The sequence below is a fragment of the Lytechinus variegatus genome, chromosome 8 (assembly GCF_018143015.1).
Source record: "Lytechinus variegatus isolate NC3 chromosome 8, Lvar_3.0, whole genome shotgun sequence".
Lineage (NCBI taxonomy): Eukaryota > Metazoa > Echinodermata > Echinoidea > Temnopleuroida > Toxopneustidae > Lytechinus > Lytechinus variegatus.
In genome coordinates, this window is record NC_054747.1 from 3,632,945 (window position 1) to 3,921,302 (window position 288,358).

The window sequence follows — 288,358 nt, forward strand, 5'->3', positions numbered from 1 at the left end:
AATTTTTCCGCTCGCACTTTCGCGCTCGCATCAATTGATTTGATTTGATTTATTGTTTTCTTCTGCATGACTGCATCCATAACATTCGCATAATACATTTTTCACAACATAATAAACATAATATGTTAGCATTTTTGGCATGAATCATAAATAAAGAGTACTAAAAAAATAATTCCAGACAAAAATGATTAACTATATGATATTCACAATTTGCAGGAGGATTGTCATCATAAGCAGATTGCTTGAAAAAATTACAATCCCAAACTTATACTAATTGAATTAATACACTTATAAAGCAGAATTGGCATATATTTTCAAATACGAAACATGAATTCATGCAATATTATAGTATGAAGATGAAGATGATAAATCTGAGGGTGACGGTGATATGATGATGTTGATGATGATGATGATGATGAAGGCCATGGAGATGATGGTGGTCATGATGAAGATATTGGTAATGACTAAATCGAAGGAGGAATAAATTCACGATAAAAAGGATACGACACAGAAATTTTACTTCAAATATTCTGATAATAACATAGATTTAACGTTTGCCTTAAATGAGTGAAGAGACGAAGATTGTTTTACACTGCTGGTAGAGAGTTCCACAAATCTGGACCATGGTGTCTTATGGATCTCTGCGCAATAAGCAGTTTTGGGTTGATTAAATGGAAATTTGAAGAGTTACGGGTAGGGTATGAATGAATAGATGTATTCAGAGAATAAAAATTGTGGAATGAAGGTAGGTGGGAGCATGTTATTTACGTACTTAAACATAAGTAGTAAACTTTGAAGTGTATTTATGTCAAATACTGTTAGAGTCTTTAGTTTATGGAATAATGAATTTGTGTGTGATAAATATTGGGAATCAGTACAAATTCGAATTGTTTTTTCTGTAATTAAGCAAATTGTATTCAAGTTTTCCATTCTTTATGTAGAAATGTCAAAAATTTTCAGCTCGCGCTTCGCGCTCGCATTATTTAATTGATGAAATATGTAATGTCTTCATGGCTAAATGCAAGCAGTCCTTAAAAGGCACTTTTCGATCAGTTCAAAACGTATACAAACATTTTCTGCTCGCGCTTTGCGCTCGCATTAGTAATGTAGGAAGATCCCCTCTTTTTCATGATTTAGGAAACATGAATAGAGTGTCCCGTTCTAGGTCTAAATCTCCCGTTCTAGGTCTAAATCTAGAATTTTTCCGCTCGCACTTTGCGCTCGCATAAAATTGTTTAGTTATACTGTATAGCTATCCTGTTCATGATTACAAAAACTGATTAAATTTTTCCATTCTTTATGTAGAAATGTCAAAAAATTTCAGCTCGCGCTTCGCGTTCGCATTATTTGATTGATGAAATATGTCATGTCTTCATGGCTAAATGCAAGCAGTCCTTAAAAGACACTTTTCGATCAGTTAAAACGTATACAAACATTTTCTGTTCGCGCTTTGCGCTCGCATTATTAATGTGGGAAGATCCCCTCTTTTTCATGATTTAGGAAACATGAATAGAGTGTCCCATTCTAGGTCTAAATCTAGAATATTTCCGCTCGCACTTTGCGCTCGCATAAAATTGTTTAGTTATACTGTATAGCTATCCTGTTCATGATTACAAAAACTGATTAAAGTTTTCCATTCTTTATGTAGAAATGTCAAAATTTTTCAGCTCGCGCTTCGCGCTCGCATTATTTGATTGTTGAAATATATAACGTCTTCATGGCTAACTGTATGCAATCTTTAACAGGACTGATAGGCCTAGCTTTCCGATCAGTTCAAAACGTTTATCAAAAATTTCTACTCGCGCTTCGCGTTCGCAGTAATTATTGCAGGCACATCTTTTTTCAGAATGTTCAAATTTTAAGAAAAAATAAACACAATTTCAAAAAAATTGCTCGCGCTTCGCGCAGGCATTATAAAATAAGGATTATGATAGTATACATTTATGTTGATTTAAAGAATAAAGCTAAGAAGTGACTTATAGGACTACCCCCTTCAAAGAAACAAACGAAAAAAAAAACATCTTCGAGCGGCCGATCGGGGAAAATATGGCTGAAAAAAAATTCAGAAGGCTGGATCCGCCCCTGATTCATGTGCCTATGAAATAAGATAATTTAACATGCATTTAAGGCACTTATGATTGTCTGGGGGAGGGAGGGGCCGCCATTTCATGAAAATTACACAGGGGCGCCAAAATCAGGTCGAATTTGGGCCCCCCTCCCTACGAAATCCTGGATCCGCGCCTGTTTGTATGTTAATAGCAAACATATCAAATCTTACCCTAAAAGTAGGGGAAAATAAAGAAAAATCAGAGTCCACAGTTCTTTTTCTAATCAAAACTGGTACTTTTCTTGTGTGAATGATCCTTTGCTATGGCAACAGGCTATTTGCAACATTGATATTTATCTTTGAATTCAAGTATTACCAAGGCAAGATCAATCTGCATCATTATAATTAGTTCATGTAGAACACTCACTGTGTTATTTCCCCTAAATTAATTGAATAGGTCAAACCTTATGCATGTACATATAAGTTAATTTTCATTGTATTTTTCACCTATCCATAACATTGTCATCTCTGTTGTTGTTTTTTTTTAAATAGATGTTATCTGGTTGCCATGGCAATGGCTTAAGATGTTATGTTTATAAATTTAGTCACAACCATATCTCGATTAGTACCTTAAAATTATTGAAAATGGAATAATAATGATCATACATGCAGAAAGAAATAAAGGTTAACAATTAAACCCCGAAAGGTTGATGCAAAATCAGCACCCTATGGGTTCAAAAATTGAACCCTTGATTTGGGGTTAAAAAACTGAGCCCTGCGGTTGGGGATAATTTTTGCACCCTGCGGGTTTAAAACTGCACCCCTAAATTTTAAATTGAACCCAATAGGGGTGCAGTTTTGAACCCGCAGGGTGCAAAAATGAACCCCAACCGCAGGGTTCAATTTTTGAACCCATAGGGTGCTGATTTTGCATCAACCTTTCGGGGTTCAATTTTGAACCTTTATTTCTTAGTGTGTATTTTGCATTTTTATCAATATATTTACCTTTCTAGAGGGAAATAAGCTGTTGCCATGACAACGGGATCTTTGCAACATTTTTTTTTTATTTAATTCAAGCATTACCAAGGCAACATAATGTTTTATCTTCATAAAGAACTCCTGCAGAACACTTTCTTTATTTCTTGTTCAAATGAGGGAGTCAAAGCCTAAAGGGCAAGTCCATCCCAACAAAAACTAAGTCTTGATTTGAATAAAAAGAGAAAAAATCAATAAGCATAACACTGAAAATTTCATCAAATCGGATGTAAAATATATAAAAAAAGTTATGACATTTTAAAGTTTCGCTTCATTTCACAAAACAGTTATAATTATGCACATCTCGGTCGGTATGCAAATGAGGGAACTGATGACATCACTCACTCACTATTTCTTTTGTATTTTATTATATGAAATAAGAAATATTTTTATTTTCTCGTCATTAATGTCATGTGAAATGAAGTTTCATTCCTCACTGAACACGTGGAATTCCATTATTTTAATATTTTGTGCTTCAGGCAAGGATTTCCTAATCATCAAATTCGTAAAAATTGAAAGATTGCATAATTCAAACAATAAAAAACAAAAGAAATTAGTGAGTGAGTGACATCATCGACTCTCTCATTTGGATTTTAACTGGCTCGTTCATATAACTGTATTTTGTTAAAAATAAGCGAAACTTTTAAATGTCATAAATTTCTTATTTTACATCCGATTTTGATGAAATTTTCAGCATTGTGCTTGTTTGATTTTTCTTAATTGATTCAACTCAACATTTTCTAAGGTGGACTTGACCTTTAAGTATACAGATGAAGTCATTTCCAGTTGTATTTTCCACCTGTCTATTGTCTTGTCAACCATGTTGTTTTTGTGAATTAGATGTTATTTGGTTGCCATAGCAATGGCTTGAGAAGTAATTTATACATTTAGCAACCAAAATATCTTTGTTTAACTCTGCAAAACTAGGGGAAATTAAAGATAAATCATATTCTACAACGTTTTTTTAATCATTTTTTTTTCATTTTCTGGGGAAAACAAGCCAATGAAAAAACAAATATAAATTTTATATGTATTCAATTGGGAGCTTGAAAATTATCATTTTGGTCATCTATATCATGTTTATTTACCATTTAGCGTGAATGTATGTCATTTTTCAGAAATTAATCCGTTGCCATGGCAACGGCCGAAAATGGCATTTATAAATTTACCTCCCATCTTTAAAATAAATCTTACGGCATATACTAATACTTGTGAAAGTTTCATGCTTTAGTCATAATTTGCACAATTGTTGGCTTTTCCGCTCAGAAATTCGAAAAGAGGGAAAAAGGAAACAGAAATTGTGTGCTTATACGGAAAATATGACTAGTTTTTTTTTATATTTTCTTAGCATTATTAGCATCATAAAGTATTTTGTTTTTGCACTTTATTTTGACAAAAATGAGATTGCCAAATCACGGTAGATGCAGCAATGTTTAGGGGTGAATCAAACCTTGTTTCCGACAATGAAAAAAAAACATAGACCCCTTTAGTATTTAAATTAATATTCGCGCATAGAATAAAAGACAAAAGAAAAAAAATAGGTAGTGATGCCATCGCTTTTCCCAACTATAAAATCTTAAATGTCATAACATTTGTACATCCAATTTCAATAAAATTTTGGCTTTTTAAAAATTATGCTTGTTCGATTTTTAAAATCTTTTTATTCAAATCAGTCTTTTTTTTAAAAGATTTCTCATATAAATGATAAGTATGTTATTTTCAAAATAAGTAGAAATTAAGTTAAAGAAGACCCCCGCCCCTCCCCCGCCGCTTAGGGCTCCGATCAGACAGAGGCAAATAGAATATTGAAAAAAACAGAAAAAAGAAAGAAAAAGTTTCCTATGGATTCAAATAGGTGGATGTGAAAATCAGAACGCGTTCGAAAAAAAAGAGAAAAGCACAAAGGTACAATAAATGAGAGAGAAAGAGAAAAGACAACAGTTAACTTCATCAACATAACGAACCTCTAATCTCCGATGCAAATACTTTTAGCATTATTTTTCAGCAAAAATTCTTTGTATTAAAATCGTGGTGCAGTGCACCTGCAGCAGCTGGGCTCTGCGCTGAAAGCCAGCAAAGTGAAGAAACACTGCGCGCTAGTAGAAAATTTTACGTTCTAAGAGCGCATTTGATTGGCTAATTCGGCTCAGTAGGGGAGTGGCCGAAACTAAAAAAGCGAGTTAATTGGGCGCTAATAAATAGAGTTTTCAGAATACGAATTTGGAGGTACATTAGCGCTCCATTAAATTGGGAAACTTAAGTTGAAACTCACGAGACTTTTCAGAATACCACCCGCTGCATAAATTGGTGCAGCTGAATATGGGTCATGCAACCGTTTTAGTCTATAAGTTTGGTCTTTAGTCTTTCCTCTTTTAACTTCTTTAGGCCTAGCATGTTTTAAGCATATTTTCTAACCAATGTTTAGACTTTATTTCATTATGAATAATATATGTTACTCTTTGTGTCTCTTTACCTGTATAAATTGTGTATTTTTATGACGGAAATAAAACCAACAACGGGAAATCTGCATTAGAAATGTTGGTAATATGCCTCTCAAAGGGAGGGGGGCACGGGCCGGATGTCCCCCCTCCCTCCCACCCTGGATCCGCCAGTGCTATAGGATAGTATTTATTTTCCCTATAAAAATGCAAAACGGATGGATTGCCCATTTACAGTTTAGTCGACATGACTATACTGTTCTTCCATGGGGTCCATGTACAATAAAAAGTAAAAAGGAAACACAGTCGTATGAAAGAAGTATGACATAACAAAATAACAAAAGTGGCATGATTTATGTTGTTATATGAAAAGATCCCAAAATTTAATATTTTGGCAAAAATTTACACTAGATATTTTATAAAATGAAAGAATTGAATGAAAGATAGGCTGCTATCACGTTAATGACAAGGTTGATCACAAGGAGCATAAAATGAACAATATGAATATACAATGAATATGTAATGATTGTAAACTGTCATTATAACACAAGATTCTGGTTCAGTGCTGGGGGTGCTGCGTGTATTATTCTCCATTGGCAGCACGCCCTGGAATTTTGCTAGCTGTGGCAAATTCGAAAAATATGAAAGGAAAATTATAAACATTTTGCGTTGAAACCCTTTATTTTATTTGCTTGTCATTTTATGTGACCAAAATTAACGACTTTCATTTTGTATATAGGACCCCCCTTTTTTTCATTGCCAATTTACTTCAGCACCCCTCTCCCCTTCCTTGAGCCCCCCAAAAATCGTTCAAAGGGCCTTGATAGGATGGCATGATATGTTTTGACCTCGTATACATTCGTAATTCCGAAGCTTCGTCATTCTGAAGGTTATTCAGAAAGTTCGTATTTCCGAAGGTTCGTAATTCCGAAGGTTCGTTAGTCCCAAAATGAAATGGGGCTCGTAACTCCGAATGTTCGTTTATCCGAAAACGAAATGAGGTTCGTAATTCCGAAAACGAAATAATCAACGAACCTTATTTCGTTTTCAGACTAATTACGAACCTTCGGAGCAACGATCCTTATTTCTTTTTCGGACTAACGAACCTTCGGAACAACGAACCTTATTTCGTTTTCGGATTAAGGAACCTTCGGAACAACAAACCTTATTTCGTTTTCGGATTAACGAACCTTCGGAACATCGAACCTTATTTTATTTTCGGATTATCGAACCTTCGGAATAACGCCACAAATGTTCGGATTAACGAACATCAAGGTATAGGCAATTTACGTGTTTCGGAATTACGAACCTTCGGAATTACGAAGTGTAACCGTTTTAACATTATTTTAAATGTGAGAAAAGGTGCGAGCCGATTTTTTTTTTATAAATTGTTATGGAAAGGTTATGTTTTTAGAATTCATAAAGAAGTAAATTATAGGCCCAACTCACTAAAACTGCGAGTGCGCATGGCTAGCTGATACGATTGACAATCTCTCTCTCTCCCCTGTGTTCTTCCTCCGCTAAGGTCGGAGATCAACGGCGCCGTTGGAAGGGCCGCTATTCATTTAAGGCTCTTGCAATCGTGACCTGAAAAGGGATATTTTGTGAACTTTATGGAATACACGAATACTTCACAAATCAATTGAATAATGCGAGCGCGCAGCACTAGTTATTTTTTTTTTTTTTTTTTTTGGTGTGGATATTCAAACCTTAAAACGATCGGGATATTATCCAGATCACTTTTTTTTAAATCGATTTGTAAATCAAGCAAAATAATGAAAGATCGATGTTAGAGTTGAAATATGTTTTGTATCGATTGACTTCAAAATATCTTAAGCTCAATTTCAGTCTATTGCGCGTTCATCCTACAGGCAGTCCGAACGCGAAAAAACGAGCAAAAATTGTATATTTCAATTGACATTTTTTTATTTGTTTATTATTATCGTTTTTCAAGTCTAAAATTATTCCCCTCGTTTTATTTTATTCACGCGCCTTTCTCCTCTTCATGATCTCCCCCTCAAGGGCGCCGGAAGCGGGGGGGGGGGGCACTTGCAAAACAAGATTTTGCCCCCCCCCCCAACGTGCCCCCCTGAAAGTAGAAAAATGATAAATTATTTAAGGACAAAAGCAAACGAAGGCACTTTTCTGCCTGAAAATTGTCATGTCCATTGTCAAAAATGAAAAAAATTTGCCCTTGACGGGGCAAATACATTATCATAGTAAGCCTCGCGTCTTTCGACGAACAGTTCCTCTGTGAAACATACCTTTGATAAGCCCCTTTTCCATCTTATTACAGTGTGATAATGTTTAACCTTTTAATGAATACATTTCAGACTAAAAGCGAATGGCAAATTGATAGTGGTCCACCAATGATTAGGTTTATAACTCTATGATGCTAGCTGTGTCGTCTAACAAACGCGCGGTCGCCAAGAAACGCTCAGACCGGACCCGATATCACTAACGCGCGTGAACAGTTACTCGAGCAACATATGGAATCTATGTCATAGCTGTCAAGCCCAGAAACCATAACATCTCGAGAAACTTGTTTCAATTATATCATTTTCAACTAAATATAAATTGAGTTAATACAGCAGGGGCGGATCCAGCCTTCGCCAATAGGGGGGGGGGCCGGAATTTTTTCAGCCATATTTTCCCCGATCGGCCGCTCGAATATGATTTTTGCCGGGATTTTTTGATTCTTTGAAAGGGTATTCCTAATGGTCACTTTTATTAGCTTTATTCTTATGAAACATAAATATGTAATACCATAACCCTTATTATATAATGCGAGCGCGAAGCGCGAGCTAAATTTTCTGGAAACTCTTATGTACTTTTTCATAAAATTTTGAACATTCTCGGAAATGTTTGTTTTCCTGAAAAAAAAAAGATGTGTATGCAAGTTTATACGAACGTAAAGAGTGAGCAGAAATGAAGTGATGGAAAAGGTACTGTTAAATACTTGCTTGCAATTAGCCATGAAGACGTTACATATTTTAACATTCAAATATTGCGAGCGCGAGCTGAACATTTTTGACCTTTTTTTACCTGAATAATGGAAATTCTAAGCACTTTTTGTAATCTTGGAAGGACTCTATGTATATAAACTAAACATTATTGATGCGAGCGCGAAGCGCGAGCGGAAAAATTCTGGACACTCTAATCATGTTTTGTAAATCATGAAAAGATAAGTTATTATCAATTTTCATACATTAATCATCCGAGCGCAAAGCGCGAGCAGACACTTTTTGATATTGTGATCTGAAACTGGATAATGATTTAAATAGAGAACAATCTGCGTATCTGAATTTGCTGGAACTGACCCTGAGAAACACCAGTCTGGGTCAGAAGGGAGGAAACAGAAGGAGCAAAAAGAACTCCAAGACTGTTTAATTCTCAAGAAATTCGTATTTTTGAATGCTCTTAGAAACGCAACTTTTATACTCCATTTTTACACAAAGTCCTTACCGGGGGGGGGGTCCCACAGCCTCTCCCGCTCGATCGCTTCGGTATCTCACACTGTCAAAAATATTGTGCCCCCTTCGGAATTTTGCCCCCCCCAAAAAAAAAAAAAAAAAAAACTGAAAGTGTTCCGGCGCTCCTGCTCCTCCTCCCCTTCTCCCCCTTCTCCCCCTTCTTTTTTTTTGCACCGTCAATATAGGGGGCCCCGGCCGCTCATGACCTTCGACCTGGGTTACCCCCCCCCCCCCGGATCCGCCAATGAGGTCAAAATATCAAGCTCATGATGAGGGCCAAAATCCAATTGAAACCAGTTGGATTTCCAACTGGTTTCAATTGGTTTTATCACAACCAATTGAAACCAGTTGGGCAACTGGAAATCCTAACTGGAACCAGTTGGGTAACTGGAAATGACTTCCATCCGGAAATGATTTCTAACTGGAACCAGTTGGGTAACTGGAAATCCTAACTGGAACCAGTTGGGCAACTGGAAATGACTTCCATCCGGAAATGATTTCTAACTGGAACCAGTTGGGTAACTGGAAATCCTAACTGGAACCAGTTGGGTAACTGGACATCCTAGATGGAACAGGCTCTTAACTGGAAATGACTTCTAACTGGAAAGATGGGTAACTGGAATTGAATTCTAATTCAACCAGTTGGACCGGTAACTGGATCTATATAGTTGGGTAACTATAAAGTTTTCCAATTGGTTTCCACTTAAATTTTCCAGTTACCCAACTGGATCCAATTGAAAGTTAATTTGCATATTTCTGCCAGTGTGCACAGATTACTGTTTTATGAGATTCATCATAATTTACAATGTATCTATTTATTTTTTTTCAATATGAAGTACCACACTTTTTTCAGATAAGTGTTTAGAATACTTATAGCAGCTAGTGAAAGCCATGTTCATAAAAATTATAGATTATAATTAAAACAGATTCAAAGATAATTAGTACACCACTAACTGTTACCGAATTACATCAAATAAAAATATATTTGAAGATCTCCCCTACAATCTATGATATGGTATTAATAGACAAATAACACTGCTTCTGTGTTGGCATGAGCAATAGTTAGTGCAAATGCTAATTACTTTGTAACTAATTAAGTTCATTCCAAATGGAAGTTCTAATTGGATCCAGTTGGAAACCAATTGGTTTCAATTAACTGGTTCCAGTTGAAACCAGTTGCCTCCAATTGGTTTCAACTGGAACCAATTGAAACCAGTTGCCTTCAATTGGTTTCAATAGGGAAATTGGAACAACTGGAACGAACCAATTGCCAACTGGTTCCAGTTGCCTAATTGGTTTTAACTGGAACCAATTGGCAACTGGTTTTCAATTGGAACCAGTTGTTCCAATTTCCCTAACCAGTAAATGGCCTGCAGTTTCAATTGGTTTTGCTCTACTTGTTTTTAACTGGATTTTGGTCCTGGGAGAGATCGGTAGCTGGGGGGGGGGGGGTAAAAAATTTCTCGATCATTATATGGTATGAACAGGATTTTATTAGGGCGAAGCTCAATATGCGTGATAAAAGAGGGGGCACATATGCAGCATGGCGCTCACATCCAAAAAAAAATTGCTTGATATAAGTACCGAGCGAGCGCGAGCGAGAAAAAAGTCAACTTTTCGTGAATATCTAACTTTCAGCTTCGCAGTCTCATATTAAGTGGGTAGATCTAGAAAAAAATAATTTTTGGAAGTGGTTTTGTTCGTCAAGTTAAGATTTTTATTTCTAAACTATATAAAGGTTTACAAAGGCAAAAGGCATGGATTAAAGTGACGTAGGCGGCGCGCGGCGGCGCCGATTTCAGCACAGCTACGATCCTACGTTTAGCCAAATGCTGCTAGTGCCTGAATTGGAAGACTGGAACAACAAGGCATTTGGAGATTTCTAGATTTCCCGGATTCCCCCGGATCCCAGTCCAGTTTGATGTCGTCTGTCTAGATGAGGTATATTCTGATTTTTATAAAATAGAAATCATGTTTTATGGTTGTTTTAGCGAAATTGTAAACGCATTGAGCCATTTATTGTGCCCCACATGATTGTTTTGATGTTGGTACTGGTAGACCTCACTCATTCAGTTCTCAGTTACATCTCCATTTGTGGCAAAATAAGGGTGGCAAATTTGGCTTATTTTTCTCTTTTCCTATGGGACTAATGATTAATTTTCTTACACTGTTAGTTTCCAATACAGCTGTTCATCATATAACTTAGCTCTTATGTAAATTTTATTCTTTATATTATTTTTTCTGAATTAAAAATAGAGATTGAAAAATGAAAAATTTCTTGCCATATTACTTTCCACCAATAGAGGGCGTACACAAAAATATGCCCAAAATTCAAGTTTTTGAGCGCTCTGGTGAATACAAAAAATTTTCCCAAGTTACTACTGAAAAATAAATTGCAACTGTATGGAAATTTGTAATTTTGGTCACAGAAGTGATATTTTAATGATTTTTTATGCCAATACAGCATTGGCATTTGATTTAGCACTACATCCTGACTTATGGATCCTGCTGAGTATGGTCATAGAAGTAGAAGTTGGCATACCATAGTCCTACCCGTTAGTATTACTAACCTCGCATGTTGTGTGAGTGAGTCCTACCTGTAGATTCTCCACAGGCAGGATGGTAGCATTGCAATCCATTGACGTTGGATATCAAAGGACAAGCACCCCTTCATATCTTCGAGATATATCCCTCTTTTCCCTCCTTGGGGCTAACCCAAAATTGTCACCCCAAATGCAATCAATAATAGCATCTTCTTTGGCTCGCTTCATCAAAAGCACCAATGCCAACTTCTAGCACCTGTAGCAAATAGTACCTAGCAGCTCATCAACCTTGTGACAAACACTGAGAGAATACTGAGGAGATCGTTTGGGTGTGGAAACGACCCACAACGAATAACAACAACAACACCATGGTAGCATTGAACAAGTGGTAGACCTATACTCTAGCCTGGCCTATACAATGCCACACTCATTCAATGAACAAGGTTATGATATAACATTGTTCTCAGTTACATCTCCATGTGTGGCAAAATAAGGGTGGCAATTATGGCTTATTTTCTCTTTTTCTAAGGGACAAATGCTTGATTTTCTTACACTGTCAGTTTCCAATACAGCTATTCATCATATAACTTGGCTGTAGAGTGTAGTTATGTAAATTTCATTTTTAAATTATTTTTTCTTAATCAAAAATAGAGATTGAAAAGCAGAGCTACCAAGTCTCACGCATTATGCGTGAGACTCGAGCATTTTGGACTCTTGTTCATCCCCTCAAATCTCTGTCTCACGCAACTATCACAGCCTATCCCCATAGGCCTATACATTTTTCATGATAGGGCATGTTACGTACGTAACGTGATAAGGGTGTCAAAAACACAAAAATAGTGAAAAAAGGGTATCTATTTTGAGAGGAATGTGTTGAGGGTCAAATTTACTGGGTTGATAAAATCAAATTAAAATGTTTGATAACGGATGTCCTGTTTGCCTCAACATTATGTGTTTAGGGTCCGATTTGCACGAGGTGTGGAAGGTGGGGTCGTAGTAAACCCGTGACAAAACAATAAATATATTCCTGTACTTGTTTAATAGGGGTTCATTTCAGGAAATACTTGCCAAGAGTATCGTTTTGTTCCCAATACTTGTTTATGGTAGGGTTTCACACGCCAATATAGTTAAGGGGTGCATTTTCAGAATATGAAAAATATGTGTTTTGGGTGCTTTTCTAGACCCCTTGGTCGCGCATGGTATCCACTCGTAAATGGAAGTGGCCCCCCCCTGAGTATAATACATTGTCATACAATAAACATCGATTGATGCATATCATTATTATTATTATAGTTAGTAGTAGTAGTAGTAGTAGTATCATTATTACTACTACAATTATCATCATTTTCATCATTTATTATCCGTATACTACATGTAAACTACCAGTACTCTCCCCAAATTTAGCCATTTCATCAAATTTATCAGCTTTATTTCAATTTCATTAAAGTAATTTTTCCTTATATGTTTCTCAACTACCTCGAAAAAAAAAGGAATAGAAAAGGAAGGAAAAGATATGTATTCCAAAAAGATATATCGTTGTCTAGCCCAAATAATTACACGATTCAAATCATCGTTTATTTTTTTTAAATAAAACCAAATAAAACATGTATTACAAAGTACTCGATACTACCACAATTTTCTTTTACCAATCACGTAGACGATTCAAATCTAGAGAAATGCACAATATTCCCAACTTCTCTTCTACAGAATAAACAATCTGTTTTTAGAATTATTTTGAATTTCACCAGATCCTTTAAAGTATCATATTGAGAAGCCTGTACTGAAAGCAACGAACTGTCGAATTAACCATACACCAGGAAATAACTCTGAAATAATACTGCATATATTTATTATCAAATGAAACGCCATCAGCATCATCTACGAGAAAGAGAAATCAATTGGTCATTTTTTTCTTTTAACATGACTACTTTCAATAAGCTGAAAGCATATGCAGGACACAATGGCCCACTTACCTTTGTATTACAATTTTCTAGTTGTGATTTACATGTCTGCATTTGATAGTTTGACAAAGTGCATAATAATGCATTCATTCATATTCATTGAATATGTACAGAATATCTTACATTCTTCTCTACTCAAAATATGTCCATGATCATCTAATAAATTGTTAATGAAAAGAATGCCTTTATCCCGCCAGTCTTTTACAAATACCCTTTCAATTTACAATTTTAACAATAGGAATAGCATGCCAAAAGTGAGTACACTGAATATGACAGATAAAATAAGAATGTGTTTGGAAAAGCTCCTTCCCCAAGAAATGATTTGTGCATGATAATTTAGTAAAATATACATATTCTCTCTACCCAATGCCACTGACGTTATGGTTCGTAAAAATGCATACATTAAAACATGTTCACAAGTTCGACACTGTTCTTCTAATGATGATGATAACAATGGTTGTCATTATTATTATCATCATTATTATTATTAATATTATTATTATTTTTATTATTGTTATAATTATTATTGTCAATTTTGTCATTAATATTATCATCAACATTATCATCACCATCATCATTAGTTTGATGATGACGGTAATGTTGATGATGACGATGATAATGATGCTTATAATGTTACACATGTATGCTCATTTCTGAGTGAATTTCTGATAATCTGAATTATCGGTGGCAAGGATGATCTATGATCCATTCTGTACCGCGAGGTCCGCCCACGCCCAACTGAGACCAGCTCCCTTTCCTGTTCCATTGGGTCTTCAAAAATGGAGTAGATTCCCCGTCAAGTCCGAGCTGGAAATGGCTGTCGGTTTGTTCGATCCAAAACGAATCAAACTCTGAATGATCACGGTGAAGATCGATGTGACCAGAAAATTGTGTTGTAGATTCAGGAACAGAACCGCCATGTAGGCCCGCCAAATTATACACTGATATGGTAACACGTTTCAAAGGATTAACGCAGAACCCTGCAACAGAGACAAACCCGGAAAAATCTGTTGAAGGGACCCGTTGCATAAGGGTTACTATCATGCCAACTTTGTCATCCAATAATAACTACCATGGTAAAGGTGTTCAACAGCCAATCAGAATCAAGGATTCCAATCCATGCAAGTTCCCTCTGCATGGCAAAGATACCATAATGGTATGCTTTTATCGGGAGCCTCATCTTTTTTTTTTTATGAAATTCTCCAAATAGTCACGCAGCATGGCTACTCCGACAAATTATCAAAGTCTGGTTATTCATTTTTGATGTGATTGTGGACATCCAAAGAAACAAATTTCAACTTGGTGTCACTTTTATAATGGTCATCTTGACCTTGTTTGGGGTCAAATGAGGTCCATGGGAGTAATTTTTTTAATACTCTGATTGTGTTGAGTGACACGTCAACTTGTTTGTCGTCTTGTACCAAAAAAATATATACAGCACTATATACCCTTGACCTCCCATTAAAAAGTTATGCGCGGAAAGGTTCAAAGGTCAACAGATTGCTAGACTAAAACTAAAAGCGGTTAGAAAGTTCAATTTCCTGGCGGTTCTTTCCGTTCTTATTGTAATTTTTTATTTTGAAAAGCTCTATCTGAGAAACTGTTGACTAGTAGATAAAAAAGGGTCAAATGAGCTCACTTAGGAACAAAATACATACATGTAACAGATCGAGTTAGCATCAAATATATCCAGAGTGGTATGGTATTGCAGGCAAACCTCGAAACAACCATGACAAACCCTTACCAACATACTTTCTGTTTCATTAAAATGTTACATCTTCATGATCGGGCGTGGATCCAGGGGGGGGGGCTATAGGGGGCACTTGCCCCCATTTTGGAAAGCAAAATTTATAATTAGTAATGTAAAAATGCCATGAAAACAGAGGTGCTCCCTGTTTTGAACTTGTTTGCAATTTTTTTAGGGGATGAAATGTCCTTAATTTGCCCCCCCCCCCCCCTTTGGACAATCCTGGATCTGCCCCTGTTCATGATGTCATAAAGTGCAACTCTTTCCGAGTCTCCTGATTTAGAATTTAATTCAAATCAAGTTCAATTCCATTTTAATTTATGTGTCTTTATATAAATAAACTCCTCAATAAAGTTTAGAAATCTGTATTTGGCAATTAATTTCTCCCAACTCCCAATTCTACACAAAGCATATTTGATATTATTCAAAAGGTCATTTAATTTTCTTTAAAATGATACCATGCTTGTCATGATCATGCCATCACGAAAGGAGCAGGATTCAAAAGTTTTGGATGAGGTCTGAATTGAAAAGCTGCAAAACGAGCAGAAATTGTCATGAAGGGTCAATACAGAACATGATTCTTTTGTCTGTGTCAATAGAGATAAAAATTCATTCAAATCAAGCCCCTTCTTCTGTAGTGATGATTCTGTGAGATAACATGGTTTGAGTCGTGGTTTGAAATACCCATGCATGTTTGTTTGTTTTTTATGTGTTTGCTTGTGCAGAGGTGTGTTACATGTACATGTAGATTCCATGTAAATGTTAATGTTAAGGTGCATGAAAACAAAAGAAAACGCTAAGAAACTCAACTCTCTCATCACCACTGAAAAAGAACAGTGACTTTCAATATTGTGCCATTTTGCAACTTTTGAAATTTCACCTTGCCCTACATTTCAAGGAATGGCACCTCCATGTGAACCTTAATCATATCATGTAGGGTATCATTTGAAAGAAAATTAAATGATATATTTATTGATATTAATTAAACATTGATGTTTACTCAAAACTGTTGAGGAATTAGCAATCAAAATCAAATGAAACCGCTGAGAAACTCATCACCACGGAAAAAAGAACAGTGACTTTCAATATTGTGTCATTTTGCAACTTTTGAATTTTGACCTCGCCCCATATTTCAAGGCACTGCACCTCCATGTGATATCATGTAGGGTATCATTTTAAAGAGAATTAAATGATCTATTTGTATCAATTACACATTGATATTTACTATAAACGAGGAGGGATTATCGATCGAATTCAGATTTCCAAACTTTTTTTGAGTTTTATATTTATAGAAACATTTTCTCTGTGCATTTGCTTTTACAGAATTATATTGTATTGGGGGTAATACCATATTAAGATAATAATCACATAGTTGATCAGTGCTCACAAGATGAATAGAAATGCGTCAGGTAATCAGAAGTGACGGTCATCCTTGTCAGCTCTTCCCTTTTGATAAAAGGTATTAAAGCGTTATGAAGTGGATGCGTTTAGTCATTCATTATTGTGTATTTTGAGCAACATGCACTGACATGGACCGGAGTCATGGACTTACTACTTTATAATAGATCCGTGTTCATACAAAGTGCCGATGGGGAAAGATCTGACTGAATCAGTCCTTGTACATATTTCTCCGAGTCTTTCGATTTTTGTTCTGATATTTTTTCTAGAGAGGTTACCATATTCTGACCATCACACTTCATACTTTTCATAACTTACCTTCTAAGACATACATCTTGCTTGTGGACCAGATAACTAAAAGACACCTGAAACGGTAACTTCCTCGTATTTTGAACGACAATTTGGTTATACCAGAAAGATCGGCGGTCTTGTGTGATAACACAGAATATATGCGATCCTTCTCGATAACTATTCTGCAAGCTGACAGGAGATATGAATGGGAAAGGTGAGAGAGAGGTTGGAATGTGGAGGGAGAGAAATAAAATAAACCCCTCAAAAAAAGTTCTGGAACTCAAGTTTGAGTGCTAATAAATTTGTTAGTGTGCCATCATCATATATGTAAAAGTGATATCATTGGAAAGTATGATTATTCCTCTTTACGATCATGTGTCATTTGTAATGCTAGTGAGTAGTGTTATCATGAAATACACAGACATGATAAATATGCAGCAATGTAAAAAATGAAATGTTGCAAAATTTGTTGCCGTGTCATGTTTGAGTTCTGCAACTCAAACTGCAAGTTTGAGTGCTGATAAATTTCTTAATGTGCCATCATCATGTGTAAAAGTGATATCTTTAGAAAGCATGATTTTTCTTCTTTACAATTATGTGTCATTTGTAATACACAGACATGATAATAAACAGCAATGTTAGAAATGAAATGTTGCAAAATGCATCGTTTCCAATAGCGAATTTCCAATTGTTTTGAGGATGGACCGAGTGCATTCACTGTCACCTGCATGGTAGAAATTCTATAGAAATGGAGACTCTTGTTAGAAATCAATGCATTTTGCAACATTTCACTTCTGACTTTTCTCAATGTTCAGGGTGATTGCATATTCCATGATTACATAATCACAGCAAATGGCATGTCATTGTAAAGAGGAATAATTCAGCTTTCCAATGATACCAGTTTCACCTTTTATACTTCATTAACCAAAAAGATATCATCCCCAAAACTGAGTTGCAAAACTTTTTTAGGGGTTTATTATAACCTATTATCTTAAATACTTCTGGACGTTTTTCCCCTGGTACCTGCATGCCAGGTACTCTACATGGAAGAAAGAAAAACACAGGGAATTTTAATCACAATTATCACACCCGTTTTCTTTTGACAATTTACATTCACAGCTATCAGAAACATAGTTTTAACCAAACTAATAAAGCCCATGGTGCAAACATATCAGGGTCCCGTTTCATGAAGCTGTTCGTAAGTTACGAATGACATTACGCACGTCTGGTGACCCTTGTGCTAAATGATATCCCTATGTAACTGATATCGCACCTAAGAACAGGTTCCAGTCATGCGTAAAGTTGTGCGTAACCTTACGAACAGCTTTATGAAACACCACCCACGTTACCCAATGATATATTTTGCGATCGATGTAAAAAGATAATTAGTCGGCGGACAGAGCCCGGTCATGATGATGTTTGTAATTTGGATGGCGCAGTTGAAGAAGTGATACGCCACCTGGCACGCTAGACTGTATGGTTTATGCGCACAATGACCATACTCTGTGTAAAGTATTTACCATGACAAAATTGTTATCAGAGCACAATTTGTACTTCTCCGTAGTAAAAGAAAGTTTAGGCGATATTGGAAAAACTCGGAATGAGGATTTTTATGGAATACTTGTGAGAACACTAGTTGCAAGTGGGTGAAAGGTGCGGTAGACCGTTGCGACGTCTCAATGGTATTTATCCACAGAAATTATTGTCTGAGATATTTGAAAACTCACACTCTACAACTTATTGAATATTCAGACAAAATTCTCCACTTTAAGAAATACTTCATTGAGCTTCCATAACGTAAACGAATTGTTCTTAGTAGTTTTAGATGTGGTAATTATAAACTACCAATTGTCTCCGGTACATATTCGAATGATTCCACGGAATATATGAGTGTGTACTCTGCTTTTCTCACTGTACATTTTTCCTTAACCTCAGAAAATTGGTGTTTTTATATTAAAAAATTACATTAAATCTATCACTCACTTCCTCCATAATAATAATAATATGATTTTGGCTATAATATTTGAATAATGCAGGTGTTTATTTTCTCACATTGACAGTAATGTCCGACGTGATTCCCACGACACCTGCATTGATAAACACCGCCCTCTACGACACGCACCCCTCCGTTCAAGCAGGGGTCTGAATGGAGAAAGAAAAAACGATAATAGACAGAGAATAGGGTGATGTAATTCTAATGCAACTCTAAAGAAATGCTGGAAAGGACTGTGAACCTTGCCCGCACAGGAGTGATTATCATTCTCCAGTTTCTGCCTGAGAACCGTTATTAATGTCCAAATAATAATTTTAAAAAATATGTCTTCATGAAATGTAATTACTCGAATCATCAAGGATTTATGTACATTCATTGGACAAATAAATGGCAAAGAAGGTCATTCTCTTTGATTTGTTTGCTGCATATATATCCATGGATGTTCTAGGAGGATCCATGATATGATATGAATCAGCCCCCCCCCCCCAGTCTTTTTAGGGTTAAGGTTGGGTACGAAGGGGTAGTGGGGGTTCAAAAAGTCAGGAGTCCACTTATCTTCAATTTATTCTGTAGAACAATATATAATGGGATTAAGGCTGAAACCGTGGCCGGCAAAATGTAGTCACGAAACCGGCCTCGAAGCCTTCATACCTGGTGTGCAGGCTGCCATTATCGATGCAGACGATATGTAGGGCAAGGCAATAGATGTGTTTGATATTTGGGACTTAAAGAGCTCTTCTAATTTATACGTCAGCCTTGGATGCCATTCATCTCCTCTCTCATTCCCACATATTATCCGGGGAGAAGTCGACAGTCCTTGAATGCCTTTCAAAAAAATCGTAAGGATCGTAATTATCTATATAGGTGTTTATTACTTGTCTTTAATAGGTAGATTGCTAAAAGCGTAACTAAGGGGGCTCTGGTAAGTTGCCTTTGCTCCTTACATGGTACATAGGATGTGAAATCCACTAAATAGTGCAAATTTTCACCTTCAATAGGATACAATTATCACAGAGTGGAAAGTAAATCTAAATCGTACCCTTAAAGGGCAAGTTAACCCTAATGACAAGATAGACATGAATAGACAGGTAAAAAATGAAGTCCCTCCCTCACTATTTATTTTCGATTTTGTAAGAGGAAATTTTTTTATTTTCTCTCCACTATAATGTGAAACAAATCTTGATTACTCGCTAAATATCCAATATTGCAATATCCATTGATTAAAATTCTCCGCGTTTTCATATCTGTTAAAATCAAAATATGTGAATTCAAACCATGGCCCTGGGAAGCGGGGGTGCTGCATGATTTTTTTTTTCGATAGGCAGCACCCCCAGGAATTCTGGAAGGTTTGAAAAAAAAATTGATAAATATACCCCAAATGACATTGTTTTTTGTAGTGTAACCTTTTTTTTATTTTTTTCTATATTTAATTTTTTTTGGGGGGAGGGGGCAAATTTATCAGAACCCCAAAATTGCACCCATTTTGAAGTGAAAAAAAATTACATCAGCAACCGTAGTAAAAAAAATAAAACGGTTCCCAGGGCCCTGATTTAAACAACAAGATGAATTAAAAAAAAATATATTTGAATGAGATATCATGGCCTTTCTCATTTTCATTTCCAAGTATTGTGAACATGAGTTTCTTGTGAAAAAATAAGCGGAAGAAACTTACAAATGTCATAATTTTCTTAGTTTATATCCAGAGTCAATGATTTCGATTATTTCTTTTTCAAGCGTTGTGTTTATTTAATTTCTCTTTTTTGTTTAAATCAACTATGTTGGGGTTAACCTGCCTTTTATTATAGAATGCTCCAGTCCAAAAATAATATCTTCAATAGTATGTTTCAACTTGCAGTTTGATTAATTTCTGTAAAAGATAAACATCATTGCATGCCCTAATTGATATTTATTTAATGAAATAACAATTTTTTCTTGCATACATTAATGTAAAAATGCCTCCCTTGTATAGCAAAACAAGTTCCATCAATGATTTTCTTGCACTATAAATCAATACTCATCCAGCTTTTACATTTGTGGAGAAAAAATATTTAGAGAAGAATTGCGTTGGGATCTTAAGCTCGCTCATGTGACTGTATCACCTACAGAGCAAAAAGTTTTATGAATTTCACAACATTTTATCCTTTGTGAAGGCGATGAAATTTTTCACAGTTTTAGTGATTATGCTCCTTAAGCTACACAACTTTTAGCCTGAAGTACCTCTTTTAATGTTGCAACAGGGAGAAAAGACGCACTATATAGTGTTGCATTTGAAGGTAGAAATTTGCATTGTTTTCTACGAGTTTACAAACTATTTGATATGCCTTCATTTCATTTGAGAATACAGTAATAACAAGAAAAACGACCCAAAAAAAGAATTTGGTCTGCTTATAAATGCTGATACATATTGGTGAAATATCACTACATTATGGGCATTGTTAACTTGAATGTATTAGGTAAGATTTTGTCTTTTTAAAGTCATAATCAGCGTAATTTATTTGGTTTCTACCATATGAGACAGAGTGAAAACACATTAAAGGGATGGTCCGGGCTGAAAGTATTTATATCTTAATACATAGAGTAGCCCCCATCATACATGTAATAACATAAGAAAACCGAAAGTGGAGATGTGACATCAAACATCATCAGCCCACCTAATGAATATTCATGACGACTGTTTTCACAAAATATTGCTAAACTTTAAACTTCAATTACTTTATCATTTGTTATCCGATTTTGATATTTTCGGCATTTTGCTCAGTGAATTCCACTCGATGTATAATATGCCAATTTTTATATTTGAACAAATCATCTTTCACTAATTTGTGGCAAATATTCTAAAGATCCTTAACCAAAAAGAAAATATCACAAAACTCACTAATACGAAAATCCCGTCGTGTTTTCTGAATACCTCTTAAATTCGCCGCCCGATGTAGAAGGGGTCCTAAAGCTACGCACCGATTTATCATGCAAAAAAAATAATATTTCCTGTGCCTCAATTTTTAAAATTTGCTCAAATTATGATAGGATAATATGAAATTAAATCGAATGTAACTCCAAAATTCTAAACAATTGTGGGTTTTCTCTGCATTTAGAGATTTACTGCAGTCCATGTAGAAAAAATTGAAAAGGAATCGTTCGTCACACTGCAGTCACAGTTCCACACACAGAGTGCGCATTTGCCATTAAAAACTGCATGCGCGATGAGTGGTGCGTAGCTTTAGGACCCGCGTAGCTTTAGGACCCCCGACCATACATATAATCATATTTTTTTCATTATTTCATATTTGTGTGAATAATATGTCTCCCTTATAATGAAATAAGTTGCAGCAATGAAATGCGCCTCACTGTACATAAGTTGTCAATCCAATTTTTCTAGTTTTTGGAGGAAAAAATATGAATAAACCTAATTTCATATAAAAAAATACAAAAGAACAAGTTGAGATGTGACATCATCAGTCCACCTAATGAATATCCATGACGACTGTTTTCACAAAATATTGCTAAACTTTAAAATTCAATAACTTTGTTATTTGTTACCGATTTTGATGAAATTTTCGGCATTTTGCTCAGTGAATTCTACTCTATTTATTAAGTTATTCATACTTTCACCCCGGACCATCCCTTTAAGTGGCGAGCATTTTGAGAAATGAAGAAAGAATTTGATCAATTCCTTACCTAGTATGCAAGACAAAAGCCAAAAAAGTCCAGCTCCTACCATGATGAAAGCTGAATTAAATAAATTTCTTTTAACATTCACACCAAGGCGATTTCTGAATAAAGTCAAAATCTCAATGCTCTGGGCATGCTGGGGATTATGGGTAGAACTACAGTAATGGCATACTTGTGTATACTTCATTGTTCCTTATTTTTATTGTAACCTCAACTTCAAGCAAAGGTCAGAATAGTCAGAAAGAGGACTGCAATTATTTATTGATGGTAAAATGATGCGTAAAGCTATTCCTTTAACACAACTCCCATCTTTGGCACGCATGTCCTTAATGAAGTTTTTTGCTTCTTCAAGTAAATGAAATTATTTCAGGGAGTGTAATAGAGCAATAAACAAGAGGCTCGTAAATAATAAAACAACAGAAGATAACAGCATTCCTTTTTATAGCACACGGTTTGGCCTATTCAAGGGCAAATTGTTATTTAAGATGTCAATTTTTTACATTTTTAAGAGCGATCTAATTATGGTAAGGAAAGAATATAAATTTTTCTTTAGGCATGATAACTAAACATAAAATCTTACTGCCAATTTCAAACAAGGTTATTTTTGTATTTGTCCTACTCCAACAGTCCAACGAATGCAAAGGGTGTAAACACCTTTTTTGCAGGATTGCTAAAAAGTATTATAGAAGGAAGCTCACTTGATATGCGTACACTGGTGCAGTGCGTGTATAATATTTGATAGGTAGGTTAGGAGTCAGCAGCAAGGACCTGTCCTTGGAGGGATATTCTACTGTTACTAGGGATGCTGAGCATTAGGTTGTTTCAAACCGTCTCGATCATAAGAATCCCTGTTAAATTACGAGAACTTTTTAGGCTAAAAAATACCCATTAGTTATTCCTTCATTCACACAGCCCCGAAGCATATCCTTCGGGATAAGTTCCTGAAGTTATACGAGCATGCACAGTATGGTCTGATAAGCATTCAAAATCACTAGCCCAGCAGCCACCCATGGCCCCCGCGCCCCACGACATGCTTGGCTAAAAGTTCCTGTAAATTGCTTTCACATTGCCAAAATACCTGCTACCTTGGAAAAATCCCCGCGAAAGTTCTCATAATTTCGCCAAGTACCTAATATTTAGTGGATATTTTCTTTCGGGGAAATTACGCGTAGTTTGCTTTCACATTACCAAAATACCTGGAACTGACGAACTTCGAGGCGGTCTCACCACCTACTGTCACAGCACCCCAGTAAACATGGTAGAAATATATACCCGGTAATCCTTTGTGGCCAGGTCCATGGTTAGTAGTTGTATACTTTTAATTGGTTACAACTTTTTTTTTTACAATTCTGGGTAGTATTTTTGACCAATGTGTGTTTTGGGTGAAAACTACACAGGATTAGTTGAAAACTACCCAGGGTTGGATAAGTTTTTCACCAATTGTTGTGTGGACAGGATGTTCCCCAACATGTTAAGAGTGTAGTAGTACATGTAGTAGTAGTAGTAGTTGTAGTAGTAGTAGTAGTAGTAGTAGTAGTAGTAGTAGTAGAAGTAGTAGTAGTAGTAGTAGTAGCAGTAGTAGCAGTAGTAGTAGTATTGTTAGCAAGTAGACAAAGCTTGTTTAGGGGTCATATTCTTGTTTAGGGGAAATATGTGTAAATGAAACCCGCTAAAAACTTGTTATGGGGTTACTTTGCACACAGAAAAAAAATCGTTCAATTTTGTTGCAAGATGCCAGATGTGCTCCACATCATTGATGTGCTAGTTTCCACTATGTTGAATGTTTTCAATAGCAAAGCTTTGCTGTTGGGGATATTGGCACTGACTTATAAATGTATCAATATTTTTGCGTGTTGTTAAATTCTCGGCGGATCGGCAATTCGCGAAAATAAAACCCCCATGAAAATAACAGCTTATACAGTATAAGTTGCAGGAAGGGTTAAAAAAAATGTTAAATTTCTGGTGCCGGACAAAGTGTATTATTGCAACTGATCGTAATGCGACTTACCAGAGATTTTGTATCCACAAAAGAATCTCAAAGGTGCTTCCCAAATTCATATGTCTTATTTGATACTTCTAGATAGTACATTTATGCCATCTAGCAATGCTTTGCAAGTATTAAATTGGTAAAGCTGTTTAAAAGAACTATAAAAAAGTAATCAGCCACTCTTTTTTCCGCATACGTTGGTATTTCCGAAGCTTCGTTACTCCGAAGGTTCGTATTTACGAAGGTCCGAAATAAACGAAATGAGGTTCGCAATTCCGAAGGTTCATTAGCCGAAAACAAAGTGAGGTTCGTAATTCCGAAGGTTGGTTAATCCGAAAACGAAATGAGGTTCGTAATTCCGACGGTTCGTTGGTTGGAAAACGAACGATTAACAAACCTTATTTCGTTTTCGGACTAACGAACCTTTGGAACAACGTACCTTATTTTTTTTCTGATTAACGAACCTTATTTCGTTTTCGGACTAACGAACCTTCGGAACATCGAACTTTATTTCGTTTTCGGATTATCGAACCTTCGGAATAATGCCACAAATGTTCGGAATAACGAACATCGAGGTATAGGAAATTTACGTGTTTCGGAATTCAGAACCTTGGGAATAAAGAACCTTCGGTATTACGAAGTGTAACCCTTTTTTTCCATGTGCATTTTGTGTATAGATGCGACTGACCGATTTTTGGACATCCTGGTGTGCATAATATACTAGTACAGCATACAATCTCTCTGTATACATGTGCAGCCTTGTTTGTCAAGATAAATTGACAGAAAGTCTCACCCTTGTAAAACTGACAGCAACAAGAATTTGAAAAGACATGGAAAAGTGTAATGCAACTGACCATGGATTCAGGGTGGAATTACATAGAAATGTTGATTTAGTTCTTAGAATTCTGCCTAATGGAAATAAACAAATAATTAATATTGTCATTTTTTTTAGAATTGATGAAAAAAATTGGATAATTCATCATTCAAATTTAAGTGATTTTCGGTGTGACACTTGTTTTCTATTTCTCTCTATTGACTCAAAATTTTAAATCAACATATTTTCTGGGATGGACAAGTTTGACCTTTAAATTTGATAAGATTTGAATATCAATTGAAAAAATATATATTTTGATTCAGGGTGGAATGACATGGGAAAGTTGGTTTCATTCTTTAGTGTCTGATGCGGGAAATACAATTAATTAAATGTATAATTGTTGTGAATCGATCAATAAAAATTTGATAGTTGTGGCCCAGTGGATAAGTCTTCTGACTTTGAAACAGAGGGTCCTGGGTTCGAATCCCAGCCATGACATAATTTCCTTCAGCAAGAAATTTATCCACATTGTGCTGCACTCAACCCAGGTGAGGTGAATGGGTACCGGCAGGATTAATTCCTTGAATGCATGAGCGCTGAAAGGCAGCTCGAGCTAAAGCCGGGGTAATAATAATAATAGAATATTTCTAGATAGATGGCACTATAAATGCCTATTATTATTATACATTCAAATTTAAGTGATTATGACATGTTTATCTATTTTGCAAGAGTTAAAGAAAAAAATCAAGACAACTGATACAAATTTAAACTAGTAAATTGAAATTTTGATAAGATTTGCATACATGAACCCTGTAAATATGGATCATTTTCAATGCACACTATTAAAGAGAAATGCCAGTAGTTGCAGTAAACACTGATTTCATGAGAATGTCTGTAAAACCAGGCTTAATTGTCAGTATATCATCGAGGATCTAGATCTGGTACAGTTACATAAACTGAACTTTGTGAAATCTTGAAATCTACGCTGAAAAATGTTCACACTGAACATAACCAACACAAATAGGCACACGTGGGACAGTGTATTATTATTGCTGGAATAAAGACCCGACGAAAGTGACTGAATCCGCGCTTATTTTGCTGATTTCTCAGCAATTACACAATTTCTTCCAGAATCCTTTGGCACATATTTTTTATTCATACAAACAGACACTTGGGTGGTCATTACATTAGATTCTGTAAAAAGTCATTTTGAGATCGCTACCAAAACTGGAATTTATCTTTAATAATCAAACATTTACAGTGTGAAACATGTACTTCGTCCTATCGCATAGTTGTTACACGCTAGAATAAATTACCCTTATTTCAAATGCAAACATTTATAAAACGCTCCCCTTAATAGTTTTCCGCTTGATCAAACGTAATAAAACACCGTCTGTTTTTCCCTCAGCACAGCTGTTGATATTACAGGGTGTCATGATACAGGAATGATAAAGGCTGTCCAGATTCTGCTAACGAAGCTAGACCTCTTTATATCCATCTCTTTCAACACATTCTCAACATGATCAGAAATAATAGGATGAAAGGTAAGTGTATTTTGATGATTATTTCATAATTTTTTTAAATTCTGAATGATATGAAATCTGCAAAGCTGCACAGTTTCTTGATTATAAATGAAATTCCCTGGAAATGGAATGATTGATCATGTTTTAATGTCATGTTTTAAACCCTGCAACGGTAAATTGCCAATTCGTCTACTGCCATCCCGTCCACTCACCACATGGTCTACATTCATTTCGTCTAATGCCATTTCGTCCATCAACATTTCGTCTACCACCCATTTCGTCCAATCACCATTTCGTCTAATAGCCATTTAGTCTAATAGCCAGTTAGTCTATAGCCAATTCGTCTACAACCATTTCGTCTACCAACCATTTCGTCTAAATCCATTTGGTCTAATGCCAAATCGTCCATTAACCAGTTCGTCCACCGTTCAGTTGGTCCAATATCCACATCGTCTACTTATCAACTCGTCCAATTGCCATTTCGTCTAATAGTCATTTCGTCCATCAACCATTAGGTCCAATAATCAGTTCGTCTACCAACCAAATCGTCTACTAACCATTTCGTCCAATTCCCAAATCGTCCAATAGCCATTTAGTCTAATAGCCATTCGGTCCAATAGCCATTTCGTCTAATACAAATAATTTGCGTTATCCGAGGAGGGGAGCGAAATGACTTTAATACCTTGAAATTATTGATGATATTAGTTAAAAACCCTAAAAACTATGATGATAACTACTATCGCAAGGGTCGATTCAGTGGGTACAGCAATTCAGGCACCCCCACCCCCCTAAAACGCACACACACACATATAAAAGGGGGAACTAAGATGGGGAAAATGGAAAAGGGTCCTTTTAATTTAATTTGTCGCTCAATTTTTATTTAAAAAAAGAAAGGAGAATATTGTATTCCGATATCAAAATACGATAAACAGATGAAAGACAATATAGCCTTTTAAAGAAATATTATTGATCAATATACCCCCCACCCCCCCAAAAAAGAGCTCTTCCCGATCTGTCCTTTCTTCTTTCCCTGTACTATCCTCTCCCTTTTTGTTCGTTTCCCGTCGCTAGAAGCCCGCCTGCGCCTAAAATAAATGTAGGCCTAGTAGTATTGACAATAACGATGAGTATAATGTTTGTGATCATGCTGTAGCAATTAATGGATATAATAATAAGAATGATAATCATCATAATGATACTAATAAATAATAATAATAATAATAATAATAAAATTCACAATAATACTACTAATAATAATAATTATGATGATCATATTACTAATATTAACAAAAATGATAATAATAAGGATAAGCATAATAGAAATAATATACATAATTAAAATAATTACTACTACGTAGGCGCGGATCCAGGAGTTTACAGGAAGGGGGGGTATTGAAATCACTAGAGTAGATTTTTGGTCGCGAGTATATAGGCCTGCCGGGTATAATTATAACACATCCCTTTTGCGGATCTAGCTTTTGCTAATGGGGGCAGGGGGGGGGGCTGTTGCTCGAAAAATGTTCATTCATTTATATATTCCCCTGTCTGCGGATCGAAGAGGGTTTTTCCGTGTTTTTTTTTTTGCTTGCGCGAGCTGATCTTTTTTTTTTTATAAACATTTTATTTCATGTAGGCCCACTATTATTTTACACATAAAATCGTAAGTCTTGACACTGTTTGAAATCCTGAACATTTCTCTAGATTAATAACTAATGCGAGGATTGCAAGCGCGCAGCGCGAGCTGAGAATTTTCCATATACTGACATGAAACAGGGGCGTTTTAAGGACTGCGTTTAGGAATTCTTGAAGATACATATTTTACTTTTGTAAATGCAACATCACAGTGCGAGCTGAAATTTTCCTATATTCAGACCTCAAAACGGGACACTTTAATCACTTTTTGTAAATTTGTACATAATACACATCTAAATAAACAATGCGAGCGCGGGTCGAAATTTGTGATATTCTGACATGAAAAATGACGTTTTAAGGACTGTTTGTAAGCATTCATAAAGTGGATACATAGGCATTTCGAGGAGGGCAAAGCGTCCGCCCCTCCTTATTGACGGCCCCCAAAAAAGAGAAAAGGGTGGGGGAGAAAAAAAGAGAAAAAGGGAAGGAGGGAAAAGAAAACGGGGAATGAGACAAGAAAAAGCTGAAGGAAGGAATTAGACATTGACAATCCACGTCATATATCCAGTTAAGAAATGAATATACAAACATGTGCACGGCGAGTTAAAAAAAAATTGATATTTCAGGACACTTTGAACACTCCCTGTAATACAGGATACATAATTATCTTAAAATGAACAATTACTGCAATTATTGCCGAAAATGTTGGTTAATTGACATAAAGAAGTAACAGATTAAGGATTGTTTGAAGGAATTCAAGAAGAGATGGATGTATCATAAATAAAAATGTGAGCGCGCAGCAAGAGCTGAAGCTGTTTCCCTATTTTCAGATCTCAAAAATGGGAGATTTTAATCATTTTTCTTTTGTTATTATGTACAGGATACATATCTCAATAAATTATTAATGCGAGCGCGAAGCATGAGATGTTTCCCTTTCCTTTTTTCCTTTTCTTTCTCCATCTTCCCTCTTCCTTTTTTTTCCTTCTCTCTTTCTTCCCCATTTTTTTCTCTTCTTCTTTCCCTCTTTTTTTTCTCTCCCTTTTCTTTTCCTCTCTTTCCTTCCCCTTTTTGGCGCCCCCTTTCGCCATCGCCAGTATACCATTCCGTTTTTCCTCGCCCGTATCGTGTATGTATAACCTCGATAAGACACACATTGCTTCCCCCTTTGGGTGGAAAACACTTCCATAATGCAAAGTAATCAATGACGAACAACACTAGTCAACAGTGATAAAATAAATCAAGAAGTTGAAGAGAATTGGTAATTAATTAGGCCCACAATCGCGAATAGTGTCGACTCGGGTCGTAGAGGGCGCTAGTGCAGCATAGTAGACCAGTATGCGTATTAGACGAAATAGATATTAGACGAAATGGTGATTAGCCAAAATGGCAATTGGACATATTGGCTATTAGACCAAATGGCAATTAGACCAAATGATTGTTAGCCGAAATGAGTTTAGACCAAGTGATAGTAGACCAAATGCAGTTAGACCAAATGGAACATGGACGAAATGAAAGTAGACCAAGTGGTTATTAGACCATTTGCCTTTAGACCATTTGGCTATTAGACCAAATGGGAATAGACGTAATGATAGTGGACAAAGTGGCTATTGGACCAATTGGCAAAAAAATACCATGAGACCAAATGGCTATTAGACCAAATGATAATAGACGAAATGGCTATTAGACGAAATGGCTATTAGACGAAATGGTGATTGGACGAAATGGTAATTGGACCATGTGGATAGTGGACCAACTGATGGTAGACGAAATGATATTAGACCATGTGGGTAGTGGACAAAATGGCAGTGGACGAAATGGCAATAAACCCCTGCAACATCTCTTTGTTATCGCATCCACAGGGTTGCATAATTTTGAACTGAGTAATAATCGGGATTAGATCCATGATTTTTTTAGTGAATTCTTTCTTGTCGTTGTCAAACTGAAATTTTGCAGCTCGGAATTACATTTTAATCCTTCAAATAAACTCCAACGTTTTGTCAATGTTAGTTTGAAAATTTTGTTAAATATTTTGCTTAAATTTATGATGATATCTTCATTTTGAATTAATTAGTGAATTTATTTCAAACCAAGCATATGATTACACATGTACATGTTTAGGGACAGTGATTTTCAGTTTTATTGGTAAATAAAACTGAAATTATTTTGGTTCTTATAATTTCATGTAAAAAAAAACCATCATGGAATTCACCTTTGCAAAACGGAATTCAGGTCTTTGCTGTGTATATTTTCAGTGACAGAATGGAATTTCCATTTTTAGATCCAGTTGAAATGGAATTACGGATTTTCAGAAATGGAAAAGACACATTTTTGAAACGAAAAATCACTGTCTCTACATGTTTCACTATTTGCGCATATGTATCATAATTGTCTCAGTTTTACATGCAGCATATGTTACCATGGTGATAATGATCCATTTGTTGACGCATGGTTCTACAGTTTGCTATTTGTATTCCTTCTTGGAGTAGTAGAGCCAGTATGTGATGAGAATTGGGATTTATTATTTTGATCAATTTTTATCAATATGATTATTAATGTTGGTGCTATTATTATATTGATATTATTTTCATTTTTTTATTCATATTTCCATGACTTGTTATATATTGTATCTTGTTTCTCACAGTTATCATTTATAGTCACCATTATCATAAAATTTATCAGCAACATCATCATCAACAACCTCAACACCAGTTTAATTGTAGTTGTAGGCAGGGGCGGATCCAGGATTTTTCGAAAGGGGGGGCACATTTTCCTGAGGAAAAATTTGCCAAGCAAAAAAAAAATCAGATATTGTAATTAACAAGGCTTGGTTACCAATAAACAACATTTCATCCCCACAACATTGTACCTTTCAGAAATACCTGAAATTATGCATATTTATTTTTATGTTTGTTTTTTATTATATCATTCTGTTTAGCCATAACACTCTCACAATTTAATAATTTAACCCTGCATGACAGATCAATCATGCATGAAGATTTCAATTTGAATGTAAATCAGCATTTGCCCATACCTCACTTTTTTCAGTTGAGCAGACAAATGATTAATGTTGCCTTTAATAACCTAAAAGTATCTGCCAGGGATGATAGCGAGCAAATCTTTTTAACCTTGGATACCAGATTAGGCTGCTTGTCATGTGTGAAAGATTTGCATGTAGTTTGAATGTGGCATACTATTGTCAATATTAGGAGTTCACTCTGTCTTTATTTTACATGCATCTATCAGGTGAACAATTGCTGTCACTCACAACTAAAATATCTTTGGAGGAGAAATATCAGATTATTGCACATACAGTGAAAGAAATTTTCCAAGAGCTGAACACTGTCGACCGGTTGGGAAGGATTAATAGAAGTAAAGTGAATTGGTTTACACATGTTTATGTGCAGGGCAGTCGGAGCTTCGTGTCATCCTTTATTAGTCCAGCTTTCGATCATCAATGATCTTCATCAGGACGAGTGATGAATGTAGGTACATGGGTTTACATCTGCATTGCTCTTTGGGTGTGTTTATGCTTCCATTGCGAGGACAGAATCAGCGATTTCAAACGTCGATTCAAAACGCTGATCGTAAACGTGGTTCTGGGAGTGCTGTTTATGCTTAACTTTTCAGAGCAAATCATGATCTCCAGCTGGCTTCGCATCGTAAAGCGAGGTCAAATTGGGCGCGCCTTTTTTTCGAAAGTTTTTTTCTGATAGTTAATTGTTAATACGTGGAGATAAGCATGGAGCAATACGACTGTATTGCCCGCAGATTTTCATCTCACCGGAAGCATGTACCAAATGACGTCATTTAAACACGTTTACGATCGTGGTTCTGTTTATACTTCCCCAGAAAGCCTGATTCTGGTCAAACGACGTTTACAAACGCACCTTTTTGTGAGTTTACGATCGGCGTTTTGAAACAGCGTTTAAATGAAAGTAAGCATGGACGCAACGGTGTTTTTGACTAACCACGTTTGGAAACGCTTATTCTGGCCTGAAAAGTGTAAGCATAAACATCGCCTTAGTTCTCAAGGCTCTGTTCAAAACATTATGCCACATCCCCTCACATGATAATGGGGTAACTATGTTCATGTTAATTTGTGTATTATATTAGTATTAAATTTTATTCATCTTTCTTTTTCTTCATTTCATCAGGTGAATAGCAGGCATGCACAGTACATGAAAGCTTCAAGGCATCTCTATAAAGTGTGTCTTATCAACTTTATCTCTGCATAGATCTTTGAAGGCAACACTGAAGGAGAATACATCAGGCAGGGAAACCCAGTGACCTCTGACCTTTGAAAATGGGACTGGAAAAACTCAGAATCCAAACAGAGACACGCCTACCTGATTGATGATTTTGTGTGTACACTGCATGGAATGCTCTCCAGACATGGTAAAGTGTAAATCTGGTTTTCATTGCACACAGACCATTGATAGTATAACACCTATGGATGGGAAATATTAAAACTATTGACTGGATCTCATAGTTCTACCATAACAGGTGTGTAGAGGACACAAGCTGTTGGGTGTATGATTCGGGTTCATATTAATGCCATTGACTGGATCTCACAACCTTCATACATATATGGAGAACACAACCTGTTGGATGTTCGGTTCAGGTTTATATTAATAATTATTGACTGGATCTCGCAGTGATAACCTACCATTATAGAAACATATAAACATGTAGTAGCTGTCCAGAACACAACCTGGTGGGTGTTTACTTCAAGTTTATATTACAAACTATTGACTGGATCTCAAAACTCCAGCATGAAATTAGTGTAACTATACGAAAACATAACCTGTTGGTTCCAGCACGATTCATTCAACCAGGAGATTGCAGTCATCATTGGAGATAATCAAAAAGACATGGTGCTTGCATGCCATTAATAGGAACTTCATGTTTATACAATACATCATTGAGTTAATAAATGACTTGGGAGAAACCACCAACCTTCAGAGCAGGAAATAGCCATTATTATCTACCAGTAAATTCAACCTCTGCTCTGCAGTGCTTCATGTATGATGGACACTTGGTATGGATCCCTTGATTCATTTTGTCAATTGGATAACTTTAACATGTGAACAATGCACAGTGTGTAATTGATATGATCATGCCATGACCATGTAAATGAGACGGACGGAGCTGATCTTGTACCTGCATTTATTTGGGAGTTCAAGGAAGATGGGAACAGATTGTTTCTATTTTTTCTAAGAGCAACAAAATTGAAGAAGGATTTAAATCATTGTTAGTCTGTGCTTGCTCTTTCTCCTCCCTCTCTCTATCTTCTTGTCTCCCTCCAACTCGCCTTCCTCTTTCCGTCCCTCTATCCACTCGACCCTCTTTATTCTCCTCTCCCACCATCTACATCCTTGTCTCTCTACATTGTATTTCTTTTTTGTTCACTCTTTCTCCCTTTTTCTCTTGCTTTTCCTTTTTTGCTGCATATTCCAGTCCTATCTTCAGTCCCCTTCTGGATTCCCCCCCCCCCCTCTCTCTCTCTCTCTAACCCTTAGCATCTGTGAGTTTTACCAACATATGAATCACACCAATCAATACTCTGTTCTGAGAGGACCTTGTGGTATTGTTCTCATGAACTGTACATGTACATGAACGCATTGGAATCAAATCTCTGAATGAAATAGGGTATAGAATATAACCTTGAGGACTTCACCATCGCCAGTCATTCAGAGTGCAACGTAGGTTTACCAAGTATCTCATGAGAAAACTCAAACTGCTCACTCTTCTACAGTTCAGCTCATCCTGTTTATGTGTGAAGTACCAGCAAAAATTCTGAGCTTGAATTTGGTTTCAAAATCTGTAGGAAATTGGATTGCATTAATAGTGCTGGAATTGATCATTTACACATGCAAATTTCGCGTGAACAATGACGTGTGGAGAGATCTGGGAGAAAAGCATTGTCATAGATGGGAAGCACACGCTAGTGTAAAAGAGGATTTACCCAAGTGTATCAGGTGGATTTTAAGTACATGTATAAGTGCTCTTTGACATGTTTTGAAGAGAGGACTTCAGATTGAAAGCTTAGCATCAAGTTCTGATTCCTCTATATTCCAACAACATGTACATTCCAGTAAATCGTGTTTATTGAATATGCAGAGTTCCATTTTGTATCGGCCAAGTCAGTGATGGTCTTCCAAACTGGATTTCATATCCTATCATTTCTCACACATTCATCACTTCCAGCATTTTTGGAGAAAGCAACAGGTTATCAACGGTTTGTGTGATCTTTCCATCATACAGCTTTTAATGGTCAGAAATTGATTTACTATTCATATTTATAACTAGTGCCTTAGATGTGGAATGCAAACTATATCATATTTGCCACCATGAGTCCCCTTATTGTCTAATAACAGGTGTGCAGTTGGACCACTGCATTTGGGATTCCCCTTCTCTGAAGAAAGCGAGTCCCTGACGTAGGTTGGGACATTCTTCTTTGTTTACATCATCATTTTGGGATCTTGCCCAGTAAGAAAGTGACGATGGAGATGAACATGTTTGATTGATATATATTTTCTGCCATCTTTGATTAACATCTGTGGACCTATTCCGTGAACCCAACCGATGTGTACTGCCAGCGGATATAGTGACACTAGTCTTTCATATCGGACTGTTTTTTCAAGAACGGGAAACGCCATTCCATATCCAGTTCTTCAAGAAATAAAGTTATTCCTCTTGCCAACATTTGGATGCATATGTGTACAATCAATCTTCCATCAATCTATTGTGGATACAAGTGCCTATTTCAGGAAAGAAAAGTTATATGAACCATACAGAGAATATGTATTAGAATAACAGATTTGTGCAATACAATATTAATAGAAGTCATCATCTTCCATATCAAATAATTCAATTATGAATTCAGTGTGATAGTTTATTGTATATACCAAAACATCTCTATTTTTCAACATAAGTTGGCTACAATTTTTATCGTGATTTAATCATCCGCAGTTTGAAAATGCATGATTTTTAAAAAGGAATTCAGCACTGAAAGAATCGTAAATGTACATCTATGATGGGATTACGTTGAGCTTCAAAAACTCCCACAAAAAGTCAGCTGACACATGTTGCGCTATATATATGCATGACATTGAAACAAATATTTGAACAAAACAGACTCTGAATTCAAGAAAGATGGGAGACTATGATGAAGACTTGGCCAGCGGGGAGTCATTCCCCTCTCACGATGACATCAAAACGATCGTGGAGCAGAAAGCGAGGGAGCTCTTCATGGTGTGCGACGTGGAGGAGAAGGGATTCGTGAGTAAACGTGATATGCAGCGTCTCGTTGATGAGCTCCCTCTTATGCCGGACCAGCTAGAGGAGGTCTTTGACTCGCTGGATGACGATAAGAATGGATACTTGACACTGGAGGAGTTTACGGAAGGATTTGGTGAGTGGTAGGATGAAGATGATGATGGTGGTAATGACGATGATGATTAAGATGGTGGTGGTGATGAAGACAATGGTGAATGTGATGATGAAGGTAGAGATGATAATAGATGGTGTCATGGTGACAGGGTGCTACATAAGCACTTGCCCGGGGCAAGTAAAAGTTAGAGTCAGGCAAGTGTTTTGAAGTAATAATAATATGAGGCGCCGATCTATCTAGTTGCCTAGTCGGCGCACTATAAATACCCCAGCTGTACATGTAGCTTCAGCTGCTAAAGGCGCTTGGTGCATTCAAGGAATTGATCCTGCCGGGTACTTATTTACCTCACCTGGGTCGAGTGCAGTACAGTGTGGATAAATTTCTTGCTGAAGGAAAACACGCCATGGCTAGGATTCGAACCCACGACCCTCTGTTTGAAAGGTGAACCACTAGACCACGACGCGCCCAAGTAAAAACCACTTGCCAGAATTGTGCAAGCAAAATTCACACAGTATAAAGCAAAATTCTCACAGAATGACCAAAATTAGGTAGATCAGTTCATGTCAAAAGAGAGAAAAAGATCAACGGTTTTATATAAAATTTCAAGTTTCTTTTGAAGAGGTTAAACTTTTTTTTTCAAGGATTTTTTGGGGCAAGTGAAATAGATTTTTGGGCAAGTATATTCCAACTTTTTTAAAATGTACTTGCCCGAATGGTTATGTAGCACCCTGTGGTGATTGTGATAGTGATGATTAAGATACATGTACATGTATAGATGATAATAGGTGGTGAGGACGATGTTGATGATCGTGACAATGATGTTGAAGATGATGATCCTGATGGTACTAGCGATGATGATGAAGATAATAAAAGCGATGATATTGGTAAGTGAATACATGTACATACATGTTATATCAATGATCATTAAAGCTCTGGTATTTTGTTTGAATCATGATGAAGAAATTGTACTATGGTGATAATGATGAAATACATGAGTATGTTAATGAAATTGTTAGATAGGGGGGGCACTCAATAAAAAAAGTAGTGGGTATGTGCTGCGGGCGAGACAAAAACGGGGGCCTTGGAGCGGGCTTATTGTAAAAACGGAGGGTCTTTTGAACGGGCTTCGGAACGACAAATGTTTGTGAAATCGAGGGTCCTTGGAATGGGTCGCCTGCGTGTGATTGCGTATTCATACCTATTGAACAGGCATATGTACATGTACATGCAGCTAGCCTGGCGGCACGGGCGCCGGGTACGCTAGCGCAGATGCGATGGTCGGTTGGTTTGTTCTTTTCAATAAGACAAAAATGCTATGCCTTGGAACGGAAATTTGAGTGTAAAAATGGGGATCCCCTCCGTGGCACATACCCACTAAATTACTGACAATGATGAGAACCATATTGAATGATGAATAGCTCCCTATTAATGATTTCATCTTCGTCTTCTAGGTGGATTTCTTGGTCTAAACCCGGCCCCAGCTGATCATAATGAGAGGGATGATGGAGTGTTATATACTGAGGATCGTGATCATGATGAGCTTGAGAGAGATTTCAAACACGCGATGGAAAGTATTGGTGCTTCGGGGGTCATTGCTGAGTAAGTGTTAACCCGTTAAAAGGGGAATAAAGCCTTTGGAACAAGTGGGCTTGTGTGGAAACAGAAAAATCAAAGAATAAGATCAATGAAAGTTTGAGAAAAATCAGACATATAGTGAGAAAAATATGAGCATTTGAATATTGTGATCACTAATGCTATGGAAATCCTCCAATTGGCAATGCAACAAAGATGTGTGATGTCACATGTGAACAACTCTGATGGACTATAAAATACACCCAAAATGTCTCTTTTTACTCTTATGGTGATACAAACTATTTTCCATATTGTATTTGAAAATCTGTATGACATGCCCTCATATAGAAATAATACATGATCTACTGATAGATGTGATAAAGAGGGCAATTTAAGTGAAATATGAAAGTAATGGCAAAGTTGTTCACAAGTGACATCATATGTGTCGCATTGCCAATAGGAGGATCTACATTGCAATAATAATCTAAACTTCAAATGCTTGCAAATTTCTTATTATTTATTCAATTTTTCTCACACTTTCGTTGATCTGTTTCTTTTATTTTTCTGTTTTCGCAAAAGCTGTCTTATTCCAAAGGTTTCATTTTCCTTTAACTACTTGATAGTGACTCGCCACCAAGAATCAAAGAATTGGTCACCAGGGAAGGCTCTCTTCGTAATTAGCAAAAATAGCAATTTAGTGCTTGACTTAATTCAGTAAAACCGAGGACACATCATGTAAGAGAGCAGGGATGCAAACACCAAGCCCTAATCACCAAGATTCATGGTGTTTCAATTACCGATTCCTAGTAAACATAGAAATTACCATCTTATTGTGATGGGGGGGGGGATAGTCAGCTCCCATCCCCCTCCCTCCCTTAGAAAATCTCTGCAGTCTGTGTATCACTTTTTTTTCATAAAATCTAATTGCAGTCCATGAGCTGGACATTTTTATTAGTTACATATAATTGCTTTAAATGGTCTCAAATAATGTCACAGTAACAATGGGAGGCCAGTGCATTAGACTCTAGACTATATAAACAATGATTTATGATGGTTTGATGCACTGAATATTCATTGTTTGTCCCCCAACATATTATCTGCCTTTGGGAATGCTTTATTTTTATTTTCTTCCAGACATGAGGCGGTCAAGGATCTTTGGAAAAAACTTCATCAGGATGAGCCAAGTCTTCTGACAAACTTTGAGGACTTCATACAACATGTGTGCATGGATATGAGGACTGCACAACTCAATACAGGAGAGCTGGAGAATGCATTAAAAAGGTATTGATGGTGGTGATGATGATGATGAATAGGCTGATGTTGGTGAGGATTATGATGATGATGATGATGGTGATGATGATGATAGTGATGATGGTGACGGTGATGCTGATGGTGGTGCTGATGATGATGGTGATGATGATGGTGGTAATGAGGGTGATGATGATGATGATGATGATGATGATGATGGTGAGGGTGATGATGATGATGATGGTGAGGGTGATGATGATGGTGAGGGTGATGATGATGATGGTGAGGGTGATGATGATGGTGGTAATGAGGGTGATGATTAAGCTGATGGTGGTGGTGATGATGATAATGATGATGGTGAGGATGGTGATGATGATGATGATGATGATGATGGTGATGGTGATGGTGATGATGATGGTGATGGTGTGGATGATGATGATGGTGATTATGGTGATGAAGAAGATGATGATGATGGTTGTGGTGGTAATGGTAATGATGATGATGAGGATGATGAGGGTGATGACAATAATGATGATATGATGTTATTATTATTATGATCCATGATGACAAAGAAAATTGATACCCAACTAATTCCAAGAGAACGACAAGTTGTACACAAAAGACCATTTTAGGATACATCTAGACCATTGGACCATACAAGTAGTTTAGATGGCATTGGGTTTCCGTACTCCTTGTTCAGTATTGAATTAATCCTCTTTCATAGACTTTGAAAAAAGGAAACCCTCTCTGTGACCAAAATTGCTTTCAGAGTCAACAATAAGGGAAATAACCCTATAATGTTGAGGACACATTCAAGTAGTGAATTGGATGGGTTGCTTTAATGCTCTTTTTTTTGTTCCCTTGAAGGCTCGATTGTTCCACTGTACATTACGCCAAAGTGCTTATTTTGTATCACATACATGTAGTCTGAAGAGGGCAATTTTCATTTGCATGTCAAGTGTTCATTACTTCTTTGTTAGAGTTATGCTTGTTTCTCCAATGTACATGTAAGCATCCTCAGTGGTATTCTATGATATTAGATCAATTAAGTTTGAATGTTGGGGGTATAGTCTAGAACTTGGAGGCTTCATACTGTATATGCCCTACAAAAGATAATTGGTAAAATGGTAGTGATGTTTTACCTGATTGCTAATAAAGCATAAATGCTTGTAAGCAAGCAACCAGAGGACCGACGGCTTAAGGTCTCTCTGAGGGACCTAATTATTCATGCACCGACATAGGACAATCCTGCCTTGTTGCATACACTAGTCGAAGTATTTCAGTTCTTCTTTGGAAGGCCCCAGGTACATGTATACATGGCCACCACAAGTGCTCTGGAAGTCAAATTCACCTTGTTTCCCTTTTACTTTGACAGCCGAGACACCATACATCAGGAGGACATCAAGCATCTATATGAGGAGATGGAGAGACAGATTAGAATGGAAAAGGAAAAGATTATTTCAGAGGTAAATTATCACTTATTTTCTTAATATTATAAACCACGTTGAAATATCTACATGTAAAATAAGCGATTAATGTTTGACGTAATTCATCTTATCAATTTCATTGCCTTAGAAAGTATATAAAATCTGACCCTTGGTACATAGAATTTAGGGTAAACATAGACTCGTCATTGGAGGTATTTATCAAGGAAACTTGTCTCGACAATATGTTATAAAGAGATCCTCTTGTTATGTATGTTAAATGTGTTTATCTTCAATGGTGAACAGCTTTTTGTCAATAATTTCTTTGTCATATTCTTTTATATTTCCTCTATTTCTGTCTTTATCACTTTCATACTCCCCCTTTTTCTCCAATCTATCTATTGATATATCTACCATTCTATATTTCCGTCTGTGTATCTATTTATTGATCTCTTTGTTTTTTACATGTATGTCTCTATCCATCAATAAATCCCTCCATCTATCCATCTATCAATCTGTTTATCTATCTACACATGTCTGTATTATGTATATTAATTGATCCACCAATCCTATCTCTGTGTTCATCCATCTGTCCTTCCATCTATCCATCCATTCATCCATCCATCTCTTCATCCATCTTATAGGAAAAGGAGAAAGAGAGGAGAATTCGAGAGCAGCTAGAACATGATATGAAAAACAAAGATGATCAGCTCAACGCATTACTCAACAAACAAGCAGAGGTAAGCACAGTCCTCAATTACTATATCCATTCTAATATAATCTGAACTGGTGATTGGTTTAAAAGACAAGGCCAAAAATTCAATGATATGCTCAGCCACCATTAAATCTGCCAGATCAATTCTTGTTTGTTTTGACTAAATTAATTATTTTCTTGCATAATATTAATGGAATTAATGCATTTATCAATTTTATAAAGATAAAGTTAATTGCCCAGTATCTATTTTAAAAAGTCTTTTTGAAACATTAATTCGTTCACGTTTAGAATATTCATGTATAGCATGGGATCCCTACAGGATAAAATATAAAGATATGATTGAACGCATCCAAAAACGTTACGTCAGGATGATGTCCAAAGATTGGACTTCAAAGTATAACGAGTTATTAAAACGGTTTAAAATGAACTTATTAGAGAAAAGACGTAAATACCATCGGCTTGTTTTTTATTATAAAATTGTTCACAACTTGATTAATGTAGGAGAAGTGAATAGGTGCACACGAGCAAATAGAATAGGAAGAAATGATCACACTTATAAGATGAATGTTCCATTTGCTAGTAAAGATTATTACATGAAGTCCTTCTATCCTCGAACAATTAATGAATGGAATCATCTCCCACAAATAGTAGTTAGCAATCAATCACTTCATACATTTAAATCAGCTTTGTTAAAATATCTCCAATTAGACACCTGAATTATCATTATGCAAATTTAGTACTTTGAAGAATTATTTATTATCTCCCTGCTGTAGTTTTATTTTCATATGATATTCTGCCTATTTGTATTTCTTATCTAATGTTGTTGATTATGTATTGTTTTATATTCTGGGATGCCGACTTGTATGGGTTTTTCTAGACCTTGTTTGGCAATCCAAGACATGTAAATAATTCATTTTTATCTGTCTGAATAAATTCAAGATATTAGCCATCAATTGTAGGATTTGAACTTCTGTAAATATGATGGTGTAGCATAGAGCTTTATGCCATAGACCACCCAGCCACTAGCAATTGATAGCAGAACTGACTGTTCTAAAGGTTTTATATCTCCTTTCTATAGAAATTTTATACCTATACATTGCTCTATACTTTGATATCAAAGGTAAGATTCTTTCCAATTTGAGGAGCAGTGTTATAATTTAGCCAAACACTTGAAGTAATTCATTACTCGAAATGGATAAAGTCAGTTATTTCAGGCATATTCACTCTTATACATGTGTGATTTACTCATTGCAATATTGTATTTCTCTGTTGAATAAAGTTGGAGCAGAAACTTTATGAACTGAGTTTGACTGAGACAGAGATCAAAGAAGAAAATGAATCTCTTCAAGCAGTAAGTATTTATCAATCTATTCATGTATTTATATATTCAGCATATAATATACATATAAAGGATAAAATAAACCATTGATCAGCAATTTTATTTTTGGATGCCAATAATTTAATCAGTTTGGATTCCAGCCCTTAGGAATATATTTTAAACAAGACAAAAATAAATACAATTTAAGGTAATCTATAGACTCTTTTTTTTTTTTTTGCTTTGTAAGTGTCATGAATTCTGCTACATTTTTTCAATTGTATTCATCTTTTTAATTTTTTGTTATATTTTTGTTTTTCATATTCTCTCTGTTCTCTTATTGATGTAATACCTAACTTGTTCTATGACATACTGAAGATGATCTTCTGTATGTGTAAATATTTGAAAATTAAAATCTCACATCATGTTTCTAATGTATTATTTGTTACTTTGTTTTTGTTTGATTTTTCAAATCAGCTTTACTTCATGTACTAATCTTATTATGTTTTTCATATTTCTCCAGCAAAATGAGCATTTATCTCAGAAGCTTGATTCGTCGCAAACTGAGCTTGTTGAATCTAAGACCTACCTCAAAGAAATGACAGAGAAACACTTGAAAGACAAGAGAGAAAGGGTCAAGTAAGTAATCAAGCAGGTCATAGATAGTATTTACTTTTATTAAAGGTCAAGTCCACTCCAGCAAAATGTTGATTTGAATAAATAGAGAAAAATCAAACTAGCATAACGCTGAAAATTTCATCAAAATCGGATGTAAGATGAGAAAGTTATGGCATTTGAAAGTTTTGCTTATTTTTTTACAAAACAGTGATATGCTCAACTCAGTGACTTGCAAATGAATCAGTCGATGATGTCCATCACTCACTATTTCTTTTCCTTTTTTATTGTTTGAATTATACAATATTTTATTTTTCACAGATTTGACCGTAGGGACCGACTTGACTGAACCATATAGTATTAAACAATGGTAATTCCACATGTTCAGGGTGGAATTAATCACTGTTTTACTAAACAATGAGGAGAAAATTAGATTTTTATTTTTATTTTTGATAAAATAAAAGAGAAATAGTGAGTAGATGATGTCATCAGTCTCCTCATTTGCATACCAACCAGGATGTGCATATAACTGTTATTTGAAATTAAGCAAAACTTTCAAATGTCCTTACTTTCTAGTTAAACATCCGATTTTGATGAAATTTTCAGTGTTATGCTTGTTGGATTTTTCTTTTTTATTCAAATCAATTTTTTGTTGGAATGGACTTGCCCTTTAAACCAAGCTTTATAGTGTTCATAATAATATACTGCTGTGTGTTTCTGCCCTCTATGTTCATTGGTGTATACGGTGAAGGTACTGCGTTTACATACTGTATTGTACAACGCCTACTAAGCTTGTTGTACGTGAGCAAATGGGAGGCTGAATGTCAAACATTCGCACCGTTGCACAAAAGACGTACCATCCAAAATGTACTAGAAAACAGAAACTTACATAAACTATCAATATTACAAAATATATTAGATGATTTATTAGAATGGACAAACAGTAATCATATGACACTAAATCCTAGTAAGTGCATGGCAATGAACATAACATTTATGAAAAATGCACCCTTTTGTGAGTCTTTGCATATCGGGGAATCAGAACTGCCTTATGTTGATACTTTAAAGATTTTAGGAGTTTATATTCAACATAATTTAAAATGGGATTTCCATATAAATGAAATGTTAAAAAAGTGCAATAAAAAACTTTATATGTTTAGATTAGTGAAAAATATAAATTACCAATTTCTGACTTAATACAAATATACATCGGATACATCCGCCCTGTTTTAGAATATTGTGTACCTGTCTTTAATGGAAGTTTGACTTTAGACCATGTACAGAAACTAGAAAGAATTCAGAAAAGAGTTTGTAAAATCATCTTAGGTCAAAGTTATTCAACTTATAAAGATGCTTTAAAACGATGAAAACTGGATACACTTAAAGATAGACGTCAAAAATTATGCACTGATTTTGCAGTTTCTATAAGCAAAAATCAACATTGTAAAAAATGGTTTCCGGAAAGGAACGTTGTTGGCATGAATTTACGCAATAAACAAAAGTATATGCAATACAAATGCAGGACCTCCCGTTTTAAACAAAGTGCAATACCATATTTCATTAACCTCCTTAATAACTCATAAAGTGTATATTTTCATTGTAATTTCATTGTATACTGTATTTTTTTTAATGTACTATTTTATTATTATTACACTATTGTTTTATGCTATACATGTTCAATTGTAATACCTTTGTAAATACATACATTTCAGCTTTATTAGCTGCAGTATGTGTATGATTGTTTTACTGGAAATAAACCATGAAATGAAATGAAATGAATTGCATGGCTTTAGGGGGTGACCTCACAATACAAATTAATTCATCGCGCTCAGTAAAAATGAAGTTGCACGTGTATAAGCCTACTGGCTAAATGCGCAATGCTGCCCAAGGTCATGTGCGCTTGTGGGATTTTGCTTTCCGCTTTCAGTATTTTTGTTCCCTTTTCATAGATTACTACAGGGATAAACTCTTGTTTTTTTTCATATTTTCGCTAAATTCTGAGGCGTTGTACAACACAAATAGCGAATATTCTTATTTGTGCAATGGTGCAAGATTTCGCATTCGGTGAAAGGAAGAGACGCTCTATTCAACTTGGCTATCGCCTCATTGAATAGAGCATCTTTCTTTCACCTCATGCGAAATCTTGCACCATCTCACTCATGCCTATTCGCTATTTGTATACAGATACACAAGTCACATACTGTACAACATTAGATCGTAGCTTGGGATATCCTCGATCCATAGGCCTACAGCAAAATCAAGGGGTGCAGAATTGAAAGGAGACAGGGGGGCAGGCTAACCCCCTCTTCATCTGGAGCCATTGTTGTTGTCGCTTCTATGGGCCTATCAAAATCAGATAACAAATAATAAAGTTATTGAGGTTTAAAGTTTAGCAATATTTTGTGAAACAGTCGTCATGAATATTCATTAGATGGGCTGATGATGTCATATCCCCACTTTCCGTTTTCTTATGTTATTACATAAAATCATATTTTTTCATTATTTCATACTTGTGTGAATAGTTTGTCTCCCTTAATATAATTAATGGATGTCAATCCATTTTTTTTTAGTTCTTGGAGGAAAAAATTGGAATAAACCTAATTTCATATAACAAAATACAAAGGAACAAGACTAGTGATGACATCATCAGCCTACCTAATGAATATTCATGACGACTGTTTTCACAAAATATTGCTAAATTTTAGAATTCAATAACTTTTATCCGATTTTGTTGAGATTTTCGACATTTTGCTCAGTGAATTCTACTCTATTTTTGTATTAAGATATAAATACTTTCAGCCCAGACCATCTCTTTAACGGACTAACAGGGCAAAAGTCCATCAGTGTGTCTGCTATTAGCAGACTGCCGAACACTAGATTTTTCTTATTGAATGTATACATGAAAATTGTATGTCGGGAGTTTGCCATCAGTAAATAAGTAGGGATTCGACAAAGATATATGCCTTTTCATTTAATTACATATAATTAGAATATAAACCCTTCATGTATTCATAATGAGATACTAGTAAACAGCCCTTTAGCCAGACTTTTCAATTAGGGGTTCGATTCTTATACCTTTTCCCAAAATCAAAATCAATCTAATCACTGACTGGTTAAAACTGTCATAAAGAAATGAATGAGAATGAGAAATACTTAAAGGGGAAGTTCACCTTGGCAAAGAGTTTATAGTAAAAATAGCAAAAAAAATAATGAAATGTTTTGCTATTAAATAAACTTGGTGTGCAATGGCAAATAATATTGCACTACTTTGAATGAAATCACACTGTATGTCAATTAATGAAAAAAAAAATATTGTATCCTATAAAAAACAAATCATGCTTTAGTGTGAAATAGCAGAATAATATTGCACTATTCCAGGGTGATATCACGCTCATTGTATCGAACTCTTTAAAAAATCATACTCAATGTGCAATAGCAAACTAATACCTTACACTTTATTGAGAAAATCACACGAATATGCAAAAACAAATCAATATATTGTCCTTGTTCTCATCATTGGATTTAAAGGTCAAGTCCACCTCAGAAAAAAAAAAATCAGACAAGCACAATGCTGAAAATTTCATCAAAATCGGATGTAAAATAAGAAAGTTATGACATTTCAAAGTTTCGCTTATTTTTAACAAAATAGTTATATGAACGAGCCAGTTACATCCAAATGAGAGAGTCAATGATGTCACTCACTCACTGTTTCTCTTGTTTTCATTGTTTGAATTATACAATATTTCAATTTTTACGAATTTGATGATTAGGACCTCCTTGCCTGAAGTATAAAATGTTCAAATAATAAATTTCCACGTGTTCAGGGAGGAATGAAACTTCATTTCACATGACAATGATGAGAAAATCAATATATTTCATATTTCATATAATAAAATACAAAAGAAATAGTGAGTGAGTGCTGTCATCAGTTCCCTCATTTGCATACCGACCGAGATGTGCATATAACTGTTTTGTGAAATGAAGCGAAACTTTAAAATGTCATAACTTTCTTATTTTACATCCGAATTGATGAAATTTTCAGTGTTGAATTTTTCTCTTTTTATTCAAATCAAGTTTTTGTTGGGGGGGACTTGTCCTTTAAGTAATTCATGCTTTCATGCATATCATTGCAGATGAATAGTACAGGTACCATGTTAATGACATTGAACTTATGAATAATAGTGAATTTGATAGCATTAAACGTGAATAAGGGGTATAAATCATAAAGCTTAGCAATAGTAGGGAAACTGCGAGACTTTTCTATCTCATCAACCACTTCATTAAACTGTCTGATTTTTTCAGATCTTGATAAAAATAGTGCAAAATAGAAATCTACCAAATTTCATAGTAATCCATGAATCAGTTTTTGAGTAATAATCAAATGAATTTTGAATGAAATTCCACCAAATGCCCCCAATAGGCTCTGTCGTCTAATTTGTCACAACACACACATAGCTGAAACACATGACCACAGAGAGTGCAGATATTTTGCGTGCAGTTTTGCATTGGGCTTTCTGGATTAGTGGGGAAAGGGTATTTTGAAAGCAATTCTGACAATTGATCCTAAAGGAAAGGTGAAAAATTAGTATTTCCATTGGATTTGTCATTATCAATACTACAAAAAACCGCTAGTTTACAAAAATATGGTACTTTTATTCAAAAGATACGAGACTTTAAACTTCCTTTTTTAATGCCACATCAAAATTATGGTTGTAACCAAATGTAAACCAAACTTAGCTATTTGGGGCATTTTATTCTCTTTAATTTCATACCAAAATCATTAAATATGGGATCATATGTCAGAAATGCGTTGAACTTTGATTTAAAAATTCTCTCAAAACCATGACCATTTTGGGCTGTGTGAATATGGTGAAAAGGGCGAAATTTTTTGCTCTGTGTGCAGTCACCCTAGCAATAGACCAGTTCAGAGTTACCTCATGGGCAATATTGGCGATATATTGGATTATAAAGTTCCTTTTGTGATCATGACCTCATCAGTTTTTGCCTATCAGGAATTTGCTGAAGGTTTCCATGGTGAAGAATGAATCAGTGTAAACAATTTTATGGTACACCATGTATATATATATATATGTATTGTATCTCTGATGAAGACGTGTTAAAAATTTGGGGAAAACTTGGAAATAAATTTTGTTGCAACTGCAATGCATTACCGGTATCTCTTTTGTATAATCATATGGATATATTACCACAAAGAGCTTATTCTTCTAGAAAACTTCACCCCTGTAACCCACACATTATCATGTATTGCATAGGAATAGTGATATCATCCATGGGAAAGTTTCATGAGTCATCTTGTCAGTGATTTCCACTGCCTAATTTGTTCTCAGCCAATCAGATTCAAGGATTTCAGTAGCTTATAACAGTTGTCAATAAAAATCTCAGCCCATTTGTTTCATGAAATGCTGCTGTGGTGGAAATGTATTATTTATATTGATTATTGAGCTAGGTTCAGCCTGCATATGTGAGCAACTATTCAAGGACGCTGTCTCACCTATGGTGTAGTTAATGATGCAGATTAGAAATGAACTTTGCAGACATGTACATGTAGGTCAAGCACACGGCAGGGGTGTGGGAGTTCAGCTTATTTTTTTTGAGGGGCGGGGCGTTGATATTCAGCTTTGCAGCTTAATTTCAACTTATTTTAGCTTTGATTTGTACAAAAGTATGGGAGCTCTTTCAATTTCATCTTTTTCATCAGCACTCATTAGCTTTTTCAGCTGTTATTTTTGTGATCACTCAACTCCCCTGAGAGTGCGGACTGCGTGTTTCGTAATGCAAACAGTAAAGCTGTTTATGAGTTCAGAGTGACTTTAAGATCGACTGGTGATCTGGTGATAAATGGTATTCACCGTTAAAAGTTTATTGGTGATTATTTAGCGCATAAAAAGGTTAACCAGTCATTCTTAAAAGTTGCTCTTAACTTTAAATAAGAAATTTTTTGACATATCATCCTACCTTCAAAATTACATTGATCTATTTCATGATAAGGGGCATCAAGTATCTCTGACCATCTTGTGCGAGTTTCAGGTCACATGACCAAGGTCAATGTTCATCTAAGGTCATGATCTTTGACCTTGGGGTATCATCATTGAAATATAAACCATGGTTATGATTTTGAATTTTCAAGAAAGTTCTTATCACATAAAACTTACATAGTACATGTATAACCATTATCAAGTATTGGCAATTAGATGAATAGAGTTTAAGGTCACTAGACGAATGTCAAAGGTCATTGCAGGTCAATAAACTTGGTATTTTATTATCAAACGATTGGGTTTGTTTGTGTAAAATTATTCCATCTTTGTTTATTACAAAGTCAGCACTGCTGCTATATTGCACAACACAATCCAGGCAAGACCGACGGATGGGATGCAATTGTTTTATAATATTCTTTCTCTCTCTCCCTCTCTCTCTCCCTCTATCTATCTATCTGTCTGTCTATCTATCTGTCTGTCTGTCTGTCTGTCTGTCTGTCTGTCTGTCTCTCTCTCTCTCTATCTATCTATCTGTCTGTCTGTTTGTCTATCTATCTATCTGTGTCTTTCTTTGTTTTCATGTTATAACAGGAGTAATGTGAAGATTGCACAAGGAATCATGCAAGAAAGAGAAAGCTTGTTTGTACAATTGGAAAAATTAAAGTAAGTACATGTAGAAACTAATATTACTACCACAGGAGCAGAAACTGATATACAATGGATAGAAATTAGAACCCAACATATATGTGTGAAATTGGGATCTCCAGGAATGCTATGCTTGTTGATTTCTCAGCAGTTACACATTTTCTCCCAGAATTATCTCTTACATGTATATTGTTTTTTTAGTCATGCATTTGAACATTTTGATCATTTCATTATATTTTGTTCAAATTCATTTTAGATTTTAGATTAGATTAGTTACACAACTGGAATTAATGGTTAATTTTTTTATTGATTTCTGGCTTTATTTTTTTTTCTTCTCTCTACCATGCTAATGACTTTGAACTTGTGAATAATGATTAATTTGATAGCATTAAACGTGAATGAGGGGTATATAACATAAAGCTCTAATAGCAATAGATCAGGGCCCGTCTTACAAAGAGTTACGATTGATCCAATCAATTGTAACTATGGAAATCCATCAGTGTCATAATTTTTTCTACAGGAATTTTGTAAACAAAGGAGAACGCACCCAATTGTCAAGAAATTAATTAATTCATGGATATGCAATCATATCTAGACCTTTTTTTTTTGAACAAGCATGCGTTTTTTCTATGTTGAATTTGCTGGCTTTCCATAGTTGCAGTTGATCGGATTGATCGCAACTCTTTGTAAGACCGGACCCAGTTTGGAGTTACTCATGGGCAATATTGGCAATATATTGGATGTATAAAGTTCCCTTTGTGATAATATCCTCATCGGCCTTTATTTCTTTTTTCTTCTCTCTACCCAGGGCTATGAATCAACAGCTTCAGGATGACAGAGATATGAGGATGAGCAGATCAGTAAGTTCCTCATTTTGACTAGTATTATTTTGAATATCACCCTCTTTTAGGGAATACTTTTAATTTGATTGATATACAGCTTTAATTGAATAATTATTGTTTTGCATTCATGATGTAATGTACGTAATCTAGCCAGCTGACTGACAATGAAAATGCCCTTCCTATCTTCTTTTGTATTTTCCTTAATGTGTTTCTCTGTACATCCTGTGTCCAAATCTTCCTATATTCCTTCTTTCTTACCTTCTTCTGTACTTCCTTCCTCCCTCCTTCTTTCCTTCATATCATTCTTCATTCTCCTTTTCTTAATGTTTTATCCCCTTCTTTTTTTCATTTCTCTCACATTCCTGTCTTCCTTTCTTTCCTTCCTCCCTTCTTTCCCTCATTTCTTCTTCTCTTCATATTTTTTCTCCCCTTCCTTCCTCTCATCTTTCTATCCTTTGTTTCTTCCTTCTTTCATTCATTCTTTCTCATCCCTCCATTCATCTTTCAATTTTCATTCGTCCATTTGATCAGTTATCAGATCCTTCGGAAGACGAAAAGAAGAAAACCCTTGTCAAGCAAGGCTCCGTCATGTCAAATTATTTTGAAGAAGGCGTCATCGGGTAAGTGTCAGTAAATACTACCAGCAACATTACACTCATATGTCTGTCATTATCATAGATCACTGAGATAAATATTACTTGGGCCTGGTGAATAAAAGTTATTGTACAACGCCTTCTTATCTTGTTGTACGCGATCAAATGGGAGGCTGAATGTCACATATTCGTACTGTTGCACACAAGACGTACCATCCAAAATGTACCATTGCATGGCTTTAGGAGGTGACGTCACAATGCGATTTCATTGATTAAATCAGCTGACAATGTGCGTACAGCCCGCTGCGTAGGCTAAATGCGCAATGCTGTCCAAGGTCTTGTGCGCTTGTGGAATTTTGATTTTCTCTTTCAATATTTTTGCTCCCTTTTCATAGATTACTGGAGGGAAAAAGTCTTGTTTTTTCATATTTTCGCTAGATTCCGAGGCGTTGCACAATACATATAGCGAATATTCTTATTCGTGCAATGGTGCGAGATTTCGCATTCGGTGAAAGAAAGAAACACTCTATTCAACTCGGCTAACGCCTCGTTGAATAGAGCATCTTTCTTTCACCGCATGCAAAATCTTGCACCATCGCACTCATGCCTATTCGCTATTTGTATACTGTTACTTTGCCATCCAATGGTGCATTAACTACTATGGCTGGGATTTGAACCCACGACCCTCTGTTTCAAAGTCCGGAGACTAATCCACTGGGTCACAACGCTCCACATTACTATGGTAATGATGCTCAAAAGCTCAGAATAAAGAATTATTTTGAAGACCCCGGTAGATGGCAAAGTTTAGCAGTAAATTATATGCACCAGAATCTTGTTGTATTTCAGTTGTAGATATAGTAGAAAATTTAAAACAAAAAAATCTCCAAGTGTTGTAGACCCATGCAACATTCAAATTTAAAATTAGTCATGACTATAATAGTCTTTGGCAAATCCCGTTCAAAAAGCTTACAATTAATTAATATTGATTGCATCGGGTGGGTGTTTCATTAAGCTGCTCGTAACATACAAATGACTTTACGCATGACTGGTGATCCCTTCTTGCGCTTGGTGATATCCCTATGTAATTGAGTTATGACCTAAGAACATGTTCCAGTCATGCGTAAAGTCGTTCTTCACTTTATGAACAGATTTATGAAACACCCACCTGTTTATGACAATGTGCCAAAGGGCATATTAGCCTATATTCAAAATAAAGGTTCATCCTAGATCGTGGATAGTGATTTTACAGTTAAGTTGGGGAAACCTTGGTTCAAAATATGCAGAAAGACAGAGTTTGATAATAAATGGCGATTCCATGCTAGAAAAATCAGCCATTTTCGTAACATTTTTAAACCTAATGTCCAAAGAATTTCAGTTTGTTTTGTGGTTATAATAAAGTACTACTGGAAATGCATATGAAAAAAATGACAACCGACAAAAATGTTGTCCATGAGTGAATTAGAGGTGAAAATGTTGCGTGTCGTACGGGACATTTCTGAGTCCCGTACGACACACAACATTTTCACCTTTAATTCACCCATAATCCAACATTTTTTGTTGGTAGTCAGATGACTACCTAATATAACTTCATTATTGACAGAACATAATTTTCTATTGCTCAAGCGATCAGCTAGGAGACTAGAAATTGTTGTCAAGATGTCCCGTACGACACGTATGGAATCGCCCTAAATATGACCTAGTGATAATCATATGATATATGTTAAAGTGTGAATCCATTCAGTTCATTTCTCCATATATTTGTTTCCCTGCACAAACCCTGTATAATGTATCTATATTGTGTTGTGATCATTTCACATATGTTTGTGTGATTTTATCCCTACGCTGTAGGCATCCAATACTCAAACTATGATATTGGAAAAAATATGAATTCAATACTGAAAATCAGACCTGCTGAGTCATTTGAAATTCAAAGAGCAAATCTGAATTTTGAGCATTTCACACTCTTCTTTTGAAACACTTATTCCTTGAAAATGTATATTACATGCTCTGTCAAGGGAAATACTAACTCTGTCCTCTTTTGGGCGCAATCTTTGCCATCATGCGAAGTTTGAATAGTGTGAAATGACTGAAGAAACGAATAGACTTTGTTTTGTGCTTGGGTTTTCATGGGACTTGAAAGTCTAAAAATATCTGATTTCCTTGTAGTTTGTATGGATTGTTGTGGGATCAGATAACAAACTAAAAAAAATCCCTTCGATTTCTTCTTAGGCTTGGTTCTTTCTATTCCAATTTCATATATATTATAACAAAATTATGACCCTTTTTTGTCATTGGTAGAAATAGTGATTACAATGTCCTTCAACCATTTAGAGCAAAACTTTGTGGTATTATTGGCTTATTTATATATAATTGCAGTAATTTCTTTGTGCTTCATTAGTCTATTATATCCTTTTTTCTATTGTAGGTTATAATTGTTTTCTCTGAGCAGAAGTGTTGCATGTAATACCTGTCGTAGTGGGATTTTAATGGTTTAAACCCTGTCTCTTTATGTTTGTTTCTTTTGTCTGTCATCTACAAAATCTTTTTCTTATTCTTTCTCTTCCTGGTTCTTTGATTTTTCTTCATCTTTTTTAATCTGGCTTTCTGCTCATCTATCTATCATTCTATCCCTCTTTCCTCTCTTTATTCTTTGTTCCTTCCTTTTTTCCATTTTGTTTCTTCCTTCCCTCTTGCTTTATCTCTCTTGTTCATCTATCTTTCTTCACTCTATCTCTTTCTTGTTCTTACTCCCACTCTTTCTTTCTTTCATTTCTCTTGTGCACCCTCCTCATGTGCAATCACTGCACTTGCTGTATATCATCTCTCTCTCCCTCTCTCTCCTCCATTTCCTTTTCTCTTGCTCCCCTTCCTCTCCTTTCTTCTATCTCTCTATCTTAATTCTTACTATCCCAGGGATCCACCATCGGATCATAATTCCTCCCTTCCCTCCACCCATGCTCCTTCCTGCATCGGCCCATCAAACATTTCAGGTGACTATCATGTAGTACAGCAGTGGTTCTTAACCTTTGACCTCATCTCACTCTCACACGCGACCTGCCACCCCCAAACCAATTATAGGGACTTGTCGCATTTACAACAGGGAAACTCCACAACACATCAATTTCTTTCAAAATGCAATTGAAATCACAATCGAGAGCTGAGAGGTGTTTGTCGAAAGTTGGTGGACTGGGACAGCAGATCATTTGAAGATTTGCACCGGACGAGCAATTGCAAATATGTCGATGTCCAGAGTCAAGAGATTTCAATTCTGTTTTAGTCCACCAACTTTTGAGAGTTTCCCGTAGTAAATGCGAAAAGTCTGTACTATGTCACGGGGGAAGGTTCTCTGTAAATACCCAAAATAGTCACTTGGTCTTCAAAAAGTAAAAATAGAAGAATTAGCTTTATATCTGAAGGGGGTAACTCAGTAACTCTTCTCTGTGAGACTGTCCAATTTTGAAGGTGTTAAGTAAACCAGAGAACAAGATACAAGACTTACTTTGACACCATTTTCTCCTAAGTGCTTGGAAGTTCCACTGAGATTGCACATTTTCTCTACATATGATCAATAAAATGCATTTTTTACCATAGAAACATATATTTCTCCAGAATATAGCATCAGTGCACTCATGAACACACCTTTCATCTATTTACCGTATATCCATTTGTACACCCTCCCCCCTCCCCTCTCAACATACACAATATGTAGGTTAAGAACCACTTTAATAGAAGACGTAGTAGTACTCGTAGTCAAATAGTATTAGTAGTTGGTAAAGGGATTCTTGTCTTTTTATTTCCATTTGTATAGTTTAGTCCTGGGGAGCATTTCATGAAAGGATTTTATCCGACAAGTCCTGTTTTATCCGACAATTACCATAGTAACAGTACCTCTCAGCCAATCAGAATCAAGGAAAGTTGTCAGATCTGACAACTGGTCATACAAAGATGTTGATGAAACGCTCCCCAGGGTTGTATGTAATTTTAGCCCTGTAGCTTGATTTATTAGGCTTGTTTTTAAATTGAAAGTCGGCTAGTGCAATGAACTTGTATAGATACAGCTTTTATAGAGTTCTATGATAGTGCATAGTTTTGTAGATGATAAGTAGATTCTATGGTCATATGACAGATTTTGAAATGAATATTCATCTGAAGAAAAGATACGCACAAAATTTGATAGAGTAACTAGATTTGCAGTCCACCGCAGCAAACCGCAGCAAATAAGAATTCACCACTTAGCTGTGTTATTTGAATTTAAAGTACTTAAAGCTATGGGAATTTTATGGTTTACTAACAAACGAATGGTTGTTGTGGTTTTAGTTAGCAAAGTAACATCTATGGTCCTATTGAAAAAAAAAAAATAAAAAGCTCTCAGCATCTGCAGTATTCTTTCCTGATCTTTAGGAAGAAAAGAAAGAAATATGAAGAAACTATTTGTTATATGAAGTTGGGGAATATGTACATACCTATAGAAGGAAATATAGGGTGCATATATATTCTTGGGGGGGAGACAAGTACAGATGTTATATCATCACTTACTTCTTTTCCCATGTTCTTACCCAACGATAGGGGGGACGGAGAGCATGTAGGTAGTTCATCGTTAGACGGAGGTAGATCTAGTCGTAGGAGTAGCCGTCACAGCATACAGCGATCAAGTATTCACGGTAGGACATTCTCAAGAGACTTAGCCCACCACTTACAGCTCAGCCAGAGCTTCATGGACGATGGGGAGTGCGAAGTGGATGATGACTTCCTGCAGAGTAGTGGGTTACTGTCAACGAGTCTGACGTCGCACCCGGAGAGGGTTGTCTACGATGAGGTGGAGGAGGATGAACTCGTTGAAAGCAGTGACATCGTCAAGACAAGAGCTGTTGATAAGACATCGGCGAGTGACAAGAGAAAGGCTTTTAATAATAGACAAGTAGTTGGGGAAACTAAGACTGCACCGTAAGTACTGTATCAATCGTTTACTTTGTCTTCAATATTTTGTATTCAAATTGGTCGTAATAAAGGCTTCTTGTGTAATAGTTCCTTGAAGCCAAACATGTTATTGTACAGATGATAATGAAAATTACACTATCTGTGTATGAAACTCTGTAAGATTTCTAAGTGCTGGAGTCCCTCAAAGGTAACAAGTGTATGTGTAATACAATGTATTATGTTAAAGACAGAAAATAGTTGTGTGCATTATTTGTTTTATACTATAGTAATTGTGGGATTTGATCCCGGAACTTGTGGTTCAGAGTCAGACTTTTAGCTACAACACCCCTACAATAACATTCCTGTAATGTGTCATATGTTTTCTTTCAGTGTTGTAGAGAACGGCTCTACCCCTAGCATGAGTCCCGAGGGACAGAGGGCTGATCCTGTGGGGGCCCATACACCCATTGATCAGGCCTTAGCAGAGGCAAAGAAGGTAGGTCCCTGGATACTCCTGCAATTTAACCATCAATTCTCTACCAATCATCAAATTTTGGAAGAAGAAATTTATCTGATATAGATGTAGTGGTGGAGTGTGAGCCAGCATATATGTATGTTTGGGTCTATGGAAATGTGTGCTATACCCTTATTAGCCAGTTGGTTTAAGGGGAACTTAACTCAAAGGAGATGTATAGATAGAGAGACACACATAAAGAAAACAGAGATAGTATGACTATTATCAATTTATTTTTTATTGTAAGTTACAGCTTGTCGCAGCTAACCGAACCCCGGAGAGACTCTTTAAAGTGGTGTTTGTTGGAGATTCGGGAGTAGGAAAGACCAGCATCATTCATAGATTCTGTACAGATTCCTTTACTGACTCATTCAGTGCAACCATAGGTGAGTTTATGCTCTTCGAAAGCTTTTAAAGGTGTTCCTCAGGGTTCAAACTTAGGACCATTACTTCTTACTGTACATTTGAGATCTCTAAGTGGAAGGAAAGGCCAGTATCATTCATAGATTCTGCTCAGATTCCTTTTCAGACTCATTCAGCGCAACCATGGTGAGTTAATGCTCTTTGAAAGCTTTTAAAGGGTGTTCCTCAGGGTATAATTTTGGGACCATTCCTTCTTACTTTATATTGAGATCGCTAAGAAGTAGGAAAGATAAGCATCATTCATAGATTCTGTACAGACTCACTTAGTGCAACCATCGGTGAGTTTATGGCCTTTGAAAGCTTTTTAAGGGTGTTCCTCAGGGTTCAAATTTAAGAACAATACTTCTTACTTTACATTTGAGATCTCTACAGGATATGAAAGACCAGTACATGTATAATTCATAGATTCTGTACAGATTTATTTACAGACTCTGGCATTGCTATCATACGTGAGTTTATGCGCTTTTTGCAATGGTGTTTGCCTGGGTTCCATATTGGGGACTCTATTATGTACTTTATATTCAAGGTCACTAAGGAGTAGGAAAGACCAACATCATTAATAGATTCTGTACAAATTCCTACACAGACCCATTCAGTGCAACCATAAATGAGAAATGCTTTTTAAAAACAAATTTGATTATATTGGAAACATTCTGTGAAAATGACAAGTGTCAAACCTGCAAGCATAGAAAGATCATCAATTAGGAGTGGAAAAGTACTAATGTTTTTAACCCTAACTAGGCAGGGTTTTTTTGGCTGTTCTGTGGCCGGGGGGTTGAATCGACCCCCCCCTGAAATCTTGGCCGCCGATCGCGCGGGTGCCGCAAAAATGTGCGCGCTGCTAGTGTGCGATGTAATCTACAAGGCTGTATGGTAAAATTTTCCAAAATAATGAGATTTTATTTTATATGAATTAATTATGCTAATTTATGCATAAATCATACTTTTTGCTCTAATTCACTAAATAAAGATCCTAGAATGCTAATTTTTGGTAAAAACATTCTTTATAGCATTCTTAACAATCGCAATTGAAAAAACTTTGGTTTGGAAATCAATTTCTTATTTATTTTATCGTTCTATGAATTTCTTTGTTTTTCAACCTTTTTTTTTTCTTAGTTTTTTCACCAGATTTATTGCAAAACCTTTTTGAAGCATTATTATGCTAAAATCAATTGATTTCAGCTGTTTAATGCAAAAATAATCATATCTTTATGAATAAGATGAGAAAACTCAATTTGCATTGACTTTGTACACAAAATCATGTTTTGGAACAATTTTTGGTCTGACATGCACTTACAAAATGTTGCGTAATTTCAGAACCGCGTACTTGGGCGTCGCAAATTTTGTCTCAAAAGATATGGATACTTGAAAGTATAAACTCTGTGAGTGGCGCGGTCAAAAAAATTTATGCAGCGGAATGACCCCTCCCCCCCCCCCGGTCAGTTTAGGGTTAAAGGATCTGTGCCATTGTATGTTTTCAAAGTGATATTGGATTCCATGCAATTAATCAATTTGTCATCATCATCCATGTCATCTCCATTTTCATCATCAACAATTTTATCTGATCACCATCATAAAATATTATCATTGTCATGATTATGGTCACATCCATCATCACCATCTTTATCATCATTAGCACCACCATCATCATTATCATTATTGTCATCTTTGGCCCATGATAATAATCTCTCTGCCTCCCCCCCGTGCCATTACAGGTGTTGACTTCCAAGTAAAGTCTCTGACCATCTGTGGTAACATCGTAGCAATGCAGCTATGGGATACAGCCGGTCATCGTCATCATCATCACCATCATCGTTCTCATTAGCATTGTCATAATCCCCACCCTGAACAATAACATCATCATCATCACTATGATTATCATTGTCACCACCACCGTCATCATCATTATTGTTATAGTCGTCTTTTTCCCTTGATTTATATATATCTCTCTGCCTCACCCCTCAACTATGACAGGTGTTGACTTTCAGGTAAAGTCTCTGACAGTCTGTGGTAACATCGTAGCAATGCAGCTATGGGATACGGCCGGTCAGGAGAGATTCCGATCTATCACAAGGCATTACTTCAGGAAGGCTGACGGCATCGTTGTCATCTACGACGTCACATCAGAAACATCTTTCATCAACGTCAGAAACTGGATGACCAGTGTTGAGGTAAATTGAGACTTTTGATTGGAGATGATGTTTGAATAAGTAATGAGGGTTTTGAGAAAAAAAAATGGTTTATAGAGCTGCAATTATAATTTTTTTTAAAAATCCTTTTCTTTATTTCTCTTTATCCTACTTTCAAGCCTAAAATCCTATTTTTCTTAAAAATGTTGAAAAACATACCAAATCATCATTCTAACAAGTTTAAAAAAATCCTATTTTCTAGGGGGAAAATGTATTTAGTGTCACTTTGCCCTTAAAAATCCTGCTAATTAACAGCTCTGAGTTTAGATATTGAAAGAAACCAGAGTCGTATCTCAAAACCTCTCCAAAGTCAAGTCCTAAATGCAAATTTGTTGTTGTTTTTTACTAGTAAAGAGTCAAAAACATACTTGGTCATTTGTGAAATTTATGATTTTTATTCATGAGATCCAAGGAGTGTATACTGAGATCGGTATAAGAAAGGAATTAATCGTGATTTCTCTTCTTTCTGCAGGAGACGACAGATGATCATGTTGTCAAGATGTTGCTAGGCAACAAGAGTGACTGTAATGAGGATAGACAGATCAAAGAAGAAGTGGGTCATAAACTCTCGGAGGTAAGAGCAGATATTTCAGAGTACTTAATAATATTCCATTTTAAATTACGGAAATGCCAGTTGTGGTAACAAAATCTTAATCTAAATGACTACCAAGGGTTTATATTTATGAATTCAAAATATATGTCAAATGATTCTGATAGAAAATGTGTCACTGCTAAACAAGCCTGGTATTCCATCAAAATGTCAAGGGGGGTCCATCCAAGAATAATATACTGCCCCACATGTACTTATCTGTGTTTGTGATCTCCAGTGGGGTCCTATTCAGCTTTAATTTCATGATTTCACAAAGTTTATATAAACCAGGTCTAGATCTATATTATCACAACTGACCTAGATTTTACAGGCTTTCCCATGAAATCACTTCCTTTATGATATTTTTACAGATATTTGGGTAAATTTGTTTATGAATTCCCTCAACTTTAGCATATTTTCAAAACTTAATCTCTTTTTCCCCCTACATATCCTTCTCTCCCCAGTCATATAACTGTGATTTCTATGAGGTCAGTGCTAAATCGGGCTCCAACGTGGTCGAGGCTTTCACTGCTATGTCAAAGCTCCTCTTGCTCAAAGAAGATGAAGAGATTCAGAATTCCCTCAACCTCTCTGATACTGGAGAAAGTAGCAAGAGATGCTGTGATACATCTTAGATATCATCTTACTTTGAGATAATGTCTATGATGTTAATTTTAAGTCATGCTCCACAGTGGTTGGGCCAAATCAGTCCCTGCCATGAGCGATATGCTTCAGAATTCATTAATGGTCAAAGACAATGGTGGCAGATGTACATGCAAGTGAAGCTGTGAGACATCATAGATATCATTTTTCTTTGAGGTGATGTCTATGATGTTAGTACTAAATCAGACTCCAAGTGGTCAAAAGTTTTCAGAATCCCCTCAAACATTACAGATGATGAAGACAGTTGAAAGAGAAGCAGTGACACTTCTTAGATATCATCTTTCTTTGGGATGCTTTCTTTGAGAATACAGTAGCACTTAATTGGGGTCCTTCGTGGTGAAGGCTTCCAAAATTCACTCAAACGTCACAGAAAATGGAGACAGATACAAGCGATAATGTGAAACACCTTCAAGATTGTCCTTCTTTGAGAGGATGTCTGTTGTGTAAGGGTCAGAGCAGGCTCCAACTTGGTCGAAGCTTTACAATTCACGCAAACAGCACAGACAAGTAAGACATCTTTGAGATCATCCGTCTTTGAGGTGATGTCTGTGATGTGAGGGCCAAATCAGGCTTCATTGTGGTCCAAGATTCAGAATTTACTCAAACGCCACAGACAATAAAGACAGTTTCAAGCAACGCTGTGGGATTGCATGATCATCCTTCTATGATGTTAGCGCTATAACCAGGCTCCCTCATGTTCAAGGCTTTCAGAATTTACTCTGAAAACATCACATACTATTGAGACAGTAGCAAGGGATGCCGGTAAGACATCCTAGATCTTTCTTTAAAGGACAAGTCCTCCCCAGGAAAATGTTGATTTGAATCAATAGACAAAATCAAACAAGCAAAACGCTGCAAATTTCATCAAATCGCATGTAAAATAAGAAAGTTATAAGAAATTTAAAATATCCTAAGTTTCTTATTTTTCATCCAGTTTCAATGGAATTTTCAGTGTTTTGCTTGTTGTTTTTTTTCTCCAATTTTTTTCAAATCAATTATTTGCTGGGGTGGACTTGTCCTTTAAGATGTTGATCTTGGCTCCACATTGTGCTAGAAGCTTTAGAATTCAATTACATGCACAGACAATGGAGACGGTAGACAGAATAATGCTTTGAGCTGTCTTAGAATCTTATCGATTCAGAGAAGATTTTTTGAGATTATGTATTAGGAACATGCGTATGACTAGATGTTCACACTCCCCAATATAAAGCGTCATCATCCTTCTCCAAAGTGTAATGAGGGTTCTGTTTCATATTAGAATTGTTAAAATAGTGAACGCACAATTTCTATGACAAATTTATTATCAGCCAATGAGATTGATGGATTTCAGTAGCTTTTAACTGTTATTGCAAATTTATGAAATTGGCCCCAGATTTCTGTGATGATACCTTTGCGAAGCAAACATAGAATGATGGTTTATGAATGATGTATATACCAGTATATATATATATATATATATATATATATATGAGAAATAATAATGATGGTTTTGATATTCTTATTTAGAACTGTTCACACATATGAGTATTATATATTGTAGATTTGTGCTGATTTCAGTTGAGGGAGAAATGCCTCCTCATGATATAAAACATGTTGTGCCTCTTTCATTCTCAACTCTTTACTACTGGGTCGCAAAATTTACTGAATTATATTTCATGTGTAGGGAAATAGCAAACTGAGAGAAATTATATTTGCACGAAGAGCATCAAGACTTCCTTAATGTGAAGAATAGTGCATGTATTTTTTTATATTTTTCTTAATAATAGAATATCTGTGTAATTGTGGAAGGGCTAAGAATAATTCCACCCATTTGCGTTTAATAATTTATTTATTCAAGCAAAATAATGCTAAGCAATAACAAATAGGTAATTCAGGAGTGAATACTTTTCACTTTTAAAAAATTTTGACACTCTTAAGGAAAAACAAATCTGTCTAATTATTGGGAGTGGTGAAATTTTTTTCCACCCAATTGCATTCATCATTGGTTTAGAATTCACTCTGTCTTAATATTGGATACTGAAAACATACATTCTCAGGGAGGGGAATATTTTCTATTATAAACCTGATTTGACTTTCTAAAGGAGCAGAGCTATGTAATATTAGGAGGTAATATAATGTTACTGTCCATTTGCATCAGTAATTTGTGTTTAAGTTAGGGGAAGCGGAAATTAGAGATATAAAATCTGATAAAACTTGGATGTGGTTTTTGTCCTATTAGAGAGTTTGTTCAATAAGCTTTTTAAAGGTATACTTAATTTTCTCCTTTTTCATTGCCGGTATTTAGTTGAATTTTCTGTTCAGAGACTGAGTGTTACAAGCAGGGTGTGGACTTCACATGTATTTAGAAAATAAATTATATAAAAAAAATTTTCTTGAAGACATTGCATATTTATATTTGCATAAGGTTTGTAGATACTTTTCTTGTAGCATTCATATTCATAAGATGCATATACAAACATATGTAATTTAGGCAAAAAAAAATTGACTTGGTTGTCATGAGGGCAAAATTTTGGGGCAACTTTAGAAAAGATGGTCACCTCAAAGCATTCCATTTTGCAAATTTTAGGGGGTGATTTTGGATGAAATAAGGGCAAAATCTTGGGGCAACTTTAGAAAAGATGGTCGCCTCAAAGCATTCCATTTTGCAAATTTTAGGGGGAGATTTTGGTTGTCTTGATGGCAAAATCTTGGGCCTACTTTAGATAAGATGGTCGCCTCAAAGCATTCCATATTGCAAATTTTAGGGGGAGATTTTGGTTGTCTTGGTGGCAAAATCTTGGGCCTACTTTAGAAAAGATGGTCGCCTCAAAGCATTCCATTTTTCAAATTTTAGGAAGTGATTTTGGCTGTCTTGATGGCAAAATTTTGGGACAACTTTAGAAAAGAAGGATGCCTCAAAGCATTCCATTTTGCAAATTTCAGGGGGGTGATTTTGGCTGTCTTGATGGCAAAATTTTGAGACAACTTTAGAAAAGATGGTCGCCTCAAAGCATTCCATTTTGCAAATTTTTTTGGGGGGATGATTTTGGCTGTCATGGGAGAAAACTTGCCCATTTCCATCATGTATGTTATATGATTTAATGCAGTATAACAAGTAATGAATTGATAGATATCACAGTGTATGTTTGATTTGTTTACAAAATTTATGTTTGAAAAGAGCTCTTGCCAACCTCGCGACCTCGTAAGCTTGTCACAAGTCTTCTGACATATCAGTTGCCTTTGAATGATTTGTCTCAAAGAAGTGATTTCTTCCAAACCTTATTGCCGTAGATTTTTAAAAGTGCAATTTTTAAAATGTTTGTTCTTTCCATAGATTTATGAAGTTGTCATTCTGTAATGTAATTTTAATTGTTGAGGAGCATTCCTACTTAATAGCAGAGTGTTTATCACTTTAGCAGAGTAATGTAGAAATACATATTTTGTATAGTGTATTTTGTACATATCAATAATGAAGAAGATGTATTTTATATATGTAGAAGTACAAAATATATCATTAAGATTTAAGAATCTATACAGGATCAATTCAAATAAATTGAATGTTTTTAAACTAGCTCTTACTATTAGACTTTTCTAAGCTGTTAACAATTTATACAGTTACTGTTAAGTCATGTATATGTGCAGGTGCATGTTCTCAAGGGAGTGCTGTACATAGATTATGGTTTTGGATACATCTTATTAGAGGCTAAAGGGGGCATCGTGGTCTATTGGTTATGTCTCTCATCTTTCAATCTGAAGGACATGGGTTTGATTCCCAGCCAGGGCGTGTTTTCCTTCAGCAAGAAATTTACCCACATTGTGCTGCACTCAACCCAGGTGAAGTGAATTGGGTACCCGGTAGGAAGAAATTCCTTGAATGCAAGAGCACCTGTTGGCAGCAAGGCTATGGCCAGGGTAATGAAGCAGCGCTTTGTATCCTCATGCAAAAAAGGGCTTTAAAAGCCATTGTTATTAAACACATTTCATTCTCAAATTTTACCAATTGAAATTCTAATGAATTTAACTTCAATGATTCATCACTTTCTTGGGCCAGTTATTTCAACCAGCATATGATCAATCTTTCAGTGAATTGAACCCTAAAAATCTTCCTGCTTCCATGCAAGTACCTACAGATATTGTACATTGGGATTAGAATGCTACATAGTAAATAATGTAAACTTCTATTCATAATGATTTGTGCCTTGTCAGATAGTGCCTATAAACACTGTGCAGGTGCTTTATCTGAAAGTGATATTTACCTTCTTTGAGTGCTTTAAAAGGAGGTTTCAGTTTTTAATACATTTGATAAGAAGAGACCAAAGACTGGAGACATTCTGTTGAAATGTTAACAATTCATTCATTGCTTTTGGACTGTTTTTTAACCAGCATTTGCTCAATCTTTCACTGAATTGAACCCTAGAAATCATTTTGCTTCCATGCAAAGAACCTGCAGATATTGTATGTTAAAGGTGAATTTCACCCTGACAAAAGTTTATTGTAAAACTATAGCAGAAAAAAATAATTTGAAAATATTGCAGAAGGTTTGAGAAGTATACATCAAAGAACTAAAAAGTTATTAGAAATTAAATTACCGGTATTTGATTTTTGAATCAATGAAATGTCATTTTCTCTAAAAATTGAAATAGGTTTTTACTGTACCTTTTGTCTATCGATGGACAAATCACTTCACACCTAATCATGAATAGGAAAAAAAATAAGTCATCAGGAACCATTTGAAAAAATGAAATTCATGCATTTTATACTACATTTATACATATGGGGCAGCTGCTCGTTTATGTCGTCACAATTTGTCTAAAAGTTAATATTCTAATAATCTTTAATAGATTTTCCTCAAACCTTCAATATTTTTTGTTGTTTTTTCTGCTATTTTTACAACAAACTTTTCTTTAGGGTGAATTCCCCCTTTAAGAATCTGACTCGTAATGTTGTGCCTTCACAGATAGTGCCTAATACAGATCTGGTGCCTTACACGTATATCCAAGAGATAATATTGTCTTCTCATTCGTATTTTATGTTGAGATATATATTTATATCGTACTCTCTCAGTGAGCAACTTGGTGTTTTCTTTCCCTGTTGTAGCCTTTGAAAACATGCTAGAAAAAAGTAAATTTGTCCTGTTAGTTTTCTACATAGACTTTACGTGACACGGCTACAAAAGGGCTGCAAAACGATAGATTTTGTTCATTTTGCACAGCTTTGCTCACTGTGTCTTGTTTATCGATTCTTGCATTTCATAATCAATGCATGCAGGTTGCACACTTAATGATCCTGTACCAAAGCTAGCACTAGTCTTGTTGCATCCGCTTTCGAACACTGCTCTCAATCTCTTACATTTCGAGGTGGAATCAATGTAAATCTAGGTACTTGCGTTTTCCCTCTTGATGTATAATATTCTTACATTTAAGCTACTGAAAGTTACGTGGTCACACAAGTAAATGGCATGAGCTACTTCTAGAACTTTTGGTTACTGTCGATAGTAGGAATTAAATATCTCTTGAATTTTTCAATTCTCACTTGGAATGCATGCTCTCCAAGGAAAAGTTGTCAACCCATAAGTAATAGTAGGCCTCTTATGATCATGAACATTAGTGACATGTACAAATTGTGCTAGCATGCTAGCTTTTTTTTTTATGAGTTGTATATGTACATTTTCTCAAAGACATTTGTGATTAAAAATATTATTAGAAAATATCAGTACTGCATTACAATTATATGAAATCATTTGACACTTTTCCAAAGTTTACATGTAATAATAGTATCATCTTACAATCACTTTTCAGTATGAAATAATGAGTTCTACTTAAGTTATGTTCTACTCAAATTAATCTGTTTTGTAGTATTTGTTGGTGTTTTGAATGGAAAATGTATTTGAATTATTGTTTTGTGTGTAATGTCATTACTTCCATTTTTTATTCTTTAATGTGTTTCATTGAAATCAAAAAGTGACTTCATTTTTATCATTCATTCGTCTGTTCACCCTTCCAAGTAAACAATTGATTGAGTTGTTTTCTATGTACAGTCTTTCGTTTATGTAACATATCTGAGCCTTTGAGATTTATTTTGTTTTCATTTGTGTGTACGGATTCTTAATTTCATTATTTGTTGTACTGTATGTTTCTAGCTTTAAAATTTTACTAGCTGGAGGTCAATCTATTCCTTGTTTAACTCATACTATAGAGATATATTTCAGATTTGGTGTGGTTTGTGCAGTATTTTCAGAACTCAAACACACCCCTCCCCCCCACAAAAATGGAAGCATTTCCTGGAACCTTCATTTTTTTTAAATCAAAATCAAACTGTAATACAGCGAGCCTTAACGTAGGCCTGTTAATGAAAGACAAGGAATTTAAGACTTCTTTTTTTTTCACCAAATCACTTTGCAGATTTATCATAGGGTCTATGGTGGCCTTAAAGATGAAAATATGTGTTAAAATCTTATCACTAAAATTTATTATTCTGCTTCTCTCATTATATCCTCTCTATCAGAATGGTTAGATTTCACTTAATATATGTTTATTTAGAGATTATATTAAAATGTGCAATGATAGAGTATTATTTCACTGAATTAAGAAAATAAAATAAATATTTTATCATCGGTACTTGTTTTACTTATGTTATCAATGTGTTTTTATGGTAAAATGTATGGGTGGTGTTCACTCGGGTGTAGTATCATTGCTGGGGCATGAGAGAAGCCAATTTTTCTTCTCTTTTTACTTGCATGAAAAAAAAATAATAAAAAAAAAGGGGTTATAAAAAAGGAAGAAAGAGGGGAGAAGTGTATCAAAAAGATAGGTCTGGGCCAGGGGGGGAAACATACACCGGGGAGAGTGGGGCTAAGGGCGATTTTGCCTCCAAAATGCTCAAAAAGAGCCCTGGAAAATAAAAAGCAGACCTGATTTTTTTTTACCAGCAAAAAAGGTCCTTAAGAGGAGTATATGTACCCTTTCTGCCCCACCCCCTTCCCCTTGATCTGTGTGTTGGGGGGGGCAGGGAGTAAAGATTTCGCACACATCGTGTCTTTATCTAAATATGAGAATAACCTGACATATTTGAGGAATATGAATATCATTTCAACAGAACTTCTATTGTCTCCCCCTCTAAAGTTATTTCTTAAAATTTATCATTTTCATTGGTATCATGAACTAGCTAAAATAATGTAAAACCCGATGCCATTGACTGACATAAGACCGTGATAATATTTGCAAGATAGAAGGAGATTCAAAGAGAGATGGGAGATATATGTTTAAAGGACAAGTCCACCCCAAAAAATGATTTGAATAAAAATCTAACAAGCATAACATTGGAAATTTCATTTAAACCTTGGAAATTTCATCAAAATGGATGTAAAATAAGAAAGTTATATGACATTTCAAAAGTTTCGCTTAATTTAAAAAAAAAACAGTTATATGAGAGAGATGGGCGATACATTTTTAAAGGACAAGTCCACCCCAACGAAAAATTGATTGGAATAAATAACGAAAAAATCTATCAAGCATGCATAACATTAGAAGTTTCATTAAAATCGGATGTAAAATAAGAAAGTTTTGACATGTCATCCACTCACTATTTATTTTGTATTTCATTATATGAAATATTCAACTTTTCTCCTCAACTTTTCTCCTCAAGTGAAACAACGATTAATTCCTCCTTAAAAATTTGGAATTGATTTTGATATATGGTTCAGTCAAGTGAAATCTTAAAAAATGAAATAATGTATATTTCAAACAATAAAAAACAAAAGTTTAGTGAGGGACATCATCGACTGTCACTGGGAAGTGCATAATCACTGTCTTGTGAAAAATAAGCAAAACTTTAAAATGTCATAACTTTTTTACATCCGATTTTGATGAAACTTTCAGCGGTATATGCTATTTTTTTCTCTATTAGTCAAATCAACATTTTTTCTCGTGGAATTGACCTTTAACTTAAGTGACTGTAATGAAAACAGGGCAGCACTTCAAGGGTCTTGGGCGAGTGCCCTCCCCCCCCCCCCCCCATTAAAAAGTGAGGACTGGAGGAAGAAATAGAAGAAAGAAAAGGAGAGAGAGAGAGATCGGAGTTATCTATTATACAGAATAACTACCCCTTAAAAGAAATGATGTCATCTGCATGAAAGAGGGGGAAGAGCCTCAGTGAGGAGGGGGAAGAAGGAGAAAATGTGGACGAAGAGGCCAGAGAAAGAAGCAGAAGAGGAGGAGAGGATCAGGAGGAAGAAGAAATGGAGGAGAAGATAAAAGAGGAAGGCGAAGAGGAGGTATAAGAAGAAGAGGAGAGGAGGAAGAAGAAGAAAAGGAAGATCGAAGAGACAGAAAAGAAAGACTGATGATCCGGGAAAATCAACTTCACTAACAAAAAAATTGGGCTCGCCGCTTTGCAGTTGCATAATTTAATTGACATAGCTAGCCTATTATCATGTATGAGAATTTCAGGTCTGCATATATTTGCATTTATTATGTTATGAGTTGCGCATACTGTTTTCAAGTCAACACACCAAAAAAAGTTTTAGTTATACAGCATTATTCTGAAAGTTCAGATCCATTCCGACAAAAAATGGATTTGAATTTGAAAAAATCAAGCAAAGCATTTTCATATATACTGCTGAAAAGTTCATCGAAATCCGATGTATCTTTTTTTTTAAAGTAATATTTAGATTCAATTATTTTCAGGTAGTGCACAACATTTTGCAAACTCTATTTGAGGATGTCACTCAATCACTTTCTTTTTGCCTTTTTATTTTATAGATTATAGGCCTATTTCATTGTTTGCCGATTTGATAATAAGGAAGCATTATCACGAATCACTGTAATATAGATCGCAACAATGACAATAAAAAACTAAAGGTAGATCAGTCACATTGTTTCTCAGTTTAATGAAGAAGACATGAAGAAAATAAAAGTGAGTGACGTCATCCGTTCCATTATTTGCATAATTTACTCAGGATGGGCAAATTAATGCTTGGTGAAATGAAGTAAAATTTTATTTAATCTTTCATCAAATTTTGAGTATCAGCGGCTAACTTTAGTTTGATTTTTTTTAATCTTCATTTAAATCCCGGCCTCTCTTTGGCTGGTGAGCAAGCAATCCATGTATTTAATGAGCTGAATTAAGTTGGATTAGATTTGTACACAAAATTAATGTACATAATTTTCTTCGGGTAAAATGATGCATAGTCTTTTTTCGGGGGGGGGGGTGCTTGATCAAAAGAAAGAAAAAAATGCTCGCGCTTCATGCTCGTATTATTTGTCTAGTGACATGTGTAGGCCTAATACATTGTTCATGAATAAATTCATACAAACAGTTCATCTGGTAATGTACCCTTTTGCAGGTCAGAAAAGAGAGAGAAAAATACAGGTAATGATAGTAGATCCTCAAACTTTCATCTATTTCCCCCTCGGCCTAAACTTCGGGTTTTGGCTCTTCAAGCAGGGAGCTAATCGGTTGGGGAAATGTTGTTTTCTTCCTCCGGCCCTGTCATTTGGGCTGTTATTGGACAATGCTGCGCATTTCACTTTTTTAATGAGACACCAAAATTTGGGTAAGATTAATATGATAATGGGATCCGCCGCCGCGGTTGTTTGCACCCATGATTTTTATCCCAATTAATAATTGGCATGCAAGGGATCGTCGGGTGTAAATGAAACTGATACGATATCACTTCCGGATTGTATCCCATTCATTTTGTACGGTGAACTCAACCAGTGGCATTTAGTTCCACGTCGCGAGCCAACTCAAGCATAGCAGCGGCATTGATACCCGCGCGGCGCCGTAACTCCCCGGGACCGGTACGGTGGGAAGATCTCGCATCCGTACTGTTCGAAGCCATATATCCGACTGGATTAACGTTCTGATGGCTTCATTTCAGCGGCAGAGTTCCGCTATTTCAAACGCTTCATGTTCATCTGTCAGAGAAAATTCTGTGAATGTATCGATAGCAGCACTCAGGCATCTTATAATAAACAATATTGAATATTTTCAGAAGCTTCGAAGCGCTACAGGGGAGCGATTTTACACCCTGTTTTGTGTGCTTGAACAAGAAACTGATGCAATGCGACCGACCGTGGAAGCGCTTGAAAGAATAGCACACAATTTCGATTTTGACCCCAAGGTACCGGGAAATGGATACCGCAGTTTAGTGCAAGTTGTAGATGCCTGTGTTGATAAACTTCTAAAAGTTGTGGATAGTATATCACGAACTCGTGAAAGTCTCTTATTTCGAAGCAATTTCCACATCAAGGAGTTGGAGTCGTACGGGAAGGTGCTGGGTCAGCTGCGGGTGATCCTCGGGTACGCTCAGAAGCTGGTCGCCTACTCGGAGGCGGGCAATTTGTTCCCAAGCAATAATGAACAATTTCCAGAGAATGTTATGCTTGAGATTCAAGCCTTGGATCGAGAATGTTTTTATGGTAGATGTCTCGGATTTCAGGTAAGCAAGATGATATTTTGTCATATTTGTAGAATAATTGTAGGCACCTCCTTTTTTTGCTTAGTTAGATTATTTATAGAATGTCAAAATAAATAACATTAAAAATTTAAATAACTTGTCATAATATTAATCGTTGTGGAATTAAATAACAAGCTACTAGTACTAGCTAGACGAGAGTCTAGATACTCTAGACTTTATGAAAGAGGGGGGGGGGGGGTAGTCTTGAGGACGCAATGATGATGATTTTTTTAGATATGTCATACATATTTCTTCATCATTGGACATTGACGTCTTGACACTCTCCATAGTGCCTTCAGCGAAGGACCAAAACAAAGATGGATTCCCCCAAAAAATCCATCCTTTTAAACCGAAGTCAAGAGCATTCATTTAATTTTATTAATTCTTACACCTTCCTATGCCTAATGCGTAGGAAGGTTTTAAATATTACTATTTAAAAATGTAAAAAAATGAAGATTTCTTACCTAACTGATGCCGCGTAGACCCCTCGTTCCACATGTAAACAACGGAAATACAATAGCGTCGACCCTTGAACCGCTTATGTATGACGTACTTCCGGAAAGCAATGCCGTCTTAACGAACAATTTAGAGATAAAAAATCTTATTTAACAAATATTAAAATTTATTTTGTGATCATAAATAATTTATATATATTGATATGAATTATTTATGATCACGAATATAAATTTAAGAATAAAATATGCAGATTTATTCGTGAAAAACATTTGCATATTTAACACCCAATTTCACTTCATATTTTCTTCTTTTTTGCAGATGTCATCTTTGAAATAAATGTTTCCACAAAGAAAAATTTTCCATATGTATTTGTTTGTTTTTAGAATTTCTTAATCTTAAGTATTTCTTTGTTCATCTTTTGTTTTTCATTGTTTTTTTAATGGAAATTATTACAGACCATTTACATGTAACAACTAAATTAAACCCTAATAAAGCAGACCCATTTGAATACCGAGGATATTATTTGGGTGTGGAAACGACCCTCAACGAACAACAACAACATTTAGAATGAAATATAATCACCCTTTTATGAATTTAATCTCCCATAGACTTTGTACACAAAGGATAAAAATTAGCCATTTTTGACACATTGTGGCAAGGTATCTTGTAAAAATTCATGTGTCGTCAGGATGCTATACCTGTACAAGTTTACATGTATGTCACAAATTTTGTCTCAAAAGTTGCGCGAGACCAAAAAAAAGTCATGAAATTTTGTGGCTCTTTCTTTTTGCGTTTCGGAAATATCGCGCGAAGTGTCAAGGGGAGGGGGTCATCATGGCCCCCTAGTCCTTTTAAGGGTAAAGGGGGTGATACCAGATCTGAGACAGGTGTCTTATTAACTGATTTTTGTTATTCAACTCGCCATTTCAACTTTAATGATTGTTGGTCACAACGGGAACTCGGGAAGACCAGCCAAATGAATTTCTTGGGAATAAAATCAAGATCGATGTACACTTTATAAAACTACATGTATAAAGAAAAGTTAGATCCAGCTACAAATCGTAGGTAAATATTTAACAATCATTGAGCCTCTTATTCAGATACACGTAGGTCCACTCTTTTTTTTAAATTGGCATTACTGAGTTGTGTGCCTGTATGTTGTCAATGCTACTTTGGGGAAGTTTAAATGCAGAGCCACAGCAGAGGTTCGAGTTTTGAGCCCAGGTCCTGGGTCATGTCTGTCTTTTGTATGGTGATGTAATAATTTGATAAAGTGTGGTCCAAGCATGCATGAACTTCCTTGCAAGTGGGAATACCTGTTAATGTTAGCGTCTTGTTCCCAATACTTATTCAAGATGATGCTGGGGCTCTATAATACTTGTTAAAGGATACCTTTACAGTTCGTCAATAAGGTGCTTTTGAAACCCCCATGGACTGGCATAATGTCCACTGGTCAGTGGAAGTGCCCTCAGAGAAGAGAGAGGGAAGGGGGAGAGACTTCGGGAGAGGGCAGAAGAAAAAGGGGGAGTGAGAGACAGAGAGAAAGAAGAAGAGATAGGGGAAGAAAAGAGGAGAGAGAGAGATCACCATGCAATGGTACATGGTAGTAAAAGATAATGCCCAGCCACATGATGTATGGTGTACTGTAGATTGTACATCATTTTACAATGTGTACGCACATGTAGGCCTATATTATACATGTAGGTAAATTTTATTGGATTCAGGAAATTGTATTAAACTCTGGCAAAGATTTTGCATTGATACATTAATTCAATCTTCCTGCCAGCCTACTTAGCTTTATGACTTATTAGATTACAATCATTGCCATGGCAACATGTAAACCTATCCCGGGCTAATAGTCTGCAAGCACAGGTTACTTGACACGTAACAAATGGTTTTGTTTTCAATTGGTCTAAATGGCAATTTGTCCAATTAACAACTCGTCTACTATCATTTGGTCCACCATCAGTTCGTCCACTATCCATATAGCCATTTCGTCCACTCATTATCTAATAGCCAGTTGGTGCAATAGCCATTCAGTCCATATACCATTTGGTCTAAATTGACTCTGTGCTAATTGGGCAAAATGAATGAAAATAAAATGGGTATTAGACCAACTGGTTATGAGACGAAATGGTCTTTAATAGACAAACTGGTGGTTAGACGAAGCAATGATTCAGGACCAAACGGTTATTGGACCAAATGGTTGTTAGACAAGATATTGATGGACAGAATGGCATTAGACTAAAATGAAGGTACATACGTGTAGACCATGCGATGAGTAGACGAGTTGGCAGTAGACGAATTGGCAATTTACCTTACCAATTCCAAACTCTTTGTAAAGGCGATATTGGTTCTCCAAACTCTGAATTGGAAATTTACCTTATCCAATTTCATGTACATGTAGTACTCCAAACTCTTTGTATTAAAGGCAGCCTCGGTACAAAGTAAATTCAGTCTCACTACTAGTAAAGAATCTCCATGATGCACTCTGTAAATTTTGAAGACCAGAGGTCTGTGTATGCAGACTACATGTAGGCTAATATGACCTGCATTAAATAAAGTTTCTCAGGCCTTGTTTATGCTTCCACTTTTCAGGCCAGAATCAGCGTTTCCAAACATGATTAGTCCAAAACACGGTTGCGTCCATGCTTAGTTTCATTTAAACGCTGTTTCAAAACGCCGATCGTAAACTCACAAAAAATGTGCGTTTGTAAACGTTGTTTGACCAGAATCAAGCTTTCTTGGGAAGTATAAAAAGAACCACGATCGTAAACGTGTTTAAATGACGTCATTTGGTGCATGCTTCCGGTGAGATGAAAATCTGCGGGCAAATGCAGTCGCAGTGCTCCATGTTATCTCCACGAAATAACAACACTAAAAAAAAAAAACTTTCAAAAAAAGGCGCGCCCAATTTGAACTCGCTTTCATGCTCAATGAAAATTACGATGTGAAGCCAGCTGGAGATTGTGATTTCGCCTCTGAAAAGTTAAGCATAAACAGCACTCCAAGAACCACGTTAACGATCGGCGTTTTGAATCAACGTTTGCAAACGCTGATTCTGTCCTCGCAATGGAAGCATAAACACACCCTCAGTCTATCCCATCGATTTGCTTACACTCTTATCATGTAAATGAACATGAATTTTATGAAGGGGAAGGGGGTGGTGATGTTGAAAAATGATCTGAAGTTCTGAACAAATTATTCTTCATCACTATGATATGCCCATTGGCTATTTTCAAATATTGTGTAACATGTAAACATTTCTTGTACATATATCCAGATTTGCAAAGTTTTTGCCAACAAACTATGAGGGTTCAAGCCGCATGTTAGTCGTGAGATAACTACATGTACATGCACAGCAGGGCAAATTTGCACGCACACAAGTGAACATACATGTATGATCAGTTGATTTCCATAATTACAAATAGCTTTGTGACCCCCTCCCCTCCTGGTTACATACAGATTTTAATTGCATGGAATTGAAAATGGACGACAAAAGCCCAATTCACCTTGGTAATGGGGATTGAATAGTTCCATTGATTGCCTTTCTTTCTATAAGTAACACAGGAAATTAAAAGGTTTAGAAGAGCGTGTGTCTGTAGTAGGGTAGGAAGATAGGAGCTTGATCATAATATACTGTCTGAGTCATCAATATTCATCATAATGTAGTCATCTCTAATTGCTTTAGGTGCTTTCCTATTTAAGTTTATTTCACTATGTACAGTCATATTTTGTTGCTGTTTTTACTATTACTGTTATGGTACCGTTGAGGCCAAAAGTTTACATACACCCATGTGCCCATATTCTGATGTCTGGTTTAATAAGACCATGGTCGAAGTCTATGCTGAAATTATGGGAAGCCAAAAGTGTCAAAATTTCTATTATACGTTGTATGTTTCTTATGTTTACTGTGCTCTTTCCTGATTCATCGATGGTGAAGACAATCATCTATTTATACTTCCTAGACAATTATGAATGATTTGAGAGCCAAATGAGCTGAAATATAATATCTCTGTTGATAGTGATTTATGTAACAATTGGCTATCCATACTTAATCCGCAACTTGAAACCTGAGTTTAATAAAGTTAAAACTGACTTCAGAATATGGGCCATGGAATTCAGTGAAATTTGTTCGCTTGCCAAACATCGTAAAATTTACTATATCTTCAGAAATTTATATAAATACCACCATGACGAATTTGGTATCAAATGAAAAGAGCGTATTAAGCTCTTGCACATGATTGGGATGCTGTTACGAGCAAAGTATATTTCAGATATGGAAGTTTCTTTGAAGAAAAATAATAATACCCATGCCAAATGTATTCTATTGTTATAATATTTTCAACATCATTTCATAGAAAATTTAGAAATATGTAAATGTCAAATCTATGATTTATATTGCATTTTCTTTCATGATATTTCACCAATGAACAAAAAAGTGTAATCTGAAATTTTTGTGTTGAGAAGTACGTAACTAGCACAAATGTGGAATGTTTTTGTTAAGTTTTTATTTTTCATTCGTCTAAAATATGAAGATTCTTTGGGGAAAAATGACACCTAAATATTTTTCAGCTCCTGGTGACAAAGCAATGTGATGAAGGAGCATGGCATGCTCATTTGTTAACCGGGCATGGTAGCTCAGCGGTAGAGTGTCCGCATCATGAACGGGAGGTCGTGGGTTTGATCCTCGGCCGAGTCATACCAAAGACTTGTAAAAATGGGACCTTGCTAGGCGCTCAGCATTTAGATTGGAGAAGGGTAATAATAACATGTTATGTTATGCAGGGCCCGCTGGTATAGCAGTTTCCTAACTGAAGTGGCTACCCTGGATATTATTATTATTATTATATCAAATTTGTAGATCAGGATTTTCCAGATGAAATTGTAAGAAAAAAAATGTAAGAACATCATGTGGAATAGGAGTTTAATAATTAACGGCAGTGAGCATGTTGGCTTCATCATTGCTTCATGAATACTATTTTGCACACTTTATTCCAATTTGCCATTTTGTGTTGTTGTGTTGGACTACATGTACATGCAGAGAGCTTTTAAAGTGATTGGTTAACATTGGTTTGACTTTTAAAAAATCTGAGCTAGAAGGTCACACTTGTCACCTGTGTCTGTGATATGTTACAAAAATGAAGCCCAGCAAAAAATTGCGTTTGAAAATAATTATTTAATGCTTCAAAAATTGAAATATAAAGTGACCGGAAACACCATCTTAATTTCATCCCATACACTTATGTGTACTATTTAGGTGTCTATAAGACACCTATTTAGAAAATCGGGGTTTGCCTTGTAGCTTAGCTTTTCATTCTCAATAATGGTTGTTTTCAGGGTTTATTAGTTCTAATACATGCACTTGTACACATGTTTCATCTTGGTTTGAGAATTTTTTAAATCGGCTGCTCACAAAGTTAAGCAATACCTTTAATAGTGCTTGTATGCAAGAAAGAAAGTGAGAGTTCTATTTTTATGCTGTATATTTATATATAATAGGAAGTTTAACGATAATCTGTAGTTGTACTTAACATCTTAAGTTACATACATGTACATATCTAGATCTAAGATAAAATGTTAAGTGATTGCCAAGCTATGGTAGATACATGTATCTGAATATAAACGGTCCAAGACCAATTTTTGGCGAAATTGAGTTAAATATGGGAAATTGTTCCTTGTACAATGACTCATCTTGTGTATAAATGATTTATCTGAAATCATCTTGGAAATGCCTTTAATAAATAAAGGAGGAAATCTCGAGGAAGGCCCGATGCCCTAAGCAATAATTATACATTGTCCCACGTGCGCTTATCTGTGTTGGGGATTTTCGGTGTGAACATTTTTCAGCGTAGATTTCAAGATTTCACAAAGTCCAGTTAATGTAACTGTACCAGATCTAGATCCTCGATGATATACTGGCAATTATGCCTTGTTTTACAGACTTTCTCATGAAATCAGTGTTAACTGCAACTACTGGAATTTCTCTTTAAATGAAAGTCAGAATGACCCAAGTCCATATGATTCTAAAAACGACCCAATTCCACCAGACAAAAGGCCCCACCCACAAGTAACGTGAATATATTTAATGTTCATAAAAAAATGTGCACTTAAATTTGTTTTATGATGTTCTCTTGGTCATGTGGCCCAAAATACTGTAATTACCCACATTTAAAAATCAGTTTTCCAGTTTTATCAATTTTCTTGAAATAACCTCCTATGGACTTGGTCTTACATATTAATTTACTCTTTCTATTGCATGTACATGTATGTATTGGTCCGACAGCTCTCTATTTTAATATCAAAATATGCACAGATGGGGATTTTTAATAATTAACTTGAATGGCCACTCAAGGATGTATGTATAGCTCAAAGAAGAATAATCAGTAAAGGAGAAGCAACCAAGGATATCAAATTTTATTCATCAATAATAGAAAGTTTTGAAACTTCAATTTCAGTACCGTGATAGTATGATGCTGATAGAGAGGATGAAATTACCGAAAAAAATACAAGACTTTCTAATTTAATTTGCATGTTTATAGTCTGCACTGAATACCTAGGACGTATATGTAGCTACATATACCCTTTTTACACAGGCTAAAATTTCCTTAACCCCGTACTATAGGTGGGGCTAAATGGCAATTTAGCCCCACCTACATGTATAGTACGGGGTTAAGCGTAGCCCACTTCCTTTTTAGAGAGCATTTTTGCAAAGTGGGCTAACCCCACCTATAGTACGGGATTATTTGGCCCTGCAAAAAAAAGAGAAAATTGCGGTGCTAAGAGCAATAGTACGGGGTTAAGATCGCATGTGTAAAACGAAAGTGGGCTAAGCTTAACCCCGTACTATAGGTGGGGCTAAATGGCAATTTGGCCCCACCTATAGTACGGGGTTAAGGAAATTGTAGCGTGTATAAAAAGTGTAGGAGTGAAGTACTTGTACTACGAATGATCGACAAATCCACTAGTCCGGGGTTAGCGAGTTTCGTGTGTGAAAAGCAAGCATTCCTTATCCGGGGTTAGCAATAACAATTTGGCATGTGTGAAAAGGAAAAAAATAGTACGGGGTTAGCGATAGTCCGGGGTTAAGAAAATCCTGTGTAAAAAGGGCAATACAGTATACAGGGGTGTGAGAGTTCAGATTTTTTTTCGTTTTGATTTTCAGCTGAATTTCAGCTTATATTTGGCTTTCCTCTGTACAAAAAGTATGGGAGCTCTTTCTATTTCAGACTTTTTCAATACTCTTCAACCTTTTTTCAGATCTTTTTATTTGTGACCACTCACACCCCTGAGTATAACTGATTAATATTGTTTTGGAAGTTGCAGTTTTTTTTCCAAAGTTAAACAGATCCTAACACTGTATGTATTATTTTAATATTTTGAATTCATGTACATGTACACTGTATGTGTATGTTTGTAATAAACCTCTGGGAGTGGGGCAGAAGGCATGTTGTCACAGTTATTCAGATATATTTCTGCCCCTCGCAGTCCAGTGGCCAATCTCTATTTCTATAATTCATTCTTTGATATTTTATTTGTTTGTATTTTTAAATGCAATTTTCATTTTACCAAATAAATAATAATAAACTAAATGTACTCTCTACCTTCAAAAACTGAGTGAGAATGCATGAATTCTAAGATTGGATGAAAATGCTGAAATGCACAAAGATTTGAATTTTAAAGGAGAATGAAACCTTTGGAAGAAGATAGCTTGTGTGAAAACAGAAAAATCTAAGAAAAAGACAACGAAAGTTTGAGAAAAATCAGACAAATAATGAGAAAGTTATGAGCATTTGAATATTGCGATCACTAATATCACTAATGCTACAGAGATCCTCAAATTGGCAATGCGACAAAGATGTGTGATGTCACTTGTGAACAACTCTCCCCATTACTTTACAATATATTTTACTTAAATTGCCTCTTTTATCACATCTATCAGTAGATCATGTGTTCTTTCTATAGGAAGGCATGTAATACAGACTTTTAAAAAATACATAATGGATAAAGAGTTTGTATCACCATAAGAAAAAGCAAAAAGAGACATTTAGAGGGTATTTTATAGTCCATCAAAGGGAAAGTTGTTCACATGTGACATCACACATACTTGTCGCATTGCCAATGGGATAATCTCCATAGCATTAGTGATTGCAATATTCAGATACTCATATTAGTTTCTCATTATTTTTCTGATTTTTCTCAAACTTTCTTTGTTCTTATTCTTTGATTTTTCTGTTTCGGCACAAGCCTACTTGTTCCAAAGGTTTCATTCCCCTTTTAATAATACTACTTTAAACTTCTGTACTTCTTTCATGTACATGTACATGTACTTTGTAAACTTGAGTGAGAATGCATGCCTAGGAATGGATGAAAATTGGAAGAAATTGTGAAGGACCTTAATGGATGGTGTCTCCTCGTTTCCAATTTGTAATCAATAATTGGCGTGGAGGTCAGTGAAATTTCCTTGAAGCTACATGTACCATACACCGTGGGGATGCGTAAGGATCAGTTCATCTTCGGTTACGTTCAGACAACCTTTTTCATAAAGTTTCCTTGAAGCTTCATGTACCATACACCGTGGGGATGCGTAAAGATCAGTTCAGCAACGAAGAGGGACATTCATACAACCTTTTTCATGAAGTTTCCTTGAAGCTACCATACACCCCAGGGATGCTTAAAGATCAGTTCATCCTTGGTTACGTTCAGACAACCTTTTTAATAAAGTTAACTTGAAGCTACATGTACCATGCACCAGGAGATGCTATATATCAGTTCATCCTCGGTTACGTTCAGACAACCTTTTTATTATAAAGTTTCCTTGAAGCTACCATGCACCAGGAGATGCTATAGATCAGTTCATCCTCGGTTACGTGCAGACAACCTTTTTTTTATAAAGTTTCCTTGAAGCTACCATGCACCAGGGGATGCTTAAAGATCAGATCATCCTTGGTTACGTTCAGACAACCTTTTTTTGTATAAAGTTTCCTTGAAGCTACCATGCACCAGGGGATGCTAATAGATCAGTTCATCCTTGAATACGTTCAGACAACCTTTTTTTTTATAAAGTTTCCTTGAAGCTACCATGCACCAGGAGATGCTATAGATCAGTTCATCCTCGGTTACGTTCAGACAACCTTTTTATTATAAAGTTTCCTTGAAGCTACCATGCACCAGGGGATGCTTAAGATCAGTTAATCCTTGGTTACGTTCAGACAACCATACTGTCCACAGTCCACCTGCCTTGACTACGTTGTAAAAACACGGACGTCTTTCAAAATGCAAACATTGAATGATAGAAAATTGGAAAGGGTGGAGTACATACATGCAATACCAAATTATAGATGTGAATGCGAATATAAAGTATATCCAGGAGTTTGTGTTCAGAAGCTCTTCCTCGGGGAGGGGAAGAAGTGCTTGCATACAGGTACATGTGCAATGTATGGTTGCAACGGTACATGTACATGTACATTGATGTAAGCCAGAATCGAGTGACTGGCACATTCTGGAACAAAATGCTATGTAAATGTGGAGACATTGTTCTGAGGGACTTACTGGTACATGTATTAAGAGCAGAATGTTATTGATTTTATGAGTAAAAACTGTGTACAAATATTGTGATTTTAATAATCATTTTATAGTTCTAACCGCAATTGCAAAAAATCACCGAGGGCTTACTCTGCTAATTGTCGACTGTGTGATTCGAGCCAAAAGTAAGAAAATTGCTTCAACGCACCCATGGACTCAAAAGTAAGGAATACTTTTGCCTTCATATCGATCATGAGCGCTCGCGCTCGGGATGAATTCCTTGTGATTGACCTAGAAAAATACACCTGTAAAAAGTGTCATTTAGTCTATAAATGCAGACTCCATTTCTGGGAATTTTTATTCATTACAATGACTTTAATTTGAAGCTTTAAATGTTTTTTTTCCTTAAAAGTATTTGTTCTTTTTTTTTATATATAAAGATGAATAATAAGATTCAAAATATTCAAATTGTAAAACCAATGTTGTATTCGGTTTGCTCAGTGATTAATTCTCTATAATACCCTTGACTGTAGCCTGGCCACCTTCCCAGTCAGGTACAAGCATTTCAAGAAACAAATATTCCTGCTAGGTACCATGTACCAGGGGGTCTTTAATAAAGCTGTTTGTAAGTTTAGAGCAACCTCATTTGACTGGTGAACCTTTCTTACATGGTAAAACCATTGCCAATGAACATTCCGGTGTACATGTACATCTAATGCCACAAGAAAGGATCACCAGTCGTTCTTAAAGGGGAAGTTCACCCTGACAAAAAGTTTATTGTAAAAATAGCAGAAAAAATAATAAAAAATATTGCCGAAGGTTTGAGAAAAATTCATCAAATAATTAAAAAGTTATTAGAATTTCAATTATTTCATTTGTGACGTCATATGCGAGCAGCATTCCTACATAGCGAATGGTAAAAAATCAATGAAATGTAATTTTCTCAGAAAATTGAAAATGGTTTTCACTGTAACTTTTGTATATCAATAGACAAATCATTTCACACCCGATCATGAAAAGAAAACAAAATGAAGTCATCAGGAACCATACAAAATTTGAAATTCATACATTTTATATTGCATAACACATGGGGCAGCTGCTCGTTTATGACGTCACAAATCCAAAATTTTGAACTCTAATAACTTTCTTACTCTTTAACGGATTTTCCTCAAACCTTCACCAATATTTTTTATTATTTTTTCTGCTATTTTTACAACAAAGTTTTCTTCAGGGTGAACGTTCCCTTTAAAGTCACTCTTACATGTAACTTTGATACGAACAGCTTTATGAAACACTCCCCTGAGTCTAGTGCAGTACAATGCGATGTTGAAGGAGGGGAAATGATGCCATTGCTGAGATTTGAACCAATAATTCTCTGATTGAAGGATAACGAGCAACCACTACACCATGATGTATCCAAATGTACACAACATTTGTGTACAGTATGCATACATGTGCAATGAACATTTTGTGATCTACGTCGAATCCGGGACAGCCCGACCCGCTATATTCTCGTTGCAAGGAAAGGATTTTGTCTTTACAAAATGTAGAGACAACTCAACAACTCGATCTGCAGGTTGTCCAGGGTTGGCTCCGGATCGGACAACTCGACCACTTGAATTCTTCTTCAAAATTTCATGAAAATTGAGTTTTCTAGTACCCTTGCTTTACTGGAGAAAGGGGGACAAAATTTTTTTGAGGGGGCTCGATATGGTGAATCGCGTAAAATAAATAAGAAGTTGCAAGCGAAAATTTCGATATTTGTATTACAAAATTCCAAGTTTGTGATAGATTTTTACATTATTCAGAAAAAATATCATATTTCACCCTTTTCTCTTTTTTTCTTTGTCATGAAAAATCTGTACGCCCATGCTTTACTTCCCTTGCGACGGGAATATAATCCGATACCGCCGCGCTGGCGAGCTCTGTGTTCAAGGTCTACATATTTTTGAGTTGATTTTTCTGTCTCTTGACATATTTCAATGGCACAGAAATGTCAAAATTACTGTCAAGAATATATTGTAGAAACATAGATTACATGTATGCAGAAAAATACTTTTGAAGCAAAGTTGGAAAACTCATTTCATGAAATTTTGAAGAAGAATTCAAGTGGTCGAGTTGTCCGAATCGGAGCCAACCCTAGAGAACTCGACCGGGTCGGTCGGACTGTCCAGGGTCGGGCTGTCTGGCCCCCAATACCTCAGTCACATATTTCCCTACGGCGCCACAAAAACAGCTGTTTTAACATTTTTTGTACCAGCTACATGTAGGTGGTTTGAATAAATTTGAATAAAACGATTGTTTTCCACTCGACGTACAGCCGACATGGGGAAATGTATATCTGATGAAACCTACTGTATGCAAAATACAGCATGAGGAATTTCCCATGGGTATTGATACCCATCTTCAAATGGTACTAATCTAATCTAGAGAAATTGCAAAAATGGGTCATGGAAAATCATGGAATCCAACAACTCCAGAAGGCAAATGCTTCAAAAGAAATTTACGTAGTAAAATCTGATTTGTGATAATTTTGTATGTTGAAGTGTGCAGGGGAAAACAGTACCACAGATGACCTACATATACATGTACATGTAATCATAGATCCTGATCTGTATCTGAAATTTGTACAATTCAACAGAATACTCTAAGGAGAAAAACAAGTTGATGGGTGGGTGGGCAAAGAAATAATGCAACTTAGATTGAGTTTGGAAGTTCAGGTAATGAGCTTGTTCTGTAGCCTTTGCCATGGTTTTGAGCCCTGGACCATTATAGTCTATGTTCGCCCATCATTACATAGTTCATTCAGATTGTACCCCCCCAAAAAAAAAAAAATCTCTCCCTTCAGGTACCAATGTGAAAGCATTCCTGCACTTCTGCTCTGTACTGCCAAAGAAATAACAAAATTCATCTTCTCTTCACTACCAAGCATCCCTAACTTTCTACTCTACTATACCACCAGAGAAAATTTCTCTCTCCTTGGGTACAAATGTGAATGCATCCCTGAACTTAAGCTCTGTACTGCCAAAGAAACAACAAAATTCATCTTCTCTTCGCTGTCAATCTCAATGCGTCCGCGACGTTCTACTCTACTATGCTACCAAAGAAAATATCTTTCTCCTTGGGTACGAATGTGAATGCATCCCTGAACTCTGTACTGCCAAAGAAATAACATAAGTCATCTTCTCTTTGATACCAATCTGGGGTCCGTTGCAGAAAGAGTTGCGTTTAAATGCAAGTCAAAAAATCAATCGCAAGTCCCAAATGCGCGCTGTTGATTGGTAGAGAATCAAGTTAATCATGATTTTTAGAGTTGCGATTGATTGCAACTCTTTCTGCATGCGTCCCTGACATTCTACTCTGCTATATTCTCAGTCTACCAAAGAGAATTTCTTTCCCCTTGGGTTCCAATGTGAATGCATCCATGAACTTCTGCTCTATAAACCATACCTCCAATTCCAAAGGAAAAACAATCGATAGAACCTTTACGCCTGCCTGGGAGCATGCATTCTGGATAGAATGTGATCTTGGGAGTCATTTTACCTGGTTAGCTTCCGTGCTTTGACCCTGAATACTTAACAGAAAAACCATCTACAGTACAATACTGCCAGTGCCTCTGAGAGAAGTCGAAGATATTCTATTGTTCTATGAAATCATATACAGTATATACATTGGCGGCGGAAGCCAAAAATTTTAGGAGGGGACAACCCAAAAATTTTTGACAAGAAAAAAAAAAATGTTCTCAATCCAAAATTTTTAGGGGGGACATAGGAAAATAAATTGACAAGCCCCCCCCCCCAAAAAAAAGGTCATCATCAACAAATTTAAGGGGGACCGTCCCCCCCCTCCTCAAATTTAGGGGGGGACACGTCCCCCCCGCTTCCGCCGCCTATGAGTATATACCTGGGTTCAGGACATACATTTAACACAATAAGGGTCATTAGTGTTGCGTGAAGTAGTTTGCAATGTCTGCATTGTGGTGAAAATCATAAAGATTCAATAGCAATTGATTGTGGGGCTACTTGTACAAATGATTATAATGATATTGATAATAATATAATATAGGATTTGTATAGCGCACGTATCCACCTTGCTATGTGCTCAATTCGCTCCTATATTACCCCAGCTATAAAGCTAGTCTACTGATTCCAGTGCGCGCAGCTTTTTCAGGAATTACATAATATGGACTTCCTGCCGGTACCTGTTTACCTCACCAGGGTCAAGTGCAGCACAGTGTGGATCAATTTCTTGCTGAAAGAAAACACGCCATGGCTAGGATTCGAACTCACGACCCTCTGTTTGAAAGGCGAGAGTCAGAACCACTAGACCACGACACGCACACGCAATTATCCACAATCATCAACGCAATTAATTTTAGAAGGTATCCCAGACATTGTCATCAATCATAAAACTTCATGTTTTTTTTAGTACGGACCTAATCTTTTTTTAACCAAAAACTAAAATCTGATTTTGACCCTTGAATTTGATAATTGCAGGATTAATTCACGGCTGGAGGAGAGACACATGACCCACCAAGCCAGACATTGATCTTCGCGCTCTTCCTCTTCTATGCATGACTATATGTTACCATGGTAACAGAATGCATACAGACAAGCTGTAACTCTATCCATTGCTGATTGGAAAGATATCCGTTGAATCGATGCAATATAGTGTCTTTGTCATTGTCATTAAAAAGGCATGGCATGCATGTGTATGTAACAGTCAGGCTTTTCATCTGTAACAATATAGGATTGGAATGGCATATGTTTATAAAGTTCTTTTATTAGGCTCGGTGAACGAGCGGCTAATATAAGTGCATTCTTGCAGTGTATTCTTGGGCTCACATATGTATAATCACACAATAGGAGTGTTCGAACCGACTCAAAGTCAGAGAATACCAAGTATTCTCTGATCGTGAAATTTACACAAACCCTGATCTACCCTGATAAAAAAATACCAGGTTTTTTGCCAAATGTTGTGAAAGCAAAATATTTGTAACTCCTGAAAGAAAATCGTCCTACATGCAAGTTGGCTCAGTTGGTAGAACATCCGTCTCACAACCGGGAGATCGATAGTTCAAACCACGGCCGCATCAGACCAAAAGACATTAAAAGAGGGGAGTTGCTGCTACTCTGTTTGGCGTTCAACAATTAAAGGGATAGAGCCTCGTCGATCTGGCGCTGCAGCGGCTTGCTGGGCCCACGATCAATTTGGCAAATTAAATTTTCGGAGTATTTCATTTCTGATGTGTATTTCGAATAATAAAATAAAAAAATAGAAAAGATAAACATACTATAAAAAATGTTCCTGCTACATATAAAGCACATTTTCTTTAAATTGTTAACATGAACTTTCATAGGGATTTTTCCAAGATCACAGGTATTCTCGCATTGTGAAGGCACGTATAGGAACTTTCTCTAGGTGGTTTCAAACCGATTACAGGAATCCCCGAGAATTATGAGAACTTTTTCAGGCTTAGAAATACCTGTTAATTATTTTTGAACTCTGCCCCGAAACATACCTTCCAGGATAAGTTCCTGAAGTTACAAGCATGTGCAGTATGGCCTGATAAAGCAAGGTGGGATATTCAAAATCTCTAGCTCAGCAGCCACCCATGGCGCCCACGCCTAACTACATATAAACGCTGGGCTGCCTAAAAGTTCCCGTAATTTTCTTTCACACTATCTATAAATCCCTACGACCTTGGAAAAATCTCTGCGAAACTTCTCGTAATATTTAGTGAGTATTTTCTTTCAGGGAGATTAATTTTGCAATTTGCTTTCACACTGTCAAAATTACCTGGTATTTACTGATCAAATTTCCCGATCAGAAAATACCTGGAACCGATGAACTTTGAGGCGGTCTGAAACCACCGTCTGTGTCAGAGCTAAATTTAGTCTGTGTTTGTTCAGAAGCATGCTTATTAAAATTCAGTACGATATTTATTCTTTTTGGCCGCAATCAATGAGATTGAATTTATAGAGCATGGTATGTATGTTCTTTATGTAGATTGAGATCAGAGAGCGCAAAAGAGGGGGCGGGGTTAGGGGATTTTATGAACGAATTAACTGTTTATACATATATGTGTATACACAGCAGCATATTTATAAAAAAAATGATGGGGGCTTTGGTTGTGATCCCCCCCCCAAAAAAAAAAGTTTTTACAAGAAATGAATTAGAGCCTATAGACTATTGAATTTGTTATCACAGCAATACTTGTTTGATTTTTTTATTGCTTGAAAAATCCTGATTGAACTTTTTGGCACTATATAACAGTGTATTGTTATTATTATACGTGTATAATGCCATATGATAGACATGTAAAATGCCTATACCTGAGACATTCATACATTTGAAGAATTTCTCTGAGGTTCTTGTCCATATTGTGTGCAAACAGAAACCATTTCTCAATTTATTTTAAAACCTAGATTGTCTTTAATATGTGGAGGTATGTGGGCTGTTATGGCTCCAGACAAAATAAAAAGTAGAGAAAAATTGTTGGCAAACATTCCTCGCCCTCAAGAGGAGGGAACAATCACCATTAGTCAATAGCAGAATATGTAGGGTCATGCTGAGAGGCTTAAAGGTACACATTGTGTATTCGAGTTATTCTTTTTATTACGTTGTCATGGACTCTTTTAATAGTCAGTATTAACGTGTGCATGTAGTTGTGAATAGGAGCATAAAGATATTTTTTATAATCGATTTAATTGTTTTTAACCTACAGGGTGTATCAAGCATTTCTTTAAGCTCCATTCCATTTCATAAATAATTGTTATAATTGCACAATTTCTATTTCTACAAGCAAATCAAATTAAGTAATGTTAGGAGCTTTTAACTGCTATATTACCAATTTGTAATAAAGTTTCTAAGAAACGGGCCCCATATTTTTTCTTTTGAAACACACTTTACCACTTGTCCATGATCCAAATTTGGAACAAATCGCATTTTGCTTATTTTTGAAAATATGAGGTCACATTTCATAAGTTGGGTATGCAAAAAGGGTGGCGTATGAACAATTTTCCACACGGTGCCATGGATAAATTGTTGCTACATCACAGCATCTTGACCAAATTTATTGAGTAATATCTCATTTTGAAGCTACATGTAGGACTATAGGCTAAATATATTACTATGAATTAGATCAATACAATATCAGGAACAAAAACTATAGCACATTAAGTTTGAAGTAAAAGGGGTGGCGGAGCCGGTGGATGCGGTAAATGATAAAATATTAATTAAATCTAATTAACAACTTACTATAATATGTAATATGACTGTTATCCTCATATTTCTGGGCGTTTTAAAGCAGGGATCAACTAAATGTCATAAAAAATTGAAAATTTTGAAAATATGCACTGCATGGAATACATGTGTATGTCAACTCTGATCTGCAACCTAATCAATTAGTAAACCGGAGAGATTTGGTTAATTATCTAATTTGTAATCTTAATTTTTAGTACAAATGTTGTGTATCATTGCAACAAACGTTTCTACCCATGATGTTGTCATTTTGCCAAGCATAAACACAGTGACAGGTATTTTGGGGGCAAAAATGTGAAATTAAATACTGTTAATGAATTTAGTACAATTGATATGCATACAATAATAGATACTTATTCGATTTTTGGTACAGATTTAATTATTGATGTTTCAAGATTATAACTGCAATTTACTAGGGTGATCCAATGTTGCATTAACTTTTGACACCATTTTATGTGCAGCAGGTCCAATTTGAGAAAAACGCATTTCAAAATTCACATTTACATTGATGTCTATGTAATAATTGGCTGTCAATTAGTCATTTTAAGGAAAAATAAAGGTATTTGAGACTTAAAACTTTTTCATTATTTAGAGAATGGTAATAGCTATAACATATCAAAAAATTAAATTTTTGACCATTTTTACCCTGTTCGCAAAATTGGACCACCTTATGACATGCGACCACGAATGAACGCATCTTTTTGTAAGGATCAAAATTACTTTAAGAATGACAATTTGAAAGATGGCAAGACTTTTGGAGCAAAGGCCAAATTTGTTTCAAATCGTAGCCTGATGTCCTTACAGCTATAGATTTTCAATTTGCTTTTACTGTATGATGATGCCATTGTTACAGATTTGAACATATAGTTCAATTTAGAATTTTTATTACATGTATATTCACCTAAAAATTTCATGTTTTATTCCAAAATTGGGTTGCAGAGCAATCACATGGTAGCCTTAACAAGCAACTTCAATGAAAATAAAAACCACATTACCAATTCGAAGCAGTCATGGTCACATGACGTGTCACCTGACATGAGGATTTCATCACTGGTTGTGGCATGAGGGTTCCCGTAATCAAATCATTCTGGATTAATCTAATCGGCCCCATCTTATCAACTCCGCAATTTAATCTATATTGATTTTATGACTATTAGAGGTCAAACCACTGCCATATCAATATCAGTATGACTTTTTGTTTGTTTAGGCTTGTTCAGTATGAAATTGGTTTGGTGATATGTTCACACTGCTCAAAATTTTGTTTAAAATAAAATTTAGGGCCTATATTTTGTAAGGGGGATGGATACATGGAAGAGTGAGTCTGTCTCATCTCTGTCGTAGATATTCCATTCACACTTTCTGCTCAAGTCAAAGTCTTCCTTGGTACAGGGGTGTGAGAGTTCAGATTTTTGTGTTTTGATTTTCAGCTGAATTTCAGTTATATTTGGCTTTCCTCTGTACAAAAAGTATGGGAGCTCTTTCTATTTCAGACTTTTTCAATACTCTCCAGCTTTTTTCAGATCTTTTTATTTGTGACCACTCACACCCCTGTTGGTAGCAAGTCCTATTTGTAAAGAAGTGAAATCTAGTCATTTTTTGCCCCTCTTCTTTTTTTTTTTGGGGGGGGGGTACAGTCGTAATACATGTATGTGTAATGTCATAACTATGTACGTGGAGCATTGTGGCTCAGTGGATTAGTTCTCCAGACTTTGAAACAGAGGGCAGTGGGTTCAAATCCCAGCTGTGGCTTAATTTCCTTTAATTAATAATTGCAAGAACTTTATGCACATTGTGCTGCACTCGACCCAGGTGAGGTACATGTAAAGTGGGTTCCTGGTACAAATTGATTCCTTGAAATGGATGTGCAGTAAATTAATTACGGTCACCAAGCTCAAGCCAGGGTGATAATATCCAAGTCCTTTGGAAGTTCATACTGTAGAGACATCAAAGTGTGATATGCATTATCCAAGAACTGTTTGTTATTGTAATTAATATTGGGGTATAATTCTCTGTCATTGCACCTGTTTCCTTGAGCAAGGCATTTCATCTTCAATGCACTACCTGTACTAGGGACTGTGATTTTCCGTTTTACCTGTACTAAACAAAACAGAAATTCCATTTGGTTCTTATACTTTTCATGTATAAAAAATTCATGGAATTCACCTTTGCAAAACGGAATTAAGGTCTTTGCTGTGTACATTCTCAGTGACAAACGGAATTTCCATTTTTAGATCAAGTTGAAACAGAATCATAGATTTTCAGAAACAGAAAAGACCATTTTTAGAAACGGAAAATCACTGTCTCTAATGTAGGCCTACTTCAAATAAAATGAACATAGTCAACATACAGTACTTTAGGTACTTATGGTACAAACGTGCCAGTGTTAAAAAAAGAAGAAGAAAAGAGTTTCGATTTTGTCTATAAAAAAAGAGCATGTATTGATACATCTATCAGTTTATCCATATACTGTTCATTCATTGCCATATCAGTGTGTTACTTGCAAACCAGGATCTATTATCACAAATAGCAAGACAAACATCAAATCTTTCCATGCATGACCAGCAAAAAGCATTATTAAATGGTCAATATTGACACATGCCATTAAGCCATTTTCCACTGGTTTTGTTACAGTTATACCCCGTTCTCATTTAGTGTAATTACTAGAAACCAGTTAAGAAGATCGCTTTGCGAGCGTTGACAATTGATCACCTGAAAGGGGTTTTCAGAACAACTTCACATAAAGCGGTCTTGTTGCTATGGGAACGCTCTCAGTTTGGTGACATGTTTTGCGAGTAATTTGAAACCGCAGCGTAGGCATTCTCATAGCATGTGGAGTAGCACACTTAAAATGTGCAAAGATCGCTTCCTGAACAACGGTTGTGTCCTCACTTGCGCTGAAATAGGTTTAACGAGGCAAAGCAATCTTGAAAACTGCATCGCAAGGTAGGTTTCCGATTGTGGCCTCACTTTCACTAAAACCAGTTAAATGAGGCAAAGCAATCTACATGTACATCGCGCGTTGGTTTCCGAACCGGTTTGGAAGATTGCTATTTAGAACACTTCCAGTGTTCTCATTACATGTTAAACTAGTTTCCACAGTTAGTTTCTGGTAAACTGGTTTTAGGACGGTAATGAGAATGGGGTCTTTGAATCCATGTAAAAGATCTATTCAGCATGACTGGGAATTGGAAGTTGCTGCTTGTATGTAAATAGTCATTTATGAATTTTAAAGACAGACTCAAGTTGTCACATTGAGCAATAATTCAAGCGAAAGTATGTAAAAACAAGCATGAGTGATACCTGTTCTGAACCGAAGGTTACTAAAAACGTGTGTAGTATTGTTTTAATGATGGAACATGAACACATTCATGTACATGTTTCTGTTTCTGTTTATGGAACTTCCGAAGGGACATAGCATAACAGCGTTTTGCAGGTAAAATTTAATCAGTCATAGTGGTTGACCTTACAGACAACTCTCGGGCTGTTCTATCAAAGTGGAGAGGTGGGATTTAAACTCACAACCTTGCAATTGTATGAGTCCAATGTTCTAACCACTAGACCACGCAGCCTCATGTGTCATCACATCGGGTTGTCGCTGCCGTTTGGTCGGGCAATAGCAACCCAACCATTTTGCTATCATTTTACAAAACATCAGGTAAACTGGACCCAACCTTTTGGGAATTTAGGGTGCTCTCTTCTCAAATTGTTTTAAACTGGACCTGACGTCTTAATATGAATTTAGGAGGCCCTTTTTTTGAATGGTTGGGTAAACTGTCCCAATGTTTGATGAGTTTAGGCAGCCCTTATCTCAAATGGTTGCGTAAACTGAACCCGATTTTTCATGAATTAAGGTGGCCCTTTTCTCGAATGGACAGGTAAATTGGACCCAATGTTTTGAGAATTAGGTGAGAATGGTTGGGTATTCGTGATTGCCCGGCCCCGACAACCTGATGTGATTTTACAAGCCGCACATAACCTACCAAGTGTTCCTACACATTTCTATTTTGAGGAAAATATTATTTGATCATTTGAAAATGTCTGTTTCTCATACATGTACACAGCAAAAACTGTGGTGTTAACCGGTGTACATAGAGGACAATACCAGTTATTTTACACCGGTGTTAAATTGGTGGTGTTAGTTTTACACCTATAGGTGTTATTACAACACCTTTTGTTGTTACATTTACACTCTTTGGTGTTATGTTTAATCTCTAGGGTGTAATTTTAACACCTCAGGGTGTGGTCCTCTATTAACACCAATTGGTGTCAGTTTTAATACCGCAGTTTTTACAGTGTACCATTCATTATGCTGGTTTTATCCATTATTGTGGTCAACTGATCATCATTGAGTTATTTATGCCTATTTTTTCTTTTATTTTGAATTATGCGGGTTGGATTCCATAATGTTGTGTTTGCTTTATATCCCATTGTGGTCATAAACTCTTACCCTTTTTAAACAGGCTAACATTTCCTTAACCCCGTACTATTGGTGGGGCTAAATGGCAATTTAGCCCCACCTATAGTACGGGGTTAAGCTTAGCCCACTTTCGTTTTACACAGCGTTTTTGCAAAGTGGGCTAACCCCACCTATAGTACGGGATTATTTGGCCCTGCAAAAAAGCAGGGTTATCCCACCAATTGCGGTGCTAAGAGCAATAGTACGGGGTTAAGATCGCATGTGTAAAACGAAAGTGGGCTAAGCTTAACCCCGTACTATAGGTGGGGCTAATTGGCAATTTGGCCCCACCTATAGTACGGGGTTAAGGAAATTGTAGCGTGTGTAAAAAGTGTACGAGTGAAGCACTTGTACTACGAATGATCGACAAAAACCACTAGTCCGGGGTTAGCGAGTTTCGTGTGTAAAATGCAAGCATTCCTTATCTGGGGTTAGCAATAACAATTTGGCATGTGTGAAAAGGAAAAAAAATAGTACGGGGTTAAGGATAGTACGGGGTTAGCGATAGTCCGGGGTTAAGAAAATCCTGTGTAAAAAGGGCATTAAAGTACGGGGTTAAGGAAATTGCGAGTGAAGCACTTGTACTACGAATGATCGACAAAAACCAATAGTCCGGGGTTAGCGAGTTTCGTGTGTAAAAAGCAAGCATTCCTTATCCGGGGTTAGCAATAACAATTTGGCATGTGTGAAAAGGAAAAAAAATAGTACGGGGTTAAGGATAGTACGGGGTTAGCGATAGTCCGGGGTTAAGAAAATCCTGTGTAAAAAGGGCATCTGTTTGTTTTTGTTATGAATCATGTTTCTATTTTCATGAACATATGATTCAGTTTATAAAAAAAACAGCCAAAGTCATAAAATGGACTATTAGAGATCCCAAGTCATGCTAATGATACAGAGAGTGATAAATGGGAAATATCATATTTGAGAAAAGAACATATTTGATTTGTTTCATTTTGAGCATCTTGGTATATTGAATGGAGTTTTATTAGAATTATTAAATGAATAATACAGTGGGTTTCACGAGAGGTTATTTGGTGTTATCGTATTCCTTATTGAATAAACATTGTGTGGGCATCTTGTTATTACAAGAGACCTAGTCAGTATTAGATCTGCTTAATTTGACAGCTGGGTGAGTCACCATGGCAACCATGTGCATCAGGTCTGATTGTTATCCTCCTCCTCTCTCACTGTCTGCTTGGATGTGTTCAAGCTACTTAACACATACACTGTAAAAGAAATGTATGGTGTTAATTAACGGTGTTAAATGAAATACCAGAGAGTATTGTGAGAGGATTGCAGCCCCAGGTGTTAAAATATATCATGGGGTGTAACACCAAATAATGTTGACATCACAAATAGAATGACACCATTGGATGTTCAGGCAATAATTTTGCTTTACAAATTTGAATTGCATTTTTGGTCGTAAAAGAAAAGCTCCCAACTATTAAAGTAATGTACAGTCCTATGTAAAAATATGCTATACAAGAGACTTTAATGCATAGCAGTCTTTCAAAGATTTGAAGGAAATTGCGATGCGATACCAGGAAAATCATTCCCTGGATGTTGTATTGATATCATGAAGTTAACACTGGTATTAAATGTTTGGTGTAGTCTTCTTATACCATTTTCATAAACCTATCCTCCAATTAGCCGCCTAAGAGTAATGCGGATAATTCAATAAAAATTGCGTTCATAAACTCCGAAAATAAGCCGCATTATTTTTACGAGCGCCCGTCCTGAAAAAGGGGGATAATCGCCATGACAACTGGACACGCCCCCTCCGATGCGGTTGTGTTGGAAAAGGGTGACCTTGTGACCGAACCATGGCAATTATCCGCATAATTTGGAAATGCGTTCATAAACTCAAATTCTTGTCCCGATGCTGCTATTATGCGGATAATAGCAGCATCAGAGTAATGCGGATAACTCTTGTCCTCCTCCAATTTTACGACCAAATTATGCTGCTATTAGCCGCCTAATTCATTTTAATGGGGTTTATGAAAGGGGTATTAAACCGCCTACTGGTATAGTAAAATAAACTTTAATATCTTATTTCTTTCTCTCCTTTTTCCAGTTTTGTGATTCACTATGGCAGCCTCTCCAAACTGTAGCAGTAGCCCTCGCGTCCTACGCCGAGGGATACCAGAAATATGAGGGACCCTTCTCCAGGGTAGCATCATCGTTCTTCCACAGGTAAAAGATTTACAATTCGCAACGTTAATGGGGTGGTCCAGGCTGAAAGTATTTATAGCTTAATGAATAGAGTAGAATTCACTGAGCAAAATGCAGAAAATTTTGTCACAATCAGAACAACAAATAGCAAAGTTATTGAATTTTAAAGTTTAGTAATATTTTGTAAAAACAGTCGTCATGAATATTCATTAGGTGGGCTGATGATGTCACATCTCCACTTGTTCTTTTGTATTTTATTATATGAAATTAGATTTATTCAAATTGTTTTCTTCAAGAACTAGAAAAAGGGGATTGACAACTGATTTAGTGCATTAGATATCTATTGCTGCAACTTATTTCATTATAAGGGAGACATATCATTCACACAAGTATGAAATAATGAAAAAAAAATGTGATTTTATGTAATAACATAAGAAAACCGAAAGTGGAGATGTGACATCATCAGCTCGCCTAATGAATATTCATGACGACTGTTTTCACAAAATATTGCTTAACTTTAAACTTCAATAACTTTATTATTTGTTATCCGATTTTGATGAAATTTTCAGCATTTTGGTGAGTGAATTCTACTCTATGTATTAAGATATGAATATTTTCAGCCTGGACCACCCCTTTAATGTAACATATTTTGCAGTGGAAGTGTTGATGAAACAATGAGTTTGAAGCTGTAGATGTAATAATAACTTTGGTGATTATGGAGTATTAATGGTTAGTCACGAAGATGCACAATATGATATGACTTACAAGATAAACATTGACCAAGATAATGTACCATTGATTAATCACCATGAAAATGAGAGGTAACATATTCTGCAGTGGAAGTGTTAATAAAACAATGAGTTTGAAGCTGTAGATGTATGTTTTTGATAACTTTGGTGATTTTGGAGTATTAATCGTTAAAGGTATTTGCTATCATTGATTTAACTTTTTAAAAATCTGAGCTGCGAGGTCCCACTTGTCACCTGCACCTGTGATATGTTACAAAAATGAAGCTCAGAAAAAATCGCATCCGAAAATCATTTAGTGCTTCAAGAAAGTGAAATATAAAATGACCTGAAATACCATCTTAATTTCATCCATACACTTACATGTATGTCTTCTTTTATTATCGGCACGATAGAAATTACACAAAACCATCAATTGTAACGTATATCAAAAGGAGTTCTTTCGATTTTTTTTTGTTGTTTTAGAGTTTTTAGGTTGACAGAAAGGCATTCTTGTACATATTTCATCTCTCCTTTGATATTTTTAAATTACATGTCTACAATGTTAGCATGTGCCTTTAATGCACATTGACCAAGATAATGTAACATTGATCACCCTGAGAATTCAATATTTATTGTCAGTTTTCCTAATTAGCCTTGTAAATGTTTGTGTCCAAAATAAGATTTCCTCAATTCTTACACAAGTTGAACACTTTCGAGGAAAATATACACACTGATTACAGTACACTGTTCCTCAAAATTACATTTATCATTTTAATTTCAAATATCACATTTTGAGTTACATCATGGTATCCCAATTCACGTGTGGAAATAATAATAACTCCTTGTTTTTCACTGACACTTCATGAGTGACATTTGACCATTTATCAAACATTTTACACTCCGGTTAAAGGGGAAGTTCACCCTGAAGAAAACTTTGTTGCAAAAATAGCAGAAAAAAATAGTAAAAAATATTGGTGAAGGTTTGAGGAAAATCCGTTAAAGAGTAAGAAAGTTATTAGAGTTCAAAATTTTGGATTTGTGACGTCATAAACGAGCAGCTGCCCCATGTGTTATCAATATAAAATGTATGAATTTCAAATTTTGTATGGTTCCTGATGACTTAATTTTGTTTTCTTTTCATGTTTGGGTGTGAAATGATTTGTCTATTGATATACAAAAGTTACAGTGGAAACTATTTTCAATTTTCTGAGAAAATGACATTTCATTGATTTTTCTACCATTCGCTATGTAGGAATGCTGCTCGCATATCACGTCACAAATCAAATAATTGAAATTCTAATAACTGTTTAATTATTTGATGAATTGTTCTCAAACCTTCGGCAATATTTTTCATTATTTTTTCTGCTATTTTTACAATAAACTTTCTGTCAGGGTGAACTTCCCCTTTATACATGATTCCTGTCTTACAAAGAGTTGCTATTGATTTAAAATCAACCACAACCATGGAAAGCCAGGGACATCAACATCTCAAATGCATGTTTGTTCAAAATATTTTTTCTAGATATGCTGCATCATACATCCATTGTCTTCTTGAAAATATTGGCCCGTATTCTGAAGTCAGGTTTAACTTAAACTCAGGTTTCAAGTTGTGATTTAAGTATGGATAGCCAATTGTTACGTAAATCATTAACGGTAGAGATATCATATTTCAACTCATTTGGCTCTTAAAGGGGAATCCAGCCTTGGCCATAAAATGTTATGTTGGGACTAATGGGAAGGAGAAAATTAAATTAAACAGAATGGTGAAAGTTTTAAAGAAATTGGACAAGCAATGAGAAAGTTATAGCTGCTTTAAAATTCGGATCACTAATACTATGTAGATTTCAAATTGGCAACTGTGTAAGTAAATTATGACAAGGGGCAAGGACAACTTTCCCATAGGCCATGTACTTTATTATCAGGGATTTGTGGTTTTCTCCTAAGTACCAATTCCCCTGGGGCAGTAATCTAAATATAACCCAGGTAGTATATTGTAGTATGTCCTCATGAAAGAAAAATATAATTTGAAATAAAACTTTTGGGAAAAATTACATTTTAGCCATAATATGTATTGGAGTACATGGAAGAGTAGTCCTTGCCTTACATCACTATGACATCCCATATGCGGCCAATTTGAAGTCTCCATGGGTATAGTGATTACCAATATTTACAAATTTTAAAAATTCATAACTTTCTTGTTGTTTGTCCAATATTGTTCAAATTTTCACCTATCAACTTGTCTGATTTTTCTTTTCCTTATAAAAACAAGTTTTTATTTGGGTTGGATTCCCCTTTAAATCATGCATAATTATCTTGGAAGTATAACAAGATTATTGTCTTTGCCATCGATGGATCAGGAAAGAGCACAGTAAACATAGAGAAACATACAACTTAATGAAAATTGTGACACTTTTGGCTTCCCATAATTTTAACACAGAGTTAGACCATGGTCTGAGTTAAACCTGACTTAAGGATACGGGCCTAAGTGTACTTCTCTTTGTTTTGGAAAGACATTGAGCAAATTTCCTGTAGAAAAATTCATGACATTTAATATGGATTTCCATTAAGCTGAGGTTGATGCGATCAACTCTTTTTAGACGGTGCCCTGATACATGTAACAGTGGGCATGTTACTATAATTGTACATGTTATGTTAAAGGGGAAGTTCACCCTGACAAAAAGTTTATTGTAAAAATAGCAGAAAAAATAATAAAAAATATTGCCAAAGGTTTGAGAAAAATCCATCAAATAATTAAGAAGATATTAGAATTTCAATTATTTGATTTGTGACGTCATATGCGAGCAGCATTCCTACATAGCGAATGGTAAAAAATCAATGAAATGTCATTTTCTCAGAAAATTGAAAATGGTTCTCACTGTACCTTTTGTATATCAATAGACAAATCATTTCACACCTGATCATGAATAGAAAACAAAATTAAGTCATCAGGAACCATACAAAATTTGAAATTCATGCATTTTATATTACATAACACATGGGGCAGCTGCTCGTTTATGTCGTCACAAATCTAAAACTTTGAACTCTAATAACTTTCTTACTCTTTAACGGATTTTCCTCAAACCTTCACCAATATTTTTTATGATTTTTTCTGCTATTTTTACACGAAAGTTTTCTTCAGGGTGAACTTCCCCTTTAACACCTTGCAATGGCAAGTGTAGTATGCACTGTGTACATCATGTATCTCATAACTTAATTTTACACATTGTGCCAGTGTAGATTGGTGCTAATATTACCATTTTAACTTGCACATATTTTTATTACACTTAATAACAGTGCACATGCTCCTATTTACATCTTGTAATAATAGACTATCTCTTCACAGTTAAAATATGGTGTACCTCATGAAAGAGAATGAATACACCTTGGAAAAAATGTACATCCACAAACATGATACACTTTTCTTTGGTCTATATAAACCTTTTGTCTGATTATTATACCCTTTTCATAAACCTATCCTCCAATTAGCCGCCTAAGAGTAATGCGGATAATTCAATAAAAATTGCGTTCACAAACTCCGAAAATAAGCCGCATTATTTTGACGAGCGCTCGTCCTGAAAAAGGCGGATAATCGTCATGACAACTGGACACGCCCCCTCCGATGCGGTTGTGTTGGAAAAGGGTGACCTTGTGACCGCACCATGGCAATTATCCGCATTATTTGGAAATGCGTTCATAAACTCAAAATCTTGTCCCGATTGAGTTCAGACTGCAGTATGGACCAAAGGGTCTAGCCAGTTATAGCTTGTAGAAATTAGACCAAGTGGTTGTAAGACCAAGTACATCTATTACAGTTTTCTAGACAGAAATTAGCAAACCTCATCGCAAAATGCACAACAACACTACAATGTTTGGCAAGCCCAGAGAAAGAAACTTTATAGAATGTAATATTTTACAGCACCCTAAACACATATTCTGAAAATGCACCCCTTAACAAGTATTGGCATGTAAAACCCTACCCTTAACAAGTATTGGAAACAAAATGGGTCTGTCGGTCGTCGGTTTTACTTTTACACATCATTTGGTTTAGTACGGCCCCACCTTCCACAGCTCGCGCAAATCGGACTCTAAGCATGTCGTGTTGGGGCAAAAAGGACATCCTTTATAAAACATTTCAATTTTGTTTTATCATCCCCGCAAATTTGACCCTGAACACGTAGCTTTCCTCACGAAATGGATACCCTTTTTTCATTATTTTTGTGTTTTTAACACCCTTATCACGTTAACGTGCCCTATCTTGAAAAAGATAATCTTTTTACGTGTTTTTTGGTCGCGCATGGTATCCACTCGTCAATGTAAGTGCCCCCCCCCCGGATTTTATCACTTGACTTCACAATTAAATATCTGAATCATCGTGCAGAATAAACACTGTTCATTTTCTGGTGGTGTCTACTAAATTTTTAGCACCACTGTACACCTCATAACAGTACAATACTATTTTTTTCTTTTTATTAAAGACATTATTGTCATAGATACATTTAAAACCATTTTACAGTGGAAATATTATGTTCACATTGTATGTATGCCTTGTTTTACCAGAATGAGACCACGAAGATCAAAAAGGTAAAGCCTACATGTAGTTAAAAAAGATCATTGTAATGCTTATTTATCCAGTATTATAAAATATTATTCACTTTAATATTATTTCGGAAGGCTAAACACTAACAACTTTGGTCCCTTAAACTGGCTGGAGAAAATTTGGATTCTTTTCATTTTTCTCAATGTGTTACTATTCTGAAACACACAAATTGCATATATATATTTATCAAGATGTTTATTAATCTCAAAATGAAAAAGGGTTTGTTAATATGCACATTTGGGGCGTAATATATTCTGGAGGTTCGTAATTCCAAACGTCCTTATCTGACTCCTCATTGCAATTCTGATGATCTCTTACATTTTATTCAGAGTTCAGGATAGGAAACTGCTGCCAGGCAGGAGTTGAACTTGTCCTATTGTATAAAATACATGTAGAAATTCCAAGGATGGCAAATTATGAAGCTGGGAAGCTTTGAAAATTAAAAGGAATAAACAAAATGGTATTGTTAAAGTAGAACCAGGGAATAATTATGCTTACCAAATTTGATTTAGTATTTTTGGACATTAAAGAAAGTTTTTAACTATAAAGTTGTGTACAGCCCTACACTAACACATAAAACTCTGCTTCAAAAAGACGTTATTTTGTAGCAGCCCTTAAAAATGAGGGGGAAATTATGATGTGATACTAGAAAACTTATTTACTAATATTGAGCCCTCTATTCATTATGATTTACGTACATGTACATTGCATAGTTTGGAAATTCAGCAATGACTTTACATGTACACTGTTAATCTGGCTGTGTAAAATCTTACACAACCTGTGTAAATTCTTACACAACCGCTGCATCATATATGAACCCAGCAACGGTTGTGTAAAACTGTACACAACCCGGGTTGTGTACATTTTTAAGTAGCAGTTGTGTAAATTTTCTACGCATGAATTGTGTAACCATAATTCTACACAGCCAGGTTGTGTAAATTTTCTACACATGAATTGTGTAACCATAATTTTACACAGCCAGGTTGTGTAGGTGCTTTTCACAGTAGTTGCTTAAAACTTACACATGAGTTGTTGAAATTTCATTTTACACAACCAATTGTGTTAGACAGGCCACTCTTTGACACATACATGTATACATACAGACAAAGAATTGTGTGTTATGATGTACAGTATTTATTTCCATTCATAAATCAATTCGATACGTTCTTCCAAATGCATCAAAAATACATTTTCATGCAATACATCAAACCGTAAATAAAACCAATTTAACCAATTTCAATGGTTTTAAAGTATACAAACATGTACTTTCAAAATTTTTAAAGGAATATTTAGCAATTTCACACTGAATTTACATGTCAGTATAATGAATGTCCTACAAGTAAATAAAACTGCAACACTCCTTTCTCTAAATAAAATAATTGACACTTTCTGATCCTGTTTCCTGAGAGTATTTGCATATAAACTATTTTTGCCCTATTAATTCAACAAATCCAGTCAGCCTGTGCTACTGGTCAATTTTATATACTACTGAATATACTTGCATGTTCTTAAAACGAATTTGACAGCGTGCTTAAGTTTTCTATATTTTGCTTCTAGACTATACAGGGCTCTATACTGTTACAATTGCTGAACGATCAATTTTTATTTTCTTAGGCAATTCATATACTGAAAAAATAACATCAGTCTATATAACTTTTCATGAAAGAGGGCTCATATCATGGTTTTATTTTTTTCCCCAATAATTTCTCTCATTTTATATAGAAAATAAAAACAAGAAGAAAACCAATTCCTGATCACCAAGCCTAGCATTATAATAAGTAAATATCCACTATTAATCACTGATTTTTTTTTAATCCCAAAATAGCATGAAGACATTTAACATCATGGAGCAAAAATATGAGATGAAGAATGCCAATCTAAGTATTAACCCTAAAAAGACTGGGGGGCTGAATCAGCCCCCCCTCAACATTTTTCGCGATAAATCCGCCGTGCAAAATTTTTTGACCGCGTCGTTTGCTGACTTTTTACTTTCAGGTCTCACGCAACTTTTGAGACCAAAATTGTGACCCCCAAGTACACGGTTTTGAAATTACGCAACATTTTGTAAGTGCATGCAGATCCAAATTTACTCAAAAACGTGAATTTGTGTACAAATCCAATGCAAATGGTGTTTTTATCCCAAATTCATAAATGTATCATTATTTTTCCTTTTACTGCTTAAAATCAATTAATTTTATCATTTTTTACGGTCAAAATAATGTCCCCGACAATTTCCATTGAAAAAACAATAAAAAACAAAAAGTCGAAAAAACAAGGAAATACATAAGAAATTTAGAAAACAAAAGAATACATAAGAAAATAAATGTGATGTTGAATTTTTTAAAAATAAATTTGATCAGATGCCTATCTAGAGTATGTGAAACAAGAACTAGCATTTCAGGGGCATTATTTTATTAATTAGAGCATACTTATGATTTTACGCATAAATTAGCATAATTAATGAGACATGAGATTTTTTGCAGAATTTGATGTTATAGTTTTGTATGAAATGCCATGGGTAATCGACGGCCGAGATCATAAGGGGGGGGGGCTGAAACAGCCCCCCCCCAGTCTTCTTAGGTGTCGAAATAGCCCAGTCTATTTAGGGTTAACCCTAAATAGACTGGGCTATTTCAATGCCTAAGAGGACTGGGGGGGGGGCTGATTCAGCCCCCCCTATGAATTCGGCCGTCAATCGCGACGAAAATTGGCACACGCATTACCCATGGCATTATCTAAAAAACTATATCAAATTCTGCAAAAAATCTCAATGCTCATTAATTTATGCATAAAATCTTAAGTTTGCTCTAATTAATAAAATAATGCCCCTAAAATGCTAATTTTTGTTTCACATACTCTAGATAGGCATCTGATCAATTTCATTTCAACATCACATTTATTTTCTTATTCTATTGTTTTCTAAATTTCTTATATATTTCTTTTTCGACTTTTTGCTTTTCATTGTTTTTTCAATGGAAATCGTCAGGGACTTTATTTTGACTATAAAAAAGATAAAATTAATTGATTTTAAGCAGTAAAAGGAAAAATAATGATACATTTATGAATTTTGGCTAAAAACACCATTTGCATTGGATTTGTACACAAATTTATGATTTTGAGTAATTTGGGGTCTGCATGCACTTACAAAATGTTGTGTATTTTCGGAACCGCGTACCGGGGGGGGGGTCAAAATTCTGGTCTCAAAAGTTGCAAGAGACTTGAACGTAAAAAGTCATCGAGTGAGGCGGTCAAAAAATTTCGCGCGGATTTATCGCGAAAAATGTTGAGGGGGGCTGAATCAGCCCCCCCCAGTCTTCTTAGGGTTGAACTATATCCGACATGCACTCAAATATTTGAGAAGGACTTGTTGCTCTCAGAAAAGAAGGCATTATTGGTGATGGACTGTGAGGTTGTAATCTGTTTACATATTCCATAGATATGTAGATATGTTTAAACATATCGATACATTTTGATGACATTTGAAGTTGGACACAAAAGTGAAACAATTTTTCAGCTACTTAATCCGTTTTATAGTAATATCTATACAATGTTTGACTTCTCTGCATTGTTGAATTTTTAATAGATATTTGACTACATAGACAACTTGGCAACAATATTTCAGTGAAACATCTGCAGTAATATAAACCAGTTTCGACTGATCTCAAACTATGTTAAATACATATATGTTTAACCTATCAATTATGAATTAAGGCCCCGTTGATACATTTTTCCTTGTTCATAACCCTTAAATTTTGCTGTATTCTCTTTTCATTGAAAACAGCCAATTTTAATGGGAGAAGTGATAAATCAAAAGCTTCATGACTGTTACAACTTGAAGAGGATCACAGGCAATTTGCATGAGAAAATTTCATATAAGCCAAAAATATAACAAGAGCTGGAAAGTAAAAAGGCAGTCCCCATCTCAAAGTCCTTGATTGATCCAGATGTGACATAACCAATAACTCTCACATTTAGCTATCATATTCCATTTAACTTTCATCCATAAACAATGTAAACATTTGCAAAAATATAAATAAACAATACCAGGTTGTTTGTATGTGTGTCAACACATATGTTGCAATTTAGTCCAGATATCCATCCAGATGAGTTTTTGTCATTTTCACATTGATACTCTGTCATGGTTTGAAAAAAGGAAGTGACAGCTTTCTCAAAACTTTTTTTAATATTTTTTTTTTACTTTACGAGACGTACCTGACATGTGAGCAACAAAAGTAATATTTCTTGACTTTTGAATTATGAAATACTGTTTAGTCAAAAGGAAGCAAGTGACAAACAGATGTATGGGAACAGATAATTCAATGTATCTGCAGAACCTGATTCCCCCCCCCCCCATAATTTGGGAGTGCTCATTTTGTGAAGCAAAACAGAGTAATGACACCTGGCTTTTGAATTATGAGCATTTGTGTTCCGCACCCCCAAATGCTCATTTTGTGAAACAAAACTTGCTTTTCTGTGTTAAGTAGCTTATAAGCTTTCAAATGGTATATGATTTGTCCATTTCAGTTTTGGTTACGGTCTAAGTCTTTAATCATTAACAAGGAGAACCAAGAGAAATCGCCTATTTAATACAAAACTACTGTTACTTGCTTCCTTAGTACTGAATGCTGCCTATTCAGACTAAAATTCCTTCTTGATGTTTCCCAGCAAAGTTCAAAAGCTGAGCAGGACAACACCACTCAAAGCACCGGGAGGCAATTCATACACCAATTTCTGGAAATGCAGGAAAACACTGGGTGTGGTAGTCAACATCCAGCACATACGTTAACTTTAAAGCAGACATCTAGAGCTTGCGTGATGGAAATACACTGGACGGTGTTACGCTCGACAATGACAAAACCTGGCTCGGTTTCCACTGGGTGCCTCCAAGGATCAACAAGAAAGGCTGTGGTCGATCCTTTGCATCAAGATCGGCCAAATAATATTCAATGGATGTTCCTTCCTGTATTGAACAGATGAGATTCAAGGGAAAGTTGACTAAGTGCAGGCAATTTACTCTGTCTGTCATGATCAAAATGTTCTTGTTTTTATAAAATAATATATATTCAGCTTCTCAATAAATAACACATATGTATGAGATTAAACTAACATTTTACAAACACAGAAAAGAAAATATGTCATATTGGATTGCACCCCCAATAGGTGGTTTAGTTACATTTTGTGCTTGAATTCGAAGTAAACTATTTTTTCCTTGTTAACAGAACTATTGAAACTACCATGACATGTTTAGTATCATATTGCAACTGTGTTGGCAAGCTATTAGCCTGCAATGTTTCAATAATATAAGTCACATTGCCCCCCCACCACAAAAAAAAATAAAATAAAGTAGTAAATATATAAATGAATAAATACATAAATTTTAAAAATAAATATCTTGGCCCCTAAACAAGTTGTAGCCAAAATATGATCTCGGGGGAAAAAGCTTGGGGGGAAAAATACCCTAAACACGTTTGGCTAGTCTTAAAAAAAAAAGCCTTGGGGAAAAACATACCCTGAATATGTTTGACCCTGCGATTGACCATTAACCAGTCTTTCAAAACCACCCTTTTTCTTGAAAATCTGTGTTTTTGATACCTTTAACATGTCCACGCGTGGACCGCATCCAAAACTGAAAAAAAAAAACACACCCCTTTAAACGCGTTTTTTGGTCACGCGTGTGTACAGCAATATGTTTGACTGCCCCCCCCCCACCCCGGGATCGGGTAAAGGGTTTTCTTTTTTTTGTCAACAGGAATTTGGCTGATTAGGTAAGTTTTTAACACATCACCGGACAGGAAATTGACCCCCCCCCCAAAATTAAGGGTTAAATTTTAAGTTAAAAGACAGCATTTATCCATTTATTGTTGTTAAAAACGAATTCCTTGTCCAAAATAACATAGAAATTGGCACAACATTGTTTTTCGGACGGCCACCCTTCAATTTTTTACTGCAATGCTAAGTTATAATGTGATAGGATGTCAAGATAAACAAAATGTGCCTTGCACACCATTTGATTTTTAGAGATTATAAATAATTCAAGGATTCTGGAAGGGTTGCTCTCCGGTCCACAGTAGTCAACAATTCTGCCATTAATCTCCTCTTCACCCTAAAAGGCCACGGTGCGGGGGGGGGGGGCTCCACTGCCTTTTCCGTGGTAATTCCACTACCCGAAATTTTTTGACCGTGCCGCTCACAGAGATTATACTTTCAAGTCTCGAGCATCTTTTGAGACCAAATTAAAAGTTCAACTAGTGCATTGTTTTACATCAAAGGGCTATTGTTTCGGGCTGCTTTTCTTATGTTTGCTATCCTTGCATCCACAGCACCCCAAAACAAGAATACAAGATACTTACATACCCTGTGATTCCGTTGATGTCCTTCAAAATTTTGAATTGATCCACAAGGCTGTGCGCAAGGCTTTCCTTCACTTGTGATGGTGGGCTTTCAAAAAAATAGGTGTAAAATAGATTGAATATACAAAACAAGATTTGATTTGATTAAAAATGCAAAAGATGAAATTTGCCAAAAATATTAATAACATGTACTGAAAATATGATCAGAAGTACAATAGAATAAAGAGGTAAAGTCATATTAAGAGGTAGAGATAATGAACTGTATCCCCATTTAAACAATATGTTTAAACTTGAAAAATTGGGCTGGTTTGGACTTTTTGAGACTACATGTAAGTGGGTGGGCCTAGCTTCCAATCTCGTCTGCCAAAATCACAATCATGCTGATATCCGGCACTTGCATTTCATACGTGAACTACAAGTGTGAATTGAAGTTTGTAAGAAATAATTATTAAACAAATTCAACCATGCAAATTTCTACACAAAAATCTCCATATAAACAAGTCCACCCAAATAAAAAGTTGATTGGAATAAATAGAGAAAAATTATACAAGCATAATACTGAAAGTTTAATCAAAATCAGATGTAAAATAAGAAAATTTCAAAGTTTCACTTAATTTCACAAAACAATTACCTACATTATATGCACATCCTGGTAGATATACAAATTAGGCAACTGATGATGTAGGCCACTCACTATTTCTTTTGCATTTTGTTACATGCAATATGGAATATTTTAATTTTCTCCTCATTGTCATGATAAACAAAGTTTTATTCCTTCCTGAACAAGTGGAACTGCCAGTGTTTTAACGTTTTGTGGCTCAACCAAAAGGGGCCTTATTGTAAATTCTGTGAAAATTGAAATATTACATTATTCATACAATAAAACAAAAAAGAAATAGTGACATCATCAACTCTCTCATTTGCATATCACTGAGTTGTGCTGTTTTGTGAAAAATAAGCAAAACTAAAATGTCATTACTTCCTTATTTTACAACAGATTTTGATGAAATTTTCAGTTTTATTCTTGTTTGATTTTTTTCTATTGATTTTGAATCTGGGGATTTTTTCTGGGATGGACTAGCCCTTTAATTTCACTTGGCGCATTTCAGGATAATCAAGCAAAAGTCTGGGGTGCCAGATGAACTGCTATTTCTAATCACTTGAGTGAGGTTATTTCATGTTGATGGCAAGGCATGAGTGAAGGTTCCCTTCTTTTTAATCTGAGCTTCAAACAGGTGAGAAAAAACAGAATTTTGAGCGTGCAGCAATCTATAGGGGACGTAATGACTGATCGAAGAGATATGCAGAGGAAATAGGCGCAAATTCAACCCCCAAATTTCACTTACTTCCATCAATGCTCTTCAATTAGATGGCTAACCAACACTCAGTTGAGTTGAATTTTGAGTTGAATCTCTCGCTGTTGTTTAGAATTTTGAGTTGAATCTCTCGCTGTTGTTTAGAACCCATCCTCGAGTTAATGCCTCCAGCAAGCCCCTTCCGTTTCTACCTTTCAACATCCTGAATAGAAATCAATTTCATAAATCTATTATGATTATCATCATTTTGATTGATATAGCTCAGCCAAACAGCCCTCTATGACCCATATAACATCAATGGGGCAAGATCTATAAACAAGTATGGTCAGTTCCCCCATATCTGCGCGGTCTCCCAAGTCTGCGCACCCACCTATCTGCACGATTCTAGTAAAAGAAGATACACAAGCATGAACTTTACACATGCAATACATAGACAGGTATTCATAAAAAATTCCTGAATCGTGTGCAAAGTGAAAGAGTGGGCAGTCATGGGGTTATACCATTTTTTTTCAATCAGAAAATGACTGCCCGAGGTTTTTTCAAGGAAATTCTATATTTTCTTTCATTTTTCAATGAGAAATTGGGTACACTTACTCTTTATAATATAAGGAACATTACTAACCAAAATATTTTGTGAAATAAGAGAAAATTTATGTTAAATCTTAACTCAAATTGTTAGGTACGCAGACTTGGGGCCCACCATCATGTTTTACCGTAGGCTTAACCATTAAAACAATTTAAAAATAGTCAAAGCAATCAATCAATTGAATCATGTACATGGAATGATTTAGCTACAAACGGTATACATGTAGATCTAACACCCCACATTCATATTTATAGTCTTACAAATACTTACAAATTCATAGGGGCATCTGACCCTCTTTCTTGGTTTTGGTGTCGTTTTATCTTGCAAAACTGGATCCTCATCCTCACTCAGCTCCATAGGCCTCTGAAATTACAAAGTACAAAAATCACTTTAAAAGACATTTTACAGCTAAAGTGAGATCCATGCCATTTTCACCAAATTATGACAAGTAACAAAATATATTGCCACATATTTAAGTTTTCTACTTTATTCATCTTTAACTGTAACTCTAACGTTAGAGTAAAACAAATTTATCAAGAGATGTTGCAATGTGGGAGCGAACGGCCGCTGCAACTTCTGGGTTGCACATCGCATGCGGTGCAATTCAGCAGCACGCATTGACCTTAATTTGAATGTCGAATGAAAGGCGGGGGATGTCGAATGATGGGCGTAAAACATGGCGATTCATTTCAAGATTTTATTACCTATTGAGATAGAATTATAAAATGACCATTGCAATTAAAAATAGACAAATATATTTAACAAATATTGCTGCAAACATCATTTTCTGAAAAGAAATTTTAGAACAAAAAATATTGCATAAAAGCCTAACTTGATCTAGAAAAAACATCCAACTTAGGCGGCACATGTCGAATTTTGGCGAATCTTTAATGCTTGAAATTGAAGCCTTGATTGTTTCTACACTTGACTAGTAATAGTATCACGGTTTCAATCTAAGTTAGATTGGAACTGAGTGACAGTGATAGAATTAGAAACAATTAAGGCTTCAACTTCAAGCATAGATCTAGAGTCTATCCCCCCAAAACAAGAGAAAATATGCCAAGCCGCTTAGGCCTACCCACATTATTTCACCACACAGGGGTTACTAATTAATAGGCTCTGTCAAATTTGCTCTACGGCGGCCGTACGGCGAGTCAAAAACAGCCGTTTTATTCATTTTTATTCAAACCACCTACCGGTATATTTAGCTGGTACAAAAATGTTAAAACGACTGTTTTCGACTCGCCGTACGGCCGCCGTAAAACAAATGTGACCATGGTATAACTCAGGACAAAGTTATTCATAACCTTGTAGTACACCGGATAAGTGGTTCGTTCAACCATGCGGTCGGTAGAATACCGCACCGCTGAATTCGCATCGCCGACCAGCTGCGGACTGAGAAGGCCAGGTACCGGTACGGCGCCAGTATACGCGGTAGCCAATCAATCGCACACACGCTCCACTCGCACTCAGTCATGCACTGTCGATCCAACTCACTGCTCTCTAACGTTAGATTTGTAGCTAAAGCAAGCTTACTTAATTCCACATTCGACCACACTCGGATCCATCACAATCTACATTACACTTTCTTAATAAAAATACTTCCAAAAATCACACTTACCCTCAAAATTTTGACGGCTGACGTGACTCGAACCCTCAATCGCAAAGCAATTCCTTGGCACTCTCCATTTTGGATATCAAAAGTTTGCGTAAAAACTTTTATGACGGCTGATTGGCTGTCTCAAGTCACGTGGTAAATTCATGTACACAACTGTTGTGAAACGGGGTGCTTGGCGGGAATCGACGTGAAATCGTAACCTCTTATTGAAGAAACTCTTTACGCAACCAATATTTAACGTAACTCGGGTAAGATTACGCAGGGTTGTGAAAAAAAAATACACAACCGTTCGTACACAGCACCGATTTTACACAGCGGTCTAACAGTGTAGGTTTTGGGATTATTTATCACTATATCTCTGAGACTATTATGGGATGTATTGGAAAATATTTAATGGGACAAACATAAACACTAATTGGTCACACATTCAGTTTTATTTTCAACTTGATAAAGCGCTAAAAGCCATACTGCACAGCACAATAATAACCCTGTGGTGCTATTCTGTAACTCTGTCATAACTTTTGTCATAAATTTTGTCATTTCTCTCCGAGATATGACACCGCTATGATTGTCACAAATCGGTATTCTGAACATTGTCTTTTCCCTGTCATATCTCTCAAAGTTCCCACCCATCTTTTCGGAAGCGAGCCAATCAAAATCATCGTTAGTTCCCAGTTGGAGCCCTTCTAGGAAAGCCCCGTGGCAGGTAGGGCGTATCCCCAAAACAGTTGCTGGCATCGCGCAACTACGCGTATATTGATGCGCTTAATTACAAAGAGAGACAGGGAGCTGTGAAGAATTTTAGAGGAGAAGTATAAAAGTAAGGAAAACAGAGAAAAAAAGGAGGAATAAATATGTAGGGCCTAACTAATTGTAGCATGAAAAAATAATTTTGAAAATTGTCATGGAAGATGAGTGAAACTAATACCACAATCTAATCTAAATAATATAATTGCCTTTGCTTGACATTCAGTCGGCAGGGTATCGTGATATTTGGTACTAAAAGATATGACAAAATTTATGACTGCTACCACCCTGTCATAACTTTTGTCATATCTTTTGCTTGTATAAAAGGATTACGCGTATTTTTGCTGCGCGCTAAAGAGAAGAGACAAAATTTATGACAATTTTTGTGACAAAAGTTATGACATCCACCAGAATACCGATTTTGTCATATCTCTGAGATAAGATAAAATATGGAGAAAAGACAATGCTCAGAATAACGCCCCAGGAGATCAGAAGAGGCAATATTGATATACACAACTCAGTGACATGCAAATGAGTTGATAATGTCCCTCACTTTTTCTTTTTATTGTTTGAATTATACAATATTTAATTCTTACAGGTTTGGCAATAAGAATCAACTTGACTGCACCACATGAAAACAATACTAATTTCCACATGTTTAGAGAGGAATGAATCATTGTTTCACTTGACAATGAGGAAAAAATTAGAATATTTCATATGATAAAATACAAAAAAATAGTGAGTGGATGATGTCATATGTCTCCTCATTTACATACCGACCATGGCTCCGTAAAACAAAGATTGGCGATCAATCGCTAAATGAATTGGCTAATCAAGATCAATGTTACACGCGCATTTGTCGCAAAATACTGACTAAGAACCAATCAGAAGCGTTCTTTCATATTTGCTATTCATCGCAAACCTTTGTGTTACGGAGTCCAGGATGTGCATATATATGTTTTATGAAATTAAGTTAATCTTTAAAATATAACTTTCTTATTTTACATCTGATTTTGATGAAATTTTCAGTGTTATGCTTGTTGAATTTTTCTCTTTTTATTCAAATAAATCTTTGTTGGGGTGGTCTTGTCCTTTAACTGTAATATACCTCTGAGTGTAGTGTGGGATGCACATTGTATCAGATTTATTTATATCAAAGTAAAACTTGGTGGTACTCCTTGAGATCAATATCCGCTAATTTTTAAAGAAACTGAAAGTATCGAATTTAATGGACAAATTTATCAGTTGCAGTTTTTTGTACATTTTTAGTTTTAATATCAATTAAACCTGTATGATGGACATTATGCAAAACATTATACAACATAAAAACACTTGCTTTCGAATAATTCAAAATCATATAAAGGCAATATTACCCATTATCCTCTGTACCTTGCGAGACTATTATGGGATAAAGAGGAATTGGATTACATGTATGTCTGGAAAAATGAAAGTATTGAATTGGACAAACGATATATCAACTGTAAATTGATCTCGCATCCAGTTTCATTTTGATCCATAATTCACAACAAAAGTGTAAAATTCCAAATCCCTAAGAATCATCTCTATGGGATTTGTATGTGGTGATGATGGGCCATTTTGACACATCAAAAGTTTATTACCTCTTTGATTTTCAAGTTTTCTTCATTATTAAAATGAAGTCAAAGGTAATTTTAACAAATTTATAATTAATTTGTGATAAAAAATGGTTAGCAGTTGGCCTTTTATAGATAAACTATGATTTCATACATTTGATCAATAAGACACGAATCTTGATTTCCATGAAATTCAACCTTCATCCGCTATTAGGTGTAATAGGATTAGTCTTTGATAATCATGATCAACATTTATTCATTAATCTTTATATTCATATGTATGTTCATCCATTCATTCATCCATTCATTCATTTTTTCATTCATTCATTCATTCATACATACATCCATTTATTTTTTAATTTTTTCATTCATCCATCCATTCAGTCAATCATTCATTCATTCATTCATTCATTCATTCATTCATATTTTCATTCATTCATCCATTCAATCATTCATTCATTCATTTATCCATTCATTCATTCATCCATACATTTTTTCATTCATTCATCCATCCTTTCAATCAATCATTCATTTTTTCATTCATTCATTCATTTATCCATTCAATCATTCATTTATATTTTCATTCATTCACTCATTCAATCAATCAATCAATCCTTCAATCTGTTATCCATCCATCCATCCATCCATGCTTGTCATTAATATGTGATTACCCTTTGCGATCTATATTGCAATTACTTGACAAATTAAACAATATCACTCTGATTTTGCACTGTGAAAAGATATTCCTGTAATATAGAAAATATGTATTTTTTTTAATTCTACTCTACTATTGTAAGATATAGCATGATGTATCTGCAATTAATGTTACACTATATTTCAAATTTTCTTATATATTATTGTGAACTTGCAAACCACATTCAAAATGAATACTAAAGAATTGTGAAAGCATGCTCTTACATGCGTGTCCTATAGTAATATGCCTGAATTCCATATTAAAATTTGGTGTACTAACACAGAATAAATAAAATTTGTTGTAATGTTCAATATTTGTTGGAGTTTCTGACAACTAATACAATAACCCACATCATGCTGTATAATATGCCTATTGTTCCATTAAATACTGAACTTGCACAGCTTAAAAAGGACAGTTTACCATGGCTAGAGTCTTTCGTGTAATAACAGACCCTTATTGGTGGGGTTGTCTCCAGGGGCTTATAGTTCCAGTTGCAGTGCGCGACACTGGCACCGGTACGACGATCCCAGACCAGTAAAACTTGCTGTCAGGCCAGTAACTTTATAGAAATAGCCAGATTCACTTGTCCGACATGACCAGAGAAAATATATCACACTGATATTTTCTCCTCTTTTGTAAATTATGAAAATGACTCTGGTATCTTAAAAATGGCTCTCATGAATTATGTGTATGCGTAGTATTTTTTTTTTTGGGGGGGAGGGGCAATAGCATAAAGATTATTGCGATTAAAACTAGATTAAATACACTTGATTCTCACAATTTTTCTTTTGAAATCGTACAGCAAATAGTTCAATTAAGCACTAATCGTAAGATATAGTGTGACAGACCTCTGGGTGCCCTTAATTTGGGCTGCTTTAATGCTTCACTTATTACTCATGGATATTTTATGTGCCCCCCCCCCCCCCCCCATTTTGCCATGTCCCAAAGTATTGGAATTTTAGGCCTGTTGGTTATTGTACAACTGCATGTGAAGAGATTGCATACATGTATTTATAATTATTTGTTATCATGAGCAAGCTTGATGAAACATGTATTTGTACATTTGTTCTTTTTGTTGTTTTACTGTAGGCAACAGGGTCCCGTCTTACGATTGATCCGATCATCCTCAATTCTATAGAAATTCATCATTGCCATAATATTTTCTACAAAAAATTTGTTTACAAAGAGAAGCACACTGAATTTTCAAGAAAGCAATGAATGTATGTATCATAGTTGGAAAGTATTTTGAACAAACTGCATAATAGATGTTGACGTTGCTAGCTTTCCACAGTTGTGGTTGATACATGTACGATCAATCACAACTCATTCATTTGTAAGAACGGGCCCAGGGGGCCGTTTAATAAAGCTGTTTGTAATATAAGAGCGACTTTAAGAAAAACTGGTGATCCTTTCTTGTAGTAAATGGTATACGCCAAAATGTTCATTGGTGATGGGTAAGCACGTAAGAAAGGATCACCAATTGCTCTTAAAGCCGCTCTTAGCTTACGAACAGCTTTATGAAATGGCCCCCGGATATTACAACAGTTCCCATTGACATCAATCCTAGATTTAAACATGCCAGACACGGTCAATTTCACTGACCACTATCCCACTTCTTCTCGCAATAGCATAATTTGTACAGCAGCATTTAAATCTATAGTATATAACACTTTACACCGGAACACGCTGGCAAGTTGCACATATTGAGATGTATATGTATTTTCTAACACCAATCACTAACACCCAAAACTACACAAGCTCCCTTCACTGTGTCCAATTGCACCACTTTCTGGTGCTTATTTCTTTCTGGTTTATATAGCGGCAGGTACATGTACCTATTAACACCAATCACTATTTTCACTAACACCCAAACACTACACAAGCCCCCTTCACTGTGTCAAATTGCACCACTTTCTGGCGCTTATTTCTTTCCGGTTTATAACGGCAGGTACCTAACGTCAATCACTAACACTAACACCCAACACTACACAGGCCCCCTTCACTGTGTCAAATTACACCTTTTTCTGGTGCTTATTTCTTTTTGGTTTATATTGGCAGGTACCGATTAAACACCAATCACTAACACTAACACCTAACACTACACAAGCCCCATTCACTGTGTCAAATTGCACCACCTTTTGGTGCATTTCTGGTTTATAATAGCAGGTACCTAACACCAATCATTAACACTAACACCCAACACTACACAAGCCCCCTTCACTGTGTCAAATTGCACCACTTTCTGGTGCTTATTTCTTTCTGGTTTTTAGCGGCAGGTACCTGACGAATCCCGAAGCCCGGGGGAAGCAGATCCTTGACATCACTAACAAATCGGACATCAGATTCTGCAAAGCCTTCTGGTCCATCACGGAAGGTGACGTCATTGCGGTGAGTAGAATTCATATTCCCCAGGGTTACCAGTTAAGAATGATGTTACATTTCCCCCCTTGTTTTAAACCCAGTTACTTCACATCAGCTATAGATAGCACTGAAGCTAGCCCTGGGGCCAGCAGAAAGAGTTGCAATCAAACGCAACTCAAAAATTTTTGCGCAACTTCATTTTCAGCCAATGAAGCACCCGCATTTGGGACCTGCACTTGATATTTTGACTTGCGTTTTAAAGGTAAAGTCCACATGAGAAAAATGTTGATTTGAATCAATAGAGAAAAATCCGACAAGCACAATGCTGAAAATTTCATCAAAATCGGATCTAAAATAAGAAAGTTATGACATTTCAAAGTTTTGCTTATTTTCAACAAAATAGTTATATGAACGAGCCAGTTACATCCAAATGAGAGAGTCGATGATGTCACTCACTCACTATTTCTTTTGTTTTTTATTGTTTGAATTATACAATATTTCAATTTTTACGAATTTGACGATTAGGACCTCCTTGCCTGAAGCACAAAATGTTAAAATAATTTAATTCCACATGTTCAGGGAAGAATGAAACTTCATTTCACATGACAATGATGAGAAAATAAAAATATTTCATATAATAAAATACAAAAGATATAGTGAGTGAAATATGTCATCAGTTCCCTCATTTGGATGTAACTGGCTCGTTCATATAAATATTTTGTTCAAAATAAGCGAAATTTTAAAATGCCATAAAATTACATTTATTCCTTACTTTTAGTCCCCCTATTGTTTTTATATATATTTTGCTTTTATTATCATATTGTATTTTTTTTTGCCTTTTATTGTATGTTCTTATGATTTTAATTAATATGTCTTATGATTTTGTGTTTTTGTAATTATCATGTTTGAATGTTTGAATGTTTATTGTATATTTTTATTGTTGTGTGTATGGACCCCTACGAAAAACAGCATGTGCTGATAGGGTGTTCCATCCCACAAGTGGTAAATAAATAAAGAGACAACTATTCCTCTTTAAGATGAAACGGCGTTCTAATCTTTGAGATGATGTTTTCATCGTTTGAAGTCACCCAGCAAGGGAAGTGTTTGGATAGAAAATATTGTTTTTTTCCTCTGCAGTGCACCATGTCTATTTGAAATGCACAGAGCTTTTCAAACCAGGTCACCCAATGTATGGAAGGGGTAAGAAGGTATCTTGAGGTCACGTTCACGTTATCTATTAATCCTCAGAATCAAAATAAAGCTGGGTTTCAGGTGCATGCATGTATTTTGCATTGTAATGTGATAGGTAGTCACGTTCACATTATTAATTAATCCTCGGAAATGGAACAAAACGGCGATTCAGGTGCATATATTGCATTGTAATTTGAGAGGTGGTCAGGAGAAAGCGAGGCTTCACCATCATCTGAAATGCGCAATTCAAATTACCAGTATCTTCAATGGAAAATTAACGACCAGTTTGTCATTCGGGTCTGATTGCTTATCTCAAATTATAAACAATAAGAAGCATTATGAATACATTCAGATTTTAGAGAATTTGTGTTCAAAACTGCTTGACAAAAACAGAATGCAAAATCAAATGTAGATTTTTTCTGTTCATTTTTACCACGAAGTCATGTCGGAGAATAATTTTCATTGGTGCTGCATTTCAATTTGAGATGTGTCTTCATATGACTGCTGCTCAAGATGAGCTCTGTTTTGCAGGTTTTGGCGGAAGATCGTCCGTATTAACAAGGATTCTGGAAAGTTTGTTCAATTTGTCATTTAGGTCTGATTGCTTATCTTAAATTATAAACAATGAGAAGCATTTCAGGCATTCAGATATTTACAGAATCTCTGTTTTCAAAACTGCATTACAAAAACTGAATTCAAGCCAAATCTAGATAACGTTTTTTTAATGAAGACATTTCACTGGTGCCGCATTGCAATTTTAGATCTATTGTCATATGACTGCTAGACAAGATGTGTTCTGTTCTGCAGATATTACGTAGGACCATAAACAAGTAACTTTCCCAAAATGATAAGAACTGCAAAAGTTGAGAACAAGAGTAATTCCCTGCATATCGATCCACAGTTCCATGTTTGATACTGTAACCCATTGAAGGTTTAGCCCGCAAAGGCTAAAATCCTCCCTAAAATTTGACATTTTGATCCTTATCTCGCTATCAAGGTTCGCACTCGTGCTTCTTCACCAATAATCGAGAGAAGGAAAACCTAATTTGATTTCACCCCGATTGACAAAATAGCTTCATCGATGTGCTGTCATTCAAAGTCTATCACTGCCGCTGAGTCGGCTCGATGTGGTATTGCTTTGCAATGTGAAGTGGATCGAGGTAGACCTCAGGTCTATCCACAGTCAACTCCTCGAGGGATGCCCATTATGTTGTAAATAATCATTGCGGTATGCAAGACGTATGTTGAAAGGCACCCAGTGTGTCCCATATACTGGATTTCATGTACAGTTCATATTATGATGATGCAATATGACATGTATGAATTTGATTATTTTAGCTGCACAAATGTACACCCATATAGAGTCCAGCAGAGGAAGTAATGCAAGAGAATGACTGGTGATTCTGCCTTCATGACGACCCAAGTTGGCCCTGAAATTATCAAAACAGAATGCTTTAGGGCAAACATCTTTAGTCTGCCAGAAATAGTATTCGAGAACATTTTGAAAATCAATATTCTACATACTGTCCACCCAGTACACAATTTGCTTTGACAGCGTAATTGCTCATAAAGGAAGAGAGAGAAAAATAGATCCTAAAATTCAGCATTTGTCCTAATTTGTGGGAAAAACCCTCAAAATACAATGTATGAATTTGTTTATACCATGGCAAAGACAGAGAAAGACAAGTAGAGAGAGAGAGGGGGGGGGGTGTGGGGGTAAAGAGATGAGGAAAAACAGAATTCCAGTGGATTAGTCTCCGGACCTTGAAACAGGGGTCGTGGGTTTGAACCCCAGCCATGGCGTAGTTTCATTCAGCAAGGAATTCATCCACAGTGTGCTGCACTCGTCCCAGGTGAGGTAAATGGGTACCGTCGGGAAGTAATTCCCCAAAAAGCTGTGTGCACCTGAATAGCTAGCCTAGCTTAGCGGGGGTTATAATGGCAGCGCCTGCTGGGAGAACAGTTTTCGGAACTGAAGTGGCTACCCTATGTAAATATACCGTTAATATTATTACTATAGCGTCTTGATTGAAATGATGTCACTCCTTTGCCCTCTTTATGTTTTTAGAGTGAACATTGCTAATAGATGACACGGTTTGATTAGTGATTCTAGCTACAAAAGCCATACTGTATGAACCCAGTCTATCAGATTGCATAGTGTGTGGCTGACTTAAATGACAAGGTTTGATTTGTGATTCTAGCTGTACATGTAATCAACAGAAACCATACTTTATGAACACAGCCTTTCAGATTGTGTACTATAGTCTCAGGCTTGCTTTAATGACGAGGTGTGATTCTAGCTATAGAAACCGCACCGTATGAATGCAGCCTAGGGGTAATGTGGAGGGAGTGCGGCTGGCTTAAATGACATGGCTGAAGCCAGGGTAATAAGGACATTATCATGTTAAGCAGGGCCCACTGGTAGAACAGTGTTCCGAACTGGAGTGGCTATCCTGGGTAAAACTAAAATATGTAATTATTATTTTATCATTGTTATTTTTTATTATTATTTTTGTTATCATTTTTGTTATTATTACGGTTTGAATGGTGATTCTGGTTATCTGGCGACAGAAAACCACACTGTATGAACGCAGCCTAGAAGTAATGAATTTGAGGAGAGTGAAAGTGATGCTGTAAATAAAGCCGTGCACCTGTGCAGCTGGCATATAAGTAGCTTCTAAGATTGATGTAATATGAGCAAACATTTATGAGATCATCTCATGGCAAGACTGGAAGGGCAGTTTTTATTTTCTCCCCCATGTTTACAAATTTCATATGATGATAAAAAGGAATTGGTAAAAAATAATTGAAACATTTGTAAGGCGCTTTATACTGACGGGGAATAAATTTCCTGTTATTGCTTCACATTTGTTTTTCTAGACCAAGACACAAAAAGTCCTTTGTGTAACAGATTTTTTTTAAAAGAATTTACGGAATGTAGGACCTTTAAATCGAATTTGGTATTTAAAGGGGAAGTTCACCCTGACAAAAAGTTTATTGTAAAAATAGCAGAAAAAATAATAAAAAATATTGCCGAAGGTTTGAGAAAATTTCATCAAATAATTACAAAGTTATTAGAATTTCAATTATTTGATTTGTGACGTCATATGCGAGCAGCATTCCTACATAGCGAATGGTAAAAAATCAATGAAATGTCATTTTCTCAGAAAATTGAAAATAGTTTTCACTGTAACTTTTGTATATCAATAGACAAATCTTTTCACACCCGATCATGAAAAGAAAATAAAATTAAGTCATCAGGAACCATACAAAATTTGAATTTCATACATTTTATATTACATAACACATGGGGCAGCTGCTCGTTTATGACGTCACAAATCCAGAATTTTAAACTCTAATAACTTTCTTACTCTTTAACGGATTTTCCTCAAACCTTCACCAATAATTTTTACTATTTTTTCTGCTATTTTTACAACAAAGTTTTCTTCAGGGTGAACTTCCCCTTTAAAGGAGAATGAAACCTTTGGACCAAGATAGCTTGTGTGAAAACAGAAAAATAAAAAAATGCGCAATCAATGGCAATGCGACAAAGATGTGTGATGTCACTCTTGAACAACTCTCCCCATTACTTTAGTATATATTTCACTTAAATTGCCTCTTTTATTACATCTATCAGTAGAACATGTATTCTTTCTATAGGAGGGCATGTAATACAGATTTTTAAAGAATACATCATGGATAAAGAGTTTGTATCACCATACAAAAAAGCAAAAAGACACATTTTCAGGGTATTTTATAGTCCATCAAAGGGAAAGTTGTTCATGTGTGACATCACACATCCTTGTCGCGTTGCCAATGGGAGGATCTCCATAGCATTAGAGATTGCAATATTCAAATGCTCATAACTTTCTCATTATTTGTCCGATTTTTCTCAAACTTTCTTTGTTCTTATTCTTTGATTTTTCTGTTTCGACACAAGCCTACTTGTTCCAAAGGTTTCATTCCCCTTTAAAGCACACACAATTATTCCCTGAATGACATTTCTAACCTCATAATTTTCTGACTATAGATGAATGGAATCACAGATTAAAAAATAAACAAAGCAAAGATGTTCACTTCCATATACGCCAACCTACAACTACTAGAGAGAGGGGGAAAATTTAAGTATTGAATGGTGCAAAGAACAAGCAAGGGCTTTAATGTCTTTTGTTTTGTTTTCTCTTTGTTGTCTGTTTGTTCTGGAGCTTGTTTCATAATAGACAAATGATGATTATGGAAATTTTGCCATACTGGCCAACCTTGAATTTGATTGGCCTCTGAGCACTGTTTCCATGGTAAAGTTAGCATACATGTAATTGTGTGTTATGAAACCTGCCCCTGAGATGGGAAGATGGCGCTAGGATGATGATGAAATTAGTGGTAATAATATTTTGTTCAATTTTATAGTGCTTTTGCTATTTTTCTATTGGAAAAACAATATAGTAGTTTTGTACATTGAATTGAGGAACAATTTTGTAGGCCTACATTGCCCCTGTGGAAGTGTGATAATGTAATGAAAATATAAAAAAATTATGTACATGTAGCGCTTAATACAAATTTATGTTTCTAAGCGCTGCATACTATTATTACCCCAGTTTTAGCACGGCTATCCTGATTAGACATCCGAGCATTCAAGGAATTCCTTCCTATGGGGTACCCATTTACTACACCTGGGTGGAGAGTGGCAAATGTAGATAAATGCCTTGCCAAATGATGCGAGTGCTGCGGTGGGATTTGAATCCTGGACCTTGTGGTTCAATGTCCGGAGATATCCACTGAGCCACGACACCTCTACGTACTTAATGTACCTAAAGATGATCCCCAAGTAGTAAATCTTGAGGAAGATTTGTGGTTCAGATTATGAATAAACCATGACAGATGGCAGACAAGATTTGGTATGAGCATTTAATCTTACAGATCGTATTGCATAGCAAGTTCATGGATGTATGGAGATTGAATTGAATAAATTCATATCAACAGGATACCTTTCAATTTTTAGCATGGTTTGGAATTAATATAGGCTGCATGGATTAGACTCATGCCTCGTGGAATCATCTTTTATATATTTTGAATTGACAATTTGATAGTGATATCGACATTTTTGTTATGGACATGATCTTCATGTTTACATGTAGATTCCTTTTTTTTCAGTCTAATTTGGGCAAAATATTTCCTTATAATACCCGTTCTTGAATAGAGACAGTTTTTCAGTGGTTTAGGCCCTATGAAATATTTTTTGATATTTTTATATCTATTATTATTCTTTGATTTTAGTCATATTTTGAATGCATTATGAGAGCATGCTATTGTATTGATAGAAACAGTATTGATAAAAAATCTCTGGATTTTAAAGTTTTTTTCCCCTATCAGTTTGGCTCTCATAAAAATTTAAATCCACAAAATGTTGATAATTTTGTCTAAGATGAATAAATTACAAGGTTACAGGACTCGGCAGCAAATTACAATATCCTCATGGCATTTGAAAAAAAAATGGGTAAAACAACCATAATATTTTTGTTCAGTGTATCACAGCATTTATATCTGTCTTATTGTATGGTATGGTATTTATGAAGTCATGCATCGCAGTAACAAAGACTGAATTGCACATGGATACAGTATTAGAAATGTACAGTCTCAAATCAGTGGAATTATTTACATAATTAAAAAGTACACATAGATAACAGACTGAATGCAATAAATAACATATTACTGCGTATTAAACCATACATATATTTACGATAAAAGAGTAATGTAAAACACACCCATAATTAACCCTTTGCACACTGATGTTGCAATTTTGCACATTTGGACAATTAAATTCAACAATCGTAATAATTAGTTTTCTCCCCTACCTTCATATTAGAGGACCTGACAAATGGCAAAAAGTTCTTATCAGTATCAATGATTAAAAAATAAATCTTGATTCAAAGAAAATAAAATGGAAACAATTGTCTTTATTATCCCCCCAAAAATTAATTCAGCGTGCAAACGGTTAAAACAAAGAAGACAAAAAGAAGAAGAAGAGGAGGGAAGGAAGAAGAATAAGAAAAAGAAGAAGAAAAGAAAAAGAAGAGAAGAAAAATAATGAGGAGAATGGAAGAAGAAGGAGAAGAAGATGGAAAATAAGAAGACGAAGAAGAACAAGAGAAAAGGAGAAGGGGAAATGAAGAGGAGAAGAAGAAAAAGAAGAAAGTTAAAGAAGAATAACAGGAAAATAAAAGATCACACAATATATTGCAAATTGAGAATGCTTATGAACCACTGATTTGTATACCTTTTGGGATGTTGAGGCTGTAGTGGGTGTGGTGGGGGCGTGGCCTTTGATTTTGAATTTGATTGGCCAGAAGAACTTCATATCTACTGAAGATGACGTGCTGATTTTTGTGTTGATGTACATCGCTGCATGGCTGATAAAACCTTGTATTTCTAAATATCAATAATTTGATGACAGCTCAGAATAAGCTAGATTTTAGAGAATTTGTTCCATGGGTAGCAACTTTCTTTGCCTCAAAAGAGTTCATCACAGGTATCACGTTTTCAGACAATGTGAGACGGTCACCATTGCTTTATTTTTCAAATACAGCCTTTTTTTAAAGCTGCCCTCAATTTTTTCAAAGTTTGACGTGTAAAACATGGATTTTTTTAGCCCAGCCACGACTTGCTCTCCTATACAAGAAATATAATGAGACTGATCAATTAATGCTTAATCTTATCTTTTTGGAGAAATAAAAAAAATCATTTTAAGTCATTAGGCTGTGAAGTCATGTGACCTTTGAAATCTAACACTCTTATTCTGTTATTTGTCTATAAAAATGGGAGGCCTTTGGATGTTATCTATGCCAACTCATTTGATTGGCCAGAAGGACTTCATATCTTCCAAAGATATGAGATATTCTTATATTTGGAACAGATGAATTTTAATCCCTTTCATGTTCTTGTTATTTAAAACAATTACATATTGTTGATTTCTGTATCAGAAAAAGATACATGTATTCTATACAGTGTAACTCCCATCCTTGTCAAAAACATTTTTTTCCTATTTTCAAAAATCCCTTTATAGATATACGAGTAAACATTTTAACACATTTTTGTCAGTAAAGCAGTCAAACTAAACACATCGTCGGTTGTCATCCGAACGGTCATATCACACATACGACGGTGCAAACCCATTTCAGAGAAAATCGACTTCAAAGTTTACGATAATTTACACATCCTTATGCCCCAGTCTTACAGCATATTCATTGCTAGAAAAATACATGGTTGGAAAGACCAAGACAATTGCTTGGCATTGGTATCCTTATTTCTACACAAAACTAAAGATTGGAAAAAATATCGCAAAAGAGCTACATGCTTGTAGCGGTACATGCGGTTTGAGAAGCTGAGATTTTCCCCATACAAAAACGCCATGTAGGGAAAAGGTGATACGTTTTGATTGACCGCGATTCCAATGCGCACGATCAGTCAAAACATTGTATCGCTTTTCAAGTGCAAAGTCCATGCATGCCCAGTGCCGATGCAATGGTTTGGCTGACCACGCGCATTGAAATTGCGGTCAGTCAAAACCTATGGCTCTGTTACAGTACACATTTACAATGGGATTTGTGCATTAAAAATTTGTTTGGCATTGCCGTGAAAATCCCCTCATATCTCAGAACCTGAAAGAAACTGCTGCATAGAAATTAAGTTATGAATAGAATAGGACTTGTACTTTCATTTTTGAAAAAATCTCAAAATAGATTTTTTTGAAAACCAAATTGACTGATACGATGGTTTGGATGAATGCCGACGACATGTGTAACAAATCTCCTAATATCAAGGATGAAAGTGGCAAATATATCACCAGTTTAGTGACTTGCATGTTCCTGTTTCGAAATGGCTTGACTATTAACCCGTTGCCAACGGGAGCCGGATATATACGGTTCCCTAAAACTTATTCATGTACGGGAGCCGTATATAGTCGGTTCCCCAAAGGCTATTACTCGCATCCATTTGCAGGCTTTAAAAATACAATTTCATACTATGTTTCTGCCTTTTCTGTGTTATAATTACAATGTCCATTAATTAAACTACACATTCCAGAAAGTCATACGTTTTTACCTTTTGTTTCTATAGTTTATAAAGCATTATAAAACGAGTTATGCTTTGAAGAGAGTCCAATATTGGCGTACAGTGGGCATTGCCGCGATGGAAGCTTGATTTCAACGATTTTCAGTTTCGCAGAACCACGTATATACCGTAATCAATAAAAGTGAGGGAAAACAATGGGAGCAGCGAAATGCAACCCAAAACGCACGCATAGCTGCGTGCGTGCGCTGATATGATCAACGATAGATCGAAAACGATCGATACTTTATAAGATTGCTTGTGAGGTTTCAAAAAGTCCGGGGTTCGATCCCGGCCGCGGCACCTATGCCCGTGAGCAAGGCATTTAATCTACAATGCTCTTTTATCCTGCTTTCAAATAAATGAAAATGCTATATGCATTACTGCTAACTAGGTGTGCACTTCTTTTTTAAAAAATGGCGCCGTTGATAAAATATAGGAAGAAGAAAAATCATGGTTTCAGTTTATAACACATCGATTTTTGTTTTCTTCTTTCAATTAGGTGCATTATTTTGCCTCTTGAAAATGGCTGTCATAATATTCAACTTCATGAACTGATCAAGCTAGATCAAACTAGAAGAGAGTACACGACTTTAAGTTGATATCGATTTCTATAATCCTAAACAAAAAGTGTATACAGCTGGCTATTGAGAATACCTCGGATCGTACGTACACTCTATTTTGTTCTAACGATACGGATGTGGTAACTGATGGAGGCATGGCCCCCTTTCCTTTGAAAATCACAAAAGGGCATCCAGCGAAGGTCAATAAAGTTGCCACTTACTAACAATGTAAAAGAGTGACTTGAAAGGGAAGGATGTACGGATGAATTCACACTTTGTCAGTTTGGTTTAACACCAAAGAGTGATAAACGCCGTGACATAGGCATAATCATGCTAATGAAGACTAATATGTGTTATTTACGACGTACAAAGTATATGAAGCATGTTTTATCCATATCAGTAATCTCATATGAATTTTCGAAAAAAAATCTAAGGTTTCCCCAATTGATTTTATTCTGATTGAGTATGTTATCGTGGTTTGGTTTGACCTGCATATAAAAAAATGTGATGCGATAGGAATCCAGAGCATGGAGTAAATATGCATTCCATGGATATATTATTCGAGAAGATAGAGGGAATGAAAAGCAGAATATATTAAAATAAAATATTTATGTTTATGTCTGCAAACAGGCCTATAATGCTTTTCACGGAACAAATGATGTAAGCCGGGTAATGAATAAGTAGAGCGCCTTGATCACAATGTTTAGTGGATATTATATGAATTATTAATCATTATCATCATGCGGCTCGTTTAATTTTTTTTTAATTGCTTGTTAGAAGGGTGCGAGAAAAACGGCATAAAGCATATTGTGATTCCATATACGTCCATTCAGTTATTTGTTTCATTTTTGGCCGTACTCCATAGAATATAACAGACGTTCAACTTTGATAAAGATAAATATGAGATAAAGCAATCAGTACATGAATTGATTAATAAAGACAATTAATTAATTAATTAGAGATAATATATATCACTTAATATGAGCTGGAATATGATATTTAGGCAGGCGAGAATGGCCTTTCTATGTATCTCTTTTGAAGCACGCTCTTCCTCTTACAGTTCTCTAATTAACTCGTAAGAGCGTGCTACATTTGTATTTTCATCGGAGCTCTTATGGATTGTTGGCTAAAAGGAAAAAGGAAGTGGAGAAATAAAACATAAGAATTATTTTAATACATCGAAATTCTGTAAAGGTGAATGTACCGGGTGAGAAATTATATACACTTACGACATTTTAGAATTATACTTTGGCAATGCAGGTTATTATTTTCAGAGTCCTTTTTCATCTTGACGAAATTGGATATTAAAACAAACTGAACGCAGGAAATAATAATTTCCGAACGGAAAGTTCCTAAAATGTTAATCAAATCATATATTGTCCGAAAATTTGACAGTGAGTGTGGCGAAACAAATGGGGGGGGTTAAATGATGGAATATAATTTCTATGCACTAGAATAAAAAAAAGGGTATAAAATATAGTAATGGTGTAACTTGGGTTGCGATTTCATTGCTGACCTCTATTTCTCCCCCCCCCCTTTGCTTGTCAGAAAAAAAGTAAAGAAAAAGTAGCGCATTTATAGTCCCCTCCACCAAGAATTCCTTGGTTCACCGCCGATCTCTGACAACTAGATTACCAGCAAAACCGAAAATGTCTTTCTGGTCACACTCATTTTTTTTCCATTTTAAATTGTCCAACATATACTTAAGTTATTTTTTTCTTGCATTTTCCAGGAATTACTAATCATTTGTTGATCATTAAATCCTTTGCACATAAATGTCAAGAAAATAACCACACACGTTCTAAACTAGTGAAATAAACTGAGAATTGAGTAAGTTCACAATAAATAAAACGGTTTGCAGGGACTTATTGTATATTCTTGGATAATGAAAGAAAGGCAGAATGTCTTGTTTTTAATACAATTTTAATTACTAGAATCATTTGATACATAATATTCATTTTTTTACACAAATACATGGCAACGTCTCCGTTGGATTTTGAATTAAGGAAATAATTTGGAGGTTTTTGTTGAACATTTCTCGACGACGTATAAAATCTAGAAATCATTTGAAATTGATTATGGGCCGAATATGCCGGGCACCTATCCTAATGTAGGTTCTATTTTTTAGTATGGGTTGGGCTTGGAGGGCCGGGTTTGGACATATTTCTGTGATGACGAGAATATACTCAGAAGGGAAAAAATAGAGAGAGGGCCGGGGGGCACGGAACAGGAGATGAAGAAGAGAGAGAGAGCATAACCCACTTGTCTGCGCAGTGTTGTAGTACATTTTTTTCGATTAAAAGCGCCTCGTATGAAATTGAACCCTCCCCCCCCCCTGCGTAAGCTACTGATTGAATAGAAGGGAAAGGGAAAGGGAAAATAGAAGAGAGAGAGAATATAAGTAGAGGTTGACTAGAGGTAAGGGGATTAGAGAGAGTAGAGGGGATGGCATTCATGACAATAACAATAATATTTTTCAATCGAATTAAACTAATTTTTTTTTTATTCTTTACATGTAAAATATTCAAATGTTTACATAATATCAATGATAACAATTATAAACATTACTATCAACACTAACAATGATAATAACAAATAATAAAAGAAAATATAACAATCGGATAATAAAATAATAATAATAATATTGATAATAATAACAACAATGGTTAAGATTATGAATATAATAATGATAAGACAAAGAAAAAGATAAAATAAAAAAGCAGACGAAACAGAAAAAAAGATGAAGGGAGAAGATAATGGTGATCATGGGGGATGGGGTGGGCTAACTTAAGTAATTGGATGATAAATGATAAATAATCTTCATAATAATTGTCGCATACCACCTTGCAAATTTTAATCGAGAAGATTATGATTTCTTGTTCAGAAATTATTACTTGTATGCATTATAACGATATTTTGAAGATTCATGTTTTGGGGGCATACTTTTAAAAGGAAATATCATATTCTTCATTTTTTTTTTCATTTTGCATGAAGAGAAAAACAGAGAGAACAAAATTAAGCAAAATAGGACGACGGGAGTAAAAGAATGAGAATAGGTATAAAGAGAAGATAAGACGACGAAGAAAAAAGGCGAAAAAAAGAAGCACAAGCAAATTCATAACAAGAATAAATAGAAGGGAAATAGAAAGAGAAAACTTAGGAGATGGAGGAGGTGTAGGATTACACAATTATCAGTGAAGAAGAAGGAGGAGAAAATGAAAAGGGAGCATTATAAAAAAGGAAGAAAAAACAAGGAGGATTTCATTTGCAAGAGGAAACAAAGCAAGACTATATCAAGGGAGAAGGGGGGGTCTATAAATAGGAAGTATAAGAACAAAAAGATGAGACAGAGATCGAACAAAAGAAGAAAGGAAATGAGGATGATAAGATAAGAAGAATATCGAAAAAGAAGAATATGAGAAGAAAAGAAATGAGAATAATAATTTTGATAATAATAAGAAGATCGAAAAAGAAGAAAAGGAAGAAGAAAGGAAGGGAGAATATTATGATAATAGTAACATTATGAGAATATTATGATAATAGTAATATCGAAAAAGAAGAAGTCCAAGAAGAACTTCAAAACCCACATCACCAACAATACATTCTCAAAGAAGTCACTCTGTACGGACATAATTATAGCACTGGAGCGACAGGTGAGCTCTGAACTCCGTGCAGCCAAAACAGGAAATGAACTACGCATGCGCGAAAACTATCGATCGATCAATTCACTCATCGTGGATCGCACACACGCTTTTGTAATCAACGATCCAGCTCGCACGCACGGAACAATGGAGCTGTTCGAACTTGACATGGCCGGCTGATTAATCTCGTTTGGGGTGTTAGAACCTATTCTACTATGCCGTCGCGAACGGGTTAAGATTGTCTCTCTAGGTTGTGTCTTGATTGATATACATGATTTACATCCCACTTACCAAGGCATTTAATGGCTTTGAGAGAGAAACAAATCACTTGTGTTTTCCCACCTATCAGAGGAGACATTCCCATTAGACGTGACAACATAGAGCTATAAACATCAAACATCCTTCACAGAAACGAGAGTGTTTCATGAATTCAGTGATTAGATTGAAATTGGAGAAGCTACTAGAATACTTGCAACTGTGGGCAAACTTTTTGGTAAAAATGTCTGGCAAGTGGCAACCCATCCAATGAAATTTATCCAGTGGTCTCTTTCAATTATCACCATCATCCCAGAAACATTTTCATGATGATAACAATGCTACTTAAAGTAAATTTTATTTGATCTTGATTCAATTGAAAAAAAAATTTTAGCTTAAAAATATCTTAGAAAATATATGGCTCATCAAATTGAAAAAAAAATTATTAAATGTGAAATGAAACTTGACTAGTCAATGTGAGGACTGTAATTAAGATGGATGGTTGATTGATCAATATCTGAGACCAGGGCTGGTCCAGGACCATGACGGATAGGAGACCGAGACCTCCCTTCCAAAACAGGAACGGATCTTTATTGTATAGATCCCGATATCTGGTTAGAGTCGAGAATAAATCTTCATCGTTGATCCGTCCAAATTCAGTCAAGCTTTATCTGTCGTCAAATAATGATTTGCCTGGGGATACTTGTAGAAAGAATTCACATGAATGTACTGAACTTATATTTTTTTCGGTATAAACAATCTCTCCCACATGGTGACGTTTTTGTAGCAGCACACGTTCATTAAGATGTTTGAAATGTTGCTCATTTTCTTTTTAAAGATTGTGGTTGATCAAAATGTTATTCACCGCTGGGAAGAGGTGAATATCTCCTTGATGTACATAATGTTTTCGCAACATGAATGTTTTGCCGAGTGTGCATATTCTGGCTGGATGAAGTTGATTAGTGTACCTACATGTAATGTATGATTTCAAGTTTGGTGTTATTGGTGTTCGAAGCACAAGCAGGCAGATCTTTTCTAAATCAATTAGGTTTTGCCTCCTGGTTTTTATACAGGCTTCAGACTAGCGCTGGCCAGCTGCTGATGGGGGTATTGGACTATTGCCAGTCCGAGAGAATAGGAATGTATATATGTACCTCCGACATCTGACTTGGAAGGATCAAATTGGTTGTGAAACAATGAAAATTTCTTTATCTTTAGAACTGCCATACTGATGAATCTCTTCATTGTTAGAAGCACAATTTAGATTGCGTTCGCTAGCTCCAAAAATTAATCTGACAGCTCAGCTATCTAGTGAGCTTCGTTTTGAGTTGGTGTTAAACCTGATACATGTCAACATTGATGTATTAAACACCAACACCTTGAGGTCAACACCAAACTTGAATCCCTTTATTTTTAAGACCTTTTCCTACCAGTCTTTCCATCTGGGTCAATAAAACGTGCGATGACGTGATTTTGCCTCAGCAAAATTCATTCTGGAATGGCTTTTCAAAAACGCTTATAAATTCGGTCTTTTCAGTGGAAGTATATTAAAACAAAGCCATATGTACTAGACAAGACGCATTCATTTCTGACTAGAAAGCAAACTGAAAAGATAGATGTAAGATGTAGTTGCACCGGGCAGATTTCTATGTGTGATCTACTTAAAGGACAAGTCCACCCCAACAAAAACTAGATTTGAATAAAAAGAGAAAAATTCAACAAGCATAACACTGAAAATTTCATCAAAATCGGATGTAAAATAAGAAAGTTATGACATTTTAAAGTTTCGCTTCATTTCACAAAACAGTTATATGCACACCTCGGTCGGGTATGCAAATGAGGGAACTGATGACATCACTCACTATTTCTTTTGTATTTTATTATATGAAATAGGAAATATTTTGATTTTCTAGTCATTGTCATGTGAAATAAAGTTTCATTCCTCCCTGAACATGTGGAGTTCCATTATTCTAACATTTTGTGCTTCAGGCAAGGAGGTCCTAATCATCAAAATTGAAATATTGTATAATTCAAACAATAAAAAACAAAAGAAATAGTGAGTGAGTGACATCATCGACTCTCTCATTTGGATGTAACTGGCTCGTTCATATAACTATTTTGTTAAAAATAAGCGAAACTTTGAAATGTCATAACTTTCTTATTTTACATCCGATTTTGATGAAATTTTCTGCATTGTGCTTGTCTGATTTTTTTCTATTGATTTAAATCAACATTTTCTGAGGTGGACTTAACCTTTAATTTGTCTACATGTACTTTGTTTCATGAGTCTTTAGATTCTCATCTACATTTATGTCATGAATAGCCCTTCTAGGCATTCTAGCTTTGTCAAAATTTGTCAGTGAAAAAAAGGATAATCCCCCAGTTTTTTTTGCCAATTACAATTGCTCTCCAAAGTTAGTGAACCCCAGTTACATTTGAATGTGCATGAAGACACCAATGCTACAATGTTCGGCGAGCCCAGAGAAAGAAACTTTAAAGAATGTAGTATCCTATCAACCTGACTTCACAATTGAATATCTAACTCGTGGCAGAACTTGAACACCTTATTTTTTCATGTTCCTTTTCTGGTGGGGTTGACTTACTTTGTATGAGTACCGCTGTTCATGGCTGCATATAGTATTCAAATTTCCTTCATGGTACTATTGATAGCGAGATTAACTGCTGCTTAACTTCATGTTTCCTTTATTATACACTGACGTAATTGCTCTTGTGTAACACCCTAGTGTTTTGGGAAAAAAATGTTGCCAGTAACTTTTGGTTTATCAGGCTTAATTGATAACATGCATGATGAAGCTGTATTGATTCCTCTTGAATCTCTATGCTATTTTGAAATCTCTAGTGAAACATATCTCCTCTTCTGATGAAGAGATACTTACATGCCTTGGGGATGTGGGTAGAGATTTTGTTGTGATATCCGACTCCCACATACTGACATTTTAATAGTACGCCTTGGATTATAAATATTTAGAGTAGAATCCTAGACTGTCTCATTGTGGTCTACCATGATTTTGGTTTACCAAAGTGTTGTTTTCAAATTGAGATGCAAACACAGGGGGAAAGCTATGGTGTTGAGTGGTGCTAGCGTTAAGAACAACATGAGGTGTTAAAAATACACCATCGAACTTCTCATCGCACCAAATGGTGTTAAAAACTACAGAAAGTGTTCTGACACCAATGGGTGTTGAACGACATGCGCATGCATGTAACACCGTAAATTTTAGCGTTGTAAAATAATTGGTGTGGTGCTCTTTAAACACTGGCGGTGTAGAGTTAACACTAATGTTTTGCAATGAACTTCAAATTGAACACATGGGACCTGAACAAATGTTTGGAACAGGGAGAAAATGATTACATGGGGGCTTGGAATCCCTGGAATGCTCCAAAGAGCACTAGAAAAAAATAGCCCCTCAAATTCTTTTAGGGTCCGATGCAAACTGTAATGAAATGTAGCAAATTTTGATTGGTGAACTCTAAGATCAGAATTAACAAAGGTGGGTTTTAAAACCCTTGGTTGAGTCCACGGTTTATGCAAATTTCCTGTAAAAATTATGCTTAATTTACCAAGTGTATCAAAACTGTCCATTGCTGAAACATGCTTTTGTCACAGTGCGCCAAATTGACGCCTGTTGCAGTGGTAATCCATGCTATTTTATTCATGAGTCCACTGTTTTTAAGTAATGAGTCCACTCTTCAAACAGTGGACTCATGAATAAAATAGCGTATCTAATCATGACAACAGGCATCAGTTTGGTGCACTGTGACAGTAGCGTTCATCGGCATTGGACATTTTTGATACACATGCCCGATACACACTCTTATAGCGTAATTCATACAGGAAATCTGCATAAACCATTGATTTACCGTGGGTTTTCAAAACCACCTTTGTGAATTTAGGCTAAAGAGGTACTTGTAATGCCCAGAAAGTTTTTTAATTCATTTTTGTATGCCAGTCCTCGGACAGGACGTATTACTATCACACTCGGTGTCCATCTGTCCGTCCGTTAACTTTTCCTTGAAAATTCAATAACTTCAGTTTGAATCAACCTAGGCACATATAATTTGGTGTATATGATACTAGCATGGATCCAAGGAATCCTATTGTTTGAGGTCAAAAGGTCAAGGTCACAGTGACATGTTTTCATCTTACCCTTCTGAAGTCCTTGTTTAAGCGATAACTTCAGTTTAACTTAACCCAGGTTCATATAATTTGGTGTGTGTGATACTACCAACATAGATCCTAGCAATTCTATTGATTTTGAGGCCATAAGGTCAAAGGTGAAGTCGCCACCTTCCACTTTTCTTGCTTGACTGATAACTCCATTTTCCGCGTTACAGACTGGCGTATTATGTGCTTGCCTTTATAGCGACACTCTAGTTCTCTCCTGGTTTGACTTTGCCAGTTACATGGAAGTCTATTATGCAATACCAAGTATGAATATTTCATACTTGTGAATTATTCCGAAGGGATTTCAAATAGAGAAATCCTTGTACATGGAAGTGCAGTGCATTTTTTTTCACCTGCAAATTTATGAAAGAAGGCACTGCACTTTGCGTATAAAGTAACAACTGATTAAAATTCCCCAATTCTTTTTGCAAAAATGAATAATTAATCATTCAGGATTGATCAGAGACTATACATTGTAAGCTGATCCTCATTAGTTATTCATGCAATTGATTAGAATTACCGAGTTGAAAGGCAATTCAGAAAAAGAAATGTAATTTGTGTTGATGGCAATTGTGAGAATTTCTAAGGATCATCACAGTCCGCAAACTAAAAAGGCTGTGTTCAAACTCCATCGCAGCACATATATGCTGTCCGTTATAAAGGCTGTGTTCAAACTAATGTTTAGTTGAACAGTGCATGTAAATGCGATTATATCTCAGTTCACAAATAAGGCTACATTTAAGCTAACGCTCAGCTAGATCTTGAATGCGATCATATCATAGTCCACTGATAAGGCTGCGATCGAGCTAATGTTTATTGCAGTCTTTTCACAGTCCACTAAGAAGGCTATGTTCAAACCACAATTTAGGTGATCACAATATATTTTCAACATCAAGTACATGTAGTTAACAGATAAGTAATTTACCCTGCAAAAACAATTTATTTTGAACTGACACCAACGGGTGTCAATTTAACACCAATAGAAATCAGCTTGGTGTTTGCTTACACTGCACATGCATGTATGTAGCACCAAAGTTCTTGTAAGGTGCAGAAGAGTGCTGATCCGGAGACCGCTCATGATTTCTGTGTAAAATGGAATCAGTAATATTCACAGAAATAAAGAAGCCATAGCCACAAAGCAAATTTTCTCTCTGTGTATTTCCACAATTATGTGTTGTTTTCTTTTCTAACCTACGAAAAGCATACTAAACATAAAAAATAGACTCCATTTACCACATAAAATTTACGGAACAGCCTATTCACTTTATAGTAGGTATAAAGAAAGGTTTTAATTTGTACATTTATTGTCTTAATTCCCATTAGAATGGTAGGTTAGTGGATGTTGCTATGGTGATAATGTAAGAGACTGCGGCTTTACCATAAAAGCTGTGCATTTGTTTTTCACACCCACTGTCGTTATAAACCACTAGAAATTGATGGATTGTATTGAAAACAAGATTTGTGAAAAAAAAGAGAGTTTGTCCTCTTAAAAGGACCATTTATTACTGATCTTTTTCAGCAACTCATGTTAAAACAAGTTGTATTGAAAACAAGATTGGTGGAGAAAGTAGATTACCCTCTAATATAAGCGGATGATTTATTATTGACTCTTTTCTCTCTTTTCTGCAGCTCTGTTTTTTAATGTCTAAAAGATATTGACAGATAAGTTGCTATGAATTATGAAGAAAAAAGTCTATGATATCCTTTTTAGAATAGGATCATGTGATAAGGATTGCATTGATGTTTTTTAATCTCCATTTTCTGTTGTTTTTTAGTAAATGATACTGCATTTTTTACTCAATTTTGTGAAAAGAACATTTACATATATTATTGATTTATTTTCTTTCTGCAACTCATGGTAGGAAAGGGATGACTTTGATTGAAAACAAGTTGTGTGAAGAAAAGAGTTAATCCTCACCATAACCACTACCAACCATCTTCATCATCATCATCATCACCACCATTACCTTCATCGTTATCAGCAGCAGCATCATAAACATCATCACCATCATCACAATCAGTCATTCATTCAATTCGGTTTATTATGAAAGACATTGTAAAACAGTCCGAAGACTGACACATACAAAGTTAACAGAAAAAAGGAAAAATACATTAAATTATATACCTACGAATTAACAAAATATAATAAGAACATAATAGGTTAAATATTGCACTCGAGGTTCAGAAATATAATTAAGGGGATAATGCTATATGAAGAGAAAATAGAATGACTGATAAAACACAAAAATATTGGGATATGTTGATTGATTTCAATGTAAACTGAGGGGGGGGGACTTGTAAATTATGAAAAGGAGGTGAAGGGAAGAAAACAATGTCAAAAATCATAATTACCATCATCACCATCATCAACACCATCATCATCATCATCAGTATTATCACCACCGTCATCACCATCTTCTTCATCATCACTAACATTATCATCATTCATAGCATTATAATGAAATCATTTTCCTCATAGCATATTACATCGCTATTTGTTCCTATTTAAAAAAGGAGTTCACCCTCACCATAATCATAACCACTACCAACCATTTTCATCATCTTCACCATCGCCACTTTTATCTTCATCATTATCAGCAGCAGCATCATAAGCATCATCATCACCACCATCATCATCATAATTATCACCATCATCATCATCATCACCATCATCATCATCATTATCATCACCACCATCACCATCATCGTTGTCATCATCATCATTATCATCATCACCATCATCATCATCGTTGTCATCATTATCATCATCACCATCATCATCATCATTATTGTCATCACCATCTCCATCATCATCACTAACATTATCATCATCATCATTCATAGCATTATAATGAAATTATTTTCCTCATAGCATATTTCATCGCTATTTGTTCCTTTTTTTCGTCATCATTGTTACGGTTCCATTGACAATCTCTTAATTTTTCTTTGCTTTTCCCTTTCTCCCTTCTTTACAGGAGATGTGTAACCTGATGGCGGGGTCGGTAGCAGTCAATAAACTAATCCAGATTCAGCCTCATAACTTTGAGATGGAACGCAGCGATGGGGAGGGCGAGACGGCAACAATTACCCCACCCTGCGCCCATACGGGACCAGCACCGGTTCAGATTAGATTACTATGCTTTGTGGAGAGAGAAGGACAGGTATGTTACCCTACAAAAACATTCCCACTTTTCCACAATATGGAAAGTGAAAAAAATCGTACAGAATTTGGAAATAATAATTTAGTAGAAATATTAACAATGGTATTCCAATCCAATCCAATAGTTATTTGATATAGTGCCTTTTCCTTTGGGTTACATCATGCTGTACACACACATACACCAAGGCATACACACACTACACAATGTTTGTGCTTTTAATTTAGAATAATGCAGTTCTTTTATAGTGAAAATCACATGTCATCACTAGTGTACCTATGGGGGGGAAGGGGGGCAGACTGCCCTCCCCCCCACGAGTCACAAATGATCTTTGGCCCGCTTATTTTAACTTAAAGACTTTTTTTTTTGCTTGTCAATTTTTTTTCTGGTACGAAATCCCTTTATTTGTGGTTGATGACCTTTTTTTTGGGGGGGGGGCTTGTCAAATTTTTTGGCGGACGAATTTGCCCCCCCCCCCTGTGGAAAATCCTAGGTACGCCACTGCATGCCATTTAATGTCTCCTCCAAAGGAACTTGAATATCATTACCCTGGCTTTAGCCCAGCAAGCCTTCTACACTTCACAGCACACAAGCATTTCAAGGATTGAATAGCTGGCAGACTCTTCCCAGGTACCCATTTGCCTCTCCCTGGTTAAATAGAGTAAAATGTTGATCAATTCTTGTTGAAGTGAAATTCTGCCATGGCTGAGATTTGAACCCACAACCCTCCAGGCGACCCTCTGTTTGAAAGGCTGGAGATTAATCCACTGGGCCACAGCTCTCCACAAAGATAAAAAGGAAAGAACGCAGAATTCTCAAAATTTCACGAATCAAACACAAAATATGTTTTTACATTTTGTGTGAAGAATCTAAAAAGTTTTACATCATTGGAGGATGTCCTAGTGTCAGTGCAAGAACCCCTTAATCCCATATTTTTGTGCAACGCACCTGTGCAAAATTAATAAATTGTGCAATTAGCTGTTAGTTTGGGTGAACTTCCCCTTTAACTTTGTCTGGTTATTGTAAAAGTGGAAATTTTCGCGAAATAACAGCGTTTAGAGTAAGATGGTATTCCAAGATGATCAGGCAGAAGTTTTTTGCAAAATAGCTGGCAAGAGCAGATAATGAGCCTCATATTCTCTCATCGGGTGAATCTAGAGCACCACCAATTATCGTTTTGATGAAGTCACCCTTGCTTGAAACCAATACTTCACATCAATCACTCCCTTTGTTTGCGACTAATGACAGTTTAATTGTCACTAAATACGTCATTGCTTGGATGTAATGATGATAATATATAAATGTAATTACCTTCGTTTTATACCTTGGCTGTGGTAGCATAAGCTAGTTTAATTGAGCTACTTTAATCAAGAGACGGAGGAGAACGCATTGATAAAAATCTTGTCTGTCTTTTTACATGTTTTGGGGTGCTTTTTGGACAAGCATAGTGTCCATCTTGTAATGGCGGGGGGGGGGGGGAGGGGGGAGATACCCAAGGCTGTATGAAATCAGGTAAATTCTGGTAAATACCAGTCTGCTATGCAGACTCTCTGAATGGCTTGTGAAGCCGGATCTCAGCGTGCAAAGTGCGCTGCTGCTGGTTCGCAAAGCAAACCATCCTGAAAGGGCGAGCGAATCTGCAGCCACAGAAAACCTAGTCTGCTATGCAGACTCCTTGAATACATACACTGCAGATGTGGGTCTACATTTGTAGACTAGGTAAATAATGCCTCTGTAATTTTTTTGGGTGAAATGGGAAATCATTGGAAATATAGGGAAATACTACGAAATAGACTTCTTGAATATTTTCGGGTATTGCTGAGGTATTTCTCAAGCATATTCTTGCATTTGCCCATACATCTTCACTTCAGTAGTACTTCCCAACATTTGCAAGGTTTTTTTTTGTCCCTCATCGGCTGGAAATAACTGAATATTTTGAAAAATAATAAAATGCAAGAAATTTTGAGACGAATGTTCTTACTAATGACCCATGTACAGTCACTATAAAAGCTGTGCTAAAAATAGAATTTACAATTATATTTTTTTAAACAGTTTATAGCCTCCTCTTCATATCATAATGATTGAGAGACTATATATTTTTTTGAAGTGTAATCGTGTTCTATTCTCATTATTGCAAAACAGAGCCGGAATATTGATCTCCATTTTCTGATGTATTGAGTATTACCAGACAGCATCAGATCCAGGGGGGGAGCGCAAACGATGCGCGTCCCCTCTATACTTTAATTTTAGCTAAGATATTGGAAAATTGTCATTTGCCAGCTCTATTTTTTTTTCCACATTCACTCTGTGCGCGCCCCCTTTATTTACAAACCCTGTATCCACCAAAGAATAAGTCCTCTGTCTACTAAATGCACTTCTCATGGACACGTTTCTCCTCAATCTGTTTCCACTTGATGGTAAATCTTCCATTATTTTCACCATTTGCCTGCATTTCCTCAATAATTATAGAATCAGTTTTAAATACTTTCAACAATACACCTACTGAAGCCACTGAAGTTGATGAAATACAGGCACCGGAAAAGTAGCATCAAACTTGGAAATCGAAACGCATCAATCCTAGATGTCTATGCGTAAGATGCCACACGCTTTATTTCAATTAGGCAAATGAGACTCGGCGTGTGCATGCTTGGCTGGCTCTTTCCGTAATTTATTGCTGACTTGTCGCCATGGTAACCGCTAACAATAACAGTCTCGGTGTACGTGCTAAATGAGCGTCAGAGCACTGGATTGTCTGTTGGATTGAAGTTATGTACACCGTGAGAGAGACACAGAGAGAGCACATTTCTAGGACGATATTGACCATGATGGGGAAAAATAACAGCTTTATTTAAGAAGTTAATAAGAAGTGCTCATTCTTTTTTTCAGAAAGCATGACAGAGTAGAAAGCTCTTCATTAAATTATGGCTATCTATTTTATTTGTGTAAAGTGGAGATGCAAGGGAACATTATATTTGTGTATTGATAATAGTTTAAATCCATGAAATGTGAAAGATGAAGTTGATCTACATGTGTAAATATAACAAATGAGAATGGCTTATCAGTGGAAAAAGAATCTCCTTCTCCTCCCCTTCCTAACAAAACAAAGTCATAATAATATGAAATGATGTTGGTGATGACGATGATGATGATGATGATGATGGTGATGATGATGACGATGATGATGATGATGGTGATGATGATGGTGATGATGATGATGATGATGGTGAGGATGATGGATGATAATGATGATGAGGAGGGGGATTATAATATTGATGATGATGATGATAATGATAGAAATAAAATAGAAATAAAATATTGAATAAACATAAAAGTATATGTGCTACCAACTATTGAAATTGTTATATTCTTTACATATCTTTTTGATTGAATCTATGATATAAATCATGAAACCTCCATGAATGTATAAATCACCACCAGAGGCTCTGTAGTTCTTTATGAGTGGAATTTACAGTCCTCAATATTAATACCCATATTACTTTTTGCACAATATATTATTTTAAGGTGCATGTTATAGATTGGGAGAGATGCGATGGTCAGATAGACCTTGAGCGCCCTTTGGGCACAGGTGATGCCCAAACAATAACATCACACTGAGTAGAGAGCCTGAAGCAAAGAAATTATCCAATTATTAACTCTATATAAAGTCATCTGAGCAGGTCTGGGGCCTGTCTTGCAAAGAGTTGCGATTGATCTGATCAATCATAACTATGGACGGCCAGCAACGTCAATATCTATTATATGCATGTTTGTTCAACATATTTTCTAACTCTGATTTATATTCATGCATTCATTGATTTCTTGAAAATTCACTGTGCTTCTCTTTGTTTACCAAGTACGTTGTGCAAATTTCCTGTAGAAAAATATTATGACACCACTGGATTTCCATAGAGTTACGATTGATTGGATCAATCGTAACTCTTTGTAAGACGGGGGGGGGGGAGGTTTTAAAAGGTACTTTCTACTTGGCTTTGAAAAGGATGCCCAATCAATCAAAATCAAGCCATAAAAGCCAATGTCTGTTTTTATGTCTACCATTGGAGGGGATAGGCATATCAGACGTGTGGGTGTCCTTAATTCCTATAGTGAAAGAATTTCTTTTCATTACATTCATCTTCTTTTATGTTTTAATAGTGAAGCTAGGAAACTGTGTTTTTTTTGTAATGATATTGACTGACCTTTAATAGAATAGGCAATGAGATATTGACCCCCCCCCAAAAAAAAAAAACCTACATGTATATTGTATTCACTATTGGCATTACTCTAGATAATTTAATATCTTTGTAAAATGTGTTCTTTTGAGGCAATTATTACATTGCTCTATTCTACATATCAAAGGTTTATATTCCAGCTAGTCAGCTACGATTTATCATTGTATGTTAATTTTGTGCAATGTTAAATTTCTCTTGCTCTCTCTTTCACATCCTGTCTCTTTCTATCACATCCTATCTCTTTTCCCCTGCCTTACTTTTATTCCTTTTCTGCGCTCCCTTTCTCATTTCCTTATTTTCCCCGTCTTCTTTTTATTATTCCCATTTGTCTTCTATCATTCCCTTTCTTTATTTACTCCCCCTCTCTTTCTATATCTCCCTTCTCTCTTACTCTCTCTTCATCCTCTTTGTGTCTTTTCCTTTTCTGTTTTTTGTTTGTTTATTTTCCCCCATTTCTCTCCTTCCCTTTCTCTATCTCTTTTTACATCGCTCATTCACTTCCCCACCTGTCTTTCTATATCTCTTCTCTATGTCTCCGCTCTCTCTCCTTTCTTTTCCTGGTTTCATTTATTTTCTCCCATTTCTCTCCTTCCCTTTCTCTATCTCTTTTTACATCGCTCATTCGCTTCCCCACCTGTCTTTCTATATCTCTTCTCTATGTCTCCGCTCTCTCTCCTTTCTTTTCCTGGTTTCATTTATTTTCTCCCATTTCTCTCCATCCCTTTCTCTTTTTCTATCTTTACATCTCATTCCCTCCCACACTTATCTTTCTATATCTATTTTTTTCTCTCTGTGCTCTAATTCTTTTACCTCTCCATCTGTCTCTCACTCGCTCCCTCTTCTTCCTCTCTCTATTTGTCTCTCTCCAGGGTTGGTTGAATGAAGCTGAAGAGATGGCATTCCAACAGATGGGGAAGAACTCCAAGAAAACAAAACAGAAAATAGAGAAGCCACCCAGTCCAATGTCAAAGGGTCTTCTAATTCACATACATGGAGGTGGCTTCGTAGCACATACTTCAAAATCACACGAGGTATGTATTACATATAGTCCTATTCGCGCCTTAGTTTGTGGCGATTATGTGGAAGTACATGTATGCAGTTGTACCTTAATTAAATATCAGTTGTACATGTCTCATGATAATGATGATGTTCATCCTTCGCTAGCGAAGATGACCACAACTTCAACAATTCCTGTGGGTTCGAAGTTGGCTGAATAAACCAATCTTCGCCAGAAAAAGTCTGTTGCAATGTGGGCAAGCAAAAGGCGACAGTGGGGCAGGTGCAACAATGGTGCTTGTTTTGTCTTAAGGATGCTGGCGTTTTTGTACTTGCCTGTCCACATTTCTTGACTCGTTGCCCGACACACTAGCCCTAACCATGGTGCCTTCGGCCGAACGGTCCTCTGCTAATTCTTCCCAGGTGTCGGGGTTTATGCCACAGCACTTCACTCCATATATAGAGTAACACCAGCATGGCTGTCGATTTTCTGAATTCTGCGATAAAGTGTTTCATGAAAGGACTTGTTGGTCATTTTAGCTGACGAGTCTTGTCTTATCTGACAGTTTCTGCAGTACCAGTTCTCTCGGCCAATGAAAATCAAGGAAATTTGTCAGATCTGACAACTTGTCAGACAAAAATGTTGATGAAACGCTTCCCAGGAACCCTTGCTTGATTGTTTTTTAGGCGGGCACACAGGTACCAGAAATATATCAAATTTCATGGGGTTTTATTTGAACCACTGTTAATTGTCATGGACTCACTCAAATTCAAAGATGAATACTAGTAGTGGTAACGATCTCAAAATGAGTCTATAGAATCCAATAAAATTACCCTCAAAGTGTTTGTATGTAGATGAAAAATATATGTGCTAAATAGCTCAGGAAGTAAATGCGTAATTACTGAGAAATGAGAAAAGATAAGCATGGAATTCCATCAAATGTCAAATATTTTTCAAAGCAATATTTATACACTGTCCCACATTATGCTTTCCTGTGTGAGTGATCATCAGAATCATCAATTTGAGCTAAGATTTCATGATTTGTACAAAGATAAGTTTACATTAATGTACAAGATCTAGATGTATGATAATATTTTGACAATTAACATTGGTTTGAAAGACTTTCTCCAGAAATAATTGTTTGCTGCAACAACAACCTTTTACCTTTATAAAGCAAAAACTAGTCAGAAACCTTCAAAATATTTAATAGATTTTTAGTGAATATCAGGGGAAAATGTTGATTACTGCTTCATTATAACATCCTCTGGTATATTCACATCTTCAGTAGATAGTAGATTTGGGTTTACTGGTTCGTACTGGTTCTTACTGGTTGAAAGTGGTGTAAACTGGTTTTCTACAGTTCTTCAAACAGGCCAGGGATCTCATGTGCCTGCATGTATCCTAGATGCCATCAACTTATCAATTTATTGGGATTACTTTAGCCAGGAGTCCTCCCCCTTAAGCTTTAAATCCATTAAAATGTTCCAGATTTTATCCTGCAACATAATAGAATAGAATAGAGTATAGAAATGGTTTAGATTTATATTAGGCCTCTAGTTAACACATCTCCATCCCACAAAATATAAGTGCAAAAATTGATTAATGAATAATAGGAATGAAATTGACTGATCTTGGTTGTCGACTTGCATTGAGATATGAATACAAAATGCAACCCAGATAGTTTACAAAGAGTGTCAAATCAGATAACGTTCTCAAAGAACTGTATTATGAAGTCGGGTTTATTTTAAACTTTGGTTTTAAGTTGTGGTTTAACTATAGAAAGCCAGTTGTTACATAGATCTCTAACAGTAGAGGTTCAATGTATCAGCTCATTTGACTCCCAAAACAACTGCTTCACAAGATAAGTATGACAATGACAGTTGTCTTCACCATTGAAGAATTACTAAAGAGCACAGTAAACATGAGAAGCATTCACTGTAAACAAAATTTTGAAACGTTTGCCTTCCCGTAATTTTAGCACAGAGTTAGACCATGGTCTAAGTCAAACTGGAATTCAGAATAGAGTTTTAGGAGCAGTGAACGTGCCCTTCATTTCACTCGACTTGTACGTGTACGTACGTCCACATGAAACAGCGCGATAACCAGCGGGTCATGACACGCTGCCGGACCCGGAAGATCTGGCGCACCATCGCCTGGCGACCCGCTCGAGTGATGCGAACGTGCAACTTGTGCACATGTGCCCTTTCACTTGCCATGATTCCTTTTGATACAAGAGTTAGGATATATATCAATGTATATTTTGGAGATCATAAAGCAATTTCAAATATGATAAACATGATGCATCGTACAACTTACATTAATTTTGTGAAAAATCACTGAAAACTTTAAAAGGGAAAGGTTGATCTTCATGCTGGACTTGAACGGTTAAAATGACGTCACTCACGTGCATGTCGTCTATGATTTAGGAGAACCAATTTTGATAGTGGACGTGTGTGAGGACCTGAGGCATATGGCAGGCCAAAAAAGGACGTCATCTCGTACCAGTCCTCTATGTCGACGTGTATTTCTAAAAGTGCTTAGTACGGGCCATTGTGTATTGTTCACAACAGTACACAGAATCATTTAAGTCTACAATGGTTTAAGATATATATTGTGAGGGAAAAGAGAGGGGGGAGAGAGAGGGAAGGGGGGGGGTCGGCCTTAAGGAAGAGCGTGAGGGTTGATAAGAGGACATCATGATGTGGCTGAAAATGAAGACAAGCAGAAAGAAATGTCAAGAAATCTTGAAGTTCTATAATCCTTGTTTGTAATCCACTTGCCATTCCACCAATGACAGGACAAGTACCTGAAACTCAAAGTGAATGTCAAATATACTTGTATATTACCATTAGAACCATTGCCAGCTTTTGCCAATTCAAACTAACTGGATGATCCCTTTATAAAGCCTATCGTGGCTGGGCTGTGCAACCTTGTATCTCAAAATCTAAATATTTTGATGACATCTCAGAATAAGCTAGACTTTAGAGATATAAACATGGGTACACAGCAAAAACTGTGGTGTTAACCGGTGTACATAGAGGACCACACCAGTTATTTTACACCAGTGTTAAATTGGTTGTGTTAGTTTTACACCTATAGGTGTTATTACAACACCTATGGTTGTTACATTTACACTCTTTGGTGTTATGTTCAATCTCTAGGGTGTTATTTTAACACCTCAGGGTGTGGTCCTCTATTAACACCAACTGGTGTCAGTTTTAACACCACAGTTTTTACAGTGTAGCATCCTCCTTTGGCCTCAAGCGAGTTCTTCACAGGTATCAGGAGCTCTGTTTTCAGACAATATGAGACTGCCACCATTGCTATATTTTTGAAAATACAGCCTTTTCTAAGCTGCCCTCAAATTTTTTCATATTTGAAGTAATAGGTTTTATGGGAATGACAGAATTGTGTTATTAACAGTTTAAATTTCATTCTAGGATAGTCTGATTATATAGCCCCTAAATCCTTCTTCCTGTTTGATAAAAGTTTCACTAAATGTTTACAGAAATGAACCCCCCCCCTGCCTGTTTGATTTCAAGATTCAACATGCCTGGGAAGATTTCTCTGTTTTCAATTATCAGCTAAGATTGCATTCTATTGAATTTATATTGAATCATTGACAAGTTGTTTTATTTTTTTATAGGATCATCTGGGAAAGGTTTTTTTTCCTTCCCCCTTCACTTTAAAAGGGAGGGGTTCTGAAGGGGAGAAGAGGAAGGTTGTCAACTTTGGCTAGTCGTAAGGTATGCGGTGACCTTGATTATTAGATATCTCATTTTCTTTTTAAAATTTAGAAAAATGCAGTTGGATTTACTCTTTTTACACAGGAACAAATATTCACTCTTAAATGTCTGACCATTAAAAAAAGTTAAACAAAAAGCTGGGAATCGTTTATTTTGTCCAAAGGCAGAGCACAGGAGTAATTATCAAACCCCCGCATGGAAACCAAGAAAGCCTTCAAGTTTGCTTCTATTTTTATCGACTTCAAATCCCACAAAAATTAAACCAGATCTTGTTATTGATCCATTTATGTCAATATCTGAAGTTGCCATCTTGGTTTTAATCTGTTATACTCCTACACGCTGATTAAATTTTAAACCATCTAATTTCTATCCTAATTCTGCATCCCACTACCTTAATATTATAAGAAAGATTTTCAAGTACATTTCCAGTATTTAGAAAGAATATTATAGTAAAAAAAATAGTTAACTGCAAAGGATTGATCTGCAGATGTTCAGAATTTCTCATAATCATCATTTTCATCACCATCATAATGGTCATCATCATTATAATAATCATCATCACCATCATCATCATCATCATCATCATCATTACCATCATCACCATCATAATGATCATCATCACTATGATAATCATCATCATCATCACCAACATCATCATCATCACCATCATCATCACCATCATCATCACCACCATCATCATCACCACCATCATCATCACCACCACTATTATCATCATCATCGCCATCCTCAAGATCTTCACCATGACCTTCTGACGATCATGCACAGAATAGAACCACAAGCTGCTTGTAACAATGGCATGGTAAGGGTTAACCTACCCCTTGAGCCTGGAGCTATTCCGGTCCTATCATCCTCTTAAACTAGTATCATGTATCAAGCCTCTTAAAGCACTTAACAACACTCTGTCAGACGTACTTAAGAGCCCTCCTCCTCCTGGGATACTATCTGCATCATCCTGCTTGGCTGTGGTTGATGAGTGACCAGCCGAATATTGAATTGGGACTTAACTTTAATCTTGCAAGATTTGATTGGCATTGTTTGAGATTTAAGAAATAAACCTTTTGGATTTAAATGACATCCAGAGTTTGGCTGGTCACTATGATATGCCCATCTGGGCCTAGTTTTACAAAGAGCTGCAATTGATCCAGTTTGAGGCGGGACAGCTCTGTCAGTAGAGCGGGGTGTCCGAATTTGGTCACCCTTGTTAGATTCCCCCTTGGTGCGCCAGTGCTCTGTGGTAAGGCATTGATCCTCATGACCAGATCCCTCAGAGAGGACCTTAAGCTGTCGGTCCTCTGGTTATTTGCTAACGAGCCTTTATGCTTTCTTTATAGCACTCAGATAAAATGTCACCACCATTTACTATTAACCTATCAGCAATAAGTATGCAGGGGCGGAAATCTCTCCCAAAAGGTAGGGGGGACAAGGGTCTGGAAAATTTGACAAGAAAAAAAAATGGAGTAATCTCATCCGAAAACACACGTTTTATTCACATTTTGAGTGATATATATCTTAGCATCAACAAAGACCCAAAATAGTAGAGGGGACATTTGATATTGTGTCCCCCTACTATTTTTAGTAGGGGGACACGTCCCCCCTGGGATTTCCGCCCATGTAAGTATGGAAAGCCAGCAGCATCAACATATAAAAAGCATGTTCAATATATTTTCTTGTTATGATTTACATACTGTGTATTCATTCATACATTCATTGTTTTCTTGAATATTCAGTGTGCTTCTCTTTGTTGACAAAAGACATTGTGCAAATTTTCTTGAGAAAAAGTTCTGACATTGATGGATTTCCATATACTTATGGGATGATCCGATCAATCATAGCTCTTTGTAAGATGGGGGCCTGGAAACCAGAAGTGGTCAGGGTTGTGAGAGTTCTGTCTTATTCTTATTTCAGCTAGTTTTTCTTTCGATTTTCAGCTGAATTTCAGCTCATTTTAACTTTTCTCTGTACAAAATAGTGGGAGCTCTTTCAGTTTGAGCTTTTGTCCAACACTCTTCCGCTTTTTATTTGTGATCACTGACCCCTGATTGGTGTTAAAAATTTACATCCACGGTACACAGATGACTACACTAATCATTGTACGCCATTGTTTAATTCACCCATTGGTGTAATTGTTACTTGCTGTGTTATTTTTAGAAATAAATTATTGGTGTTATTTTCAAACCTTAACAGCTTCACCTGCCTCTGCCTCCCTTTCCACATGAGATTTAACTTGATAGTTACAACGACATATTTCTTTCTCTCCCGAATGGGTTTGTTTATTCCAAATTTTCCTCTGCCGATACTTGAAAACATTTCATCCTCTGGGGCCGTTACAAGCATCACAACATCATGATGACAGCAACACTCTTTCCGGTCTTCTCTGTGCTTTGCTCGAAGGCAGATTTTTTTTTACTGACTTTATTTTGAATTTTAAAGGGAAAGCCTTTTATGATTTTCAGATCAAGATTAAGTCAGTTACAATGGGGGCAGGAAATTGCAGGAGATTTATCACCACTAATGGCTACTACATGAACTATTATCAAAAATGAAAATCCTGAATTCATTTTTTTTTCCTTTCATAAGGCACAGTGAATGACAATGACGATATTGAAATTATAGTGTATCTGATCAAGTAGTTGTGAATAAATACCTGAACACATCTGAAAAAGAGATGAAAACATTTTTTTATTTCTGTGTTATTTTGGCAGGTATCAATTACAAGTTTATGCATTGAGAGAAAATCATCAATCCCACTGTCAAAGAAGAGCCTTGTGGTACACCACCAGCCTAGTCTAATATTTCAGACACTGTGACTTAGATTTTATAGGGGGGGGGGGTTGTTTCACAAATGTCTGAGTGAGATTGAAAATCTCACTTAAATTCCCAGGTTTGTATTATAGTGCATCACTGCATTGGGGAGATCAATCTCGGACGATGAACACTATAGAGAATTATCATTCATCTGGGGTCTGTTGCAGAAAGAGTTGCGATTAAACGCAAGTCAAAAAAAAAAAATGTTGCATATTACTATTATTATTATTAGAGAAGACATCGTACAAATTTCCTGTAGGTAAAATTATGACACTGATGGATTTCCATAGAGTTACGATTGATTGGACCCAACGTTCTCGCCAGGTCCACTCTGACGGTTGTCGGCGCGAAGCGACGCAAGCCGCGCAGCGGCCTCGGTGCGTGCGAAGCACGCACGGGGGGAGGGTTCGGGAGGGGGGTGTCCCCCCTCCTTCGCGAAGCGCGGTAGCTATCGAAAATATCAATATCGACGAGCTTAGATTGCTGCTAAATGCACCACATTTTATGTCTGTTTAATGCTTTTCCGGCCACACGGTTGCGCGAATTGCGATTGAAGCAGAAAGGCAATTACTTAGATCTATAACTTAAAAAGGTGAAAGGAAATGTCGATCTCATTTTATACTTACAGTTCATTAATTTATGCACATTGATGGCATCGATAAATTAAGTCCATTATTTCAATGTTTAGACCGCTACATCCTTGTAAAAGTGCGATTAATTTTGTGAATGCGTGTTGCTTATGTCAATGACCGACTACATCTACGGACCGCATGCGTAGCCCTTTGAGCTTGCGCCGTGTCACGCCCTTACGAAATCCAAGGATTGTTCCGACTTTGTTTGGAAGCCTCGGAAGTCCAAGTAATGGACATCGGTATTCATGAGAAGGGGTCCCCAATTAACTTATATAATTTGCATGAATTTTTGTTTTGTTTATTCAGATACTCTCTGAAACTAACTCTCATAAGATTTCTGTTGATGATGTTTACACTTATACTCTGTTATCAAGATTCTTTTATCACTGTCAATTATTGCTGTGTTTGTTCGTTACTCACCTATAAAATAATGAATGTGCTCATCACGAGCGTGAGAATTATTTTAGTCATTCATAAAACTTTAATATTACGATTTTGTTATTAATTGCGATTTATAATGTTTTGAAAGTATAGGTTAATTGATAGGAAAAATATTTTTAGGTAATACACTATGTAGGCCTACAAATACAGCGTACAAATAAAAAAGAGAGAGGAAGAGGGGGGGGGGGGTTGTAGACGGGAAAGAGCGATAGGGGAGGGGTCGTGGCGTGGACAATGACAAGGGGATATGGAGATCGTGTGTGTGGGATTGGTGAAGAAGTCAATATTCGAAGCGAATATATTTTTTTTAGAATTCTACTGATGATGATGGCTGAATAATCTTTCTTTACATTTAAATTTAAAAAATATTTTCTTGCATGATGAGTGGGAAGATCGAGGTACGTGATTCAATAAATTGCATCAAAATATCACTTTAGGTGAGTAGTTTTAAATTTACAAAAATTCACGTTTTAACAGTTTATTAAAAGTAAAAATATTTTCTTAATCGTAGTATAGCACTCATCCAGCGTAAACAACATGAAGAATATTTGAGGTCACGAAATCAGCTGATTCGCGCTCAAACAACAGGTTAAAAGGTCACACACGTGGCAAACATTCCAGGGTGGGAAATCGGGAAAGTCCGTTCAAGCACAATGATTGGCTCAAGCCCAAGATAATGAATACTAATCAGATCACGTGCCATCGGCTTTGGCGCGTCTCGTTAACTCATTTCATGAATATCATCCACTCGCAGTAATCAGGCTAACGACGTTGTAAAGCTAACTGTATAAAAGCACAATTCCGATAGAAAATATAACATCAGTGAAATTGAAAAATTCATCCAACGATATTCAAATTATACCAGCAACTCATTGTGGGCGTAAACAACGAAATACATATCCTCTAAAACGTTCACACAATTCGTGAATGAATTGTCAATCCCCCTGTGTACTTCTATCGAAATCTATTGAATCACGTACCCCTCCCGACCCAAGGTGGATTTTTCAATCGCCATAAAGATTATGCAGCCACAATGATCAATCACAGTAGACACATCCATAAATGAATATTAATTTCATTCGCTCCGAACATTGACTTCTTTTCGCCAATCCCCTCCATAAAGTCACAAACATCCCATCATTTGCCCACGACCACCCCCCCCCCTCCTTTATTTTTTTCTTTCTCCTTCACACAAATCAATTTCAAATAATATTTTATTTTAAAACGTAGTTGTTAAGCAAAATTCATAAAGCATTCACTGTGATGATTAAAAACATTTCTCAGGACCGTGACAGGTGCGCTCATTATTCAATTGGCAGGCCATGAGCAATAAAGAACAATAGAGCATGATCGGTTAAGGGTTCGCATTGAGGTGAAAATTTTTTTTTTTAGGTACTTCTATCAAATTTGTTTTTAAAATAATCTTTGATATCTCAGGTTTCAAAAAACTTAGTTTCATGAAGATTGATGATTCCGAAAGTACCGGAATAGTCCATTTTATTCATGGGGGTGCTGTTACCTCTCATCACGGACGGACATTTCTACTCAAATTAAATTCACTCTAGTTTTATTGTTTTTAAAGTTACTCTAATTTGGTTTGGATGTGCTTGCACTCTGAACATTACTCTATCATCAGACATAATATAGTAGAAAAAAAATATTGGGAAGTAATTTTTTTTGGTAGGTGTTAACATTTCCATTTTGAAATTTCCGTCCGTGATGGAAAAAAAGATGAAAAGTTTTTTTATTCTTTATCAGAATAGAAATAAAAAATAAAAAGGTGTAGAGGTATCTCTCTAAACACTGTACATCATTTTATTTGAACATAGCTGAAATCCATACATTTTTTCCATATCATAAACTCAATCAAAAATGATCACGGACGGACATTAATTTCATCACGGACGGACAAAATTAATTCACTCAAATTCAATTCACTCTAGTTTTATTGTTTTCAAAGTTACTCCAATTTTTTTCAGTGGTCTTGCACTCTGAACATTAATCTATCATCAAACATAAATTAATAGGAAGAAAATATGGGAAGTAAACTTTCCTTGTAGATATCAACATTTCTGTCCGTCCGTGATGAAATTAATGTCCGTCCGGGATCATTTTTATTAGGATAATGTCTATGGATTCAGCTTTTTATTCTTTATCAGAATAGAAACAGAAATAAAATTGTGTAGAAGTATTTCACTGGACACTGTATATCATTTTATTTGAACATAGCTAAAATCCATACATTTTATGCATACAATATATCAATCAAAAATGATCACGGACGGACATTAATTTCATCCCAGACGGACAAGTGAAATACTTGTGGAAAGATTCATATATGCAAATGAGAAACTTTGCTGAGCAGATTATGAATTTAATTTTAGCTTCTAATTGCAGTGAGAAGTGGCTCTGAGAATTATTCAGAACTCAAATGGAGTAACTACCTACAACTCGTCACATTTTATTGTGATATCTTTGTTTGGCCGTTATTGGGGCTATATTTTTGTCAGGAAAATTTTTACAAATTATTGGAATGCAGATAGGGTTGGAAAGCTGCATGTACATGTACATGTATACGCCAAAAAAGCAGGTAATAAAATATGGCAAGAACAAGTCCAAAGCTGTAGATTTCATCAATTCAAGCTTGCAGAAAGTGATGGAGAAGAAAGTAGAATGCAATGCATAATCTGATATTAGCAGAAAAATCAATTTTTCCATGTTCAAACCTATGGATTCACGATGCTTCTAATAGAACATGACATCACAGTCTTGAGGCTTGTGAAAATTACATGAATACCTTTTTTGAAGTCCATTATGGAGCTAATTTTAAGCAAATCGCTTAATATCTGGTAAACTGTGAAAATGCATAAAGCTTGCACTGCAGTGTTTAAAAGTTTTAATAAGCTTTGGATTGGTATATCAATTTCAATTTTGGATTCGGTCAGTGCCTAAATACATGAGGGCTGTTGATATTATGGGGTGTCTCAACTTTGATATGTGCAAAAGATGGATTTAAAGAGAGCCCCGACAAGTGTTGATCCAACAAACAAGCATAAGGATCAGCGACCTGTTGATCTTTTCAATTGAGATTTTTGACCTTAAAAAAACCCCTCTTTGCTCTTGGAAAATTAATGCCTAAAAATCATCAAGATCATAAAAATACTTGTATCAACATGATCATTGATCAATTAGCTGTTGATTTGGAACCTAGTATTCTACAATTTAAAAAAAAAATCTTATTTTGACAAGAACTGTGTTTAGAGCAATCATATGTCTAGATTATACTGTGCGTCTAGCATAGAAAACAAGTTGCTATACATCTTAAATCAAGTTGCAGCAACTTGATTGAAGTTGCAGCAACTCGATTGTGCAACTAATAATGTTTGATAATATTAAGATATGTACAAATCATCAATACAATAGCATTTGTTCCCCCAAGAAAGTATTAAGAACTTCTTACAGGGTACTTCCAATGAATTTTGATTGTGTCCGTCCGTGATGTCCGTCCGGGATGTCCGTCCGTGATGGAAAATATTTGCAATTCTCTCAGAACTTTGATATTGGTTAAGAATTCAATTTGCTGAACATAGAAGCTAACATACCCGAGTGTTAGTTGCCTTAACAATTATTGGTCCATGTTAAGCTGTTTAGATAGAAACAATAAAAATGTACAAAAATTCTAAAAACCACATTTCTATCATGTCCGTCCGTGATATGGCACATTTAGTGGATACCTATGTTTGTAGGTAACCATGGCAACAAACTTTTTTCATCATTCAGCATACTATGTCCTACCCTTCACTACAAAACACAAAGGAACCTTGTTCATCTTATTCCTAATTTGTTACAAGCCTTCAAAACTTTCAAAATCTATCAAATGTCCGTCCATGATGAACCGATCACGCTCAATACAAATGAAAATACACTGTATGTACGTATAAGTCACATTAAAAAGATGAGTTGTAATGATGTGAATGATATTAATAAAGAACATTGCTTATGAAAATTGTAACAGATTCAATGAATATCTGAAAAAAAAACATTCAAACTGAGTTAGTTTTGGATCCCATCTAATTCTGGAAGACTCGGATCCCCAGATCAAGGATTTTGATATGCCATGTGCGATTTTTTTTTCCTGAATGTGGTCGTTGCGAGCGCTAGTGCAGTGATACAGAACTTGGTACACACCGTCGCGAAATTAATCAACACTTTGAAAAAAATCGATGTAGAGATCAAGACTTTGGAAATTATGGAGTAAAATCGGAATATAAATGTGAATAAATCATTATGCTGTAAGTAAATGAGTTGGACATTATGTCAATCCATTCCTTTGGCTTTGTCATTATCAACGTGATCTTTGATTAATTTTCTCAATTCGCTCGATCTAGGGAGTGTCATCAGAAAAGCATTCAATGAATTCATGTACCGTAGTCGATGTAGCCCCGATGTAGCAAAGGCTTGGACGAGATGAAATTAAAATCCGATCGAATTTTGATATTATTTTTGACACTTTATTTTTGACAAAATAAGTGAATACATCCGCGGATAATATCAAATGAAATTCCTAATAATCTGATAATTACATTGCCCAACCCAGTAACCTACGGTACCCCTCTCAACTCACTTTATTTTTGAGCGTATTTACTACCATTTTAAAGACGTACCGGTAAATAATGTGAGCAATGCGATACGCAAATGCGAGGTAAACATCTTCGCGCTTCCCACAAAAGAGATTGGGCCTCGAGTCGAGGTCGTATCGTATAGTGAGTCAAAGAAATCCCGGGAAGAAATCTTGGACGAAATAATCGTCAAGTTTATTTTAGGATCTGAAAAGCAGATTGTGTTATTAAATATATTCAGTTTTTTTTTGTAGATCTAGGCCTGTTTTACAGTTGTCGGCCACGGTTGTCGGGGAAGTTCACGGTTGTCGGATTTCCCCTGAAAATTTTCAGGGTTGTCGGCGCCCGACAACCGTGACGCGTGGTAGCGAGAACGTTGATTGGACCAATCGCAACTCTTTGTAAGATGGGGCCCTGATACGATGTTATTTTTTGCTACATTGCATTTTGCATCAAATGTGAAAATTATTATATTATATTTTAAGTTTGGCATAATGTTAGGAATAATAAAATCATAATTTTACTTCGCGACAAGCCCTGTGGTTGGAGTAAATTCAAAATCGGCTTCTAGTTGCAGCCGATGATGACGTCATTACGATTCAGAATTGAATTTGCTTTTATTCCTTAAGGGAGGCTCAAACTAGAATGAATTCGATTTCAGTAGTCCTACAACTATTCTGATCTCAGATCGCTAATATTTTATTGGTTGGTATGTTCATATAAAATGTTATTACAATTTCCTTGAAATTCTGATTGCAACAAGGCGCATAGTCTGTGCGCTGGGCTTTATAAGCCTGACTTTAAGTCATACTTAACTTTGTGCGAAACACCCCTCTGATAGGTACTTACACACCCCTACCTGCTCCTGGGCTATGTTTAATGGATGAAAGTGGGTGATCTACAATGCCTGAATGCCGTCTTGATGACCCAGGTTTTAAAAGGAAATTAAGATATCTTCTCGTCTCGATGCCATCTCATGATCTGTCTTCATTTCCTCCCTATCCGTCGCCTCGTTGTAAGTGATGCGTGTGTTTTGTGCATCTCTCATGCAGCTCTCATGCTTCTAAGTGGCGCATTCACACCCATCTTCCTTTCACTCTTCTTCATCACCTTATCGTAAGAGATGCATTCGTTTTTAGGGGTCCGAATGACCTCTCATGCTTCTAAGTGTTGCATTTACACCAATTTTTATTTCAGTCCTCTTCATCAACTTTTTATAAGTGATGCATGCGTTTTTGGGCATCCAATTAACCTCTAATGCTTCTAAGTGGTGCATTTACACCAATTTTTTATTTCAGTCCTCTTCATCAACTTCTTGTAGGTGATGCATGTGTTTTTGGCCTCCGAATGACCTCTCATATTTTTGAGTGGTGCATTTACACCAATCTTCATTTCTGTTCTCTTCATCAACTTCTTGTTAGTGATACACGGGTTTTTTTGCATCCAAATGACTTATCATGTTTTTGAGTGGTGCATTTACATCAGTCTTCATTTCAGTCCTCTAATAATCAACTTCTTGTAAGTGATGCGTTGGGTTTTGAGCATCCGAATGACCTCTCCTGTTTTTGAGTGGTCCATTTACACCCATCTTCCTTTTCGTCTAGCACAAGGAATATTTAACCCCATTTTATAAGGTTGCCAAGATTGGTCTTCATGAGAGAAATATTCCTTTATGAGACTTTATCTTAATTACCATCAGTAGAAAGTCATTTCGAGTTCATCTTGATATTAAAACAAGATTTTAATGAAACACATCTTTTTAGGAATAGAAAGGTATTAGTGTTCACACCTTTAGTCTTACACTATTACTAACACCTTTTTTTTGGGGGGGTGGTCTGAAGCAATGAAATGATGACGGGGTATTTTTCATAGGGGAGGGGGGGGGGGCAAGATACCTGCACAGGGGGTGGAATTACTTCCTAGATAAATTAAGGGGTTTTTTGTTGTGGTTTTTTTTTTTACCAATGTATCTGTCTTTGACACTCTTTCTCTCCTTCTTGTTCTTTTGTCTGTCCTTTCTCCACATTACTTGTCTTTTTGTCTTTTTGTTGTCCTCCTTTCTCCCCAGCACTTTTTGTTTTGTCCACTCTCCTTTCTTCCCCATCACTTGACTTCTTGTCTATTCATTTGTTCTTTCTCGCTCCTTTCACTGCATCACTTGTCTTTTTGTTTTCCCTCCTATCTCTACTTTCTCTGTTGATCTATTTTGATTATTTTTGTTCCATCTGAGAGCTACATGAGGTTCACCAAGGTTCTACACAGAGTTAAGAAAATTTGACTAGAAAGTTATTTATGCTTTATTTATATGAAATTTATTCATAGATCACAAAAAATGGTTCTATGTCTTTCTTCATCGATTTTAATTTTATATCCTCAATTTATGTCACCAATATAATTCACTACAGTGTCAACTGGGTTGAAATTAAAATTGTTTTAAATTTCATTGCGAGATGCCGGATGAGCTCCACATCATTGATGTGCTAGTTGTCTTATTGCTTGTCCTTTCTCCCCATCACTTGGCTTTTTTTGTTCTTTCTCTCCTTTCTCCCTTTCACTTGTATTTTGTCTTTTGTCTGTCCTATCTCAACTTTCTCCCCATCACATTTCTTTTTGTCTATTTATTTGTCCTCCTCTCTCCTTCTCCCCATCCGTTGAATCATTGTGTAATGATTAAAATGCCATAGGCAGGATAGTAGTATGGATTACATGTACCAGTACACTTTTTGTTTTGACTGTAAGAAAACTAGTTTTTGAGTGAACTGCTTTGGTTGTCCTAGTTTCTCCTTACTGTAGGGCCGTCTGCACCATCCCGAGTTTTCAAAGTAGCGCGCTATTTCTGATCGGGCAAATTATCCCGATCTGAAGTTCCAATCTCGAGATTATTTGCAATGGAGACGCATTTATCGCGCTGGTTCGTAGGATTAATCTCAAGATTGCAATCCCAAGTCAACTTGGGATTATTTGCAAAATAGCGCGCTATCTTACGAATTATCGCGCTTATTCGTAGGTGCAGGTGCATTCAGGATTATCTATTCACGGCGTCAGACCATAATGCATCGATGCCTCGCTCGAGCAGGAATCATTCTTCTTGCGATGGTGGAGACAGGGTTTCTTGAATATCGAGATTAATTGCAAAGAGAGCCGATCAGGCTAAAATCTCGAGAGTGAGCAAACTCGGGATAGTGCAGCTCTGCCTATAGCTTCCATTTTCTTGGCACGCTTTCTCATGTTGGAGTCTCGATGCTACAGCCACAGCAACAAAACCAGCTCCATATCAGCCCTTATCTATGCTATTCAAAATAACGTACAGTAATATGGGGCCCATATCACGAAGCTATCAATGATCACAGAATATATTTTTAACGATTGATTGCATCGACTACAGTATACAATCAATCGTTGAAATCAATTGTGAAACTGTTGTGTAATACGGGACTCGGGGAATGAGTTTTGTTGGTGAGGAGTTGGCATTCCTGTGCTGGAAAGAACAAGTCCTCTATTTCTTGAAACTGGAATGGGGTCTGAATTTTAAGCCTACCAGGAGCTAAACAGAACTGGTTCATGTGCCATGCCAAACAAGCATTTTTTTTTTAAATATTTATTAACATATTTTACAAGTTAATACAAACACAACGCGTATACAGAACTGCCTACATAAATGATATAACGAAAAAAACTTATGCACTAATGAATAATAAACTGACAATACATAAAAACACACAAATTTAAGAGTAAAATGTGTAGATGGTAAAAGCACACTAACTGATAAAAATATGTCTGGTACAGAATACCAAAGAATTAGGACTGAGTCTGAGGCCTTGTAGTTTCAAATGAAAAAGACCATCTTCTAAAGTGAATACCCAATTGATTTCTTTTCTCTGCTATTTTATATTCAAGTTTCTTTTTGTAGTTGATAAAAATCATAAAGGCGTTGAAATTTACCGTTTTTGAAATCTGCAACGATATATATAGAATTTCAGGTAAAGGACTAAACAATTTATACATTGCATGTGAACTGAATCATTAGAAACACCAAACATCTTCTCTAAAGTTGTCCAATTTAGGTGAACAAGCAGTTATAATAATTATACCTGCTTAAATAGTGCTTAATACTTACTTTGTCAGAAGTCTCTAAGCGCTCTACACTATTTATGAAGCATAATTACCCTGGCTTTAGCAGTGCAGCTGTTACGCGCGCTGCGTTTCAAGGAATACATTCCTGCCAGGTACCCATTTACCTCACCTGGGTTGAGTGCAGCACATTGTGGATCAATTTCTTTCTGAAGGAAATTACGCCATTGGGATTCAAACCCACGACCCTCTGTCTCGAGAGTCTGGAGACTAATCCACTGGGCCACAACGCTCCACATTTACCGTGTTTACACATTGACTCGGCTCGGGGGTTGAACACGAGAGCCGTGCTCAACACGGCAATTTTATGCTGTGTAAACGCGATCAGAGTGATCCGCGAGCCGTGTCGAACACGGCTTTATCGATCCTACAAAATCAAAGGTTTCAACCCGCAACCCGCAATTTTTTCGTGTGTAAACAGAAAGCCGTGTCGAACTCTCTTGACCTAGGTCACTGCGCGCGCTTTCACTTTTGGCATTGTTGTTGTTCGCACGGACAAGATTCGATTCCGGCGGTGAATTTCCCGCCTTTAATTTGCGACGTCATAATTCTTCTTCCGTTCGAGATCCGCGAGCCGTGTTGAACTCGCCTTTTCATATGTACGTATGAACGCGATCTCTGATTCCTTCTTCGCAGTCTTCAACCCGGCTCGCGGATTCAACACGCGAGCCGAGTCAATGTGTAAACACGGTAATTATCTACTTGAGCTAGATTTGCCTCAAGACCCATTATGATCATTGCCTACAGATAAGTGCATTCCTGTGCAGAACGGCATAAAAAAAATGTTTGCATAACAGAGGAGAGAATCACGGTCAGTTGGTCTATTTTTTTTTAATATTAACTTTTGATACCCATTATGATATAAATTGAGCTTTACTTAATGTCCACATATCTGTATATTTTTAAAAAGAATACTTATGTAGTAATGGGTTTTTATAGATAGCCCTGCAATATTATAATGATTTTTCTTAATTTGCTGGTATCAAGTTTGGTCACTGATTCTCTAAGATATTGGAATCACTGGCTTTCCATACTTATGATCAATCGAATCAAACAAAGCTCTTTGTGAAATGAGGCCCAGGAAAATGAGTCGCAATTTGATCTCTTTCATTCATCTCACCATGTTGTGAATGTTGTCAAAAATTGTTTAGTTTTACATTATATCCCAGCTAAAAAAGAAACCATTGTTTGCCTCATGGTTACCATGGCATTTTGATGATTGAAAATATGCTCATTGAATTACACAGGAGAATAAAGATAATGCTTGTACACTCTACTCTACATATAGGTATCCCAAATCACCTTTTTATTGATTTAGGCCGTGTTTATGCTTCCACGTTTCAGGCCAGAATCAGCGTTTCCAAACGTGATTAGTCCAAAACACGGTTGCGTCCATGCTTACTTTCATTTAAACGCTGATCGTAAACTCACAAAAAGGTGCGTTTGTAAAGGTCGTTTGACCAGAATCAGGCTTTCTGGGGAAGCATAAACACAACCGCGATCGTAAACGTGTTTAAATGATGTCATTTGGTACATGCTTCCGTTGAGATGAAAATCCGCGGGCAAATACAGTCATATTGCTCCATGTTATCTCTACGTAATAGCAGCAATCGGAAAAAAAAACTTTCGAAAAAAGGCGCGCCCAATTTGACCTCGCTTTACGATGCGAAGCCAGCTGGAGATCATGATTTGCTCTGAAAAGTTAAGCATAAACAGCACTCCCAGAACCACGTTTACGATCGGCGTTTTGAATCGACGTTTGAAATCGCTGATTCTGTCCTCGCAATGGAAGCATAAACACACCCTTGATCATCCTAATGACACAATGCATCATTTCCCATTGAGGGACACATCAATTATCAATGTCCTATATCGTAACGTGCCTCTAGATATATTCCCTATGCACCAAGTCCCGTACGGTAATGGGGTCTGTAGGGAGACACCCTATGCATGTACTGAGTGTAATACAGTTCATTTAAATCTGCCTGAAGCGAACTCCCTCAATTACCATGTTCCAGATATTATGATATACCTGAAGGGACTTAACTCCTGTTAGTTCAGTGATTGGGGTCAATGTTCTTACTTCTTTTTGTTGACCTATTGAATATTATTTTTTCTTTTGTTTTTTTCCAGTTGATTTCATTATTCATCTTTCCTGCCTATTTATGCAATACAGTACATTATTTGATTTAATGCGATTTATAATTTTACTTACACTCAGAGAACTCCTTTATTTAGTTAGATCCGTCATAATGAAAATCTTTGTGTTATTTTTTTAATCTATCTACTCTTTGTATAATATCTTTGTATGTTCTTATATTTTGTAAACATGTATATTTCAGCCACTGGCTGCCAATCATGTATTGCTAATAAACCATTATTATACTATACTATTCTATTCTATCCTATTTTGATCTATTCTATTCTTTTCTGCTTATAAAACCTACATGTACATGGTAACATCAAAATCAATTGTGGTTGTAGAAGTAACTTTGTCCCCAAAGCCACAATCTTGTGATCATTGCAGTTTGAACGGAGGTACAGATAGCGTAGAAGCTCATGGTTCACAATGTGCTTAAGTGCTAAAAGGACTGCCAGATGGTGGAGCTACAAAGATGATAGACTTGTGACTCATCCATTAAAGCATGACATTGACGACGCCATATTTCACAAAAGATACCTTCATGTCTCTCTTTCTCGCCTTTTAATTTCCATCTCTATCATTCCACCATCCAATAGTCATAAATTCAGAACTAACAACTTATACGTACTATAGTAATTGGACGTTGTAGCGTGTGACACCACAGATCTTGATCGCATTGCCAATAGGAGGATCTTCATAGCATTTATAGTGATCTCAACATTCAAATGCTCATTCTTTTGTTCTTTATCATCCATTAAATCGTCCACAAGCTTTCATTGATCACTTTCTTTGATTTTTCTTTTTATATGAATTCAACTGGTTTCAAGGGTTCCATTCTCATTTGAAGCTAGGTTTGAGATCAGGTATAGAAATCTTATTTGATAGGAAATGGTTGGAAGCTATCCTGGACCCTCTCTTACAAAGAGTTATGATTAATCCGATTAATAGCAACTTTGGACGACCAGCAACGTCAACATCTATTATACATGTTTGTTCAAAATATTTTCTAGCTACATGTATGATGTATATTCATGCAGTCATTGTTTTCTTGAAAATTTACTGCACTTCTCTTTGAATAAAATGGACTTTGTGCAAATTTTTTGTAGAAAAAATTATGACGCCGATGGATTTGATGGGATCAATCGTAACTCTTTGTAAGAAGGGGCCCTGAAGTGTTTGTGTACCTGAATGCTTATTTAGAACAAAAAAAATAAAGTAATACAGGCTTGCGTGAAATAATATTAATTTCATTACCATGAGCTTTTCCTGGTGTAGCTAACACATAAAAACATCATGTTCGACCACACTAAAAATGGATGGGCAATTTTTGCAGTAATTTTTCAGACCTTCATTTGCTTATTACTCTCTAGATGCATTTTCTTGAAAAAATTGTTTGGCTGCCATCATTAACATATTTTTGTATAATTCTGTGTAGGTTTTGAACATTTTTCTTTTTCTGTCGTAACCAAGACCAGAGTTTATCTTTAATCAGCATATCCAAGAGGGATGTACTTGCTTCTGTTGGATTCTCTTCTTTGGGCAACATGTCATTTGCTCCTGCGACATATTCTCCATTCTTAATATCTCAGGGGGCATCAGGTTAGAGTTAGGATGGAATAGAGTTTATGTTTCAGAATAACGTGAAGTTTGGTTTAATTAGTTTTGGAGGTTAGATTTTAAGTTTTGCTTAACGTGCAGATTTTTCATTGGAGTAATTGTCGCCGGAGCAATTGTCGGCAGATCACATCTCATGGAACCATAATTTGATATGATTCTTTCCTGTCTTCCATAACAGATTTACCTAAGGTCATGGGCCAAGGATTTGGGTGTACCTATCGTCTCCATAGACTACTCATTAGCTCCAGAACAACCCTTCCCTAGAGCTTTTGAAGAGTGCTTCTTTGCCTACGCATGGGCGGTCAAGAACGCACCCTATCTAGGTAAGCCATTGACTTACGGTGGAAGTCGTTGAAGGTTTGTTTGTGAAAATCTTGAAGGATGCTTCCCCCCCTAGGATGGTGATGTTGATGGTAGTAATGGTGGTGGTGGTGATGATGGTAATGATAGTGGTAATGATGATGATGATGATGATTGTGATGATGATGGGGATGATGGTGATGGTGATAATGGTGATGATGATGATGATGATGATGATAAAGGTGATGATGATGGGGATGATGATGGTGATAATGGTGATGATGATGATGGTGATGATGATGATGGGGATGATGGTGATAATGGTGGTGGTAATGATGATGATGATGGTGGTGGTGGTGGAAATGTAGTGATGATAATTATGGTGATGATAAAAATAATGGTGTAAATGATAATGGTGATGATAATGATGTCTGTGATGATGATGGTGATGATGAGAATGATAACAATAATGTTGTTTGTGAATGAATTGGTAAATTCTATGTTATTACTCAATCCTTCAATTCTTCCAGTTACCTTTATTGCAGAAATTCAAATCAGCTTTTTGTTATTTCCCTACATCTTTCAAAATATTTTTCTTAAGCTCTAAGAATATTGAGGGAAAGGGAGATCAGGAATACCATAGTATAATTCAAAAATATTAACGTTTGAGCAGGAATGTACCATGAAACCTATAGTTCTTATTTTGGATGTATCACGGCTTTTAATCACAATTACTTTTTAATATAGGATCAACATGAGAGCATGATAAAAGCATTGTACAAATTAAGCTTTATACATGTAAATCGTCTTTCTAAGGAATAAATGAACAGCCAATAAAGATTCACCACCTGTGATGTGGTTTAAAATAAAAAAAAAATCACTTTCTATCACAACTACAGTATCATCGTTATTCAAACCTTAAATGTGTGAAATTAAATGAAGCAAGATTTAAATGCCATGTTCCACTTCTATTGTAAGTTGTCTTAATCAAAGAGCACCCTTCATTGGTAAAGTAATCCCATTGCAAAGCCTTATTTCTTGAAGAGACCCTGTAAATAAAAATTTATTTCAGATGGGCTGCAGTTACGTTGATTCAATGAAGAATTATGGAGTAAGAGTCATACCTCAGATTAAATAAGTCTACATCTCATACTGCTTTTTTCATAGGATCCACAGGAGAGCATATCTGTCTAGCCGGAGACAGTTCTGGAGGTAACCTTTGTACAGCCGTAGCCATGAGAGCAGCATCCTACGGCATCCAGGTCCCTGACGGAATCGTCACCATGTATACACCTTTTGTTGTTCATCACTCTCCTTCCCCTTCTAGACTACTGTGCCTTTTTGATCCGCTCTTGCCGTTTGGAGTCTTGATGCGATGTCTCTCCGCCTACGTCGGTCTTAAGGAGGAGTTCATGTCAGATGAGAAGGTGTCGTCCGTGGTTGACACTGCCAATGATCGCATCCTCGGTTCTCCTAAGAGGTCTTCCATCAAGTCAGAAGAAGGTTCACCAGTTGATGGAGAGATTGAGAAGAAACTTGAAGAGGAGGAGGAAGAGGAGAATGGTAACAGTACTAAAGTGACCACACCAACGTCCAAGGAAGGCATCAATGGTGATATCATCGTTCCACCACCAGCGGACACTGTCTCTTCGTTCATGGAGGAAGTCCCTCCAACAGACATTGAGAAGTTAGAGCAAGTCAGTGATGCCATTGACAACGCGACGATAGGTCAAGGTGATGGACAAACAGAAACCAACGGTGACCAGTCCAGCACCGAAGCCATCGCAATCTTTGACCCGTCTCACCCTCCAAACTCGGAGGATCTTTCAATCAGTCTTCCAGTGGACGTTGATGCCATCTCCTTGGACTCCAAACCTGAAGCAGACCGCGAGTCAGAGGACACCGTGCCGTTATCACCAAAGAGCAGAGAAGATCTTCACCTTGATTTGAAGCAGGAAGGACTAGCAACGGATGAAGAAGTCCAGACTCCTACATCCTTTGTGAATTCACCCATCAGGGTTTTCAGGGATGCACCTATCATGAGGAATCCTTACGTCTCGCCTCTCTTCTCAGATGAAGAGCTTCTCAAGGGCCTTCCTCCTGTTCATATTATTGTAAGTTGATTGCTTTCCTGAAACACTTCACCTTCCTTACCCTCTTCTCCCTGCTCCTCCCATCTTTTTCCTTTTTCCAACCCGACCTATTCTATCCTCCTCTGGCTTATAATAGTTATTGTGTATTCATGAGAGTGAGAAACATAAGCATAAAACTGTATTAAATTTGTATTGTCATAAAAAATACTTCTTGCATGTAGTCGTTCACTTATAAAAGTGTCTCTTCTAAACCTTTATGATCGTAACAAATTTGCACTGTAGAAATTCTTTTTGTGTTTGAAGAGGGTAGCATTTGGAATGGTTGATATTTAATTACAGAAAGTCAGCACTTTTCTTTGATGTTTGTGGGGATGATATACAAAAGGGCATTTCATCATATGTTCTTTATTGAAATTGGACAATAATGATATATTGTTTGAATACAAAAGCATTTTCTTGTCCATATATTTTTGACCATTTGAAAAATAAGAAAATTTTCTGTTTTTACAAATGAAGTATTAGTTTGTTGCATTAATTCCTGATTTTTTATTTTGTGTGTTCCACAGGGCTGTGCTTTAGACCCATTATTGGATGACTCAATCAGCTTTGCCAGGAAGCTTCGTGGTATGGGTAAGCCTGTCTTCTTGGAGATAGTCGATCACCTTCCCCATGGCTTTCTAAACTTCTCAACGGTCGGCAAGGAGTGTAAAGAGGCGTCCATGGTGTGTGTACGCCACATTATGCACGTACTCTATGGTTTCCATGACGATGAGTTTGAAACGCTAGCAGAATGAGCTGAATCCAACCCAGCGATAAACTGTCATCTAGTCATTTTAAGATGTTTATTCATGTTGTGTCAATCTGTCAACTACTGAAAACTCTTTATGTCCGTAGGCTTGATATATGGGCCACTGGGCTTGAGACTGTTCAAAGTGTGGCGTTATTATCAGGTATATGTAAAGAAACTGACAAAACCTTGCTTATGATATCCAAAGTGTTGAACTACCAACGTAGAAATGCTCAAATGGGGCCATGTATTCTAATCGCATATAAAGTGAACAGAGTCACCCATCTTTCTTTGCTTATTATTCATTGATTCCTAGAAATACAATTAAGTCATTTAATGGACTGATAAGAGATTTAAACTTAGCTCTAATTGATTTAATTCACAGTGAGCATAGCTGAGATTTAAACTTGGCTCTACTTCATTTAATTCACAGTGAGCTTAGCTATGTAAAATGGACGAAATTTGCTGTTATGTATCCATTTCATGTACTAAATCCCTATGGAGATATCTTAATGGGCAAAACTCACTGTTGTTTTTCAGTAGGGCTACAAAGCAAGTTGCTCAATGTGATCCATGCCTATCTTTAAGAGTCTCAGAGATTTCTACATTGATGGGTTAAATACTTAAAAGTTAGTCAACATATCCCAGAGTTTGCCAAGCTTTCCTCCTCATTTGACATAAAAATGCACATCCGATAATGTACGGTTGTTTAACCTTCAAACATGAAAGTCAAATAGTGTTAGTAAAATCAAGGAGGACGTTCACGAACTCTTTAAGATTGACTGAAATTGCTGTAACTGTGGGAGGCCAATGTTTCCTGTCTATGGAAGGCCAAAGTCTATTTGCAGGCCAATGTTTGCTGTCACCATTTTTCACTTACGGTATGTGGATATCATAGTCACAAATCTAGATATTTATATTTTTTGTATTTTTCCAAGAGAATAAAAAGAAAGAGGATGAAGGAGGAGAGATAAAATGGAAGAAGGGGTGAAAATAGAGGAGAAGAGAAGAGAGAAGAGAAGTTAGAAAACACACAGAAAGAGAGAGAGAAAAAGAAAAACACCGGTTAGCCAATCATAACAATGCTTGCATTTGGTATATGATGAGTGCAACCAACCAATGGAAATGGAGGTTTCATTAGAGATTGACTTTGTATTTTGATTTTATAAAATACTTCCCATGCTTTTTGGGTTCTCTTCTATACAGTATACAAAGAATTATGTTGGAATCTTGTAGTTTGATATGTTAGATGATTTACCAAGCTATGGTTACTGAAAAAAGAATTTGATGAAGTGATTGAATGTCAATTTATTTCACATTAACAGCTGCCTTCATTATTATTTAATCTCAAATAAAGATGAATATTTTATATATTTATGCATGCATGGAAAATATATCAGAGTAGTACAATCTCATAAAATGTCATAATATATTCATACTTTTACATGATATTTTCTGTATAATTTGGTCTGTGATATTGAAGGAGTTTATTAATTATATTTGGTTTTGTAAATTTCATTTTCATTGATATTTAAAGATGCAATCATCGTGTGTATTCTGTTGTAAATCTCTGGTGATAATTTGGAGCACGCTGCAATCATGTGTCTTGCAAATGATTAAAATAATCTCGCAGTCATGCCGATGAAAACGATTCCGGGGTCCCGTAACACAAAGGTTAGCGATTAATCGTACGTTTGATTTTCATGATAATGATAATAGCCATTTATTTAGCACCATCTATCTAGAAATATTCTATTCCGAGGCGCGTTTTTATTCTTATTATTACCCCGGCTTTAGCTCGAGCTGCCTTTCAGCGGCACAATGTGGATGAATTTCTTGCTGAAGGAAATTAGGCCATGGCTGGGATTCGAACCCACGACCGTCTGTTTCAAAGTCAGAAGACTTATCCACTGGGCCACAATTGTACATTGTAGTCAATGCAATCAATCATTAAAAGAGCTGTTCTATGGTGATTGCTATACTTTGTGTTACGAACCCCAGACCGATTAAACTATTACATTATTTCAATTTGGTGGATTCACAATACGGTGCACCAACTTTTGGTTGCAGCGGACAGACTGAAACTCGTAATGCCTCATGGGAAAACGTCGACATCTGCCGAGCGCGCTAGTGCATTATGCTGTATGACTGATGGGCTCAGCCTTTTTGCATAAAATTACTCTGTTTATACCAGGAACTAGGAGAGAAATTTGCTGCAGATTTCTTTGGGAAATTTAGACCACTTTCAGTGAATTCCTCCTCCGTTTATCATATGGTTTTCATTTTTGAAGCATCTTTACCCCAGCGCTATTCGCTGGTTGCGCCTGGCCTGCGCGTGATGTTGACCCAAAAGTTAGAAATTGGCCTGGCCGCTGCCAGCCGATAGATGGCGCACCGTATTGTGTATCCACCGAATTGTCACATCATCGGTGGGATGGGAGTCAGGTTTCACCAGTGTAACTGTGACGTCATATTGTGTTCTATTTTTGAGATTTTCTTATTTATTGCCTTAAACTATGAGCATTTGGTGATGTATATATTTATTATTTTTATAAGCAGGTTTGTTTATTTTCTCGAATGTTTGATTTTTATATTAGCAATATGATTGAATGTAAGAGGTGGATGGCCAATAGTCAGAATGTATTCAAACTGAAAGTTAGTGTGGCAAGATAAAGCCAGTAGATATCCCATACTCAAGAGCTTGCGGTATGAAGGGTTAGGGTGAATTTGCTTGCCTGGTATAGCACCTATAGGGCATGCAGATATCTTTAACTTCCACTGACATCTACTGTAAGTTATATATAGTTTCGCCATTCCAAATATTCTGAATGTCTGGATTTGCTATAGTTATTAAAGATATTTTTTTTATTCACACAGGCATGTTTTGATCGTATTCCAATGACATGTATTAATAATAATGACTCATTAGATTGATGATAACTCTTGTAAACTTTACACAGTAAAAACGCTGTTTAAGATTTCACACAACGCTGTTTACTATATGAACCTTACAGTATTTGTTTAACCATTTAAACAATCATGTTTAATTTATTGAAAATTAGATGTTGAAAATTGAACTCTGTTGCTTAAGATTTAAACACTTGTTTAAACTGTTTAAACAATTACTGTAAGGTTCATATAGTAAACAGCATTGTATAATTTTTTTTTAATGTGTACAGTTTGGTATTAAGTCCATTTATGAAAAATTATTCATTGAAGGGTCAAAACCCAGGGGTTTCCGAGCATATTTGAAGTACTCAATTCATTGGAATCAATCCATGCTTTGCGGAATGTGAATCATTGGGTCTCTGTAAATATTTCATGCACAACTAATAATTTAGATTGAACTCATCCTGAACATGGGGTGTTTATTATGATTTGTAATTTCTCACCCTATTTTTGTATCTATGTATTTTCTATTGGACACAGTCAATGAATGAGGGAGAGGAAACTTGAGATAAAAGTGAATGATCGGGAAGGGGGGGGGGGGTTATGTGATTCATGATGAACATATTTTTTTTTCATTTTGATTTTGTGTGTTGGTTGATTATTTTGTTGTATATTTTAAAGCACCTGCAATTCTGTTCTTATGAAGAAGTTACCTTCAAGTATTCAGGAAACAAGCATTTAAGATGGTGTATTGATTTTTTTTTACTCTGTTGAAGTGAATGATGAATTGTGGGTTTTATGTGACATGAACTTAATAGGGATTTTTTTACTGACATCTTTCCAACTCTATCACAAACAAACCACCTTGTATCAAATCTATATCCTAATAATGATGATAATAATGATATATAGCATTTAGGAGCACCATTTATCTAGTTTCTTATTCAATGGCGAACTATATGACACCCCAGCTGTACCTCCAGCTGCTAAAGGTGCTTGGTGCATTCAAGGAATTAATCCCGCCGGGTACCCATTCACCTCACCTGGGTTGAGTGCAGCACAATGTGGGTAAATATCTAGCTGAAGGGAAACATGCTATGGCTGGGATTTGAACCAACGTCCCTCCGATTGAGAGACATGAGTCCTAACCACTGGACCACCACGCCCCACACCCAAATCCATTTGCTATGAATTTGAGACCTCTGTTTTGCCACATTTGCTTGGAGCCATTTAGATACATGAACTCTGGTTATCAGTTATCAAAATTTTACTCTTTGAAATGCTGCCATGTTCCTGTTGCATAAAAGTACATGTAACTAATGCTTACTTTTCCATTCAATTATAACTCTTGTAGTAACAATGCTAAATACCCAATCAAAAGCAAGGATTGTAAGGACAAGTGGCTACATGTAATTCACGATGGTAGTACTGTTTTATATGCAAATGTTTCCTTTTCCTGTAATTCTGTTCATTTCTAAAGTGTAAATTTAAGATATAAGATTGGAGTGCTGTGATTGTGGAGCAGGGTGGGTGTCACAAGAACTATTATAATTACAATTTTGCCAAAAACCAATTTATATATTAGAATCATATATTGGGGGAAGACAAACAAAAGTAGGCCCATTCTAATTGATTTCCCATATTGTTATTAACTGTCTTTGGCCTACCTGTATCTTGTATATACATGTATTGTGTCCTTGGTGACTCGTGGATCAAACAGAATCAAAGCACACCATCGAAAAAAAGAAACTACAATGAGTGCATGACAATCGTATTATCTACGGAAGTGCTTGAAAGGTCACGTAAGCTCCGCCCCTCACAAGATGTTTTGGAGGTAAACCGCTTCAGACGTAAAATTCGTACCGTAATTTGAGTGAAACTTAACTGGAATTCACCTCCGGAGTAGAATTTGAATCCCTGATTTTGATTAGCATTCGTGATTCTAGTTTGGTTTCACACTTGCTAAAAGTTTGTCATTGGAATTATTTTTCACTGGAATCCTCGTTCAAATTACGATTTTGGTACCGTGTGAAAGGGTATGAGAACCCTTCTTAGGCAAAAGAAGGTTGGCACCTAAAATAGTGCTTTTATTTTTGGATGTTGAGATACAAGGATTTATTAACAGCCCACCAACGACTTTATTTCTAAAGGCTATCATTGATTGGTGTGTTTCCACCGAGAAATGTTAAAGGTTTTCATTGACTGGGTTGGGGAATAATTGTAATTATAATGATGACATCTTGGCCCGAATTCACTAAGGTGGTTTTGAAAACCCATGGTTGAGTCCATGGTTTATGCAGATTTCCTGTATAAATTACGCTTAATTTAGCGTGTATCGAGCGGGGGTATAAAACATGTCCAAAGCTGATGCGCGCTTTTGTCACAGTGACGCCGGTTGCCGTGGTTATCTACGCTATTTTATTCATGAGTCCACTGTTTTTATTCTTGAGTCCACTCTTCAGACAGTGGACTCATGAATAAAATACCGTATCTAACCATGGTAACAGACAAAAGAGAAAGGAAGATTCAACCACCTTTCAAAAATATTCATTCTCACCCAAAACATAGTCATCATTAGCCCTCTGATGTTGTGCAACCTAAAGCAAGCTAGTATGTCCACAAAATTACAACCTTGTTTTATGCCACATTCCCATTGGCAGTGTGAACACTCATTTGGTGATGTTGTATGGTTAAGTGGAACTTAAGTAGGAAAATGTGAACATGTCTGGGCCCTGTTGCATAAAGCTGATTGATTGATCTTAGGGCACATTTCTGCGATTGATTGCATTGACTAAATTGTATATGATCAGTTGTAGATAGCAACCCCATGATCGATCCCTAAGCTTTATGTTACAATGCCCTGGGGATGTTTCACAAAGATTTAAGTATGACTTAAGTCCCACTTAAATGCCGACGCGTACATGATATGCAACGCGAGGTCTTATTGATAGATACGCATGAGTGCGCGTCCTCATGACCCAATCTGACCAATGCAGTCAAGCCTTTCATACCGTACACAACTCGGTATTTAAGTGCGACTAAGTCATACTTAAATCTTTGTGAAACACCCCTTGGTCACTAGTGGTTACTAGTAATACATGTATTTAATTATGTACAGTGTATATACCCATTTGTCTTTCTCTGATTGTGAAGTGATTTGCACACAAAGTAGGGCGTTTCACCTACTTGTTCTAATGAAATGTTCAATGTGAATGGGGCTTTAATTTGCTGAGCCACAACTGAGTGGGCCGTGTTCCCACTGAGAGTCATTTAAGTTATTTGCGTCTGTCGTTGAGGTGTCCATGGTGTTTATTATTATTATCATCTATTTTTTTAAGAGTTAAATTTTCTCTTATTTTGGATGACTTGACTATTTTCATACTCTCCATGTGTCATAAGAATGTCTGCATCTTAGCATTATTATTTTCATGCGGGGAATTATCTTTTTGAAGGATTTGATTGATATGCTTGCAGTGGGAACACACCATTATTCATCAAGACAAGCAAGCATTATCCTGCTCTCCCTGCTTAAGGATTATTGTTGTGATCATTGAAACTTGTTTGTCATTTGATAGGGCCTGTTTCCACGGCACCATCATTTTGATTCATTCAACATAGTGGCAGTGCACAACTTCATGTTCAAGAACAGAGCAGCTGTAGTCTGCTAGCATAGACTCAACTTTGACACTTTAACCAAATATCCCTTTCTACAGTAAAGACTAGATAGACTCCACAATAACTGGGTATCACATTCCTAAATAATTTCCCATAGACCTGTGTGGTAAAGTGGCACAAAAAATCATAAAATATAAGGAAACAATTTGAGGGTTGAATGTTTACTACCAGTGGATAGGATATATGTCTGACATTCTATATCTGACCAGAAAAGTGCACATTACCTCGACCGGCTCATTTAAAAAAAAAACTGGCATTTATGAAGACTACACCCGACAGGATCAAATTCATCACTTGAGAGAGTAAAATGGCCCTAATTCTTCCACCAGTAAAAAATAGTTCCAAAGTGGTGATATATCTTTCCAATTTGGAAAAAGGAAGTTCAGTAGGTACCCTCCCTAGAATCAGTGTTAGATAGTCATATTCATTCATTTTTGTCAATCAGCAATATCAAATTTTAAAAATTGAGAATGGGTCGGCTTGAATACCTTTTGTCTGCCTGTTGTAGTTAGGCCCGTGTAACCTGTGTGTGTGTCAAGTAAGACTGGTAGAGGCAGCTCAAGTACACAGTGAATCTAGTCTTACTTTTTTTCAGACTCTGCATTTTGCACTGTGCGAATTGCAAAAACCAAAGGTCTGTGGGTGCAGACTAGCAGCTTTGCACGCTGGCAGGGCCAATTTCATTACAAAGTGAACCCCATATTCATCTATGGATGAAAAGGACTCCACAGGTATCCATGCTCCGATAACAATGTACATTGTAAACAAGCATTATGTCCTATTTCCCAAACCTAAACAATGCCTCAAACATGAGATATTTTAGATTTTGTTTTTGACTCGATCACCCTATTCACTGAATTGATGATGAAAAATTACCTGTTTTATGTCCTTTTGTTGATGAACTCTGTGTCCACCTAGTCTGCTGTGTGAACCCCTGGCTTGAGTTAGGGGTCAGAATGCAAAGACTAACATGTCTTGTGTGTTGAAGGCCCTCACGCTCAGGCAAGTTTTATTTGTGCTAGCCTTTGCGTTAAGACCCACTTGTTAATAAAAGTTTCAATCAGGGTCTGCTTGCAGACGAGTACAGACTACTACATGTAGCAGGGAGAGTAGTATAGCTTCATCTTAATAGGGAAGTGGGTTTTTGTTTTCACTTTTTCTTTGTTTTTATTTTCAATCCAGATGGAAATTATTGTCACTTGAATAAAAAGTCACAGAATAATTTAGATCTGTCTTTGTGTTTATTTTCATTCTCTTATTTTATGTTTGAAATTGATTTTAGGATATCTCTGAAAATGAATGAGGGGTTGGTTTCAATGACAAAGTGTATAGTGCGAATCTGTGCTACAACACATTGGCCTGAATTCACAAAGGTGGTTTTGAAAACCCACGGTTGAGTCAATGGTTTATGCAGATTTCCTGTATAAATTACGTTTATTTTACCACGTATATGTAAAACCGTCCAATGCTGATGCGTGCTTTTGTCACAGTGCGCCAAATTGACGCCTTTTGTCATGGTTATCCACGCCATTTTATTCAAGAGTCCACTGTTTTGAATAATGAGTCCACTCTTCAAACAGTGGACTCATGAATCAAATAGCATATCTAACCATGGTAACAGGCATCAATGTGGCGCACTGACAAAAGCGTGCATCAGCATTGGACATTTTTTTTCATACACGCACCTGATACATGTACACGCTAAATTAAACGTAATTTTAATGGAAATCTGCATTAACCATGGATTCAACCGTGGGTTTTCAAAACCAACTTTGTGAATTTTGGCCATTAACTCTAGATGAAACCCGCATGACCTACATACAGTGTGTACAATGTACCCTAAATGTACAGTGTAGCTAACAATAGTGTGTGCACAGGAGTTACAGCAGAAGACAGTGAACACAGCCAAAAGAATTTTTGAATTTGAGAATTTAAAAAAAAAATGCGTTTCAGAGATGGTTATCGAAATCAGGCTAATAAATTGCTACTTGTGTCTAAATTATAGTTTTTCATCCTATATTGTGGTGTGTTTGAGGGATTTTGAGGACAAATTACACGTTTCATCTTAGTCTGAGCATTGTTTAATTTCAGCTGCTCAAACGTGCAAGGTTCCCTTTAAGGCAAGATGAGATTTTAAAATGATGTATAATTTTTAAAGTGATATTCATAAATAATTCATATTATTCATGTTGCTGAAATTTTGTGGGAGAGGAAAATTTGGTTCTTATTTTGTTTAATAACCAATTTGTTTTAATATGAAGTGCATTTATATGATTGCCAATGAGTCTGGATGAGATTTTTAGCTCATAAGATAGCGGCTTTACTTGCTGTGTTATAGAAAGGCAAGGATTATATTTGTATGCGAGTAGCGCCATGTTGTTATAGCTGCCTTGCCTATCCTCGGGCAATCAATAAACAGCAGAAAGAGAGACAGAATGGTTTATTTGAGCTTAGGAAGAGAGAGAGGATTGCTTTCTTTAAAGGTCAAGATCACCCCGGGAAAATGTTGACTTGGATCAATAGAGAAAAATCAAACAAGCCTAACACTGAAAATTTTATCAAAACAGGATATAAAATCAGAAAATTATGACATTTTCAATTGTTGCTTATTTTTCACAAAGCAGTTATATGCACAACTCAGTGATACGAAAATGAGAGAGTCGATGTCTCTCACTATATCTTTTGTTTCTTTCTTGTTTGAATTATACAATATTAAATTTTTACATATTTGACAAGAAGAACCAAATTGTCTGAACCATAGAGTATTCAACAATTTCAATTCCACATGTTCATGGAGGAATTAATTATTGTTTCACTTGACAATGAGAAAATTTGAATATTTCATATAATAAAATACAAAAGAAATAGTGAGTGGATGACGCCATCAGTCTTCTCATTTGCATACCCAACAGGATGTGCATATAACTCTTCTGTAAAAGTGAAATATTAAAATGTCATAACTTTCTTATTTTATATCCAATTTTAATGAAATTTTCAGTGTCATGCTTGTTCTGTTTTCCCTCTTTTTGAAGATAACTTTTTGCTAGGGTGCCATTGGACTTGCAGAGTGTGGGTAAGGAAGTGATAGAGGGGTGGATTACTATATAGTTTGAGGGAAAGAGAGTGTGAGATAAAGGGGTATTTGTTTTGAAAGTGAGATATAAAGAGGGTACACTTTTTAGGGATAGGAAGCAATTATAGAGAAAGGATTCGTGTAAAGGACAAGTCCACCACCGTAAAAAGTAAACTTGAATGAAAAGAAAAATCCAACAAGCATAACACTGAAATTTTCATCAAAATCAGATGTGTAATAAGAAAGTGATGACATTTCAAATTTTGGATTAATTTCACGAAAACAATTATGATATATATTCACATCCTGGTTGGTATGAGAGGACTGATGACATCATCAACTCACTTTTTCTTTTGTTTTTCCTTACATGAAATGTTTCATTTTCTCCTAGCGATGTGAAACAGAAGTTTAATTCCTCCTTGAAAATGTGGTATTACCATTGTTTTAATATTTTGTTGTTCAGCCAAGTTGGTCGTTAATTCTTGTAAAATCTGTAAAATGTGAAATATTGTATAGTTCAAACAATAAAAAAAATAATAGTGAGTGGGGGACATCATCGACTCTCACATTGCTTACCACTGAGTTGCGCATATAACTTTGTTGTGGAAATAAGCGAAACCAATAAAAAGTCAACTTTCTTATTTCACATCCGATTTTGATGAAAATTTCAGTGTTTTGCTTGATTGATTTTTCTATATTGATTTGAATCAGCGTTTTTCTGGGGTGGACTTGATAAAAATCTAGGAGGAAAGAGAGTGTATGTGTGAGAGGGGGATTCGTTTAAGAGAGAGGGTGGATTTGTTAGAAGGAAAGAGTTTGAGAGGGGGATGGAGAGGGATTTGTATGAGAAAATTGGATAGATCGAGGGGGTGATTTGTTTGAGGGAGAGTGAAAGAGGGTGCCGGGATTTCTCAGAAGGAAAGAGTGTAAGAGAGACTGGAGTTCTTTGAGGGAAAGAGAGTGAATTTCTTAGAAGGAAAGAATGTGAGGGAGAGGAGGATTCGTTGGAGAGAAAAAAAGAGAGAGAAGGGGAGGATTTGTTTGATTGATAGAGAGCGAGAGACAAGGGGGCAGAGAGATCGAGGGAAGCATTTTGTTTTATGGATAAAGAACACGAGACTGTGGTGGGCATGTCCCAGTCTTGTGCTGTTTATCCATCAAACAAGGGAGATATAAAGAGGATGGTTTGTTTGAGCGATAAAGAGCAGGAGGCGGTAATTGTTTGAGGGGTGAAGTAAGAGGGGATAGAGCAAAGATATTATAAAGCCGATGCAAAAGAGAATTGCTATTGCGTTAAGAGGAAGGAGGGTGCCAGCATGGTCCATGGTGTGAGGGAAGGAGAGGGAGGGAGTGGTTTTATGAAGGGGGAAATAAATATATCTAATTGGGAGTAAAGAGAGAACAAAGGGGGCGGGGAGAGAAGAGCGGTGGATGTGTAAAGGAGAGAGGGAAAAAAGGGAAGAGTGTGAAGGGGAATGTGAAGGGAAAAGAGAGAGAACGAAGTGTTTTCTAAGAAGAGAGAATGAGAGGAACAGGGGGAAGAGAGAAGTGGAAAGAATGAGAAGAGATTTGATGAGGAAGGAAAGAAGAGGTATGAGATTTGCATTCCACCAATAATATTCAGGAAATAAAAGAAAAGCTGTCTTAGCTCCAACAAGTTAATCACCTCCATCATCATGATTCATCATCATCACCATCATAATCATCATTGTCACCACCATCACTGTCATTATCATCATCACCATCGTCGCCACCGTATCATCATCATCATCGTCAACAACATCATCACCATCATCACCACCATCATCATTATCATCGTCACCACCATCATCACCGTCATTATCATCATCACAATCATTATCACCACCATCATCACCGTCATCATCACTGTCTTTATCATCACTGTCTTTATCATCACAACCATTATCATCATCATCGTCACCACCATCATCAACGTCATCATCACTGTCATTATCATCATCATCACCATCATCGTCACCACAATTACCTTCAATATTATCATCAGTATAATCATCATTATAATCATAATCACCTTAACCACCATCATCATCATCATTATCAATACATGTACGTTCATTATCACCATTACCACCGTCAAATAAAAAACATCAATATCATATAGCGCCTTGAGCATTTAATCAAAATGGAAAAGACGCTATATAAATCATATGTATTATTCTATATTTGATTTTTGCAACATTCCTGTTCCATCTCTTTTCAATTTCATCATTGCAGATTTCAACCATACAAACGCATCACAAATTCAAAACATCAAGGATAATTCAAACATTCTTTTTTTTGAACTTACATCTTTACTTACTGAAAGTTATCAATACACAATGAAACATGATAACAAAAAGGAATGAATTATATTAATTAAACATATCTAAAACTGATTATTCCATCTTGAAGCTCTTATGAGAGAAGAATAAGAAGACAGCTTTCAATCCTTGGACAATACCAGCTGCCCTTTTCTCCCCGGTGGTGAGTGGTAATAAATGGCACGGTAAACAACATTGTACTCATCCTGTAACCTTGAATTAATATGGGTATGTTTATTTTTTAATTTGCCAAAGCAAAATGATGAACGTTTATTGTTAACACACTTCTTAGATGCACCGTCTCTGATTCTTCATTTCAAGGAGGTTTGTACTTTGACCCGGGGGAGAGGTCAAATCGGGATGCCTGCTTTTTCGAAAAGAGCAGTGCTGATGATCTCGGTCAAAATGCAAGGCATTTATAATGATGTCATCATTGAAATAAATTTAGAATTTATGCTTCCCCAGAAATGTTGACCGTAGCCCCAATTTTTCTGAGTTTACAATCGACTTTTATGATCAGAGGTTCTATGAAAATGAATGAGTCTGCTCACATCAAAGAATGTGGGGACGAGGGTGTCGGTCTGTTCAGAGAGGTGCTTAAACTAGCCCATCATAGTAATATCTTGGTCACATTTGCTTTACGGCGACCGTACAGTGAGTCGAAAAACAGCCAGTTTATTCATTTTAATTCAAACAACCTATGTGTAGTTGCTGATGTGGTTTACGGTACACCATGTGGAGTGTTATAGAAACGGTGGATAGAAGAGAAGAAGTGGATAGGTGAGAAAGTGGAGATTTGAGAGTACTCTACTCTCAAATGAAATCTCCACTTTCTCACCTATCCATTTCTTCTCTTCTTCTATCCACTGTTTCTATAACACTCCACATGGTGTACCGTAAACCACATCAGCAATTGTACATGCCACCATGCAAACCTTCACACAACACCTACATGTAGTTGGTACACAATATGGTTAAAACGGCTGTTTTCGACTTGCCGTACGGCAAATGTGACCAAGGTATAAGGAGTTAAGGTTAATCCTTTCAAGTCTAGACCGAATGTGGACAAAAAGGCCGGTATTCTCAAAGGAGGTTTCAATTGACACATGGCAAAAGATCTTGGATTATGTAGATTTCTTGTACTATCGTGATTCATTCAAGCATGAATTTAGTGCCTTTTGCAAAAAGCGTACATTGAATTATCAGACTTTATTCATTATGCATGATGGAATTAGTGTAATCATGCATACAAAATCCACATATACCATAATACAATTGAAACTGCCTTTGTGAGTCCGCACATAGTTATTATGCTTAAATTAATCTCTGCCTAGGCCTTGTTCCACAAAACTGAACATTTGATTGTAGAACCATTTCTTTACAATTGATTGCATTGATTACCATGTACGATCAAATGTAAGACAATCAATAGCAAGACAGTTGCTACGTTTTGTGATACCGGCCCCTATTCATTGATGGTTTATTTGTAGAATTCATGTTCAGTCTCGTCCTTCTTGATGTTGTTCCGGTAGCCTTTCTCAAAGTCCTTTGCCAGGATGACATACCGATTCTCACGCACAGCTTGCATGCCAGCCTGTGGGTAAGACACACGAATGTAATAAGAGAGAGGATTGAATGAAGGCTAAAGAGGAACAGTAATTGACAGTGTGCATGAAAACAAGAAGGGAGGTCTTGTGATGTACAGTTGTGGTCCATTTGTTATTGGGTGATTCTGAGACCGATGAGAAATTCAACTTAGTAAATCAGTTTCAGCTGTAGGGGACAAAATCACACTAAAGACCAAAGTAAAACGGGAAACCGAACTTCAAGCAGAGCAATATTTCCTACAAGAAAATCTCTCCTGATGGGGCACTACCATTCTGTACGAATCTGGATAGCCTCTCCAATCTATCTATTAAGACTTGATAATGTCTCAGGCAAGTATAGAAAAAAACGTGACGTGTAGTGTCCGTCTTCAGGAGTTCTGAAGTCGGACAGTCAACCTGTCCGAGGCATATCCCCTGCACTACAACTCTATTCGCTGATTCAAGCCAGCTTTCTCTTATCTACAAAAGCCTCTCTCACCTCTCCTACCCCACCAGCCTTATACTCAAGCCTCTCACTCTGCCTACTATTTACTCCTTCATGCTTACAGTCCTTTTAAGGACTACACTTACTTTGAAAAGAATACTCTATTTCCAAACCCCAACTTTCTCTCCTTTCTATTTTCACTTCTATTTCCTTTCACTTTTAATCTCAGTTTTTCCAGGACTTTACACATGGGATAATTTCAAGTACGGTGTTTGGTGTTGGTGTTGAGAGCGTGAAAAGGCTGCTGAACCGAGCCCCAACACCGAGCTGAGTTCAGAGGAGCGATACCGATCGCGTTATCGATATCCTATGACGTCACGCCTCTGCGCTGCTGATCATCTCAACTTTACGCGAGAAATTCTCGACGACGAAAGTGAAATCGGGAAGAAATTGCAGTAAAATCTTATCGTACAGAATGCACAGGTTAAAATCACTGCAATAATCAGAAAGCATAAATATTATTTTTCATTAAAATGTGTAAAACTCTAATGATTTGCGCTCATCTTAACTGTAATAGATAATTTTACGGGGGTGTTTCATCGTGTTCGCCTCCTGTTCGTGAACTACAGTTCATCAACACCAACACCGAACTTGAAATCACGATTTTCCCAATTCCTGGGGGTTGGTGTTGGTGAATAGGGAAATTGCACGTAGATCGTCAACACCAGCTGTAATGCTCGGTTCAGCAGACGACATTCAACACCAGAGCTCAACACAAACTGCCGGAAATACGTCATATTTTCTGAGGTCAATCCCAACACCAGCGTGATTTCAAGTACGGTGTTGTAGCTGGTGTTGGTGTTGTCCCAACACCAACACCAGATTTCAACACCGTACTTGAAATCACCCATGGTGTACCATAAACTATTGTCCATACGACCATGCAAACCTTCAAGCCTCATCCAAAAATCTGTTTACTAGCAAAACCTGATGAATACTGACCTCTTGGCAGATAGCATTGATATCAGCTCCTGATATCTTGTCCGGCCTTGCTACGTCTGATCAGAGACATAACAGTCAAGGAAATAAATCATGAAATAATTTTAGCTTGGATCTGCACATGAAATCATGTTACAGGGTGCGATATGCACTTACAGATGTTGGGTGATTTCGAACCCGCCTACCTTGGCATCGCAAAGTTGGTCTCATGTGTTGCTTGAGAATATAGTTGCAGAACGATGCAGTGCAAAATAATTCTACATTTGTATTATTAGGGTTTAGAGAGCGGTGTTGGCTCAGTCGGTAACGTGTCTGCCCGTCGAACCAAAAGATCGTGGGTTCGAGTCCACCCCGGGTGGATGACGGAAGCCAGTGCGTCGTGTGTAAACGTCTCCCATGTTTCATAGATGCAGGCTACTAGTATGTTACTATGGAAAACACTCTGTCCCTCGGATAGGATGTTAAATGGAGGCCCCGTGTAGAGGAGAGTCACCACCTTTGCACGTTAAGAACCCACTGCACTATTCGTATAAGAGTACGGGGGAAACCCCGGTGTAGTGGTCCACCTACATTCCCCCCCAATCAGTTATATCGGGAGGAGAGACCTGTGGGTCATAGTGATTCAGTTCGCTTTTCGCCTCCCAGGCACAGGTGACGCCAAACAAATAATAATAATAAAAAGGATACAATCTTCTAGATCGACTTCATCAGATAGATTCATCTTAGCACAGATGGTACTGAAGATAAGACGCTTCTGACGTCTGTCCGGCAGTGGAAATTCAATCTTACGATCTAGACGGCCCGGTCTCAATAGGGCGGGGTCAAGGGTGTCGGCTCGATTCGTTGCCATGATAACCTGGAATCAAACAAACCCCAAAAAAAATTAATGGTGATGCTAAGACTCCCGCATGTTTATGTTCAACTTCAAATCAAAACTAAAAAAAAATAAAAATAACAAACATATTGGTTGTCTTATAAAGCGAATAGAATATATACTTTAGTGAATAGCATCTGCGCTCTATAAATCTATATTATCATTATTATTACAAAACATATATAAGGTTGAAACAGCTTTCTAGGTTTGTAAAATGTATGATGATACAATATGCTGAGAAATATTTGCTATACCTAAAAAAAATACATTTTACAATCTCAAAACTGTTAAAAGATGAACATACAAATTGAGTTCACTCAACATGTAAAAATGTGATAAGTGTCATGACAGGTGTAAGGGGGTCATGATATTGAAGTATGTTTTAATTCAAACAAATCCTTGATACGATACCTTAACATTGACATTCTGATCAAAGCCATCCATCTGGTTAAGTAACTCTAGGAGAATTCTTTGAACCTCACGATCAGCTGAAGATGAAAAACATGAAAGAATAATAATAATAATAATAATAGAGGTATATTTATCAAGGGTAGCCACTTCAGTTCCGAAAAATGTTCTCCCAGCGGGCCCTGCTGTTATTATTACCCGGCTAAGCTAGGCTACCTATTCAGGTGCACACAGCTTTTCGAGGAATAACTTCCTGTCGGTACCCATTTACCTCACCTGGGTCGAGTGCAGCACAATGTGGATGAGTTTCTTGCTGAAGGAAATTACGCCATGGCTGGGATTCGAACCCACGACCCTCTGTTTCAAAGTCCGAAGACTTATCCACTGGGCCACAACGCTCCACATGTTAGATCATTTGAATTAGATTGCACATTTGAAAAAAAAAAGGTCCGACAAAAATGGGAACCAGCGGGATTTGAACCTGTCATCCACTGATTGCCGGTCAGCAACTGTACCACAAAGCCATCAATGGTTCCAGCCAGAAAAGCATTTACCCGAGTATTGAGTGAATGACATGAAAGGAGGGGCAAAGCTATCCTAAGATTGACTCAATTTTGACAAATTTTGACATATTGACAATTGTGTAGTAGTCTTTTAATTGGATTCTATTTGAACTAATTTTTAGATCATTATCACATCAGGAATCAATGTTATTAATTCTATTTTTACTTTATTCGGTTTAATTTTATGAAGCACCTCGTCTGTGATTTTCACTGCCTAATTTGATCTCAGCCAATCAGATACAAGTATTTAATAGCAAGTAACAGTTATCAGTGAAAATTCTGAGGAAAAAGGTGTCGCTGAAAATCACTGAAAACATTCCTGAGTGTTTCGTGAAGTGTCTTGTCAGTGACTAACTTGCTCTGAGCCAATCCACTCCAAGTATTTCAGTAATTTATAACAGTATTTATATCATGAAATGCTCCCCTGTTCTCACCTCCGGTCTGAGCATCAAATCTCTTGGTAGCGATGGCATCAATCTCATCAATGAAGATGATCGCCGGGGCATTCTCTTTAGCGAGTCTGAACACATCCCTCACCATACGAGGTCCTTCACCAAGGTACTTCTGAACAAACTCCGAACCAACCACTCGAATGAATGCAGCTGAAACAAAAGGAACAAAAATAAAGTTGAGCTAACTATGGTGGATTTCAGATTATGTTGGATGAAGATGATAATTATGGTGATGATTATTAAACACAATAAAAAAAAATATCTAATTGTTTCATATACATAAGGTAAATTCATTTTTTTTCCACAAACCTTATCATTATCACTACCATCCCCTACTGGTTGTAGGATGTGGTACAGCTTTAGCCAACATGTTTTACTACACACTAGATAGATGGTAAAATGTGAGTGCATAACATCACAAGAATGGCTTTGATTATTATGGTCAACATGAGAGGCTGGAAGAAAGAAGAGAGGGCCAAAGAAGACAAAGTAGTTGAGAGGAGAGCTGGGTAAAGCAAAGGTTACACCGGAACCTAATCAGCTGCAAATCCATCTGAAATACACATATTCGGGAGGATTCTTTTCTCCCTCCTGATTGTGAGAAAATTCATGAGGGATTTGGCTCGTTTCTGAAATGTTCAAAACCAGCCGAATACCCCATAAGATACTCCCGAAGACGGCCATGACAAATTAAATTTGGGCCACGCCCACATTCGGGATATATTCAGATGGAATTCGGTTGGATTCTGCGAGGAATTCTCGTCTTATGGGCAGTCAATTCTTAGCAAAGGTTAAAAATTAACCGAATCCGGCCAACTTTGGGCAAAATCGGTCTGAATTTATTCAGGAGAATTCGGTTTTAATGTAACCCTGGCTTTAAGGATGGACAATGCACTACAATATGCAATGTTGAGGGGGATATTGTTTGGCGATGGATAAATGGTGCGAGTGTGAGGTGAATCTAGCCATGCCCGTTCAATGTTTACGAAACGTAACTAATGTCTGACTACTGACTGACGGACGTACCTGTCGTATGGTGTGCCACAGCCTTAGCTAACATGGTTTTACCGCATCCCGGTGGACCGAACATAAGAACACCCCTCGGAGGATCAATACCGATCTGCTGATAGAGGTCAAAGTGCGTTAGAGGGAGCTCGACGGCTTCACGTATCTCTTGCTTCTGCATGTCCATGCCACCAATGTCTGAATACACCACGTCAGGCTTCTCATCTGCAATGAAGGATAAATATCTTGAATTAACATTCCTCTTTTTTATAGGAGGCATCAAAGAAAAATGTTTTATCAAAAGCAGAATGCATGATAAAAAATAATGGTGAAGGTTGGATGAAAATTCATCAAAGAATAAATTCCATGAATTCTCATTTCATTATATTTCATCATGACTGGAAAATATTTTTTGTATAAAATGTGTATAAAATAATGTGTCTAATGATATAATAAATGCACCAGAATGAAAACTCAATTTTCTTTGAAAACTGCATTTCATTGAATTTACATCATATGACCGACAGGGAAGCTCCTCACATGTGACAACATAAAACAAAGGTATCAAACATCCATAACTTATATAAACTCTGATGGATATTCACCAAAGCTTCACCAATATGTTTCTTTTATTTCCTGCTTCTATTAAAACCAGCTTCACGCTAGGGTGAACTTTCCATATTACCATTTCTGCAAAAATGGAATTCGATACGAACAATAAATTAACTATTTTGAATTATATGTAAAGAGATGTTGGTGCTCATAAAAATGATGATGATAAGGATGGCGATGATGATGATAATGAAAATAATGATGATGATGATAATGATGTTTGGTTGATGATGATGACGATGGTGATAATAATGATGGAGATAGTGATAATTGGTGAATAATGATGATGAAAATGATGATGATGTTAATGATGACAACGATGATGGTCATAATGATGAAAACTACGATGATGATTGATGATGGGAATGATGATGATGACAATGATGTAGACAGTATACTAACCTGTACCCAGCATCATAATACTACTATCAGCTTCTGGCGGTAAGACGTCTACCAATGCATTACTGTGCTTGTGAAGAGCTACACTGGCACTTGGCTTCAATAACTCACGATCTATCGTACTCAGGATACGTACATAGGAGTTAGAACCTATATGAAATGAAAAAAGATAGTTGAAATAAAAAAATGGAGTGTGGGCTGTTGAAAAAAAAGGATTTAAATGTGACTTAAAATCATGATAATTGATATGATGATATCATTAGCGTAGATGTACACACAGGCCCATATGCTGAAGTCAGGCTTAATTCAAATACTGGTTTAAAGTTGTGGTTTAACTATGGATAGCCAGTTGTGGCATAATTCTGTAACAGTAGAGGTTGAATGTATATCAGCTCATTTTAGTCTCAAATAATTCTGAAGTGTCTGGAAAGGATGAATAATATGCTTGTCTTCACCATTACAAATTTAGGGGAAAGAGCACAGTGAACATTAGAAGCAATCATTTCAATCAATGAAATGAAATGAAAAAAAAATGAAAAAATCAATGAAAACATGATTTTGACATATTTGGCTTCCCATAATTTCAGCACAAAGTTAGACCATGGTCTAAAGTAAAACCTGACTCCAGAATAAGGGCCATTGTATTACTGCTTCCTTGCATTGGTGACTGCACAGTTGCAAACATTCAATGTGCAAAATTAAACAAATGCCGTGATTTGTAAGGTAATGCGACTTTGGGACACACTAAATCATTTATGAATCAAAACGTTTTGAAGAATTTACAACTGATAGTTACAAGAGCATTATGTATATAAAAGCTTCATTTCATACCAGCTTTGCAGTTCAACATTTCCCAATTTGTTTAATCTAAAAATTCTCAGTATCACGCTCTCAACAATGAGGATATATTTGCTCTTTGGTTTTTTATACAATAAAAACCATTTACATTTAACCTTGGGAAGTTGCCTGAATAAACCTTTCAAACAACTACATGCATTAGGAGAACATCATCATTCATCTCCTGCAACGATCTTTATTGGGAGTGTTACTGTAGTGTTCTACCAATGGAAGATTTCAAGTTCAGTGTTGTGTTAGTGACAACACTGTTTCGTCAATTTCCTCATCAGCACTGCGCCCGAATACATATACAAGTGGTCTTGGGTTGACCCTACAATAAGTCTGTTGGTCAACAGCTTCTCATAACTGACCGATAAAAAGCTAAACTAGAATTGACCAGTAGCGCGTTCCCTGTCACTCACCAGTTGTTGACCCTACAATACCAGTGTGCTGGTCAACAGCTTCTAGGAACTGACCGATGACAAGTGGAACGCTCTGAATACGTTTGACCTCTTCCTGGGCATGAAGGAATTCTTTCTTGAGATTTCTCTGTTCATCTTTGATGTACTCTTCTTGTACTTCTAGGAATTCCAACTGCTGTTGTAATTTCTGCAGTGATATCAGAGAGAAAAAAAGATTAATTGCATTATTTTCCATTTAACGATATACTATCATTACCACCACCACAAACTCCATGCATCATCATCACTAATGACATAACCTTCATCACTAGCATTAATTAATACCATCATCATTCCCATCATCACCATCATCTTCTACATCATCATCATTATCATTACCATCATCATCATCACCACCACCACCACCATCATCATCACCACAACCACCACCATCATCATCATTACAACCACCACAACCACAAACACCACCACCACCACCATCATCATCACCACCACCACAACGAACACCCAATCATCATCATCGATGTCGTGGTCATTGTCATCATCATCAACATCACCACCACCACCACAAACACCACCACCACCACCATCATCATCATCACCACCACCACAACGAACACCCAATCATCATCATCGATGTCGTGGTCATTGTCATCATCATCACCACCACCACCACCATCATCATCATCATTACCACTACGAATACCCAATCATCATCATCATCGTCATCATCATCATCATCACCATCATCATCATCACCACGTACCACCACCACAAACACCACTAACTACCACCACCATCATCACCATCATCATCATCACCATCATCTTCATCATCATCAGCACCACCACAAACACCATTACCATTACCACCACCACCACCACCACCATCATCATCATCATCATCACCACTACGAACACCCAATCATCATCGTCGTCGTCATCATCATCGTCATCATCATAATCATCATCCCTATCATCAACAAACCTTGTATCTCGAATAGAGATCATCTGTGGCAATATTCTCCAATCCAGACCCCGTTGATGTTGGTCTTGATTCACTCGGTGATGCTACCTCTTCCTACAAACAAACAAAAATACAGAAAAGGAATACTTTAGCTATCACATCACCTGAGGAAATGAAGCCTAGGCAGAGCAGTGCTCCACAACCCGCTGGTCAATGCTGCTGTAGAGTGGCTGCAGGACGCTTGTGCTTTAATATTTAGACCCTATGTTGTATTAAGTTGGGTTCAATACTGTTGTAGAAGGGCTATTACACCGGGAAGAGTAAGAGGAAAATTGAAAATAAAAACATGGAGAAGGTTCAAAATAACATATCTAGCCCTAATATAGAACATATATGATGGGGGAGTAAAATGACATACCAAAATATGGCCTTCTGCCATCAAATTTCGAGCAGGATCTAGTGAGTGCAATTGTCCATAGACATCGGTTTATTTAGTCAATAAAGCGTCTGTGAGTCTGTAACTGAGTGGACTGTTTATTTAGAATCACGGGCGTGGCACTTCAGAAAATTGTATCCAGATCACTGAATCTCCGAAAATTCTGCGCTTTTGTTTTTGAAGATACCACCCTGAATTTGGTAGAAAATAACGTTTGTGAATGCAGAACAAAATCACAGATTTTAGCACATTTTTTGGTGACCCACTTCTTAAATCTGAACTAAGCCACAGGGTGCTGTGGAAATATGGCGAGGATTCCGCAATTTGAAGGGCGAAATTAGGGTTTTCAGCCCTGATTTTTGGTAACAATCAGTGCCTGGGGAAATACATGCAGTTTCTCCTGCCTGTGTTGTAGTGAAGATTGACTGTTAGCTGTGCTAGTAGCTGCACTTGCGTAGGCGAAGCTTAGTCTATGTATGTACTAGCTTGTGAAATAAGTTGACATGTTGACATTAGCTGTTACTGTCAGGCTGCCAAGCATTCACTATTTCATAACGAGTTTTTATCAAATAAAACAATGAAAATGATGAAAAGGATTTCCCCGAAATTCTGTTCAAATTTGATCAACTTGATGAACGCATAAGATCTTGCCATCATATACAAGATGTATATTCGACCGACGCTTGAATTCGCAGCTCCTGTCTGGACATCTGGCATCACACGTGACCACTCTGCCTGCATTGAGCGTGTTCAGAGAAGAGCTCTTAGGATTATCTCATACCCGCGTTAAGCCATATGATCAACTGCTCTCAGAATTCAATGTTACCTATCTAGAAGAGAGACGCTCTACCCTTTCACTTAAATTTGCTCAATCTCTTCTCAAATCTAAGCTGCATCGACATCTCCTTCCTGCAGATAGAGGTAGTGACTGTGGTCGTACTCTGAGGAATGCATCTGCACTATCTCTTCCCAGGATGAGAACTGACAGATATCGGAATTCCCCCATCCCTTATTTCATTCAAACTTTAAACAGTCAGTGAATTTACTGTGTGCAATTCATTCAGTTACATTGTCATTTCTGCTAGCCCATTGAATACGAGTATTCTAAGACTATATCTGTATGCATAAATTCTTTTTCTCTCATATGATATGCAATACTCCTTTGTGATGTTTTCTTTCTCTCTCCTCTCTATCACTTTCTCTCCTCTCTTTTTCCTTGTTCCTTTGATCTCTTCCCTTTTTTCACTTTTCCACAACTTCTTTTTTCTGATTTCATCACACTGTTATCTGCCACATTTATATAAATCTTCAGAAAGCTCTATTTACACATGTACTTGTTGGTTTGCTCATCCTGGGGATGATGATGATTTTATTTTAATGTTTGCCCAAATGTATTCACAATGCAATTTTTAAAAACAATCATCTCTCATATGTATAAGTTTTATGATTGCATTTTAACATAGCATGTACTTTGTTGTGCAATATTCCCTAACTGCATGCAATGTACTTTTTTCTTTTCCTGTCTCTCTCTCCCCCTTTTTTTCTCTCTCTCTGTCTGTTTGCTCTCTTGCTTCTTTCTTCTTTCTTCTTTTCTATAGTATTTCTCTCCATCAATGCATCAAACTCCCACTTGCTTCATCCACTTTGGACAATGTTGTATTGTAAATCAGTATTGCAAATCATTAATGGTATATTTTTGTATTTCTCCATTTCATAGGGTGTCTGACCAGTATTTATTATTATTGATGCTTACCTTTTTTCTATGTACATATCTTGTTTACTTTATATTTAATTTATGATTAGATATGATGTCCTTTCAGATTCTGTCTGACCTTTCTATTTCTCTCTTTCTGTCTTTCTCTCTTTATCTCCTTGTTGCTCTTTCCCACTCTCTCATCTATTATGATTGCCATTATGTCTCTTTTTTTACACATAATTCTTATATTTGTAATCTGCAATTTGTTTACTTGTGGGTCTTTCTTGTTCTCCTCCTTCATTCCTTTTTTCCCTCTCTATATTTTGCTAAATCCTCCTCTCTATTCTCACCTTTTCACATGCTCACTCTTGCCTTTCTTGCTCCTCACCTGCTCTTTTATATATACACAAATTAAATCTGTCTTATTACATGCAACTCCTCATTCTATTTCTTTTTATACTATTATTGCATTTTAAACATAACGTTTTTTTTCTTCTTTAATGGTCACTGCCTGTTATGTATTATTTATTTCTTTGTTATGTATTTTTTTAAATGTAAACTCACATTGTTAGTCCTCTGACTTTTTGATGAGTACTGTTTAATAAAACCGAATTGAATTTGAATTCAATTTGATTGTTCAAAAGATGTAAAAGAACGTCCAGTTTGTGTAATACAAGATGCAAACAATTATTGAATACGCATTGAAATGAACAATAAATTTGGCCTAAGTTTAGTAAGTTTGATCTAACTTGTTACTAACTATCTAATCATTTAACAATTAATAACAATTTGACAATGAAGAAAAAATAAGTGTCAAATTTTATTGTTAAACATGAATTTGTACAGAACAAACGTCAACTGCGATGCTAAACCATGCACTGAATCATAAAAAAGGAATGGCTCTCAAAAACTGAAAATGGCTCTGCGCCTCTGCCTCTAACTTAGTCTGGTAAAAATGAAAATTGGCTCCCAATATTTTTTTTCAAAATGGCTCCCTGATTTAAAAATAGGCCTAATTTCAACAGACAACACTGCACTGCTAAGGCCTAAGGCTAAGCCTAAGGCAGTGCTAAAAATAATCATATTGCAATTCACTAAATGATGCCACTGCCACTGTTACAGATTATGCCGTTTCTGGCATGCCCCGTTTCTCAATCTACGTCTTGATTCCCCATTTGTCATTGCGTCGAAATGAATGGCGTTGAATTGAAATTTGAAATGTCGATCTGCCGATTCCGAAATTCCGTGTCTGGTACGCTTGCAAGAATTGGACAGACACCATCATAGATCGGTGGGACCGAAGCGAAAAGGAATATTGCTTTGTCATGTATTCGTTTGTCAGAGAATTCCTCTCAAAATTCTGCTTCCAATTCGCTCTACTGAAATTCATAATCAACTTAACACATTAATTACATATTTAGTACTGTAAAATCAAGCTATATACCTTTTTAGGAGTGACAGCAATGCCAATTTCTTCCATAATTCAGCGATATTGGGTATCTTCAAGAATCAAGAAAACAGAAATTAAAATATCGTTGTAAGATGGCGCTATTTCCTTGTCTATTGATAACTCTGCCTCTGCCCAGAGTTATCAATCTATTGATAACTCTGCCTCTGCCTATAAGCAGAGTAGTAAATAATCAGAGCAGAGTTATTATTTACTCCCGGTATTTACTACTCTGCCGAAAAGAAATTTAGCTTGAGAAAACTTTTTTCGAGGCCAGGTTCAAGAAAATGTTATGCGTATATACATAGTCACAAAGTCATAAACAACATTTGATTTTCTATTATTATGATTTTCAGAATTTGATTACAGTCAAACTTGTGTATGACCTTCTTTCTTATACACTATTGACGTTAAAAATAATCTAAATTAAAATGCAGCATTTCTTGTCAAAAAGATAGGGCCTGTCTCGACATCATCAAAAACAGGGTCTATTCGTTTTAGCAATAATCTTCTAAATCTAATTACAGACACTTTTATTTTTCCCTTTGTTAGTCAAATTTAAATTGATTGCTCTTTAGGCGTTGACATGCCCATATCCCGCTACTAAAACGATCTTAATTCAAAACTAAAAAGGGTGTTGGTGCATGTCCTGCCCCGCCCTCTTATCTGTTCCCCATGCACCCCCCCCCCCTTTCACCCCGTCCTAGCCTCTGCCTAAGCTATTTCCTGGACCCACAAATGCTTTCATCCACTCTTACTACATTTCACTCCCTCCCCCATTCTTTCCTCTTTCTGTCACCCTTTCTCATCACGGACCCCCTCTCTTTCTCCTCCCCCCCTTAATAATCTCCCCTCATCCTCTCCAATATTGTTTTTTTTTCTGTTACACATACATTTATTTACTTTTCTTTACATGGTAGCTTAATTTCAGTTGATATCTAAGAAGTCGTTTCTTTAAATATACTTGGGTATGAGTCTTTTTTTATCATTATTTGTTATATACTTACTTTGCTGGGTTTTTTTGTTAAACCCGCACATAACCGTGACAAATGTCATATACAACAATTCATTTCAGACTCTCAAATTCAATATATTGACCTCCCATCTCTGTCTCTAATTTGATAAATGACTAATTTCTGATTTGACCCAATCTGCATTTTTTTTCTTAAAGTATTAATTTGATAACCTTGTTTTTTCCCCATTCATATTACGATGAAGGTTATAGAAGTATTGTAATTACGTTTGAATTTATTGCTATTTTGTGTTATTCCATGTAGACACCAGCCAATGTGGAGAACCTCTCGACAGAATTTTCAATTCTTTTAGGTGATCCCCAGACATTGGCTGGTGCTCAATTTTACATTTCTTTTGTGATGTTTCTATTGCTGTCATGTTTTCTTGCCTGGAAATGAAATAAAAATAAATTTTTGCCTCTTTCTCATCTATCATTCCATCACCTCCTTCGTTCACACCCCTCTCTCCTTCATTTTCGCCTCTTTACTCCTGCCCCTTCCAGTACCTTGTTATCATCTCTCCCTTCACAAATCTCTCTCATTTTTGCCTCATTCATTCATCTCTACCCCCCCCCCCTATATTTCCCTCCGGACCAGTTTAGCCATCTTTCCAACTCTCATCTCTTCTCCACTTCTCTCGTTTCTTCCCCTTTTATCTCATTATTCCCCTCTTTTCCCTCTCTCTCATCTCATGTTGACCCCCTTCTTTGTCATTTATCTCAGTCTCTCCCTCTCTTTCATCTATTTTCCTTCCCCCCTCTCTTAAATCCTCTCATCTCATGTTGACCCCCTTCTCTGTCATTTATCTCTCTCTCTCTTTCATCCATTCCCCCTCTCTCATTTATCTCTCTTAAATCCTCTCTCATCTGTTGTTGACCCCTTCTGTCATTTATCACTCTCTCATCTCTTTTCCTTCCCATTCTTTCTTCACTGATCTCTCCTCCTCTTTTCCTTCTCTCTCTTCCTTCCTCTCATCTGTTGTTGACCCCCTTCTGTCATTTATCACTCTCTTATCTCTTTTCCTTCCCCCTCTCTCTCTCCTCCTCCCTCCCCTTCTCTCTCTTTCATCCTCTCTCTCTTTCATCTCTTTTCCTTCCCATTCTCTCACTGATCTTTCCTCCTCCCTCCCCTTCTCTCTCTCATTTACCTCTCTTCCATCCGCTCTCTCCTAATTTTTTTACTCTTGGAAATTCTCCCGAACAAGATAAAATCAACACTCCACACATTATGTAACCTACTAATTGTATTACATGTACATGTAGAAATATTATTTAAGAGGACATACATCTAGACTGATCACAAGACTATCTAGAATGAACACATATTACAATGATCTCTACTAAAAAGTTCATAGATATCAATTTACTCAGTGAATGAATACATTTCATTATAATTTTCTTAAATAAGCATTTAGCATTAAACTTACACTTAAAAGGACAAGGATGAAGCATATGCATCAGCACCAATAATATTACAATTCTTCTAATTAGCAAATTCAAATTTGCTTTGAATACACATTACAGGACACTTAAAGATAAATTCCAGTTTTGGTAACGATCTCAAAATGACTTTTGACAGAATCCGATATAATGACCACCCAAGTGTTTGTTTGTATGAATAAAAAATATGTGCCAAAGGATTCTGGAAGAAATTGTGTAATTGATGAGAAATAAGCAAAATAAGCGTGGATTCGGTCACCTCCGTCGGGTCTTTATTCCAGCAATATTAATACACTGTCCCATGTGTGTCTATCTGTGTTGGTGATCTTTAGTGTGAACATGTTTTCAACAAAATTTCAAGATTTCACAAAGTTCAGCTTATGTAACTGTACCAGATCTAGATCCTCGATTATATTCTGACAATTAAGCCTGATTTTACAGACTTTCTCATGAAATCAGTGTTTACTGCAACTACTGGCATTTCTCTTTAAAAAAAGGTTCATTACACAGTCAAAATTTTTTACCTGTTTTGGGTAAGCTTTTGCCCCGGTGGGGCCAGTCAAACGTATTACTTGTACACACACGTGTCCAAATTATTTCCAAACACCCCCTAAACAAGTTTTTCTCTGGGTGCAAAATAGCCCCCTAAACAATTTTTTTGCAGGCTTTATTTACACATTTTGGCCCCTAAACAAGTTGTTGCCAGAATATGACCCCTGGGGGAAAAGCTTGGGGGGAAAAACATACCCTAAATACGTTTGACCCTGCGATTGACCAATGACCAGTCTTTGAAGGCTACCCATTTTTGAAAATTGGTGTTTTTGATACCCTTCACAAGTGCAGCCCCCCCCCCCCCCCTCCGGGCTTTTGCTTGCTAGGTTGCAAGCCTCATCAGACCTTTGTCTGATGAAAAAAAACAGGTATGTGACTTCAAAATCTAGAACTTTTTCTCATGTCTACACACCAATCAGATGAACCTTTTTAGTATCAAATACAGGATACTGTTTTGTAATAAATAGAGCTGTTATTTGCACAATTACTGCAGTCCAATGAAAATAGGGTAAGATTAAAAATACATATTTAAAAAATGCAATTTAACAGATATCAGAATCATTTAAGAACAAATGGAATAATAATCTGCCTAAAAAAATCAAGCAAGATTGGCTTGTAGCAAGGATATTTTTCATCATAAAACAAAACAACGACAAAAGGACATAATGCTTTTTCAAAATGACACTATGAAAGAAATACATTGCATTAATTATCGATCTAGCCACTGAAAAAAATGGTGAACTTTACATGTAAATTTGGCACATGAAATATTGGGATCTAGATATGAGGCAAGAAAAGCAATATATAAACTCTTATATATTTTTCCTTTTACCCTAAAAGACTGGGGGGGGAGTCGATTCAGCAGAGTTTGATTATACAGATTTGAAGATTATGCAATTGGTAATGCACGTGCCAATTTCCGTCGCAATCGCCAATCGACGCCCTCTCCCCCCCCTCTTCTAAGGCATCGAAATAGCCCAGTCTAGTTAGGGTTAAAGAAAATGAAATAACAAAATACAGAGAAAGAGGGGGGGGGGGGTTATCTCTTGTTATTATCTTTAAGTTTCACATTTCTAAACATTGATAATACCGAGTAGCTATTACAAGGAGCCTTTCATAACTAAGGCTTGCGCTGATGTGCTTTACAGAATCCATACACATAATGAAATAGATCATTACATAATAGAAACACCAAAATCTGATAGAGGACCAAATATATTTAGCCTTATGGTTTTCTAAAAATTACATCAACTAATTCAAATTGCGTGGATAAAATAGATTTTTTTTGTCTTATAACAATTTCATGAAAAGATTTCAATCTGTATTATCACAATCACCTTTTTTGTTCAGGCTCCATGAGTTGTTTAAATAAATTCGCATTATGAGGCTGCTCAAAGCATTAGTTAAATTCTCAATTAACATGATTTGTTAAATTGCAAACTGTATACCATACAGATAAATACATAGCATGTAGAAACAAAAATTCGTGTACCTTAAAATTGTATTTTTAAAATAATTTTATATCAATACACAACAAGGAAGTACTACCTATTCAAAAATAGATATTGGTTTGGGAGGGCAACAAATGACAGATATTAGAGTTTACTGTTAAATCATGGATTTGCACATTTGTAACATAGATGCTAAATTGATGTGACTACAAATGCCATACACTAGACACTAGAAGTTTGATGATTATCATTTACAATATAAGAATGTATGAATGGCAAGGTTGTCTAGGATCTGCCACACCCGAGGCCCATCTTACAAACAGGGTGTTTCAATAGAGACTCATTAAAAAACGCTATTTCTTTTCCGGAATCGAAAAACTGTATCGCCCTCACATTGCGGGTCGCGGAACACGGCATTAACCACCTCCCAGAGGTGGTTATGAGAAACCGTATTTTGCATGATGCGGTTTTTCAATAAACCACATCACGTCTGTTACAACAGGGAAGTTTTCCGGAATTCTGGATACTTACGCAGGTAATACCGTTTAATGATTCTCCGTAGAAACATGCCGAATGAGTTACAATTGATCCGATCGACCGCAACTGTATGGAAATCCATTAATGTCATAACTTTTCCAACATCAAATTGCTCAATGTTATTTGTAAACAAAGAGAAGCACACTGAATTTTCAAGTAAGCGATGATTTATGAAAATTACATCAGAGTTAGAAAATATTTTGAACCCATGCATATGTTGACGTTGCTGCCTTTCCATAGAAGTGATTGACTGGATAACTCGCAACTCTTTGCAAGACCCAGCCCTGGGGTATGTTGCAGAAAGAGTTGCATTTGAATTTCTCTGACAATACCACTCAAAGGAGGAGCTATTCAATTCTCCTGACCTTCCTGGGCTGAGGCTAATCCAGGAATGTCTTCTCCTTGTGCTCTATGTTTAAATATGTGAGTCACGTAGTGTTGGTTCAATGAAAACTTCTTACCGCACACTTCACATTGATACTTCTTCTCCGCGGCGTGTACACTCTGCATGTGGACCTCAAGAACATACTTCACTCCAAACCCCTTACCACATATCATACAGACGAACGGCCGGATACCCTTATGACGCAGCTCGTGCTTCTGGAGCGGACCTTTGTCCGTGAATCCTTTGTTGCAGAAGGAGCAGAAGAAGCGCAGCTCTCTCGTCTGATGCATCCTGCGTTTATGAGCACACACCCACTTGCGGATCCGGAATCCCTTGCCGCAAATCTCGCATTTGAACGGTTTGAGGCCTGTGTGTTCCCCTTGATGGTTGGCGAGGGCACTATCTGATGCAAAGGCACGCGGACAGAGTGAACAGCGGTAGAGACGGTTCTGCTCGTGACTCTGGTAGTGTTGAAAGAAGTTACTCTCTTTCACAAAGACACGAGGGCACAGGTTACACTTATAAGTTCCTTTGTTTTCATGGACTTCCCTCTCATGCTCCAAGACTGCGGTCTTGGACCTGTATCGCCGTGGACAATGCCTACACTTGAAAGGTCTAGGTCTATTGTAGTATGTTACTGTCTTTCCCAGCATATCCTTAGGTTCTTCAGGAGTTGGTTTAGCCTTTGCAACTCTCTTTCTTGGAGCAGCCTTTGTCCCAGGATTACTGTCATTGGTTACCTTAGTCTCTCCCGGAACCTCGGCTGGCAAACCAGGATTGGGTTCTGACTTTGGAGTCTTCCTGTATTTCTTCTTCTTCCATATAGTATCTGCATCTTTGTTGTATTCCCTTTGGGTTTGTTCGTCTTTCAAACTCCCCTTCTCCTGCTTCCGACCCAGGACATGGGCCTCCCGGTTGTGACGGAGCAGGCTGTTTCTGCACTTGTACGACTTGTCACACTTGCGGCACTTGTGGACGACCGTCTCGTGTTTGGCCATGTGCTTGGTGAGAGCCCTGGAGTTGCGTTGCTTCTCTCCGCAGATGATGCAGGTGTGCTCTTCGCTGAATTCATGAAACATGGAATGAGCTTCAAGACGGCCTTCCGTAGGAAACTTCTTGCCACAGATCGTACAGATGAACTGACCTGGGGAATAAACCTGTGACGATCCCTCCGTGGGTTCCGTCTCAATATCCTTGAATCCTGAAGAAGGTAACTCCTCTGACTTTGTGCATTCTGTCTTACATTTGACCTTCCATGTAATCACGGGTCGTAGGTCATCACTAGAGTCTTGTTCATGATCAAACTTCATGTGACGGAACATTCGTTTGGCTGTTGGGAATTGGCTCTCACAGGAGTTACACTGAAAATAGTCATCCTCTGCAACGAAAATATAAACAGCAAATGACAGAGAGTAATGAGTGAAAGACTTCATATTTAAGTTATTCATGAGACCTGAAGGCCCGAATCCACAAAGGTGGTTTTGAAAACCCACGGTTGAGTCCATGGTTTATGCAGATTTCCTGTATAAATTACGCTTATTTTACCACATACATTAAAAAAATTCCAATGCTGATGCGCGCTTTTGTCACAGTGCGCCAAAATTGACACCTGTTGCTGTGGTTAGATACGCTATCTTATTCATGATTCCACCTTAGTGACTTTGGGCCTAACAGTCTTAGATAATGAATACTTTATGTCCTATCCCAGTTCTCGAAAATAAAGTCGCCATGCCCTGACAAGTGTTAATTTTTTTTTTTTTTACAATTCAAGTTCATAACATGTAATGACTCACAGCTCATGAGACAATTCACATCTGATTAACATTGTGGCAAACTCCTTCATAAGACAAGATAATCATATCATATAAAACAGGCTGGGAATGGAGGAAGCTGCTAAAAAAAGTGGAGCTTGTAGAGTGCAGCCTCCTAATACTACAATTGAGAGTATCTCTAGCATGACCCTAAATAAATTCAGTTAATTGCTACAATCAAATTGGTATAGGAATGCCACAATAGTGACAATAACTTAGCTGTGATGATAACTTAGGTGCTCTCAATTTTTTAAAGACATGAGACAGAGATGCTCTTTCTACACTTTAACCCCTTTTCACTATCAACTGCAACTGTTTCAGATCTGTGAACACTTTTCAGTAATTAATAAGCTTTCAATTGTCCGGACAGCTAATTGTATTCCGAGTTCACCGGAAGTGGTGACACCGCTCGTTCAGTATCACGTTCGTACATTGATGAAAACAGTTTCGATTTAAGTCGACGTACGCGTACCAGGACATAGCATATTACAGCGTGATAGCGAGCAGGCCGTGGGCCGATGCTCGGCCGGAGAATCAGGCGTAGCATCACGCTAAGAAGTATGGGACGACTGTGGGTGCAACATTTGCACTCTTGCGCAAAAAGCCGAAAAAACACAGTTGTTTTGAAATAGAACATCAATTACCTAGATCGGATATGTAGTGTCTGAAAACAGGACACACTAAATGTAATGGAAAAGCTGGTAACAAGCAGTAATTTGCAGTTTACCAGCCCTGCTGAATCAACGAAACTTGAATGTTGATGGGGCATCATTCATTTTTGCTAAGCTTGGATGACGTCATCATGTACGAACTAGCGCTCATTCGAGCACTATGACACCGAACGTCAAAACCCTCAAATACGAGTCACAGATTTGGGCAGTGAACGAGAAGGCTCCTCACAGATTACATCGCACATGCGCAGTGCTTCCAAAATTCCTAAATCTCGTACGTCCACATGGCTCGTCACGGAAAATGAAAGGTCATACTTCAATCTTTGTGAACCCCCTCCCCCCGTCTCCTGGAAAGTGTTTCATGAAGCAGATAGCCAGCAATTTTCACTGTCTAATTTGCTCTGAGCCAATTGGATGCAAGGATGTAAGGAGGCCTAGCTAAAACAGCTTTCAGTTAAAATCACAAACTATATGTTTCTTGAAACACTGCCCTGTTCGAACTTTCAAATTTGCTTACCCTCGTGATAATCCAAGTCTTTGAGAGTGCTCTTAAACCCGATGGACTCTGAGTACTCTTTACTGTAGAACACTCTAAGTTCACTTCCTGGTTCAATGCACTTTGTAGTTCTGAAGTAGATCTGTCCGTAGTATTGGCATGCTTCTAGGTTCTGTTCTTGTTCGTTGCGAGCGCTCTGAACATAGGACATCCAGATTAGTTGGTCCTTCTTCTTACCATCCATGTAGAGGAAGACTTTACCCCCGGTGCAGAGCTAGAGAAAGAAAAATAAGAAAATCTTTAATAGAACAAAATTATCACCATCTTCTTCTTCCATTAGAGGACATCTCTGCTGTGGAGTATTGCCATACTTGTGTAGTGGACAATGTACATGTAGTTTATTGAATAACTATTTAGGAGATTATGTAGCTGATTGCAGATGAAGGACTGTTTTTTTACACAGTGAAGAATTCATTGACTGATTGATTTTAAGGCTTGGTCCCACTGCACGTATGGATGCAGAGAGGACGTGAAACGGAACAGAATCTTGCCATCTGTTTGAAAACGTTATGTATCCGTCGTGTACTCTTTGCCTACGTGTTTCATACGCTTTATATTCGTCAAGCATCCACCTACTGTCATTTCATTGTTCGCCCATTTTGTCCATTGTCTGGAGAGGATGAAACGGATGGAGCCTCCTCAAAACTTGCATGTCTGCTGTACCTGTTATGAATACGTTTTGTACCCTTTAGCCAGTGGGACCAGGCCTTTAGGAAATAATACTGGCACTTTCAGATGACATTTGGTTTTTGTTAGCAAAGAGCTTAGGTGATTTAACTTTTAAAACAGAGGGATATCAGCAGGACACTGTAAAACACGAAGTTGTGCAATCAAGCAATAAATGCCAATGGCCAATCAAGATATCTCTTACATATGCATTCTTTTGAAAACATTGACCAAGAGCCAATCAGAATGCAGGACTGATATTCCCTACCTCCCACGTTGATTCTTTGGTAGACCCTATCTCTTCATCCAGGAAATTGCCATTGTACGGTCCAAACTCCATGCCTTCATCAACATTATCTTTGGCCACAACTCCAACTATATTCTCTTTCTCGTTACGAAGATACTTGAAGGCGAGGAACTCTGGAAGCTGACCGCCCGACCTGGGTTGAACTCTGTCCCTTCTCCGGAGAGGTGGCAAGAGGCTTTTGGGTTGGGGCGTAGGCATGAGGTTAAGATGCTTTGGTTGGAGGATCGGGTTGGGAGGCTTTGGTGGGACTGCAACCTTGTCTTTCATGAGAGTCTTTGACGAGGTGTTCATGAGAGTCTTTGACGAGGTGTCCTGGTGTTGTCTGGGCATGGACAACTCCAAGGGTTCGTTTAAGGTAGCATCGAGGGAGTCTCTGGAAGTCTCCGTTCTCTCGATACCAGGGTCGATATGCTGTGCGACGGTCGCATCAACGGCAAGGTTAGGGCCGGCTAGGTGAGTTGTGCTGGGAGGAATGAAGTGGGGCCGAGTTGTCGGTTGTAGGCGGTTGAGTTGCTGTTGGTGTTGCTGGTGTTGCGGATGTTGAGGGTGCTGGTTGTTGGATGATGCAAAGTGGTTGGTTGATTGCAGGAGAATGTTAGGGCTTGGTAGTATTGACCCTGAGCCTAAGAAACAAAAGGAGAGTGATAGAGAAAGAGCAAAGGATAGAAAAATAGTGATTGAGAGAGAGAGCAGAAACACAATAAAAAGAAAGAGCATGTAAAACACTGGTCAATCACATAAAAATGTTAGCACTTTCCTGTGTGTTATACAGTGCAAACGTGAAAGAGAATACAAAATGAGAGCTGACAGGAATAATTTACATCTATTATCTCATTGGTGTTATCAACACCATGATCATCATCTCCATCATCATCATCATCATCACCATCATCACCATCATCATCACCACCACCACCACCACCACCATCATCTTCATCATCATCTTCATCTCCATCATCATCACCATCATCATCATCATCATCATCACCATCATCATCACCATCACCACCACCACCACCACCATCATCTTCATCATCATCTTCATCTCCATCACCACCACCATCATCATCATCATCATCATCAATTCATCATCATCATCAGCAGCAGCACAATAGTCATCATCTCTTTTATCATGACCACAGCCAAAATCATCTATGGATATGGATCACCACCATTGCCACTGCAAACAACAGGGCTTGAATTAACCCAAGGAAACTGATCAGAGGTCTCCAATGCCCTAAGAATGGCCTTGCTGCTCTTCCAAATATTTGTACACTTAGACCAAAATATGTGCCCTTTTAGTTGAGAGACCTTGCTGACCTGTGATAATCCAATGCAAGTAAACATTGAGAAGTACATTTTACTATTGATGCATCATCTTAACAGCCTTGGATGCCACTAAAGTGAGTATATACCACCTTCCCTTTCCCTTTAAGTTCCCTATTATAATTTGGCCATGCCCCGCTTGATTCTTAATTCGAGCCCTGCACCACAATCATTAAGATTAAGTCCAAATAATAAAGTTTCGCTTATTTTTCACAAAACAGTGATATGCACAACTAGGTGAGTCAGTCGATGATGTCCATGTATTTCTTTTGTTTTTTATTGTTTGAATTATACATTGACTGAACCATATAGTATTAAACAATGCTAATTCCACATGTTCAGGGAGGAATTAATAACGAGGAGAAAATTAGAATTTTTCATATTTCATACAATACAATACAAAAAGAAATAATAAGTGGATGACATCATAGTCTCCTCATTTGCATACCAGCCAGGATGTGCATATAACTGTTTTGTGAAATTAAGCAAAACTTTCAAATGTCTTAACTTTCTTATTTTACATCCCATTTTGATGATTTTTCAGTATTATGCTTGTTGGATTTTTCTCTTTTTATTCAAATCAACTTTTTTGGGGGGTGGACTTGTCCTTTAGTACCATACCAGGCAGAAATGAATATATTATCAATTCACTGTCATTATTATTATCATTAATATGACACCTAGATCTATCCTTGTGATTTGATTGGTTGTTTGATATCGTTCATTCAGCCCATTTTACAATGACGTCATCAACCGTGCAATTTTGGATCCATACCAATTTTTCCATTGCAGGCGCCACCGCGCTAGACTGCTTCAGGCACTACTCACGTTTGCAGTGCGCATGTTGTAATGACATAACAATCAACAGACCAAGTTCGCACATCGACATTGATGAATTTCATATGAAAAAAATTTAGGTGTCATATAAACTAAATAATGATTTATTTTTCATTTGTGCAATGGACAGAATACTTCATTCGATGAAAGATGAAATGTATTCCATGGATCATTTCATCTTTCACCGCATGAAGTATTCTGTCCATTGCACTCATAAACATTCATTATTTGTATATTATAATTCGGGGGAATCTACAGTAGTCATCAATCAACTTGAACTTCAAAATGAAGACACTCACCCGAGTATATGGATCTAAGCATGGAAGGGTTGGCATGGCTACCAGAGAAGTCTTCCCTGTTCCTCTGAACATCCGATTGCTCCAAGACAATTGCTGGTTGCTGCAGCGAAGAGACAAGGTTCGAGTGATAGGGCAGCTGGTGCGTGAAGTGCGGCATCTGATGCTGTCTTGCATCATCTCGCTCTCCTCCAGTGAAGTATCCCTCGCGACAACTCTCTCTGTAGTTAGGATCCATTTCTCTTCCCTCACCTCAACATGCACACCGAGCTCTGAAATGAATGAATACAAAAATAATATAAATTTAAATACATGAAAAATAAGTAAAATAGATAGATGTAGAGGCCTACATTAATTAAAGGAGAATGAAACCATTGGAACAAGATAGCTTGTGTGAAAACAGAAAAATCAAAGAATAAGAATAAAGAAAGTTCTAGAAAAATCGGACAAATAATGAGAAAGTTATGAGCATTTGAATATTGCGATCACTATTGCTATGGAGATAGCAAATTGGCAATGCGACAAAGATGTGTGATGTCACTTGTGAACAACTCTCCCCATTACTTTAGTGTATATTTCACTTGAATTGCCTCTTTTATCACATCTATCCATAGATCATGTGTTCTTTCTACATGAGGGCATGTTATACATATTTTTTAAGAATACATCATGGATAAAGAGTTTGTATCATCATAAGAAAAAGCAAAAAGAGACATTTTGAGGGTATTTTATAGTCCACCAAAGGGAAAGCTGTTCATCAGTGACATCACACATCCTTGTCGCATTGCCAATGGGAGGATCTCCATAGCATTAGTGATTGCAATATTCAAATGCTCATAACTTTCTCATTATTTGTCCGATTTTTCTCAAACTTTCTTTATTCTTATTCTTTGATTTTTCTGTTTCTACACAAGCCTATTTGGTACAAAGGTTTCATTCCCCTTTAAATAGATCAACAAAATAGATCAATTAATATAAATAACAATTAAATGAATTTAAATAAATAAAATGCTTTTCAAAAAAGATACAGAGGGCGCAACATGTATACTGGGTATATACATGTAAGTATCACTATATATACAAAGAGAACTATAGCTATAGGCAGCCTCACTATATACTGTCCAAATGATAAGCCACCCCTCTCTCGCTTCTTCTTTGCTTTTTCGCCTTCATTGTCCTCTTTTAAGTATAATTTATCTTCATCTTCATTGTTCTCTACTAGTCCTTACTAATTTGTTTTCTTCATTCAATCATATTCTTCAGTTCATCTTTCTCTTAAATTTTAATTTAATTTTTACTCAAAGTCAAACCAGACTAAAGTCTAACAGTAACACTAACAGTTACATACAAAACAAGCTACATAAAAATTGATAGATCTAAATGACAATGTATTTTTTTCTTCAAAATCTTACTTCAATTCATATTTTTCTTCCAAATCCAAGTTCCATGAAAACATATAATGATGGGGTGTCCAAACTTCGCGCAGTTTTCAAAAATATTCATCAGGGTAACATTTTTCGACAAAATATTTATAATTTATGCAAAACCAATTCAAGAAATAGGTACCACATTGATGGCAAGATCGTAAACTATAAAATCATAGATGAAAATATAAAGTAGGTCAAGGGGTTTCGCCGGTATCGCGATCTCAAAATTCCATTCTGATCGGCGAATGCGCGCTGTGCTGGAATCCCTTCAGAAAGTGTGACCTCTGTGCTGGAAATCCCTTCAGAAAGTGTGACCTAACTTCGCGGATCAAAGTTTTTGTGGAGATTTAAACAACTGAAGCTCAAAAAGTGAAATATTTACATCAAATTGATGGCAAAATGCTATAGAATCGGTTAGCAGTAGAGGCGCACGACCAATATTGGAGACTGTCTCCAATGTGGGAAATTATCTCCAATATCAGAGACTTTTGTAAAGAATTTGGGTATCCAATTTCAGAGACAGTCTCCAGTTTTGGAGACTAATTTCCTTTGTTTACATTTGCGGCAAGAGGATTACCTTGGCGGCAAATAAAAATGTGATAAGCAGATTCCTCATGAAAAATTACCCCTTTCACCGTCTACTTTAAAAATTCAATGTCTACTTTTGTTTTGATAAGGATTTTTGTTGTCAATCACACACAAAACAAATGGGCTTCTGACCTCAGTGAGACAAAATTTTGGGTGGAAAAAATCATGCTTTTCTTGGTGTTGTTTCTTTTGTCCTTTTGCAAAGGAAGTCTCCAATGTGGGAGATTGTCTCCCCTATTGGAGAGAGTCTCCCATATTGGCCGTGCGCCTCTACTGGTTAGTACCACATTCAACTCACAATTTTGATGATATCTGCTTGCAAAATGGTGATATCGTGATGCTTGTTGAAAATATCATATTTCTTCAAAACGGTGACAAATTTGCCGATCTTTTGTCAATATTTTCATGAATACTGAACTCATCCTAAAGAAACTTTTGATCAAAAGTCAAAACATAATATTGGTCGCTTTTCACATTGGTGAAGTCAGATAATGACTGTCCGAGAAGTATGGACACACCCGAAGTTTGGACTCACTGCCGTAGGCGTAGGCATACCTTAAAACTTATTTTTTAATACTTTTTTTATAGATCTAGGCCAATTTGTTTTAGTTTTACACAAACAAACCTAGACAGCTGGCAGCCGTCTGTTTCGAGGAGTTTTTAAACATTTTTTAAATATTTTTCTCCTCGTACACAGACGGCTCGCTATCGTGCAGCCACCATTAGGGGACTTGCAATGCAAAATCCCCCCGTCGGGGCTTTTCAATTTTTGTCTTTAATGAATAAAAATTTCGAAAATTATAGTGACCAGAGTGCAAATTTATATTCCCTCTTGGCATCAATTGCCAAAAAACGGAGAAAAATGAAAAGGAACAAAAACAGAGACTTACCTCGGCTGTCGCGCAAATTCACTTCCCCGTTTTATCCGATCTTAAGTACATAAACATATGGCCATTGAGTCCCCTGTACAGATCGCGCTAGAACTTCGGTCTCTGTATTTGGTGAGTGAAGCCAACGAAGTTCAGCTGAACAACCAACAAAACAGAGACCGAAGCTTAAAACAAACCATGCCAGTTACTTACAGTTTGATAACTACCCCACTTGTTCACTGCTACCACCCTGCCTGTGGGGAATCTACAGGTAGGACTATGGTATGCCAATGTTGTACAGAGCACACACTTTAAAAAATCATTAAAATATCACTTTTGTGACCAAAATTACTATTTTCCATACAGTTGCAATTCATTTTTCATTAGTAACTTGGGAATAATTTTTGTATTCACCAGAGTGCTCAAAAACTTGAATTTTGGGCATATTTTTTGTACGCCCTCTATTGGTGGAAAGTAATATGGCAAGAAAATTTTCATTTTTTGATCTCTATTTTTAATTAAGAAAAAAATAATTTAAAGAATCAAATTTAAATAAGAGTCAAGTTGTATTAATAATAGGTGTAATGGAAACTGTCAGTGTAAAAAAATCAAGCATTTGCCCCAAAGAAAAAGAGAAAATAAGCCAAACACTGCCTCCCTTATTTTGCCACACATGGAGATAGAAGTGAGAACAAGGTTATATCATAACCTTGTTCATTGAATGAGTGAACTACCCTAGGCTAGGGGAATAGGAACAGAGAAAAACAGCCTAAGTGAGTCTGAGTATTACTGTTACTTGTTAGATCGTATGGCCGCTAATGCCATAGCCTTTAAGTTTAACAGGCTGTAAATCATTGTGGCTAGAATATGGTGGCAATGCAAATGCAAGTTTGTCACACGATTCACAAACACAATTTTACACATGTGGGAACATTCAAATCTAATCTGACTGTGCCCAACTCAATTTCTGCACCGGTTAAAATAGACTTGCAGAGGATTTAAACTCACGAAAATGATCACAATGGTACAAATGTATATTTCTGCAGAGATTCTTGAAATTACGACCATTTTCAGACACAAATATTGTATAAACTTAACTATTTCTCTTCACTTGACAGTTCAGTGTCCTTTTTAGCTCTCTCAGCAGCCATACACTGCGCATGCGTCGCTACCGAAAAAAATTGTTTCATTATTCAGTGTGTTGGATCAGCATTTTTTCTTTGTTTTGGACATCTCACGCAGATAAGGTAAGTACATGAAAATTTGGGTTATTTGGTAACCAATGAAAAAAAATTGCCAAAAAGGTAATAATAAGCTTGATTGCCTTCGTACCAGCTACGAACAGACACTGCGAACTTGAAGTTGAACGGAGCGGAGTGAGACCTGAAATGCATGCGCGAGTCCTCTCCCATCCCCCACGCTGCCCCGCGCCTGCGGCCTGGCTGTGGGATGGGGTCGCGCTGCGCTGGCTGGGATGGGCAGGGTGAGGGCCGCCGCCGCTGCTGGGTCGAAACTTGATTAGCCTCGAATGAAGGCTTGCCTTGAGAAGTTGAGGACTCTGTGATGATATTTGTAAATATTTTCAAATATAATTTTTCATCACGGAGCCTAGTTGAAAACCTTCCCATACTCCATAGACCCTAACTTGCCTAAGCGAGACTAGACCAAAAGTTTCGGTCTCGACTCGGCTCTGTTCAGATGAGCAGAACTCTGTTGTTGGCTTCACTCATTTATACACTACAGAGTCAGACACTGAAGTTGCCGCGATCTTTACAAGGGACTCAATGGCCATATGTTTATGTACTTAAAACGTAGGATATGGTCAGCCCCCCCCCATTTTGAAAACCGTTCCGCGGCCTGTGTATTATTACGATCATCATCATCATTATTGGTAATATTATATTATCATTATTATTATTATTCATTATTACTATCATCATTATTATTCTTTATTTATTGTTGTTATTATTATCAAAATATTGATATCATTATCATAGATATTTTTTATCATTGAAAATATGCCCCTTCCATACATTCCGTTTCTTGTATTTCATTTAATTCCTTCAAATAAAATCGCTGTAGACTCATAACGCTTGGTATTGTTATCATAGTTGTTATCATTATTATTGTCCCTTTTTCTTACTCTCATGTATTTTAACTTATTATTGTTATTATAATTTCATTTTAGGTAATTCCTACTATCATAATTTCGCTTTAATATTATTATTCATTTATTATTTTCTATAACAATGATTATTCTTATTTTTTTTATTATTATCATTAACTTATTTATCATAATCATAATTATCACTATCATAATTATTATCAACATCATTATTGATATTCTTTATTATCAAATTACCCTCATCATTATCATTATTTTTGTTATCATTACCTTGCTTTTCATTTCCCTCACACATTTGTATTGATTCCTTTATTGTTTTGTGGTTGACTCTTCGTGTCATTCTTAATTCATTCATTCTTGCCCCCACCCCCACTTCCGAGTTTGCTGTTGGAGCCCTTGCACTTTCTCCCTCATTGTTGTACTTTCTTCCTTTCCCCTTCTTTCTTTCTCCTCTATTTCTTTCCTTCTTCATTCTTTTTGTACTTTCATTCTCTTTCTTTTCTTATCTAAAGCAGGCCGGGCGGCGGAGCGAAGTTGAAAGGGGGGGGGGCACAGTAAAAAAGTGGGCACCTTTTCTTTCGGGATGGGCACCATCTTAAACATGGCCGTATGAAGAATTTGATATGTGTAAACTTTTGGGGACAAAACTAAAACGCGAGGGAGCAAAGCGACTTGCCCCACTGCCTCCTTAAAGTTATTGAAGCATGAACAGAGTTGCTAATTTTCCGGATTTTTCCGGAATTCCGGATTTTTTCCTTTGCTGAAAAATATTCCGGGAAAAAAAATCGATTGTCAAAGTGAAATCCGTAAAAATTTCCCCTCCAAATCTTGTCACGGAGTTCGCTACGGAGAGCGCAATTTCAATTTTGGATGGCCAATTTGCGCAGACGGAAAATTATTAGCGTTTTGCGCAGCATGAAGTTTAGCTGGTACGGTACGCGCGAGCAATACATTGTAGCAGTTGCAAACGCCGCTGTATACCCTGCAGGGATACGGGTGTCAGCGCTATCCCAGTCGGGCGATCGCCCGGTAGAACCGCTCGAAGCACGGCCCGGTGTGGCTGCAATTGCCTGCTGCTGCGTGAGTGATAGGTTGTCTGCCGCGGGATTTCAGCTGAAAACCTATTTGCTACCATGAAATATGTGTTCTCTGGTGCGTATTCATCAATTCATATGTGTGAACTATCCATCATTTTGATAGAAATTGTGATATATGGATTTTCAATAGTATAGGATTGTCTTGTTGATGAGTACAGTGAGTGAAAAAGGGCACCCCAGCTGCTACATACACCCGTCCCGAGTCGCACCCATTGGCCGCAGCATATTAACCCGCAGCAGGTTAACCCGTACCGTAATGAGTAGGCCCTACGGGTTACATGATTTTTTTTTTTGAGCACCTTTCTTGCCTATGATATGAAGTTTATTATGTCATTAATTATTTGTTATGTACTACTGTAGATTAATGATTTCAGCCCTCTAAAGAATAAGAAAACGTTCCAGCTTCAGGGGGCTTCGCCCTTGACCCCGCCAGGGGCCCTGGGCGGGCCCCTGGACCCCGGCCTGGGTTTTCAGGATTTTTTTGAGCTATCAGTTAGCATCTCTGATGAAGGAAGCTGACAAGAAGATAGACCTGGAAACTCGACTGCTAATTCAGCATTCTTCCAGTATTTGCGGTAAGGTAAAAAGATCGAAAATTTGAGGTTTCTTACCAGACCGATCTGGTGTAGCCTTGATCCATTTGTAAATAAAGCAAATACTATAAGCTTGACCCTTGAACATGTACCTAGACCCTACATGTACCTTACCTTACCTGAACCGCAAATACCGGTACTGGAAGAATGCTGAATTAGCAGTTGAATTGATGTACCTTCGATAGCGATGTTACAAAATGCCGTTTTGAAGAACATTTTATAGATTAAAATTATTATTTAACAAATAATAAAATTTGAAACTTGATTATAAACAATTATAATATTACTTATAATCATGTATTAAATGATAAATATAAAATCCCATTCAGGCATCGTTCCGTTGCTAAATTTTCCCTTTAAGAGTACAGGATTATAATATGAAATCATGTATTTGTAAACTACTTGTATTTACAGACTTTAAAATATACTTTCACTTTCAGATGAATGAGGTGTTTGAAACTTCCACAGACTCACTGAGAGAGACTCCGAGCAATCCATGACTTCCAAGCTATTAGTTATTCCTGGCTCAGAATCTTCACCCACAATCATGGCTGAGCAAAGAGCGCTTCACCAGGAACTGTCTGCTGATCATTCATCCAAAGAACTACTACCTGTTGTCATCAAGCAAGAATTTCCTGACGATGATCACCCTTGCTCCAGCACGACTGAGGGATCATCAGGTTGGTCTAGCCAGGGATGCTCAGGCCAGATCCTCAAACAAATGCTACTTGCCGCTCCTGGGTTAGGACAGCAAGGTTCAGCTCCAGGTACCACCCATAGTGGTCTTCCAGGACAATCTTCTCACAACTCTGTAGCATCGGAAGACCCAGGTCAAGCTGATCCCAGTAGCAAAGAAACTTTTTTCATTCTCTCTTCAGGTGGTATTGACGATATTAGTAAACATCTTGGGAAAGGAGTTGATACCCCTGTAGTTGGAGTCATGGGCTCAGCTGAAAATACATCAACAAAAGTAGTGTCCAGTGGACCAGCTCTGCTTCCTCAGAGGGAGCCCGGGACACAGTGCGAGTACGGACAATTACAGTCCCATCATCAAGAATCACATAGTCAGGGTGTGATGCAAATTGTCCCAGTAGTCAGCCGTTTTGGGACTTCCCTGCTTACAAATAGGACAGTTGGCCTGCCGGAGCCCACCTTGCTATTTGTTACTCCTGACGCCACAATGGAAGGAATGAAGAAGGATAGTACTGGAGGAGCTGAGAATAGTCAGAGTCATGTTGAACCCGTCAAGAGAGAAGGAGATGATCAAAGCATGGTGAGACTATGAAGAATTAAACCAATAACATTAAAAATATTAGCAGCATACACCATGTACCAGGCATGGGCACTAGCGCAGAGGATTATCTTTTGGTTTTTTTGGGGGGAAACAAAGATGTCCTCCCCTCCCCCCCCACCCATGAACAGAAGACAATCGTCTGCGCTGAGGCCCATTATGAAAACTGCAAAAAAAAATTATTTCAACTTATATTGGAGGATTTTTATGACAAAAAAATAAATGACTGGAAATTCTTTTTAAAGACTGAAGAAAAAAAAACACATTACAGTATAGTTACAACATGAATTCAGTAACTGCAAGTGATGTTACGATTATGAAGAGTTTAAAAGTACAACCCACTAGTTGCAACATTTCGGCAATCATCATTTGATATGATGATTGATCCATAGCAGTCATCTATTCATCTAAGGCTGACAGAAATGGAAAGCAGAGACTTCATTGAAATTGTTTATGCACTATAAAAAATAGTGTTTATCGGCTGCTCTATCCTTTTTTATTCATTCTTGATTCAAGCTTTAAAATCATTTTAAAATATTCCTTTCATTTATTACATGTCTTTGAACTTTGGATTTTTCCTTCTAGTCATTATGATAATTGTTCTATTCTTCATTGATGTTGAAACAGGAAACTGAAGCTGACTGGCGTTGGTACAATTCATCACAGCAAGAAGGAGGAGGATGGTTGGAGGATGAAGAGGACAAGGAGGAGGAGGTGGAAAAGAAGAAGGTGAAAAAGAAGAGGGATAAAAAGGAAAATAACAATGCCAAACTTGACAGTATTCGTGATGATGAAGATGACGAAAGCATGGAGTTTACGATAGGGGATGTAGAAACGGATGATGAAGATGATTATGAGATAGATGATTATGATGATGAGGAGGAGGAAATAGATGACTTTGATGAAGATGAAGAGGAGGAAGAAGAGAACCAAATCGATGAGGAGGATAGCTTCCGAGATTGGGAACTGGATGAGATAGAAACGGATGATGATGATGAAGACAGAGACATGGATGTTCCTCCGTTGCCTCAAGGCTTCTGGTATAAGTTCTCCTCCGGTGACGGTGAAGATATATCGGCACCCCACGAGAGATTGATCGTTGGCGAGTCGGATCAGAGTAGAGCTATCGTTGGAGTGACGGCCGAAGACAAGCCGATTGTTGCGTCAGCTTCGAAGCAGAAGATCGTCTTCGGAGTGACTGCAGAGGAGAAGATCCCAGCGGAGAAGACCTTTGGACCCCTGGAGGGTTGTCTGGTAGCAGAGGATGAGGGATGTTTATCACCATCATCTTGGGAGGTGAGATATGGGGGCAGTGATACAGAGATGAGCGATTGATTGTACAATTGATTTCCTTGGTGGAATAAAAATGTCTTCTGTGATCAATTGCTGAGTTTTTGTGTTGCAAATCACCAGTCAAAAATGAATAGATTGTCTCCAAAAAGGAATTAATAACAATATAATAATAATTAGACTTCTATCGCGCCAAATTCACTCTGTAGAGTGCTCAAGGCACCCTAGGAAATCATAAAGGAAATTAAGAAGAATTGAAGAGAAATGTTATAAGGTATTGTTTAAAAGTTTCAGAGGTCAAGCACTGTTGTATGTTTTCAGGGAGGCTATTCCATAACTTGGAGGATGAGTGAACAAATGATATTGCCCCCCAGGTTTTGGAAACTTTGGGATTAACAAGAGAACTGAAAGAGGACGAACAGAAGGATCTTGAAGGGGTATAACTTTGATCGATGAAATGAGGTACTGGGGATAAGAGCCATGGAGTTAACAACATGGAATTAACTCCCATCTCGATGGAAAAACTTATTATTGTAATGAATTATGTTGACCATACTTTGGTAAAAGGAACTAAGTTGCAACCTGTCAGAACACTGTAAAATAAGTGGAAATATGATATTTATTGGTTATAATATTTAATCACATTGTTATTGATTATTGCATATTTAGTTATTGTTGTATAGGGATCATCAGCTGCGCAGGCTGAAATGTTAAATTCACAATTAAATTATGAGATGCATTGTTATGTTACGGGTGTCCCAGAGGATTTCCATGAACAATTTTTAAAATTTAAATGGCAAAGAAATACATGTGAAATATAAAACAACAAAATACATATTCCTAAGAAAATTAAAGTGCAAGTCAACCCCAGCAAAAATGTTGATTCGAACGGAAAGAGAAAATTCAAGCTACATGTAGTATATCACCAAATATTTCATCTGAATCTCTTTGTAACTCTCTTGGCAAAGTGGCGTGGAGTTGTTATTAAGGGCAAGTCCACCAAAACAAAAAGGGGATTTGAATAAAAGAAAAATATCCAACAAGCAAACTGCTTTAAAACAAATTTCGGATTTATAATGAAATTTTGACATTTTATAGTTTCTCTTTTTCACAAATCAGTTGTAGGCCTATGCTTGATACTTTTATATGCAAATGAGAGAGGTACATGTATGTCATGTATATCTTAACGTGGAGCATTGTGGCTCAGTGGATTCATCTCCGGACTTTGAAACAGAGGGTCGTGGGTTCAAATTCCAGCCATGGCCTAATTTCCTTTGGCAAGAAATTTATCCACATTGTGCTGCACTTGACCCAGGTGAGGTGAATGGGTACTCGGTAGGAAGAAATTCCTCGAATGCTTGAGCGCCCGATCAAGGTAGCCATGCTAAAGCCGGGGTAATAAAATACATGTAGCAGGGCCCACTGGGAGGACAGTTTTCGGAACTAAAGTGGCTACCCTGGGTAAATATGCCATTATTATTATTATCTTTTGACAATAGCTATGCATCAAAGGAAGCGCACTGCTTTACATTGATGGGGGCTCTGACTGGCTCTCTCACATCCGGTGCACACGAAGCCCATCTGATCAGAACATCGAAGCTCTACAACGCTATGGAGAGATCTACTTCAGAACTACAAAGTGCATTGAACCAGGAAGTGAGCTGAGGGTTTTCTACAGCGAGGAGTATTCGAAGCGTGTGGGCTTCAACACTAAACTCAAAGATCTCACATTTCACACAGGTCTGTCAAGTTGAGTGTTGGTGGAAATCGCCCTTATAATTGAATGATAGTAGGATGAGGGATACAGGACCTGGTTTCATAGAACTAGATACCAGTCGTAAAATGATACCATTCTGTAATGAAGTTCTACATGTATATCATTGTGTTGGCTTTATGAAACTGAAGGAATCAACCTTCTAGGGCCCGTTGCAGAAAGAGTTTAAACGCAAGTCAAAAAATCAATCGCAAGTCCAAAATGCACACTGTTGATTGGTTGAAAATCAAGTTGCGCATGATTTGTAGAGTTGCGATCGATTGCAACTCTTTCTGCAACGGGCCCCTGATAAATAGAATTTCATTATCCTATAACATTACATGTAGCTTGTAACTTCCTACATTGATAATATTTTTATTCTTTGCTTGTTGGTTATTTATTATTTATTCTTTGAAAGGATATGAGTGATATTATTGATATTATTGAGTATTGCCTTAAAAAAATTTCATGTTAAATTATCCATTCATTATGTCAGATTTTTATTCATTTATTCTTTTCTTCATCCAAAAATTTGTTCATTTAATGGAGAGATTATATCTTCCTGTCACTCATTTTAATATTCATTCATTCATCCATTGATTATTTATTCTTTGTTCATCTATTCATCATTCTTTCATATGTTCATTCAGACATTCATTAATCCATTCATCCACCCACCCACTTTCTCATCCAGTCTTTCATTTAGTTGCTCATTCATTCATTCATTCATTATTATATGCATGTGCATCAATTTGAGCTTTGTCGTACATGTAGATGTACTTTTTCTCATCTTTTCAAACGTTATCACTCCTTTACAGATTTGAATGCATATTCCTGCCCCAAGTGTGAGATTCACTACACCAATCCCAAACTGATGCTACGGCACATCAAATTATCTCACCAAACCAAACAATCATTGACCGACCTTCGACCTCTCATTACCTTGGAAACAAGACGTAAAGCGAGCAATCAGAAGCCTTTGGAGAGAGCTCTGTTGAATGAAGGAAAGATGTACCGTGTATACAGAGATCAGGAGATGAATTTACAGGTGGACCCAAAGAATCCGAACGATAGAACATCTACCAGGAATCAACCTCCTAAGGGAAACCATGAAAGGAACACAGATGGGGGGCCTAACCCCACCCCAACGAAAGAGTTCCTTTGCAAAATTTGTTCTAAGACGTTTCCCACGGAAGGCAGGCTGAGAGCTCACAAGGCGTTTCATGATCTTACAGATGACTGCGAGGAAACGAATACCCCCGAGAGTAGCCACGAAAAGAATGTTGAGGATCATCAAAAAGCTGTGTTCCAGTGCGAGCTGTGTAATAAGATATACCGATCACAGGCCTCACTGGATTCCCACAAGACGCTTAAGCACATCAAGAAAAACAAGTACCACTCCTGCAATGTGTGCCGGGTGAGGTTCAGGTACAAAAAACAGTTGAAAGATCACAAAGCAGAGCATTATAGAGAAAAAGTAAGAAGTCAATTACAGTCTTTATATCGAAATCGTTTGATTGCGGATCCTAGTCACCCTCAGAAGGACAAAGCAAATAGAGTCGTAGAGGTCGATGCGGGTGAAGGTAAAAGAGCAGGACGGTTGATAGGAAACAAGGATGGTGATAGCAACTCTAGTAGAGGTCAAAAGACGGCACTACAGAGAGAAAAGACAATTAATAATTTCATTGATTCAGTCAGGGGAGAAAAGGAGGACGGAAAGCTGAGTAAAACTGGCAAATCAAAGAATGCTGTAGATGTTTTTGAGGAAAGGAGTCAACGGAACAGTCAGTTGACAGATCGTGCAGCAGAAATTGAGAGTGATCATGCGAGAAGAACTCGACCGATAGCGCAAGAGAGAGAACTCTCAGTGAATGAGATTGTTGATTCCGTGATGAGGAATGCTCATGAACGTAAGGTTGACCATCTGAAAAGGAGAAGGGAAGAGGGATGGGCGGAAAAATCAAGAAAGGGAGGAGATGATGTGGTTGTTGTCAGTGATGACAGTGGAGATCCGCAAACATTGCAGATGAGAAAACATGGAAAGGAACTAGATAAAATTCATGTAAGAAGTCAACAGAGGGCGCTGCAGAGGAGTAGCGCGATGAAAGGTATTGGAGAGTCTGTGGGTGGAAGCAAGAAACAGTGTACAAGGGATTTGTCCAAAGCAGTGGACAAGAGTACTTCACCGGAAGATAGAGTGGGTCCTTCTAACAATGACATGCTCGGAAAGAGACCAAACTACTTCGAGAACTCGGAGATGAAATACAAATGCAGACATTGTTCGAGAATGTACTCCTCTTTTTCTATGATGCGTGTTCACGAGAAGGAGATGCACGGGGGAGAGTGTCGGTACAAGTGCCAGTACTGTCCAAAGCAGTTCATGGAGCGTTCCCGCTACGAAAGCCACCTGCAGAAACATAACACTGACAAAATCTTCAAGTGTACAGAGTGTCCCCGTTCCTTCGCATCTGAAAGTGCGTTGAGGAATCACCAGGGGGAGCACACGGGCCTGAAGCCGTTCAAATGCCCTCTCTGCGGGAAGGGCTTCGCGAGGCACGAGTTTGTGAACGCTCACATACGGAGACTCCACCAGGTCGTGGAACTCAAGCACCCTTGTAAGCAGTGCAACAAGCGCTTTGCAACGAGCTGGGACTTGAAGAAGCACGAACGCCGACATGCCGGGTACCGCCCATTCAAGTGTGAGATCTGTGGGAATGCTTTCACCGCCAAGCATTCGCTACAGTGTCACATGCAAGCCGTCCATGAGAAGTTGAAACCCTACCGTTGTGATATCTGTGGGAAGTGCTCTAGTCTCAGTCACCATCACAATGCTCATCTACTACAACATAAGAAAAAGGGTGAATATAAACCAGGAGATGTGCATCATACGACCAAAGACATGTAATTATAAACCAGGGTGCTATCTAAGCACTTGCCCGGGGCAAGTAAAAGTTAAAGTCGGGCAAGTGTTTTGAAGTAAAGACCCAAACTACTTGCCCAAATTGAGTAAGCAAAAAATTCTCACAGAATTACCAAATTAGGGCCGATATGATATATCGACCCTAAATTTGGTCATGGTGGGCAAGATAAAATCACTTAGGAAAAAAAGAAATGCAAGAACAAGGTACATCAGTTCATGCCAAAAGAGAGAACTGTAAAAAGGTAAATGGTTTATAAAACCACAATATTTTCTTTTGAAGAGGTAAAACTTTGTTTTTAAGGATTTTTTCGTGCAAGCGAAATACATTTTCAGGCAAGTATATTCCAACAATCCAACTATTTGAAAATTTACTTGCCCAACAGGGAAAGTGCTTCTAAAAAATTATGTAGCACCCTGTAAACTGTTAAACACCATTGAAGTGAATGAGGAGATTCTATTGCTTTACAATGATAGTTATTTGTCTATTGTATTTGTGATTAAGGTATGATAAGTCACCTCTTATTCTGGTTTTTTTTTTCTAGGACGCACTGTATACATAAGAAACCAAATCAATTATGTAACAAAAACTCTTAATGAAAAAATTGCAGGTAATTAAACTGAAATTAACAATAAGGAGGCATCAGATAGGATAGCTGTTTGTAAGTAACAAGTGACCATGGGCGCTATATCAATGCCTATGAAAATTTGGTGGATATCATTTACCAATAGAAAAGATCACCAGTCGTTCTTAGAGTCGCTCTTAAGTTACTAACACCTTTCTGAAATACCTACCAGTTCACATGAAACACTAATGAGCTGATAGAGAGTAGTTTACAAAATATTGCAGGCATTAAAGTTTTTATTTGTAGGAATATTTATGTTGCATATTCTGATCTGAAATATGTTTGATCTTCGAGCGATTATTCCACTTTATATGCAGTAGTGAGCGAATGAAAGGTCTCAAGATCATTCCAAGTAGCAAGACCTAGTATCAGATTTTGCATTGTTTTTATAAGCTGAATAATTGTATTTTTTAAAAGTTTAGACTAATAATATGCTGAAATAATTTCTTATAAATTATGTTTCTCTCAGGACCTGTGACTTTGTTTAATTTTCATGCATTCTTTGGTTACAGATTTATTTTCATGTGATCTTGTGATATATTGGAGTATCGTTTAGGTTAAAAACTACATATTTTGTATGTATTCTTCTGAAGATCATGTACTATAGAATGATTGATATTGCTTTATTGAAATGCGGTATACTAAAATGTCTATAGTGTGTAAATCAGTATTAAGTATTGGGGTTTTGGTTTAATAGGTCAGGCTGAAGTATTATTATAAAAAAGGTGAAACTTAGTTACAGAAACGGGTTTCTTCAAAATTGTTATTTGAATTTCTAAATTGAATTTCAATTTTTGAATCATTTTTGTGGAACATTGGTATGCATGGCATTATGATATATGCATTGAGGGAGCCGATGACATGTCCTCATTTAAAAGAAAAATCTTCATATTAAAATTATTGTAACCAAATGAGTTGCAAAAATGGTTACACTTCGTAATTCCGAAGGTTTGTTATTCCGAAACACGTAAATTGCCTATACCTCGATAACGTAAAAAGGGTTTGTTAATCCGAACATTTGTGGCGTTATTCCGAAGGTTTGTTATTCCGAAGGTTTGATAATCCGAAAACGAAATATGGTTCGATGTTCCGAAGGTTCGTTGATCGGAAAACGAAATAAGGTTCGTTGTTCCGAAGGTTCGTCAATCCGAAAACGAACTAAGGTTCGTTAATCATTTCGTTTTCGGACTAACGAACCTTCGGAATTATGAACCTCATTTCGTTTTCGAATTAACGAACCTTCGGAACAACGAACCTTATTTCGTTTACGGACTAACGAACCTTCGGAATTATGAACCTCATTTCGTTTTCGAACTAACAAACCGTTGGAATTACAAACTTTCGGAAATACGAAACTTCGGAATAACGAACCTTCGGAATATCCGAACCTTCAGAATAACAAAGCTTTGAAATTACGAATGTATGCAGCAAAAATGCTGATCTTTCATTTAATAATAATGGTCTAGTGGTTATGACTCTCATCTTTCAATCAGAGGGACGTGGTTTCGAATCCCAGCCATGACATGTTTTTCCTTTACCCACATTGTGCTGCACTCACCCAGGTAGGATTTATCCCTTGACACTTAAGCACCGATATGGCGGCTTAGCTACAGCTGGGGTAATAATATGATGCAGAGCTGCCAAGTAGTACGGATTTTCAGTATTTAGTACTGAAAAATGAGAAGAATACTGATGGTTTCATGCAAAATACTGATTTCTCACGTTTCAGTTTTATGTGTTGTCCTATGGTATTTCTTTGAAAGTACTGATTTCCTTGCCAAAATACTGATTTTCAGCTTTAGAAATACTGAAATGTTCTTGTTCAGGTTGGCAGCTCGGATAATGCCAAGTATCAAAGAGCAGTTGACAAATATGTGTATGCACATAGTAAATGCGTATTAATCCTGCCACGTATGCATTCACCCGATTCGTCAATCAATACTATTTTCACATTCTTCGGAGAGAAACATGGAGTAAATACACAAATAATTTCATATTTTCTTTATACAATATATTGTATATTGGGTAATGACATTATCAGCTTGCTCATTTTATATTCATCATGATGTGCAAACCGTTTCAGCAAAATAATGCACAAATTGAAATTGCCAGAGGAAGCCCACCTTCATCTTTATCTCTGAATTTTGCTTTCTATGTAATATTATGGTTTATTTTCATTTGGTCAAATGCCAACTCGTCTACTATCATTTAGTCTACCATAAGTTATCCACTATCCCAATGGTCTAATTACCATCGTCCACCCACCATTTTGTCTAATAACCAGTTAGTCCAATAGCCATTTAGTCCATATACCATTTGGTCTCATTAGACTAAGTGTTAATTGGGCAAAATGAATGAAAATAAAACAAACATTAGACCAACTGGTTATGAGATGATATGGTCATAGACGAAATGGTTATTAGACGAAGTGATGATTGGACCAATTGGTTATTGGACCAAATGGTTGCTAGACAAAATGTTGATGGACGGAATGGCGTTAGACTAAATGAAGGTAGACCATGTGGTGAGTGGATGAGTTAGCAGTGGACGAATTGCAATTTTACCAATAACATGACAGATATTGGACAAAAGATTTATCTTTTCTTTAGTGTAGGTAGAACACACCAGAATACTGGTTTTAAAGAGAAATGCCAGTAGTTGCAGTAAACACTGATTTCATGAGAAAGTCTGTTAAACCAGGCTTAATTGTCAGTATATCATCGAGGATCTAGATCTGGTACAGTCACATAAACTGAACTTTGTGAAATCTTGAAATCTACGCTGAAAAATATTCACACTGAAGATCACCAACACAGATAAGCGCACGTGGGACAGTGTATTATTATTGCTTTGAATGTCGTGCCCGACGCTTGACCCGAATCCTGTGCTTATTTGCTAATTTCTCAGCAATTACACAATTTCTTCCAGAATCCTTTGGCACATATTCTTTATTTATACAAACAGACACTTTGGTGGTCATTTCATTGGATTCTGTACGAACTCATTTTGATATCGTTACCAAAACTGGCATTTACCTTTAATTTCAATTCCAAGACCACAGGTCAGCGGTCACATCGTTTTTGTATGATTGCTATATAGGTATACGTGTACTGTATCTGTGTCTTAATAGGCTCTGTCACAATGTTTCGTGCAAGCCTTTTTGGTGAATTGCGGGAAATCACCCGCAACTCATGAACCTGGAACGGTTGTTGTGACAGGGCCTTTTGGACACAGAATGCCTGTTTGAAAAAGATCTAGATCATGGGAGATTAACTTGACATCAGGGCTCCGTCTTACAAAGAGTTACAATTGATCCAATCAATCACAACTATGGAAAGCCAGCAAAGTCAACATGTAAAATGCATGTTTATTTTTAAAAGATTCTAGATATGAATGTATATTCATAAATTGATTTGACAATTTGGTCTGATCTCCTTTGTTTACAAAGGTTGTTTAGCAAATCTCCAGTGGAAAAAATTATGACACTGATGGATTTCCATAGAGTTACGATTGATCCAATCAGACGTAACTCTATGGAAATCCATCAGTGTCAGAATTTTCTCTATAGGAAATTTGCAAAATGTCCTTTTTAAACAAAGGAGAACACACCAAATTGTCAAGAAATCAATGAATTTATGGATATACATTCATAACTAGAAATTTTTTGAACAAAATGCATTTTATATGTTGACTTTGCTGGCTTTCCATAGTTGTGATTGATTGGATCAATTGTAACTCTTTGTAAGACGGGCCCAGGGCTCCATCTTACAAAGAGTTGTGATTGATCCAATCAATCGCAACTATGGAAAGCTAGGAATGTCAACATCTGAAATGCATGTTTGTTCAAAATATTTTCTAACTATGATGTATTCATGCATCCATGGTTTTCTTGAAAATTCAGTGTGCTTCTTTTTGTTTACAAAGGAAATTTTCAAAATTTCTTGTAGAAAATATGACAATACTGGTATTCCATAGAACTGCGATCGATCGGATCAATCGTAACTGTTTGTAAGACTGGGTCCAGATAAAAATAATGTAAGTGGCATAATGTAAGTAAAATAAGGTCTACATGTATGATACAATACTTATGAGTTTTTGTACTTATGTGTATGTATGTATGTATGTATGTATGTATAGGCATCCTATTTATTTTGTACCTTGTCATCCATGCTTTGCCATTTGTATGATATATATGCACGCCTCTGAATTGGAAAATAGATAGAAGGCACACTCTAAATGCTATATATAATTATTATATATATTTTTTTCTTTTGAACATTTCTTGTGGTTATAATATCATTTTGTAAAATTTGCAAAGCAATCATAGCCTTTAATTGGACAAACATTCTGTGTTGGTGGTGTTATGTTTGTAGTGTTCAGCGTTAATCACCTGCCCATTAAAACTACTCAAAGCTCTAAAACTGAATTGGAATTTGAAAATGATAGCAATCACACTATTGATAACACTAGTCCCAACACCAAACGCACTTCAGGTTTGGTGTTAAAATAGTCCCAGCAGCAACACAGGTGTGTACACCAATCTCACCACAGGTTTGGTGCTACAAGTATGGCTGGTGTTGAAAGAGGCCCAGAATCAACATGGATGTCTGCACGTACACCAAACCCATTTCACTTTTGATGCTGAGGATACTGTAAAAATAGGTCCATCGTCAATACCAAACTCACTACAGGTTTGGTGTTTGTCTGGTGTAAAAATAGGCCCAGCATCAATACAGCTGTCAACACCAAACTCACTTCAGGTTTGATGTTATGTCTGGTGTAAAAAATAGGCCCATCATCAACACAGCTGTCAACACCAAACTCACTTCAGGTTTGGTGTTATGTCTGGTGTAAAAAAAGGGCCCAGCATCAATACAGATGTATATACACCAATCCCATTTCAAGTTTGGTGTTGTGGAAAGTGTAAAAATAGATCCAACACCAAACTCACTACAGGTTTGGTGTTGTGTCTGTTGTAAAAAATAGGCCCAATCCGTCAACATCAAACTCACTTTAGGTTTGGTGTTATGTCTGGTGTAAAAAATAGGCCCAGCATCAATACAGGTGTCTATCATCAACACCGATCCCATTTCAAGTTTGGTGCTGTGGATAGTGTAGAAATAGTTTCATCATCAACACCAAACTCACTACAGTATACTGTGAGTAGTTACCTCATCTTCCCATACCATGACAGGTAGTTTTTCAATTTGCCAAATTTGAATCATTAGTAACAAAATTATTATAATACTTGTATTCATATAGGATGATTCATTAAACTAGACTGAATATAATACCCTTTTCATAAACCTATCCTCCAATTAGCTGCCTAAGAGTAATGCGGATAATTCAATAAAAATTGCGTTCACAAACTCCGAAAATTATTTTTACGAGTGCCCGTTCTGAAAAAGGCGGATAATCGTCATGACAACTGGACACGCCCCTTCCGATGCGGTTGTGTTGGAAAAGGGTAATTCAACCCAAATAAAAAGCCGTTCAGAGGAGAAAGGAAAATCAGAAGAGAAGATAGGTGAACATTTGAACAAGATCAGAACAACAGTATGAAAGAGAGACTCCATGCCATTTTTTAAGTTTTAATAAGTTGAAATCACCTATAGAGATTTCAAATTGGGCTTGTTTCGTTTTCAACGAACCATTTTATGAACAAGGTTGGATTCCCCTTTAATTATATAGATTTAGTTTGAAAGATCTATGATAACAGTTAAAAGCTACTGAAATCCTTCAACCTGATTATAAAATTGTTATAGAGTTTATCAAATGTTATAACAAATTTGAGTGAAGTTTTAGAAAGAGTTGTATCTAAAAAAAAAAAAAAGATCTTAATGGTGTTTCATTAAGCTGGTTTGAAGTTATGCACGAACGAATGGTGATCCTTTCCTGAATCTTGGGTAGTACCGGTAAATTAGATTCTCGGTCAATTTCATTCCTAACAGCTACGGTTAAAATCCAATCTTCTTGATTTAACTTATTTTCAACAATATGAATAAAAATTCTGTATTTTCAAGGTTTAAGTAGCATTATAGGAAATGCACTCGCATTATCACAATTATGTTCAAAGGGGGATATTTGTGGGTATCTGATTTTGGAAAAGATAATCCATCATTTGTAAGGTCATGCGCAATACAAAGAGCTTTATGTAATGGTCCCCTGGTCTGTACAAAAGTGTGTGCGTCAGGGAGGGGGGGGGTAGTCAAATGTATTGCTGTACACATGAGTGACCAAATTATTTCCAAACACCCCTTAAACAAGTTTTTTCTCTGTGTGCAAAATAATCCCCTAAAGTTTTTCGTGGGCTTTATTTACACCATTTGGCTCCTGAACATCTTGCCAGAATATGACCTCGGGGGAGAAGCTTGGGGAAAATACATACCCTAAACATTATTGGCTATCTTTAAAAAAAATGTATATACCCTAGATATGTTTGACCCCGCGATTGACCTTTGACCAGTCCTTCAAAACCACCCATTTTCTTGAAAATCAGTGTTTTTGATACCCTCAACGACTGCACGCGCGGCCCGCGTCCAAAACTGAAAAACACCCCTTTAAACACGTTTTTTGGTCACGCATGTGAACAGCAATATATTTGAAAATGTGTAAAAGAGGAATCATCTGAGTTATACAAGATGAAAGAGGAGATTATAAGCTTTACAATGATGGGTCATTTGTCTGTTGTAATTTATATTTTTGATAAATCATTGATAATAATGGAGCATTGTGACCCAGTGGATTAGTCTCCAGACGTTGAAACGAGAGAGTCGAGGGTTCAAACCCCACCCATGGCGTACTTTCCTTCAGCAAGAAATTTATCCACATTGTGCTGCAATCAACCAAGGTGAGGTGAATGGGTAATGGCAGGAATTTATTCCTTGAAATGCTGAGTGCTGGTAGCTAGCTGCTTTTGCAACAGCCTGGGTAATAATATCCAAGTCCTTTGGAAGCGCATAGAGACATTATTCATATTATGTGTTATGCGCTGTACAAGAACTGATAATTTTTTTTCTGAGATGCACTGTACGGAGTATATTAATAGGGGAGAAGAGAGGACGAAAGAGGATGAAGGTGCTTTTACCTCCTGTCAAAAATTAAATCTTGAAATTAACTCTTTTATTAATTCATTTAAATATATTTATATAGGCTTAAAAAGATGGGTTAGAAATTAATTTTCATGTATAGCCAAAAGATGAGAATTTAAAAACACAGTTATGCAGAAAAAAACAAGGACGATTGTACTTTTAAAAATACCCCTTTGGTCACCAAATCAAAAAGAGATTTAAAAGAAATTTGAGCAAAAAAACGAGGGTAATCAGAGCTCAAAGAAGTTGGTGTTTGAAGCATACCCTAATTTTCATCTGAAAGACGATGTCCTCGGAAAACCAATTATTTCCAAATATCACGGATCTGTTCGCTCGCAAACATGGTGGGGGAAAATGGCCATTTTCCTAGAAATTTAGAACAAGCATGCATACACATTTGCAATGGCACCATGGCAAGTGACACTACTGGGATCAAAGGCAGATTGAAGATAGCGAAGATTAAAAGCTTTACACATGACAGATGAACCATAGACCTTGATTTATAAAAAAAGTCATTACATGAGTGTAAGGGCCAACCCTTACATTTAATTTATTCATTTCACATTGTTTAAAAAGCAGCTTTAAATATGAGTAGAATGTACTACTTCTATTGCAAGTCTACGGACACAAGACTACTGTATATTCACATATATTCCAAATAAAGGGACAGTGATTGCCTGTTTACCAGTAAATCCAGCAGGAAATATGTTTTGGTTCATATTTTATGTCAATATGTGTACATAATTTACCTTTGGCAAATGGAATTCGTGTTTTGGCAGTGCACATTTTCAAAGACAAAACCCAGAGTTTCTAGTTTGGATCAAAGTTGGCATGGAATCATGTTTTCCAAAACGGTAAAGTACATTTTTTAAATGGAAAATCACAAGTCCTTCAAATCAGATACATTCTTTGAACTGATTCATGTACAATGTCACCCTATTCAATCAAGGTTATCTCCATTGATTACCCAACAAAATACAGCCTTCTGAAAATATGGGTGTTTCATAATTATACATAAATGTATATATTAGTAAACCCCCACCATAAAATGTATGTATTTTAAGTGTTCCGTCATGTTTTGGATTTTTAATTGTGAAGTCAGGCTATGAAATATTACATCAGATAAATAAAAGTTTGTTTCTCTAGGCTCTCCGAGCATTGTAGTGTTGTTGTCGACATTCAACACTCGGTATGAAGAAGTGCATTTTGTGGTGGGGTTTACTAACTTTTGAGCGCAACTGTATGTCCCCCCTCAACTTCCTCCAATTTACCTTCCTGAAATGATGTTCTCCCCATTCTGAAAGGTTGCAAGACTTACGAACTGAGGTCAGACTGACTCAGACATTCAAAAAGGTTTATTGCATTGCATAAATAATACAGAGTTGATTAAATAAATACATGTAGTTATTTCAGAGAAATGTAAAAAAAAGGGGTCTACAAATAATGAAAGAATTCTCAACTCTATTCCTTACATACACATGTGTACATGTAAGGTGTCATCATGGAAAGATCAAACCTTTGCTGCTAATGTTAACAGTTGAGATGTTAGATTGAAGTTGTACGTAATCTATACACACATTGTTCCTTCCTCATGAATTCATGTACTTAAAATGCCTCTCTCCAAAATAATACGAGTTGTGACCAATATAGGGTAGTTTACTGCATTTTCCCCTATCATAACACACACCAGGTTCCGTAACATAAAGGTTTGTGATGAATTTCAAATATTGTTATGTGATAAGACATATCTCACATATTCAATAATATATCAATACATAATCAATATTTAATCAAGGCTTCTACAGGAAGTAAAACAGGAAACTATATGTCTACCAATTCCAATTTTCTTAAAGTATTACTCATTCTTCAGCTAAACCTCTGACGCACACACATTTTATGAGTTTCTCATTCACTATATTTCATGTTCTCCCTAAAAGGTCAACTCCCCAATTCAGAGTGAAGTTATGACGTACAGATTGTTTTGGTCAAGTGTACAAGGTTGACCAACACCTGTTAGTGTTTGGTTGTAAAGAGTCTAGACCAGACCAATATAAAAGGAGTCCACTTCTGAACCAAAATCAGATTACTTTAGAGATTGTTCCAGCATACAGATTGGTTAGAGATTGCAGTTTTATAGAATAGAGAGTTACAGATTAGAGATTGGAGTTTAGAGCTACAGAAAAGTATACTTCATCAGTTTGCAGCATATATTATCTTCATCTTCGAGTATAGTCACCATCAGACTTACTCGTGTATTTGTCATTATCATCAAGTAATCATCTTTAATAACTGTACATCCTGCATTGATTCATCTCATTTTAAGTCTGGTTGAAAATAAAAGCATTAGATCCAACGACAACATAATATGAAAGAACCACACTGATTGGTTCCCAGTCAGTATTTTAAATAGAGTGCGAATGCAACGATGATCTTGATTGGTCAATGGTATTTAGCGATTGCAAACCTTTGTGTTACGGAGCCCAGGACACACACACAGGACAGCGGCAAGAATTATAGAGACAGCCTGCCAGATGTCAAATAGGTTTGACAAACAGAAAGACATAACTCATCTTTTTGACCCTCTACAGAGTAATAAATGCATTTGTCATGTCGGTGCAAAAACGCCTTTAAAACCATGCTTTCGCCCATCCCATGGGCAGGAAAATGCCCTTGGCAGCATGCATACATGTATGTAAGGGCATTTCTGTAGTGATAGGGTGTGAGAAAATGTTTTGCTAAAGGTGTTCTTGCACTAACAACTAACAAGACAAGTTTTGATCTTGTGTCCAATATCAAACTTTTACTGCATTTTCTGCTACAAAACACACCGGACAATCTGTGGCAATGATTAAGGTGACAACCTCTCAGATGTTGAAGGCGTGAGAAACAGAAGGGAGTAATTCACATTTAGGGGCATTTTAGAGATTTTGGTTAAAAAATGGTACCACCTAGTGATTCTGAAAACTGAGACCTAAACTCAATTCAACTTCATATTGCCAATAAAGCTAATCACAATATTTTGGCTTGATGGACAGGGATAGAGTTGAAGATGGGAGTTTAAAGTGAAGTCATCAAACTACTGCCCTGAGAGCCATTACCAAGGCCAGCAAAATGTGGCCTAAAGGCCGACCTCAACTCAATCCCTGTTGGTAGAAAAGTATATAACACCCCTTTTCTCATACATGTAATCTCTGTTTTTCAATCTCAAGCACAATACTGCAAATGGACGACAAAAGGAAGTAAATTGATATTTTTCTTCAAAATTGACCTTTTTCTTGATTTGGGTGAATTCTGTATGCTCTACATGATGCCCAAGGCATTGGAGTCACACAGCCCCCAAATTTTGAAATATACAGTGTATATGTTTAAAAACAAGTAACTTTATTGTCTCTATATATTTCCACTTACGAGAATGACACATTTTCTTCATTTACTTTGAAACTCATTCCACACGGAGATACTTCCTTTTGTCATTGGCCAGCAGAATACACTTCGAGATAAAAATCACTGTTTTGTCAGAAAGACCTTCTGTTTTTCAACCTCCAGTACCACATTCCTAGATAAAATCATTGTTTTTGCATTAAGACCTTCAGTTTTTCATCCTTTAGTGCAATTTATTTGTAGACATATTCCCAAGTTATAATAATTCTTATTTAGTCAGGGTTGCCACTTCAGCTCTTATGAACTTTCCTCCCATTGGGCCCTGCATAACATATTATAATAACACTTAGGCCCGTATTCTGAAGTCGCGTTAACTTAAACTCGGGTTTAAAGTTGTGGTATAAGTATGGATAGCCAATTGTTACATAACTATATTAGAGATTCCATATTTCAGCTCATTTGGCTCTCAAATCATTCATAATTGTCTAGGAAGTATAAAAGGATGATTTTCTTCACCATCGATGAACCAGGAAAGAGCACAGCAAACATAAGATTCATACAACTGAATAAAAATGTTGACACTTTTGGAGTCCCATAATTTTAGCACAGAGTTAGACCATGGTGTAAGTTAAACCTGACTTCAGAATATGGACCTTAGTGTTTGAAATACATCTACATCAAGCATCTGACTAGAAGGCAGACGGTCCCATTTCTTTCTTAGTCTTGGCATGACTCCACTGGGGATTGAACCCATTACCTCCCATTCAGGAGGCGGATGATATACCACTGAGCCAACATGTCCGGTCACTGTTTTGTTGTGAAGACCTTGTTTTTAACCGTCAGTGCAATAAATTCCTAGATGTTATCTGGGTGACCTTCTGTAGCGTGATGTAATAGATGAGCTGTGAGATTATGATTATTCCTAAATGATTTTCCACATTTATCGCATTTAAAGGGCATTTCTCCCGTATGAATACGTTGATGCACCACCATAGAGTCCTTGCTGGAGAATCCCTTCCCGCACACCAAACACACATGTGGTCGGATACCTTTATGACGCCTCTCATGATTCCGCCAGCTCGATCGCTCCATGAAGCGCTTGTCGCAGAAGGAGCAGGCGAAGCGCTTTTCGCGTTTTCCGTGCATACGCGTCCGATGCTTTCCCATAAGTTTCTGCGTTCTGAATCCTCGATCGCAAACGGTACACTTGTAAGGTTTTGCCCCCGTATGTTCTCCTTGGTGGTTGGCTAGAGCATTCGCTGACGCGAAGGATCGGTCGCAAAGCTGACACTGGAACGGTCTGATGGGATTATGTTTCTTAAGATGAGTATCAAGGTTACATCTGGTAGCAAATCTCTGTGAGCACTGAGGACACTGGTAGGTACCCTTACCTTCATGCGCTTCCTGCTCGTGGTATTTCCGCTGGTTGTACTGTCGGAACTTCATGCCGCAGTGACGACACTTGTACGGCCGCGGGCGGTCAAAGTACGAGAAACGCTTTCCAAGCATATCAACAGGAAATGCCGACGAGACTTCCGCTTGCTTGTCGGAAACCTTACCCTTTCCACTTTCATCTGTTGCTTTCGCGGAAGCTGTTGATTTATCATTTTTTATTCCATCTTCTTTTTGTACTGCTTTGCCAGAATCCTTACACTGGTGTTTCTTGAATTCTGCTAAATCCTCATATTCCTGTTTACAAGTCTGACAAGAGAATTTGGTGCATCGCCAGCCGTGCATCTCACGTTCATGCTGATGTAGGCTGGTCTTTGAGGTGAATATCTTACTACATATCTCACATCTTAACGGTCGGGCTTGATGCTTTAAAATATGCTTCGTCAGTATCTCAGCATTTTCGCACGCTTCGCCGCAGTGGTCGCAGACGTACATCCCACCAGCGAAATCGTGGAACGTCTCGTGGGCCGCCAGTCGTCCTCTGGTTGGAAAGTCTTTACCGCATGTCACGCATATAAATCGGTTGTCGGCGTTTCTGACTGGATGAGTCGAGGATGGTTGTCTGATTTCGGTGAGCTTCTTCTTGACTTCCCAGGTAAATAAAGGTCGTATTTCACCCGTATGCTCAGAGTCATGAGCTAGTTTGATGTGTCGCATCATGCGCTTAGCAGATTTGTAGAAACACTGACATTCCTTGCATTGGAAGTTATCCGTGTCTGTATGACAAAAGAAGACAACAAAAATGAAAACAAGAAATATTGTTTACTGTTATTTTTGTTATTACTATAACCAATAATGCTATTATTAATATTATCATTTTCATCATTATTATTATTAGCACTGTCATTATAGTTATCACTATTTTCATTGTCAATATCACAGCAAGTATTATCATCAGCATCACCGTCACTATTAGTGTCATTAGTGCGTCCCAGAATAAACAAACCAAGATTTAGTGATGATTTATCATAACTTAATCATAAATAAAATAGACAAATAACCTACCAACGTAAAGCTTAGAATCTCCTCTTTCGAGAGTCAAAAGGGGCCTAAGCTTTCGTTCCTCTTTCATCTAATACAGCTTAGAATATTCTTCATTCACGCATGAGTGAGCAAAACAATTCAGAGAAAGGATGCCAAAAACTCACTTGGCTGGGGGTATCTAAATTTTTTTTAAAAAGTCACATGACTAAAAAGTTCAATATCTGCTCTTTTATTTGATACCTTAATCACGAAAAATGGTCAAGAAATAAAAAAGTTATGATCCCTCGAAACAATGCTTGTATTTCCATAATTTCATTAAATAAACATGTTTTCACCAGTTTCCCACAGAAGCTATCGCACGGTAACAAAAGAGTTAATGCATGGCTGATCGTCAATAATGCGGAGCGTCAAGTGAGTTAGAACGCTAGCCTGTAGAACCATTTTATGAAATAATTGAAATTCAAGCCTTATTTCAAATAACCAGAACTTGTTATTTCTTTACCATTTTCTGTAATTGAGGTATCAAATTAAAGAGCAGATGTTGAACTTTTTAAAAATGTGTTTGTTTTTTTTAAACCCAGATACAGCCCGCCAAGTGACTTTTTGGAATCCCCTTTTCAAATTGTTTTTGCTAACTCATGCGTGAATGAAAAATAATTTAAGTATTTTCAGATAAAAGGAGATTCCAAGCATTAAAATGGTAGGTCATTTGTCTATTGTATTTGTGATTAAGTACTGATAAATCATCGATAAATCACGGTTTCGTTTTTTGTGGGACACACTGTATAAAGTAACATTATCATATTCATTGCAGTTATTATTTGCATTTGGCATAATCACCAAACATAGAAAAATACAAGCAGTAGCAGGGAAGTCACGTATAAGTTGTAGGTCTTCATTTCCAGTCCATGTAACTCAAAATCAACATCATGAACATAAACGACATACTTTGGAGCACATATTTTTTTTTCTGAATGAGAGCACTGTTAAAAATCAAACAACATGTAGTGAATGGAACCTTTTCAAAATGAAAATCCTATATTAGGTTTCCCCTACATAATCTTTTTATAAACTTTGTACTTGCCTTCCTTATAGCTGAGGTCATTTAATTTGATCCTGAAGCCTGCGTGTTTGGCATAGTCGTCGCTGTAGTAGACTCGTAATTCAGACCCAGGTTCGATCATCTTGGTCGTTTGAAAATGAATATACCCGTACCGCTGTACGGCCTCTATGTTCTGCTCCTTTGCGTTCCTAGCGCACTGTACATGTAACATCCAGTTCTCATTACGTTTATACTTGCCATCCACGTAATAGAGAATCTTGCCAAGGAGACATAACTGAAAAATAGAAAGAGTTCACCCGTTTCACATTAAGTTCTTCAAGCATTACTGACATACAAAATATCTTTAATGGGATTTTCAGGATACTGTTTTAACATGTACACTGTAGAGTTGTCGTGGCTCAGTGGATAAGTCTCCGGACTGCTAACCACAAGGTCCGGGGTTCAAATCCCAGCGTAGCACTAGCGTCCTTTGGCAAGGCGCTTATCTACATTTGCCACTCTCGACCCAGGTGTAGTAAATGGGTACCCGGTAGGAAGAAATTCCTTGAATGCTCGATGCGCCCGATCAGGGTAGCCGTGCTAAAGCCGGGGTAATAGTATGCAGCGCTTAGAAACATTTGTATTAAGCGCTTTATAAATGTTGCACATTATTATTATTATTACACTGAAAAAAGGGGAATTCACACTCACTTCACAATGAAATTTTGACAACCAATCAAAAAGGTCCTCACCTATATTTAGGTTGTTTCCTACCCAAAATTTAATGGGGGGGGGGGGGTTGAACCCCTGTAACCACCCCCTGCGTATGCCACTGTGTTTCATATCCAATCAATGAAATTGAGTAGCTAAGAGATCTTTGTCAAAAAATAATTAGCCGGAACAGCGATTTGTCCTAATTTTCAAAGCTGACAAAAAATTGCAAAGAAAGTCGAGGAAAGGCATGTGACATTGTATTTCCGAAGTTCTTGAATCTGTCATGGGTTGTGGAAGGGAAAACTACCAAATAATCGTGGTATAGTGGTTATGACTCTCATCTCTCAATTTGAAGGAAGTGGGTTCGATTCCCAACCATGGGGTGTTTTCCTTCAGCAAGAAATTTACCCACATTGGGCTGCACTCAACCCAGGTGAGGTGAATGGGCACCCGGTAAGAAGAAATTCCTTGAATGCTTAAGCACCCATATGGGTAATAATTACTATAGGTATATTTACCCAGGGAAGCCACTTCAGTTCTGAAAACTGTTCTCCCAGCGGGCCCTGCTATCATTATTATCCCGGCTTTAGCTGGGCTGCCTAGGCGCTCAAGAATCCAAGGAATTTCTTCCTACAGTGTACCATTCACCTCACCTGGGTTGAGTGCAGCACAATATGGATACATTTCTTGCTGAAAGAAATTGCGCCATGGCTGGGTTTCGAACCCACGACCATCTGTTTCAAAGTCAGAAGACTAATCCACTGGGCCACAACGCTCCATGATGGGTGGCACAGCTAAAGCTGGGGTAATAATATCAGCACTTTGTATTCTCAGGCAAAAGTGCCTATTAAATCCAGCTATGACTTACTTCCCAGGATGATTCCTCAACACATCCAGATGCTTCATCCACCAGAGCTCCAAGGAATACGCCAAACTCTGTCCCATTCTCAACCGTTTTCTCAGCCTTCACTCCTATCACCTTCTTCTTATCATTCTCAGAAAAACAGTACACAAGACCTGGGGAGTGTTTCACAAAGATTAAAGTATGACTTACATGTAGAGTCTCACTTAAATTGCGTGGTCAAATCATGCTATGACGACACACACTACTGCATATTAATCAAAATAAGATAATACATGTTGTAGTATCAACAATTAAAATGATGACAGAGGTGAAGGAAAAGGACGAGGAGAATGAGGATATGATGAGAAATAGGAGACTGAAAGGAAAAAATGAAAAGAAAATAATCAGAAGAAAAGGAGAAGAAAGATGGGGGGAAAAGGAAACAGAGGATAGGAATGAAGGCAAAGGGGGAGAGAAAAAGAAAAAGGATATGAAAGAGGAGGATGATGAGAACACCAGGAAAACCAATCATCAATATAGGAAGTGTTCAAATCATATTAGGTATAGCGTAACCAAATTTTAAAACGCAGTACATAAATATCTTCAATTCATTTACTCATTAATTGCACTAAGTTCTGAATTAGAGTCGCACTTGAATTCCCAGTCGCGTGGCCAATTCATGCTATCAGGACACACTGTAATGCATATTACTCAAAATAAGATTGATATCAAAAATTGTAATATTAACAATGAAATGTATAATAATGATAATGATGATGAAGATGAAGGAAAAATAGGAGTAGAAGGAATGCGGAGGATGAGAATAAGGAAAGGAGAAGAAATAGGAAGAGGAAAAGAAAAATGAAAAGAAGGTTGAGGAAAAGGACAAGGAAATAATCAGAAGAAAATGAGAAGAAAGAGAGGGGGAAAAGGAGGAGGGGGAGGAAATGATACGAAAGAGTGGATGAAGAGGAAATGGAGGAGAGGAATGAGGACAGGGGGAGGAGAAGATTTGAAAGAGGAGAAAGAGAAAGAGGATGATGAGAATAATAGGATGAACTAATCATCAAAGTATGAAGTGTTCTACTCATATTAGGCATTGAAGTATAGAAGGATGACCAAATTTTAAAATGCTGTAAATACATAAATTCAATTATTTATTTACTGCAATAAAATTCTGTTACTACAATCAGTTTACCTTGAGGTAGTTTAGGTGGTGATGAAGCCGGCGGTAGCGGCCCCGGGTGTTGCTTCTCTCTCAGAATACTAGGCGGTTCGAGATCGCTATCGTTGGTATTCTCCTGAGATTCTTGGTTGGTCTGTTGAGGACGGTCAGAGAGATCAACCAAACTGGAGTCTTGACGTGAGTTGATGTCGGATGTCTGGGGAAGGTGTGATCCAAAGTCCCTCTGGTAGTCTTCATGAGGTTGCTGGTGCTGCTGGAGGGACGGCGGAACGTTGCTGTAGTCTCTGGGGAGTTGTCCATCAGAAAGGAGTTGCATAGGTCTGGTGTCCGATGGCTGACGCTGCTGGTCCGTCTGGTGAGGATGCTGGGGGTGGTGGGAAGGCGGACGTACCGGCACAAGACCAGCCACTACAAAAGAAATATCGTACAGGGATTGAATTTGAAATGAGCCCATCAGAATGGAGTTACACAGGTACAGGATCCAATTCCCTCAAACTCTACATCTTACTTTTACCACACCTCTCATCTTCTTCAATTGGAGAGTCCTAAATCTCCCCTATTCCCTCACTATTCTATACTTCTGTTTTCATCTCATCTTCTAAAATAGATTGTAAAACTTCTATACTATAATTTGGCATAAAGCATCTCAAATAATAATAATAATAATATGCAACATTTATATAGCGCTGCATACTATTATTAGTTTCGAAGCACTGCATACTATTACCCCGGCTTTAGCATGGCTACCCTGATCGGGCGCATCGAGCATTCAAGGAATTCCTTCCTACCGGGTACCCATTTACTACACCTTGGTTGAGAGTGGCAAATGTAGATTAACACCTTGCCAAAGGACGCTACCTCTTTCTTTATTTCAATATCCGTCTTTTTAACCATCTCATCTTCTATAAAATAGATCGTAAAACTTTTTAAAATGTTGTTGATGGTCCTCTTGTGTATGTAACCTTACAAATCCAGGTCGGGGAGATAAGCCTGCTGGCAATGGTAATTTATTTTACTTTTTCCTTTCCAATGCAAGCTGGACTTTAACAGTAGACATCCTTGTTACATCTGGCTCTGTACTATATAAATTGCTCGTAACTTGATTTGTGTTGAAATGCTGGAAAAAATAACAAACTCACCTCACCTTCTAATATAGATTGTAGATCTTGTCCACCATGTCTTTGACTATTACAAACTTTGCACTTACTAGTTACTCTTTCCCTCAATGTCTTCCCCTCAAGTACCGATGTCCGCTACACTCAACTCACCTTCTAATATGGATTGTAGATCTTGCCCACTCTGTCTCCGACTGTTGTAAGCTTCCCTGCTACTATGCGGAGCAGCAGCAACGAACACAGGTTGTGATACATGGTGCATGTGTTGATGTGGCGGCGGTTGCAGGGAGTGCTGGTGACTGAAGTGTGGTAGGTGTTGTAAATGTTGCTGATGATGCGGCAAACCGCTCTGCTGGTCTTCGTGGGAGGCAGTTCGTTGTGACCCTTGTTGGTCTATGTACCGATAGTCCATCTTGCTTACGACGTCTGTAATTTCTTACCTGTGTTTGGTGACAAAATGTTAAAATCGTTTAATAGCTGGACATCACTTCAGGTTTTTTATTTCAAACAACACATTGGTAGTATCCTGTTATTCCTGTAGTGTAATTTGATCAAGCAAAAAAATAGACAAGTAAATTGTACGTATGTATGAGATCCCCCCCCCATCACAATTAGTGTTTATTTTTCATAAAAAATGCCTTGAGCAAAATTTTTTTACTTTTTTAGAGTAAACATAGATCTATCTTGACGATTTCTTCCGGTTACAATGTAAACTTGACCCATTGATTGAGTCATGACGATAAATGAGGATATACCAAATGCTTCAGTCTCTGTTCGTCAGTTTTTCACTGCTAGACTATTCTTGGAGGAGAAATTTTTAAAAGTCCCCCAAAGAAAAGCCGTCGAGCAAAATTCTTAAAAACTCCTCCAAACAGAAGGATTTCAGCTGTCTTGAGTGAGGATACAGCTAAGGCAACATTGTCCACTTATTGAACACTCAACAAAGCTCAATTTCGCATCAATATTCTTAAATAATTTTTATACATATTTACACTTTTAGTCATTACTTTCATGAAATTTAAAAATGTTTCAAATTACAGTTTATAGTACCATTAATTTTCTTGATTATTTAGTATATTCACATTTGATTTCTTGTGATTTATTTTCCTAAGTCATGTAAGTTGCTCTCTAACTAGCCAGTTAACTGATCTTACCATTTCAAAGTAACACTCAATTTTCTAATAGACAGATTCAAACAATATTTTCTTTTAATAATTGGCTTTTGAAATACATATGGCATCATTATAATTTCACATTGAAATTCTGCTCAACCTTCTACGATGGTCTTTCAAAGCTTCAGTAAAATGCATCTTCTCATAAACTTTCAAATATTATCTTATACCACTATTACCCTGAGAATACCATATTTTAACTTTATATTGTAATTTCTGTATATTTGATTCCTTTGTTACATCGCTTATTTGTTCATTTTAATCATTGTTTAATTGTAACACCATCTGTCAATTCAACTTTTAAGCTGCAATTACGTGTGTTTATTAAATCTTGAATCTGAATCTTGATATCTCAAAAACTTTGAAGACATATCAGCCACAGACACAATTCTATACTTTTTTGTTACTTATGATTTATATTTTATTTCGAAATATTGTAAGCGCTGTGATACTTTTTGTGTACAGCGCATATAAATAACCGTTATTATTATTAGATGAGAAGACTGAAGTCAAGAGTGCGAGTGAAAGTAAAAAGAAGTGAACTGAACACAGTGAGAAAAAAATAGCACATTGTTTAAGCCTGTCACTCTTAGTCTTACTACAAGTTGTTTACAAATGTTTTTGTCATTGACATTGTTTACACTTTTTAAACAACTTATTTACAAATTTCAAACAGTCAAGTCAATAGTTGTTAGAGCGACAGGCTAGTTCAACAACAAGCTAAAAATGTTAAACAGCGTTTTTACATACAGTGAAGTCTGAAGAGTCATTTTCAAATTTTCCTGCAGTATTTGTCACGTTTGTCCAATTAAACATTGATGGGATGGAATTTATATTTGAGATCATGACTCATCATTGTCTTGTTATGATCTGCTCTGAAGTTCCTTCCCCAATTCATACATCGGCGTCAAGAAAACGTTGCCTGAGAAATAAAAGATAAATAAAGGCCGAACAAAAATTGAAAATATTCATGAATTATGCAAACAAAAAAATCACTTAAAAACACAATTTTGCTTATCCATTTTGTATTTCCAGCATCAAAACAACTTTTCGAACTTGAAATCATGTTCGCAAAGAAAGAAATTTGATGTTTCATCGAATGGCGATGATATGAGATTGAGAGAAAAAATAAAACCCGGAAGTCACTTCTCGCAAAACTCAATATTTTCAAGATGGCAACTTTTTATTTTGGGGATGTGCAAGTGACAAGATCGTCTCTGTAAAATGGATTCTTATGGACCTCAAAGTACACGATGTAAGTTTTTGATAGTTTTGTGTAGGCCTAGTTCAATAATATTTTCCCATGCATGTCTTCTATATTTTAATTTTTATGAAAAGTTTGATTGTAGAAATTGTTTTTTTTTATCTCGCCAATTTAACACGGTGACAGATACGAGAATGAGTTAAAGTCGAACCGGCTGTGATAGCTACATAATTCTTAGCCAAGAAAATCTCAATTAGCCTAATACTAATTAGAGAAATCACGTATCACTGGACCTCATCTCCGCCGGCCGCTACACGCCGATCCGCCCCGGCCGGGCCCGGCTCGCAACGCGACCCTCCAGCTCCACTCTTCTTTCATTTTCCTCTGCGACTCGCTAATTCACACTCAAAAAGACATAAAATTTCATCTTTATTTTTAAATCATATTAAATATTTTCACCTCTCATACCACCAAGACACTCTATTACAGAATAATATCTATTTGATCGTCATAAGCTGCAAAAAACACAAAAAATGTACGATAATTATGGCGATATTTTGGTTACTCACGGTCACAGTCGTCTACTCGGAGGAAGTGAACATACAAGATTGAGCTTAGCTTTGTCAATCATTCGAGTCGCCAGTCAATAACCATATCCTGTAAAAAAAATTGTGCAAACACTAGAGAGACAACAAATGCGTTTGCCCGGCCTGCGACAAAGGGTGATTTCAAGTTCAGTGTTGACCTTTTGGTAATGGTGTTGCTGTAAGGCCATTGTTTACACGAGTATAACACCAGACATAAAATGAAGATGGTCCTGAAAAGTCACTCATTATAGTTGTTGAGGTGTCAACAATGTGATCTAGCTGGATCAGTTTTGCAAACTCCGAATAGATTTTGGAACTATAGCCAGGGGAATCAATCCACTAATTTCAACACCAACACCAATGCCAACACCGGACTTGAAATCACCAACCGTTTTTTATTTTTGGGGGGGGGGGGGGTCCGTGAGATTTAGGGGAGACTGGCCGATATTTTCACATTTTCAGGAAAGATTCATTATACTTTTTTTAAAGGTCAAGTCCACCCCAGGAAAATGCCGACTTGAATAAACAGAGAAAAATCAAACTATATAGCATAGTGCTGAAAATTTCATCAAAATCGGATGTAAAATAAGAAAGTTATGACATTTTGAAGTTTCGCTTATTTTTCACAAAACAGTGATAGGGCCTATGCATTTAAGTTGGTGAATCTGTCGATATGAGATCACTCGATCACTATTTCTTACAATATTCATTCATTAGATCTGACAATAAGGACCAACTTGACTGAACCATGCTGTTATTCAATGCTAATTCCACATGTTCAGGAAGGAATTAATTGTTGTATCACTTGACAATAAGGAGAAAATTAGAATATTCAGATATATTTTACATAATAAAATACAAAAGAAATAGTGAATGGAGGACGTCATAGTCTCCTCATTTGCATCCCAGCCAGGATGTGCATATAATTAACTGTATTGTGAAATTAAGCGAAACTTTAAGATGTCATAACTTTTTTTTAATTGTGCCCGATAGCCCCTTAAAATCTTTGACTCATTATACGCTATTAAAAAGTTAATGTTCATTTTGTTAAAATGTTGTGTATAAGTTTAGTCTACTAGCTCCTAATCCCTCATTCTTCTTTCTGACATTTTATACTTCTTTGTATACATTTCTCTCTGTATCTCCCTTCCCTAAAATTATACACTGATATGCATTTTTATTATCTATTTGTAAATTATTGTGAAATTTTACGCTGTTAATCAGAGGCGTCGATTATGGGGGGGGCAGGGGGGCGATCGCCCCACCAATGAAAATATTGGGGGGGGCAAACATATCATTTTGCCCCCCCCCCAATAATTCCGCATGTGCTAAAAATAAAATAAGATTGTAATGTTACACAGAAATCAGCAAGCGAGATTGAGATACACAACTCGTTCCTCGTCTAAAATCGTGCTCATGTCCACTTTTCAGATTGGAATATAAAAAAATTTCAGCTCGCGCTTCGCGCTCGCATCATTTTTGTAACAAATACCCATACTTTCCATGATTAAATAGGTGAATATGGTCCCGTTTTCAGTTCTAAACCTCAAAAGAACTCCCACTTCGATTTGCAATAATCTTTTGTTGGATATATATATCTTGTTCTTTATTAAAAACGTCCATTAAACTCAATTTTTTTTTCAGATCGAAATATCAAAATTTTCAGCTCGCGCTTCGCGCTCGCATTAATCTGCTGGTGAGATATATATGTATATATATATATATATATATATATATATATCTGTGTGTGTGTGTATGTGCGTGTGTGTGTATATATATATATGTACACATATATATAGGCATATGTGTGTGGGTGTGATCGAGCGCCTTTGGAAAATTGATTCATGATTTTGCCCCCCCAATCTGAAAAATGGATCGACGCCCCTGCTGTTAATCATGCAATCCATGCAGCCTTTGGCTGTGAATTGAATTTTATTACAATAAATGCCATCTATCTATCTATCTATCTCATGCAGCATTTTGCTCTATACTGATGAATTTTACTCTATTTATTGAGGTATAAATATCTTCAGCCTGGAGCATCCCATTAAGGAACGTTTAACATTAGGGAGTGTAAGCAGAGATTGGATTTTAGGCCATGCGCATGATTATGGATACTCAAAATGACAAAGATGGGAGGGGGGGGGGTGAGGGCTCCACGAAGAAAGAAGTCGGAGGGGGGGGGGAGAAAAAATGGTTCGCGATGATTCTGAGAAATGACATTTCATTTATTTTTTAACCATATAATAGGCCTATGTAGGCTTATCGCATATGACGTCACAAATAAACATCTAATAACTTTGTTTATAAATTACACTTTGATGCGTAAATTTTAGTCAATTTAAACAAAATATTTTTTCTGCTATTTTTACAATAGACTTTTTGTTAGGGCAAATGTCCCATTTCAGAACGCAAGGTCGTGTTGTTTATTGTTTATTTTTTATTTACTTACATGGGCCTTCAGTATCATCATGGTTTTCCAACTAGTGCTAGGGTCAGTATAGGCCTAATAATTCAGCTCAAGCTTCGCGCTCGAATTACTAAAGCCTATTATGCATGATCTTGTTTATGATTGCAAAAAAGTGTCTCGTTTTCATTTCATTTTATTTTGTCAAAATTAAATCTTATTTTAATTTACAATTAACGATTACAATAATATTGTTTGGTTTGTACATCTTGATTTAAAGACTCTATATCATACAAACAGGTCGGGAATTGAGGCTGCTGAAAAAGCGGAGAGAGTGCACTCTCATATCAAAAATATTCTTATGAATAATATAGAGAAAAAAAAGCCACACCAGACGTATACAACAAAGTGACAACTTGTGCATAAAGAAATAAATGTATTAGAAAAAGACGAAAAAGAAAGAGAAAATGAAAAAGATTGTTTCCAGAAGAGCCCCAGCACTAACGAAAAATCGCACAGGACAACAGTTTCAGGCCTCAGGTCTGAAAATAAAATCATCGGAGGAGAACCACTTGTCATATGACGAAAAATTTCTTCAATAGCCATGCACGAACGAAGCGAGAAAAATGTTTGGACTTTTTTTAAAGGTACTTTTTTTTATTTTTCTCCTTATTTCCGCCTTTGGTTGCTGAACTTTTTTTTTTTTTTTTGGGGGGGGGGGGGTCGCAGATCCTTCCAAGCCCCTACTTCGGTGATCTATCCTCTTTAAGTGTAATTATTATTATTTGATTTACAAGTAAATACTTAAATACGTAAATAAATCATAATAATTAAAAATAGATATGGAAGGGCGGGGGCTTGTCAGCCCTAGACTAGGCGGGGTGAGCCCGCCCACCACATGTTCTCACCTTTGCTGTGATTGGCGATAGGTCATGTGCTCGGAATTACCCCCCCCCCCACACACTTTTTTTTCTTGTTTTATTATTGTTTTATTTCGAGGTCATTTTGTTGAAAAAAAAAACATTTCAAATTTCTTGCATTTGAGGGGCACACTATATGGCGCACATATCTCCCGACGAGTGAGAAAAAAACACCTTTTCATCATGTTCATGAGAATATAACTTTGAGATATATTTTCTTGACACTTTATTCAGTAAATAACATCATATCTTAAACTTTTTCTTATTTCTTTGTTTCTTGGTTGTCAAACTTTTGGGCCATATGGCCCGGTTAACCATTCCGATATCTGTACGCCAATGCATTTTAAGGGGACAAAACATAGCAATGTGGGAAAATTTGTAAGAAATCGCGAAATAAATTCAAAATATGTGACAGATTTTTCCATTATTCAGCATATAACGTTGCCTATCCATATTTTCTTTTATTTCCGCTTGGGTGTGGAGCCAATTAACACACCCCCTATCCGGGTTAAAAATATTTATATCTTAGTACATAGAGTAGAATTCACTGAGAAAAATGCTTCATCAGAATCGGATAACAAATAATAAAGTTATTGAAGATTAAAGTTAAGCAAAATTTTGTGTAAACAGTCGTCATGAATATCCATTAGGTGGGCTGATGATGTCATATCTCCACTTTCTGTTTTCTTATGTTGTTACATAAAAAAAATCATGATTTTTTTTCATTATTTCATACTTGTGTGAATAATATGTCTCCCTTAGAATGAAATAAGTTGCAGTAATAAATATCTAATGCACTAAATCAGTTGTCAATCCAATTTTTCTAGTTCTTGGAGGAAAAAAATTGAATAAACCTAATTTCATGTAATAAAATACAAAAGAACAATTGGAGATGTGACATTATCAGCCCACTTAATGAATATTCATGACGACTGTTTTCATAAAATATTGCTAAACTTTAAAATTTAATAACTTTTTTATTAGTTATCCGATTTTGATGAAATTTTGCTCAGTAAATTTTACTCTATTCATCAAGCTTTATATACTTTCAGCCCGGACCATCCGGGGGGGGGGGGGCGTTATAGAGCCCTTTGAAGGTTACAGATGAAGAGCCCGGCCCTATATATACTGCTTGCGTGGGGTGGGCAAAATCGGGCACCCCCGGTATAGGTTTGGAGATTTTATCCAAAGTAATGATTGCGACCGTTATTGCATAAAATTTAGCAAGCCTATGAAACAATTTTGTATGTAGTCCATCTTGCTTCCCCTTCTTTATTTTTAATCTTCGGCAGCCGGTCGTGTTATAGTTCTTTTTTTTTCTTGTCCCTTTTCTTAATGGTTTTCCAATTTAGATTTTGGCTCATTCCATTCTACCTTCATTTCCCGCTCTTGCCATTTTGTCATCTTTTAATTCATTTCTCTTTCTTATTCAGGGCACGCTAATATATTAGTAGGGCTATTTTGGAACGGTTTGCTCTTTCTCACATTATGTTCTTCGTTATTTTCCCGCTTTAACATGTTTAAGTTCGATCCTTCCGTTTTCCATTTTTTATGTTTTGTTTTATATAGTTTTCTTTCACTTTTTCCCATTTCCTTTCCTCTTTCCCCCTTTCCTTTCCCTTATTTCCCCTTTTCCCCGTTTTTTCCCTAGTCTTGAGGACGCAATGATGATGACTTTTGAAATCCTGACATATACTTCATCATTGACGAGTATATGTCAGGATTTTGATGAAGAAGTACATGTCAGGATTTTAAAAGTCATCATCATTGCGTCCTCATGACTAGTTTTTTTCCCGGTGAAATCCGTCGGGGGGGGGGGGGGGAGGGCAGCCTGCGGCCTGCCCCCCGCATCAGTGGCGGATCCAGCCTTCGCCAATAGGGGGGGGGGGGGGCGGAATATTTTTTTCAGCTACATTTTCCCCGATCGGCCGCTCAAAGTTAATTTTTGTTTGTTTCTTTGAAGGGGTTGTCCTAATTGTCACTTCTAAGTTAAATATATACATACATAATATAATAAGCCTTATTTTAAAAAGTGAGAGCGCGAAGCGCGAGCAGAAAATTTTTAATATACGTTTTGATCTGATAAAATCTGTTAACGGCAGCTTGTTAGCCATGAAGACGTTACATATTATTTCAACTATCAAATAATGCCAGTGCAAATTTAGAGCGCCAGCTGAAATTTTGACATTTTTACCTGAAGAATGGAAAAGGATCTAATTAACTGAGGCGAGCGCGAAGCGCGAGCTGAAAAATTCGAGATTTAAACCTAAAAATGGGACACTCTATTCATATTTTTAAATCATGAAAAGGATGAGTAATTGGAAATCATCCTACATTAATAATGCGAGCGCAAAGCGCGAGCAGATTTTTTTTTGATATACGTTTAACGGATCCGTTAACGGCTGCTTGTAAGCCGTGAAGACGTTACAATGTTAACTGATGCGAGTGCGAAGCGCGAGATGAAAAATTCGAGATTTAAACCCCCAAATGGAACACTCTATTCATATTTTGTGAATCATGAAAAGGATGAGTAATTAAATCATCCTACATTAATAATGCGAGAGCGAAGCGCTAGCTGAAAATTTTGACATTTCGTGAACTGAAGAATGGAAATTCTATTTTTTTTGTAATCGTGAAAAGGATAAATATATATAACTAAACAATTATTGATGCGAGCTCGAAGCGCGAGCGGAAAAAATAATGCGAGAGCAAATCGCCAGCAGACAATTATTGATATTGTGATCTAAAACTGGATAATGATTTAAATAGAGAACAAGCTGCGCATCTGAAGAAATATGCTCTCGCGTGTTCCAGATTTCGACCTAGAATTTGGGTATTCTAAATACCTTTCTTATCATGAAAATCAGTAAAGCGAGCGCAAAGTGCGAGCTGAAAAATATATGATATTCTGATCTGAAAAAGGGTCAATTTAAGTTTTGTATTTCAAGCACTTTGTGGGAAAATTGTGCGGTGGATATGGAACACAGATAAAAAAGAGCTGATATGTTTCATTATTATTACTTTGAGTTTTGACATAGGACCGGGACATTGGCCGCTATTACTTGATGTCATGATATGAAAATGATGACTATCTTCCTATTTCGCTTCCTAAGCATGGGAGCGCGAAATATGGCCTGAAAACTGGACATTTAAAGAAATTTGTAATTATGAATAAGATGCATGAGTTGATATCTTTCAAAATTAATGCGAGCAGAAATTTTTGATAAGCTGTCATCGAATGGGAATTTTAAGTAGTTTGTTTTAGAATTGATATTGAGATATATACACAGCAACTCACCAATCAAACATGAACGTGCAGCGCTAGCTGATACGTAGTCTGACCTAAAAAGTGATATTTTGATGGAGCACACGAAAATAATAGGTACCTGACAAACAAATATTGCGAGCGCGCAGCCCAAGCAGAAACTATTCAGACCATACAACATAAATTTTTACGGAGCACTTTTTAAACATCAATTTGTAAATCAAACAAAATTATAATCAATTTCCGAGCTGAAATATGTTTGTGTATATTGACTTCAAAATTTGATATTATATGCTCTATATTGAGCTAAAAGGCAATGCGAGCGCGAAGCGCGAGCGAAAATTTTATATCCCGACATGAAAGATTTTTAAAAATTATTTACCAAGTCTTCCCCCATTTTATTTTATTCACTCGTCTTCTTCCTCTTATGTTCCCTTCTCTTTTCCCTTCTTTTTCTTTTTTTCTTTCTTTCCCCTTTTTATTTATTTTTTTCCGCCAATAGGGGGGGAGGCGGGCCCCTCGGCCCCTGGATCCGCATGTTACGCCACTTAAAATAATTTATGATAAAGATTATTTAGTCAAGCAATTTTAGTGCTCTCGGTATAGGGAGCTAGGCTTCTCTAGATAGTCCGTGTCTTTTTATTTTAAATTTTTAATTTTCCAATACCATAATATCTGACGAGATGGCGAAGACTATGGAGCATGAGCACTCGGAAAATTTATGTTCATCTTTCAAGAGAAAACGAGGAAAAATGCAACGTCCACTGAGTTCTGCTTCAGAAAGCAAGGAAACTGAACTCCTTTCTCTTCATGAAATGTTTTGTGTGGTGTCCAGCCAGTTAACAGAAGATGATTTTGAAGTCCTTAAACACTTGTACATCGGGAGCACGATCAGTGATGATCGCGGAAAGATCAAGACCCCTTCCGATCTGTTCTTCGCTATGGAGAAATCAGGACTGTGCGACTCTTCAAACTTTCAAGAGATTTTGAATGTCCTTCGACTGATTACAAGGCATGATTTGATCCCATTCGTGACAAGGAGGAAGAGAAAAAGAGGTGATGAAAATGTCTACGGGATTTGGGAATTTTGGGTATTTGGAGTGGACTCTAAACTAATAGTAATTCTAAAATAACTAATACTAGTAGTAATACCCTTTTTAGACAGGCTAGAATTTCCTTAACCCCGTACTATTGGTGGGGCTAAATGGCAATTTAGCCCCACCTATAGTACGGGGTTAAGCTTAGCCCACTTTCGTTTTACACAGCGTTTTTGCAAAGTGGGCTAACCCCACCTATAGTACGGGATTATTTGGCTTTTCTGCAGGGTTATCCCACCAATTGCGGTGCTAAGAGCAATAGTACGGGGTTAAGATCGCATGTGTAAAACGAAAGTGGGCTAAGCGCTCCCATTCATGCCCCGCAACAGAGCCGGCCCTGTTGTCCAATCAGAGGTAAGTATAATGAATATTCATGAACAGCGATCACGGCGATGAAAAAAAAGGGAGTGCCAGAAGTCAGCGATTTTGGATATGACCCGAATGACCCCTCAGTGCGCTCGTGAATATTCATGAGCTACCAATAGTCCAGGGTTAGCGAGTTTCGTGTGTAAAAAGCAAGCATTCCTTATCCGGGGTTAGCAAAAACAATTTGGCATGTGTGAAAAGGAAAATAAATAGTACGGGGTTAAGGATAGTACGGGGTTAGCGATAGTCCGGGGTTAAGAAAATCCTGTGTAAAAAGCCTATAAGTAGAGGCGCACGGCCAATATGGGAGACTCCAATAGGGGAGACAATCTCCCACATTGGAGACTTGCTTTGCAAAAGGACAAAAGAAACAACACCAACAAAAGCATGATTTTTTCCACCCAAAATTTTGTCTCACTGAGGTCAGAAGCCCATTTGTTTTGTGTGTGATTGACAACAAAAATCCTTATCAAAACAAAAGTAGACGGTGAATTTTTAAAGTAGACGGTAAAAAGGGGTAATTTTTCATGAGGAATCTGCTTATCACATTTTTATTTGCCGCCAAGGTAATCCTTTTGCCGCAAATGTAAACAAAGGAAATTGGTCTCCAAAACTGGAGACTGTCTCTGAAATTGGATACCCAAATTCTTCACAAAAGTCTCTGATATTGGAGATAATCTCCCACATTGGAGACAGTCTCCAATATTGGCCGTGCGCCTCTACTGTAAACTGAACTCTGAAGATTAGAGCAATTGAAGAGTTTAATTTTGTCAGTTTTCAAGTCAGGCGATTTGAATCTGATTAACAAGTTGCTTACACTTAAAAAATAGAAACATTAAAGAAAAATATTGGTTAAGCTAGGTTTGTATCAATTGTAAGCAAGCACTTCCCTGTGGCTGTAGCTGTAATAAATTCCTATACTAGATTGTGATGAATCATGATTAAAAGTATTTTATTAAACTTAAGTCTTAAGTTAAAAAAAGCCACGTCTTACATCATTGTACATCATTGCGGACACACTGGAATTTCCCACATCCGGGTCTCTCACTTCAACTGACATTGTGTGGTCGTATGTACATCATCACCACCATCAACATCATCAGTTCATCACCGCCATCTTCATCACCATCACCATGATCATCATCAACATCAATCTTCAATTCGTCATCATCATCCTCATCATAGACACAATCATGTTCATTATACTATCATAATATCGTAATCATCATTCTTTATCATCATCATTGTCATCAATAAAGCCCTTTGAAAAAAGGATAACTTAATTTTATTCTAATTTTCACAAAGTCATTATTTTTGTATCTCCATTGAAATGTCCCCCATTAAAGGAGAATGAAACCATTGGAACAAGATAGCTTGTGTGAAAACAGAAAAATCAAAGAATAAGAACAAAGAAAGTTTGAGAAAAATCGGACAAATAATGAGAAAGTTATGAGCATTTGAATATTGCGATCACTAATGCTATGGAGATAGCAAATTGGCAATGCGACAAAGATGTGTGATGTCACTTTTGAACAACTCTCCCATTACTTTAGTATATATTTCACTTGAATTGCCTCTTTTATCACATCTATCCATAGATCATAATGTTCTTTCTACATGAGGGCATGTAATACATATTTTTTAAGAATACATCATGGATAAAGAGTTTGTATCATCATAAGAAAAAGCAAAAAGAGACATTTTGAGGGTATTTTATAGTCCACCAAAGGGAAAGTTGTTCATCAGTGACATCACACATCCTTGTCGCACTGCCAATGGGAGGATCTCCATAGCATTAGTGATTGCAATATTCAAATGCTCATAACTTTCTCATTATTTGTCCGATTTTTCTCAAACTTTCTTTGTTCTGATTCTTTGATTTTTCTGTTTTCACACAAGCTATCTTGTTCCAAAGGTTTCATTCCCCTTTAATCATAACATTATCTTTTTTTCATTAACAGGTGTTGCTGATCCTGTAGACGACTACCTTGATCTGTGTACATCATCGTCCGGCCCCCCTCCTCATCCATCAGAATCGACCTCGGGACAACATCCATCATCTTCCTCATCATCCTCCTTGTCCTCATCACTTACATCACCATCCATGTCATTGTCTGAGCCGATGGAGTCCTCCTCCTCCTCATCATCATCATGTAACTGCAGTCCGTCAAAACAATCTGTAAACCCTTCCACCCACCCTGAATGTTCGGACTCGCGTCCCCAAGCTTGTAGTGTTCACTCGAGGGCCGTTGCCACGACAACCAGATGTCAGAAGACGGTTGGGATTTCACCTGAAGCCAGAGGTTTACCAAGGGAGAGACCCAAGCATACATGTGGTAAGATAATAATTTACCAATTGTTCCTTTTTATTCCTTAATTTTGTTGTTTTACATAAAATTGTTTAGGCCTGGGTCGGAACGGACGGAATACTGGAATCCATCCGATGTGTGCGGCTTCCGGTTTTGTTTTTTTCCATTCTGGTATTCCGATAAAAGTGTATGACAAATAGTTTAACATTTTCATCTTCTGAATATCTTAACATAATTATCAAGTATGTTTTATACAGTCTTACCAGTTTTATTCAGTCATACCAATCTTAACCCAGGTTTCTTTGTTACATTTCAGGTGAGCACCAAGAAAAATATGATGAGAAGATGGGAAAAAATTGCCGATGTTTACGTGGCCAGCTTGTTTCCTTTGTTACTAGTAGCTAAGGCTAAGCTGCGAGACGCATGGGTATCAGACTCTATATGCATCTCATAGCTTAGCTGCTAACGAAAAGAACAAGATGGCCAAGTCACAAGTGAACATTGGCAAGTTTTTTCCTGTCTGGTATTTTAAACATTTTTTAAAGTAAATTTTTTTAGAAAAGAAATTGATATTGAATAATCTGTGACTTTTTTTGACTTCCGTACTTTTGAATTCGTTTATCGGGATACTGGATTCCGGCCAGCGCAACACCGGTGGATTCCAGAAAAAAAAAAGAATTCTGACATGACTCAGGCCTGAAAATGATGCTTGTGTCGTGAACATACTATGTGTGCCTAGACCTTATGCATTGACATCATCGCTGCTCCATCTTAGAAGCTGAAGCCATTGCCTTGAGTACATACATGTATAATGCAGCTGATGTATCGCTAAAAAGTCTGTTTACATGTATTCCTATAGCCTCTGAAGGAGGGCGCTATGATGTCACATGCATAAAGTTTAACTACCGGTAGTGCAGAAAATTTGAAAAAGAAAATGTTAATTCTTAAGTTAAGTTAAGTCTACCTCTAGGCCCCCCCAAGAAAAATAAACCTTACTTTTGTCAGACAACAATATGCAATTCATGTACCATGTGTATTTGCAATTGTCATATTCTAGGTTGAATTTCATCCCGGTCAAACCAATTTTTTATCACAAAGACAGATTCATATATTTTTCCATCCAAAATAGTTTTGTTATCCATTCTACTGAATGCTGCGTATTCATTTTATGAAGTTGGCACCTCTGCTGATCCTGATTTAAATGGAAGCAATAGAATAACTTTTCAGAAGTAGGGAAACCCTGCACATGTCATTTCCTGGAAGCGAATGAATTACACGGGGGCTCGGGGCAACGTCACAAGCCCTTGAAATTAAAATCCACATTCACTGCCATCATGGCTTCATGCCATGTAAAAGCGTGTCCAATATATTAGAATTAGGCAGTACACTGTAGGTTGTGGAAAGTACATGTAGCCAGGGCTGAAAATGAAAAAAAATTCCAGAGGTCCGCTCCCTAGAAAATAAATTTTGACAGGCTTTTTATACCCATTGTAGTCTTTGCAGAGTAAACTCACCCACCAATTCATTGGTATAGCCAACTTGGGCTGATAAAAAAAGCTGTTCATTACTGACACACTACTTCACGAGCAACTGGTGACCCTTTCTTGTACTTAAGATACATCTTTCTGTTCAAGTCCACCCCAGAAAATTTTAAAAAGAAAAATGTAACTAGTGTAAAGGTTGAAAAATTATAAGTTGAGAGTGGTAGAAAATAATATAAGTTCAAAGCAGCAACTCAATCAATCGATCATCAAACCAAATGGGAAAATAAGTGGAACTACAGTGCGTCCCAGAATAAACGAAACCAAGATTTAGCGATCATTTATCATAACTTAATCATAAATAGAATAGATAAATGACCTACCAATTTAAAGGGGAAGTTCACCCTGACAAAAAGTTTATTGTAAAAATAGCAGAAAAAATAATAAAAAATATTGCCGAAGGTTTGAGAAAAATTCATCAAATAATTAAAAAGTTATTAGAATTTCAATTATTTGATTTGTGACGTCATATGCGAGCAGCATTTCTACATAGCGAATGGTAAAATTTCAATGAAATGTCATTTTCTCAGAAAATTGAAAATGGTTTTCACTGTACCTTTTGTATATCAATAGACAAATCATTTTACACCCGATCATGAATAGAAAACAAAATTAAGTCATCAGGAACCATACAAAATTTGAAATTCATGCATATTATATTACATAACACATGGGGCAGCTGCTCGTTTATGACGTCACATATCCAAAACTTTGAACTCTAATAACTTTCTTACTCTTTAACGGATTTTCCTCAAACCTTCACCAATATTTTTTACTATTTTTTCTACTATTTTTATAGCAAATTTTTCTTCAGGGTGAACTTCCCCTTTAAAGCTTAGAATCTCCTCTTTCATCTGATATTACTTAGCTTATTTCTTATTCACGCATGAGTGAGCAAAAACAATTTGAAGAAAGGATACCAAAAACTCATTTGGCGAGGGGTATCTGGGTTTCAAAAAGAAAACCACATTTTTGAAAAGTTCAATATCTGCTCTTTAATTTGGTACCACAATTACAGAAAATGGTAAAGAAATAAAAAAGTTCTGGTCATTTGAAATAAGGCTTGTATTTCCATAATGAGATAAATTGGTTTTCACCGGTTTCCCACAGAAGCTTTCGCATGGTGAACAAAAGATTTAATGCATGGCTGATCGTCAACAAAACGGAGTGTTGAGTGAGTTTGAAAGCCAGCCTGGAGAACCTCTTCATTTTATGAAATTATTGAAATTCAAGCCTTATTTCAAATGACCAGAACTTTGTTATTTCTTGACCATTTTCTGTAATTTAGGTATCAAGTTAAAGAGATATTGAACTTTTCAAAAATGTGGTTTTCTTTTTGAAACCCAGATACCCCCCGCCAAATGAGTTTTTAAGATCCTTTCTTCAAATTGTATTTGCTCACTCATGCGTGAATGAGAAATAATCTAAGTAATATCAGATGAAAGAGGAGATTCTAAGCTTTAAATTGGTAGGTCATTTGTCTATTTTATTTATGATTAAGTAATGATAAATGATCGCTAAATCTCGGTTTCGTTTTTTCTGGGATGCACTGTATAGTATGCAAATAAACAGAACTGCAACCAAATGAGTCTGGTAGTGCACTGCTTTAAGGCCTGGTCACACCGCCTGAGCTTTGTTGGAGCGATTGTGGAGCGGAGAGAAAAAATCATCACCGCTCGCTACCGTTCACCATTTTCGATTTTGATTGTTTTTTTTTTTCTCGATTTTCGTTTTCGATTTTTTCCCCAATATTGTGAGCGAAATTCGACCCTCTCTCCCTACCGCTCCATGACCGCTCCAACAACGCTCAGGCGGTGTGACCAGGCCTTAAAGACCCTGACCGGTGTAAAAACAATCATATATCAAAAGAAAGGTAATGATTCATACTTTTCATAGAATACAAATATACCAAAAATATTACATATATCTCCTTCCATTTCTTAAAAATATTAGATAAAAATTACAGAAACTTCTCCTCCAAAGTACGCTTCGATTGAGCACACCCACGTCGCCTGGAAATGATGACGTCACGTTGTGTCTGGAGGGTTGTGATTCCATAGGTTTGTGTACAAAAGCATTGGGTATTTTCTTCCATTTCCATGTTTTATTCGTTTTCAGATGAAAATGGCACTCAAAATTATTCACTGTTCAAATTGATGTAGACCTACAACTATTCACTACCTGTTTAGTGATTTTTTTTGTTTGGCTCTTATTGGGCCTAAATTGTTATGTCAGGAAAAGTTGTTATACATAATATAAATGCAGATGAAATTGAAGTCTGCGCCAAATAAGCAGGAAATAAAATATGATCAAAACTAGATCAAAACTGTAGTTTCAGAAATTCAAGCTTGTGGGAAAAAATATATGTGATATCCCTCTGTGATAGAAGTGAAGAGAATGAAATGCTTTATCTGGGAAGCAAAATAATCACCCAGTTTTTCTGTGTACAAAACTATGGAATCACCACGCTTCTTACACAACGTGACGTCACGGTCTCGAGGCAGGTGAAAAGCACAATAAAGCCTATTTTCTAAGCCGGGTTCAAAGCCCGGTAATTGGAATATTCTTAAGCAAAACACTCAGCTGGGAAGCGGTGAAAATGCATAAAGCATAACTTGCTGTATTCAGTAGCTTATAAGCTTTTGATTGGTATATAATTTGTCAATTCCATTTTTGGGTCCGGTCTGGGTCTTTAAATCTCTGGGCTACTTTGCCTCAGCTAAACTTGGGATCACATAATAATTTACATATTCAAATCAAGTAGAGTCAAACAATCAAAATAAAATGAATGGAAGGATCGAACTAAAATGTAAGAACCCAATTCGTATGATAAACCAATAAGGAATGAGATGAAGATGACAAAGATGTCTGGTGATTATGTACTAATGGAAGTAGAAACTAACTAAGGAGTGAGGTGAGGGATGGAATGAGTGGAACACCTGAAGAGAGAATATAGAGAAGGAATGGGGATGACAAAAGAGAATCAGAGGAAAGGCATTCAGAGTAGAATGAATGAAAGACAACTGAATATCATAAACTCATATAACCTAAGTTCAGACTGCAAGGGCAGTGCTGAAAAGAAATGCAAATGAACTAAAGGCTAGACGGAGCAGAAATGTAGAAACAACTGAAGAAAACACAAGTCAAAGGAAATAAACAAAGTAGGAAAGTGACAAAATAACCATCCTACACTAGCATAACGCTGAAAAAATCATGAAATTCGGATTTAAAATAAAGTTGTGACATTTGAAAATTTCACCTATTTTTCACAAAACAGGGATATGCACAACTCAGTGACATGCAAATGAGAGTATGAGACAGTCTATGATGTCCCTCACTATTTCTTTTGTTTTTTATTGTTTGAATTATACAATATTTCATTTTTACAGATTTGTCAATAAGGACCAACTTGACTGAAATGTATTAAAAGAGCTAATTCCACCTGTTCAGGGAGGAATTAATAATTATTTAAGTTGGCAATGAAGAGGAATGAGAATATTTCATATAAAAAATACAAAAGAAACAGTGAGTGGATGACATCATTGGTTTCCTCATTTGCATACTGACCAGGATGTGCATAAAATGTTTTGCGAAATTAAGCGAAACTTTAAATGTCATAACTTCTGTTTTTTACATTCGATTTTGATGAAATTTTCATTGTTATGCTTGTTGGATTTTTCTCTTTTTATTCAAATCCACTTTTTGTTGGGTTGGATTTTTGTCCTTTAGTTGGGGTGCATTTCCTCCATAATGAATTAAGCTTTAAAAATATTGAATTTCCATTTCAGACACCTTCAGATTTTAATTTACAAAATCAAATTTCAGTTGTAGCCGAGCTGCTGAGAAAAAAAAAATATTGAAAATGTTATAATTTAGCACACAAGATTGAGAAGGGGTCTACATTTACTCGCAAGTTGTGCAGGCCTATAGCTTGATAACAATAGGAAACACCCCTTGGGTCTCATGACCAATTTCTGGAAAACATTGTCTATTTATTTATTTTTTCTATTCATTCTGTCTAATTTCCCTTTGACTTTATAATAACTTATATCTAGATTGGCTAACCCTGTTAAGTCTAACTATAACATCATTTTGCTAGTTTCCTTGCCTGATTTTGCGGTTTATGTTTCTGTACTACATATACCTGATTCTGATAGGTTAACAATAACACCATCCAAATTACAAAAGAAAACATTCTGAATTGGCTAAGCCTTAAATTACTCTGAACCTAAATATGGTAGGTTTAATTTAACTCACATTTTTTTTACTCAATAATTAAAGTCTACTATATGCATGTAAGTCTGCTGTAAAGTCTACTTAGTTCAATGCACATGTGTGGAGCATTGTGACCCAGTGGATTAGTCTTCGGGCTTTGAAACAGAGGGTCGCGGGTTCGAATCCCAACCATGGCGTAATATCTTTGGCAAGAAATTTATCCACATTGTGCCGCACCCAACCCAGGTGAGGTGAATGGGTACCTGGTAGGATTTATTCCTTGACCGCAAAGGCATTAGCAGCTATTAATATGGCGGCTAAGCTACAGCTGGGGTAATAATATGATACCAAGTATGAAAGTGCAGTTGAGTATATGCACATAGTAACTGTGCTATATATATCATAACAGATTTATATACATATACATGTATATATATATATATATTAATGTACATATCGTTATTATTATCTTCCTGTTTTAGACATTAGACTACGGGTACGTGCTGAATACTGCTGTCATGACAACGCTCTCGTAGGCCACCTTCACTCCATTGTACGGCATCCATTGAGGCGTCATCTAGACCTGTTCTCACAAGCCAGTGCTATATTGAAAGGTCGCGACCTTGGATCCATCGTATGTGACATCAAGTTTTCAGAGTTGACGTATCTTGACGCTTTCTGGCGAGACTACATCAACGGATCGCTTCAGGCTGCTCTTAAAGATGTCTTCATCACGGATTCCTTGAGGACGGCTGTAGGAGATGAAGCCATCAAACTCTTAGTCAATGTAGATGAAGACGACTATAGAGCTGGAAGAAGTAAACTTCTCTTGAACTTAATAAATTAATGCCCAACAAAGCAGGGCCCTGTCTTACAAAAAGTTACGGTTGCTCTGATCAACCACAAGTATGGAAAGCCAGCAACGTCAACATCTAAAAATGCATGTTTAATCGTTCAAAACATTTTCTAGATATGATGCATATTTTTTACAATCATTGTTTTTTTGAAAATTCATTTTGTTCTCTTTGTGTACATACAAAGAATTTTGTGCAAATGTCCTGGAGAAAAATTTACGACATTGTTGAATTTTCATATAGTTGAGGTCGATCGGATCAAGCGTAATTCTTCGTACGACGGGGCTGTGATATGACGATGATTATTTGAACTTCTTATCTGATTGAAATTTTTAGGTAAGGGTATGTACATTACAGTAGAATGTATAGTCGACCTGTAAAGTTAGATAATCGACCTAGTCAAAGAATTTTGTTTCAGATCAGAATATGCAAGGCATCTGAACATGTTTAAAGGGGAATCCAGCCTTGGCCATAAAATGTTATGTTGGGAAGGAGAAAAATAAATTAAACAGAATGGTGAAAGTTTGAAAGAAATCGGACAAGCAATGAGAAAGTTATAGCTGCTTTAAAATTGAGATCACTAATACTATGTAGATTTCAAATTGGCAACTGTGTAAGTAAATTATGACAAGGGGCAAGGACAACTTTCCCATAGGCCATGTACTTTATTATCAGGGATTTGTGGTTTTCTCCTAAGTACCCATTCCCCTGGGGCAGTAATCTAAATATAACCCAGGTAGCATAGTATGTCCTCATGAAAGAAAAATATAATTTGAAATAAAACTTTTGGGAAAAGTGACATTTTAGCCATAATATGTATTGGAGTAAATGGAAGAGTAGTCCTTGCCTTACATCACTATGACATCCCATATGCGGCCAATTTGAAGTCTCCATGGGTATAGTGATTACCAATATTTACAACTTTTAAAAATTCATAACTTTCTTGTTGTTTGTCCAATATTGTTCAAACTTTCACCTATCAACTTGTCTGATTTTTCTTTTCCTTATAAAAACAAGTTTTTATTTGGGTTGGATTCCCCTTTAATACTGAATGCTGTACTTCCCGTAGGCTTTGTATACAGTCCACTAGCAATAACAATAGGTTAAAGTCAAACACATTTCTGTGATCTGAAGATATTTGACTCGAAGAATTTTTTCATATGATGCTGTTTGTAAAGTTATACATGACTCTATAATAATATCAGTTTTAAAGGAAACCAAAACCCCAGTTTTAGAGAATCATTCTAAGAAGAAAGTAGAGCAAAATGAGAGGAGTAATTTAAAACAAGTTTCATCAAAATCTGTTATAAAATAAGAGAGTCATGGAAGTTTAAAGGTCAAGTCCACCTCAGAAAAATTTTGATTTGAATCAATAAAGAAAAATCAGACAAGCACAATGCTGAAGATTTCATCAAAATCGGATGTAAAATAAGAAAGTTATGACATTTCAAAGTTTCGCTTATTTTTAACAAAATAGTTATATGAACGAGCCAGTTACATCCAAATGAGAGAGTTGATGATGTCACTCACTATTTCTTTTGTTTTTTATTGTTTGAATTATACAATATTTCAATTTTTACGAATTTGACGATTGGGACCTCCTTGTCTGAAGCACAAAATGTTAAAATAATGGAATTCCACGTGTTCAGGGAGGAATGAAACTTCATTTCACATGGCAATGACGAGAAAATCAAAATATTTCATATTTCAAACAGTAAAAAACAAAAGAAATAGTGAGTGAATGACATCATCGACTCTCTCATTTGGATGTAGCTGGCTCGTTCATATAACTGTTTTTGTGAAATGAAGCGAAACTTTGAAATGTCATAACTTTCTTTTTTTACATCCGATTTTGATGAAATTTTCAGTGTTATGCTTGTTGAATTTTTCTCTTTTTATTCAAATCAAGTTTTTGTTGGGGTGGACTTGTCCTTTAAAAAGTCTTGTACTATTTATGGGAATCCAAAAATTTGATGAAACTTGTTTAAAATCACTCCACATATTATACCCTTTCCAATAACATTAAATTCTTGCCCTGTTTTTGCTTTACTTAAATGAAGGTTTTGTTGATGATGTTGCTGCATGCACTGCAGATTAGAATTGTATCAAATTGTATTCATACATATGAAAGAAAGATTATATTCTGTTTAATTTTATTTCCAAATTGAAAAGTAAACTCCTCACAATCATGTTTGTGTGGAATCAATTTTATTTATTTTACATTTACAGTCCTCAAAGGATTTTTTTTCTCTTCTAGACTTGGAAATACTTGGGTACTTTCTGACATATGAAGAGGGCACATAAAATGCTTTCAATCAATTCAATTCAAAAGCAAAGGGTACAAAACCTACTTTTTCCAAGTTTTTGCTTTCAATGTATATGCAAGAAACCCACTTTGTTGTAAGGTGTTGGTCTTATTAGAGTTTTTTAATAATAATAATAATATGCAACATTTATATAGCGCTTAATACAAATGTTTTTAAGCGCTGCATACTATTACCCCGGCTTTAGCACGGCTACCCTAATCGGGCGCATCGAGCATTCAAGGAATTTCTTCCTACCGGGTACCCATTTACTACACCTGGGTCGAGAGTGGCAAATGTAGATGAACGCCTTGCCAAAGGACGCTAGTGCTGTGATGGGATTTGAATCCCGGACCTTGTGGTTTATAGTCCGGAGACTTATCCACTGAGCCACAACACTTCTGCACATTTTTCTTGCACATTTCATTGAAATGTTATTATCTACTATTTTGCGATTGAATGTTATGTAACTGGTGTCTAGCTGCAATTTTGGTTGAGAACATCATTATGTGACTTTGCAAGAGAGGTTTGTGCTTGTCAATACTCCCCAGGGAGTGGAGGATGTGTACACATTGTGTGCAGGAATGATTGATTGTATCCGATGACTGGGGTAATGATATATCTTTAAAGCATTTAGACACGTCGTTCTGATGTATTAAGGGCTATATAAATACGGATTATTTTTATCATTTTGGCATGAGATACATATATAACTCGGCGTTGTGGGCCTGTAATCCAAGCTACGTGGGGAAGTTACAAATTGATGCAGAGGTTTGAACCCTGGTCACGTCTTTCAGATGGTGATGTTAACCCTAAAAAGACTGGGGGGGGGGGGGCTGATTCAGCCCCCCCCTCGACATTTTTCGTGATAAATCCGCCGCGCAAAATTTTTTTTACCGCGTCGCTCACTGACTTTTTACTTTCAAGTCTCGCGCAACTTTTGAGACCAAAATTGTGACCCCCGGGTACGCGGTTCGGAAATTACGCAACATTTCGTAAGTGCATGCAGACCCAAAATTACTCAAAAACGTGAATTTGTGTACAAATCCAATGCAAATAGTGTTTTTAGCCAAAATACATAAATGTATCATTATTTTTCCTTTTACTGCTTAAAATCAATTAATTTTATTTTTTTATGGTCCAAATAAAGTCCCTGACAATTTCCATTGAAAAAACAATAAAAATCAAAAAGTCGAAAAACAAAGAAATACATAAGAAATTTAGAAAACAATAGAATACATAAGAAAATAAATGTGATGTTGAAATTTTTTTTAAATAAATTTGATCAGATGCCTATCTAGAGTATGTGAAACAAAAATTAGCATTTCAGGGGCATTATTTCATTAATTACAGCAAACTTATGATTTTATGCATAAATTAGCATAATTAATGAAACATGAGATTTTTTGCAGAATTTGATGTTATAGTTTTGTAGATAATGCCATGGGTAACGCGTGTGCCAATTTTCGTCGCGATCGCGCGATCGACGGCCGAGATCATAAGGGGGGGCTGAATCAGCCCCCCCCCAGTCTTCTTAGGCGTCGAAATAGCCCAGTCTATTTAGGGTTAAAGGTTGGTCCCAGATGCAAATAATCATATCTGATTGATACACGTCTGACAAAACTCAAATACACACACATCTCGCAATGGTTAGAAGAGCAATGCAAGACATACAGCGTTGACAGGGGAGGTACTTTGAGAACATTGAAGGTGTCGGCGTAAAAGTGACATGTAGGGATGAATAACGTGTTCAACAGATATTTAAGCCAGACAGTTGATATGTACACGCAAGTCACCCACAAAAAGTTAACAGGGGGGATAGCATGTTACTCAAATTTGAAGGAAAATACTGATGAAATTAAAATCTAACAACAAAGTGAGTTTCGTGCATGTACATTAAAGTGATTGGTTAACATTGGTTTGACTTTTAAAAAATATGAGCTAGAAGGTCATACTTGTCACCTGTGTCTGTGAGATGTTAAAAAAATGAAGCCCAGAAAAAATTGTGTTCGAAAATAATTATTTAGTGCTTCAAAAATTGAAATATAAAGTGACCGGAAACACCATCTTAATTTCATCCCATACACTTATGTGTACTATTTAGGTGTCTACAAGACGCCTTATTTACAAAATCGGGGTTTGCCTTGTAGTTTTAGCTTTTCATTCTCAATAATGGTTGTTTTCAGGGTTTATTAGTTCTAATACATGCACTTGTACACATGTTTCATCTTGGTTTGAGAATTTTTAAATCGGCTGCTCACAAAGTTAAACCATACCTTTAAAACCCCAAGCTTGAAAAAAGTAGGTTTTGTTCCATTCTCCCTCGATGGACCATTACTTTGTGACCTGTGATAATTGTGACACAAGCAAAGTGTCAAAATCCAAGTTGATGAGTTACTCAGTTATGTAGAATAGAAATGACAAGAATAATAAATCATGTACCGGTATTGATATAGCTGACCTTTAAAGAGAAATGCTAGTAGTTGCAGTAAACACTGATTTCATGAGAAAGTCTGTAAAACCAGGCTCAATTGTCAGTATATCGAGGATCTAGATCTGGTACAGTCACATAAACTGAACTTTGTAAAATCTTGAAATCTACGCTGAAAAATTTTCACACTGAAGATCACCAACACAGATAAGCGCACGTGAAACAGTGTATTATTATTGCTTTGAATGTCGTGCCCGACGCTTGACCCGAATCCTGTGCTTATTTGCTAATTTCACAGCAATTACATGTACACAATTTCTTCCAGAATCCTTTGGCACATACCAGTATTCTTTATACATACAGACACTTTGGTGGTCATTTCATTGGATTCTGTACAAACTCATTTTGTTATCATTACCAAAACTGGCATTTACCTTTAAACTTTGGTTACCTGTTTTAAAGGTCAAGTCCACCCCAGAAAAATGTTGATTTGAATTAATAGAGCAAAATTAAGGAAGCATTATGCTGAAAAAAATTTCATCAAAATGGATGTAAATAAGAAAGTTATGGCATTTTAAATTTTCGCTTATTTTTCACAAAACAGTGATATGCACAACTCAGTGACATGCAAGTGAAACAGAAGACGATGTCTTTCACTCACTATTTCTTTTTTTTTATTGTTTGAATTATACAATATTTCTGAAGAAGCGTCCCGGATCGGAAGTGAAACTGTTCTCTGTTCCAAAGTAAGTCCAGATGATATGATTTATTTTTCCATCATAATTTGACTTTTCCTGGATGAATCAATCTTTACATCAGTTTATGCAATATTTCATTTTTTTTACAGATTTGACAAGAAGGACCAACTTGATTGAACCATATGAAGTATTAAACAATACTAATTTCACATGTTCAGAGAGGAATTAATCATTGTTTCACTTGAAAATGAGAAGAAAATTAGAATATTTCATATAATAAAATACAAAAGAAATAGTGAGTGGCTGGTGTCATCATTCTCCTCATTTACATACCGACCAGGATGTGCATATACATGTAACTATTTTGCGAAATTAAGCAAAACTTCAAAATATTATAACTTTCTTTTTTTACATCTGATTTTGATGAAATTTTCAGTGTTATGCTTGTTCGTTGGATTTTTATTGCACATGTTCATTGAGGAATAAATCATTGTTTCACACGACAATAGGGAAAAAATTTGAATATTTCCTATTTCATGTAACGAAATACAAAAGAAATAGTGATGCCATCAGTCTCCTCATTTGCATACAGACAAGGATGTGAATATAACTGTTCTGTGAAATTAAGCCAAACTTTAAAATCACAACTTTCTTATTTTACATCTGATTTTGATGAAATTTTTAGTGTTATGCTTGTCGGATTTTTCTCTTTTTGATTTTTTTCATTCTTGGAGGAAAAATTTAAGTTGATAATTATTATCTCATATAAATAAATACAGAAGGACAAGTGGGGACATGACATCATCAGCTTGCTCATTGCATATTCATGAAGACATGAAGAGAACTCTCTTACCGACATAATGTGAAATTTGGAATTGTTGTAGCTTTGTTATTCCTTGTCCGGTTTTTGTCTCACCTGCGAAGCAAAGTGAGACTATAGGCGCCGTTTTTCCGGCGGCGGCGGCGGCGTCAACATCAAATCTTAACCTGAGGTTAAGTTTTTGAAATGACGTCATAACTTAGAAAGTATATGGACCTGGTTAATAAAACTTGGCCATAAGGTTAATCAAGTATTACTGAACATCCTATTAGAGTTTCATGTCACATGACCAAGGTCAAAGGTCATTTAGGGTCAATGAACTTAGACCATGTTGGAGGAATCGACATCGAAATCTTAACCTGAGGTTAAGTTTTTGAAATGTCATCATAACTTAGAAAATATATGGACCTAGTTCATGAAACTTGGACATAAGGTTAATCCAGTATCACTGAACATCCTACATGAGGTTCACGTCACATGACCAAGGTCAAAGGTCATTTAGGGTCAATGAACTTTGGCCGAATTGGGGATATCTGTTGATTTCCCATCATAACTTTGAAAGTTTATGGATCTGATTCATGAAACTTGGACATAATAGTAATCAAGCATCACTGAACATTTTGTGCGCGTTTCAGGTCACATGACCAAGGTCAAAGGTCATTTAGGGTCAATGAACTTTGGCCGAATTGGGGATATCTGTTGATTTCCCATCATAACTTTGAAAGTTTATGGATCTGATTCATGAAACTTGGACATAATAGTAATCAAGCATCACTGAAAATTTTGTGCAAGTTTGAGGTCTCATGATTAAGGTCAAAGGTCATTTAGGGTCAATGAACTTTGGCCGAATCGGGGGTATCTGTTGAATTACCATCATAACTTTGAAAGTTTATTGGTCTAGCTCATTAAACTTGGACATTAGAGTAATCAAGTATCACTGAACATCCTGTGCGCGTTTCAGGTCACATGACCAAGGTCAAAGGTCATTTAGGGTCAATGAACTTTGGCCGAATTGGGGATATCTGTTGATTTCCCATCATAACTTTGAAAGTTTATGGATCTGATTCATGAAACTTGGACATAATAGTAATCAAGCATCACTGAAAATTTTGTGCAAGTTTGAGGTCTCATGATTAAGGTCAAAGGTCATTTAGGGTCAATGAACTTTGGCCGAATCGGGGGTATCTGTTGAATTACCATCATAACTTTGAAAGTTTATTGGTCTAGCTCATTAAACTTGGACATTAGAGTAATCAAGTATCACTGAACATCCTGTGCGCGTTTTTGTGCAAGTTTGAGGTCTCATGATTAAGGTCAAAGGTCATTTAGGGTCAATGAACTTTGGCCGAATCGGTGGTATCTGTTGAATTACCATCATAACTTTGAAAGTTTATTGGTCTAGCTCATTAAACTTGGACATTAGAGTAATCAAGTATCACTGAACATCCTGTGCGCGTTTCAGGTCACATGACCAAGGTCAAAGGTCAATGAACTTTTGCCGAATTGGGTGTATCTGTTGAATTACCATCATAACTTTGAAAGTTTATGGATCTGATTCATGAAACTTGTACATAAGAGTAATCAAGTATCACTGAACATCCTGTTCGAGTTTAATGGTCACATGATCAAGGTCAAAGGTCATGTAAGGTCAATGAACTTTGGCCATGTTGGGGTTTTTTGTTGAATAACCATCATATCTCTGTAAGTTTATTGGTCTAGTTCATAAAAAGTGGACATAAGAGTAACCATGTATCACTGAACATCTTGTGCGAGTTAGAGTAGTATTCAAAGTCAGCACTGCTGCTATATTTAACCGCGTGATGCAGGTGAGACGGCCAGAGGCATTCCACTTGTTATTATTTTTAGCTATTCAGGCCTGAAGGGCAAGATGAGCTTATGCCGTGGCGTGGCGTCTGTCGTCCATCCACAATGTCAAAATGCTACTACTTCGCTATTTCAAGTCCGATTTCAATTCTGTTTGCTTTATATGATAGCACTAGGTGGGGATTCAAGACTTCACAGAATTTTAAAATTCATTAAATATGCTAATTTATGCGCATTTTTCAAAATTCACAAAAAAATGCTTCATTTGTTGACCAATTTTGAATTATTTGCTTTCATCTGGCAGAGCTTCATGAGGTTCACCAAACTTCTACACAGAATTTTGACATTTTGACCAGAACAATTTTTATACTAATTTGTACGAAATTAATTTATGCATATTTTTTAAAATTCACATAAAATGTTTCTTCTTTATTTCTTGACTGATTTTGATTTTTTTCCCTTCCATCTGGTACAGCTTCATGAGGTTCACCAATCTTCTACACAAAAGTTTGAAAGTTTGACTAGAACAATTTTTATGCCAATTTATGCGAAATTTATTCATATTTTTAAAAATTCACATAAAATGCTTCTTCTTTATTTGTTGACTGATTTTCATTTTTTTTTCGTCAATCTGTAGAGCTTCATGAGGTTCACCAATCTTCTTCACAGAATTTTGAAATTTTGACTAGAACAATTTTTATGCTAATTTATGCGAAATTAATTTATTCATATTTTTACATTAGGTTCACCAGGGTGCTACACAGAGTTAAGAAACTTTGACTAGATGATTATTAATACTTAATTCATATGAAATTTATTCATAGATCACAAAAAATGCTTCTATGTGATTTCTTCATCAATTTCAATTCTATGTCAATTTATGTCACCAATATAATTCACTACAGTGTCAACTGGGCTGAAATTAAAATTGTGTTAAATTTCGTTGCGAGATGCCGGATGAGCTCCACATTATTGATGTGCTAGTTTTTTTTTTGTTAAGTTGGATTTTACCTAATCTGTTAAGCCTGGAGTACCCCTTTCAGGTGAATTGTATTATAACTTGATGCTAATGAAGAGAAAATGAGATGCAAATCAACTTATTATACAAACAAAACGAAAGTTTAATTTTCCAAGGTTCTCGTAAAGTAATACAAATACATTTATCTCCACCCAATTGGCAACCTTCAAATGTTGAAAGATGACATTTTGTTGACCTATTGGAGAATCAATGGAATTATGTTATTGTTTTTTCTTTGAATGTACAATAAAGATATATGGATTTAAATTGATTTTCCACATGATTTGCTTGTTTTATTTTGTTCTTTTATCAAATCAGTTACACGTTTAACACTTGCAAACAGTAGTAAATACCATGGGTGGAAATCGCTCCCCAAGGGGGGGGGGGGACCAGGGAAGGATTCAGGATTTTCCAAAAAGCTTTTCACCCAAAATGTAAAGTAAAGCAAATTTGACAAGCAAAAAAAAATAAACATATCACTTTCAATTCAAGGGGGGGGGGCACACTTGGGAAAAACACTTTTTTAAAATTATGGCTCTCAAAAGGGTGGGGGAGGCACAAGTCTGCTTTTTCCATCATAAAAGACCACAAATAGTATGGGGTACATTTAATATTGTGTCTCCCCCTTCCCAAATGGTAGGGGATCGCACGCCCCCCCCTGAGATTTCTGCCCATGGTAAATATCAGATGGATTTATATTTATCCTTGGGTCAGCAGTGAAGGCCTATATATTGTTAGGTAAAGTATGGACCTACTAGGTCCATGGGTAAAGTGAAATTTGGAAGGTCACAACTTTCTTACTTTGTATCTAATCTTAAATTTATAGAGGTATACTTGATTTTCCCCATTTATTGAAATGAAATTTTTGTAGTGGTCGACCTTTAAAACATCAATTATTCATTCATGGTTTTGATGCGATGAATTCAATAGAGAAAAAAATATTAGAAAAAAGAGAATGGTTCAAGTTTGAGAGATATTGGAACATGAATTAGAATTGCTTTTAAATATTTTGGTGAATATTTATAATCAGAGGAGAGAGATAAGAAAGATGTAAAGAAGATTGAGAGGGAGAAAAAAAGTAGAGAGAGAGGGGAGAGAAGAAGAAGAATGTTGGGGGATAGAGGAAGAGGGGGAGAGCTAGAAAAAAGATAGAATGAAAGAACAGAATGAGAAGATATGAAAGGAATAGCAAGCGATAAAAAAGAAAAAAAATGCAGTGGAGCATTTTTTAAATGAAATTTTTAGCTTACCCTACTGGGAAAAATCTGCAACATTAGCTAAGCTTTAGCATCGTTTAGCATTGCAGGTAATGAGGATTTTCCAGGACGTGAAACTTGGTGGGGGGGGGGGGGGGGCTCCATTTTCATTTTTTTTTCAGAGATCGACCTACGCAAGTGCCCCGGCAAATGCTCAGCCAATGTATGTGTTAGTGCTTCTGACTGGGGAGTCTCTCCCTGGTCTCCGCCCTGATCTAGCTGATCCAAGGAGTAACCGCAATACTCCTTGGCTGATCCTTTATAGGTTATCCCAATTCAATGATTTTCCGAATGTTCACAGCATCAATGATAGCATCCCTGGATGCGAGATGTTGCTGAGCTCGCTCGCTAGCGCAGATGCACCACCAACGCAGAGCTAATGCAACTGGTCTAGTCTGAAGCCACAGACCCTGACTGATATCTCATTTAAAAAGTGTGCCTCGGAACAAATCTAGCAATTTCAAATCGGTTTTAAAGTTTGACGTTTGACGAAATTGTAGTAAAAAGGTCTTAGGGCTACTTTCGTCTGTAAAATCAGACTGCTTTCAACATACTTTTCTTTCAGGTAAAGTTTTGTGTCTGCAAACGACAGCTAGCTCCCTGTAAGGTCAACTGGGGTCGTGAAATATGCAAATTAGAGTAAATTGCGTTGACTTGCCTGGATGGTCTCTCTGAAACATGACTTTTTACATCTTTTTAATTGAATGAGGTAAGTGTCGACTGGTTTCCGTATGAGAGAGATTTTGATTATTAGTGCTTCAGGAGGAATGGTATCATGTTCCATCGTAAACATATCATTTTAAACGAGGATTTTGGAGAAAAACGTGTTTGATGGTGTGCTCGATTTGTGATGTGCAGCTGCAGTGTTGGAGCAGTTGAGAGAAAGTCGCATCAGCAGCTGCGCTCCGATCCCCCGGCCGTACCGTGTGAAGGCTATACTCGCTTCGAACTGTGTCGTGTGTGATGATGGGATATTGGGATAGATTGTAATTGGCGATTTTGTCGCTTGTCTGACTTGGCATTGGCTAAATCATCTACTTGTACGTGTTGTCCGCGTTGGATGAGGAAAAAAGATGAAAATTGACAATTATTTTAAACTAAGGACAAAGGTCAAGTCCACTTCAGAAAAATGTTGATTTGATTTATCATCAATATCAAACAAGCAATTTTAACACTAAAAAATTCATCAAAATCGGATGTAAAAATAAAATGTAAAAGTTAAGACTTTTTAAAGTCAGACACTTAACGTTACAGTTTTGCTTATTTTTTTCACAAAATAGTTAGTTAGCCTATAATATAGAGGATATGCTACCGAGATAGTCGATGATGTCCTCACTATTTCTATGACTCCGAGTATGAGTTTTGTTTTTTATTGTTTGAATCATAGACCTGCAATAGATCAATTTAATTTTTTACAGGTTTGAAAATCAATTCATAGATCCCTGTTACATGACATCTAGAAAGTCGGTAGCTCCGGGCCGCTCGGAGCCTATCTTGGGTAGGAAAGAAATCAGATGTTAACATCCCAAACCAACCTCGACCACCTTTTTTGGCGAAGCTACCCATGACTACCTCACAAGAGGTAGTCTCAGGCAGGCCCTGGGCCGGCCTCGGTCCACGGATTTATAGATGTAAACGGAAACCTACCTCGGCTTGAACCCGTCTCAATCCGTCTGCCAGCGTCTGCAAATTATGTCATAGCATGCAAATTTCCAGATAAAGGAAAGAGGAAAAGTGCACTGAGCGAGAAGAAAAAAATAATGGAAGAGAAAGAAGAGGAGAAGAAGGAAAGGAAAAAGGAGAAAAGAGGATTAATAAGAAAAAGAAGGAGAAGTGGAAGAAGGATGAGAAGAAGGGGAATAAAAATAAAGAGAAGCAGAAGAGAAAGGGGAAGAAGAAAACAAGAAGAAAAAGAGTCCATAAGTAGGAGAAGAGGAAGAAGAAGAAAAGGAAGGAGGAGGAGAAAAGGAAGAATGTGGAGGAGAAAGAGAGGAATAATAAGGAGAACAAGAAGAAGAAGAGAAGGAACTGATGAAAAAAATAAGAGGAAGAAGAGAAAGGAGAAGAAGAGAAAGAAGAATAAGAAGAAGAGGAATAAAGAGAAGAGGAATATAAAGAAGAAGAAAAGGAAGAAGAATAGAAAGGAGAATAAGACAAGTGAGAAGAAAAGGAAGGAGAAGAAAGAGAAGGAGAAGAGAAAGGAGAGAAAGAAGAGGAGAAAGAAGAAGAGAAGTACATGTAGAAGAAGAGGAAAGAGAAGTATAGGGAGTGGAAATCGACATACAAAATATTGTGATTATTAAAGATATTTATCAAAGGCATGAAATTTACTTCTGCACAACAGTCACCAACCTTTTGTACAAGTATCCAAAAGCTAGATGGACCCAAGATTTTCAGGGCCAAGGAAAATGGAGAAAAGAAGGAAAGGAAAAAGGGTGAAAAATATAACTTTTGAATTAGTGTGGCAAAATTTACCCCAAAATTATATTTTGTGGGAAGAAGGTCAATTTTTTTGCTTGATTCTTGCAGATTTTAATGAATTTTGCCCCATATGCCTTTTCTCAGCCCCTCAAAATTGTTGGCTCATTTTTTTAAAACCAACCCCTTAAACTTTAAACTAAAAAAACCCCCTTCCAACAGACTACAGAGTTTTTGTCAGTCATTCCCCAACCATAAACACAACAAATAATGTGTGTGTACTGTATGAAGTATTTCATTGTGCAACTTTTTTCTCAAGCAAGAGGATGTAACTACAGGAAAACTAGAATTTAAGTTTTATGTCAACTTGCTAGTTTGAGATGTATATAATTTACATTTGGTATCTGTGCAAACAACACTGCTGTTACGTTTGTATTAAGTAGGAGAAAGGAAAGTGAATACAAGGGGCAACTGAAAAGTGTTGAGCCTAACATAGAAAGGATTAAGACTCATGAATGAAGCACAACATGTTTAGAAATCTGCATACTTGGTAGTCCATGGTTTTGTTCCATGGTACAATTGAAAATCTAGGCATACATGGTTATTTGTTCTGTTGATCATAAATATGTTCTTAATTATTTCCTTTCTTTTTTTTTTTACAGATATAAAAAAAAACAAGATGCCGAAGTGCAGTGACTTCAAAAGTCCTCTGAAGAAATTGAAGGTGAAGAACCTCAGAAATATTCTTATTGGTGTTGACATGATATATTTTTTACCTTTTCATCTATTTTTTTTTTAGAGTAAATTTTAGAAAGAAATACGTTATCAGTGCTCGATTCTACTGAAACAAACTGGATTGGACTTTATTTTGTCAATCTCACCATCGATTGATAGCATTTGGTGCCAATTTGATGCCATTGATCATTGGTACTTAGGACTTGCTGTTCAAATGTTGATTTATGCATTATGCTGTGAGAGAGAATAAAAAAGAACCCATAAAAACAAAAATAAAAACAGTGCAATACATGAATAAAAAAAAACACTTAGGCTATTAAAGCAAAATATTTTCCTGGAGGTATTAGGGTATTGTGCTAAACTTTCAATTTTCCTTGTTTTTCAATGAAATGAAACAAATATCCTTCCTAGTTCCTACCTTCCAGACGTTTTATCCGACAAGTCCTGTTTTAACTGACAGTTACCATAGTAACAGTGACTCTCAGCCAATCGCATTCAAGGAAAGATCTGACAACTTGTCGGACAAAAATGTTTATGAAACACTCCCCAGGGTCCTGTAACACAAAAGTTAGCGATTAATCATACACTTGACTTTCACAATTAATTGTACATTGTAGTCAATGCAATCAATCGTTAAAATATATTCACATGTACGGTCATTGCTAAGCTTTGTGTTACAAGCCCCAGGAATCTTAAGCCTGTTCACGGTTGTAACCTGCGCACGAGCAGAAAAAGGTCATTTGAGATAAACCATGAAGGTGGCTTTCAAATTCACTGACTTAGACATTTGTGATTTGATGATTATTCATGTATTCCTTTCAAAATATTTATTTTATCACATCCAAGTTGAAGAGTGATAAATTGAGCCTTCATAATCACTGGTATTTGACAGTAGCCTAAACAATAGTCAAATGTGCCAAAGGCAGACAATAAAACAGACTTCCAAACTTTATCCCTGATATACTATTCTAGTCACCTAATCTAAACAATGCCTTTTGTTCTTAAAATTTGAATACTCTACCGGTAAAGCTTACGCAACATCTACATTTGAAAATGATAGTGCTTATCCTAATGAAAAATCACAAAGATAATTTGAGAAAAGTTGATCATGAGCTTACTGTGAACTGGCTTATAGCACCATCTCAAGTTATCAACTACTCAAATTGGGCTAGGTTTTTAACCCAGAATGCAACACTGAGCAGTGTAGTCTTGTAATATACATGTAGGCCTACTTGAAAAAAAATAACATGCTAATTCACCACCGTATACATTCATACCACAGTAGATCTATCCTACCAAGTAGCAAAAGCGAGTACTTTCTTCTAAAAAACCTTTTTAGTTTTTCTTTTATAACAGTTCAAACCCCGGCCGCATCAGACCAAAAGACATTAAAAGATGGGAGTTGCTGCTACCCTGTTTGGCGTGCAACGATTAAAGGGATAGAGCCTCGTGGATCTGGCGCTGCACAGCGGCTGCCGGGCCCACGATCAATTGGGCAAAGCAAATTTTCAGAGTATTTCATTTTTTATGTCTATTTCGAACAACGAAATATGGATTTGGATTTGGGATTGGATTATGAATAGTAATCTGTAAACAAAGTGCAAAGGTATGTTTTAAGACTAGATATTTGCAACTCACAGTCAATGAGAGACCACTTACAGTCATTGATCCAAAGTTTTAAATCTAGGGCCCGTAACACAAAGGTTAGCGATTGATCACAAGCTTTATTTTGATTGATTATACATTATAGTCAATGGAATCAATCGTAGAAAAATGTTATACGATCAATGCTAAGTTTGTGTTACGGGCCCCGGTATACAAGCAGGGCAATGCCATAAAATATGTACGTCCGACCCCCTATATGTGGGACCTTCATGAAATTTTCTGTCTCTGATTTCTTGTTCTTTTGAGAGTCTGTAATGTTCTCAAAGGACCATGAGTTGGTCAGTTTATGAAGTGAAGTAAAACTTGAGAAAAATGGGGGTCAGACGTACAAAAAGGTTGACTATTTTATGGAATTGCCCAGCAGCAATTGCCCTTACCCTCCCTCCACTTTTGCCCGGTTCATTGCATCCTCAATCCAACCCTCCTACTCTCCTGCTCCTCTTACCTCATCCATGTCTTCTTAGTCCATCCAATGTTTGTCAGTTCTCTCCCCCTGTTACAACAAATCTGTTATATATTTAATCCTTGATGTGATAATATTTGCAGGAGGATCTACTTGGAAAGCATCCATCGTCCTCGTCGACGACCATCCCCAATTCCCATCTCGATCCCGATGACCTGTTTGCCGAGTCCTTCTCTCAAGACGATAATCAGCTTCGAAGGCCTATGAATGCATTCCTACTCTTCTGTAAGCGTCATCGTCAGGTGGTGAGGACTAGGCACCCGTGGCTCGATAACCGAGCTTGCACCAAGATGTTGGCCGATATGTGGGGTGCACTGGATGGAGACGAGAAGGAGAAATATCTGCAGCTTGCGAGAGAGGTAAGGCATTGTTGACTGCAGCGCATGAAAGACATGAGGGCAACGGGCGACTAGCCCTCATGACGGCCCAAATTGCCCGTAAAATTTCCTCACCAAATGCATGCTGGGGGGGGACTATTCTTCCTAATGTCGCCCCATGATCTGTCAAATTCTTCTTTTCATCATCACTTTATTCAATATTCAAAATCTAACAAAGGAACATAGGTGAGTACATAATAATAAAAAGAAATAAGCCCAGGGGGGTGTTTCACAAAGATTTAAGTATGACTTAAGTCGCACTTAAATGCCGACGCGTTCATGATAGGCAACACGCGATCTTATTGATAGATACGCAGCAGTGGTGCGCGTCCTCATGGCACGATCTGACCAATGCGGTCAAGCCTTTCATACCATACGCAATTCGTCATTTAAGTGCGACTCTAAGTCATACTTAAATCTTTGTGAAACACCCCCCCAGGTCATGAACTAATATATTACAAGCAGGTTAACAAAGGTAAATTACAGAGAAAACAAATCACAATGTATACAACATTTATTTAAAAAACAAGATGAAGATCAAGTTTTGAGCAATAAAGATATGAGGGGTTACGTATTTCAAAGAAGTGTGCCTGATTCCATAGTATTGAGCTTGAAAGCAGGGGCGCGAGTGCAAAGTCCTCATTGCCAAGCTTCAGGGCCCAAGTACTGAATCCTAGCGTTGAGGGCCAAACTAATCTGACACACGGCTCCCCATGTTAAAACTTGATCCCCCAGAATATTCAAGATGGAAAATCAATATTTAACTATGGCAGAATAATGATTGCTGTTACTGCATAATTGCTTATTACCCCATAAAAAGAACCCCTTAAAATGAAAAAATTAGCCCCCCCCCATTCATTCCCCCAATAATCAAGATGATTTCCTACCCTGGTGGACTGTCGTACAAATACTGTAGCTTTTTTTGATCCGGTTAATAAACTACTCCCAACTTCAAATTCAGTTTGGCAACTTAGTTGATTGTTTATATGTCCAGGGTTCCCACAGTCATGGAAAATCCTGGAAAAATTTGTGGTCATGGAAAGTCAGGGAAAAGTCTGGGAATTTGGAAAATTTGTGAAAAGTCATGGAATTGTATTTACCACTTGGCTATGGCAGCTTTGCAGTTTGTCGTGTCTCGGAACTCCTAGATGGAGGCCGTCATAACGTGTCTGATTTGGAAACCATGCCAGAAAGGAAGTCATGGAAAGCAGCAATTTAGTCATGGAAAACTCATGGAATTCTGTTTTCAAATTTCTGTGGGAACCCTGATGTCATACTCGGTAACTTTGTGTCAAACATTGTGATTTCGGTGTTTTGCTTTCAAAAATCAATTTGCGGTGATAGAATACGGCATGTCACGTACCATATATGGCTGAATATTTGATCATGAAATTTTAGACATTTGTTAGGTTTCCACTTTATCACAGCACTGAAAATAATTGGAAAATTTGAATCAATAAAATAAAGATAATGATAATAATTCCAACATGCTTATATAGCGCATATCACTGCCAAATGCTTCCCTATGCGCTTCATTGGATATTATTACCCTGGCTTTAGCCCCGCAGCCTTTTACAGCGCGAAGGCATTTCAAGGAATAAATTCCTGCCAGGTACCCATTTACCTCACCTGGGTTGAGTGCAGCACAATGTCGACAAATTTCTTGCCAAAGGAAATCACGCCATGGCTGGGATTCAAATCCACGACACTTAAATGCACTGAGCACAGCGAGTGGGAGCTCAAGCTTAAAGCAATGGTAATACTGTGGCGCATTCTTTTCTCTGAATATAAATTAATGATAATCCGCTTTAAAAAATCAGAACAACATCTCTATTAAAGCGCTTTACAGATATATTATTACTGGTCATTGGATCCAAGCATGCTGCATACAACGTACCGTTATGCACTTTCTCCCTCCCTGGGGAGCATTCTAACAAGCCTTCCAACAAGATTCCATTGCTAGGCTTCCTACATAGGCTTTCACATCCTACCGGGTATCCATTTAACACCTTGGGTGAGAGTGGCAAAGTGTGGATTGATGCCTTGCCAAAGGATGCTAGGCCATGGTGGGATTCGAACTCGTGTTCCTAGGATTACAAGGCGATAGTCAGAACTGCTACACCACGATGCTTCCACATTCAGCTATTATTATTCATATGCAAGTTCTTATACATGTATATTATTTCAATTTGACAGTGTAAAGCTGCATTCATGAAAGCCCACCCTGATTATAAATGGAGCGGTCCTCATCGACATGCTGGTGGAAAAGTAACCAATCCTGGTAATATAACAACACGTCTGCCAAGCACAGAGGAAAACAAGGCAGGCATCACCGTTGGAAAGCTAGCAGGTAAATCACATGGTTGATCTTACCACCAGGTTTTTTTTTAGATAGAGGGGTGACTCTAAAGTTTTGAGCCTTACATAGAAAGGATTAAGATCTGAAGACCTGGGCCCCATCTTACAAAGAGTTATGATTGATCCGATCAATCACAACTATGGACGGCCAGCAACGTCATCTATTATGCATGCTTGTTCAAAATATTTTCTAACTTTGATGTATATTCATGCATTGATTGTTTTCTTAAAAATTCACTGTGCTTCTCTTTGTTTACAAAGGACCTTGTCCAAATTTCCTGTAGAAAAATTTATGACTCTGATGGATTTCCATAGAGTAACAATTGATTGGATCAATGGTAACTCTTTGTTAGACGGGACCCCTGATGTGGTCCATAAAATCTCTCACATTTCTTAATCGTACCCACCAAATTTTCTTGGTCATTGCAATATTTAGTCTGATTTTACAGGTTCTTGTTTCATAGTGTCTAATGAAAAATAGACAAACTTGAGTTGGCCTTCTTTGGGTTTTAATGACATGAGATGCTTCCACTGTTCTGACTTTTCCTTGGTCTCAGGCTGATAGTGATAAACCCAAGTCTCAACCATAGTCACAAATTGTTCCAAGAAATTGGATGGGCTAACCTCAGTTGATTATAATAATGATAATGATGATGATGGTGATGATGATGATAATGATAATAATAATAATGATAATTAATAATAATATGGTTCACGGGTCACATGATAATACATTCATAATATAATAATGAATTATAATGCATCTTTTTCATTCTGATTAAATGCTCAAGGCGAATAGAAGAGAGCAAAACATATAAGTTAAGATAACTTCGAGAAATACAAGAAAGGATAAATTACAAATGAGGAAAAATTTCAATTAGTGCCAATTCTCAACTCGGGTCAAGTCTGTCAGCTGCAGAAACTTGATGACAGCTAGATACTCAGGTTTGTCCGTTTTTCATGAGAAACCTGATGCAGATATTTAGGACCCTATACAATAAGACTAGTTAGACCATAATTAAAGACCAGAGTCTAGATTAAAACCCTGAGTTTTGAAAACGGGCCTGAGTTAATAGCCCCTTCAAAATAACTTCCTCCTTTTTCAGATCCATCTCAAATGGGAGGGTTAAGTCTTCTATTACTCGCTGGCCAGCAAGAGACGAGTACAAAACGTGTAACGCCCTCATCTGACCAACATAAAACAGTCCGTAGGAGTAACTCGGAACCAGCAACCAACGAGAGGGAAGATGATGACAACATTAAATCAAAATTATTCCAGTTTGCCGAGGTAGGCTTGCACTCATGATTTTATGTAGAAATGTGTATTCTTTTTCAAAATTTATAAAGTATTTCTGATTTTTAGTATATTTGTGACCATTCATCCTCAAAACCAGTGACAAGTCGCCAGGCGAGATTCTCTGTATATTGCAAAATTATTCATTTTGTTTTAAAAAGGTAAAAATGATGAGGGTCCTGTAACACATTGGTTAGCGATTAATCGTACGCTTGATTTTAACGATTGATTGTACATTGTAGTCAATGGACTTAATTGTAGAAAAAGGTTCTACGATCATTGCTAAGCTTTGTGTTACGGGCCCCAGGAAAAGCTTATCTGGAAGAGTGATTCTCCCTCTTCATTCCGTCACAATCTGAAGTTGTAAATTTAAATGAATATTGAGATTTAAAAAGAATTCTTTGAGCCTATTTTGGGAGACAGTTTTGAAGTATTACACACTATGCATTTTCCTTAAAGGAGAATGAAACCATTGGAACAAGATAGCTTGTGTGAAAACAGAAAAATCAAAGAAACAGATCAACAAAAGTTTGAGAAAAATCAGACAAATAATGAGAAAGTTATGAGCATTTGAATATTGCGATCACTATTGCTATGGAGATAGCAAATTGGCAATGCGACAAAGATGTGTGATGTCACTGATGAACTCTCCCCATTACTTTACTTCACTTAAATTGCCTCTTTTATCACATCTATCCATATATCATATGCTCTTTCTACATGAGGGCATGTAATACATATTTTTTAAGAATACATAATAATAATAATAATAGGCATTTATATAGCGCCATCTATCTAGAAATATTCTATTCCGAGGCGCACAAGAAAATCAAAGAAAAAGATCAACAAAATAATGGATAAAGAGTTTGTATCATCATAAGAAAAAGCAAAAAAGAGACATTTTGAGGATATTTTATAGTCCACCAAAGGGAAAGTTGTTCATCAGTGACATCACACATCCTTGTCGCATTGCCAACGGGAGGATCTCCATAGCATTAGTGATTGCAATATTTAAATGCTCATAACTTTCTCATTTATTGTCCGATTTTTCTCAAACTTTCTTTATTCTTATTCTTTAATTTTTCTGTTTCTACACAAGCCTATTTGTTCCAAAGGTTTCATTCCCTTTAAGCGCTTAGAGACATTCGATGTGATAAGCGCTATATAAATGTTGTTAATTATTATTATTATGCAGATTTCATGCTTGAGTGAATCCAGAAATCCATAGCTCTTTCTGAGTTTTCTTGCATTAAATCAAGAGCTTGTGTGGTATATTTTTCATCAATTTTGACAAGATAGTTCACTCCAGTTTATAGTGTTCGAATAAACAATGGTCCAGAGATGCCAAGTTCAAAGACCAGCTATGCGTGAGATTTTCTGTGAATCTGAGTGAGATCATAGACATTGTGTACAATGTATATGGGGATAGGCTGTAATAGTTGTGTGAGACAGAGATTTGAGGGGATGAACAAGAGTCCAAAATGCTTGATGCATAATGCGTGAGACTTGGTAGCTCTGGTGGTCTCATATTAACAAACTGTTACTTTGAAATACTGGGTAGGGAAGGGATTTTTATGAGCAAATAAATTGAAATTGGATTGAAATTGATCATGGAAAGGGGGGAGGGTAGCTGTAATTCTAAATTCTTGTAGTTTTATTGATAGAAATTGATTGGTAGTTTGGCAGGTGTGAGTGGAAGGAGGGGGATGTATTCAGGGATAAGATGAAGTCCTCGAAATGAAAGGTGAAAGTCTTGTAGATTTGTTGATTAATGCCTAAACTGTCATTTTTTCCGCTCCTCAGATGTGCTCCGATCAACTTGCCATGAATCCAGAACACAACTCTGATTCAATACACCTTTCCAATGTGACAATCCCTGTTAACGATACAACCGTGGGCTCAAAGGATGGTACATTGGAAGCATCCAGTAATAACAATAATACAATACCTCTAAACAGTCAGATGCATTTCAGGTTAACCTCAGACAATCAAGCAGCTGAAATAACCAATGGATCAATGAGAACTGAAATAAAGGATGAAGATGACATGGATAGGAAAGTGGGTTTTAGGAACGAGGAGGAGGAGGGGGTGATGGAGGCAAACGATGCAAAGAAGGTTGAAGCAAAAGATGAGGAAACGGAGGAAGGGATGACCAAAATAAAGATGAATAATAAGAAGAGGAAAAGCGAGAAGAGCTCCAAGAAGAAGAAGAAAAAGAAGAAGAAAGTTTTGAAGGTCAAGGATGAGAGCGAAGCCCTCTCTCTGAGCTGGCCTGGAGCATTGAAAGGTGTCTTCAAGAAGGAAAGCAATGGAAAAGAAGAGAAGAAGGACGAGGAAGAGAAGGAAGAAGAAGAGAAGGAGAAGGAAGGTAGCTTGACTGATAGTGAGGATTCCAAGTCAGCCGGGCAGAGGAAGTCTAGGCGATCCTGTAAGGGGAGGTTGTATCGCAAGCTCGTTGATCAGGTAATTACAAAATCTTTGTTTAGATATGATGATCTTTGAAGGTTTGCATGGTGTTATTCTTTTTAGAAATGTCAATCATAAGTGAAAATATTTTTTCTTGATCATTTGGGAACCCCTTTTAAAAGCCCGACAATGCTATCAAAATATTTTTTGTTATTACACAGGGGATGTTAGAATCACTACAGCGGCCAGAGAGACCGTTTAACTGTAAGAAGGCTTGGCGCCATACCAACGAAGGAATGAGTGGTTTCAGTGATGCGGAAGATGAAGTATTTCAACCAGAGGATGGGAAGAAGGCTAGAAGACCCAGGAAAAGAACAAACAGTGGATCCAGTGTAACATGCTCAGATTTGTAAGTAGCAAGCCCGTAAAGCTCTGAAGTGTGCGATCATCAACTTAACAGTTCTGGTTTTGATTTATAAAGTTGCTAATATGACTTCAAGCACTACTGATGTTCTGATCTGATGCTAAATGATATAAGATAATGACAGTTATGATGATTATGTTGATGATGATGATAGGGATAGTGATGGTGTTCGTGGTGATGGTTCCTTTGGTAGGGATTGGCTGTTCACTGGCTGTTCATGTGGGACCCGGTGTCCTCAGATTGCTAGAGCTCCTGTGAGTTATGTACTGACTGGGTTTACCCCTTAAATTGTCAGTGAACGGGGCAGCTAGAGGGCACTGGGTTCCGCATGATGATGGGCTGATGGATGGGTTGGGGTGAATGAAGCAGATGTGAAATTATTATTCTTACATTGTACTTGTTCATGGTTCTTGTGTAGTATTTATATAAATTTCTATAAAATCTAATTTTTACATTGTAAAAGAGAACTGTTGCTCGGCTAGCGCCATGAGCGTCTACTGACGGTGTGTGCGCTCTACAAATATACACTATTATTATTATTGTAGTGGTGATGTTGATAATGTTGATGTTGGCAGTGACAGTGGTGATAATACTGATGTAATTGTTATGGCTATTTATCATCATATTTCTCTAATATTATTTCACCTTTGTAGTGACTACGGTGAGATCAATGTCGAAGCCAGATTAGCGACACTGCCTCAGTATGCTCCAGAACAATTCAGAACAAAGAAGAAAACTGGTTTGAAATCGAAAAAGACCTCGGACATATACAAGAATGCAAAGTTCATCAAAGAAAGGGGTAAGCAACATTCACCTTCTTATTCAGGGTAGGAGGGAGGCAGTCAAGCCCTATAAAGCCATTAGCTTGCTATTACCTCAGGCTAGTGAATATTCAAGACATTTTTTCTAGGGCAAACAAATTTAGTTCCAAGTGTATATTGAAAAATATATTTCTTTTATTGTTTTATGCTCATGTTTTATTTTTTTTGTCTCACATGCATAGCCAATATTTAACATTGCCATATGAAAGAGGGAAACCAAGGCTTTGAATTATGCAGCTTTTTAAAGATTTATTCATTCATTAGAATATATTTATTCATGTACAAAAGATCAGCAAAAAGCTGGTTTTCATCAATGATCTGATGAAAACAGAATTCTGATTACAACACATAACATAAATATATACAAATCCAATTGCACACCGCAGTGCTCAGTTGGTATTTCACCTTTAATCTCTTGGCCTCTGAAGTGTATAGTGATTTATGATTCTTTGACACCTCCCACCACCGAAGGTATGAGCGTTAACAATGCATTATGGGTGATTTTCTTTGTCTACAGGTAAAAGTAAAGTGATGAGGTCACTGTCTTCCACCGAGATGACCGTCACTGGCAGCCAGAAAAGAAAAGCAAGGAAATCGTCAATTATGCACCTTCTACCTACTAAAGGTGAATAGTCTTCAAAGGTCCCCTCTCTGTGGGGAATTCTGTCAAAATCGTTTGTCAAAGTTAAAAGTGATTGGTTAACATTGGTTTGACTTTTAAAAAATCTGAGCTAGAAGGTCACACTTGTCACCTGTGTCTAGGATATGTTACAAAAATGAAGCCCAGAAAAAATTGCGTTCGAAAATAATTATTTAGTGCTTCAAAAATTGAAATATAAAGTGACCGGAAACACCATCTTAATTTCATCACATACACTTATGCGTACTATTTAGGCGTCTATAAGACGCCTATTTACAAAATCGGGGTTTACCTTGTAGTTTTAGCTTTTCATTCTCAATAATGGTTGTTTTCAGGGTTTATTAGTTCTAATACAAGCACTGGTACACATGTTTCATCTTGGTTTGAGAATTTTTTAAATCGGCTGCTCACAAAGTTAAACAATACCTTTAAGCGCACTGTATCTATTCTATGAATCGTCCTCTCTGTTACGTTGCCCACTGTGGCATAAATAATAAACTTTAAGAAAATATAAAGATACGGGATGAAGTTCGTAAAGTTTCGGTCGTTGTAATCGTGAGAGAGTGTTGTAATATAACATGAAAAATTCATTTTCAACCAATCAAAAAGAAGTATTTGGGAATTGCATTTGATTTTTTTTGATAATGTGATTAAAAAAGCAATTGTGTGTACATGGGGTCCAAGATGTTTTGTCCTCTCTCTCAATAATGTTACTATTATTTTTTTTTTTTAAGTAACACTTTTCAAACAATTGTCTTGGAAGTGTAGTGATTGTGCACGTATGAGAACTATTTTCAAATATTTTATCCTAGAAGTATCTCCTATGCACAAGAAGTGGATGATAAGAATGGGAACAAAATTCTGTTCAAACTGCTATATTTGTGAATAACATAATTATGACTTGTTAATGATAATAAAAAAATGATAATGATGATGACAATAATGATAATAGGGTATTACAGAACAGCACACAAACCCCTTGTTAGGTGCTTAAGGTGCTCCTAAATACCTCAGTTAAGCTAGTCTGCAGATTCTTGTCCTCGCAGCTTTTGAGGAATTACTTCGTGCTGGTACCCATTTATCTCACCTGGGTTGAGTGCGGCACATTTTGGATCAATTTCTGGCTGCAGGAATTTTTGCCATGGCTGGTATAATTGCTTAATGAGATGATAACATCATCCTCATTTTGAATCATCTCATCTTGTAGATCCTCACAGCATTACCAGCACAGTGCAGTCTTCACCTTCGACTCCCAGAACGGACAAAGTAATTGGATCAAAGGTCAAGCGGTCAATAAGTGACCCTCAACCTTTCACCTTATCTGACCTTGCAGAGGTCGCTTCCATGGAACTCAAACCATGCAGGTAAAGGGTTAAAGGGCCCAGCCACTGACAAATCATGGGAAAATTGAGTCAATACAAAATTTTCAAAAGGCCTATTGACTTGCATTATATAATCCATCCGTCATGAGCGCCCGTCGGACTAATGTGATAAAAGTTTGGACAGCATGAGTTTGACCGAACTCGTGATGGTTATTTACTTCGGATCATCGCAGATCCAGTTTCCAACAATCCCAATTCCTAGACTCATAGCAGGTCTTTTGATTGCTAAACCAAAATAAATAATCTCTGTGAAGTTACATGTTTCAAAGTGAAAACACACAGTTTACTTCTGGTTGGTTAGTCTACTATTGCTCTCCTATTGACCTCCCAGACATGCTGGCGTCTATTACATAACACCCCCAGGCATGCAGCCAAGTGAAAGATTTGAGTCCCTCCTCTGTTCTGAGATTAGCCTTGATTTCCCTGTGATTTGTCAATGAAAGGTCGCTTTAAAGTTGTCTTATCATTAAAATGAGGAGCATAGAGATGTTTATAAGGGTATTTTTTTTTATTGTCCAGTTGGGAAAGCTGAACATGTGTGACATCACTAATCTTGTTTGCATTGCGAATGGGAGGATTCACCATAGCATTTGTGTTCTCGACATATGTGACGCATCACACCGAGACAACATAGAATTGTTTCATATCCAATTTCACTCATTTTTTTTCACAGAGTAATTATGAAACATGGAAGAACCAGAAAATGAAAAAAAATTTTTTTTCAAAATTTTGACTTTTTTATTGGTTTGTTGAATTCAGAGGAACTTTGATTTGGGACTTGTCTCTCATTTCGGTGTGATCGAAAACATATGCTCATTACTATTTTGTCAATCCAATTTCACTCTAACTTCCATTGATCTTATTCTTTGATATTTCTGTTTTCGCACAAACTATTAAACTTATCCCACAGGTTTCATTAAGGCATTTTAGCATTGAATTTCTATAACGCAGATAATCTTTTGTTAAAAGCCCTTTGAAACAAAGCAGCCTATGTCGAAAATCAGTGAATCAAAAGAGCGTTGCAGTCTTAGACTCTGGACAAAAAATTTCAAACAACTTTCGACAGTGACCCCTAACCTACCCATTGTGATTTGATGGGCATTTTCAATAGATGTTGAACATTGCAGGAATTGTCTGCGAACTGGATGCTAAAATATACTTATATCATTTAACCCTATCTAGGCCGGGGTATTTTGGGAGTTCGTATGGCCGGGATCTTGGGGGGGCCTGGGAGGCCCCCCCTAAGATCTCGGCCGTCGACCGCGCGATCGCGCCGAAAATTCGCACGCGGGTTGTCTGGAACATAATCTACAAGATTGTATACCGGTAGTAATTTCTTTCATGCGAATCGCTATTAAGTGATTATGCTAATTAATGCATAATTAGTATGCGAAATCATACTTTTTCCTCTAACTCCCTAAATAAAGCTCCAAATGTACTAATTTTTGGTATAGAAACTCTTTGTGGTGTCCTTAGCAAGAGTATATGAAAAAAATTATGATATCAAATCATTTTCTTATGTATTATATTGTTTTTTGAAATTTCTTATGTATTTCTTTGTTTTTTTGACCTTTTGTTTTTCATTGTTTTTTCAATGAAATTTGTTGAGGACTCTTCTGTGATCATAAAAATCATAAAATGAATACATTTAGACTAGCAAAACTAAAAATAATCATACATTTATGAATTTTGGTTGAAAACACAATTTGCATTGACTTTGTACACGAAATCACGTTTTTGAGCAATTTTCGGTCTGACATGCACTTACATAATGTTGCGTAATTTCGGAACCACGTACCCGGGTGACGCAAAATTGGTCTCAAAAGTTGCGCAAGACTTGAAAGTAAAAACTCAGCGAGCGGCGCGGTCAAAAAATTTCGCAGGGCGAAAATATCGCGCAATTTGTTGAGGGGGGCCTCCGAGGCCCCCTCCCGGCCTAGATAGGGTTAAAAGGTTCAAATCTTGCTGGGTCCAAGATTTTTTTAAATACTTTTTTCAGATCGATATTCTTCACATTTGGTAAAGGTCGGAAAAAAATTGTATTTGCAATTCAAACTTTGCCAGCAAGCCTTTTATAGCTTTCCATTGTAAATGTTGTTACCATTTCTTTAAAAACTGCAGCTCTGCAAGTACAGCGTGTACACCTGGCAGTCATGTACAAAGGCCCAACCTCTGTCTCGCAGCAGTAACAGTATCATAACCAAAACACCACATCAACGTTCTCAAGGAAAAACTTCAGCAACAGCACTTCAAACATAGTGTTGCCTAACATTTCAACAAGTCTCCAATGACAGTGATGCATTTTTACACCACTACACGGCAGTGAGAAAGCTGTCTGTAGGGCCTTTTCGAGTTTCACCGGTGGAGAAATGCATGGATATTCATCGCTCTGTGCTTGGCAGGAAATTACGACAATCGACCAATCAAAACGATGGGCTCTTCCTTGGCGTAGACCATTGTTGATATGTGTGTGTGAGTCAAAAGTCTGAGAGATGCCTCCTGATTGGCTGTTCCTGTATCATGAGCAGATTCAAAAGTTCGTCTCACTGCACTTTCCGCTCACTGCTTCACATCTTGTGAGTGCAGTCTTTCCACCTCAGACCATAGTTAGTGGAAGGCCTTGTTGAAAGGCTTGGTGCACTGCCTGTTGTAGATCCTTGACCAAAGCATCATGACAACAGGATATCTTATAGAGGCTGTTTGTTAATTATTGTTCGGAAAGTGCTACACACATGTTGTATTCAACACAGTGGACCGTATTCTGAAGTCTGGTTTAACTTAAACTCGTGTTTAAAGTTGTGGTGTAAGTATGGATAGACAATTATTACATAAGTCACTAATGGTAGAGATATCATACTTCAGCTCATTTGACTCTCATATCAATCATAATTGTCTTGGAAGTATAAATAGATGATTGTGTCCACCATCGATGAATCAGGAAAGAGCACAGTAAACATAAGTAATATACAACTTAATAAAAAATTTTGACACTTGGCTTCCCAAGACAAAGACTTGACTTCAGAATACGGGCCTAATTGCCAAAAAGTATTTCTCCCAGTAAAAACCCATGAATGTCATGATATTGTACGTTAACTTTAAAAAATGTCAAGCTAAACTGAATTAGTCGAAAAAAAAAACATTAAAAACAATTAAAAGTAAATCAAGGTCAATCTGCATTGATGCGTTTAATCTCATTAAAAAGACAGAAATGGGTGTATAGAAACAAAAGCAGTCCTGAGACAGGAATTCCTAAAAGTTTATCTTGCCAATATCATGATTTCTAGGACATAATTCCATGTTAGTATTTGAATCCATGCCACAGTGTGTTTGGTTTACTGGTTTACATTGTCCACTGTTCTGCATTGCCAATTAACATTTTGATCAAATTCACATGTAATCAAGTTAAAGAAAGTTGAACGACATTCATAATTTTACCTGAGAAGCTGTTAAACAGCTTGTTCAATGCTAAACTAAACCAAAGTTTACGGTCATATTGACAATCAATTTGAACAATCATTGGACAATTAATTTGAACAATCATAATTATTAGCTTATGCACGATCACTGAGAATCTAAGTTCACAGTTTTGCTGCGATCAATGACTTCATGAGAAAGTCTTTAAAATTAAGGTTAACCGTCACTATATCGTGGTATTTACATTTAATTAAAGCCGAGCAAAACCATCACTCTGAAAATCACCTAAACAGATAACAACATGTGGGACATAGTGTTATTACTATTGCTTGGAATGAATTAGACCTGACATCTGTCTGGAATGCCAAACTTATTTTGTCGATTTCACAGTAGCTACACATTTTCTTTGAGAATCATACGACACATTTTTTCTATTTATACATAGAAACCCTTTGATGGTCATTTCATGTGATCCTGTTCATACTCACTTTTAGATTAATTGTTACCATAACTGGCATTTATGTTTAAAGGTCAAGTCCACCCCAGACAAATGTTGTTTTAAATCAATAGAGAAAAATCAGACAAGCACAATGCTGAAAATTTCATCAAAACAGGATGTAAAATAAGAAAGTTATGACATTTCAAAGTTTTGCTTATTTTCAACAAAATAGTTATATGAACGAGCCAGTTACATCCAAATGAGAGATGATGTCACTCACTCAGTATTTCTTTTGTTTTTTATTGTTTGAATTATACAATATTTCAATTTTTACGAATTTGACAATTAGGACCTCCTTGCCTGAAGCACAAAATGTTAAAATAATGGAATTCCACGTGTTCAGGGAGGAATGAAACTTCATTTCACATGACAATGACGAGAAAATGAATATACATGTATTTCATATTTCATATAATAAAATACAAAAGAAATAGTGAGTGATGTCATCAACTCTCACATTTGGATGTAACTGGCTCGTTCATATAACTATTTTGTTGAAAATAAGCGAAACTTTGAAATGCCATAACTTTCTTATTTTACATCCGATTTTGATGAAATTTTCAGTGTTATGCTTGTTGAATTTTTCTCTTTTTATTCAAATCAAGTTTTTGTTGGGGTGTACTTGTCCTTTAAGTAAAATCCAATCCTCTATTTCATCTTGACATGACATGTGTGTGCTCTTTATACAAGGTAATAGAATATACTTTTCATGCATCTGAAAAAGAGACTTCTATTTATTTTATGTGATGAACCAAGGGGATGATTCACTTGAACACTAACATCTGGGGCCCCGTCTTACAAAGAGTTACGATTGATCCAATCAATCGTAACTCTATGAAAATTCATCAGTGTCAATTTTTTCTACAGGAAATTTGCAAAATGTCCTTTGTAAACAAAGGAGAAAAATTGTCAAGGAATCAATTAATGTATGGATATACATTAATATCTAGAAAGAATTTTAAGCAAACATGCATTTTATATGTTGACTTTGCTGGCTTTCCATTGTTGTGATTGATGGGATCAATTGTAACTCTTTGTAAGACGGGGGCCATGCTCTTAATAAGATGAAATTGATTGATCTGCAGCTTCATTAACTGTTTCTGTTCTGTTTCTGTTAGTTGTAACTCCCGTAGGAACTCGGCAGTACAGCATTTTTTGCTGGTAAACGCCAAGCTGGCATATAACCAATTACCTATGAAACATTTTATGTCTAGGTTAATCAGTCATAGTGGCTGACATTATAGACGACAGATATCACTCTCGGGCCTTTTTATCAAAGTGGAGACAATGGCAGAGTTGGGATTCGAACTACCAACCTTGCGATAATGAGTCCAATGCTCTAACCATTGGACCACATGACCCGAACTACGCTATTTTAGACCATGATTTTACGGGGGGAGGGGGGGATGAGGGGTCAATTTGGACCCCTACAGATCTTGACTGCTGATTGTGCAATTGTAGCAAAAAATTCATACGCATATCTAGGCGGATGTAAACTACAATACTGTATCGTAAAATATTCTAAAAATATGAATTGTTAAAAGTAAACATATTTTTTCATAAATTATGAATTAAGTATGAAATTTGCCCTATATGTGTTTTTGGGACATGTGTTTGCCTTTAACTCACTTTTATAGCTAGTAGGATGCTAATTTATGGTGAAAATATTAATTTTGACAAGGATCTCCAAATATTGTCAAAACATAATTAAACATAAATAATGCTTACCTTTGTTCTTATTAAAGGGGAAGTTAATCCATCAAAGAATTAAAAAGTTATTAGAACTTTAATGATTTGTGACGCCATATGCGAGCTGCATTCCTACATAGAAAATGGTTAAAAATCAATTAAATGTCATTTTCTCAGAAAATTGATAATGGTTATTGCTGTACCTTTTGTACATCAATAGTCAAATCATTTCACACCTGATCATGGAAAGAAAAACAAAAATAAGTCATCAGGAACCATTGAAAAAATGAAATTAATGCATTTATATTGAATATCATATGGGGCAGCTGCTCGTTTATGACGCCACAAATCCAACTTAAGATATCTAATAACTTTCTTAATCTTTAACAGATTTTCCTCAAACCTTCATCAATGTTTTTTTAATGTTTTTTTCTACCATTTTTACAACAAACTTTTCTTCAGGGTGAATTTCCCCTTTAAATAGGAATATTCCTATTTTGTGGGAAAAGATAATTGCCAATGTAATCTGTGTTTGAGTTAATTCTGTGAAATGTTTTCTGTAGTAATAATGTTCCCAACAATATTTCTTTTTACTATGTTCCTATTGACTGTGTGTCAGGGTTGGCCATTATGATAATACATTGTAACTCATGAGCTCAAAATGAGCATTCTTTGTGAAATTGGGCCATTAAAGGGGAATGAAACCTTTGGAACAAACAAGCTTGTGTCGAAACAGAAATATCAAAGAATAAAAATAAAGAAAGTTTGAGAAAAATCAGACAAATAGTGAGAAAGTTATGAGCATTTGAATATTGCAATCACTAATGCTATGGAGATCCTCCCATTGGCAATGCGACAAGGGTGTGTGATGTTACTGATGAACAACTTTCCCTTAGATGGACTATTAAATATCCCCCAAATGTCTCTTTTTTGTTTTTTCTTTAATATGGTGATACAAACTCTATGTAACGAGCATGTGATCTACTGATAGATGTGATGAAAGAGGCAGTTTAAGTGAAATATATACTAAAGTAATGGGGAGAGTTGTTCACAAGTGACATCACACATCTTTGTCGCATTGCCAATGGGAGGATCTCCATAGCATAAGTGATTGCAATATATTATGCTCATAACTTTCCCATTATTTGACCGATTTTTCTCAAACTTTCGTTGATCTGTTTCTTTGATTTTCTGTTTTCACACAAGCTATCTTGTTCCGAAGGTTTCATTCTCCTTAGATGATGAACAACCAGGCGAAAAATAAATTTTCAATTTTTTGGGACTACTTTTCACAACTTAACTACCCGAATCTGTAATATTGGATAAGCTTTAACACTGCAAGAAATGGAGATTTTCCATGGCTCTGTTGGGCATTTCGGATTCAAAATGGCCCCTAGCCCCCATGATTTTTTTTTCCTGCGAACAACTCTGTGATGTTATCTACATTTTTGCCAGTTAAGGGATGGTGCTTAAAGTATCCATCAAGTTGAACTCCCCTAGAAACTTGGCAAGACGGCTTTCTGCTGCCTAATACTTAGCTTGTATAACCACTTACTTTTGAAAGTTTAGACAGCTATTTAAGAAAAAAAAAACATTTAGGGGCTTTTATTTTTCCCTCTCCCGTATTTCATTTTTTTCACTGATTTACATTATTTTAAGTTGAAAATAATTCAAACGTCATTCTTTCTCTTGTTTTGTCTGGCTGTGTAACCCCACAGTGAGATAGCTAGTGCAACCTACTCTACACCATCAATAGCTATTATGACCTCTGTTACACCAGATTTCCTAAGTAGTCTTGGGGCACCCCGAGAACAGTCTCAGTCTCATGTAAGCGCACAAACCTACCCGAAACCTCTTCCGAGCAAACCTATCTCGGACCTCCGGTCTCAGGGAGCCCCGAGGTTGCTTTGGATTCGGTGTAAACGCAAACCTGCCTGAGACGGGTTTGCTTGATGCACTACACATGGAACGATTATCCAAACAGCGCGCGCTTGGCGCCCTGCCAAACCTATCTCGGACAGCTTTGTTAATTCGGTGTAAACGCACAGAAAGCTTTCTCAAGGCGCCCCGAGACTAGTTACGATTCCGGTGTAATAGGGGGTCAAAAATTTAGGTCAACTTTTTGGAAACCAGTCTCGAGGCATCCCAAGACTGGTCTCGGGTACGAAATCCGGTGTAACGGGTCTATGTTAGTAACAATGACATACCGTCTGTCTGTTTGGAGTTGGGTTTGCTGGTGCGATTGTACATGTAGCGTATAACATTCAAACTATTGCCATTTATTATGTGTTTCACAAACACAATTTCTATTTTAACTGTATAAACTGTAAATACATGAACTGAAATGAATATTGCATTACACTGAGGATTATGGCCTAGATTAGCAATAAAAAGATATCCTTTTACGTGTACAGAAAAGCTGAATGAAATCAGTATTTTTGTAAAGATATATATAACTTACCTGTATACACAGAGAGAAATGAGTGCACAGATTATTTGTATTTGACTTGAAATATTAAGCATGTTATGAGTATTTTATCACTGAACACAAAACGTGTGGGCTCGTATTCAATTTAGGTCATGGTTTGTGCTAAAACTTATATGTGATGCTGAAAATGTCAATGTATTGTTTACAATGGATGTTTTAATATGTTCACTGTGGTCATGTTTTCAAAATGGTGAAGAAAACTATTTCAGTTATTTATTCTCAGAGAGTAAAGACTGAAGTGATCTCTGGAGGTCATGAATTCGCTCACAGTGAGAGATTTGTATCACAATTGACTACATGTATCAACAGATAAACCACAACTTTAAACCAGGGTTTACATTAAAGGGGAAGTTCACCCTGACGAAAAATTTCAAAAATATCAGAAAAAATATTGGCGAAAGCTTGAGGAAAATCCAAAGAATTTAAAAGTTATTAGAATTGTAATTATTTGATTTGTGACGTCATATGCGAGCTGCTTTCCGACATATGGTATGGTAAAAATAAATCAATGAAATGACATTTTCTCGGAAAACTGATAATGGATTTTATTGTACCTTCAGTATATCAATACAAAAATCATTTCACACCTGCTCGGTTTCTGCTCCTAAAAAAAAATAAAATGAAAACATAAGATATCATGAACCATAAAAAAAGGAAATTCAGGCATTTTATTGGGCTTCTGCTTGCTTATGACATCAAAAATAAAAACAACTTTGAAATTCTGATAAATTTTTTAATCTTTTCAGACCTTCACCAATATTTCTTTATTATTTTCTCTGCTATTTTTGCTACAATTAAACTTTTCATTAGGGTGAACTTTGCCTTTAAATTTGAGTTTGGACTATGGGCCAAAGTGTGGTAATGCCCTTCAAAGGGGGC

General features: G+C 36.6%; 9 protein-coding genes and 2 long non-coding RNA genes across 16 annotated transcripts; 6 read left to right on the forward strand and 5 right to left on the reverse strand.

The window, feature by feature from the left end:
* The first annotated feature begins 10,799 nt into the window (after positions 1-10,799).
* LOC121419838 lies at positions 10,800-33,831 on the forward strand. Its single transcript, XR_005970634.1, has 3 exons — positions 10,800-10,934; positions 26,805-26,940; positions 32,706-33,831. It is a non-coding gene; the product is annotated as an uncharacterized LOC121419838 (long non-coding RNA).
* LOC121419837 lies at positions 14,065-17,179 on the reverse strand. Its single transcript, XM_041614299.1, has 2 exons — positions 16,961-17,179; positions 14,065-14,477 (listed from the first exon to the last, which is right to left on the reverse strand). Exons 1-2 carry the CDS (start codon positions 16,974-16,976, stop codon positions 14,176-14,178), a joined length of 318 nt encoding a protein of 105 aa, XP_041470233.1. The 5' UTR covers positions 16,977-17,179; the 3' UTR covers positions 14,065-14,175.
* A 1,719-nt stretch (positions 33,832-35,550) lies between the features above and the next one.
* LOC121419839 (EF-hand calcium-binding domain-containing protein 4B-like) lies at positions 35,551-61,029 on the forward strand. Of its 2 annotated transcripts, none has more exons than XM_041614300.1 (16): positions 35,551-35,965; positions 37,396-37,543; positions 38,651-38,797; positions 40,140-40,230; positions 40,833-40,928; positions 42,183-42,254; positions 42,742-42,857; positions 49,421-49,492; positions 50,283-50,334; positions 50,848-50,936; positions 55,476-55,853; positions 56,217-56,322; positions 56,588-56,726; positions 58,738-58,934; positions 59,425-59,526; positions 60,006-61,029. In XM_041614300.1, the coding sequence occupies exons 1-16, from the start codon at positions 35,707-35,709 to the stop codon at positions 60,174-60,176; spliced, it is 2,235 nt and encodes a 744-aa protein (XP_041470234.1). In that variant the 5' UTR covers positions 35,551-35,706; the 3' UTR covers positions 60,177-61,029. The 2 variants fall into 2 exon arrangements, with proteins under 2 accessions (XP_041470234.1, XP_041470235.1); XM_041614301.1 differs by having other exon boundaries at positions 56,594-56,726.
* A 9,020-nt stretch (positions 61,030-70,049) lies between these two features.
* Positions 70,050-166,469, forward strand: LOC121419841 (hormone-sensitive lipase-like). Of its 3 annotated transcripts, XM_041614302.1 has the most exons (9): positions 70,050-70,624; positions 94,417-94,535; positions 99,800-99,823; positions 115,013-115,130; positions 136,018-136,203; positions 141,299-141,460; positions 161,760-161,904; positions 163,049-163,995; positions 164,541-166,469. In XM_041614302.1, exons 1-9 carry the CDS (start codon positions 70,247-70,249, stop codon positions 164,766-164,768), a joined length of 2,307 nt encoding a protein of 768 aa, XP_041470236.1. In that variant the 5' UTR covers positions 70,050-70,246; the 3' UTR covers positions 164,769-166,469. The 3 variants fall into 3 exon arrangements, with proteins under 3 accessions (XP_041470236.1, XP_041470237.1, XP_041470238.1); XM_041614303.1 differs by lacking the exon at positions 99,800-99,823; XM_041614304.1 differs by lacking the exon at positions 99,800-99,823 and having other exon boundaries at positions 115,019-115,130.
* Positions 103,242-109,800, reverse strand: LOC121419842. Of its 2 annotated transcripts, none has more exons than XR_005970636.1 (5): positions 109,713-109,800; positions 108,362-108,454; positions 107,536-107,707; positions 106,194-106,277; positions 103,242-104,799 (listed from the first exon to the last, which is right to left on the reverse strand). It is a non-coding gene; the product is annotated as an uncharacterized LOC121419842 (long non-coding RNA). The 2 variants fall into 2 exon arrangements; XR_005970637.1 differs by having other exon boundaries at positions 106,190-106,277.
* Positions 166,470-177,932: 11,463 nt separating the features above from the next.
* On the reverse strand, positions 177,933-189,970 carry LOC121419843 (26S proteasome regulatory subunit 6B). Its single transcript, XM_041614305.1, has 10 exons — positions 189,885-189,970; positions 186,330-186,422; positions 185,343-185,529; positions 184,087-184,233; positions 183,094-183,297; positions 182,050-182,217; positions 181,056-181,132; positions 180,458-180,626; positions 179,774-179,829; positions 177,933-178,334 (listed from the first exon to the last, which is right to left on the reverse strand). The coding sequence occupies exons 1-10, from the start codon at positions 189,918-189,920 to the stop codon at positions 178,221-178,223; spliced, it is 1,251 nt and encodes a 416-aa protein (XP_041470239.1). The 5' UTR covers positions 189,921-189,970; the 3' UTR covers positions 177,933-178,220.
* A 3,943-nt stretch (positions 189,971-193,913) lies between these two features.
* LOC121419846 (histone-lysine N-methyltransferase PRDM9-like) lies at positions 193,914-206,019 on the reverse strand. 2 transcript variants are annotated; one of them, XM_041614308.1, is made up of 5 exons: positions 205,951-206,019; positions 201,738-202,006; positions 199,237-199,898; positions 198,264-198,516; positions 193,914-196,642 (listed from the first exon to the last, which is right to left on the reverse strand). In XM_041614308.1, exons 2-5 carry the CDS (start codon positions 201,970-201,972, stop codon positions 195,231-195,233), a joined length of 2,562 nt encoding a protein of 853 aa, XP_041470242.1. In that variant the 5' UTR covers positions 201,973-202,006; positions 205,951-206,019; the 3' UTR covers positions 193,914-195,230. The 2 variants fall into 2 exon arrangements, with proteins under 2 accessions (XP_041470242.1, XP_041470241.1); XM_041614307.1 differs by lacking the exon at positions 205,951-206,019 and adding an exon at positions 205,717-205,797.
* Positions 205,776-215,684, forward strand: LOC121419844. The gene is made up of 5 exons (XM_041614306.1): positions 205,776-205,865; positions 208,874-209,706; positions 210,352-211,020; positions 212,514-212,754; positions 213,586-215,684. The coding sequence occupies exons 2-5, from the start codon at positions 208,930-208,932 to the stop codon at positions 215,670-215,672; spliced, it is 3,774 nt and encodes a 1,257-aa protein (XP_041470240.1). The 5' UTR covers positions 205,776-205,865; positions 208,874-208,929; the 3' UTR covers positions 215,673-215,684.
* An 11,773-nt stretch (positions 215,685-227,457) lies between these two features.
* On the reverse strand, positions 227,458-237,133 carry LOC121419847 (zinc finger protein 665-like). The gene is made up of 6 exons (XM_041614309.1): positions 237,065-237,133; positions 234,273-234,559; positions 233,017-233,412; positions 231,843-231,991; positions 230,303-230,555; positions 227,458-228,950 (listed from the first exon to the last, which is right to left on the reverse strand). The coding sequence occupies exons 2-6, from the start codon at positions 234,529-234,531 to the stop codon at positions 227,638-227,640; spliced, it is 2,370 nt and encodes a 789-aa protein (XP_041470243.1). The 5' UTR covers positions 234,532-234,559; positions 237,065-237,133; the 3' UTR covers positions 227,458-227,637.
* A 7,220-nt stretch (positions 237,134-244,353) lies between these two features.
* LOC121420685 (death effector domain-containing protein-like) lies at positions 244,354-254,198 on the forward strand. The gene is made up of 3 exons (XM_041615346.1): positions 244,354-244,730; positions 247,099-247,473; positions 253,685-254,198. Exons 1-3 carry the CDS (start codon positions 244,358-244,360, stop codon positions 254,047-254,049), a joined length of 1,113 nt encoding a protein of 370 aa, XP_041471280.1. The 5' UTR covers positions 244,354-244,357; the 3' UTR covers positions 254,050-254,198.
* Positions 254,199-265,031: 10,833 nt separating this feature from the next.
* LOC121419848 (HMG box transcription factor BBX-like) lies at positions 265,032-281,994 on the forward strand. Its single transcript, XM_041614310.1, has 11 exons — positions 265,032-265,115; positions 267,487-267,548; positions 269,771-270,046; positions 272,261-272,414; positions 273,529-273,710; positions 275,520-276,179; positions 276,344-276,531; positions 277,200-277,345; positions 277,885-277,992; positions 279,215-279,371; positions 281,511-281,994. Exons 2-11 carry the CDS (start codon positions 267,504-267,506, stop codon positions 281,587-281,589), a joined length of 1,995 nt encoding a protein of 664 aa, XP_041470244.1. The 5' UTR covers positions 265,032-265,115; positions 267,487-267,503; the 3' UTR covers positions 281,590-281,994.
* Positions 281,995-288,358: the final 6,364 nt, after the last annotated feature.

Excerpts from the sequence above, each read along its gene's own strand:
- LOC121419848 (XM_041614310.1), top strand. The coding sequence starts at position 267,504 with ATGCCGAAGTGCAGTGACTTCAAAAGTCCTCTGAAGAAATTGAAG. Across the intron at positions 272,415-273,528 it reads CACCGTTGGAAAGCTAGCAG|ATCCATCTCAAATGGGAGGG; the intron begins GTAAATCACATG and ends CTCCTTTTTCAG. Across the intron at positions 277,346-277,884 it reads AAAGTTCATCAAAGAAAGGG|GTAAAAGTAAAGTGATGAGG; the intron begins GTAAGCAACATT and ends CTTTGTCTACAG.
- LOC121419839 (XM_041614300.1), top strand. The coding sequence starts at position 35,707 with ATGGGAGACTATGATGAAGACTTGGCCAGCGGGGAGTCATTCCCCTCT. Across the intron at positions 40,231-40,832 it reads AGGAAAAGATTATTTCAGAG|GAAAAGGAGAAAGAGAGGAG; the intron begins GTAAATTATCAC and ends TCCATCTTATAG. Across the intron at positions 55,854-56,216 it reads GGGGAAACTAAGACTGCACC|TGTTGTAGAGAACGGCTCTA; the intron begins GTAAGTACTGTA and ends GTTTTCTTTCAG.
- LOC121419843 (XM_041614305.1), bottom strand. The coding sequence starts at position 189,920 with ATGGAAGAAATTGGCATTGCTGTCACTCCTAAAAAG. Across the intron at positions 186,423-189,884 it reads TTGCTGTCACTCCTAAAAAG|GAAGAGGTAGCATCACCGAG; the intron begins GTATATAGCTTG and ends GTTTGTTTGTAG. Across the intron at positions 178,335-179,773 it reads TCAATGCTATCTGCCAAGAG|GCTGGCATGCAAGCTGTGCG; the intron begins GTCAGTATTCAT and ends TCTTACCCACAG.
- LOC121419844 (XM_041614306.1), top strand. The coding sequence starts at position 208,930 with ATGACTTCCAAGCTATTAGTTATTCCTGGCTCAGAATCTTCACCCACA. Across the intron at positions 209,707-210,351 it reads AAGGAGATGATCAAAGCATG|GAAACTGAAGCTGACTGGCG; the intron begins GTGAGACTATGA and ends ATGTTGAAACAG. Across the intron at positions 212,755-213,585 it reads AGATCTCACATTTCACACAG|ATTTGAATGCATATTCCTGC; the intron begins GTCTGTCAAGTT and ends ACTCCTTTACAG.
- LOC121420685 (XM_041615346.1), top strand. The coding sequence starts at position 244,358 with ATGGCGAAGACTATGGAGCATGAGCACTCGGAAAATTTATGTTCATCT. Across the intron at positions 244,731-247,098 it reads AAGGAGGAAGAGAAAAAGAG|GTGTTGCTGATCCTGTAGAC; the intron begins GTGATGAAAATG and ends TTTCATTAACAG. Across the intron at positions 247,474-253,684 it reads GAGACCCAAGCATACATGTG|ACATTAGACTACGGGTACGT; the intron begins GTAAGATAATAA and ends TTCCTGTTTTAG.
- LOC121419847 (XM_041614309.1), bottom strand. The coding sequence starts at position 234,531 with ATGGACTATCGGTACATAGACCAACAAGGGTCACAACGAACTGCCTCC. Across the intron at positions 230,556-231,842 it reads TTGAGGAATCATCCTGGGAA|TTATGTCTCCTTGGCAAGAT; the intron begins GTAAGTCATAGC and ends TCTATTTTTCAG. Across the intron at positions 228,951-230,302 it reads TGACCTCAGCTATAAGGAAG|ACACGGATAACTTCCAATGC; the intron begins GCAAGTACAAAG and ends TTTGTCATACAG.
- LOC121419841 (XM_041614302.1), top strand. The coding sequence starts at position 70,247 with ATGCGACCGACCGTGGAAGCGCTTGAAAGAATAGCACACAATTTCGAT. Across the intron at positions 99,824-115,012 it reads AGACCACGAAGATCAAAAAG|CGGCAGGTACCTGACGAATC; the intron begins GTAAAGCCTACA and ends TCTGGTTTTTAG. Across the intron at positions 115,131-136,017 it reads CGGAAGGTGACGTCATTGCG|GAGATGTGTAACCTGATGGC; the intron begins GTGAGTAGAATT and ends CCTTCTTTACAG.
- LOC121419846 (XM_041614308.1), bottom strand. The coding sequence starts at position 201,972 with ATGGATCCTAACTACAGAGAGAGTTGTCGCGAGGGATACTTCACTGGA. Across the intron at positions 199,899-201,737 it reads GCTTAGATCCATATACTCGG|GCTCAGGGTCAATACTACCA; the intron begins GTGAGTGTCTTC and ends TTTGTTTCTTAG. Across the intron at positions 198,517-199,236 it reads CCAAAGAATCAACGTGGGAG|CTCTGCACCGGGGGTAAAGT; the intron begins GTAGGGAATATC and ends TTCTTTCTCTAG.